This window comes from Lissotriton helveticus, chromosome 3_1, assembly GCF_964261635.1.
Source record: "Lissotriton helveticus chromosome 3_1, aLisHel1.1, whole genome shotgun sequence".
Taxonomy (NCBI): domain Eukaryota; kingdom Metazoa; phylum Chordata; class Amphibia; order Caudata; family Salamandridae; genus Lissotriton; species Lissotriton helveticus.
Genome location: NC_136061.1, coordinates 456041037 through 456329394, shown reverse-complemented (window position 1 = coordinate 456329394; position 288358 = coordinate 456041037). Strand labels below are relative to the sequence as shown.

General features: G+C 45.2%; 1 protein-coding gene across 2 annotated transcripts; it reads left to right on the top strand.

The window, feature by feature from the left end:
* The first annotated feature begins 59416 nt into the window (after positions 1–59416).
* Positions 59417–223650, top strand: LOC144824622 (gamma-crystallin 1-like). Of its 2 annotated transcripts, XM_078683676.1 has the most exons (4): positions 59417–59503; positions 164601–164685; positions 179078–179320; positions 222897–223650. In XM_078683676.1, the coding sequence occupies exons 2-4, from the start codon at positions 164635–164637 to the stop codon at positions 223167–223169; spliced, it is 567 nt and encodes a 188-aa protein (XP_078539802.1). In that variant the 5' UTR covers positions 59417–59503; positions 164601–164634; the 3' UTR covers positions 223170–223650. The 2 variants fall into 2 exon arrangements, with proteins under 2 accessions (XP_078539802.1, XP_078539803.1); XM_078683677.1 differs by lacking the exon at positions 164601–164685.
* Positions 223651–288358: the final 64708 nt, after the last annotated feature.

Below are 288358 nucleotides of genomic sequence, written 5' to 3'. Positions count from 1 at the left end.
GGTAAAGACTTGCCCTTGCTCGTACTAATTTTTGTCCCTTGCAAATTTCCATACTTTCCTGGTTGTAATGGTCTCTTCATGTTTGTTTAACCTTTCTTGCAGTTCCTTCAAACTTCTGTCAACCAAATCTTTGTTGTTAACGTCGGTGAGCGCATCTATTTTGTCCTGAATGTGTTTTATTTTCTTGAGGTCAAGTTACCGATCAATGCTGGCATATTTGATAAACAGGCATACAAGTCTCATCGATGCCTCGAGGTTACTCTCCACTCACTCTTTCAAGAGAAGCGGATTAGGTTTTTCAAAGCTGGGGGCCAGCATAATCGTAATCCCCATGGCACACGTCCTGCCTCATGATATTTTTCCAGGGATTTGACCTCCCACCATTTTGGGAGTTCACTTCTCTTATGTTTCTCCAACAATTTAGTGAGACTCTTAAGATCTGGATTCTGTGTACTAATAACGGGATTTTGGACAGTCCTTTTATCGACTGCTGGCAGATTAAGGAAGAACTCCTACGCCGCTTTTTCCCTGTTCCTGAACGTTTAGTCCACAGGGGCGGTGGGTGACATTTCAAAGTGGTGGGGCGCAAAGTGATTTGCATACAGCACCGTAGCGAGCGAGCGCAGCGAGCGAGCCTGAACCCCAAAAGGGGGCTTTGGGGGGATTACCCCCCCATGAAAATTTTGAAAAAAAAGAAGAAAAATCGTGCATTTTCAAGCAAATTTGAGAAAGCAGGAAGGTTAATAAAGCAATTGTGAAAGTGCAGTTATTACATTAATAGATGGCATAACGTAGGTAGCTGCTTATTCAGTATAACCACAGAGCTTTATACATTCCGTCCTATTACGCTCAGGTGCTGAATTCAGACTATAAGACTTTCATGAAAATCTCAGCTCTAAGAGTAGAAGAAGTTGCACAGCAGTTGGGAAACAGCCTTCGCAAACCATTAGGAAAATGAGAGGCAATTACTTGAAAGCAAACTGAAAGCAATGCATCAAGTAGTAACTTGAAGCAATGCATCCAGCAAAACAGTGCATGCAGTCAACCATACAAAAGTAAACTAAAGCAAGTGTGAACCTGTGAACCTTCACTTTGAAAGCAGGGTGCTAGTCAACAGGCCAGTCACATACATTTAAACTGAAGAAGAGTACACTTCAGCATGCAGGCACCAACATAAAAGCACCAAGCAAGTCAAACAGTTTAATGAAAGAAAAATGAAAGCAATACATCCAGCAAACTAGACAGTGACTCAAAAAGTAAACTGAAGCAAGTGCACACTGAAAGGAATAAGTCAGACATTCACATAAAAGCAACTTACCAAGACACCCAATCAATTACATGCGAAAAACTTGAGCCAATGCACCCAGAAAACCAGACCAGCACACCAAAGCATCCCACCCCTGATTGGATGGCAGCTGTGCTCTTAGGGTCACCCCTCAGTTTTTTGGCAGCGTTGAGCTCCCCCTAGTTTTATGCCCTCTGCGTCTGAAGGGGAGACAGGCAAAGGGGTCATAATGGGACATCTGGCACAGCCACTTTGTAATCGAGGTCACCCACCCAGCTCAAGACTGAGTTACAGGCTGTTCTTAAATCTTTAAACAACCACAGGGTCTCCAGCTAGTTGGTTCTTGAGCCAAAAGAGTCCTCTGCTCACTGGGAGTCTTTACATCGCGCCTGAGATGACATGACAATGTCCCTTAATCCGGAGCAACTGTGGGGACTGGTCTGGGTCTGGATCTGACTTGGTACGAGCAGGATACAAAAAGTAACGGGTAGGTGGTAACCCACTTTAAGTGAAGGAGCTGTAAGGAACCTAAGCGCACTGGTGTTGATACCACTAACAGGGCAGCTCTGGCTTTCTCATGGTGGGTGTCAGCTGTGTGATGAAACCAGCATGTGAAGCATTTACATCAAACAAACTAAAACCAATATACTCATCAAGACAAGGAGTTACATGAAATCAAATAGAAAACAACCATCAAGCCAGGTAGTCACCTAAGGGCAAATTGAAGTGACTGCACACTATGGGAAGTGCACTTCACCAGCCAGCCTATTACACTAAAGGAAAATAAAAGTAATGCTCCCAGTAAACAAGACAACATAAATTGAAAATGTTTCCCCGCAGGACCAACAGTCACAAAAAGTAAAGAAACAGAACCAAGTCAGAGGCACTCCAGGAATCCAGGTAGTCACACAAAATCATAACTGATTGAGCAAACTGTGTACTGAAAACTATTGCAAATAAGACAATTATATCAGAACAAACTAGTCACAGGGAAACAAACGCATGCACTCATCAAGCCGTGCATCACAAGTCAGCAAACGGAATCGAATTAAACCAGCAATACTTGGTGTCACTCAAAAGCAAGTATAAAGTGCACTTCAGCAAGCAGGTCAGCCACATTAACAGGAAACTTTCGAGGATACACCCCAAAAAGTCATAGAATCAGTTGCAAAAAAACGAATGCACTCCAGTAACATAGGAAGTCGAATGATGAACACCACTGTACATAACAGCACTGTACATAACGCACACATTACACAGAGACTAGCAATCATAGGTGTGTAAAACAGTGTATAGGACATGTTATATAAGACAAACGACAACAAGGGGTGAATTCACATGTCATCCATATTGATAGGCAGTATAGTTAAAGAGTACTTGGTCTGGAGAAGCACACACTCAGAATTTAAAATGTAACACAATGGATTGATGCTCTCTTTAATAACAAGAACTGATTTGTACCCAAGTGAACCCTTTTCTCAACATTGGAATAATGACAGTCTTGGGGAAAAATCCATACACACTAATCTATACCTTGAAGTCTGCACGCAGTTCTTTGATGATGACAGTTAATAGTTCACTGTAAACTACAACTAACAAAAGGAAGTCTCTGACAAAAGCAGTAACCCACTGACCAGTTTACATTACATTCACTGTTATATGCATGGTACATGTTCTTCGCAGCAAGCATATTAACCCTCTGCTCTGCACTACCTTACCATGAATTAAAACTTCGACGAGTCAAAACGTCTATTAGACAAAACTCCGATCTCGGCTGGAAGAACATTAATCACCGGAGTTGACATTTTAATTGCTGTCTGGACATTGCTAGATATTGCTAGAGCGCGGCAGCAGGTGCATTTACGCACAATGTAAACAAGCAAACACCAAACAGGCGCCCCCGTTCTAAATCAGCACCCGGTGCGGTGGTACCGGTCGCACCACCCTAGAGCCGGCCCTGTGCATTATATAACGCAACATTATAGGGCCCCTTCTCTATCATCACCATCAATGTGATGAGGAGACCCTGAACCCAACAGCTTACAGCTTGAATAATTTAGCATATTCAGATCAATCGCCATTTCCCTGAGTGTCTAAGGGGAGCTGCATGTGGGGGGGGGGGTCTAGCTGGTCTGCGAGCATCCCCGCCCAAGCCTGCAAGTCATCAGCGAGTTTATTGTCTATTCAGCATTCACCCATACAGCTTTCTCAGCCACTGCCTATTCAATCATGTCTCAAACCCACTTACACATATCTGAGGGTTAGGGAACATCCAACGAATAGCCACTCTGCCACCCCAGCAACAGGAACCTCCAACTAAGCCCCTTCTTCTTGCGTGTTGATACCTGCCTCAACAGGAATTGTCTAGCGTCTCCAGGGACTCCCCACTCTGTGGCTTCATTTAACCTATCACCTATGGACTGCCACTATGCGACCCGCTCGGGGCAATGCTATAGCATACGCATAAAGTCTGCTCCGTCAACTAAACTACTGAGGGCAGGTAGGCGGTGCACACCTCTCCCTACTGGGCATGAGGCCCAGTGGTGTAACGAAACTTAAGGCCCCCCATTGCAATGTAAATGGAGGGTCCCCCCTCCGGAATCAACCAGGAGCTCTCAGGCCAGGATACTGTGCTGAATGTGGCCCCTGGAGCTCGGGCCCCCACACCGTGGGGGCTGCGGGGGCCTATGTTACATCACTGATGAGGCCACATGTTGATGGGCTAGATGGGGGTCCTCAGCAGCTGCCAATGACTAGCGTCGGCTATATGTGATAGGATTATTCGAAGTTGGCATAGAGCTAAACGTGTACTGTGTACAAGTTGGCATAGAGCTAAACGTGTACTGTGTACAGCGAAGCGCCAGTCCTATCATGCTTAACACTGAAAAAAGAGTGGTTGAAGATCATTCTTCTGACATGGGTTCAATTAACATTTGGGTACATACATAACATGTTTTCAATTAGGAATGGGAAGCGCTATATAAATTCCAATACAAAACAAGTCAAACCTTAAAATGCATCCATTGCAACGAAAATGTGAACTGTGCAATGGATAAAAACCTGCATGTGTATTCGAGCTTAAACGGGTGCAGTTAGGGGGAACTCACGGTATTTCATGCTTTACATCTATTGGAGTCGCAGGCATGTTCTATTGGGGCAGAGCTTGGGAAGCCTTCATAAATCAAGCAATATAATATGCAGGCTCTTTGCTTTATATTAATTGAAAAATTTAAAACCGATTGCGCAAAAATACCCCATTAATTCTATGACATCTTGTTTCCAAAGGCGTTTTTGCAAACGAAAGAATACTGAATATACAACTCTTGCAAATAGGTTGTTTCCTCAAAACGCAATTGCATGCATATTTTTAATGACCTTTTTATCTCTCATTTCCCTAAGGGCAGCAATATAAACTTTAAACTTCTTAAATGGCACTTAATTCAAATGATTTTCCTGTTTACCCTTTTAAAAGTGACAGGTTGTTCAATAGAATGTATAATTGTTGGAAAATTAGAGATCACAAATGAGGCACCACAGCTGCTTGCACGTAGTTAATTTTTCAGAATTTACTAATCACTTGACATAAATACAGTGCACAAAATGCCGAACGTGTTGAGAGGATGTTCTTTCCAGGCAAAACTATTTTATGCTAGCTCTAGCCTTTGTGTCAAGTAGTTACAACGTGCTTCTTAAAAGTCACTTCTGTTTTCTTTTATGAGTGGAATGCATCCTTTGCCTCAGATTACTTGTTAAGAGAACTAACATGGCTGAGCATGGCGCCCATGACAAGCAGCGAGAGAGTGCTAACACGCATTGAAATCCACCAAGAAGCGCAGATGTAACCAACACCTAAATTAAAGAACATCTGTGAATTTCTAGAGTGACCGGGGTATTTATACATTTCTGATATTACGGTCATTTAAAAAAATGTTTCGGGTCCTGATTTTTGTTGTTGTTTTATACTTAAATGAATAAGAGATACATCAAAATATTCCTTACCTCAGACCTGCCAGTGCCAACATATAAACAAATATCACTGCCTTTAGCCCAGAGCTACGAAAGAGGCACTCTCCTGGAATCTTCCCTAGTGTGTGCCAGTGCCACCCCCACGCTATCTGTGCCCGAGTAGCCCAGGCAAGTTGTTTCCTTTGCATTGTGGGACCAATAGTTCTGCTGAAAACCATTTTTAAATCACAAGTCCCAGATTTAATAGAAAAATACTTCGACTCAACTATGGTCCTGGGAAACACGAGTGCTCGGAGGCCTACTTATATCGCACTTACAGCCAGATTCATCAAGCGAAATGCGCTCGCAAAAGGGCCAGATTCTGAGAATCTGGCCCTTTGCGAGTGCAATTTTTGCATTTGGGATTCATCATCCCAAATGCAAAAATCTCTAATAAAGAATTCGCAAATTTGTGAGGATTAGCATTTAAGGAATCTCTATTAGAGATACCTTAAATGCTATTCATGAAACATTTAAAAATTGCGAATTCGCAATTTAGGACCGCTATTTACCACGAAGTCAAACCTCGTGGTAAATAGCGAAAACTTAGAAAAATGCATTTAAATTCATTTTTCTAAGTTGCATGTTACACACACACATGTGCTTTGGACATGTGTGTGCACAACATCAGTGTAAATTCACATTTCAGGGGTGCTACAGGGTGTCCTTTGGACACCCCTGCACCCTTGAAATCGTATCCTTATTTGCGATTAGCAAATTGCTAATCGCAAATAAGGAATAACTCCCCATTCATTCCTATGGGCCTGTAGGCCCATAGGAATGAATGGGGAGTTATTCCTTATTTCGCTCGAAGTGTTGGTATAATTGATTTGTCAGTTCTCTTTGATAAGGAGCACATGTGACAGCTTCCCCCATTCCAGTGACAATCCAATGCAAGCGCATTTTTTGTGGGCATTGCAAACCATAATGGAGAATTCAATCTCAGGGTTAATCAGTAAAAATCCAGGACTGATATATTGTGCCGCAAGACGTGTCTAAAAATCTACTTGAGCAGCAAATGACTGCGCAGTGAGTGTGGGGAACATTTCTCTTAATAGCCTCAAAGACTCAAAACAAGTTTTGTTTACCCTTTCACTCGGAACCGTTTCTGTTTAAAACAAGATTTTTAAAAAATGCAAACATAACTTTTTGGGATTGCTGTAGCATTGTGAATACTCAGGATTCATTTAGCTTTAAAAACACATTGCACACAATCAATGTAACGGTTCGTTTTTAAACTCACTTTTCTTTTGCATTGTAACTGCATTTTGAGTTCCATGCCTAGAGAAAACTTATAGTTTTTGACGCAAAAATGTAATTTTGCGCGAGATGACTACTAAACACACATATGGTACGGGGGAAACGCATTAAACAGTAGTTGTGCAATACCCTACCTGCTTTTACTGTCGACGATGGCAACCGGGTGGTCAGGAAATGTCTAAGTAACGCAGAAGGATGTATGACGTTACTCCGCATACCGTTACAACTACCTACCATTACAACGCGACCATTACAACGCATACCATTACAACGCATAGCGCTTTGGGGTGCTGGATAGTGGTAAGTATAATTTACTATTCTAACTCCAGTCCCCGTGGACCCTAGGGAAGGTGTTGGATAGTAAATTATACCATTCCCTATCCTATAGCGCCCCCCAGCGCAATGCGTTGTAATGGTATGCGTTATAAAAGTCGCGTTGTAATGGTAGTGCGGAGTAACGAATGCGTTGTAACAGGTGCATACCAACGCAGAATCTTCTTTTCAAGCGTAAGTGACAACAGAAAGAAAGCAGGTCACGCGGTATCCACAAAGTTAAAGTAGCAACAGTTTGTTATTTTTATTTTTACTACGAATTGTTTTTAGAGCAGTCTAAGACCTGTGTGCGTCGTGTCTTCACACTTCAGCTGTAGAAAATCATTCGAATCGCACTGATGTCATCACGTGAGGCGGCTTCTATCCCGAAACGTGGGCTGCCCTGAACGTGGGGGTTGCGGGGCCCTTTGTTAGCCCCCAGGGTCGCATTGGTCTGATTTCCAGCTCTGAGCCGCTTTTCTTGGCAGCCCAGAGGCCGACTTGGAATGTGTCTAAGCTGTTCAGATAACCCCCGCGTGCACAAGGTGTCCTGGTAGGTAGGTTTGCTTTTTTCAATCTCAGTGAAGTTAAGTAAACATTCCTCTTTTAGGCAACCCTCCACCTGCTTCTTTCTATTATACTTTGAAAAATGAAGCAGTATTTTGCGAAAAGGCGCAATACACAAATGTGGACCACTTTCTTTGTTTTTCCAACCCAATCCAAGTCCAACCCTGTAAATGACACTGCCTTGTGCCCAGAGCTACGAAAGAGGCACTCTCCTGGAATCTTCCCTAGTGTGTGCCACCCCCACGCGCGCTGCATCCAATGATGGATGCTGAATGGTGGACCAGCCAATCCTGGCGCTGCATGCAGCGCCAGGATTGGCTAGGGGGGCCCATTTGCTGCTCGCCCTGTCGCCCTTTGAAAACCCGGGCTGTGGCAGGCGAGCAAGTACCCCTGGGTCCCGCTGGGGAACTTACAGTGTGCATGCTTGAGATAGTTGCCAACTATCCCAAGCATGCGAGTGCACTGTAAGTTCCCCAGCGGGACTGCGCACTACGATCTTGAGTGTCACTCAAGCTGCAGGCCACCCCCCCCCTGCACAGTTCCCGGCGGCGGGCTGAGGCTGATTGATGTTGCAATGTTATAGATAGGATTGGATTGCGTCCGGCGGCCGCGATGCAGGTCCATTGTGGCTGGTGGGGCTACGCCCCAATGGATGCACCGCGGCTGTTAGTCCATCATCATGCACAGCAATTCTTTCACTTGAATATAATGTCTCGTTTAACCCGTATACGCGGTTAAACACACCCAATGCCGTTCGAAACACATCCTCACCTGCTCACAATGAATGTAGTTGTTTCCCGACTTACTTCAAACTGCAAACGATGCCCTTTCAAGCCCTCCAACCTTCCGGGACAATACCGCGTTGTATGCGGGATTACTAACGTCACCACCAGGCAGGGGGGCTGAACACGAAAAAAAAACTCCCAACGAGCTGTCCATCCAATCCGGCTTGCCGCAGGCGTTCAGCCTCAACACGAAGAGGGGTCCATTGAAGGGAAGCAAAGCCGAGCCTCCCTGATTAACATCACGTAAAACTCCCAACAGCAATTGAGCACGAACGGAGAAACTGACTCTTTGCAGGTTTCAAAATGCAGGTATTTTATTATATTTTCTTTTTTCAAGCGAACTGCATGTGCTGAAGGACAAGACGCGTTTCGGCGAACACAGTCGCCTTGTTCACTTAACGTCAGTGCTTAGAGACCCAACCTTATTTAAAAAACACCACTAAACCAATCATGTGAAGGGGTGTCACCTGGCAGGTAAAGAGCAAGGTAAAAAGACTTTCTGTATTACCAAATTCATTCAACCAACAGTAATGGCATTTTGTGGGTTATATCACATTAAAACAATTTTGAAAAGGTTAAAGATTTCCTCAGTGACACGCAAAATGTGAAACATTAATTAACTGTACAAATACTTTGGCGATGACCCATTTGAGTACTTTCAATCGCAATAAGATCTGACAAAAACTGTGTCTACTGAAGTAAAATTCAACTTACAAGAACAGAGTTACTGACACCCAGATGTACCCCCAGTGAGGAGTCAAATAAAAAGATCAGGTTCATTAACACATTTCACGGTCAGGTCAGACAAGTAAGAAAGGGGTTGGGAAAGATTTGGCAAGTACTGAGCACAGATAAGGATCTAGCCGATTGTGTCGAAGAATATCCACAAGTCACAGTCAAAAAGGCTAAATCGTTAAAAGACACTATGTGTAGGGCACTTACCACACCAACAGCGAAGGCAACAGGCATACAAGGATTCTATATCTGCGGCAGTTGCAAAGCATGCAAATTCAGCAGAAACTGCAAAGAAATAAGATTATCATCTGATTGCAAACCGTATAGAATCAGCAAGCCTGTGTCCTGTAACACAGATCCTGTGGTAAATGCTCTAAATACCCATGTGACAAATACTATATTGGCAGCACGATCCACAAAGCAAAGAAGCGAATTGTTGAGCATCTCCACGCCATTTAACATGGCGGCAACCAGTACCCTATTGCCTGGCATTTTAAGACACATCATAACCAAAACAGTGGCCTCCTTTCATTCTGTGTACTGGATACCATTTTGACCCAAGAGCAAGGGGGCGACAGGGTTCAAGATTTAAGGTGCCTTGAATCTAAATTGATAATTCAATACCACACACTGGCCCCTATAGGTCACAATGGGGATGAAGAATTGTCAGTCCACTTAGGATGAGTCAGTTCACCAAATGAATTTTAATGTCTTGAAACTGCTAAACCAAACAGTAATTCTAAATATTTTAAGACACCAATTATTGAATCAATCGCTACGTTTTACTTACTTTTGTTTTTCTTTTTTTCTATCTACTTTTGTTGTATGAATTAATATTATTACATGACCATGAACTGTATTGTTCATGCTTTTACAGATTCCTGTAAATTGGGTGACGAGTTGAAGGCACTGGAGCTACTAGTATCTACTTGACGCAAGGGATACCTCTTTGACGAATGGTATACCAGTAATAATAGTTGGCAAAGCCCCTGTGGGCAGTACTTACCCGGACATTAAGTAAATGGATTTGGTGGACTAGCAGACCAGTCAGACACATTAAATAGTTTGTGGCGAAGCCCACTGGGAATGTACTGATTTGGATTCATCACATTGAGATCCATTTTCCATAAATTTGACAGAGGAGCTGTTTGTTGATACCAGCGATGGGCGGATCACCATAAAAACGGCCACTAGGGCGGTTAAGATATTTAGATTTTCCGTCACGATTACCATTTACAGCGGGGTCAGGGTTTTTTACATGGATCTTTGTACACCCGTGTTTCGAAGTGTAACCGACGTACTATAAGTACATTTCATTGTCTGTCCTTAAGATGAATAAACAATAATTTATGCCCCGGGGCATGGCCAACTTTTCTTTTCTTTTATTTTGTGGAGGGGGGCTGCATAGCCCCCCTCCTATGCCCCCCTTAAGGCCCTGGGGACCCCATCCCCCGGGGCCGGCCTTTTTCTTAATTTCTTTTTTTTTTGGGGGAGGGAGGCCGCGTGGCTTAACTCCCAGGCCACTTCTGGCCCCGGGGACCACATCCCCCAGGGCCTGGCCCTCCTCATCAGGGCTTTTAGGGAAGGAGTGGAGCAGAGCAGGCCATCTTCTTGGAGAATTACGCGAAGATTCGTCCACCGGCGCTAAAGTTAAAAGTTATTCCAAATAGAATGTTGCAGATGTCCTATTGAAACTAGGTCCTAACTATAACTACCTACTGGCGACTGCCAGTAGGATATATATATATATATATATATATATATATATATATATATATATATATATATATATATAAGCACTCTCAGGAACGCTGTAACCATAGATTTAATGCGGTTACATCTGCGTCACAAGACGCGTTTCAGCTTGCTGCCTTTTTCAATAGTGATCGGCGCCGTACTGTGGCAAGTATTTAAAATAAACACCACACACCTTTTGGCCTCAAACATGAACAAAGGACACCAAGTAAGGTTCCACTAAGGTGTCGGCCATTCCTTTTTTTTTTTTTTAAGATATTTATTAGACATAAGACATGATATTTAGTTCATTCATAAATTCAAATTAATATAAATTTTTACCATTTCAAACATCCCCTTTTTATCATTTTCACCCCATCCCGCCCCCCCAGAAGAGGGAATGCCACAGAGAAGAAGGAAAGATACCAAAATTAGATATAGCAACAATAGAGAAAGAAAAAACCTACAAGAGCATAGAAGCGCATCAAAATACTGACACTACCCAAAATGAAAAGAGGACAAAACTTTAATCCTCAATTCTCAGCCAACATCCAATTATTCAGAGGTTCCCAAATGCGTTCTCCCTCCCTCCGAACCGTAGGACCCCTTTTCCTATATACAAGTATATCCCACTTGCTCACATTGACCAATTTGGCCAGCCATTCATGTACATTCCGGCGGTAGAGTCCAACCAAATAGTAGCAATTGAGAGTCGCAAAATTGCCATAGTTATAAAGAAAAATTTACGTTCAGATTCAGTCAAATTCTGATCTGCTACACCCAGCATTATGGCCTGAGGGGTCAAGGGAACCCCTTGCTCTAACATTTGCGCTAGATATTGTTCGATCATATTTAAACAGGGCAACAAACAAGAACAAGATGCGAACATATGAATACCATCGACAGCGTATTCCCCACACCTGGGACAATCAACCCCAACGGTACCCCCCCATTGTTGAATACGATGTGGAGTAATGTAGAGGTTAAACCAGGTCTTGTAGCACTGGACATGGAGGTTTTCTGAAATAGATGCTGTTTGACTATAATCTAAAGATTCCTCGCAGGCCCCCTGTCCAGCATTCAATCCAGTCTGCCACCGACCAAAATGTTTAGCAAGATCATCAGTCCGAATTTCATTTAATAACTTATATATCTTGGAGATAGTTGGTTGCCCCATTTTTACAACATCAATAAGCGGAATTTGAGACCAATTAGTCGTTTTTCTAGAAAAAAAATCTCTAATCTGTAGAAACTTAAACAAATGCCTATTACTAACTCCAAACTTTTGTTTTATACTATCAAATGTCAGCAGGCCAGCTACCGAGACTATATCTCCAATTACCGTTACCCCTTGTGAAACCCATTCTCTAAAATATGCATCATGAAAAATATCAGGCAGAAGGGTGTTCCGAACCAAAGGAGAGTAAATATGAGCCCGTCCAATGCTACACATTTTCCGAATCCTAGACCAAACTTTAAAAGCCCCCAAGAACACCTTAAACCTAAACCGTTTGAAATAAGCAAAATCAATGTGTGTGTGTATAATAACCCTCGCGCCTCTTCTCCCAGAATTAAATGATAAATTGAAATATCCGTACATTCCAGATCTTGAAAATATAAAAGTTCCGCAATGTGCCTAGCCGTGATTGCCCAATAATAAATCAGAAAATTGGGTACAGACCATCCCCCCTCTCTCTAGGCAATGTCATATATTTCATGGCTCCTCTGGGCCGTTTCCCTGCCCATAAAAACCAGGAGATGATCCGCTCCAGCTTCATAAACCAAATTTGCTCAAATAATAAAGGAATAGCTCTTAAATAATATAATATTTTAGGCAAAAATATAATTTTGACCACATTACATCGGCCCATTAGTGTTAATTGAAGATTATTCATTAGACGGGCATCAGCTTCAAATTGATCTAATAATGGATTTAAATTAATCGGTATTATCTCGTCTAGATTGGCACAGATCTCTACCCCCAGATATTTCGCATGATGCAACACCCGAGAATCTGCTAAAACAATTTTATCGTTGTGTATAATTTGAGTCTTGGCCTCATTTAGTAAATATCCGGAGATTGCCCCGAACTGTGACGTAAGGGTCTGGATCTCTTGTAAAGCCACCTGAGGAGAATTAGTTAATATAGCTAAATCGTCCGCATACCCGAGAACTTTAGTATCACCCCCTTTGCACAAATTGGACGTATCAAATTATTAAAAAAAAGTTTTTTAATTAAAGGGTCTATATAAATAGCAAATAATAAAGGGGAGCAGGGACAACCCTGCCTTGTGCCCCTTAAGATGTTAATTATGCCAGACTGTATTCCCATAACAGAGATCTGGGCTTTGGTTTGATTATACATACTCTTTATTTCACCTATGAATTTATCCCCCAGCCCGTAATGTTTCATAGTTGCCCATAAAAAAGGCCAGGAGACCCTATCAAAGGCTTTTTCTGCATCCAGTAGGATTAAAGCCATAGGGTCTCCTGAAACCTTAGTAAAATCAAACAAAGCTATTGTGCGTCAAATGTGATCTATTGTTTCCCGTCAGGGAACAAACCCATGCTGTTGAGGGGCAACCAACTTTTTATTCACACCAGAAAGCCTGTTTGCTAATATCTTGGCGTATATCTTTATATCGCTATTTATAAGTGTGATAGGTCGATAGGACCCTGTCTCTGAAGGTTCCTTACCCTTCTTTAGAAATGTCACAATTCGAGCACTTCTCCACGATTCAGGAGGCAGATCTCCTTTCTGGATCTTCTGAAACATTTCAATCATTATTGGTGACAGCTGAGAGCGAAAACATTTATAAAATTCCCCTGGTAGGAAATCAGGGCCTACGGCTTTGCCAGACGGGAGGGAGTCAATAGCTAGCAACATTTCCTCCATTCCTATGTCAATATCTAACATATTCCTCTCCTCAGCGGACAAAGCCTCAACCTCTATTTCTCTCAAGTATTCCAGAATTTCCTCCTGTAGTCCCTCGTTTTCCTGGATGTCATCTTTATACAGTTTTTGATAACATTTCTGAAATGCGACAGCAATAGCATCTTCCTCACACACAAGACAAACATCGGGATCATTGATATATTTTATCCGCATTACAGATTCTCTATCCCTGTTCTAGAGGCAAGTAGGTGTCCAGCTCTTTCACTATTTTGAAACATCTTTGTCCTCCAAGCCATATATTTACTAGCCGCCTTACTTTGGGATATTTCTATTATTGCTGCTTTTGCTAGGATAATCTGACTTTGAGTGGAATCGCTGTCCTCTTCCTGAGCAAATGCCTGGGCCAGATTGGCCTCGGCCTTCTCTAATTTAGAATATAGCTTGACTAATGCAGCTTTTTCCTTTTTTTGACTCTCCCAGCCAAAGCGAGTAGTCTCACCCCTTATCCCGGCCTTTAATGTATCCCACACATTTTGTATCCCTGTACTGCCCAGATTTTCCTCCAGAATTCTACTAATCCAAATAGCTATAACCTCTACATAAGTGATATCCCTTAGCAAACCCCGATTAAACGTCCATACATCTGGTTTATCCCTACTACATTGCACACTGATCTCGAGTACAAGCGGATTGTGGTCCGACATCACTCTAGGATATCGGATGATATTAGATTTAGCAGCAAGTGAGGGAGAGATAAAAAAATAATCTAATCTAGAACACATTTTATGTGGGGCAGAATAATAAGTAAATCCAGGGTCTTTAGATCTAAAAAATGCCCAGGCATCAATTAGCCCATGCAGGTCCATCATACACCGTAGGGCCCTATATACCCTGGGTTTACGTCCTACATAGTTTACTCTAGTTTGATTCATCAGGTCACATTCAATATTAATATTGAGGTGAACACAAATTACCAGTGGCGAGGGCCAACCAAGCAACTCCAAACTCAACCTTTGATAAATTTCTGGATCGTCCAGCACAGGCCCATATATTGAGCATAAAGTTAATTCTTTATTTAAAAATTTGCCATGCACAATAACCCAGCGCCCGTATAGATCTACTGCTGTTCGAAAGATATTTACCTTCCCACATCTTGCCAAAATGGCGACCCCTTTAGTCTTAGCTTCTAATTTGGTCCATGAAACTAGCTGAAATCCATCAAACTCCATACATTTGTGTCGACTGGCCTCAATATGGGTTTCATGAAAGCAAATTATATCCGCCCGCAAAAACTTAAGATCTTCTCTAATACGCCTACACTTATTGGGATCATTTAAGCCACATATATTAATAGATGCTATTTGTAAAGCCATAATACAGAAACCTTGCTTTTAAATTTAAACCTGCCAGTCTTAAGTAAAGCACTGATCCAACGTCCTCAAAATATACATTCCAGTCTTCCTTCCCTCTCTGTGCCCACCTCTCCCCCTTCTCCAACCCTCCCTCCAGAAACACCCACCCCCAAGCCCCCCCACCCACAAAACAGGCAATAGGGGTCCATGGACCCGTGTGATGCCTCCCGCTTCCCAAATGCCCGTGGTCATCCCCTGTCTGTAGCAAGTCAAACCATGAGATTAATAAAAACATATAACACCCACTGGATAGAAAAAAGAGATTGAAAAAGGTGTAGAAAGAAAAATAAAGGAGACAATTATACAGCTCCTATAAAACATATAGAGCATATAGAGCATACACCATTGAATGAGTAAACTCAATGTCCTCAATGCTTAAATCCAAAGTTAACCATCAGGCAGTTCATTCAAGTATATCTCGGCTTGTATTCAGAGAGAAACACCCATGTTTTGCCACTATAAATAACCTTTAACCTTGCGGGTTTCATTAAATAAACCTTGCATCCCTTCTTTTGAAAAGGGCTAATCAGTGTACAGAGTCGCCACCTCCGTTCCACTGTTACATGGCAAAAATCGGGGCGTACAAAAAACGAATGCCCCTCTGCACTTCTCTTAGCGTCCGGGCGGGCTTTTTCAAAAATTGCTTGCCTTAACAGAAAATTACCCCAAAAAAATAATATAGCCCTTGGTTTGGATTCAGTGCCTGTGTTCTTTTTTAGCATAAAAGGAAACTGATGTACTCTTTGAATTTCTGTTTCCCAGCACCAATGCGACAGCTCCGGGAATGCGGACTTAAATAATTTCAGCACGAACCTCTAATGTCCTGCCCTTCCGCATTCTCTTCAATGCCTAGCAGTCTTAAATTATTCCTGCGTAAGTGATTCTGGGAGTCTTCCAGCTTCCACATTATGTCTGTGAGCTTATCATCGTTGGCAGTAGTCTTCCGTTCCGCACACTGTAATCCCCCTTCGAGCCCGACAAGCCGCTCTTCCAGGGCAGTCGTTCTGGCAATAACCTCCGCACAAGCCTTTGTATTCTTGCGAAAAGCCCCTTGTATCTTCATAGTGGCCAGCTGGGCTCTTTTATGTTCTTGCTGAGCTTCACTTTGGATGGAATTTAACATAGCATATAACACTGAGTTAGGGAGGGATGCATCCCCTGCCCCTCCCTGTTCTTCCTGAGCCTGCAAACCATCTGCACCGGCCAAAGAGGTGGTAGCATGTAAATGATCCCATTGAAGATTGTTATTACCAGCCTCGGACCCATCACTGTCTGATGTCCTACATCCTTGTTTAAAGGTCTTCCTTCCTTTGACGCGCCGGGGGTAACCTTCCTTAATGTATCCCCAGTGTTAGGAGGACTCCCACTTTCATCTCCTGACATTACGTCCCCTTCAGCAGAGTCAGCAGAATCCGTAGTGGTCTCAGAGTCTTCAGGAACTGAGAAGAAACTATCTCCCTCCTGAGCCTCATGAAGGTTACCCCCTACTGGCCCTGAGTGTAATTTTCCTCCAGAGGGAGTTGAAAACTTAGAGGTTTCACTCTGGTCAGTCTCGAGGTTATGTGCTAAGCTCTCCGTGATGTTAATAACACCTTGATTTTCTCCAGGCTAAGCGACATCAAACATCAATGGTTGAAAACACATATTAACACCTGTGCTCTGCTTTGTTTCTCTATCCAATTCTAAAGTCACTGTGTCACTTGTATCTTGTAGTGAACCTTTTAGCCCTTCTGTAAGAGCTTGTGTTCCCTTTCTATTTTCCATCACAGGCTTCTCACCATTTTTCAAGAGTTCCGCCTCTCCTACACCCTCAGCCGGTGCTTTTACATTTTGGTGCTGATTTCTGCTCCCAGGCCCCTTCCCAGAAAACATCCCGGGGATTGTTGCCATTTTCCCGCGTCCGACGCCGGCCACATTTAATGCCTGAATCCCCACACTTTTATTTTTACAGTCCTCGCTCCCGTTTTCTGGGTGCTGTGTCTTCTCCATGATTTTCCCCTTAACTATGCCCTTCTTAAGACTCACCGGTAATGCCTTGGGCCCGGCTCTGTCAACTCTGCCAATTTTTTCTTTTTCTGAACTCGGCACCGGCGCCGGCACTCCTTTCCGATAAGCGGACGGTAATTCTTCCATAGCGCTGGCAGGGACCTTCCCGTTCTTACGTGGCGCATGTAAACACCAAATTTGCCGACCACGGCTGCTTCCTGCTTTGGGTTCTTCGGAGACCACACCTTCCACAGGTGCGCCTGACTCCGGAGAATAGTCACTGCAAGCCAATATGCCCGCACCAAAATGCTGGGATTCCGCTGAGATAACAACATAAATCTCTCCAGGTAACAACACAACCCGACAGTACTTCACTTCTCCAGCCTAATCTCACTCCTTCCTCTCTCCATTCTGCAACGTTATACTCCCGAAAACACCTTCATTCCGCCGAGACCAGACAGGGGAGACGCTCACTCGGGGTCAAGCGGACGCCATCTTCCCTCAAAAAAGGTCCACCGTCGACCATTCCTAAACATGCAAAGTATATGCATAAAGTAAAAGTATTACATAGCATACATCTGCTATTACGACTGTTGACATAATTATATAAAATGTACAACAAAAGAAAAATAATGCCCTGGATGGGCTAACATTCTAAGTTACAAACACTTATTGATTGTTACTGACCCTGGATTGGCAAAGAAGAGCAATACCTCTACTTTTATGTGTGGTAGTTTTCTCAGGAGCAACAGACTATACACAATAGACTATAAGAGCAGATACAAACATTATGACTTTCATCATGACTTTCATCCAAAAGGGAGGGGCAGAAGAGGGGTAATTACGGCACATTATAAATGTACGGCCATTTCTTCACCACTGTTCAAACCACCTGGCCTTTTGGTCTGATTTTCAATAATGTGCCTTGACTCTAATCTACGTAACCTTAAGAGTCTGTTACCTGCTCTAACATCAGGGGGCACTTGGTCCATACAGAAAAAGCGTAGAAGGTCTCTGGTACTTTCATGGAACATCTCAAAATGCCTTGCCACAGGATACGTGAGATCTTTATTCTGTATGGCCCTGAGATGTTCAAGAATTCTGATTTTCGTGGGGTGGATAGTACTTCCAATGTAACGCAAGGCACACGGACATACCAGACAGTATACCGTGTGGCTTGTGTTGAAATTCATCAGGCTTCTGATCTTAATCGGTTCTTCAATGCCTGGAATCTGATAATGTAACACCTTATAACTGGATTTACAGGCCCTACATTTAAGACATGGATAGAACCCTGCCAGCTTGCCAAATGGAGCAATCCTACTCTCCTTCTCACAATGGTTCTGTACCAGACTGTTGAGTAGGGATCTAGCTCTTCTAAAGGTAATAAGTGGGGCCCTCGGTAAGTCCTTACCTATCACAGGGTCAGATTTCAATATATGCCAATTGGTGGTTAGGATCCGCCTGATGCTCCTGACCTCACTTTAGGAATTTGTTATCATTCTTAAAGTGTCTCCCTTACATTTTTTATCTGGAGTCTGCTTCCGGTGTACAGTATTGTCAAATGGTTCACCTGACACTATCGGATCTTCCCTTTTAATCTTATCCACTTTGGATTTAGCCGAATCAAGAATTGACTTACTATACCCTCTGTACTCAAACCTTTTGATACATTCCTTCGCTGCGGCCTGAAAGTCACATGCCCTGGTGCAATTTCTCTTAATCCGCAAGAGTTCACCATATGGTATGCTGCCCACAGTAGTTTTTGGGTGGCAACTCTTGGCGTGTAAAATTGAATTCCCTGCGGTTGGTTTTCTGTGCAACAAAGTAAACAGTCTGCCATCCGCAAGGAAAACCTTCAGATCTAGGAAATTCACCAAACTTTGGCTAATTTCCCCGGAGAATTTAAGGTTCAAGTTGTTCTTATTGAGGACCTGTAGGTATGATCTGGCAGATTCTTCAGTACCTCTATAGACAATAAATAAATCGTCTATGTATCTTGTCCAACTTACGACCCTATTTGTCCAATCTGTGTTGTCATCCGCCCAGGCCACCTGCTCCTCCCACCAGCAAACAAAAAGATTTGCATAGCTGGGGGCGAAGCAGGTGCTCATCGCGGTTCCACGGATTTGCCTGAAAAATTGCTCCTGGAAAAGGAAAATATTGTTACTCAGACAAACTTAGACAAACTCCAGCATCATAACATTATGTTCGGACTGATTGATTGGGTTAGTGTCGAGAAACCATTTAACTGCTTGCATCCCCTGTGCATGATCAATGCTAGTATTTAAACTAGAAATATCAAGCGCTATCATTATCATGTCCGACTCCCACTGCAACGTCTCAATTGTCAACAAAAATCCTTTGTGTCTTTTATGTACAATTTCAATTTATGTACAAAATTAGAAAGAAAGTAGTCCACAAACCTGGACATGTTTCCTGTCAAGCTTCCTACTGACGAAACAATAGGACGGCCCGGTGGAGAGGTCGCGTTTTTATGCAGTTTGGGCAAGTGATATAACGTCGGTACTCTGGGGTATTTACATTCCAAATATGCATATTCCTCTTTATTAAGCATTCCCCTGTAATACCACTTGTTCAGGATCGTTCTGTAGGCGCTGACACTCTCATCGAATGTCTTCCCTGTCACTTTCATGTAACTCGTTGCATCCCCAAGTTGTTGGAGGGCTTCTTTGATATAGTATTCCCTGGTTAGAAGCACGACATTCCCGCCCTTATCGGATGGTTTACATACGATGGTCTGATCCTGTTTTAAATCTGCAATCGCTTTCCTTTGGTCCTCTGTTCTGTTCATTTTGGTTCTGAGTCTGTTCTTCTTATTTCTTAACTTCAAAAGTTCTCTATTGGTCATATCTGTGAATACATCAATGGAGTCCATCGGCATCATTGGACAAAATTTGGATCTGGGTTTAAAGGGGCTCCCCGGATTTACTTGTATGACTCCAGCTCTTCTTATTTCCAAAGCTGATGATGGCATTAATGTCACTGGATTGCCCTCATCTATCAGATCCTCCATGACCGCTAGGGTTTCGATATCCCCTGCAGTCAATTCATCCATGTCACTCAAATTCATTGCTTTGAGATTAGATTTGATGTTGTCTTTCCCTTTGAAAAATGTCATCAGTTTTAATTTTCTCCCGAATTTAAATAAATCAATTCGAGTTTGTGTATACTCGGATGTCTTAGATGGGCAGAAGTTGAGTCCCAGTTGTAAAACTTGCTCTTCCACAAGCGTTAATGTCCTTGACATTAAGTTCACAACTGTAGGGACTTCCATAGCATTTTCTAATTCTTGTTCCATTGATTTTTGCTCCGCGTTACCCTCGGCGAGACAGCGTTTACGTTTGCTCCAGCCGCCCCTCCTCGTCCGGCGTTTGCTTTCTTTTCTTTGGGGTGTTTTCTCTGGTGCCTTTTTTCCCCATGTCTCTCGAGTCACCTGAAATTGGTCTAAAAAAGGAGCCGATGAAGAGGTTGCCAGTTGTGGCCTTCCCGAAGCTCCCCCCTCTCTTTCTTCTTCACTTTGTTCTACATCAGTAGCTTCAGACTCAGGAGTTTCCTGTCGTTTAGCTGTTATCTACGCTTTATTGCTTAGCAGCTGCTTTCTTGGCTGATCATATCTTTTAGCAAAGGTCAATATGCGACCTTGCTGGTAATCCCTCTCGTCCCGTTCAAATTTGTCCTGCTTCCTTTGTTTTATTCTTTGTTCAAAGATTTTAAGGTGTTTTTTCATAGCCTCCCGTAGTGACTCCTGATTTTGCTGATCAGTGCTACTCGCAATTAGAGTTTCTAGCTCCTCAATGTCCTTGAGTGCCTGTTCTCTATCACTCCATGCAAATCAGTTACAGCGCTCAGCGCCTGTAAACAATGCAGGTTGGCATTATTTTTCTTTTGTTGTACATTTTATATAATTATGTCAACAGTCATAATAGCAGATGTATGCTATGTTATATTTTTACTTTATGCATATACTTTGCATGTTTAGGAATGGCCAACACCTTAATGGAACCTTACTTGGTGTCCTTTGTTCATGTTTGAGGCCAAAAGGTGTGCTGTGTTTATTTTAAATACTTGCCACAGTACGGCGCCGATCACTATTGAAAAAGGCAGCAAGCCGAAACGCGTCTTGTGACGCAGATGTAACCCGCATTAAATCTATGGTTACAGTGTTCCTGAGAGTGCTTTTGCATTATTCTTGTGCGATTGAGCTTTGGAAGGGAATTCCAAGCGGAGTCTGTCCCCGCGTACACAGCACCCAGTCGAGAGTGAGGGAGTAATGGCGGACATGTGAGCTCATTATTTCTTTCCTCTTCACCACCGAGCGTGTGATTTAACACTTCGAAATTGCTACATTGTTTCATTGTGGCTTACTTTGAGGAGCGTCATCCGAACACGGAAGAACTGTTTTTCGACGAAGGGTGACACTTAAGGAATCACAAGCGGCAATCTGATTGTTTACACGCGCTGAGCGCTGTTACTGATTTAGCACAAACTCGGCAGACGGAAGGAACTTAACGCATCAGTATTGAGCAAGTGAGCTCAATTGGATTATGTTTGATGAGGAGGAGCGCCGGGAGTCGGCTACAGAGATTTTCCGAGGGAAAATGCCCTATTTTTACAACATCAATAAGCGGAATTTGAGACCAATTAGTCGTTTTTCTAGAAAAAAAATCTCTATTCTGTAGAAACTTAAAGAAATGCCTATTACTAACTCCAAACTTTTGTTTTATACTATCAAATGTCAGCAGGCCAGCTACCGAGACTATATCTCCAATTACCGTTACCCCTTGTGAAACCCATTCTCTAAAATATGCATCATGAAAAATATCAGGCAGAAGGGTGTTCCGAACCAAAGGAGAGTAAATATGAGGCCGTCCAATGCTACACATTTTCCGAATCCTAGACCAAACTTTAAAAGCCCCCAAGAACACCTTAAACCTAAACCGTTTGAAATAAGCAAAATCAATGTGTGTGTGTATAATAACCCTCGCGCCTCTTCTCCCAGAATTAAATGATAAATTGAAAAATCTGTACATTCTAGATCTTGAAAATATAAAAGTTCCGCAATGTGCCTAACCGTGATTGCCCAATAATAAATCTGAAAATTGGGTACAGACCATCCCCCCTCTCTCTAGGCAATGTCATATATTTCATGGCTCCTCTGGGCCGTTTCCCTGCCCATAAAAACCAGGAGATGATCCGCTCCAGCTTCATAAACCAAATTTGCTCAAATAATAAAGGAATAGCTCTTAAATAATATATTATTTTAGGCAAAAATATAATTTTGACCACATTACATCGGCCCGTTAGTGTTAATTGAAGATTATTCATTAGACGGGCATCAGCTTCAAATTGATCTAATAATGGATTTAAATTAATCGGTATTATCTCGTCTGGATTGGCACAGATCTCTACCCCCAGATATTTCGCATGATGCAACACCCGAGAATCTGCTAAAACAATTTTATCGTTGTGTATAATTTGAGTCTTGGCCTCATTTAGTAAATATCCGGAGATTGCCCCGAACTGTGACGTAAGGGTCTGGATCTCTTGTAAAGCCACCTGAGGAGAATTAGTTAATATAGCTAAATCGTCTGCATACCCGAGAACTTTAGTATCACCCCCTTTGCACAAATTGGACGTATCAAATTATTAAAAAAAACGGTTTTAATTAAAGGGTCTATATAAATAGCAAATAATAAAGGGGAGCAGGGACAACCCTGCCTTGTGCCCCTTAAGATGTTAATTATGCCAGACTGTATTCCCATAACAGAGATCTGGGCTTTGGTTTGATTATACATACTCTTTATTTCACCTATGAATTTATCCCCCAGCCCGTAATGTTTCATAGTTGCCCATAAAAAAGGCCAGGAGACCCTATCAAAGGCTTTTTCTGCATCCAGTAGGATTAAAGCCATAGGGTCTCCTGAAACCTTAGTAAAATCAAACAAAGCTATTGTGCGTCAAATGTGATCTATTGTTTCCCGTCCGGGAACAAACCCATGCTGTTGAGGGGCAACCAACTTTTTATTCACACCAGAAAGCCTGTTTGCTAATATCTTGGCGTATATCTTTATATCGCTATTTATAAGTGTGTTAGGTCGATAGGACCCTGTCTCTGAAGGTTCCTTACCCTTCTTTAGAAATGTCACAATTCGAGCACTTCTCCACGATTCAGGAGGCAGATCTCCTTTCTGGATCTTCTGAAACATTTCAATCATTATTGGTGACAGCTGAGAGCGAAAACATTTATAAAATTCCCCTGGTAGGAAATCAGGGCCTACGGCTTTGCCAGACGGGAGGGAGTCAATAGCTAGCAACATTTCCTCCATTCCTATGTCAATATCTAACATATTCCTCTCCTCAGCGGACAAAGCCTCAAACTCTATTTCTCTCAGGTACTCCAGAATTTCCTCCTGTAGTCCCTCGTTTTCCTGGATGTCATCTTTATACAGTTTTTGATAACATTTCTGAAATGCGACAGCAATAGCATCTTCCTCACACACAAGACAAACATCGGGATCATAGATATATTTTATCCGCATTACAGATTCTCTATCCCTGTTCTAGAGGCAAGTAGGTGTCCAGCTCTTTCACTATTTTGAAACATCTTTGTCCTCCAAGCCATATATTTACTAGCCGCCTTACTTTGGGATATTTCTATTATTGCTGCTTTTGCTAGCATAATCTGACTTTGAGCGGAATCGCTGTCCTCTTCCTGAGCAAATGCCTGGGCCAGATTGGCCTCGGCCTTCTCTAATTTAGAATATAGCTTGACTAATGCAGCTTTTTCCTTTTTTTGACTCTCCCAGCCAAAGCGAGTAGTCTCACCGCTTATCCCGGCCTTTACTACACTTTGGGAGAGACCTAACATCCACGCTTCAGCACAATGAGGACTTAACGCTGAAAAAAATAAAAGAAAGACTAGAACTATGGTCGCCAAAATACATAAGCTGGTGGGGAAGGATAGAAACTATCAAGATGATGATAACGCCGGCGATAAACTACACGCTAACCATGCTGCCACTCCCGATGACTGAAGCTTTTCACAAGAAACTAGACAAATTTATTAACATCTTCCTATGGAAAAACAAAAAACCCAGAATCAGCCTACACAAACTGAGACTAACCAAGGACCTTGGAGGCCTCACCCCTTATCCCGGACACAAAGAATCAAAAGCAACAACCTGCTGTCCTCTCCGGTACCTGTATCACTAGGCGTCCCTCAAGGATCCTCCCTCTCCCCAACACTGTTCAACCTAGTTATGGAACCTCTCACTACTTTGCTACAGACATCTAATGTTCACTTTCACATGTATGCCGACGACACCCAACTTTATCTCAAAATACAATCTCCCAAGGACATCATGCTTCTGAACACCACGATCAGAAACACCCATCCTGGCTTGCTGAGAATCACCTCAAACTCAATGCGCTGAAGACCGAGTTCCTCCTGATATCACCTCCCGCTAAAATCTCCACGGCTCAAACATGGCTTAAGCACTTAACGGCTCTAAATATACAACCCATCGTCGTAGACTCAGCAAAATCCTTAGGCATAACACTTGACGGCAATCTCAACATGCAGCAGCACATCAGCAAGGCAACCAAAGGAGCGAACTTCCAAATCAATACCCTGAGAAAACTTAAACCCTTCCTTCCTGCCAAAGACTTCCAAACTGCAGTACAATCTATAGTCATCCCGCACATAGAATACGGTAGCACCGCCCTCTGCGGGCTCCCCCTAACTACAACGGCACCCCTAAGAGCGTCCCTTAACGCTGCAGCGAGACTCATCACAGGCTCAAAAAAACACTCGCATATTTCCCCGGACTTTAAATCACTGAACTGGCTACCTTTTGAAGCCAGAATACATCTGTAAATCGCATGCATGACACACAAGGCTGTTCACATGAACTCACCCGCCTACCTCACTCAAAAGCTGACAATTTCGGGTGGCTCTAGAACTACTAGAAGCACAAACAATCTTTTGCTGAAACCTCGAAGATTTCGGAAGGAAAAAACATATAAACGCTCCTTTTCAGGAATGGCACCCAGGATCTGGAACTCACTCCCTCCTGAAACAAGGCTCATCTCCTCCAACACACTTTTTTTTAAGAAAGAAGTTAAAGCGATCCTCATGGCTAAATACACATGATCTACTATTCCGTATTGCTCATGAATCTGCTCTGTAAGACCTGCCCGACCCCCCTGGTCCATTGTACTACCTGTATTATCGGCTTACTTGATTGTATACGCTCACTCTTTGTATATTGTTATATTGTTGACGCACCTGTGTGACTATGTATATTGTTATATTGTTGACGCACCTGTTTGACTTTGCACACTTTACCCACACCTCCTCAACGATCCCTACTTCTCTACTGCTGTCGCACCTGTGGGACTATACATCCTGTACTCACCCACCTCAACTATGCCCACCTTTAAGCTCCAAATATTTTAAACACGCTTAAGCAAGTATATGCTCCTTATTTTTGTACTTTATATTATTGACGCAACTGTTTGTCTATGCATCGTGTACCGACACTACCTCACCTGTGACCTACCTCATGTTTTTTGACATACCTATGTAACTAAGCTCCTTGTACCTAACTACCTCAAATATTACTTTGTATTACTCCTTATTACTTTGTATTATTATCCCCGTGTCCTTGTAAAGCGCTCTGATATCTGCAAAGATCTTGTTCGCGCTATATAAAACTTTCAAAATAAAATAAATAAATAAATAATGTATCCCACACATTTTGTATCCCTGTACTGCCCAGATTTTCCTCCAGAAATCTACTAATCCAAATAGATATAACCTCTACATAAGTGATATCCCTTAGCAAACCCCGATTAAACTTCCATACATCTGGTTTATCCCTACTACATTGCACACTGATCTCGAGTACAAGCGGATTGTGGTCCGACATCACTCTAGGATATCGGATGATATTAGATTTAGCAGCAAGTGAGGGAGAGATAAAAAAATAATCTAATCTAGAACACATTTTATGTGGGGCAGAATAATAAGTAAATCCAGGGTCTTTAGATCTAAAAAATGCCCAGGCGTCAATTAGCCCATGCAGGTCCATCATACACCGTAGGGCCCTATATACCCTGGGTTTACGTCCTACATAGTTTACTCTAGTTTGATTCATCAGGTCACATTCAATATTAATATTGAGGTGAACACAAATTATCAGTGGCGAGGGCCAACCAAGCAACTCCAAACTCAACCTTTGATAAATTTCTGGATCGTCCAGCACAGGCCCATATATTGAGCATAAAGTTAATTCTTTATTTAAAAATTTGCCATGCACAATAACCCAGCGCCCGTATAGATCTACTGCTGTTCGAAAGATATTTACCTTCCCACATCTTGCCAAAATGGCGACCCCTTTAGTCTTAGCTTCTAATTTGGTCCATGAAACTAGCTGAAATCCATCAAACTCCATACATTTGTGTCGACTGGCCTCAATATGGGTTTCATGAAAGCAAATTATATCCGCCCGCAAAAACTTAAGATCTTCTCTAATACGCCTACGCTTATTGGGATCATTTAAGCCACACATATTAATAGATGCTATTTGTAAAGCCATAATACAGAAAACTTGCTTCTAAATTTATACCTGCCAGTCTTAAGTAAAGCACTGATCCAACGTCCTCGAAATATACATTCCAGTCTTCCTTCCCTCTGTGCCCCCCTCTCCCCCTTCTCCAACCCTCCCTCCAGAAACACCCACCCCCAAGCCCCCCCACCCACAAAACAGGCAATAGGGGTCCATGGACCCGTGTGATGCCTCCCGCTTCCCAAATGCCCGTGGTCATCCCCTGTCTGTAGCAAGTCAAACCATGAGATTAATAAAAACATATAACACCCACTGGATAGAAAAAAGAGATTGAAAAAGGTGTAGAAAGAAAAATAAAGGAGACAATTACACAGCTCCTATAAAACATATAGAGCATATAGAGCATACACCATTGAATGAGTAAACTCAATGTCCTCAATGCTTAAATCCAAAGTTAACCATCAGGCAGTTCATTCAAGTATATCTCGGCTTGTATTCAGAGAGAAACCCCCATGTTTTGCCACTATAAATAACCTTTAACCTTGCGGGTTTCATTAAATAAACCTCGCATCCCTTCTTTTGAAAAGGGCTAATCAGTGTACGGAGTCGCCACCTCCGTTCCACTGTTACATGGCAAAAATCGGGGCGTACAAAAAACGAATGCCCCTCTGCACTTCTCTTAGCGTCCGGGCGGGCTTTTTCAAAAATTGCTTGCCTTAACAGAAAATTACCCCAAAAAAATAATATAGCCCTTGGTTTGGATTCAGTGCCTGTGTTCTTTTTTTAGCATAAAAGGAAACTGATGTACTCTTTGAATTTCTGTTTCCCAGCACCAATGCGACAGCTCCGGGAATGCGGACTTAAATAATTTCAGCACAAAACCTCTAATGTCCTGCCCTTCCGCATTCTCTTCAATGCCTAGCAGTCTTAAATTATTCCTGCGTAAGTGATTCTGGGAGTCTTCCAGCTTCCACATTATGTCTGTGAGCTTATCATCGTTGGCAGTAGTCTTCCGTTCCGCACACTGTAATCCCCCTTCGAGCCCGACAAGCCGCTCTTCCAGGGCAGTCGTTCTGGCAATAACCTCTGCACAAGCCTTTGTATTCTTGCGAATAGCCCCTTGTATCTTCATAGTGGCCAGCTGGGATCTTTTATGTTCTTGCTGAGCTTCACTTTGGATGGACTTTAACATAGCATATAACACTGAGTTAGGGAGGGATGCATCCCCTGCCCCTCCCTGTTCTTCCTGAGCCTGCAAACCATCTGCACCGGCCAAAGAGGTGGTAGCATGTAAATGATCCCATTGTAGATTGTTATTACCAGCCTCGGAACCATCACTGTCTGATGCCCTACATCCTTGTTTAAAGGTCTTCCTTCCTTTGACGCGCCGGGGGTAAACCTTCCTTAATGTATCCCCAGTGTTAGGAGGACTCCCACTTTCATCTCCTGACATTACGTCCCCTTCAGCAGAGTCAGCAGAATCCGTAGTGGTCTCAGAGTCTTCAGGAACTGAGAAGAAACTATCTCCCTCCTGAGCCTCATGAAGGTTACCCCCTACTGGCCCTGAGTGTAATTTTCCTCCAGAGGGAGTTGAAAACTTAGAGGTTTCACTCTGGTCAGTCTCGAGGTTATGTGCTAAGCTCTCCGTGATGTTAATAACACCTTGATTTTCTCCAGGCTAAGCGACATCAAACATCAATGGTTGAAAACACATATTAACACCCGTGCTCTGCTTTGTTTCTCTATCCAATTCTAAAGTCACTGTGTCACTCGTATCTTGTAGTGAACCTTTTAGCCCTTCTGTAAGAGCTTGTGTTCTCTTTCTATTTTCCATCACAGGCTTCTCACCATTTTTCAAGAGTTCCGCCTCTCCTACAACCTCAGCCGGTGCTTTTACATTTTGGTGCTGATTTTTGCTCCCAGGCCCCTTCCCAGAAAACATCCCGGGGATTGTTGCCATTTTCCCGCGTCCGACGCCGGCCACAGTTAATGCCTGAATCCCCACACTTTTATTTTTACAGTCCTCGCTCCCGTTTTCTGGGGGCTGTGTCTTCTCTGTGATTTTCCCCTTAACTATGCCCTTCTTAAGACTCACCGGTAATGCCTTGGGTCCGGCTCTGTCAACTCTGCCAATTTTTTCTTTTTCTGAACTCGCACCGGCGCCGGCACTCCTTTCCGATAAGCGGACGGTAATTTTTCCATAGCGCTGGCAGGGACCTTCCCGTTCTTACGTGGCGCATGTAAACACCAAATTTGCCGACCACGGCTGCTTCCTGCTTCGGGTTCTTCGGAGACCACACCTTCCACAGGTGCGCTTGACTCCGGAGAATAGTCACTGCAAGCCAATATGCCCGCACCAAAATGCTGGGATTCCGCTGAGATAACAACATAAATCTCTCCAGGTAACAACACAACCCGACAGTACTTCACTTCTCCAGCCTAATCTCACTCCTTCCTCTCTCCATTCTGCAACGTTATACTCCCGAAAACACCTTCATTCCGCCGAGACCAGACACGGGAGACGCTCACTCGGGGTCAAGCGGACGCCATCTTCCCTCAAAAAAGGTCCACCGTCGGCCATTCCTAAACATGCAAAGTATATGCATAAAGTAAAAGTATTACATAGCATACATCTGCTATTATAACATAATTATATAAAATGTACAACAAAAGAAAAATAATGCCCTGGATGGGCTAACATTCTAAGTTACAAACACTTATTGATTGTTACTGACCCTGGATGGGCAAAGAAGAGAAATACCTCTACTTTTATGTGTGGTAGTTTTCTCAGGAGCAACAGACTATACACAATAGACTATAAGAGCAGATACAAACATTATGACTTTCATCATGACTTTCATCCAACAGGGAGGGGCAGAAGAGGGGTAATTACGGACATTATAAATGTACGGCCATTTCTTCACCACTGTTCAAACCACCTGGCCTTTTGGTCTGATTTTCAATAATGTGCCTTGACTCTAATCTACGTAACCTTAAGAGTCCGTTACCTGCTCTAACATCAGGGGGCACTTGGTCCGTACAGAAAAAGCGTAGAAGGTCTCTGTTACTTTCATGAAACATCTCAAAATGCCTTGCCACAGGATACGTGAGATCTTTATTCTGTATGGCCCTGAGATGTTCAAGAATTCTGATTTTCGTGGGGTGGATAGTACTTCCAATGTAACGCAAGGCAGACGGATATACCAGACAGTATACTGTGTGGCTTGTGTTGCAATTCATCAGGCTTCTGATCTTAATCGGTTCTTCAATGCCTGGAATCTTATAATGTAACACCTTATAACTGGATTTACAGGTCCTACATTTAAGACATGGATAGAACCCTGCCAGCTTGCCAAATGGAGCAATCCTACTCTCCTTCTCACAATGGTTCTGTACCAGACTGTTACGTAGGGATCTAGCTCTTCTAAAGGTAATAAGTGGGGCCCTCGGTAAGTCCTTACCTATCACAGGGTCAGATTGCAATATATGCCAATTGGTGGTTAGGATCCGCCTGATGCTCCTGGCCTCACTTTAGGAATTTGTTATCATTCTTAAAGTGTCTCCCTTACATTTTTTATCTGGAGTCTGCTTCCGGTGTACAGTATTGTCAAATGGTTCACCTGACACTATCGGATCTTCCCTTTTAATCTTATCCACTTTGGATTTAGCCGAATCAAGAATTGACTTACTATACCCTCTGTACTCAAACCTTTTGATACATTCCTTCGCTGCGGCCTGAAAGTCACATGCCCTGGTGCAATTTCTCTTAATCCGCAAGAGTTCACCATATGGTATGCTGCCCACAGTAGTTTTTGGGTGGCAACTCTTTATGTGTAAAACTGAATTCCCTGCGGTTGGTTTTCTGTGCAACAAAGTGCACAGTCTGCCATCCGCAAGGAAAACCTTCAGATCTAGGAAATTCACCAAACTTTGGCTAATTTCCCCGGAGAATTTAAGGTTCAAGTTGTTCTTATTGAGGACCTGTAGGTATGATCTGGCAGATTCTTCAGTACCTCTATAGACAATAAATAAATCGTCTATGTATCTTGTCCAACTTACGACCCTATTTGTCCAATCTGTGTTGTCATCCGCCCAGGCCACCTGCTCCTCCCCCCAGCCAACAAAAAGATTTGCATAGCTGGGGGCGAAGCAGGTGCCCATCGCGGTTCCACGGATTTGCCTGAAAAATTGCTCCTGGAAAAGGAAAATATTGTTACTCAGACAAACTTAGACAAACTCCAGCATCATAACATTATGTTCGGCCTGATTGATTGGGTTGGTGTCGAGAAACCATTTAACTGCTTGCATCCCCTGTCATCAGTGATGTCATCAGTGATGTCATTTGAGATGTCATCAGTGATGTCATCAGTGATGTCATTTGAGATGTCATCAGTGATGTCATCAGTGATGTCACTGACCATGTCATGAATGATGTAATATGTGACATGATCAGCAGTGGATTGCGGGTGCGCGATATATAGTTAGTGCAACTAACTATATATGGAATTTCAATGGTTTTGTGTGAGTAAAATAAGGTTTTTTAAATGCTAATTCCTAACTATATATGTTCTATAACCTATGGTTTTTTCAGTGAATTTTCAAGGTTTTGTAAATGCTAATTCCTAACTATATATGGTCTATAACCTATGGTTTTTTCAGTGAATTTCAATGGTTTTTTAATAGCAAATATCATAAGCTGTCGAATGTCAAGTACGTGGTAAGTGAAAACATTTTCGTGTTTATGCACACTGATCTGCTTTGAATGGTGCCCCCCCCCCTCATTTCTATTAGGAGTACTCTCTCTTTGCAGATAGTGAAAGGTAGTTAACGCAGGCCTTTGCCCCCGTTGTAATCCGTCGTGCCTGTTTCTCTCTCCATTTGATTGATTGTTATCCAAGTATTTACTGTTTTAGAATTAGTTCTCTTTGGTTCATTCTCTATTTACAAACAAACACAGAGTCGCAATACTCTGTTTAGTCTTTGCAGATAACGAAAAATCGTGTAAAAAAAAAGAAAAGGAATCGGGCAAAATCAGTAGGCCACTAATGGGATCTCTTTTTGACCTCGCTAAAATAGAAACATTAGGAACAACCCCTCATGACAAATACAAAACTAGTGAGATGAACTGAACTCCACACAATGATGGCTGCAAAACAGCTCGGCTCCGCCACCCACACCGCCCAAAATAACGATAAAGAACGGCTGCCATGATTGGTTGCGGAATGACCACGACGGAGCTACGAAATGGTGCTGCTCTCATGCTAACCCCATCTTCAGTCTGAAACATCCAGAAACACTGTAGACTACCAATTCGATCAGTTCCGGTAGCGCCCCAATGTAACCCGGTAGAGAAGAACTAGCCCTCCCCTCTTTGACTGATGGTTCTTGTTGCCTGTCCCTTCTGTTGTCATTTAACAGAACTATTTAGCCTGCTGAAAGGGGTTGTGTTCCGACCGCTGGTTGGTGGAGACATTTTGACTATATTCTGTACCTGCGTTGTCGCGTAATGCGTCATATGACGCGCCGCGTTAGCGCATCCGGAAGTCATCCGGGGCGCGCAGCGCGTAACGTAAGCATAACAAGTCATGTGACTTGTTAATAAAACTTTTCATTGGTTCATTTTACTTTTCTTATTGTAATGATGAAAGGCTTGGTCATATGACCTAAAAATTACGCTTTTCATTACTTCCGAACATTATTTTTTCTTAAATATATGTTATAATGTTCCAGGCTAATGTACTTTCCCGGAAATTTTACAACTGTCCTGCAAGTAAAATATATTATTTTTTCGAGAAAAAGAGCGTTTCTTCGTCCCATGACGGAGCCGTTGAGCAAAAGAGGGTCGACCTGCTGTCTTAGTCGCCGATACGCCTGAATATGAGATTCTTATCGATCACTTTATGTTGCAGGCATAGAAAACACAACAGCCCTTGACCATTTATCTTTACTGCGTTCCTTCGTATTATACCTTTTACCCTTCATGTAATTGGTCTGCTTTATTTCACTTGCCTTTTAATGATTCTAAAACAGTCACTATTATTAAAAACTTTACCAATGTATATACTACTACCATGTTTTCTTTTAAAAACCTTTATTGTGAAAATTTCATTATACAAATACGAGCCTATAACCACGTGGGCCTGCCACAGAGCAAACTGTAATCGTATATGATGAATAGACATTTACACTGTAGAGGAACGTAACGGGCGGGCCATTAGGTTGCAAGAACTAAGGTGTCTAACAGTTACGGAATCGGTGGACGTACATTTTATAATTAAAATACGACAGGGCCAGTTACAATAAAATTATCTAGATATACATTTGCGGGCAAGTACCATGGGTGACGTTAATTCGAACTTTCAACAGTACAGTAATCAATAACACATCAGAACTTAATATCAATAGGGATGTCGAAATATTCAATCAATTCTCGTCCCCGCCCGCCATGTGCTTCAAAACTGCATACGTATCTCGTGATTTCAAGGTTCTGCAACCAGTACACAACAAGGAGTTACGAGTCCCATTTATTCCGGCGCCATTTTGGGCGAGGACGGGCAGGTCCAGGATATAGTCAAAATGTCTCTACCAACCATCGACTATGATGATGTTCATATGCTGTATTTATTAGAGTAACACTCATCTGTCCACATGAAATTAATTTGCCACAATCTAAACATGTCATTTTAATCTTTCCAAAGTTCTTCTAAATATTTGGGACCGTTTCCCTTGCCTCTGAAGCTCTCAGTGCCACTTCTTTGATGAATGTACTAGCAGGTCAGGGGTTCTCCTCCAAATCTCTCTTTTATGCAGCACTATAATTAATTGGTGCCACCTCTCCATATGACGATGCATGGTATAGTTACCACAACTATATTTTTTTTCGGTTCCTCTGGAGAGTTCATCGTGGCAGATGAAGCGTGTAACGTACCGGGCATTTACCTTTTTTTGCATGTACAGGAAAGGAAAAAAAAATCGAGCGTCCGAGTTCTAAGGTGTCCCAGGGCCATTTTAGTGGACCAGGCCCAAATCCAAAGAACAGGCCGCCATTTTGAGAGTCCTCTTGCAGCCGCCTGTCGCTGTAGCATCAAGAGCAGCCGAAACTCAGCTGAATGGCAACTGAAACGGTAAAGGGGCGCCCCACTACAGCAGACGAGCCTCCACCTAGGAAGGCCCATTCACGCCGGCTCCCCCCCCCTTCGGGCACCCCACGCCGTTATTCGGAGCAGTATTGTAGGATGGCCACACCAGTGCGGCAACTTGCTAGACATCACCTCGGTGGTAACCGAATCTCAACGCCTTGTGGTGTCTTCTATTCAAAAAACATTGTTATGCTGCCTTCGACCTATTCGCCGCAAGTGCGCACACAACTCAACTGCATAGCTTGCTAGACACCACCTCGGTGCCATCCGGATCTTGGAATGTCAGCACCTTTTGGTGTCTTCTCTTCAGAAAATATTGTTGCGCTGCCTTTGGCCCCATTCGCACATCAGTCCGCTACTGACGCCATCTCACAGGCTAATGGGGCGCCACACGCCGACTTTCAGCATTGTAGAATGACCACACCAGTACAGCAACTTGCTAGACATCACCTCGGTGCCATCCGGATCTCAGCGCCCCACTGCAGATGAAGTGCCTCTCAACTATGAAACCACCACGGTGGCATCCGGATCTTGGCGCGTTGTGCTGCCTTCGGCCTATTCGCACATCGGTCCGCTACTGACGCCATCTCACAGGCTAATGGGGCGACCCACGCCGAGTTTCAGCATTGTAGGATGACCACACCAGTACAGCAACTTGCTAGACATCACCTCGGTGCCATCCGAATCTTGGCATCTCAACGCCTAGTGGTATCTTCCATACAAAAAATATTGTTACGCTGCCTTTGGCCCCATTCGCACATCAGTCCGCAACTTAGACATCACCTCGGTGCCATCCGGATCTTGGCATCTCAGCGCCTTGTGGTGTCAGTCAGAAAATATTGTTGCGCTGCCTTTGGCCCCATTCACACATCGGTCCGCTACTGACGCCATCTCACAGGCCAACGGGGCGCCCCACGCCGACTTTCAACATTGTAGGATGGCCACAGAAGTGCGACAACTTACTAGACACCACCTCGGTGCCATCCGGATCTTGGCGCGTTGTGCTGCCTTCGGCCTATTCGCACATCGGTCCGCTACTGACGCAAACTCACAGGCCAACGGGGCGCCCCACGCCGACTTTCAGCATTGTAGGATGGCCACACCAGTGCTGCAACTTGCTGGACACCACCTCGGTGCCATCCGGATCTTGGCGCGTTGTATTGCCTTCGGCCTATTCGCACATCGGTCCGCTACTGACGCCGCCTCACGTGCCAACGTATTTTCTCCGCATTTTATACCCTATGCCGCATAACAGGTCATGTGACTTGTTTATAAAACTTTTCATTGCTTCATTTTACTTTTGGTTTCCTAATGATGGAAGGCTTGATCATATGACCTAAAAACAAAACTTTTTTTTTTCCCAAACGATGAAAGCCCCACCTTGTTTCTGGATGTTTCAGACTAAACTGGCGTCAGCATGAGAGCACCACCATCTCGTAGCTCCGTCGTGGTCATTCCGCGAGCAATCATGGCAGCCGCTCCCCACCAGAAGCCTGCAGGAGTCGGGGCCCCCAAAACTTTTGATGAATTCTCAAGGCGGAGGGGACGCTTTCGAGAATGGGGTCCAAGACCTAGCAGACAAGCGTCCGATTTCCAAGGTGTCCCAGGGCCATTTCAGTGGACCAGGCCCAAAAAGGAAAGAGCCTGCCGCCATTTTGAGAGTCCTGTGACAGCCGCCTATCGCTGCACCGCAAGAGTGGGCGCAACTCAGCTGAATTGCGGCTTTTGACACAGTGGACCAAAAACGGACGGAATGGCAACTGAAACGGTAAAGGGGCGCCCCACTACAACAGATGACACTCCACCTGGAGAGGCCCGTTCACGCCGCCTCCCCCGGGGCGCCCCACGCCGTTATTCGGAGCAGCATTGTAGGATACCAAAACCAGTGCGGCAACTTACTGGACATCACCTTGGTGCCATCGTTCTGCTGCCTTGGAACTATTCGCACAACAGTTTGCTACTGATGACCCACCCCCCGCGACGCCCCACGCCGTTATTTGCTGGGTGGCAACTTACTAGACATCATTTTCGTGTCATCTAGATTTCGGCGCGTTCTGCTGCCTTGGAACTATTCGCACAACAGTTTGCTACTGATGACCCACCCCCCGCGACGCCCCACGCCGGAAATCTGGACGTTGTGCTGCGTTGGGACTATTCGCACAGCCGACCGCTACTTCGTTGTTTTTCCCTAAAAATGTTTATATGTTATTACTATTTTTGTTTTCTTGTATATATTTATAAATTATTAAAGTTTTATAATCTTACTACTTTGTCGGAGTGCTATATATTTTTAATGTGACACATAATTGTAAAAACTTTGATGTACAAAGAGTCATCCCTGGAATCTTCCGCTTCACGCTCGGTCCCCTCCCCAATCACAATACAGGATGGTTTTCAGATAATAGCAACGCTTCTTCTGTGACGGATCTCATCGAGTGTGGGCCTTGATCTACTATAACTCCTTTGAAGAGGGGTGATTCTTTACAGCTGTGGCCATAAACTACATCTGCAGGGCTAGCTGATAGCCTAGGACCGGCCTGGACAATCGGACACAGAGGAAAAGGAGTGTCAGAGGGTGCGGTAGTGAATAGGGCGAAAGGGAGGTGTCGGGCGGGCACAGGGTGTGATTCTCAGGGAAGAGCAGCGCAGATGGGGGGAGGTTTATTACCCATGCATAAGACAGAGAGCGGGGGTGACCACTGCCTGGGTGAGATGCTTGCGAGGGTGGGGAGCCATGCTAAGGATCGACAGCGTGCACAGAGTGGGTCTGGTCAAGGCATCTAAAATGGCTGCCTTGCACGACAAAAGTGTGGCATTTGAAAAAAGACAAGATGGCGCAGACAATGTTTTTCAACACTTCCTGATTTCCTTCGAATCGAACGTTAACAGACGTTGGGGCATATTACCAAAGTTAAGCGATATTTATCCCTAACGATGCATTGCAAAGATTTTTTTACCGTCAGAAATTATCGCAGATAAACCTTGCTATTATCAAGGTTTATCGCAAATACGATAAAAAACGACCGCAATGCATTAATATCGCTGAAAACTCAGGGATATTCATGCATTACCGAGCTAATGCTCTTAGCCATGTTATCCACCTCCCATTGGATAACATGGCTAAGAACTGCTCAGGGCAGCTGTTACTTTTTGGAGATATTCGCGCTTATCTCGAATATTTCCAAAAGTTGATAATAGGAGATAGCGATGTTAGCGACTGTTTCCAGTCGCTAACATCTTGGCATGCCCACTTTGCATGTCATTAGTGATAAATATCACTCACATGCAAAGTGGGGCCCAAGATGGTCGCTATCTCCTACTAGCCGTCGCTAACTGGTGTTAGCAACAGCTAGGTAATACAGATATAATTTTATCTCCGCGAAGCGGAGCGCTGTTACAGATATATATCTTGTTTTTGAACGTTAATTTCTCAAAATGCACTGAAGCACATATATTGAGACCTAGCAAAGGCACATCGGGCTACCAGTCCCTAATATTTTACCAAGTTTCGTGCAAATCCATTCAGCCGTTCGATTATTATTATTATTATTTTTTTTTGCCCCGCGGGGCCCTTTTAAAACCTCCACATCAAACCTAGGGGGTCAGCGAGGATCTACTATGCCCCCTTATGGTCATTTGCCCCTTCGCTTTGGCCTCCTCTTGTCTCTCGATCCTACCAAGAGACAAGATGGCGGCCGCTACGTACTGTTTCGAATGTTTACAGACACCGGAGAGCCAATCAGCTTCGCTTCGCAAAGCTCCGTAACGCGAAAAGTACGCGAAGCGGTGCGCTGTTACAGATATATATTTTTTTTGAACGTTAATTTCTCAAAATCCACTGAAGCACATATATTGAGACCTAGCAAAGGCACATCGGGCTACCAGTCCCTACAATTTTGCCAAGTTTCGTGCAAATCCATTCAGCCGTTCGATTATTATTATTATTTTTTTTTTTTTGCCCCGCGGGGCCCTTTTAAAACCTCCACATCAAACCTAGGGGGTCAGCGAGGATCTACTATTCCCCCTTATGGTCATTTGCCCCTTCGCTTTGGCCTCCTCTTGTCTCTCGATCCTACCGAGAGACAAGATGGCGGCCGCTACGGACTGTTTGGAATGTTGACAGACGCCGGAGAACCAATCAGCTTCGCTTCACAAAGCTCCGTTGCGCGAAAAGTACGCGTCCTGGAGCGCTGCCCGGTCCGCTGTTACAGATATATATCTTTTTTTAAACGTTAATTTCTCAAAATCCACTGTAGCACATATATAGAGACCTACAAAAGGCACATCGGGCTACCAGTCCCTACAATTTTGCCAAGTTTCGTGCAAATCCATTCAGCCGTTCGGGCTAAAAGTGAGGCCAACCGCCCTATGGAAAACTCAATGTTAAAAACACGTTTTGGGACCCCCCTTTTTTCTCGACCCCCCCTGGACGAACCCCCCCCCAATTTTCAGGGGCTGCTCAGAAACAAAATGTGCCATTTTCCTGAAAATTTCTGCCAATTCCGTCCACAAACGCCAAAGTTATTAGACATAGAATTTTCAAAAATCCCATAGAGAAAAAATCCTAACTATATATACCTACTGGCGACCGCCAGTAGGTAATATATATATATATATATATATATGTTTTTTTGCCACAAAGGTGATCCACAATATCCAACGCACACTTTCAGACAGATTCCCTGTAAACATATCTCTCTGAGTGCTGCGTTATTGGTGTGGAATATACATATATATATATATATATATATATATATATATATATATATATATATATATATATATTTCCCAACGATAAAACCCACAATTCTGGGTTTTTCTCCAATGAGAGCACTCCAAGTCAGTACAGCGTAGGTTCGTCACGTTCTTTTATTCAACAGAAAACCTCCACAAATCAATCCACAAACGCGTTTCGGCGTTGCCGCCTTCGTCAGTGTAGATTGACACTGTTATTTTAGATTGTCAACACTTTAATGAACTGCGGTTCGAATGTTTGGTGACCCATTTGATTGTGAACACCGTCATGATTTTCACCAAGAGTTGGTTGTGAAAACCATATACCAGGTACAAACGGCATGGGTATCATCTTTGTAATGAATTGGTGCCTCATTGTAAAGAGAATGTACATATGGCAGTAATAATTGTACATATTCAAATGAGTTAATTACCGTGTTAAGATGGCCGCCGTGAAAGTAATGAATTAATTACCTGATGTACCGTCCCCTATGTTTATGTTGATTTTTGCTGATAACATGTGACCTGAATCGTCAATGGTCGATGTTTTAAATACAATCTAAAATAACAGTGTCAATCTACACTGACGAAGGCGGCAACGCCGAAACGCGTTTGTGGAGGTTTTCTGTTGAATAAAAGAACGTGACGAACCTACGCTGTACTGACTTGGAGTGCTCTCATTGGAGAAAAACCCAGAATTGTGGGTTTTATCGTTGGGAAATACGAACGCATCCACCGTGCGAGAGTGGCACCCGTGGTCGAGTGGAGCGGCGGATGGTGGAACCTGCGTGCCAAAAATTTTGATTACCGTCACGCCCCGCCGGTGAATTGTGCGAGTAGCGCAATTTGGAAAAAGTGAGCTGTATTCCGTGACACAACCTGGAGAAGGAAGACCGATCGTGAGGGAACTCGGCGATTGGGAAACCCTGGAACGGGTGAGTGGACGGCGCTCTTACCACTGTTAAAATAAGCCGGCAGACCACGCACAGCCTTGAGCGATAGGCAGAGTCACGTACAGAAGAAACAAAACCCTGCAATTTAGGCAATGTTCACAGACAGTGAAAGGGAGCAAGAGGCAGACTCTCTGTTCATTCCCCAAACAGGGGCACGGAAAAAAGTCACTCCATTGCAGACAGCGGCTGCACCAGATACATTAACGAGACTATTTGCCACCCTTGAGAAAACGTATGAGCGAGAAATTCGCAAGTGGTGGGAGGCCACAAGTCTACAAAAATATTTGGAAGTTGGGCGAGTCCCTAGGGGACTAAGAATCTTATTAGTCCCCTCATATGAGAAACCCAACAAAGAACTTTTGAAAGAGTGGTCGGAATTTATGAATGATGTTATGCAAGGGATGCTTAAACTGCTAGTAAAGCATGCATGGATTGACAGGACCAAGCTACAAGAAGAAATCAAGGCAATAGAAGCTAAGATTAGCGACGACAAGGATACCAAGAAGTGCGAGGAGCTACGGGAACAAATGAAAAAAAGGTTGATTGATTATGAAAACACAATCAAATTGAGAAAACAATCCAAGTTTATCCGCGATGAAAAGGACTATGCGAATGGGAGAATATTAACATTCGCACGAAAGTACGACGCACCAAGAAGAACATTGCAACAGGAAAAATCAAAAAACAGAACCCCTGTAAGTACTGAAGAGTCAGAGATTTCAGAGGACGAGTCAGCTAGGGCGAGAGGTGCCGAAGGAGGTGGTGACGATCAAACAGCAAGATCGGACCCCACAGAAGAGGATCCTTTTTTCGAGGAGTACGAAGTAATCAGAGGACTCAGACAGCGACCCGCAGCAACCACACACCCACCAAAAACACCAAAAGGAAAACGAGGAGGGGTAGGCGGGGGCGCCCAAGGCAGATCCACTCCGGTAGTCACAAGGAGTGCCCGAGGAAAGACCTGGAAACAAACATGATGGATTTGAAAGAAAATACAATAATCAATCTATCAGATAGAGAACTATCTCCAAAGGAAGAAGAGCTGTTAAAACTTGGTTTAACCTTTTGCCCGACCCCGGCATTTGATTATACACAGACACGAATAGACCTTTTCAGATTTATTAGAAAGTTGAAATTACAGAAGATACATACTCTTAACCCGAAAGCAGATGATGGAACTAACATTGAAGGGACTGATCCCCTAGTGACAATAACAGGTAAAGATCTCCAGGCCATCGCGGTGGCGCAAATGCTGGTTGGAACTAGCCACTCACAAGATTGGGATATCCGACCCACACAGACTTTGGAGGAATGTGGAATTATCCAACAGGGTTGTAAGAGTGATATGACTATTAAATCTAAAACCAACCCAAGGACACCGCACGATGGAATAGATACTTTCCAGGAAATAGTCATTGAAGAATTAAAACATCTCCAAATGGGAAGCTTTAATCATAGGAGAAAAAACTTGAGCAAAGAAGAATGGGCTGTGATTCGAAATCTAAAGGAAGATGAGAATATCATTATAAAACCCAGTGATAAAGGGGGGAATATTGTCATCCTCAAACGCAGTCAATATGAGGATGAAGCCTTGTCCCAATTGAATAACAAAGAACACTATGTGGAGATAAAGAGAATCAAATATACGGAAAGCATCAAAGCCTTCAATGACCTGATTGAGAAATGGAAAGACAAAGGAATACTTGATTTTAGAGACTGGAAAAACCTGAAGTGTGATTTTCCTGAAATCGCAACATTCTATCACCTGCCGAAGGTTCATAAAAGTAAAATATGGCCTCCGGGAAGACCTATCGTGTCTGCTAAAGATAGTTTATTGGAGAAAACCTCGAGCTATATCGATAGCTTCATTGCCCCATTTGTGAAGGACTTAAGTTCGTATCTTAAGGATACGAAGGACTTTTTGAGAATAATACAGGATGTGGAATGGGAAGAGGATATGATCTTAATAACATTAGACATTGCCAGCTTATATACATCTATTAAGCATGAAGACGGTCTTATGGCAATGAAAAGCTTCCTAGAACTTAGACCTATTAAGTATCGAAGCCATAATGCTATGTTATTGGAACTCACAGACTTTTGTTTGAGAAATAACATTTTTTTGTTTGCAGGGAAATTGTATTTACAACTGCAGGGGACCGCGATGGGCACGTGCTTCGCCCCCAGCTACGCGAATCTCTTCGTGGGCTGGTGGGAGAAGCACGTGGCATGGGCGGAAGAAAATGACAAGTGGATGGACAACATTGTTCTGTGGACCCGCTACATCGATGATTTATTCTTGGTGTGGCGGGGACCACAGGAGGAGGCTGAGAGATACATCTCTAAGTTAAATGAAAATAATTTGAATCTCAGCTTTACTAGCAATGTAAGTCGAAGTGAGGTATTCTACTTGGACCTTCGGGTCTATGTGGAAAATGATAGAATCCAAACCGCTGCTTACAGAAAACCAACGGCGGGCAATACGATATTGCACTCACGAAGTTACCATCCCCGAAGTGTCGTTAACAATATCCCCTTGGGAGAGTTTTTGCGAATAAAACGCAACTGCTCAACCACACAGGAGTTTGAGAGAGCCAAGGAACAGTCCAAAAAGAGATTCTTGCAGAGAGGCTATGGACAAGGAATCCTAAGTCAAGCAGAAAGGAGGAGTGACTCAGTAGAAAGAAAAGAACTTTTAACTGACAAACTCAGGCCCTCAGATACCAAAATTAGACTAATCACCGATTTTTCGGAAAAATCACCAGAAGTCTTCAATATAATGCGTAAGAACTGGAAGATTCTGAAATTGGATTCCGTAATCGGAAAGACAATATCTGATTATCCCCTAATTACCTATAGAAAGGGGAACTCTTTCAAAGATCACCTTGTAAATAGCCACTATGAAAAGAAAAGAAAGAGAAAAGTAACTGTTGCAGGCTTCTATCCTTGCATGAAATGCAAGGCCTGTAAAAATTCCCAAAAGGTCAAAGAATACTTTATTCCAGGAAGGAAAGAGAAGGGCAAAATAACCAAGCTGGTGAATTGTAACTCTGACTACACTGTCTATTGCTTAACATGTCCCTGTGGGAAGAGGTATATAGGAAGCACAGTGAAACCCACCAAACTTAGGGTCCTAGAACATATGAGGGCAATCTCCTCGAAGGATCCTAACTATCCAGTAGCTCGTCATTTCGAGCAGGTACATGACAGCAATAGCAATTTACTGATGTATTTCATTTTGGATCAATTAGTCAGAACAGAAAGAGGGGGCAACTGGATTAAAAAACTGAGAACACTAGAATCAAGATTCATTATTCAATTGCAGACTAAGACCCCTGGAGGGATGAATAATGAAGAAGAAATGTGGACCCATATCTGAGCAAACTGTTTCCATCCCCTAAAGCTCTTTCTGAACAACCTGGAATAATAGATCTGTACATAGTTTCCTTGATATAGACAGAGAAGTCTAAACTGTAGTCACCAGAAGAGTAGTTTTTATTATTATTGAGCATGTCTTATTTTGGTATTGAACCACAGTGCTAATTGCAATAAGGATTTTTAATGATTGCAAGTGTATCGTTATGCCCATTCAGGGCTAGATTGTCAACACTTTAATGAACTGCGGTTCGAATGTTTGGTGACCCATTTGATTGTGAACACCGTCATGATTTTCACCAAGAGTTGGTTGTGAAAACCATATACCAGGTACAAACGGCATGGGTATCATCTTTGTAATGAATTGGTGCCTCATTGTAAAGAGAATGTACATATGGCAGTAATAATTGTACATATTCAAATGAGTTAATTACCGTGTTAAGATGGCCGCCGTGAAAGTAATGAATTAATTACCTGATGTACCGTCCTCTATGTTTATGTTGATTTTTGCTGATAACATGTGACCTGAATCGTCAATGGTCGATGTTTTAAATACAATCTAAAATAACAGTGTCAATCTACACTGACGAAGGCGGCAACGCCGAAACGCGTTTGTGGATTGATTTGTGGAGGTTTTCTGTTGAATAAAAGAACGTGACGAACCTACGCTGTACTGACTTGGAGTGCTCTCATTGGAGAAAAACCCAGAATTGTGGGTTTTATCGTTGGGAAATACGAACGCATCCACCGTGCGAGAGAGGCACCCGTGGTCGAGTGGAGCGGCGGATGGTGGAACCTGCGTGCCAAAAAAAAAAAAAATATATATATATATATATATATATATATATATATATATATGTTAAATGATAAAGATTGGCATAACATAATTAAAAGTATACACTTATTACATCTTATTACTCACATCCTAATAAAGTATATACAAGAATAAGAGAGACAAGGGACATTAAAAGAGGATACAAGAGAAGGGGTTCTAGAAGCAATTAAGGTGCAGTATTTCAAAGTTCCTTAAACTTTTTGCCTTCCTCTTAGACCTATTTCTGACATTATGTTGCCGACTTAGATGCTTTGGGCACTTTGCCACTGCTGATCAGTGTCACAGTGCAAGTGCTCCCTGAATAAAGTGTTACGGCAATTGGTTGTCCATATTTTTATGTTTTTCTTACTAGTAAAGTCCCTAGTAAAGTGCACTATGTGTGCCAGGGCTGGTAATGCAAATGCTACTAGTGGGCCTGCAGCACTAATTGTGCCACCCACACAAGTAGCCCTAAAAAGTGATCTCAGGGATGTGCGCAGTGTAACTGCCTTGTTGTCCTGACAAGTGCACCCACTTGCCAGGCCTTACCTTCCCTTTTTATGCACATCAGACATCCCTACATTAGGGCCAAGGTACCCCCCTGGGAAGGTTGCAGTGTATGTGAAAGGTAGGACATGTACTGAGGTGTGTACCATGTCCTGACAGTGAAATACTGTCAAATTTGTTTTTCACTGTTGCAAGGCCATCTCGTCTATAGGACAGAATGGAAAAATGCTGTGTCACATGTTTCCAGTATATCTTCTGATAGGCATAAGATGGAGATATGGAGTTTGGTGTGCTTGAACTCAGAATTTAATAACACATCTTTTTGTGAAGATGGTTTTTAAATTGTGTGTTTAGAAACCATACTTTTAAAAGTGGCTGGTTTCTTGTCTTAAACCATCCTGTGTGCCTCTGCCTGTTTGTGTATTGACCGTCTGGGGATGGATGTGATAGGGTCTGGCGAATGTCCTGAGACCAGAGAGGAGTAGGTGAGACAGCAACAGGATGGCCTTCATTTGATGTGGGGGGAGGAGTAGGCCCCTGGATGTGAAGAGGACTGTGTTGCTGCCACCAAAGGATGACTCCAACTCCTGCTGAGCGTCTGGGGCCCAGACCCTCACTATCAAAGGAAGAGGGGGTGCACTGGCAGGAAGACACCCAGGTCTGGTTTGGACCGGGCTCAGAACCCCCTGAACACAAAGACGTCAAAGGCATTTAGGGGTATAAATGTGAGAGCTGCAACTCCTGAACTCAAGACTGAAATCCAGAGTGAAAAAGGATTTAAACTACTTCGTGATCAAGAGGAACCTCTGCAGCTGAAGAGACTGAAGAGAAGGGTTGCCCTTGCTGTGTGTTCTGTGGCTGGCCTGCAGTTTGCTGATTAGACTGAGAGGACAAGGGACTTTGCTGTGTGCTGTGTCCCCCTGCTTGTGAGGACTTTGCTGTGTGCTGTGTCCTGAAGTAACGTATCTCCAGGGAGAGCTGGTCCCCTGTTGTGGAAACTCAGGAACATCAGTTTCCAACCGTGTCTCAGTGACGCTTGGTGCGTGTGCTTTTGCATGCCTGAGACTGCCGTGTGGTCTGTGGTGCTGTTTATGATGTGCCACACGACCTCATTGCCCCCGCAGTGTGAAACATCGTCCACGCTGCTGCATTGCTGTTTGTGGCCCAATCCGTCATCGTAACTGAGTCTGGGAGTTAGGATCACTGCCGCCGGCCCGAGCCACAATATACTAAAGGATTTCTTGAAGCTAAGGAAGCTGCAAGATGAAAGGGATCGTGATTGTTGTTTGCCAAGAGGAATCTGCCCAAGATTTTCAACAGAGCAGAAGGCAGCGCTGTAACCCGTCCGGCTACAGCGTTGCCTAACAATGGAGCTGCCAGGTAAGGCTTGGACTTGGGTCGGGAGCCGCAAGCGTGTGTGGCATGGGAGCACTTGCACTTTGACACTGATCAGCAGTGGCAAAGTGCCCAAAGCATCTAAGTCTGCAACATAATGTCAGAAAAGGGTCTAAGAGGAAGGCAAAAAAGTTTAAGGAACTTTAGGCAAAAAGGGCCAAGTCCAACAATGGGGCTATGTGGTCAGTCTTCCCGCTTCATAAAAATAAACAGTTAAGCAGCAGCTAATAACTACAGTTTTTTATTGTTTATTACCAGTGCATTAATCAGCACTAATTATTTGCCTGGAATCTGGTTGTGTGCTAGAGGGTTGAACTAGTAGAATATGCTGTATTTGTTTCACATAAGCCATGGTCATTCTTTCTTTTAAGCATCTGTGGGTATTTTATTGATGTTTTTTGCTATTATAAATTGTTTTTGCCCCTAGCCTGTGCAGAGGTTTTGATAAATAGCCCAGACGCAGGCAGATTTTCTAGAGTGAAAAAATGCGCTCAGGTGGCTAAATCCGTTTCATAAATTAAACAAGCATTTGCAATGCAATAGGTCTTGCATTTACGCCAGTTTAAGCTATTGGCATTCTAAATGAGAATGCCTTTTATGTGTGTTTTTAAAGAACAAAACTTAAATAAAAGGCATTGTCATTTACAATGCCAATAGCTTAAACTTGCGTAAATGCGAGACCTTTTGCATTGCAGTTGCATGTTTTCTTTACGTACGTTTTTTAGTGTACCCTCAACTGCCTCGAGCAGACTTTGATACAAGTCCTGATAATCCCTTTATGTATGTGGATAGAAAAAACGTAATACAATAATAATTATATTGAATATACAGGCAGCTTACAGATTCGGTGAATTGTGATATGCTTGTGTACTTGTATCACTTTTGCTTGAGCATCAAACACGTTTTTTGCACCCCACTGTCAACTATGAACTTTAAATTGTTTATTTTCTTTTCTTTATGAAAACATTGTTTTTGTAATACATTTTTTAATCATTTGCTTTTGTGTGGTATGTATTTGGGACTGTTGTTAATTGAAAACAAAAAGGATTTCACAGATATCACTTTTTTTGGAGCTACGAGATAAGCTAGTTTTTAATCTCCTCTCATAAAGCAATGTCCTGATAAAGAAACATTTCTTAATACACAATCCGATATCTAGTCATAAATACATGTGACTATTTTGCAGTCGGCAACCCTATGATTCGTAAAGTCACAGGATTTGAAACCACAAAATGGTGTTGGGCCATATACTAAACCGATTTTGCGTGTCACAAAAGCCTTTCCAACTCGGAAATGGGGTTTTGCGAATCATTATGAATCACAATTATGAAGGCGTGTGAAAGGGGCTCCTCACTCATAATCCCAGTTGAGCATCTGTTCCAACCAAGGTACTGAATAATAATGTAGATTAGAAACCCAGGCAAATAAGGAGACCGGTAGAGTTACACTGAAGACACTAATTTGAAATAATACCAACAGTAGTCTGATGTTGTCTCACTACCACTGCTCAGTAATCCTAAAAAAAAGAGAGACAAATAAGAAACTAGTATAAACACAGATATATGCGAAAGAGTCTATCAAATGTGATGTTTTAAGCTCACACCTCACTCAGCAAGGTGGTGCCGTGACTAGCCACGGTACTATTAGAAATCAGGCTGTAGTCAAGTGTGCTGAGGGCGAAGCACACAGAGTTATTTATCATATCAATAGCAGCACACTGACTCTACGAACGTGAGCCATGTACCACCATTTCATCCCATCAAGAGATGGCATTTCAACCATTTTTTGCTGTATACAGCATGTTACATAGTAACATTGTACAGAGTAACTTCACTCGGATGGCTTTAACCTCAAAGCAGTGATATTGCCATTTTAAAAAAATGGTGGTACGGAGAACAACTAATTATGACTTCAAGGGGAGGTACTCACTACTGTACTTTACTGAAGAATAAATTCATGTAGATTCTGTTTTAGAATAATATTTGACTCACTCTCCAGTCTAAATTCGACTGCATCCTCATACATTTAAACCACTATCCTTTTGTTGAGGAAGCAACCACAAAAAGGCGAGTGGCAGGTAACCACACACAGGGCCCGATGTAGGTAATCCCAGATTACCGATTCTTAAATACCGAATCATACTGATTCGGTATTTAAGAACTGGCAATCGGGATTTAGGTATTTTTACCGATTCAATTACTGAATCGGTAAAAATCGGTAATTACCGAATCAGTATTTACAGATTCGGTAATTGCCATTGATTCCTATGGGCCTTGACGCCCATTGGAATCAATGGCAATTACCAAATCGGTAAATACTGATTCGGTAAAATTACTGAATTTACAATGGGAACAGGGTGTCACTTTGACACCCTGTTGCACCCCAGATTCTGGCTTATGTGCAATGTGACACACATACATGCCCTGGGCATGTATGTGTGCCACATGGCACCGGTGTACATGCACAGATGTGCATGTACACAGAAATTCATAATTTACCACCAAATATTATTTGGTGGTAAATTATGAATCGGTAATGGCCTGTGGCACTGTTTAAAGTGCCACCTACATCTTGATTTACCGATTCGGTAACTTTACCGATTCGGTATTTTACCGAATCGGTAAATTTACCGAATCGGTACAATTCAGGCCACCTACATGTCCAATCCCAAATACCGGTCGGTAACGGCCGAAATCGGCCGTTACTGACCGGTATTTGGCGACCTAAAACGGGCCCACAGTGACATGCGCACTTTCATCACACTTCCGTTGATTCTTGTGTGCAATTCAGCGCTTACAATTACACTTCATTAATTAAGCAGAGTTTTTTGTAACAAGCTCTTCATGTCATGTTCTTCAATTTCATCGCTATGCTCACATTTTCTGTGGGTTGCCTGTTTCAGTGATGCGCACACTTACAATTCTACGGTGCTTTTCCTTCCCACAGTGACAGGCAGACTTTCACCAATTGGAACCATTATTCCCTTGGTTCATTCAAATTATTTTGACAAAAGGAAATTCTGTGCGCTACCTGTCAATGTAATACACTCTATTCAGAACTGCACATTATCACTCACGGTGACGCACACACCTTTGTCAGCTACCACCCTTCATTGCGTATACTGAACCCTTTTGCTAAAAAAAAGTGTGCTTTAAGCTCATTGAATCTTTCTCAACCTCAAGTTTTTCTTCCACTCAAAGGTGAACCATGCATGCAATGGAAGGAATGGAAGGAATATTTCTGCAACTATACTGAAACAGTGGAGGATGAAGATTTCACTCCTGTGAAGAAAAAGTACTATTGTATTGGTTGTGTCCAGGAGGTGTGAAAACGTACAATAGAATTGAGAAGAAAATCAGGGAGGGTGATGACGTATTCCAGCATGCCTTGGAGGACTTGGAAGCACATTTTTTTCACCCATAGTATGTGTTGCTGTGGACCGCTATAAATTTTCAAGAAGTAAACAGGGCAAAGACGAGAGCATTGATGAATACATCTCCGCTTTAAATACTTTAGCCTTGACATGCAGATTTGGGCAATTACAAGAAGAATTCATACGTGACCAGATAATTATGCATGCCAGTAACTCCAACATCCAAGACAAACTTTGGGTAAATGGCGAGTCACCATTGAAAGAAGTGGTCGCCTTAGTTAAAAAAGCGGAACTTACAGGCAGATGTGCTAAAGGCGTTCTTGACTAGCCCAATGTGGTGAAAACAGTTAATACATCCAAAGCTAGCAAATTAAGGTCCAAAGAAAGTTCTTGCCAGAATCCTAGTGAAGCTTACAAGAAAAGTCAACCCCTCAAGAAGAAACACGAACAGGTCAAGAAATACAATGATGACACTGAACGTAGATGCTATCATTGTGGGTCTCCCTCCCATTTCACAGACTTCAAAAAGTGCCCTGGCAAATTTCAAAAGTGCACGTCGTGTGGATTAATAGGGCACTTTGCAAAAGTGTGCAACAGAAAATCCTTGAGACGAAGCAAGCCTGTGAAACACATACAAGATGGAGATGACTCCAAGTCTGAGGATTCAGACAGTTCGGAGTCTGACGAGATTAACTATGTGTTCTCCATTGAATATGACATAGTAGAACACACTTCCACCAAGATCAAAAAAACTATGTGTGAAATAAGAATGGGTGGGTTGTCTATGAACATAATGGCCGACTCTGGCTCCCCGTTCAATTGTCAACGAAAATGTATGGAAGCAGCAATTTGTGAGTAGAATTGGTGCTTCACTGGAAAAATCCAACGTAATTGCTAGGAGTTACACAGGGGATAATATTGAATTCTTAGGAACTCGTGAACTGGAATTCAAATTCAAAAAAAGGAAGGCGCTCTGCAAACTCTTTGTAGCTAAAAAAGGTCCTTCTGTCTTGGGTTGGCGCGATCAGGCTGAACTAGGAATCAGTCTCAACGCTAATAGTGTTGACCCTGTTATGTCCATTGATAACACATGCAAAAGCTCCCTTCATAAAGACTACCCTGAAGTGTTCTCTGGTAAAGTGGGCCTTCTCAACAGTTTCCAGCACAAATTGAACTTAAAGACTCAGCCTCCCCATGTATACTCAAAGTTAGACATCTACCTGTTTCTGTCAGAGATGAGGTCCATATGGAACTTAACAGACTGGTCAACGATGGAATAATTGAAAAGGTTGAATCCGCAGAGTGGGTTTCTCCCCTTGTGGGCGTCAAATACCCCAATGGAAAAATTAGACTCTGCAGAGATCTCAGAGACCTAACTAAGAATATAATTATTGATCAGTCCCTTTGCGAAATGTTCAATGCTACCAAAGACATGCATGTATTTTCCATTATAGATTTAAATTCTGCATACCATCAGGTACCTTTACACATGGATAGCAGAAAGTACACCACATTCATTACGCCATTTGGCTGTTATCGTTTCACGAGAGTACCATTTGGACTGGCCTCGGCCGCAGCGCTTTTCCAAAGAGTCATGCCATCCATCTTTGAAGGCGTTGCTGGTGTGAGGTTCTTCCATGATGATATCTTGGTCATGGGCAGCAGCCAAATGGAACAGGACGCACGCCTCAAGTATGTATTAGAAAATTAAAAGTAGTATACCTGGGTCATAAAGGTATTAAACCCAAGCGAGGTTTAGTTGATGCCATCCTTAAAGCTCCCTTTCCTTCCAGCAAAGATGATGTGAGAGCCTTTCTAGGTTTAACCGAATACTACTCGAAGTTCATTCATAACTTCTCAGAAAAAACATACAATTTAAGGCAATTACTCAAAAACAAGACTACGTTTGTGTGATCCCCGGAATGCCAGAACACTTTCAGCACCATTTAAAAGGAAATCAGCAATGCACTTTTTCTTAAACTTTTTGACCCCAATGCAGAAATTTTTGTTACTACTGATGCCAGCAACAAAGGACTTGGGGCTGTGCTAGCTCAGAAGGATACAGACAACAAGGAATGGATAGTGTCCTTCGCGTCGAGATCACTCAACTCGGCTGATGAGAGGTACTCGGTGATTGAACGCGAGATGCTTGCCTGTTCATTTATTTATTTATTTATTTTCGGTATTTATAAAGCGCGACACTCATCCCAAGGGATATCACGGCGCTATGAACCAAAAGAGACTACTGAGGCATTGCTGGGGGGTTGTGTTTTAGGGAAGGGTTAAGTTTTAGGGAAAAAGTGGGTTTTCAGTTTTTGTCGAAACTGAAGATAGTTTGTGGTGTGTCTAAGGTCGGAAGGTAGGTCATTCCATCTTCTGGCTGGCAGGTAGGAAAAGGCGCGGCCACCTGTTCTGACTTTGTAAATACGCTTAGGTTTGGCCAGAGCTGATTGACTTGAACGTAGATTTCTGTTGGGAACGTAGAAGTCGATCCTCCCTTGGAGAATTGTGGGACCAGTTTTGTGAAGAGCTCTGTGCGTGTGGCTTAGTAGTTTAAAGGCAGCTCTCTGGCGCATCGGTAGCCAATGAAGTTTCTTTAGGCATTCCGATGCCGAGTCTCGCTTGCCTTTATTACAGACCAGTTTGGCCGCCTGGTTTTGCAAGACCTGAAGGCGGGAGAAGAGTTGTTCGTTCATCCCTTCAAATAATGCGTTGCCATAGTCCAGGCGGCTAACCAGTAGGGCTTGGGTGACTGACCGTCTGCAATCCAGGGGTATCCAGGGGAATAGCTTTGAGAGAAGTTTGAGTATGGCAAAACCCTTGCCCCAGAGTGATCGGACGTGGTCCTTCATGGACAGGGCATCGTCCATGATGATCCCCAAGTTTCTCGCATGTTGTTTTGGAGCAGGGTCCAGTCCTAATGTGGGTGGCCACCATGTGGCGTCCCATATAAGTTTGGCTCCCCCGAACAAGAGAATCTCCGATTTGCCGGCGTTTACTTTTAGGCAGTGGTTGTGCATCCATTGGGCCATCTCGGAGAGACAGTTGTGAAGCTTTTTCTTTGTTGTCTCAGGCCCTTCATCCATTGCCACCATCAGCTGTGTATCATCAGCATAAGAGCATATGCCAATGCCCCACTTCCTTCCAATGTCGGCCAGTGATGAGATATAGACATTGAAAAGAGTGGGGCTCAATGAGGCCCCCTGGGGGACCCCACAGCCGATGGTGTTGGGTTTTGAGTGGAACTGACCCATATGCACTGCCTGGGTACGATTGCTCAGGAAGGATCGATTCCAGTTCAGAGCTGTTGATTGCACTCCTTTACTCAGGAGTGTGTTTAGCAGACAGTCGTGGGAAACCGTATCAAACGCCGCTGACAGGTCAAGCAGTATCAGTGCCACCGATCCCCCTTGATCAGTGGAGCATCTGATACTGTCCGACACTGCCAGCAACGTTGCCTCGGTGCTATTGTTAGCTCTAAAGCCGGTTTGAGATGGATTCAGGAGAGAGTTATCTTCCAGATACCGGGTCAGTTGTATATTGACCGACATCTCCAAGGCTTTGGAGAGATAGGGAAGCTGGGAGATAGGTCTGTAGTTCTCTGGATTAGAAATGTCGGATCCTGCTTTCTTCAAGAGGGGGGTCACGGAGGCGTGTTTTCAGGCCTCCGGGAAGGTAGCGGTGGTTAGCGACTTGTTGAAGAGTTGGGTGACAAGGGGGCAGAGCGTGGGTGCGATTTTGGAAAACACGAAGTGGGGGCAGGGGTCCGAGGGGGATCCGGATTTGACTGTGCTCAGTAACGCAATACCTCCTCTTCAGAGAGTAGTTGAAAACCAGTTAGACGAGGTGTATTGCCTAAGTCTAATTGGTCGTTGCGTCTCTCTGATGTCATTATGTGCTCGCCAGGGTTATCCGGCTTGCTAGGGGTATTTAGGGGAGTGAAGGTGGAGTATATTCTATTGATTTTATTGGAAAAGAAAGTGCTGATGCGCTCACAGGCCTCGGTTGAGGGGGTGAGGGTTTGTGAGGTGCTGGATGGTTTGCTAAGCTCCTTCACTATTCTGAACAGTTCTTTTGCTGAGTTGCTGTTCTCATGAATACGTTGAGTAAAATACGCCTTTTTTGCATCTTTAATGGCCGAGATGTATTGTTTCCGTTTGGTAATATAGTTTGCTCTCGCTTCACTATCTTTCATCTGTCTCCATAGATGTTCATTTTTTTGGCATTCCTTTTTGAGTTTATTGAGGTGAGGGGTGTACCATTTCTCGTTTGTGTTTTTTTTCCCCGATAGTTTGTCTAGCGTTTGCCGGATTCCGGCATCTAATAGAGCGACATCTTTACAGACGGGAGAATCATCCGCCGGTGTGGTGGCTGTCTCAAGAAAATAGTTTTGAAAGTTTGATTCATTAATTAGCCTCCAGGCTCTGCTGGACATGTGCGGGGTAGTTCTGGGCTTCGGATGTTTCCCGGGGAGTTTAAATGAGAAGGATACCATGGAGTGGTCGGACCAGGATAGGGGTAGGATTTCTTTAATATCGGTCGACTCAATGTTGGTGAATAGTAGGTCTAAGGTATGGCCAGCTGAATGTGTAGGGCCCACTATCCACTGCTTCAGTTGTAAAATTCCCATGTCGTATTCCAATTGGGAGGATCCAGGGGCACCCGCTTTTTCATAATGGATGTTGAAATCGCCGACTACCATATAGTTTTTGTTTTTCAGACAAAGTGGTAGCAGTTGGTTCAGTAGTTTGGCTCTTAAGCTAGCTTGTTGCCCTGGGGGGTTATATATGACCGCTCCGGCTATAATGGTAAGACCTTCAAAAAGTACTTTGAAAGGTAGGGTCTGATGTTCGGTATAAACAGTTGTAGGTTCGGCAAGGCACGTTAGGTGATCCCTAAAGATCACAGCGACTCCGCCACCTTTTTTTTTGCCCGGTCTGTCTTGTTTAATAATTTTGTAATTAGAGGGGAGGGCATTTGCTAGGTCTGGACCACTGGTTTCAGATAGCCAGGTTTCGGTAATAAAAACCAGGTCTGGGGAATTTGATGTCAGTAGATTTAATTTAATTTAATTTAATTTCTTGTAAAGCGCTAACAATCATCCAGGGTAGGATATCACGGCGCTATGATTGCTAAAGTGCATGTGACGTAGGTATGAATCCAGTTAGATTATTCTAGGTGGGGGAAGAGGAAAGATTTTAGCTGTTTCCTAAATGCCAGGTGGCATTCTGTAAGTCAGAGGGCTGTAGGTAGTTTGTTCCATTTGGTAGCAGCGATGTGAGAGAAGGCACGCTCGCCCATCCTGGCTCTCTTTACCCGGCAGGTTTTTGCACGAGCCAAGAATTGAGAGCGGAGGTTCCTAGTGGGAGCGTAGAACTGAATCCTATTTCTAAGGATGAGGGGACCAGTTTTGTGCAGTGCTCTATGAGTAATACACATCATTTTAAAAGTTGCTCTTTGCTTCATTGGTAACCAATGGAGATCACGCAGACAGCTCTTGGCTGAGTCATATTTCCTTTTCATACAAATGGCCTTGGCCGCTGCGTTCTGCACCATTTGGAGCCTGGTGAAGAGATACTCTGCCATGCCTACGAACAGGGAGTTTCCGTAGTCCAGCCCAGATGTCCAGGGCGTGTCTAGGTAGGGATCTGGCATTAAAATATAGACATTTCAGTGCCAGATGGTTTTGGTTTTTCCCGATGATTGTGAGATGGTCAGTTGGGGTTTGACCCACGCTAGACCAACGGCAGGCGAGGCAGGAAATGGGTCCATAGGATGAGCCAGGTCCGGTCTGGGAGCACAGATGAGTTTTTGTATTCGTATTAACTTTGTTAATGGCTAGCAGCTCACTGCGCGAGTAACGGATAGGTAAGGGCAGAGTTGGGGTAGAACCGATAGGGGGTGTAGCCCCTAGTCCCGGTCGGTCGCGGACGGGCGCAGACGGGCTTGCCTTAGGCGCGCCTTCGGTGTGCAAACGTCTCGCCCGCTGCGCTCGCCCGCTGCGCGACCGGAATATGCACATGGTTTATACCACTGCGGGGGGGTGGATCGACTTGGGGGCGTGGCCTAAAAGGGGGCGTGGCCTCTGCTCGTGGCGAGGGCGCGAAGGAGTAATGGAGTTTACCGTGCAGCATCAGCGCTGGCTCTGCTGTGACTAACTGCTGGTTCCAGGTGAGTGATTAAAAAGTACACAAGTAATCTGTGACAGTTTGAAATTTTAAAATAACACAAGTAAATCTGTGACAATCAAATTTTAAAAGAAATGCCTCGCTCCCGGCTTCCGCCTCAGGAGCACAACTCTAAGTTTTGCCTGGCGTCCAGAATCGGCGTCTTTTGTAGGAGTCGGCTTGGGGGCGTGGCCTAAAAGGTGTGTGGCCTAAAAGGTAGCGCCTCTGCTCCTGTGGAGGGCGCGAAGGAGTAATGGAGTTTACCGTGCAGCGTCAGCGCTGGCTCTGCTGTGACTAACTGCTAGTTCCAGGTGAGTGATTAAAAAGTACACAAGTAATCTGTGACAGTTTGAAATTTTAAAATAACACAAGTAAATCTGTGACAATAAAATTTTAAAAGAAATGCCTCGCTCCCGGCTTCCGCCTCAGGAGCACAACTCTAAGTTTTTCAACTTAACTATTTCAGAGTGTATGTTTGGGGATACAATATACATTTGCACACTGATCACAAACCATTGATCAAGATCCTCTCTGCCTCCAGCCTGCAGAATGCTTCCCCCAGGCTCAGTAAGATGTCTGTCAAACTGCTGGACTACAACTACACAGTCGAGTACTGGCCTGGAGTTAGGAACAAAGTAGCTGATATCTTAAGCAGGTTACCCTTACCCCACGACGAAGTCATAAATGACCACGAAGATGCGGAGAAAGTAGCAGACCTAGACGGGATCTCGGTGGAGGCGTGGAAAAGACATATGTCAAAAGATCCCACCCTACGGACATTGTGCAAATATATCAACAGCTCCTGGCCTGAGAAGAAGCGTCTTGATGAAAATGCCAAGGTCTATTGGGAAATTAGAAATATACTAAGTCTGGATAAAGGGGTATTGTAAAGAATAGGTAAAGCAATAGCCCCCGCCACGCTCAGAAATAAAATCCTCAACTTATACCACAAAGGTCACCTAGGTATCTCAAAAACCAAACAAAGAGTCAGAACCAGTTATTGGTGGCCCGGAATCGACAAGCAGATCAAAGTCCTGATTAGAGACTGCGTGAACTGCAATGACTCGGACAAGAGTCTGAAAACTTCCAGGGTTCCTCTGTTTCCCCTCAATCCTCCCACAATACCATGGGAGAGGATAGGTTTGGACATCAGCAGGCCCATTGAACGTTTTGATGGAGTGATCAAGTATATTCTGGTGGTCATGGGTCACTTCTCCAACTGGCCGGTGATAAAATTCGTATCAAGTACTGACAGTTCTTCAGTCATCTCATTTCTAGACAAGCTGTTCTTGAGTGAAGGATTACCCAAATTCTTGCTCACCGATAATGCCCTCAATTCTCCTCCGAGGCATTCAAATCATTCTTAGAAAGAAGTTGTATCACCCATCTCACCACCTCACTCTACCATCCTGAGGTTAATGGCCTCATTGAACGATTCAATCGAGTCATTAAAGGGCATATACAACTATCCTGGAATGCCAACCTCAACTGGGAAGCGGAAGTATTCAAACTCATTTGGGCATTTAGGATTCCACCATGTGCCAGCCCTAATGAGGCACCCTTTGTCCTAATGAGGAGCAGACAACCCCTGAGCAAAGACCTAGGATGGATGCCCGCTTCCAAACAGATTGAGTGGTCACCTGAAACCATCAGAAACAACATAGAAAAGACGCAAATGTGCTATAAAGATTGGTACGACTCCAGACATGGTGTCAAAGAGCATTCGTTCAAGCTTGGGGATCAGGTCAAAGTTTGCATTGAAAGGAAAGTCAGGAAGGGAGAAAGCAGATTCACCACTCCCCAGCACATCAACAAACTGTACAACAACGCTGCCAGACTCAGTGATGTCAAAGTATGCCACATGAACAGATTTTCCAAATGTCATTCTACTGGAAAAGAGCCAAACCAATATCAGCCCTATAGTGCTAATAGAGATGGTCAAGTCTATGCCAGCACAACAGTACCTGTAAAGATTTGTGGATTGATTACGACGCACCTGAAAGGGGTCACAGTTCCAGGGCCTATAACAATAGGGGGAGGAGGGTCCCACAAATGAAGATGTGCAAGATCACAGTCCTCCACCCACCTCTGACTCCACAGAGTGTCACACATCGGACCAGCTTGATGATATCAGCTCGCCCGCTACTGGGTTTGTTCAGAGTGGTGAGGTGATTCACATTCTGATCCTGATGTTGCATCTGACAGTCAGGGTCTCAGGGATAGTTTGGATGGACCCATATCGATCCCCATTCAGACACTGAGGTCGTGTCAGACCATCACACTCTCAGACGAAGGTTTGGCATAACCATCAACAAACCAAACGTTTTAATAATTTTGTTTGTGAATAGTTGTTAAACATTCAAGAGAGGAAGATGTGTTGTAATTTATTCATATGCAATGTCACGCGCTGCTGCCAGCACGGGACAGTAACTTTTCACAGGCTCTCCTGCACGAGAGCACCCATTGTTATTCACCCCTTCCCATTGGCTACCCCAACATTCCACCCTGCCCTCTCCTCTCCTTCCCTGCTCCCAACTGTCATAATGATATTGTAGTTCTGACTTCTAACCGCACTCCGTGTGGGACTGTAAGGAATAAACTTAGAACCCTTCTTACTGCGTCTGCTTCATTACCACAACCACCACTATTCACTTTGTATATAGATACCATGTACATTGAGGTACTATCTGCTTCCAGGATGTCCTCAGTATTGAGAACTGAAGATCAACTTGCTCAAGTGAATATTTCCACTCTCTTTCAGGACTCATAACTCCTTGCAGGCACAGCTTAACTTGATGGAAAGTTACTGTCAAAAGCAATCACAGGTTTATTCCCTCCATTTCACATATGTATTCGTTGGTTTAACTGTGAACAATTACACTGAACGTGATGGCTTCATCTAGAAATAAATATACTTGTCACTTTCTCACTGTCTTACTATGAGGCTGAAAACTTTTACTTAAGAAATGCCTGTAATGTATTGGATAATCGCTGGTTGGAATCATCCTGGAACACCCACCACCCCCTTCTTATAAAAGCAAGTTGTGGTATGAATTATAGATGTACTAATTTTAAATGGATGCAAATGTGAATAGGTTTCCCAAGTTTAACTGGTCGCCTAGAAGCAGTCTAGATGCATGTTTGTAGTCTGCCCCTACACAGATCAAGGTATCCTAGAAATGAATGTAACCACAAGCTACTTTGATCTAAGATTCAAAGCAGGATGTGAGTTTGTTAACGTTTTAGGAAGTGAGCAGTAGCCTGTGAGAAGTTCTGTTGGAGGACTTAAAGCTGATAGTGGATGGATCACTTGGGGCCATATGTATCAAGCAAATTCGCATTTGCAAAGGCCTAAATGGTATGTATAAAGCAAAATCTGGTGCAAAACAAGGAATTGCAAAATTTGCGATTCCTTATTTTGCAATTGCATTTAAGGAATCGCAAATGTATGAAGCTAAAAAAATTAGCAAAATGTCCTTAAGGAATCGCAAATTACCACCAACTTCTAGTTGGTGGTAAGTTGCGAATTCCTTGAAAAATGCACATTTTTGCATTTTTCAAAGTGCCATGTGACGCACATACATGCCCTTAGGGCATGTATGTGCGCCACATGTGCACCCATGCATATTTTAGGGGTGCAACCCCTGCAACCCCTGCAGCCCCTGCAACCGCTGCAACCCCGGCACCCTTGAAATTATTCTCAATTTGCGATAAGCAAATTGCGAATCGCAAATTGAGAATAACTTCCTATTCATTCCTGGCCCATAGAAATGAATGGGAAAGTATTCCTTAATTGCAATTCGCAATTTGCTAATCGCAATTAAGGAATTTTAAGAAATCGCAAAAAAAATGCGATTTTGTACATACATACCTATTTGCGATTCTCAAATAGCGATTTCTTAAAAATCGCTATTTGAGAATCACAAATCAGGTTGATGATACATATGGCCCTTGGACGTTAAACAATGGTGTTATAAACCACAACCTCCATTCTTTTAAAGAGTGTTAGTTATTGGCAATCGGGCAGGACTACGGACAACGACGTTCTATTGCTAGACTGCACCAGAACATTGAGCTCTAGCCAGCTCTGAACAGCTCAGCTCACCTTTTTCCCTTTTCCACCTTTTTTTTTAAATTAAAAACAACGTAAAGCGTTGTGAGAATGTCGCCTTTCCAAAGTCACTGATTCGTGCTAATGATCTACTTTTCAGGCGTTCCTAACGTTCAGCAGAACCTGTTGTCATGCCACGTGCTTGTTTGTCATGGGAATATGCTCAAATGCCATCAAGTGAAGCTCACGTGGCCTTTTTGTTTCATGACATCCATTGTATCCACGGACAGCACAGTCTCGTTACATGGTGTAAAATGTCCTTTTTGTTTAACTACTGCAGAGCAAACACAATGGCCCAAATATAAAAGGAGAGAGAGGAATGTTATCTAAAACGCCATCATATGGAGGCACACACAATGGGAAAGGTAAGAGAAAATGTTACATTTTTTTGGCTGTGCTTCTGAAAAATAAATCTTGATGAATTGCCTTAAAGAACGTTTTTTGTATTGAAATCCGAGGCGAATACATTCAGAAATGCGTTTTTCACCTCAGGGGCATTCTTGCTCCAGATATTGTTTTGCATATTGGCATGGTTTTGAATCTGTTTTTATTTCATTGTGGATTAATGCTTGGTTTCAACATAAGTAAACAATAGACGAATGTCGGATTTATTCAGTTTGTATAGATGGAATAAAGTGCCCTCTGCCGTACATTAGAAGGATATTGAACATGACCATAAAGAGGAACGAGACGGAGGGCCGGTTGCTTCCTAAAGTCCTGGCACTCCAAAGTGTCTTGCAATATCTTTTTAATGTACAGAATATGGTATTCTATTATTTATAATATATGGTCGCCATATCACCCATTGCACAAACCCCTTAACTCCTTATGAAAGATACAAGGATTGCAGACATTAAGAATAAAAGTGCAATCTGCAGTGTGAAGTTGAACACCAAAACACATCAAGTAATTTGCTGCAAAAGCATATTAAAATAAAAGTAATGTAAATAAGATAAAAAGCCGTAGCTCAGAATGAGTATTAGCATGTGAGATTATTTGTTTCTTGTAATAAACTATAGTATGGTATAGCACTTGCACTTTAGCTAACAACCAAAGTGGTCCTATCAATATTGCCTGGTTTTAATCATGTATGTAAAGCTATATTTTTATTTTTGGGGAATTTTTTAAAGATTTTAATTACTCATATACAATAAACTATGACTTGACATATAGTATGATTTTTTTTTACATAAATCTCTCTTTTGTGCTGATAACTGTTCATTTTATAAAACAGATCAAAAGCCAGAAAAGTGTGTTAACTGCAGTTGCAATGATGCTCTGTGACATGCCTTTCACATTGGCTTCTGGCTTTCACCTTAGGCATTGTAACGTCACAACTACAGTTTAATAAGCTGTTATAGTTCAGCATGTACATTATTTTGTTATTACAGGTGACTACAGACATCACAACTCAACTGTAATAAAGAAATTAGAAAAAGATTATATACTGGTATTGAAGACTTCTATGTATCATAATGATTGTTGTACATATTTTTCAACTCACTTTCAGATAAAGGACCATGTCATCAGACCTCAAGGCAAGGCTTAGGACACATTTTCAAGTTTTAGCAGTGACATAACATTAGTCCCTGGGGTGAGGGGCCCCCAAGCTCCAGGATGCCTCCTTTGGCACTGTGCACATGTGGTGTGCCCCTGGCGTCGTGAGAGCTACCGACTGTCCAGAGCATGCCCTCCCCCATGTACTTAGCAAGCGCACTCACTTTTCGTTATGCCACTACGTTCAAGACCTTTAATTAATAACACGCAAAAGGACTGAAGGCATCCAACCTATCAAGTGTAGAGCATTTTAGCTAGCCACTCTTTACTTTCCCAGTATTTGCTGTCCTACAAAAATATGCTCCTTCATTTCTTATTCATGATAAGCTTGCTATTTAAGCCCTATCACCTGCTGGCAGATTCTATATTCAAATTTCACTTGCCATTTTCTAAATTAAAATTGACCTTACCATGTCCTCTTGTACTATACTGTGCCTTATTTCCAGCTCAGCAGGAATCAATGGTAAATGGCTGGCAAGACTCTTCCCCCTACCACACCCCACTCCTGGTTCTCTCCGTGCCTATATGTATTTGCCATCTCTTAATAAAGATGGATACATCCAAACCATATTTCTCACAGCACTGAACATCTTGGCAAGCACCAATACCCATGTATCACTTTTTCATGTATGTATGTCAACAGAGATCTCATCCAACTACTTTCCAAGGCATTGCTCACTTTACTCTCTCACATTAGGGAGAATAGATATAAATGGATTTCCATTCAATTGTAATTGTATTTCAGATCCAAATAATGTGTAAAAGTAAATAAACCCAGTTCCCATTGGAATCATTGCTTCCAGGGTGCGGTCACTTGTCACATTACAGCTTTGGCCCAAAACCAAGCCAACCACAATGGAGAAGGTAAATCTCAGCAGGGCAAGACTGCAGGAGGTGTCTGAGGAGGGAGCGTTGTCATTGGATGGCTTTAGGTTGAAGCCACAGTGAAGATTTCTACGTTCGGACTTAGTCACTGAAATGGATGTTGAAAATCTCCTGCCGTATGAGGCAAAGGGCTTTGGCTGAAGACAGTTCCATGAGGCTGGATACGTGTTTGGCAGAGGACAGATGAAAGGGATTTGCTGCTTCTGAAAATGGCTTAGTGGGAATGGTCCTGAAATCAATCTGACTGGAGATGCACCTCAGTTGGATAAGCAAACGGGTTGGTCCTAATTTCCATCCTGGTTTTCAGAACAGTTTTAGGCCAACATTTTCTAATTCCTCAGGACTGGTGGAGCACCTCTTGGGGGTTCAAGACTCTCTCAGTGACGCTGGGTCCAGGTATGGGTTCAAGATGGTGGGAGTCTTTTATGTCCCAACTGCTCTAAACAGAAGGCCAGAAAATTAGCCCTCGGACTAACCTCTGAATGTCTTGGGTACAGATGAAGATGAAGCCCGCAGCAGCAGGGCTGGCTACTTAGGGTTCACGGGAGGCTCCAGGCAGCAAAACAATCCTAGGTACAGCAGCAGTATTCTGGCACAGAGCACCACATGTCACAGAAACAGCATCCTCTGATACTTCTTCCACAGGTCCAGTAGTGAACTGAAGGTCCTATTTTTATACCCTGGATCCCTTCTTTTGGAAGGTGGGAGAAGCTTTTGGAAAGGTTCTTTGAAGTATATGGAATTTCCAGACTCTCCTGTCCTGGCTCCAATCTGGCTGAAGTGACATTACAGGGTTGTAAGGCCCTTTGTTTGAAGGCAGGGTGCAGGCTGTTCAGTTGTAGAAGGTGTTATCATTAGCTCTGACCCCATCTTGCTGGCAGATGATGCATTGAGGCACACCTAATCCTTCTATTGTGTGACTGTCTGAGAGGAATTCACAAAGCGCAACTGCCAGCTACACCCAGTCATGTGACCCAAAACAAGCTGCAAGCACAAAAGGCTGAGGGCAGGAAAATGTCAACTTTCTCGAAGTGGTATTTTCTTGTAATGAAAAAAACAACTTTACCATTAAATAGGTTTTATCATTAACAATGTCATAAATACCAGACATGACATAGCTACCAGCTCCCATTTGGAAATTACTGCTTATTAAATGTAATAAGGAATCCCCTATGTTATCCTATGAGAGAGGTAGGCCTCACAGTAGTGAAAAACTAATGTAGGAGTTTTTCACTACCAGGACATGTAAAACTTAAAAGTACTTGTCCAATTATTTATTTACATCACATCCTACCATAAGGGCTATCTTGGGCATAACTTAGGGGTGAGGTATATGTAATAAAAAGGGAGTTTAAGGCTTGGCACGGAGGTTTAAACATTTTAAGTCGACATGGCAGTTTAAGATTGCCTCATGCCCTCCGGGGTTGAACACTACATCTGTGCCTTGCACAACTCTTTAGAGGGTCCCCCCTTCTACTTGCCATCCAGCAAGTTCAGGTATGTCACCAAGGGAGGCAATGTCCTCAGTGGGCTTCAGGGCAACCTCCTTTGGTGCCCCATACTCCTCGGGATGGTAGACATTCAGGGGCTGGGTTCCCACACCCCTGGTATTTCCCTCTCTTTGCAGCTGTCTGGGTAATTTTTCCAGGTTCCAGACTTCCCTTGAGACTCTTCCTGGGCAGCCATGGACATGAAAGTTGCACAAATTCACTCAGGCAACCCCACCGTTTGTAGGTGTGACCTGAGCTCCACTTCCTTCCAGGTACTGTGCTCCAGGTCATTGCCAAATGAACAATCCACTGGCATGGCAGGGCTCACTGCAGCTTTCAAAAGACCTGAGACCCCCCTCCAACTCAAACAAGGACCTCTAGCTTGTGACCCTCACGGTTGTTAGCTACTACAACCTGGGAGGAATATATTGGGTAAAATCTGCTCTGGAGCTATCAGCTGACTCCGCTCCATAGTCATACTGCCTTCTGTGTTCCTCTGAGCCTCAATATTGTGCCCATTAATGCTGAACTATTGCCTATACTTTGAGGTATTGGAAGGCACAGGGGTTTTAGGCACCATCTCCACCTCACACAGGGACACAAGTGTAACCTCAGTAACTCCCCCACTGACTAGGGAAAACTCCTCACCAAGCACTATACTTACCACCCTTAGTGTTTTACCTCCAGTGGGAAGAGGAGTTATTTTTGGACATTTGGGATTCCCCTTGTAATGCCCTTCTCAAAGCACTTGGAGGAGTAGTTCTGACTCCTGTCAGGGAAGCTTCTTTTCTGTTGGCCGGAAAGGGAATGGGGCTCTTCCCCTGAGAGTTATTTTAAGGGCCTTGAGATAACTTCTTTTTATCTCCCCCCTCTTTATTCTGATGGTAATCCTGACCACTGTTTTGGGAGTCCCCCCTCCAAATACCTTCTAGGATACTACTGCTGACTCAAAGGTCTGCTTTCTCAGCAAGCTTCCTGGGGTTAGTCAGCTTGCTATCTACTAGGTGCTGGCACAGCTCTATAAAACAAATATCAAGCGTGTGCTCCCTCATGATTAGGTTATACAGCGCATTGAAATCATCTACCTTTCAGCCCCTTATCAAGCTCTTCAGTGCCTTGCTAGATTAATCAATACAATCCACCCAGGACTGAGTGGGAAGTTTGTGTCTCCCCATGAATTTCTGCTTATATCTTTCAGGGTATTTATGAAGGAACAAAATGTCCCTTTCAGAGAATTTTTTATAACAATACATAGAGAAAACAATTAATTTCTATAGCAGCCTAGAATATGATCCTATACTCAGTAGTTTTAATGAATATTCAGAAAAAAGCACAACGCCAAAAACGGCTTGCGAGTAAAACAGGAGAACTTATATAAACCCTGACATTTACAACACAAGGTGCCACAAATATTGAATTCGCACCACGTAATTTCATATAGTATCTGTGCTATTCATATCTCAATAAAACACATTTGAAATCGTCATGGTGTTTTTTTGGTCGACAATGTTTCGATCCCACATTGAAATATGGGGATCATCATCAGGACTTAGAATATATGCCTGAGGGAAAAAATCCCTGTCACAAAGCAACAATATATGTAAGCCAGAAGGTAAGAATGGAAAAGAAATAATAAATAAAGAAAAAGGAGAAGAAACAAATTAAATTATTAGAGCGAGGGAAGGTAAAAAGGGGAAAAACAAAATGAGAATCAATAAAATTATAGAATGTAATTAATTTGACGGTCTCTCATACCATGCATGGACGTGCAACCAGTGATTGTGAAAGTAAAATTGCTGTCTATGTCCCTGTGCGGCATGCTCGAAGGTGAATAAACGCCTCTGTGTATAATCTGCCCAATTTACTAATTATTAATAGCCGAAATTACGTGGTGCAATTATGCTGCAATGATGCACTGACCTGTTCATAGGTGCAACCAAATAGGCAATTGCTTACAGAGTGCTACCACGAGTACGTCAGTAGTCAAATGAACGCAGCCTGGAAGGTGAAAGAAAATCATTGAGATAACCGTGTGAGGGTCTAATAATACAACCAATCGGACATAACAGAGCTCCTTACCAGCTCAGCAATGCAGAATCACATCACGAGCTACAGTGAAACAACAAGGTTGTACAGGTATAGTTAGGCTACTGGGAAAAAGAGTGGTGGGGAGGAAAAAAGATAAAGTGGAATGAAGATTGCTGCCAAATAAAATAATGCAAAAAAACCAAAATGATTCCTGCAATGCGGCTTTACCTGGTTCACAAGAAATGACGCAATGCTTTTGCCTAAATGATCAGGCAGGGGGAATCACTGCGACCCGTAGCACAGATCAATTCCCTGAGGGACTCAAAGTCACAAAATTGCAGGTCTCAGCCAGAAGTGATGTGCAGTTCTTGGCAGCGAAGTGAGACGTCGTGGTTATGAGCAGCAGTGGTGTGCGGCTCTCAGTAGGAAGTAGTCACAATCAAGTGAAAGCCGACAAATAGACGACTGGGATTTGGGTGTAATGTGGATAGGAGTGGTCCTGGATGGAAAAGTTGGCGGCCATCCTGGAAATGAAAAAGATATTAGAAAAGAGGGGTAAGATGATGGGCGGGAAGAAAATGAAAATAGTAAAGGAGGGGAAACAAGGATGGGATAGGTCCAAAAGATATATTACATTTGGCAGTACACATGGTATCATGTATCCAATATATTGGATATAGACAGTTGGCGCAATTTCAACACAGCATGTAAATACAAAACTTTACTTGCCATGTATATTCATCTTTCAAAAAATCAGTTTGACAAGTCTGAAGTAGCTAAAAATTGAGACATAAAATTGAAGGTCAGAGTGTCAGAACAGCAGGAAAAGTAAAAAGGGAAACAATAAATTCCCCAAAAAAGTCAAATTATTCAGAAGGCAAATAGGATGATTATAACAGATTTGTCCAGTCCTCTGACTTATAGCCCATTCTGAAGGCTCTTGGTTCAAAGAATCCATTTAAAATCTTCTTTATTCAGGAGCGGGTTGATGTCAGCATCTCTGGATGGGGGTTTAATCACTGTAATCACTTGCCAGCGCAAGTCATCCTCTGTGTGGACTTTTAGTTGAAGGAGATCTACCAATGGGGTGCCTTTCACTTTGCAGCTGATTTGACTTCTGTGTTGGCAGATGCATACTTTTTGAGTTGTTTGTCTGATGTAGATCAGTTGGCAAGGACATATGATGGCTTATATAACATTCATAATGTTACAGATTGAGAATTGATTCAATACAATGTTAACACAGTTGTAAGTAAAGTTTTTGTTGTCAGAAGTGAATGGGCAGACACTGCAATTGCCACATTTGAAATGCCCTAAATGGGGTGGTAGAACCCAAATTTCAGGTAAGGTTTGCAACGGTTTGATTAAGGGGAGGCTAGCTTTTATTAAATATTCTTTGATACCCTTATTTCTACCCAATGCGAAAAGTTTTTTTTCAATTTGCAATTCACCCGCATTAACAACTGGCCAATGTTTGTGTGTGCACTTCTTGACTTGATTGGATACTGGGGAAAAGGTGGTGACACAAACCATTCAACTGTTTTTAACTTCTATCACAGATTTTGGGGTCAGTAGTTTCTCTAATGGGCAGTACCAAGCTCTTTTCATTGACTGTTTGACCAATTGTTTAAGATAGCCCCTAATCTGTAATTTGGTAACAGAACTTTGGCTCCAGTAAAACAATCATATTTATGAGAGGAGTTCCTCCTATGCCAGGAAAATTGGGAGAATGGTGGAGAACCACGAAGAGCACGAGGATGACGACTAATGTATGACAGGACAGTATTCGTTTCCTTGGGTTTACGGAATAATAATGTAAAGAGACCGTCTGTGGCTATCTTCTCCTTCCCTTTATTTTGAGAAATATTAGTGTACAAAGACTCAACGTCTAGTGTACACAAGATGGTGGATTTAGGGTCAAAAGGTACATGTTCAATTTTGATAATCATGTCCATAGTGTCCTTTATGTAATAGGGTGTAGTGAGCACAACATTTTTAATGAAGAGATCAACATATTTTCCAAGAGGTTTCAATATGGAGCCACACTCAGAAACAGTTAAGCGACCTGGTAGGGTGTTCATATCTTTATGTATCTTAGGGAGATTATATATAACAGGTGTCCTAGGGGAACTTTGGTTCAAAAATGTACATTTGTTTGCTAACAGGAAACCTTGTGCTTTACCTGTTTCAGTGAGGCTAAAGATACTCCTTTGTATATCTTTTGTGGGGGCTGTGTTCAGCCTAAGGTAGTGGTAATTATTGGAACGTTGCCTAGAGATGTTTGCTTTGTAGCTCCCAATGTCCTGTATAACCACGCAGCCACCTTTACCTGCTGGTTTGATAATCATTATGTTTTTCTATTTTAGACTGGTTAGTGCTTGTTTTTCTGTAATGGGAAGATTGTGTGGAGAAAGTTGTGTTTGTGTTCCAGAAGTGTAATTTCTTTCAACATTAGTCTCTCCAATGTATGTATCTCTGGCGGTATACAACTGCATGGTGGATTGAAAGTGGATGGTGGTCGGAATTGAGTGTGAGATGAACTAGGGAGATATGGGTTAGCCATACAGTATGCATGTAGGTGGATCTTCCAAAAAACTCTAAGTATTTCCGTTTAGAGTTCGATAAAGTTGATTCTTGTAGTGGGGCAAAGTATAGTCCTCTGCTGAGTAGGGTAGTCTCTGCTCTAGAGAGTAGGTGGCTCGATAAATTGAAAATAGGTACCATTGGGGCAATGTAAGGTAGTGTATTGACAGTCATAGTATCAGTCAATGTGTTGTCAAGGGTAGTGCGTGACTCTATCTGTAATATTTCTGTTGTGTTTGGCGTTCCCCTGGGACACTGTACCAACTTGTGTTTAGCCCTATACCTGGGCTGGTGGACTGTCTTGGCCTTGCACTAAAAATTTCGATCAGCATTTGAACTGGTGCCTTCTGATATATTGTAGTTATCTGATGATTCGCAAGCGGTGTCTGAAACAGTTACCAGGGTATTTTCTTTATTATGTCTACCCCAAGGGTGGCAGTAATTTGGTCATGTGTATGTCCGGTTGTTAAAGAAATTCTCAGAAATATATGGATAGATTCTCTCTGTCTTGTAATTCTTAATTTCTCTCCTTACTTTAATTGTTTTTTGGTCTTGTTCTATTCGGCAGAACTCTTTTGAAGCGTTCTCATTTTTTTCAAATAAGCTTTTGGTGTCTGGGATTGAACTGGACTCCCTTATCTGTTTCACGAGATCCTCAATTGCTTCACAGAGTTTCTTGTTATGTTTAATTGGGGTGTCGATCCCCAGTACCATCCAATGTCGAGAGCAAGTGGTACCTATATAACTGAAACCATTCATATCTTTTTTATCCTCAGTGAAAACACTCAGGAAATTCCTAACTTGTAGGCCTAATGCGATAGTATCTGCTTTTAGGTATTCTGTTAGCATATGAATCATCAGCTGTAGTCTAACCAGTTTCTTTTTACCCTTTTCCAATTGGTCAGCAAGGCTAGAATTAGCTGGTTCAGCTGAGTCAGAATTATATGTGAAAAGTGAAGGGCCTTCTAGTATTGTTTTGATATAGCCATCTGAAGATAGAGGTGTGTGGCATGTCATAATTAAGGTCAGGCAGAAGAGAAGGGAAAAGGAAAGAAAAAGGGGAATCAAAAAATTGAGAAACAAAAAAAGGAGAAAAAATGGGGGAAGGGAATAACAAGAAAGGGGGAAGAAACCACTAGTTATATAGCAGATAGAATCAAAAGAACATATTCAATTCTTTCAACCCTTGCAATCCAGCCATTGTGCACAAACATGTTATCATACACAAGGGCACCCAAGGATGTGACAGGGACCATGGGAGTAGTTATTTATAAAAGAACAAAAGGTCCCTTCCAGAGAATTATTTATAACAATACATATATAAAACAATTAATTTCTATAGCAGCCTAAAATAGGATCATATACTCAGTAATTTTAATGAATATTCAGAAAAAAGCACAATGCAAAAAATGACTTGAGCGAAAAACGGAACAAATTATATTAACAAAAACTCTGACATTTACAACAAGGTGCCACAAATATTGAATTAGCACCACACAATTTCATATAGTAACCATGCTATTCATAGCTTACTAACACATTTGAAATAGCCATGGTGCTTTTAAGTCGACGATGTTGCGATCCCTCATTGGAATATGGGGATCGTATTCAGGACCTAGAATTTATGCCGGAGGGAAGAAATGGATGTCACAAGGGCACAATATAAGGAAGCGAGAAGATAAGAAGGGAAAAAAAATAAAACTAAAGGAGAAGAAAAAGAAAAGACACAAAATAAAAGAATTAAAGGGAGAGAGAAGGGAAAAAGGAGAACAACCAAAATGAGAGTTCATAAAATTGTAGAATGTAATTAATTCATTGGTCTCTCATATCATGCTCGTCCGTGAAGAACAGAAGTGAAATTGCTGTCATTGTGAGGCATGCTCGAAAGTGAATAAACACCTCTGTGCGCAATCTGTCCAATTTATTAGTTATTATTAGCCGAAACTAGATGATGCAATTATGCATTATTGACGCGCTGACCTGTTCAAGGGTGAAACCAAAAAGCACTTGCTTGCAGACTACTACCACGAGTCTGTCAGTGGTCAAATGAAAGCAGCCTGGAAGGCGGAAGAAAATTAGTGAGATAACCCTGTGAGGGCTCTAATAATACAACGAATCAGACATAACAGAGCTTCTTATCAGCTTAGTAATGCAGATTCACGTCGTGAACTATTGTGAAACAACAAGGTTGTGCAGGTATAGTTAGGCTACTGTGAAAAAGGGGTGGGAGAAAAAAGGAAAATTGGAATGAAGATTGCTGCTGAATAAAATAATGCAAAAAAACAAAATGATTCCGGCATAAATTCCATGAGGGACTCAAGGTTGCAAAATCGTGGGTCTGGACCAGCAACAATGTGCTACTCTTGGCAGCAAAGAAGTCACATGCGAGTGAAAGCAGACAAATTTACGACCGGAAGTGGGCGTAATGTGAATAGGAGTGGTCCCGGATGTATATATTATATATTGGATATAGGTAGTAGGAGCAATATCAAGACAGCATGTAAATACAACACTTTGTTACTTGTCATGTATAAATGCAAACACCACAGTTGGACAGAATGCAGAACAATGACATTCACCCCATCGTTTTTTTGCTCACCATGCAATTCCAGTTTGAACCCAGCCATATACAAATCAGTCTTGACCCTGTGCCCCATGGGAACAGTTCAGCCCGAACTGCCAAGCCAGGTCCTCCCTGGACTGGAAACAAGCATCCTAGGACCGGATTCGGGCTTTCAGCCCTCATCAGCCAGGATAGCTTGATTCCAGTGGCATGGAGAGCACGGGACTCACGTCTGAGCATACCCGTACCACTAGGAGTGACAAATGCAAAAATAACAGTTGATGGACAGAATGCAGAACAATGTCATACATTTACCCCAGTACAGAGATCTGGGCCTAAATCCATAGTTTTTTTGCTCACCATGCCATTCCAGTTTGAACCCAGCCATATGCAAATCAGTCTTGACACTGGGGGTGAATGTTTTGCCAATGTACAACATTCCGTCCATCATCTTGTGTGTTTTACTGCTTGTCATGTATCTTCATGTTTCAGAAAATCAGTTTGGCAAGTCTAAAGCATCTAAAAATGGAGGAAACAACCATTACAAAGCAGTTATTACAACGCACTACCTTTACAACGCAGTCATTGCAACGCAGCTGCCTTTACATTGCATGCCATTACAATGCATGCTATTACAACAAATACCATTACAACGTATTATAAGGTAAGTAATGGGGATTTTTTAGCTTTAGGGTGGGTATGGGTTTGGGATAGTATTTTTACCCCTACACTATCCAACACTTACCCTACTGTTGCACTCACTGGAGTGGGAATGGTAATTTTTACCCCTACACTATCCAACACTTACCCTACTCTTGCCCTAAAAGTATTATGCATTGTAATGGTATGCATTGTAATGGTATGCGTTGTAATGGAATGCGTTGTAAATGTAGTTTCTAAAAATGCGTTGTGATGGCATGCGTTGTAAAATCATGCATTGTAATGGACGCTGCAATGTAAAAACCACGTTGTAAAGGCATGCGTTGTAATTGTTTTCTTTGTAAGGTCATATATTAAAAAATGGAGACATAAAATTGAAGGTCTAAGTGTCAAAACAGCAGGAAAAGTAAAAAGGGAATCATCAAATTCTAATGAAAAGTCAAATTATTTAGAAGAGGAATAGGATGATTCTAACAGTTTTTTCCAGTCCTCTGACCTATTTAACCCAGTCTGAAGGCTGTTGATGCAAATAATCCATTTAAACTCTTCTTTATTCAGGAGTGAGTTGATGTTCGAACCTCTGGATGGGGGTTTAATCACCATAATCACTTGCCAGCCCAAGTCATCCTCTGTGTGGCATTTTAGTTGAAAGTGTTCCTCCAGTGGGACACCATTCACTTTGCAGCGGATGCAGCTTCTATGTTAGCAGATGCATATGCATATCTTTCAGGGGTCAACACAAATTTCTTAACACCTTAACAAGAATGGCCTTCATAGGGGTGTATTATGTCTGGTCCTCTACCTCTAGTTTTAGGAGCGTGTCCCTCCCCACTGTGGGCATGTACCTCCACAAGCTACCAGAACTCTTCAGGAAGCCTGTGTACCCTTAGAGCCACCTCATATTAGAGATTCATTTGTCAATATTGTCTTTCTCCCTTCTCCAGCAGGCACTACAGGTATGTTGCCACCATTGCTGGTGAACTCCACCTATTTGGCTTGGATGTCTATGTTTCTAAATTTAACTTTGTGCCAACTTTGTGCCCACTTTGTGCCCTCCAACTTTAGTTGGCTAGTTCCAATTTGAGTTTCCTATCCTTTTCCTATACTCTAGTTCTGCAGGGACTGGCCTCTGGCAGATACCCTGTTCCCTTCTCCATCCTGAGTATCGGGGTATCCATGTTGTCTGCTGGGATAGGATGAGACTCTCCTTGAACACCTAGACCCTGGTCTGTGCCCTGCCTCTTTTTATCCGCAGACAGTGCTTCCCCTTCCTGATTGTCGTCCACCACATTCTCTCCTGAGGTGGCCTGTCATCTTTGTACCTCCTCAAAGGCCCTGAGGGCTACCTGCAGATTCAATTTGGTAACCTTTCCTTTTTTTCTGCCTTCAGTCACCCTGGGTGCAAGGCTTCAGCAGCTCAGGTCTGCTGTGGGTATCAAAATTACATACATCCATGATGCAAGAAGTAAAGGTTTGGGGCACTTACATTTGGATAACGGGGAAAAAGTCCATTAAAGAACTAAGTAAAAGTTTAAAAAACACATGATGGTCTTGCCTGTGGAGCAGTAGTGTACACATTAAGTCACTGTATGGCACTGCACAAACACAAGTCCTCTCCTCACCGCTGATTGCCAATGTTAGAAATGTGGTTTCTTGTTATCAGAGGTAAGCACCCTATCCAAGCAGAAAGCACAATCCTAGTCATGGTAAGTAAGATACACACTGTAAATTAGCCTCTACTCACCCTCCAGTAGCATGGCACATAGCAGTCAGGCTTAACTTAAAAGGCAATGTGTAAAGCATTTGTGCAACACTACAAACAGACAGTGAGAACACCACAAAAGGATGTCACACCAGGTTAGAAAAATGGATTGTATGTTTCTGAACATAAAAAGACCAAAACAACAATATTCCAATAAGTATTACTGGAGTTATGAATTTTTCAAGATTAAATGAAATTGTAGTGCCTAAAAGCTTAGAGCGCCAACCGGGGCTATCTGAGCACACTAGACTGGGGTAAATCCAAACATTCAGGAAAATTCAGGCCTATGGTAATGGAGTGCGGGTCAGATACAGGGACCAGCTTTGACCTGCTGAACAATACCTTAGACACATAGTCGTGGAAAAACTTGACTGAAGGTGATGCATCGGCACCGAGCCTCGCGCAAATTCGGAGATGCTTTAGAAACTGAAAACGGTGTGCCACGTAGTCAGCAATGCAGTGTCCATGGTCCTAAGCAGTGTTGATGAATTGAGGGAGATGTGCCGGTTCCAATCTGTGCAACACCATCAATGCTTGTGCTCTAGTTGTAGCAGCACATTAAACCCACTTCCAAGGACCCTGGACTGGATTGGTTGGCACCAATTGGTAGACAAAGTCGAGGTGCTGTTGCTGAATGAGTTGAAATCTTTGATGTCCCTGAGACTTAGAACAGGGGCCATCCAGCAAACCCCTGAAGTCACTTTGGGTTCAAGTGAGATGGTTCAAGGTCTTCCTCAGTCAGGGTAAATGATGGAAGGTACCAGGAAAGCCCAGCAGAAAATCAGTTCCTCCAGAGCATCAGCACAGCAGAGTGGCAGTCCTTTTAGCTGCACAGCAGTCCTTCCTTCTGGCAGAGTACTTCACAGGTCCAGGAGTGTAGTGAAGTGGTGGGGTCAAAAGTTCAGTTTTCATACCCAGTGGTGCCTTTGAAGTGGGGAGACTTCAAACAGGAGATTTGAATTGTAGAAATCCTCTGGTCCTGTCCTGGTTCCAGACCTTCTACAGGGGGTTAAGCAGTCCTTTGTGTGGGGAAAGGACACGGCCTAATCAGGAGTAAGTGTGAGGCTGTACCCAGCTCCTCCCTCTCATCCTGCCCAGGATGGCCCATCAGGTATGGATGGCCCATCAGTCACACATAAACTTTTTTTGTGTGTGGCTATCTAGAGGTAAATGCACGAGGCCCAGCTGCCACCGGACCCAGACATATATTAAAGGCAGGCATCATGCACACAGGGCAAAGAGCAGACAAAATGCCATCTTTCTAAAAGTCAATCACCTACAATAGGGGATGGTACCTTATAAGTCAGTAATGCTAGAAAGGCAAACACCACACAACTTGCCAATACGGACTCTGCTACTATACACCTTTGGTTTCATTTGTGCCCACTACTTAAATAGCAGTGATCACCATCTATTTTTTTAATACATAAGTCATAGCAAAATGATTTGAATATTTATGATTGGAGTACACAGAAAACAAAATACGAACGTATTACAAATATGAATTACAAATCATATCTCCGACCCCACAAAGCAATAATCTACTTACAATCACAAACATCACAAAACATCACATACATTATGACAAACAAATGGAACAGTTTTGAATTTGGCTGCCCAAGTGGAAATGCTATTTGTCACCATCTATTGCATTACCTGTGTATTCTAGGCCTGGCGGAGTTTGTGGAGTTTCACTCTGCGGAGGTATTAAAAAACTGCTAAATTTCGCAGTTACGTGAGCGGATGAAGTCGATGTGCTATGCAATAAACAGATTGCTGAATGTATAGTGAATAACCTCAGATTAATAAAATATGCCACTAGAGGGCACTGCACACTTAAATATACAGTATAAACACAAATCAAGTTTTTTATTGTTTCAGATAAAATGAACGTTCCTATTCAAATACAAAAAATGATGTTCACTTGGTTTTCTTGGCAGGTTTCTTCGCCCCAGGGCCCTCCGCTTCTCCACCATCACTGACCTTTATCTACATTTCTCGAGTGTCAGATAGTGCTCGTCGCTCCACCGAGGGATGCATATACTGAGCCAGGGCTCAATGCTGCCAGTGCTCGCACCCTACATCCAGACCCTTGGCTCTGCATCGGTACTGGTCTGTCACTCTTTGGGGTCACAGGCCCCAACGCTGGCAGTGGTAGGGCAGGCTCTGGTAGGAGGCTGGCAACCAGGTCTCAGTGCTGGGGTAGTACTGGAGTGACCTGCAAAGAGGGGAACTCAACTGTCCCAAATGGTGGGATACAGCCAGTTAGTTACAGGACGCGGGAGCCCCGGCCTGGATGGGGCTCTGCTGTAGCCTGGCTGCCTTGAAGTTGAACACGAGAATTTTCCACATCGTAGTAGTTGCATCGGTACCCTTGCCCCACAACCCTCCACCCAAATAATACACAGACAAGTATGTTTGGGAATAAAAAGTTGCAGGTTTATTTGTGATACAAATAACAGAGCGGGTTAACTGACAGGCGACCCCTCCACCCCGCAACCCCTTGTTGCAGGGCGCCTGAAGTAGAGCCAATGAAGCAGACACTAGTGGCCCTGGCCACGTGTCGACCGGGGAGGCAAGCCTCCCCCCGGTGGACCTATCGTCCACCTGCCCCGCCCACCTCTGAACAAGGGAGAGTCAACTCACACCTTGCCCAGCTAGGAGGGGCGTTATTAGCAAACCCCCGGTTGCTCAGGTTACAACCGCCCTAAGGACTAACGGGGTGCCGTTGAACCAAGTCCCCAAGAAGGGCCCCTTGGCTATGTATGACTCAGTATGGTGCCTCTCGCACTGTGGCTTCAGGTCCTGTTCCTGCGCCTGTCCTGTATGGGGGTCGCCTTGTAACTCCTCCTGCAACCTGGAAGACAAAGACATCATTACTATTCCCCCCTCCCCACTTCCCCCCTTCCATCGGGTGAGCGGTAGGGAGGGGAGTGAATTTGCGGGCCTCGCGCCCGGCGTCGTGGGGGGAAGTGAGGGAGCGGAGGGGGCTCGGGGCCTGAGACCGGGCTGGCGCGGGCAGCCGGGAGCGACCGACGGGGACAAGGAGCGGCGGCAAAGAGGGCGCCAAGGAGGAAGTGCGCCCGTATAGTCAGCAAGGAAAGGGGGGGTGGCCTGATGTCCTGCCCCGCCCACCCACCCTCCCCAAGGCGGGCCCGCGGTTCCCTGCGCACTACTACGGGGTTTGCCCTCCTATGGGGTCCCCTGCAGGGACCGCGGGCCTCCCGCATAGTAGTTGCATCGGTACCCTTGCCCCACAACCCTCCACCCAAATAATACACAGACAAGTATGTTTGGGAATAAAAAGTTGCAGGTTTATTTGTGATACAAATAACAGAGCGGGTTAACTGACAGGCGACCCCTCCACCCCGCAACCCCTTGTTGCAGGGCGCCTGAAGTAGAGCCAATGAAGCAGACACTAGTGGCCCTGGCCACGTGTCGACCGGGGAGGCAAGCCTCCCCCCGGTGGACCTATCGTCCACCTGCCCCGCCCACCTCTGAACAAGGGAGAGTCAACTCACACCTTGCCCAGCTAGGAGGGGCGTTATTAGCAAACCCCCGGTTGCTCAGGTTACAACCGCCCTAAGGACTAACGGGGTGCCGTTGAACCAAGTCCCCAAGAAGGGCCCCTTGGCTATGTATGACTCAGTATGGTGCCTCTCGCACTGTGGCTTCAGGTCCTGTTCCTGCGCCTGTCCTGTATGGGGGTCGCCTCCTTTTCCACAGCCCTGGGCGTGGCACCCGCTGCGCCCAGAGCCCCCACTACCTAGCCTCTAGTTCCCTCTCTATCTGCATCCGGCTCTTTCTGGCACTTCCCCCAGTCTAAGGGGAAAGTCGCCATCCCCACTTTGGACTTTAGTTAGCTTTTGATCCGCATCCGGACGTTTCTTGTGCTTCCTGTTGTGCATGGATGCGTGTACGCGCATGCGGACAACCTCCCGTGTTCCTGGTAGCTTGCCCCTTTCCATATGGGGCCAGGAGTCATTTCCGACCATCAGAGGCACGTGGTCCCGGTTCGCTGCTCAGAGCGCAGAGACCGGTGCGCGGCAGCGGTCTACCCTCTGTCACCGGCATGCCTCAACTTAAATTTGAAAGGGGCTGAAACTAAGACCAGGGCATTGGGGCGGGGGTGGGGCACCCCGCCTGTCCAGTTCTAACTGGCCTTGGTGTGTTTCCTAACCCAAAGCCCTAGAAGCATGAAAACGGCCTTCTAAATTGCTGACACCCATGTCAAGACTAAAACTCTCCAAGTTGAAAAACGGCCTTCTAAATTGCTGACACCCATGTCAAGCCTAAAACTCTCCAAGTTGCATGGGGCCTCGCTGTATCATCTCACCCCTGCTGCGGAAACCATCCGTGCTGAGAGCCTTGATGATTGGATATCAAGGACTTCGCCTCAATTATCGCATGGCAGCTGTCTGGGTGCTGGGGTGGTTCTATGTGAACCGGGGGATGTGCTTTCTGTTGTATTGACCCGGACCCAGTCCTGCCAATAGCATTCTGGGTAATTTTATAATGAATCTGTTATCCCTCAGCGCGCCCAGTGATAGGACCTTCCTGTGCGAGTTACTGGAGGAAACTGAATCTGTTGTGTCTTTTACGTCGCTTTCGCTTTAACGGAAGTTTACCCCAGATCATATATCTGTTTTCTGGTCTATATTGTTTGCAGATCAGGGCCCGTGAGGTGTGCCCGCAAAATCTGGCATGACTACCGCGGATCTGTTAGGCTGTTAATACTGTGTCGCTCTTGGTAACGGACACTACCAGGATCCCTGCCATTCGGCCCGGTACCCGGAGATCTTTACATTCCCAGACATAACGTTGGGAGTGCCTTAATTCACCCAAGTTCACTGTTGTTAACCGTTTGGCAGCGAAAGAGTCAATCATGTCTCCTCGACGCTCACGAATAGAGTCAGTATACGTGGACCCTTGCATGGACGGAAAAACTTATATACCATGCCGGCTGCTGATGCCCATTATAATGCCTCACAACATATGACCGAAAGCGGAAACACCATTATATATAACTTAGCTAAAGCAAGTGTAGAAGTATACACCGCATAAGGGGGTGATCACTTATTCTAAAATAAATTGCTTATAAACAATTTACCACTGCACAGCACTACAACTAACAGATGCAACTGTTAAACGGCCCGATGAACTCGTTCATCAGCATCGCTATGATGAAGGTACCGGCAGGTGCTGCAGGGATTCCAACTGTACGGTGATACTGCCTACCTGGGAGCCGAAGATGGTCATTATGTAATGTAACTTACTGACTGCATCCGAGGCAAAGTAACGTGCGACAGGAAGGGAAGTTCTGAAGTGTTCAATTACTTAATACAATAGGAATAACATTAGGCAATGCACACGTGTGCTGACACGGCAGCCCTAAGTCTAATACGAGGACCAGGGAATGTAGGTTGTGGGGGGGATCCACGACCCAGTTTGAGTCCCAAAGATATACCCCTCAATGTCACCCCTCCACGGGGTGGAGAACCCACCCGGCTCCTACTGCGTGTTCGAGCCCCGAATAAGCACAAAGGTATTGTAGCATTGCGAGTGGCGATGCGGTACCAGGTGCTTCCTGCCTCCTGTTCGGGCTAAGACAGATGACAGAGGAAGACGCGAGGGAGACGCGGCTATAAGGATAGTTTGCTGTTCACAGCAGTGCAAGGACTTCCATGTGCAAGCCCTTGAGCGAGAGTAGAGGGCGCACCTTGCGCCAGCCCCAATCCCATCTCAAGTCCACGCGCTATCTCGTGCAGTAACTATGGCGTCGCGACTGGGGAACCGCCTGGAGCAGCCGCATCACTGCTGTTCGGGGAAATTTGGACACATTCTCATATATTGAAAGTGTGCCACCGTCAGTTGTAAAGCGCCAATATTACTTTAACTAACAAGATGTGCATTAAAACCCAAAGGCACCCGCACCTTAATCGGTACTCTTCCCCCGCCCGCTCGACGTTATGATATTTGAAAATTGGCCTAAACGGCCCGAAAGTGCATTACCGCATTCTTATTTGCCACTGTAGACCTCCTATGGAGACCTAACGCCTAAACGGCTTCAAGGTCATTGCTTTTCTTGAAGCCCGTGCGTCCCACCCAGGGGGGTTTCCGATTGGGTGCATGCAATTCAAGCAGCGGACCTCGTCCACCGCGAGAATCAAAACACCGCTCAAGTTCCGCTGTGGGTCCTCCGAGGACACGCGGAAACTGCTGAGATACATTATGCGTTCATTCCAATCTGTAATGAGATCCCATCTTGTCTATGGGCGGGATGTGCAGTTATAGTTACATACAATCTTTATAGCTAGCAAAGTCCAGGGTGGATTCCTACTCTGACGGGCCTACGGGCCTAATTAAAAGTATCTGTTTTGAGGAGCTCGTTCCATAACGTCTCCCTCTGCCAACACGAATGGCCGCACCAGCCGATCCCTTGATACATTATGTAATATTGTACATCTTGCAGCCCAGAAGAAGTCGAGGGGTGCTTCCCAGGACGAACGTGTGTTGAATGGCAAACTTTTCCGGCTTAAAGAGGAACACTCAATTACAACTATATGCCCACTTGAGTTCTGTGAAAATGTACGCATCATGTCGCCATAAGCACTGTAATTTCCGTGTGCATGGCTTGCAGTGGCAGTAGTTGCCCATGAATATGTAAGGCCAGATGAAGTAATGTATGTATGCTACAAACTTCTTAAAAAGCAATTTCGCCAATCATGAGGACCAACAACACATTCCCATTGGGTACTGAGAAACCACCCAGTCTCGCTCACTCATACACCGACATTTTGAGCCTGAGTTTACCAACTGGCGTTGGCTGCGCTCGAACTCCCAACCTTTCAGTTAGTAACCGACGCCGCAAGGACGGCGCCACAGAGGCTGAAAATTACGCCAATAGAAATTAATCACCTTTCTCAATACCTTTCTCGTGTGAGTTCAAACGGGCCCTGCAATTGACGCCTCTAAAAGTGAAACTCCGGGGTTTTGGTCGCATGTTGAACCTTTGCCACTTCCACTGTAAGCGTTAAAAGTGATTCACTGTCTATGTTGCAACCTAAATTTTATCATGTAAATCCCCCTCTTATTCACGTGTCCTCTTGATGCGCAACCTAAGTTGATCTTTGCCAGGCTAATAACAGCTCCCGAAACTTCTCGCCCCCTCGTGACCACGAAGGGTGCCACGACCTGAACTAATCCGAGGCTAAATGGGGAAGGAGGCTCGGTCCCCCGGTACAGTCGCAGCCAGGACCGGGGGTGGCACCAAAGGGGGGCCTTAACTTTAAATGCGCGTTGGTGGCCCAGCCAGCTCAGCGCTCTTCCACGTCTTCAAGTAAACATGGATCCTTAGCCTGCCGCACAGGCGTGTTGGGGGGGGGTCGCCGAGCCCACGAGGAAGGGCTACGGCCTGGATGCCAGGGAATGCGGGCACCGTGCTGTCAGGGTGTAAGCAGCCGCTGCCTGCGGTCCCCAACCTTGCCCTCCCCCACCCTTGTCCTGCTCCTCTACCTCTAACGGACACACCCTCCAGTAGCAGGCATGTGCAAAGCAAATTGCACGCCCACTGCTTGCGGCGTGTTGATGTTAAACAGCTGCATGTGTATAGTTACCACGGAATTGTTGTCAGTTTATCGACCTCGGGAGGATGAAAGTGAATTGGCCCTGCCACAATTGGAAGCGGTAACCAAATTCGTGGAGTGGAGGTAGAAGCAGTCCAGGGAGAACTAGGGGGTGGCGGAGTGAAGGTAGAAGCAGTCCAGGGAGAACCCTTTGACCAGATGGCGCCCCTGACCAGATGACCACGGTCAGACCAGCGCGGTCCCATCTCCAGCCCCACGCTGATTTGCTGACCACCGCGAATCCACAGAGACGCACACAGCTGCCCATCTGACCCCCACGCCCCCGGCACACCGAGGGTGCCGTTTGCGACGTGCCGAGACGCCCCGCCCCTCCCCCTGAGTGGGAGCAGAGACTGCGGCAACCCCAGCGAGGAGCAGCAGCAGCCAGAGCTGTCCCAGCAGTGAGAGTCAGGATACGGACCTCACCAACGTTTGGCTTTACTTTTTCTGCCTTTCCCCCGGCACACCGAGGGTGCCATTTGCTAAGCGCCGGCACACCGAGGGTGCCATTTGCGAAGCGCCGAGACACCCCGCCCCTCCTCCTGAGTGGGAGCAGAGACTGAGGCAACATCAGCGAGGAGCAGCAGCGGCAGGAGCTGCACCAGCCCATGCACACAACCCCCGCTTGGCCAGGCGCACCGCAGCGCCGCTGTTTGCCCCGACCACGCTGCTAACAAAGGGGGGGGGGGTTGCCTCACCGCCCGTGACTCCCCGACGCTGCTGGCCCTTCAAATGCGGCCGGCGGACCCCACGCGGAGATCAGCGCATATGTAAATCGCCCCCGTTGATCAAGTTGACAAATTTGGCGGCGGTTTGCGACCCATTGTATTTGCAGCCAGTGGCGGGTAATTCATCGAGGCCACTGTACCCTTCTCGTCGCGCGCATCACCCCCACCATATTTATGTTGATGGCTTGATGGCGGCTGCGAGACCCAGACGGTAAAATCAGCCAATTTGGCGGCCGTTTGCAAGACCATTGTATTTGCAGCCAGTGGCGGGTAATTCATCGAGGCCACTCTACCCTTCTCGTCGCGCGCATCACCCCCACCATATTTATGTTGATGGCTTGATGGCGGCGAGACCCAGACGGTACAATCAGGCAATTTGGCGGCCGTTTGCAAGGCCATTGTATATGCAGCCAGTGGCGGGTAATTCATCGAGGCCACTCTACCCTTCTCGACGCGCGCATCACCACCACCATATTTCGTTGATGGCACGGCAGATAACCCCTCCATCGCGCGCATCACCACGACCCAGGCCGCAGATAACTCCCACAAACAATGGCGATCGGCCATCATTGCACTTGATGACGGCGGCGGAGCACATACGGCGAGCAACGTGAGGCCCGCATGATCCCACTGCAGTTCTGCCCTGTACTGTTGCAGCGGGGGAACCTTTCCGTTATTGTACATTCGCCTCACCAACACCAATCTGATTTTGGTGACAGAGGCGGGCCCCACGCGGTAATTTTGGTGGCGGGCCCCACGCGGCGTAGCATATGGCCCCCCCCCCCCCGACGACCCTCCGCCACTTAGAACTCGCAGCACAAATGCGACCGGCCACAAAGTGGGATCTGAACCCACGCCTTCAAGTAAACCATGCCCCGAACGCAATGCCTTAGACCACTCGGCCAAGTCCAGCGCTTGTGCCTTGAGCAACGTAGGGGAGAGCCCGGTACTCGAGTTAAAGTCTGCTTAATCTAATGTTTGCACAAATTCGTAGAAGGCTTTTAATTAATGGCGTCGCGTGCAAGGGCGGCCGCGTGCGGGTGATCGCCTGCCATTCTTAACAATCCTTGCCAAGGGCTCGGGCCTACGTACCATGCTATTCACGCATAAAGCCAGACATCGGGGTGTTAATGGCGGCCGCTTGCATGAAACTCACCCCGGATGAAAACGGGTCGGCAGGGCTACAGGGTTAAAGGCGGCCGCTTGCAAGCACAATGACACGTACCTCGAGGTAATGCAAGAGCGGCCGCGTGCGGGGGGTGATCGCCTGCAGAAGTTGCGCAATTAAACATGCTATTCACGCATAAAGCCAGACATCGGGGTGCTAATGGCGGCCGCTTGCATGAAACTCACCCCGGATGAAAACGGGTCGGCAGGGCTACAGGGTTAAAGGCGGCCGCTTGCAAGCACAATGACACGTACCTCGAGGTAATGCGAGAGCGGCCGCGTGCGGGGGGTGATCGCCTGCAGAAGTTGCGCAATTAAACAAATAAACGGTCCTAACGTTATGGCGCAATTAAACAATTAAGCGGTCCTAACGTTCCATGCAATTTACGAATGAAACGGACCTCGTGGTAATGCGAAAAAGCGTATCCGTTTTCCGCTGACTTCCCCCTTTCTTTTTTCCGACAGAAACACTGACTTGAGGAGTTAGCCAGCCGAGCCGCTGTTTCTCTCATTTCCAAACACCGCCGGAGAACAGCCACAGCACTGCGAGCGGAGCCGGACAGACAGCATTGCACACCAGACCGGCTGCATCGGAGACACTTAAAAGTAAAACCGAACAGCGAGCGGGGGAAGCCTGATTCTGGTTGAGTACACACGCCTCTTTAATTCTTTCTTGTGTAAACTGTGCTCGAACATGCTCCGCTGACCGCCGGGCATTGCAATCCGACAAAAGGGAGCCCGCGGCCGCGTGCAGGGGTGATTGCCTGCCGAAGGTTCCAGGCAAGCCCTTTATTCTGGGGCAATTTAAACCACTAAACAATGTGCAGCTGGGACCAGTGGCGGCGGACCCACACGCCGATCCCCGCCACTGCCGCCCCTCTCATCCCGAATCCATGGGCCTCACTTCAATGGGCCCACTATATCCATCTCCCCGCCACAGCAGCCCTTGTCACACCGTAATCACCTCACAATTGTAATAATCCCGCCACTGCTAATACACCGCGGTACGATAACTCCCGTACAGCAGCCTCGCATTCTCCCGCCTCGCTCACAACCTCGCATCCGCGCTAATCAACAACGTCGGCCTTCGGCCGCCGTGCTGAACGACGCGAGCACCTGCCACGCAAAATAAAGACCATGGGCTCCCCCGTGGTAAACCACGCAGCCCTGTCGACTCGGCTATTACCGAGGACGGGGCTCGGGGGGGAGGCCTTGAATGATCCCTTACCTCGATGTTAGAGTGAATTTGCGGGCCTCGCGCCCGGCGTCGTGGGGGGAAGTGAGGGAGCGGAGGGGGCTCGGGGCCTGAGACCGGGCTGGCGCGGGCAGCCGGGAGCGACCGACGGGGACAAGGAGCGGCGGCAAAGAGGGCGCCAAGGAGGAAGTGCGCCCGTATAGTCAGCAAGGAAAGGGGGGGTGGCCTGATGTCCTGCCCCGCCCACCCACCCTCCCCAAGGCGGGCCCGCGGTTCCCTGCGCACTACTACGGGGTTTGCCCTCCTATGGGGTCCCCTGCAGGGACCGCGGGCCTCCCGCATTGTGTCCAAAAGAGAGGGAACATTAAGCCTCTTTTCAAAATATACTTGCTCTATTCAAAATTATTCAGTGCGCACCGATAAAACAAATTTAGCTATTTCTGTACTAAGAATTATTCCTCTGCACGACATGTTATGATAGAATAAATTGAGGTAACCTAGATGAATGGTTGAATAAATAACTTTTATGTAGTTACAATCATACATGTCATTATTTCAAAGAGGGGGAGCATTTAGGCTATTTTCTACAGGTGACTCTGGCCATTCTAAAATGCGCCAGCACACACCCGCAATCAAGTAAATTTTTTTGATAAATCACTGGGATCCTTCGTAGTATGTCCATCATCCAGGTTGGTGTAGTGTCGGGCCTCAGGCCCGCATTATGTAAATGACATAGACAGACACCAGGCTAGGTAGCATACCAACTGGCCATGAGCATGTGCACCCGGGCCCCTTTTATTAGCGGGGTCACGTCACTCGTGACACCCGTGATGTAAGGGTGTGGGGGTGCAGTGTGTTCAGCCCTCGAGGGAGTGGCTGGCATTACAACTTCCTGCGGGACACTAGAACGTGTCTTGCAGGACATTACATTCCTCCCCAACTTTATTGAGGAACAAACAAAGTGTTAGTCCAACCTGTGGGGATAAAACAAACAGTTAACTAGTTACCACAGGGTCCATCAGTCTCTAGAGTCAGGTGGCCGGACAACAGCAGACCTGGGCTGGTGACTTTGCTTTTAGGAGAACCTTCTCGGCGGGCACCCGTAGTTTAACCTGAGGGGCTCAGGACACGACCGCTGACTTGGAGACGTCCGCTGCATACCGTCAGTTTGCTGATGATGACAAGTCTTGCTGCCTTGCCTGGATTCCACTTTGCTGATATCAGTGATGGTCTGTGGTGGGTTCTAATAGTTCCTTGTAGTGGGTTGCGTCGTGAACATGGATGGAGTCCCAAGTGAGAATTCACAGGGGTGTTGCTGGGCCGACTGTCTCTGTTGGACTGCTTGGTCGTGACCGGTAACCTGTCAGTGGGGCAGAGTCTCTTCTCGCTCTCCCGCCTGGGGAGGCCCGTTGTCGGGGTTGCTGTGGGACTGTAGGAGGGCTGCGCTGAGGGCTGCTTATGTGCCGTCTGGGGGCAGCTGCAGGACCGCTGAGGAGCCGTTACTTAGTCGCATGCACAACTCTCACAGGTGGATGAGTCTTGGCCAAGACTTGCACTCGCTGCCGCGGTTCCAGTGTAGGCCAGGTTCCCAGGTGGTTTCTGATTTGTTTTGGTCGGCTGGTGTGGCAACGGTGTAGGACTTCAGTCCCCATGTGCTCTTGTATTGGTGTTTGATACATGTGCTGATGGGTGGCATGGTGGCAGTTGCCAGCCCTTTGGTGAGTCGGAATGAAAGGTGGTGATGACTTGCTGAGAGAGTTCGGATGGCAGGAGGGACTTAGCAGCCAGGTGTCTCCGCTTCGTTGAGGTTGATCTTGAGTGGTGGCTTGACACGTAGAGTGTACGGATCCTCTCTTGCCGGTTGTGGGGCCACTGCCGACTCCATCTTGAGGCGGTGTGAGGGTGGGCACACAGTGCTGATCTTCATCCATGGCATCTGCGGACCGGAGCAGGGTTGCCTCTTGACTGAGACCGTTGTCGCTCGGGGACGGACGGTCGCCTGGGGAAGTGTTAGGATGAGACGCGGTTAGCGCTTGCTGCGGCTTACATTTGGTTCACCCACGAGGCTGTATCCAGGGATGTCGGTCTACCTTGGTGGCTGCCTGGTGTGTCAGGGTGTGCTCTTGGCTGGCTGTGAGTCCTCGGTCTTCTCCTTTTGTTGGTCTATTCAGCCCACCTGTGTTACTCTGATTTTTGGGGAGACAGGGCTGTCACTCTCTTCTTTTCTTCAAGGGCGTTGCGCTTCTGTCTGTGCTCTGGCATGCTTGTCTGGACTAGTCACTCGGTGACGTGCTCCATGCTTGCTGGACGACGTGACGTCCGGTCTTGTGTCGCTGTTTGTTGGAGCGCATGAAGATGTGGCGGCCTGCCACGTGGGGTGTGCGAATCCTCTCTGGCCGATCTTGGGTCGCGGCCGACTCCGTCTTGAGGCAGTGTGAGGGAGGACACCGTGGGTGGTCTTCGGCCTACTGCAGGGCTTCGCTGGGGCGGTGGAGATGTGGGTGCTCTCCTAGCTGCATTCAGCAGTGCTTCTTTGCAGAGATGTCTCCTGGATGCTGTCTGTGCAATCAGGTGCACTGGTGCTGCTTTCTGCTCGCTTCTGGCTTTGCATGCTCGGTCTCGTTCTTGGATGCTTTCTTCTGGCACTTGGGGTGCCTGTGGCATGGCTGGTGGTTGGGCCTATTCACCAGTAGGAGCGGATAGTGAGACCTCTTCACTGGTGGTGGCGTTGGGCAGACACATGTGGCGCGTGCTCCGCGCCAGTCTTTCATGTGATTGTAGTAGGGTAGTTACCTTGAGACGTTGCTCTCTGGCTGGTCTTCCACTCTTGCTAGTGGGTTGTCTTGGGTGTTGTAGCTTGAGTTTCTTGCAGTTCCTTGCGGTGGTTTGTCAGACTCTCACCTTCCTTTGCAGAGGTGGCAGGAAGTGCCACTTCTTCTACTGCCAGTGTCCTGTGGCATAGAAATGCTGAGACTACCCCTACGTGAATACCTTGTCGTGCTGAGCACTGCAGGCGCTTGCATGTTTGGGTGGGCTGCTTGCCATTGCATTGCTGATTGAGTCTGTGTACGGCGTTCTTTTGAGGCTGACGTTTGAAAAACAGTTCCTTTTGCCCCTTTTCTGCGTTTGATTTGCCCACTATGCTGGAAGTCCCAAGTGGGGGGACAGTGGCGATGCGGTCACCATGCGGTGCTGGACAGGGCAGCTTCTGTGCTTGCTGCGCAGGGTTTGTCAGCCTGCGTGACATTTTCCTTAATGGTCCATTGGTCGCCATGTGGTGATAGTCAACCAGCCGGTGTTGCTCTCTTTCTGCAGCAGTGCATGCTTCATCTGCCCTTTTGGGATCTCTTCTGCTCTGGCAGTTATGGGCTAGTGACGTTTGCGGGCTATAGCCATTGCTTGTTTTATTGTAGTGGACGCTTCCCGCCGATTCGGGCACCTTATGCCCCTCTTCCCTTTTGGGGAAAGAATCTGTCAGTTCCGGCCTCCAAGTGGAGCGCTTAGTAGCAGAAACACTGTAAACTCTGCTGGCAGAGCGGATTTTGCCACCCCCCCTAATAAATTCCTCATTAATGGGCCTTTCTACACAGCAATGCCAAGCTGATTGGGACCAATGGAGTGATTGTGTTCTCATTTAATTCCATCTACCCAGCACTTCAAATTTGTATGCGCTCATTGGTTGGAGGTTTGTCATTGTGTTTATAACTCTTATTATTTTGAGGTTCTAATCAGGACTATTAACTTAAGACCACTACAAAGGAACAACAAAAAAATCATCTGTACCTCTCTTTAAAAATTGCTTCGATGGGTAATAAAGTTGTACTTGTATTACATCCATTGTCTAGTTGCCTCTCATCCATATCTTTGGAGAACACCATCACAATTTGACAGCCTTTCAGGTCGTTTCAAAAACACTTTCACCTGATAACCAAAACGGGCACTGAAACTATGGCAGACTGCAACAACCTTAAATCATTCCAAAATTAAACTCACTGTCATCTACCTTTAACATCCATAATCACGCTGAATCTCGTGTCTCTGGTGATAAAATCTTACTTTCTCTGTCCAAATCTGAAAAACCATTCACGGAAAGCACTAATGAAACTCAGCATTATCTGCAATACACACGTAGCTCTACTATCTGTTGTCACATAAACGTGGTACACTAAGAGAAGTGGTTTAATAAGAGTCCCTATAATTCACTGCATGTATGTGAAATTCTACTCGCATTTGTATCTAAAGAACCACCATGTCCAGGACTCAATTTACAGAATGTCTCGTCTTGTGTGCCCAGGGCCGCATTATTACAACTGGATACGGGGAACCCACACATATTCCCGTTCCTCTGTATGAAACAAACACATCTAAAGGGGCTGCTGAGGCCTTATGATTTGCAAGACAGTCACAGGATGCTCATTGTTTTATTTTTTCATTCACCTGCCTCACTAGCAATCTCACGGGGACGCCAGTACACCTGCCTTGCTGCAGATGTTTAAAACAGGCCGGTCTCCTCGGGAACTAGTAGTGTATCTCTATTTAAGATTGTGACAGTGGATTGTTCCGCAATCTCATCACGTGTTTGACCCACTGGAGTCACTCTTGCTTCGCCTTCTGGGACTGGTAGTTCCAACCGCGTAATGTATTCTTTTCTTCAGCAAATTTGCATAATTCCTAACCATATTTAAGGGACCAAATCATCATCAATGCTGCGATAATGATTCAGTGAACCAGAAGTGTATTATTATTACCCTGTGTTTTTATTTGCTGGAGTCAAATTGTGCAGTAGATTCATTTCATTAAAATATTCAACAGCAGTAGTGAAATACAGAATGACAAATGCCTCTTTTAGAGTGAGTTTCCTGTCTAGGTCTCCTCCTGGGGTGTTAGGTTGTATGACAGCCATAAACGTCCAATTTAGGTCCATTTCAGTAGCATATTATTCAATCCAATGGCAAACCGATGGGGCTGCCATTACTTTACACCTGATCCTTGATTTGTGCTGGATAATTCTTTGTCGGACCTCTTGTTTTGTTTTTCCAATATATAGTTTGTCACATGGACATTTCCTTGATTAAACAGCATAAATTTGTTTTGCAGTTGAAAAAGATTTTATGTCTCAATTTCAAATTTGTATGTGTGAAAAGGGATCCATCTATTGTTTAATTCCAGTTGACACATATTCCACATTTTTGGTGACCCTAAAGGGGAGCTATATTCCATAGCTGACGCAACTAGTTTTTTGCAGTTGGTGGTAGTGTATTTGCCGAACCACTTGACTGTCTATTCAGTGCAAACAATGGTTTTGAAAAGATTATACATTTTCTCATTCAGGTGCCAATTCTGTCAGATGATTCTCCTGAAATTTTTGTTTTGGGATAAAATGTTGACACACATACCATGCCTTCCATAGTTTTTTTCTCTTTCTTCTCCAAGAGTCATTCTCATGGAGTTCTTCAGCAATTTCTTTGGATATCCTCTCTCTCTTTGTCCCAAACAACAGTTTAGAGAGATAAAAGTAGTCTTTTTCTGAGCAATTTCTCCTGATCCTCAACAATTGTCCATAAATCAAGTTCCTTTGAGGCTTCGGGGGTGACAACATGCATAGTGAAGTGTTTAATTAAGATTCATTGGACTTGTATATCTATATTAATGGGTGTCTATTCCTTTCTACCACTTCAACATCCCAAAAAATAATGACAGAACTGTTGCTATTCAAGCAGAATTTTATATTGGCAGATCTTTGATTTAATCAACTGAAGAACTGGTTTAGGGAACCTGCCTGGCCAGTCCACACACACAAGATATAATCAATAAATCTATCCCATTTGGAAATATGCTGGAGGAATGAGTTATTTTGATAGATAAAAAGTTCCTCAAATTTGGCCATATACAATACGGCCTGCACAAAATATTCCTCACAAAATTTGAAATTGTATGTTTTATCAATGCAAATCAGGCTTGTTCGATGCTAAACCTTGTTGGGACTTGATGTGGTCTTGGTCACTCTTCTAAATATATTTCGAAGGCTTTGAGGCAGTCTTATTGAGGTATTGATGTAGAAAGAGATACAAAACACAAAGTCACTAATTTCTAAGTGGAAGGATTTAATTCCAAATTTTCAATTTTATTTAGGAAATCCATAGTATCTCGAAGATATGATGGAACTTGATTTAAGAATGATTTTAAGAACGTATTGATTGATTGATTTGGCTATTTAAAGAGCGCCAATATCACTTTGAAAGGAGAATCCTGGTGCTATGCGGGGGAGAGAGAGAAGGAGGACAGGTACCTCAATTATGAGTGATGAGCAGAGTGCATCTGAGGATCCAAGATCCAAGTCTGCAAGGTCTTTCTGAACTGGGTTTCTGTTTCCAACAGCCTTAAGTGTGTTGGCATGAAGGTTCCAGGTTCTGTTTCCTAGAGCTGCTAAAGATTTACCTACTTTGATTTTGCACCTAAAGGCGTGGGGTTTAAGAAGATTTGCTAATGAGGATCTGAGTATCCTAGCAGTGGTTTAGGGGGTAAACCTGGCCAATGCATATTTGGGTCCTAGGTTTCCAAAGGCTCTGAAAGTGATTAGCAGACCCTTGAATAGGATTCTCTTATGCCTAGGCAACCAATGAAGGGTTTTGAGGGCTGTTGAGGAGGATGATCTGCGGGGCAATTTTAGCAATAAGCAGGCTATTGCATGCTGTACCACCTGTAATCTCTTTAGTACTTGTTTGTTTACTCCTGCGAGTGGGCTGTTGCAGTAGTCACCGCAACTATCTTCCTCACAGAGAATGGAATTTAGTTGTAATGATCTCATCTTTCTGATGCTTCATCACATTCTTCCTCAACAAGAATGACCTGTGTGTCATCATGTTCTTGGTTCTAGAGTGTTGATTTCTTTGACTGTGCACTCTATGCCTTTTGTCAGTTGCTGTCAGCCCAGTGTGGATAGGAGATGTATTGTACCTGCTTATTACTATCTCCGGAATAAACTTCGTTCAATCAACCTGATACCGGTGTACCTACTTCATACACTGGCCACGATCTTGAAACAGACCCCAGCGGAACAACGTCTTAACACATCAAGCGGATTTACAGCGTGAGAGCTTGAATTTCTTTTATCTTCACCCAGGTACTGTGCTGAGCTTTTCTTAATTGACTACCGATTAATAATATAAGCGCACTGTTACGACAACCTGCCTCGTCAAATTTCAGTAAAATTGACTTTGTGGTTCATCTTATTTAATCTAAACTTAAGCGCACGCTCGCGCATTGTTCACCTCGCGCTCTTCTTGTCAAGCTGCATGAATTCTTATTTTCCTACCTACGTGTCGTTGCCTGACAACATGCCTCTGTCTAGCAACCAAGCCGGCGTAACTTCTGACGTCTTCACATACTGTCTCCTAGCAACCAAAAGACGCTCTACATAGGCGTAGTTTCATATTAACATACTGTTGCCTAACAACACAGCACGCGTCAACTTCGACGATTAAAGAGACTGTTTCTTAGCAAACAACCAAGAGACGCTCTACATGCGTGTAGTTTCATATTAACATACTGTTGCCTAACAACACAGCCCGTGTCAGTTTCGACGAATAAAGAGACTGTTCCTTAGCAACCAAGAGACGCTCTTCTAACACAGCTAGTGCTGCTACTCAAACACCGCATGTCTTCTTGCTCTTTTAACTCCCTCCTTCTGCGGATTCTTTACTCATCATTTTCTCTTCTCATACTTAAAGAGAATAACAAGTCTACTGCTTGTCAAACTTCCTCACTGACAAGCACAGCTCGAAAAACAACAGTCTTCTGCTTGTGACGCTTTGCCCCGCTGAAAGGCACAGCCTTAAAAACTAGAAGTCTTCTACAACCTTCTGCTTGTCAAGCTTTGCCTCCCTTACTGACACAGCTTTAGGAATAACAAGTCTTCTCCTACTTACATGTTTCGCTCGTCTAACTCTTCATGCTGACGGGCACAGCTTTAAAGATTGGTGCTGACAGAAGCAATCTTGAATCCAAATCCTGCCTATCATTCCTCAGTTAAGGCTGATAGTCACAGCATTTACTGAAGTTACATGTCCGACATCATTTATTTATTTATTTATTTTTAAATATTTCTATTGGGAAAATGACATAAGAGCAAACTCCCAAAGGGAAAAAAAAATACAATAACAAATACCATGATACATTATATCTTTGTCATTACCCCCGTTTTCCAATGATATCCGCCACCCCTCACCCGACCCTCCCCCCCAGGGGCTGCAGGAGTATAACAAAACAGAGAAAAATAGAGTACCTAAAAAAAATCACATTAAAGAACCTATAAACTATACAAAACAGGGCAAAAAGAAAATAAATAAATAAATAAATTTAATTGCGCACTTTAACTTTCAGGATTCAGCCAATTTGTAAGGGGCTCCCAGATCCGTTCCCCCTCCCTCCGAGCCCTCGGGCCTCTCCTTTTAAAGATCAGCAATTCCAACTTCCCGACATTTATGAATTTACTAAACCATTTGTGGGTGGTCGGGGGGACAGGATCCAGCCAAACCGTGGCTATACACAGTCTAAGTGTGGCCATCGCAATAAATAATAGCTTTCTTTCTGGAACATTCATATAGATATCCGGAATTCCCAGCATTACTAGCTGCGGTGAGAGTTTGACCATATAACCAAACAGCCATTTCATCCGTTGCTCCACCGCATCCAGCAATGGGGTTAAACTGGGACATAAGGCAAACATGTGGACACTATCTACCACAAATTCACCACATCTAGGACAATTAACTCCATCCACCCCACCCCATTGTTGTATACGATGTGGGTAACATAAAGATTTAGCCATGTCTTAAAACATTGAACCTGCAGGTTTGCTGACATTGTAGCCGATTGAGAAAGGGCTAAAGACTCTTCACATGTGTCTTGTCCTGCCTGTACAACATTCAACCAGCGACCACAATGTTTATCCAGGTCGTCACTTCTAGTTTCATTTACCAATTTATACATCGTAGAAATAGTTGATTGACCACCCTGAATCGCCTCTACAAGTGAAATATGATCCCAACTAACCCTTTTCCGGCTCAAGAAGTCTCGTATCTGTAAAAATTTAAAGAAATGCCGGTTGCTGATACCAAATTTCTGTCTAATACATTCAAAAGACATGATCCCTGTTTCCATAACAATATCCCCTATTACCAGGACTCCTTGCATATTCCATTCTCTGAAATAGCCATCCCTGAAGATTTCAGGTAAGAGAGTATTGTCTATAACAGGAGTATATACATGTAATCTCCCAATTTTGAATAATTTTCTAACGGGTGTCCAAACCTTGAACGCAGCCAGCAAAGTCTTAAACTTTACCCATTTAAAATATGCAAAATCAATATGTCTAAAAAGGAGCCCCTTAGCTTCTTCCCCAAAAATTAAACGATAAATAGAAATGTCAGCACCAACAGGTTCCAAACCATCCAATAGTAAACCTATATGTCACAGCGTGAATGACCAATAATAGCATTGAAAGTTTGGTAGCGACCATCCTCCCCTCTCCCTTGGTAGCGCCATATATTTCATAGCTCGTCTGGGTCTTTTGCCGGCCCAAACAAACCTTGAGAAGATTCGCTCTATCTTCTTAAACCAAATCAAGTCCACCAACAAAGGAATAGCTCTAAACACATACAAAATCTTAGGCAAAAAAATCATTTTGACCACATTACATCTCCCCATCAAAGTTAAATGTAAATTGTTTATCCGACGCGCCTCAATATCAATTTTACTTAATAAAGGGGAAATATTGATCTCGACAATCTCGTCCGGCTTGGAGCTTAGCTCAATCCCTAAATATTTAGCCTTGTCAATCACACGTGGATCTATCAGATTAATTTTCTCATTGCAAATTATTTGTGTTTTGGGATCATTTAGGTGATATCCTGATATCTTGCCAAATTTTGACGTCAAGCTCTGAATTACTGGCAAAGCAATCTGCGGGGAGTCCGTCAATATGGCAAGGTCATCCGCATACCCTAAGATTTTGGTGTCTCCTTCTTTGGCTCTAACCGGTTGAATCAAAATGGTAGAAAGGAATTTTTTGATTAAAGGATCAATATAAATGGCAAATAATAAGGGGGAACAGGGACAGCCCTGCCGAGTACCTCTTAGAATAGAAATTGTGCCTGATTGATTTCCCATGACCGATATTTGATCTGTAGGCTGTTGATACATACTCTGGATAGCACAGATATATCTATCACCTAGACCATAATGTCGCAATACTGCCCATAAAAAAGGCCAGGAGACTCTATCAAAAGCCTTCTCGGCATCCAGCAGGATTGCGGCCATAGGGTCTCCTGAAACCTTAGTAAAATCAAAAAGAGCAATAGTGCGACGTATATGGTCAAAAGTTTCTCTGCAAGGCACAAAGCCGTGTTGTTGTGGGGATACTAACTTCTTAATCACCCCGGAGAGCCGATTAGCGAGAATCTTAGCATAAATTTTAATATCGCTGTTTCTGAGCGTTATAGGTCGGTAAAACCCCGTATCAGTTGGATTTTTGCCTTTCTTTAAAAAGGCTACAATTCTGGCTCTTCGCCATGATTCCGGAGGAACCTCCCCCCTTTGAACGCCACGAAAAAGCTCTAGCATAACAGAAGTAAGCTGTGATCGGAAAATGTTATACAATTCGCCTGGTATAAAATCCGGGCCTACCGCTTTGCCCGCCGGCAGAGAGTCTATCGCTTGCCACAGCTCGTCTATTCTTATTTCGGCATCCAATATTCCAAGTTCCTCAGGGGACAAAGCCTCTACCTCAACTTCTTTTAGATATTCCTGGATCTCGGACTGCAAAGTCTCATCATCGATAATATCCTCATAATACAGTTTTTGGTAGTATTTTTGAAATGCTAGAGCGATGGCCCGCTCCTCTGTCACCAGGCCGGCCTCCGGATCCAGAATAGCATTAATCCAGGTGGCAGACTCTCTTTCTCGAATTTCTGCAGCTAGCACCTGTCCCGCTCTTTCACTGTTTTCAAACATTCTGGATCGCCATGCCATAAATTTACCAGCGGCTTTAGCCTGTGATACTTCTATTATAGCTGACTTAGCTATGATAGTCTGACTCTGAGCAATATCCATGTCTCCACCCTGTAGTATTGCTTGAGTCAGTGAAATCTCAGCGTCTTCTAAATCTTTATACAATCTCTGCATTTTCACCTTCTCTTCTCTCTGCCTTTCCCACCCATATCGAGTAGTCTCCCCCTAATCCCTGCCTTGAGAGTATCCCATACATTCTGTATCCCAGTGCTATTTAAGTTTTCATTTAGAAATGTCAAAATCCAGGGAGCCATGTCTTCAATATATTTATTATCCGTAAACAATCCTCTATTAAAGGTCCAAGCATCAGGTTTATTACGACAAATTCGCACATTAACCTCAAGAACAACCGGATTATGATCCGACATGACTCTTGGGAACCTAGTGATACTAGAGCCAGAGATAAGGGCAGGTGAGATAAAAAATTAATCAAGCCTGGAGCTGGTCTTATGAGGTGCCGAAAAAAAAGTAAATCCTGGATCCTTCTGCTTCAATACTGCCCAAACATCGATCAACCCATATAGCTCGATAAGACATCGCAGGGCCTGATAAACTTTGGGTTTTCTCCCTGAATAAGACACCCTGGATTGATTCAACCATTCACAGCCTAAATTTATATTAAAATCCCCACAGATAATAAACGGTGAAGGCCAGCCAACCAACTCAAAACTCAACCAATTGTATAATTCAGGGTCATCAAGTATAGGGCCATAGATGGAACATAACGTGACATTTTTTTCCATAAACCTCCCATGAACTATAACCCACCGACCAAGACTATCTACAGAGGATCGAGTGATGCTCACCATCCCCCTCCGTGCCAAAATTGCCACTCCTTTAGTTTTAGCCTCAAGTCTCGTCCAAGACACCAGTTGATACCCATCAAAATCCAAAAGTTTATGGCGTCTAGCCTCAATGTGCGTTTCCTGAAGGCAGAGAATATCTGCCCGCAGGAAGCGCAAATCTTCTCTAACCCGACGCCTTTTGACAGGGTCATTAAGCCCGCAAATGTTAATGGTGGCTATCCGGATATTAGCCATACTTCTTAGCAGCTATACCTACAAAGGAATAACAAAAGGAAGAAGAGAAAAAGGAGAAAGCAAAAAACAAATCAAATCGCTTGGAACAATCCTGCTTCATGTCGCTTGTTTCCAAAAATAACTTCAAGTCCTGTACAAGCCCCCTCCCGCAGCTCCGCCCCCACCCAAGAACCCCCTCCCCCAACCCTACCCCAGACCCATCCCCAACCCAAAAAAAGCCAAAATAAGTCCACAGACCCATGTGATGCCTCCCACTTCCCGAGTGCCCATGGTCACTCCCTGTCTAAATATCCATCCTAAAGAGGAAGGAGCAAAAAAGGGGAGCCCAGAGGAGAAACATACTTATTGACCATCAGTTAAACATCAGCAAATACCAAATAACCCAAAGCCATAACAGCAAATCAAATACTCCAAACTTAGAACTCATATCTCCAGCCTGGCTTGCCACCCCGACCCCAACCCAGAAACCACAAGCCATCAAACACCATTTGGAAGTACTTTAACCCCTTCCACGCTCATGACGAGCTGGGCTCGTCATGAGGTAGCCTCCTCGCACGCTCATGACGAGCCCAGCTCGTCATGAATAAAGGGAATATGTAAATCTCAGCACAGGAGGGGAATATGCTGAGCATCGATCTGGTTAAGATACTCCTCGGCTTGTATTTCTGAAGTGAAAAATCGAGTCTTACCCTTAAAGTTGACGCTTAAACGTGCAGGGTTCATTAAAAACACATCGCAGCCCTTCTTTTGGAATGGAGTTATCAGAAGGCGCAGTAGCCACCTGCGTTCCACGGTTGCGTGGCAAAAGTCTGGGCGAACGAAAAATAATTGTCCCTCTGCAGATCTCTTAGCCTCGGGGCAGGCTTTATCAAAAATAGCTTGCCGTGACAAAAAATTACCAAAAAAAATCAAAATGGCTCTTGGTTTGGCTCCAGGGTCAGGATTTATTTTCAACGTAAAAGGAAAGCGATGTACTCTTTGGATCTCGCTTTCCCAAGACCAATGAGAGATCTCAGGGAATGCGGCTTGGAACAGCTTAATAACAAATCCTCTAATATCTTGTCCGTCAACATTCTCTTCAATTCCTAGGAGGCGAAGGTTATTTCGGCGTAGCCTATTTTCGGAGTCTTCGAGCTTCCACATAATGTCTGCTAGCTTATCATCATTAGCTGTTGCTTTGCTGACAGTACTCTGTAGCCCCGACTCAAGCTCGACTATCCTTTCTTCCAAGGCCACGGTTCTGGCAATGACTTCTGAGCAGGCCTTCGTGTTCTTCCTGATGGCCCCCTGAATCTTCATAGTCGCCAGTTGTGCTCTCTTATGCTCTTGTCTAGCCTCGCTTTGGATAGATTTAAGCATATCGTATAGCAAAGTATTAGATGGGGGTGATTGAGATCCCCCCCTAGAGCTCTTCCGATCAGTTCTTCGCGACCTTGAGCCTCCTGAGCCCGTAAGACTTATCCCAGCTGGGGATAATCCCACTGGAGGTTGTTACTAGTCTCGGACCCATCGCTATGTGGAGGAGTGGCCTTAGCCTTACTGCGGCTATGTCGGGGTGTGTTCTTTTTTAGAGTATCAGCAGTTTTTGGGGGGCTGTCGTCCTCGCCATCCGAAGTAAGGTTACCGCTCTCAGAGTCTACATGGAGGTCGATATCTGACTCTTCCGCCAGTGAAAAAAAACTATCCCCATCTATAGGGTCCGTTGAGCTGGAGGCTCCTTTACCATTGATCTCATCCACCGGCATGATGCGAGAGGTAATAGTGCTCAATTGTAATTGACCACTGGTAAGGACTGTAGCCGCACTCTCATTGTTCACCCCCTCCGCCCCTTCAGTACTCCTGCCTTCTTGAAACTCCCCAAAGAGGATTCTTCCACAGTCCGTGATAAAGAGCCATTTTCAGGACCCCCACTCTGCACTTTTTCCGCACCTCTAGAATTCTCATTGACCCGGGCCCCTGTTTTTAATAGCCCAGTTGCTCCCTGATCCCTAACAGAATCCTTAGAGCTCCCACAGACCGGAGAATTTAGCTCAAGAGCAGGAATGATATTTTTACCCGGAGCGTTCTTCCCCTCGGTCTTTCCAGCAAACATTGCGGGGACAGTAAACACGTTCGAGTGACCGCCCCCCTCCGGTGCAACTGTAGAGGCCCCTGTTAAATCTGTCACCTGTCCCAAGTTTCCAGTGTCTTTTATGCCAGTAAAGTCATTCTCTTTTAAGGCCGAGGTAAGAGGTGGTTTCCCTTTAATTAGCCCTTGTTTCTTTGCACTCACCGCCACAGCTCGAAGACTGGGTTTCTTTAATTTGTCCGGTTTTCCCATCCGTTCTGTTTTTTTCTCCCGCAAGTTGTTGTTTTTTTGCCCCGGCGGCTAGTGCTTCAACTGTGGGTTGCAACGGAGTTGCGGGACCAGCCCCGCTCCCATTTTTCCGCGGCGGCATCGAGCTAGGCAGAACACCGGCTGCCTTAGCGTTACACCTCTGTGCTCTCTCCACGAGCCACGCCCGCCAGACTCCCAGGTGTGCGCGGCTCCGAAGGGCGGTGATAGTAAGCCGCACAGACCGCAACCAGAGCCTCTGGAACTCCCACTTCCTCAGCATTAGCTCCTTTCCAAAAAAAACGCCGCATTTGCTTTAAGGTCTGGCTATCGTTTTCTTGTCTACTGCTGCTGCCTTTCTCTAAAGGCGTCCCGATAGCTGCTCCACACCATCAGCATTCACAGGTAAGACAGGGAGTGGTGGTCACTCGACTCAAGCGGCCGCCATCTTGCCCCCCCGTCCCACATCATTTAAATAGAACAATAAGCTACTCTACCCGTCTACGCCTGTTAAGCTTTACTTCGCTGATAGGCACAGCTTTATTTTCTTCGCTATATCACAGACCTTTTAACACCTTACTTATTTAAAATGTTTCCCTGTTTAAAATGCAAAACATCACACCACCACCATTTTTCCTTTCCAATCCTGGTGAACCTACTGTGGGGTGGGTAAAATGGAAGAAAGTCTTTGTTAATTATGCAAGGGTATGTGGAGTATCTCTCAGTGCTGAGAGAAAGTCAGCCTTACTGCTACACTGCCTAGGTACTGAGGAACAAGATGTATTTGAACATCTACCAGATCTGAACGACTCTGAATCTAATGGTCTTAATGAATTTGAGATTTGCTTTAAGAAATTAGATAAACATGTTTTGCCCAAAGTAAGCAGAGTCCTAGAACGCTGTCACTTTGGTAAAAGAACCTAACAACCTAAGGAAACAGTAGAGATGTATGTGTCTCATCTACGCAAACTCGCCTCCACGTGCAAATTTGAAGGTGCTCTAGAAGAACGTGTACATGATCAATTGATGCTTGGTTGTGCCATTGAAAAGGTGAATGATGAATTGTGGCAAAAGGATGACCCTAAACTTGACGAAGTCATCGCTATTGCAAAACAAATTGAACACTCTTTAGCCTGTGTTGAAGTCATTAAGAAAAAGGAAAATGGCTCTTCTACTACTTCAGATAGTAAAATCCAAACTATCCCCCAAGCTAAATCATCAAATAAGGTGGAGTCTTATACCATGAAATCCTTTTCCAAACATTCCGAGCCACAGTCGTCAGGTCAAAGAAAACCTTTTTCGGGTAGGTGCTACCGTTGTAACAATGTTGGCCATCTCGCTGATGACAAGTCTTGTCCTGCAAAAAGTGCAAAATGCCTCAATTGCGGAAAGGTAGGACATTTAGCTAAAGCCTGCAGACTACAAATAAAAGGAAAGAAAAAAAGAGTTACAGAAGTTTGGATACAAGATGAATCCAAATCTAGTTCTGAAGATTTTCATTGTGGTGAAATTTTGACAGAAGTTGCTCATACTAAGAGCTCAAGCCCTGTTGACAGTGCACTAATAAATAGCCATCCTGTACAATGCTGTTTGACTCAGGGGCTAAAATCACTTTCATTCACAAGTCCTTTTACGATACCTTTCTTATAGGAACAGTGAAAGTATTGAAACCTGACATTGGACGTCTTGCATATGGAGGGCAACCCATCAAGCTGTTCGGCTACTTCCTTGGTGACATTCAATTCAAGAACAGGCTTACTGCTGGGAAGATATACATCTCCCTCAAAGGAGATAGTATAGTATAGTGAGTTGGATTCATCAGGCTGACCTTAGCGTCATGCTAATTTCCGGTTGCAATCCTTGCATTGTCTTGAGAGATTAACCGGTGGACCCTCTCAAGGAGTCACATGTCACAACACATACATCTACTCATACACTTGGACTCACTGATGTCGTTCAAGTAGACAGTCTACACTCAGAATCTAAACAAGTCTTTAGTGACCGTTTAGGCTGTTTATCCAACTACACTCACAAGATCATCTTAAAACCAGACGCCATTCCTGTAACTTGTAAGGTACGCAATGTACTTTTAGCTATGAGAGATTCCATGGAGAATGAACTAAAAAAAACTACTCGAGGAGGGAATCATTGTTAAAACTGAGGCTAGAGATTGGTTGGCCTGTGTGGTTCTTGCCCTAAAAGCCTCAGGTGAAGTCAGACTTTGTGTTGACCTGCCCTCACTCAATCGCTCCGTCGTTCCTGACAGGTATCCACTTACAAACATCGCAGAGATGCTGACTCAACTGGCAGGAGCTGAGGTATTTTCTACACTTGACCACAGGGCCACAATCACCAAATTAAGGGGTCCATTACGATGTCAGGGGGATCGCCACCGTCATGGTGGCGGTGGCGATCCGCCCGACATTAATGCCCGTCCGCCACCCATTTCCCCCCGCCATATTACTATGGCGGGGGGGGGACCGCGGCGGACATAAACACCGTCCACCGCTTTTCCGCCCTGGTCGCCTTGCGGCCGAGGCGGAAAATGTTTAATATGGTGGCGGTGTCTAATAGACACCGCCAGCCATATTAGGATGGGCCTGCAGACATGCCTTTCTGTGGCCCCAATGCCGCCACAGAAAGGCATGCGGAGACTCCCTGCGAGGGCCCGTTGCGGGCCCCCTGGGACTCCGGGAGGTGGGGGGTGCACATGGGGAGTACCTATGGTACCCCCCCGCATTTCAAAGTGCAACATGGCAGGCACCGCGTGGTGCCTGTCATGTTTTGCTTTGAAATGCACAACGTGCATTTTTACCATTGCGGCGGGCGGCGCTTTCTGCACCGCCCACCTCAATGTTAAAAATACAGGATGCGCCCGTCAGTGTGGCAGGTGCATCCTAATTGTCAAGGCGGGACTGCCGCTGCTATGGCGGGCGGTCCCGTTTTGCACTGGGATGGTGGGCGGACTAAGTCCGCCCGCCCTCCTAATAGACCCCTAAGATTGACCCCGAGTCACAGAATCTCACTGCCTTCATAACGCCCTTCGGCATGTTTAAGTTTACTAGGCTTCCTTTTGGACTTTTCAGCAGCATCTGTATTCCAGAGAGCCATGGAAGATATCTTGCAGGGACTGCCCGGTGTTAACATTTTTCAAGCGATGTGTTAGTCCACGGCCCATCTCAAAGTACACATGATGTTAGGCTCAGAGCAGTACTGGATCGCTTCAAATCACGTGGTTTGACACTGTGAGAGAATAAGTGCAAATTCAATCTGGACGAGACCAACTACTTAGGTCACAAATTATCCAAGAAAGGTGTCAAACCTAAGGATACATTAGTAAAGACTATTGCTGATCTCCCTGTACCTCAAACCAGAGATGAGCTTGTCTCCTTTTTAGGGATGGCAAAATATTATAGCAAGTTTGTTTCACAGTTTGCCTCTCGCACCTATACTCTACGAACTCTTCTCAAGAAAGTAGCAAAATTTACTTGGTCAAAGGCATGCCAAGATGAATTTGAAGATGTGAAGAGAGCTTTGGGTGAAGCTCCTTCACTTCACAGCTTTGACACCTCTGCTTCCTCCATACTGGTTACAGACGCTAGTTCAAAGGGTCTTGGATCCATCCTTAAGCAAGTTAAAGGTGGTCATGAAACAACCATAATGTCCTATCTAGTGCTCTTTTAGGGGCAGAGTTACAGTATTCAGTAATAGAGAAAGAAACACTGCATTTTCTGGGCGATTAAAAAACTTAGAAAGTTCCTGTGGGGAAGCTTCTTTACAGTACATTATGACCACAAACAATTGAAAGACTTGTTTACGAAAAAGAGTCTTGATGCTGTCTCCTCGGGGATCACTAAATGGATTGTTGGGTTAAAAGACTATGATTTTGTTGTCCATCACATTCCTGCCACGCAAAACAAAGTATCTGATTGTCTGTCTCGCCTTGTTAGGATGGCTCTGTTGACACGAGTGATAAGTTAGATGAGGCATGTGATTTCTATGATTAGAAAGTTTGTGAGGTCACTGATGGTGTTTTGAGTGAAGATGGGTGGAAATCCTCCATGACAAGTGATTCTGTAATTCTTAAAGTTTGTGAGTTGGTAACGGAGGGATGGAAGGGTATAAAAGAAATGGATGAGGAGACGAGGATATTCTGGAATGTATTGCATGAGCTTTCTGTCTCCTCAGGCCTATTTCGGAGAGGCACTAGGTTGTTTCCGCCCATCTCTTTAAGAGAGAAAATTGCTCAACAAGCCCATCAGGGATACCAGGGGATCTTCAAAACGAAAGAATCGGTTTGCATTTCTAGTGGTCGGGAATTGATCTGTTAGTTGAACGTATGGTGAGGGATTGCAAAGAATGAAGGGGCATATTACCAACAACTAGTGATAATTATCGCTATGTTGGCTTAGCGGCAATAATTTTATCGCCATGTTGCGGCAATTTTTATCACTTAGGAGCCTTGCTATTATCAAGTTTTATCTCCTAAGCGATAAAAATCAGCTGAAATGCATGAATATCGCTGTAAAGTCAGCGATATTCATGCATTACCGAGCTAATGCTCTTAGCCATGTTATCCACCTCCCATTGGAATACATGACTAAGAAATGCTCAGGGCAGGTGTTAGCTTTTGGAGATATTCGCGCTTAGCGCGAATATCTCGAAAAGTTGGTAATAGGAGATAGCGATGTTAGCGACTGTTTCCAGTCGCTAACATCTTGGCACGCCCACTTTGCAAGTCATTAGTGATAAATATTTCTGACATGCAAAGCGGGGCCCAAGATGGTCGCTATCTCCTACTAGCTGTCGCTAACTGGTGTTAGCGACAGCTAGGTAATAGGGAGATAATTTTATATCCGCTTTCTTGGCTTTTAAAGCCAAAAAAGCAGAGAAAAATCCCTTGATAATATGCCCCGCAATTCTTCTGATAAGATTTATAAGACTAGAGTACAACCCATGGCTGTATGAGAGGCTCCCACTCGTTGCTGGCAAGAAGTAGCTCTGGATATCCTTGGCCCAATTTCAAGTAACTCTGGTCAGTCATTTGTTTTAGTCTTAATTGATCCGTTCTCAAGATGGCCGGAAATCAAAGTTTGTCACAGTATTGAAACTTAGGATATCGTAACATTTTTAGATGAGGTTTTTTCTCGTGTGGGCCTTCCTGATTTTCTTCTTACCGAAATGGGATCCAGCTAGTTTCAAAAGAAATGGAAACTTACCTTGAAAAGAAAGGGATCAGACACAAACTTTGTGCCCTCTACCACCCTGAAACCAACGGAATGGTAGAGAGTTTCAACCGTGTACTTAAAGAATCCATTCAGCTAGCTGGATCCCAGAACAAAGATAGGAAAGCTGTGGTTCAAGAAAAAGTAATGATATATCGCCTTACTCCCCATTTGACAACATCTATGGTTCCCTTTGAACTGTGTCGTGGTAGAAAACCCAATACCCGCATGTTTCAATCATGGATGAGAGGTGAGAGTACAGATCCTGGTTTGAATTCTCTAATCCTAGAACGGGGTCTGAAAATGCTGGTTCGACTTTCGATTCAACTTCCTGGCAGGCCAGTCAAGAATCAAAAGTTGCAAAGAGGAAGGCATATTTTGACTCTAGACATGCAGTCACGCCAGTTGGTCTTCCACATAAATCTTCTGGCACTTGTTTTCCTCTCCTTATATTGTAAAAAAAATCTTCTTAAATGCGATCAAGTTAAGTGATGGTCGCATCTAGAATCTTAACAAAATTGCCCCTGCACCTAACTTGCTTGTCACTTATATTGATTCTCCTGATTTTGTTCCAAAACTGAGAAAGAGTGTGCGTGTTGGGAGGCTTCCAACGAAACTCAATGACTTTGTTTTGCATTTAGGTTCTCATAGCAGGTTTTATTCTTTCTTTTCCTACCTCTTCTCTTCTCTCTCTCTCTCTTACTCTCCTAATTCGCTTTCAGCTCATTCTTGCTCTCCTTCTGAAAGGGGGAAGATGTGTAATGATCTTATCTTTCTGATGCTTTATCACATTCTTCCTCACCAAGAATGACCTGCGTGTCATCATGTTCTTGGTTCTAGAGTGTTGATTCCTTTGACCGTACACTCTATGCCTTTTGTCAGTTGCTGTCAGCCCAGTGAGGATAGGACGTGTATTGTACCTGCTTATTTCTATCTCCTGAATAAACTCCCTTCAATCAACCTGATATCATTGCAATAGTCCAATAACTTTTAAAGGGTATTGATTATGTTGAAGCATGCCATCGTCAGAGCATAGGGTCGAAACGAGAGCGAGGCATCACATTTTACTACCAGATTCCTAGATACTTCTACTGTGCTTGGATTAGCGGGTGCGTTATCAGGCCACCATTGGCACAGCTTGAAGAGAGTGTCCTTCCCTATCAGCAGGATCTCGGTTTTATCTGTGTTGCATTTAAAATGTGTGAGCTTCATCCAATGGATGATCTCTGTGAGGCATACCGTAAAATTAAGTTCAGCATTATTAGAGTCTTTGTATAAGGCCATATATGATGTTGTTTCAATGTCAAAAGAGGCTATCAGTGAGATGAGAGGAGCCATGTAGATGTTAAACAACAGTGGGCTAAGAGACCAGCTCTGTGGGATGCCCAATGTGATGGGACGTTCAGTTGAAAGTTCCTAGGGCCGCTGCTTGTTTGCGGTTGGTGAGGAAGGATTTTATCCAGGTTAGTGTTGTGCTGGAAATGCCGCTACTTTTTATCCGGGTAAGAAGTATGTCATGTGAAATGGTGTCAAATGCGGCTGACAGGTCTGATAGAATCAGCACCGCCTTCTTGCCTTCATCTAGGGTTAATTTCAATGTGCTATTTCCAGTAGCGTGGATTCAGTTGAGTGTTTAGGGTGGAAGCCAGATTGGTGGGGGTGTAGTGTCTTGGCGTTCTCAAAAAAGCTGGTTAGTTGTCTGTTAACCAGTCTTTCTGTGATTTTGCCAAGAATGGTTAATAACGATATCGGTCGAAGGTTTGAAAGAATGGATGGATCCATGTTTTTTTTTTTAAAGTGGTGTGAGTATTGCCAGTTTACATTCCACAGGGACTATACCTGTGGCCAGCGAAGAGTTAACTATATTGTTAATTACAGGATTGTCAATATCTATGATCTTATGAAGGCCCACAGGTGGACTTGTGTCAAAGGGTTGCCAAATGTGCTGGCAATTATTGCTTCACGTATCTGCTCGAGTGAACATTTTCCAAAAGCATGTACGAGAGGTCTTGTGTGGGGAGGGTCGGGCTCTATCTCTAAATGCTGTGTGTGTGTGTGAGATATTAAAATCTTTTTATGTGTTGAGAATTTTTTCCTCAAAGAAGGCAGATCTGATCACATAGTGTCTGTGAATTTCCCTAGCTGACATTTTTGGGTTGGTGGGGAACTTAACAGTTGTAAAAATCGTTTTCTGATCATGGTGGGCATCTAGTATTTTTTGAGAAGTACTCTTTTTAGCTAGTTTAATGTGCAGGTGATATTGTGTCCTACTCAGTATGAAGAGGTTTAAGTCTTCTGGGGTGTATGCTCTCCTCCATTTCTGTTCCAGTTGTTTGCACTGAAGGTGGAGCTCTGCTAGTGTGGGCATATACCAGGGAGGGTGCTGGGATTTTTGCTTTTTGCTTATTTGTTGGTAGTTCTAATGGGGCTAGCTCATTGCTAATCGAAATCATCCAGGTATGGAAGAGTTGTGTGTCTTCCAATGTGTCTCCTGATAGAAATGGAGTGGATGTGCTAGTCAGATGTAGCAGCTTTGGGTTTGATACCACTTTCGCCCATTTGTGACTTGGCAGTGGGGGGTACTTGCTTAAGAAGGTGTTTGGCAACTGAAATCTTAATGTTGAAGGGAATTAACCTATGATCTGACCAGACTTGAATGATTGGGATGCTGACCATTAATGAGGTTGAGTTGGCGCAAACTCTGTCTAACGTGTGAATTGTCTAGTGAGTAGGCAGTGATGCCAGTTGGTGGATTCCAAGATTTTCTAAGATTTCGAGAAAGTTGTCTACTCCTGGTACTTTCCGGCATTATAGGTGGAGATTAAAGTCTCCTAAGAGGGTAAAATTAGCATATCGGAGCGTAAGGTGTCCTAGTGTATCTCCTAGTGATTCCAAAACTTCAAGGCTAGGGCCAGGCTGGCAGTAACTCAAACCTCCTGTGAAGGACGACGAGGCATTGAGTTTGAAACAGAAATCAACTGAAGAACTGGTTTAGGGAACCTTTCTGGCCAGTCCACATACAAAAGATATAATCAATAAATGTAATATATTTAGAAATATGCTGAAAGAGTTATTTTGATAGATAAAACGTTTCTCAAATTTGGCCATATACAATACAGCCAGCTCTGGAGGGAAGGGACAAGACATTGCAGTCCCTTTTACTTGCACGAAACATTCCTCCGCAAATTTGAAGTTGTTTTTTTTCAACGCAAATCGGGCTTGTTCGATGCTAAAACTCATTGGGACTTGATGTGGTCTTGGTCACTCTTCTAAATATATTTTGATTGCTTTGAGTCAGTCTTCTTGAGGTATTGGTGTATAAAGAGATACAACATCCAGCATCACTAGTGGAAGGATTGAATTCCAGGTTTTCAATTTTATTTATGAAATCCATAGTATCTTGAAGATACGATGGAACTTGATGCAAGAAAAATTTTAAGAACACATCAATGTATTAATTGATTGATTGATTGATTGATTGATTGATTGATTGATTTGGTTATTTATATTGCGCAACTATTACTCCAAAAGGAGTATCCTGGCGCTAGGTGGGAGAGAGAGGAGGAGGACAGGCACCTCAGTTATATGAGTGACGAGCAGAGTGCATCTGAGGATCCAAAGATCCAAGTCTGCAAGGTTTTTCTGAACTGGGTTTGTGTTTCCATCAGCCTTAAGTGTGTTGGCATGAGGTTCCAGGCTCTGGTTCCTAGAGCTGCTAAAGATTTACCTCCTTTGGTTTTGCACCTAAAGGCAGGGGGTTTAACAAAATTTTCTGATGAGGATCTGAGTATCCTAGCAGTGGTGTAGAGGGTAAACCTGGCCAATAGATATTTGGGTCCTAGGTTTCTCAAGGCTCTGAAAGTGATTACCAGATCCTTGAATAGGATTTTCCTATGCATAGGCAACCAATGGAGGGTTTTGAGGGCTGCTAGGAGGATCTGTGGGGCAGTTTTGATACCAGTTTGGCCCATTTGCGACTTGGGAGTGGGGGGTATTTGCTTAAGAGGGTGTTTGGCAACTGAAATCTTAATGTTGAAGGGAATTCACCTATGTTCTGGCCAGACTTGAATGATTGGGGTGCTGACCGTTAACCCCTTCGCTGCTAGGCCTTTTCCCCTCCTGTGCTAAGGCTTTTTTTGGCGTTTTGGAGTAGTGCGCGCTTAGACCCTTGTAACTTTTTGACCACATAAGGTATCCACGCCAAATTTGCGTCCTTTTCTTCCAACATCATGTGGATTCTAAAGGCGCCCAGGATTTGTGGATTCCCTTGGAGGGGTCCCAGAAATTAACCAAAATATAGTGATTTTTTTGTTTTTTTCAGAAAAATTGGAAAAACGGGCTGCAAATGAAGGCCTCTGGGTTTTTCCCTGAAAATTGTATCAAAAAAGGGTTTGTGGGCTGAAATCTCCATTTTCTCAGCTTTTAGGGAATGACAGTCTTTTGTCAGAGAACCGAAATTTTTCACTCAGTTTTGGCATTTTTCTGGGACATAGCCTATTTTTGCTATTTTTAGAGCTTTCCACCTCCTTCCAGTTAATGGTAGAAATGAGTTTGAAAGCAATAATGGATCCTGGAAAGCTTTACATTTTCGAAAAGTAGACAAAATTCTAAATTCAGAAAGGGGTCATTTGTCTAAATCCATGAAGGTTTCGTTATAGAAACTAACAGTTAGATATTGGAATAATTGAAAATTTGTTGAAAAAAACAGCCTTTTGTCTCAACGTTTTCACCTATAACCTTTTCTAATTTTGACAGCTCTTGGAAAGCAATATACCGTTACATCCGTTAGACCTTCCTGGTTGTGGGGATATATAGGACTTGTAGTTTCACCAAGAATCCGACGAACCCAGATCCAAAAACTGAGCAGCAACTTGCAATGGTATTTTTTCATTTACTGGGTATAGAGCACTTTGTCTTGGAAAATGTATACATGGAATAATCTGTATGAAAGACACCTATGTATTTCTGAATTGGGTACAAATTATAGAGTTCAGAAACAGTATATAATTGCACATTTTCAAAATTGGGAATACTCATACTAGTATGAGAATTATTGGTCATTTTTCAAAAAGAATTTTTTTTACACAATTTCTTTCATTGAAAGTGAGAAATGCATGAAAGCTCAATTGGTAATAACAGTTGATTTACAAATCTGAATTACCCCAAGTGTCCCGATAAAAACGGTACCTCACTTGTGTGGGTCGGCCTTGTGCCTGCGACAGGAAACGGCGCAAAATGCAACGTGGTCACACCTAAATTTTTGGCAAAGTGCCTACCTGTAGTTTTTGCACCCTAGCTCTGCCGGCACCTAGGGAAACCTAGCAAACCTATAAATTTTTGAAAAGTAGACACCCAAGGGAAATAAGGATGGGGTGACTCGACTGCCTACCACCAGGTTTTGTTACCCAGAATCCCTTGCAAAGCTAAGATTTTGACAAAAAAAACACATTTTCCTCACATTTCTGTGGTGGAAAGTTCTGGAATCTGCGTGGATCAACAAATTTCCACCAACCCAGCGTTCCCCCAGGTCTCCCGATAAAAACGGTACCTCACTTGTGTGGGTCGGCCTTGTGCCTACGACAGGAAACGGCACAAAATGCAACATGGTCGCACCTCAATTTCCCAGTGAAATCTTGCGCTCTTTGGACAAAGAGACTACCTCTTGTTTTTGAGCCCTAGCTCAGCCGGCACCTAGGGAAACCTAGCAAACCTATATATTTTTGAAAAGTAGACACCCAGGGAAATTCAGGATGGGGTGACTCGACTGCCTACCCCCAGGTTTTGTTACCCAGAATCCCTTGCAAACATAAAAATGTGACCAAAAAAACACATTTTCCTCACATTTCTGTGGTGGAAAGTTCTGGAATCTGCGTGGATCAACAAATTTCCACCCACCCAGCGTGCCCCCAGGTCTCCCGAAAAAAATGGTACCTCACTTGCGTGGGTAGGCATAGTGGCTGCGACATGAAACAGCGCAATACGCAACATGGTCGCACCTCAATTTCCCAGTGAAATTTAGCACGTTTTGGACAAAAAGACTACCTTTTGTTTTTGCGCCGTAGCTCTGCCAGCACCTAGGGAAACCTAGCAAACCTATACATTTTTGAAAACTAGACACCCAGGGGAATTTAAGATGGGGTGACTCGTCTGCCTACCCCCAGGATTTGTTACCCAGAATCCCTTGCAAACATACAAATTTGACCAAAAAAACACATTTACCTCACATTTCTGTGGTGGAAAGTTTTGGAATCTGTGTGGATCAACAAATTTCCACCCACCCACCGTGCCCCCAGGTCTCCCGAAAAAAATGGTGCCTCACTTGCGTGGGTAGGCATAGTGGCTGCGACATGAAACAGCGCAAAACGCAGAATGGTCTCACCTCAATTTCCCAGTGAAATTTAGCACGTTTTGGACAAAAAGACTACCTTTTGTTTTTGCGCCGTAGCTCTGCCAGCACCTAGGGAAACCTAGCAAACCTATACATTTTTGAAAACTAGACACCCAGGGAAATTCAGGATGGGGTGACTGGTCTGCCTACCCCCAGGTTTTGTTACCCAGAATCCCTTGCAAACCTAAACATTTGACAAAAAAAACACATTTTCTTCACATTTCTGTGGTGGAAAGTTCTGGAATCTGCGTAGATCAACAAATTTTCACCCACCCAGCGTTCCCCCAGGTCTCCCGAAAAAAATGGTACCTCACTTGTGTGGGTAGGCATAGTGGCTGCGACATGAAACAGCGCAATATGCAACATGGCTGCACCTCAATTTCCCAGTGAAATCTAGCACGTTTTGGCCAAAAAGACTACTTTTTGTTTTTGCGCCGTAGCTCTGCCAGCACCTACGGAAACCTAGCAAACCTATACATTTTTGAAAACTAGACACCCAGGGGAATTCAGGATGGGGGGACTCGACTGCCTCCCACCAGGTTCTGTTACCCAGAATCCCTTGCAAACCGAAAAATTTGACCAAAAAAACACATTTCCGTCACATTTCTGAGGTGGAAAGTTCTGGAATCTGCGTGGATCCACAAAATTCCACCCACCCAGCGTTCCTCTAGGTCTCCTGAAAAAAAATGGTACCTCACTTGCGTGGATAGACATAACGGCTGCAACAGGAAACAGTTCAAATCGTACGGTGGTGAATTTACATTACCCTATTGCAAAACTACCTTGATTTTGGGGGGGGGGCATCTGAGTTTTTGGCCCGGGGCTGGGTGGTATTCTTTGGAAAGTAGCAAACCTAAACAGTTCTGAAAACTAGACACCCGGGAGAGTCCAGGGAGGTATGGCATGCGTGGGTCCCCCAATGTTTTCCTACCCAGAACTCCTTGCAAACCTTAAAATTAGGTAAAAATTGCACTTTTCAAACCTTTTTGGCGTGGGATCGCCGTGCCGGCAAAAATGTCCTAGCACCCAGCGTTCCCCTTGTGTTCTCCCGAGTAAAAGGATACCTCACTTGTGTGGGTGCCCCAAAGCTGAACACGCCAAAAATGAATTTTGAAAAAAGTAGTATTTAGTAGTATTTAAGTTTTACAAATTAAGCCCCCCAGCCTAAGTCACATGCCTTGGGCCTACCCACACAAGTGAGGTATCATTTTACTCGGGAGAACAAGGGAAACGCTGGGTGGTAGGACATTTGTGCCGGCAGCGAGATCCCACCCAAAAAAGTAGTGAAAAGTGGGTTTTTTGACCAAAATTTAAGGTTTGCAGGGGTTTCTGGGTAGGAAAACATTGGGGGACCCACGCATGCCATACCTCCCTGAGTGAGTAACTCAGTGCTTTGGGTGTAGTATCTGTGGACTTGGGTCTGGAGCCTATAAACTTAAATACTATTCGGCATTTGAGGCATGTTAGGGGGTCTTTCACTTTACAACGTGCCAAGCGACATTCACATTTAGCACTGGTGTTAAATATTTTTAAAAGATCTGATGACATTGAAATACCTGGGTGCAGTTGAGCAGCGTGGCTGTCCCTGGTCGCGTTCCAGATGCATGTGGGCTTGCCTTTGGTGTGCCCGCTGTATGTCTGCGTTGGCAGGCCCATTAAATACTGAAGCCTGCCTTCCACTATAACGCTGCAATCCCAAAATGCTGCATCCGTTTGGGCCTTTCTCCTTCCGGAAGGGGAGGGGAAGTAAAGTGCAGGTGCAGGCAACGTATTTGCAAAGAAGGAAATAAGCAAACGTTACATCAACAATGTGAAAACTCTGTATGATTTCAAATAAAAATTGGTACAATGAGATTCCCCCCATATTTGTTAAGAATGAACAATGTTAAAAAAACTCAAGATCATTCAATAAAATCTTTTTTAAAATAATAAAAGTAGTGTAAGCAATTGCTAAGGTGCAGCAATTTTTAAAGCGGGGCAGTGACGGGTGCAGTCTGACCTTTCCTGTCTCCGCTGGGGAATTGGTTTCAATACAGAATTACAACCAAAAACAATTGGGCGTCCAGGAGGCGATTCTGCCTCCTTATGCAGGTTGGAAAGCAAGTACAAGACTGGTGTTCTTGGATTGATTTTTTTGAAGAAGCTTATATTCATATGGTCCACTACACCCCTCATTAAATGCTAGCTTCATAATTATTGCAATTTCACCTTGTATTTCTTTAATAGGTACTCTGGATTTTTCAATAGTACTCTTCATTGAGTACTTGTATTTTGCTTTCCTTGCAAGACTGTCGATAGAAGATAACACAGTTTGTTCAAAAATAAGAACAGTTTTTGGGATCCCATTTGGTGGCAGACTTAAAGATTTAGCCCTTAACCCAGAAGCCTCTTTGCTCTGAGGGGCTCTGACCTAAAAAGAATGCTTTCAGTCTTATCTTTCTGCAGAATTTGACATTTTCTGTTTTCAACCTGACATAATTAGTGTGTCTTGCAGGGACACATGATAACCCTTTCTCCAGAACACTCTTCTGCCTTTCTCCAGAACACTCTCTTCTACCCTTAGTAGAGGTCTGTTACACAGGTTAAAAATGGGAGATCATTTTGGAAATAAACGCTGACAGTTATATCTCAAACCCTTAATTCAATCGCATCTGCCAGTCTTCTCCCAGCCTTCAGCCCGCAATCCTTTAATTGCAGTCCCCCGGCAAAAGTAGCTGTGTCCCCATGTGTTAGAAACCAGGGAAACAGTGTGAAAAGCTAGTGGCTAGCGCTAGGGGAAATACGGTAGTGCGGGGGTGCCTTTGTTCGTAGGCACCGATCGCCCTATCCGTGGTGCTTTTTAAAGCCCCCCCAGCAGGAATACAGTCTGTCCGGCCGGCCCACAAGGAAATGCCGATAGCTCCCCATAGCCGCCTCGCGATAAGGGCCACAAAGTGAAGCCCGTTCGAGACACCGGCCGAGCCCGCAATTAAATAGAAATAGCCCCCGCAGTCCCGCTCAAGGCAATTGGGTGCGCCCTGGAAGCATTACCTGCAAGGTGGGTATAAGCGCTGGTGCGGGCCTCCTCAGTATTTCAGGTTACTCGCTGGCGCTGCATGGGTGAGGAGCAAGGCAGCCCCTCCCGCTCTCGGCTGCGTCTCCTTCCCTTCACGGCAGCAGGGCACCCCAGTTGCCAGGCAACGCCCGATCTTCCTGCAGCGCCCTAGTCAGTTTCAGGCGGAGTACACACCCGAGGCCCGCGGTGGTTATACTGGCCCACAGTGCTCATCAGCCTCAGCATCCCGTGGTGATGTCAGGCCCCGGGCCGGCGGCGGTGAAGTCCATGCAGGCAGCGCTATCCTTCACAGGCATGCAGTGCATTCAGGGGCCCGGGCTAGCGGCGGTGATTCTGGGGCAACTCCACAGGAACAAGGGGCTGATACCAATGCCCATCACAGTACGGAGACTCCAGGGCACACAGCGATTCTGCTCCTCCACAGCGCTATGCAGCCCAGCCAGGTCCCAGACGGCGGTGGTGATGGGTTCACAGCGCTCTTACTTCACAGCGCTATACAGCGCTCCCCAGTGCCTTTAGGTTCCGTGTCAAAAAGTCCTTCTCCCACAGGGCTGTCCACAAGGTGGTTTCAGGCACAGCATCACAGGGGGCGATTTAAGTGGGGTGCTCAGTCCGCACTGGCAGCGTGTGGCACCGTGTGGCAGGGGCAGTCTCTTTAAAAGTTTGCAGACCCCAGGCAGTTCTTAGGTAGACCGTGGAGGTGTTTCTTTAGGTCTCCCTAGTAGGGCAGGATCAGCAGGCAGCAGGGCAGCTCAGAAGGTTGGGGCAGCAATTCCTTAGAGCAGTCAGCCTCCTCCCAGATGGCAAGCCTTCCTGGCACAGCAGTCCTCACTCCAGCAGGGATTCCCTGTAGTCCAGCATTGTAACAAAGAAGTGAGGCCAGGACCTTCCCATATATATCTTTCAGTCTAGGGGCTAGAAAGTGGAAGAAGTCGCTGGAAGGGTCTGGGGGCAAGGGCTTCTGGAAGAGTCCAGGGAGTTCTGGTATGTTCCCTGCCCTGGCTGTCACAGTGATGAGAGACAGGCCGTTAAGGTTACAGTGGGCAGCCCTTCACAGCCCATCCCTGGGGAGAAGGTGTGAATCACCACTCCCACCTCCCAACCCAGGCAGCTATCAGTATTCAGAGAGTAGGGGGGAGTCTACAGTACCCAGGCTAAGTGTAGACAGGAAAGGGTTAACTTTCTAAAAGTGGGATCCCTAGGGTAGTAGTGCCCAAACCCCATATATCATTGGAAAGGGTTCCCCTCCCCGAGTCCAACAAGACCAAACATGACAGACTTATTAGGACGCACAAGATGATGGACAGAATGTTGCACAATGGCAAAACATTCACCCCCAGTCACAGATCTGGGTTTAATCTATCTGTATTTTGCTCACCAAGCCACCCCAGTTCAGACATGGCCATATGCAAATCAGTCTTGACCCTGTGCCTCATGGGAACGGTCCAGCCCGAACTGCCAAGCCATGTCTTCCCTGGACCGGAATCAAGCATCCTAGGACCAGTTTCTGGCTATCAGCCCTCTTCAGCCAGGATAGCTTGACTCCAGTGGCTTAGTGAGCACTGGACCCACGTCTGGGCATACCCTTCCTACATAACACACAAGATGATGGATGTCTGGGCATGCCCTTCCTACATAGGGTGAACAGCAAAACACACAATGTGATGGACGGAATGTTGCACAATGGCAAAACATTCACCCCCAGTCACAGATCTGGGTTTAATCCATTGTTATTTTGCTCACCAAGCCACCCCAGTTCAGACACGGCCATATGCAAATCAGTCTTGACCCTGTGCCTCATGGGAACAGTCCAGCCTGAGCTGCCAAGCCATGTCTTCCCTGGACCGGAATCAAGCATCCTAGGACCGGTTTCTGGCTATCAGCCGTCTTCAGCCAGGATAGCTTGACTCCAGTGGCTTAGTGAACACGGGACCCAAGTCTGGGCATGCCCTTCCTACATAGGGTGAACAGCAAAACACACAATATGATGGACAGAATGTTGCACAATGGCAAAACATTCACCCCCAGTCACAGATCAGGGTTTAATCCATCGTTATTTTGCTCACCAAGCTACCCCATTTCAGACACGGCCATATGCAAATCAGTCTTGACCCTGTGCCTCATGGGAACAGTCCAGCCCGAACTGCCAAGCAACGTCTTCCCTGGACCGGAATCAAGCATCCTAGGATCGGTTTCTGGCTATCAGCCGTCTTCAGCCAGGATAGCTTGACTCCAGTGGCTTAGTGAGCACGGGACCCACGTCTGAGCATACCCTTCATACATAGGGTGAACAGCAAAACACACAGATGATGGACGGATTGTTGCACAATGTGAAAACATTCACCCCAGTCACAGATCTGGGTTTAATCCATCGTTATTTTGCTCACCAAGCCACCCCAGTTCAGACATGGCCATATGCAAATCAATCTTGACCCTGTGCCTCATGGGAACAGTCCAGCCCGAACTGCCACACAGGGTCTTCCCTGGACCGGAATCAAGCATCCTAGGACCGGTTTCTGGCCTTACAGCTGTCTTCAGCCAGGATAGCTTGACTCCAGTGACTAGCCTATGGAGAGTTAAGCCTTATTGCAGTAGTGCCCTGTGAGGCCCAGGAAAGCCCTGACCTCAGTCTGTGTTTTGGGGGGCTCCCAGGCCAGAATGGTTTCTATCTTGGCCTGTAGGGGCTGCACCTTGCCCCCGCCCATCAAGTGTCCTAAGTACACTACCGACCCCTGCCCAATCTGACATTTGCTAGCTTTGACAGTCGGGCCCGCCTGCTGCAGGGCCTGAAGCACTTCTTGGAGGTGACCCAGATGGTCCTCCCAGCTGCTACTGAAGACAGCTATGTCGTCCAGGTAAGCAGCAGAGAAGGCCTCTAAAGTGGAGAGGACACGGTTCACCAGCCACTGGACGGTGGCAGGAGCACTTTCAGTCCAAAGGGCATCACTCTAAACTGGTAGTGTCCCTCTGGGGTGGCTCCATCCGTTAGGGTGATCTACCAGTACCCTGACGTGAGGTCAAAGGTACTCAGGTATCTGGCAGCCCCCAGCCGGTCAATGAGCTCATCCGCCCTTTGGATGGGATGAGCATCGGTCTTGGTCACAGAATTCAGCCCTCTGTAATCCACACAGAATCTAAGTTCTGGGGCAGTGCCTGGTGGGGCAGCTTTTGGTACCAGAACCACCGGACTGGACCAAGGGCTGTTGGAGGGCTCTATCACCCCCAACTCCAGCATCTTAGTGACTTCACTCTGGATGCTGGCCCTCACCTTGTCTGACAGCCTGTAAGACTTGGACTTGACAGGGAGGCTGTCTCCTGTGTCCACATCATGGGTACACAGGTGGGTAATCCCAGGGATAAGGGAAAACACTGAGGAGAACTGCCCCAGGACCTGGCGGCAGTCCCTCTTTTGCTCAGGAGTCCAGGATGGGTAGAGGACCACTACCTCCACCGATCCATCCTTCTCTTGGGAAGCAAAGAGGTCCGGGAGAAGTTCACTTTCCTCTTCCTCCGCTCCATCAGTCACCATCAGTAAGGTGAGCTCAGACATCTCATGGTGGGTTTTGAGGCGGTTGGCGTGTAGTATCCTGTGGGGCTGCCTGGGGGTCTTAAGGTCCACTTACCCTTCTTCTCCAATATCTCATAAGGGCCAGTACAGTGGTCCTGGAGGGCACTGAGCTCTCCAGGCTCCATGACCCACACCTTCTGTCCAGGTTCTAGCTCCACAGGGTGAGAATTCTGGTCGTACCATTCCTTCATCACCACCTGGCTGGCCTCTAAGTTGTCAGAAGCTTGCTTCCATAACTTAGCCATTTGGCTGCGGAAGGCCAGCATGTAGTCACTACATCTTGGGGAAGCCTCCTGGGAGTCTTCTCCCATCCATCCTTGACTAAACTGAGAGGTCCCCTCACAGGGTGACAGTACAAGAGCTCGAAGGGGCTGAAACCCCCCCTTCTGCGGTATCACCCTGTAGGAAAACAGCAAACAGGGCAAGAGGATGTCCCACTTTTCCCTCAGGCCCTCAGGCAGACTCCTGATCATGCCCTTTAGGGTCTTGTTAAATCTCTCCACGAGACCATTGGTCTGTGGGTGGTAAGGGGTGGAGAACTTATAAGTAACCCCACACTCCTTCCACATGGCTTGCATGTAGGCGGACATAAAATTGGTGCCCCTGTCGGACACCACCTCTTTGGGGAAACCCACACTGGTAAAAAACCCCATCAGGGCCTGGGCCACTGCAAGTGCAGTGATGGTTCTCAGAGGAATAGCCTCTGGGTACCAGGTGCCGTGGTCCACCAGAACCAGGATAAACCTATGACTAGAAGAAGTTGGTGGATCCATAGGCCCCACAATGTCAATGCCCACCCTCTCAAAGGGGGTGCTAACAACAGGTAGTGGTTCCAGGGGAGCCTTCAGTTTAGCCCCTGTTTTCCCACTAGCTTGGCAGGTCAGACAGGTCCTGCAGAATGTATCTACGGAGATCCTCCTCTGCATCCAATAAAAATGTGGGACAAGCCTAGCAAGGGTCTTGTCTTGGCCCAAGTGCCTGCCAATGGGATCTCATGAGCCAATTCCAAAAGAAAGGGCCTGTAGCACTCAGGGACCACTAAGGCCCTTGATGGCCCATGCACAGGAGCCTTGGGCTCACTGTGAAGGAGCCCATCTTCCCAGTAAATATGATACTTCGCAGAGGCATTGACGGCTGCTTGGGCTTTGGCCTGTCGTCTCATGCCCTCAAGGGTGGGGCACTCCTTCTGTGCCCGGCAAAACTCCTCCCTGGTGGGCCCTCCTTCCACCTGCCACTCTGCAGGGGTAGGTAGGTCCCCCAAGGGAGCAATGTCCCCCTCTGTGGACTCTGGTGCGTCCACCTCAGGTGCCCCATCCATCTCACGGGGTGACCGCCCCGGGGCGGGCTTCCCTCGACCTAGGGTTCCCCCCTTTCTAGCTGTTGGCTGGGCCATTTTCCAGGCTCCAGCCCTGGTTGACTCCCTTTCCGGGCAGCCATGGACCATGTGGAAGCACAGATCCACTCCAGTAACCCCAGCATCTCCACATGCGCGTTGAGCTCTACCTCCTTCCAGGCAGTGTGCGCAAGGTCATTCCCTAACAGACAGTCCACTGGCATGGCAGGGCTCACAGCAACTCCTAGCAGGCCTGAAACCCCTCCCTACTCAAATGGAACCTGTGCTACGGGATAGTGACCCTCCGTGTTGTCAGCCATCACAACTGGATGGTTGACAACATTCAGAGTTTGAGAAAATATCTTGTAAACTGTTTTTATGTGCTTTTATGATTATTTTATGCAATTAATCGAATAAAGCTTTATTTGCTTTAGTCAGACAATATTTTGGAGACTATGTTCAGATACACCACCTTTTTCCAGACGTACATACTTTAGTGAGCTAATTTTTGCGATTATTTAAATTGAGCAATGGACATCAGCGCAAACTCATGAGGCATACAAACTAACCAGAGTGTATAGAGAAATTAGGGGCCTAATTACAAGTTAAGGCATCATGTATTGCCTCTGATAAATAAAGAAACCATGTGGTATATTATTCACTGTTAGATCTGGGGGTCTCTAGTTGGCAGAGGTAGGTACCAATATCCAAATAGGAACCCTTGCTTCTAGTCAGGGCAAGGGGGATACAGTCTTTAGATAACCCATGCTCACCCCCTTGGTAGCTTGGCACGAGCTGACAGGCTTATCAAAGGCAATGTGTAAAGTATTTGTACCAACACTCACAGTAACACAGTGAAAACACCACAAATGAACTCCACACCAATTTAGAAAAATAAAATATCTTTATCTAAACTACACAAGACCAAAATGACAAAAATCCAACATACACCGTTCAAGAATATGATTTTCAAAGAGTTCTAGGGTTTGCGTCAAAATAATCCACAGTTGCGTCACGTTTAGCCCAAAGTACCTGTAGACAAAAGTTCGAAATGGAAGCTGCAGCGTTGAAAAACAAGCGATGTGTCACTCCTAAGACCCTGAGGAGGCAATGCGACAGTCCTGCTGGACGCAGCAGGCGTGTTGCGACGAATCCAGTCTGTATGGGTAGGGATGAAATACCTTGTATGGATTCCGGCACACAGGTTCGGTAGGAAGCGTTTCGCACAGGCACAATGCAACAATCTTCGGGACGGCGACGATCTCAGGTGTGGCGGCGAAGTGCAGGCAGCGTCGGTCTTCTCCTCTCGCAGCTCCTTGAGGCAATGGCACTGTGACGATGTTTGCAGCGACGTGATGCAGTCCGCAAGCAAGTGGTGCGACGATCTCACCCAGCGAATACAGGTCCTGCGACGATACTCACAGCAACAGTAAACTTCCTGCACCGGGGCGATGTGTTCCGCAAGCGAACAGTGTGTCGATTCTTGCAGCGGCAACAGGCGCTGCGACGATCTCGATCTTCGCGGCGGTGGGAATTTCCTCGCACTGTCGGGATGCGCTCTGCAAGCGAGCGATGCGTGAAAATTGCAGATTGTCTTCTTTTCTCCTTGTCCAGCTCCCCAAACAGCAGGCACAACTTCCAGAGGCCCCTCAATTGGATCAAGCACTCTAGGAAGGGCAGAACTCACTCAGCAAAGTTCAGGGGGGAAGCTGGGGGTGAAGTCCTTTTGTTTCTGGGACTTCTTAAAAGGAGGCCAGCTCTCCTCAGGCCCTTGGAGATCTTTTCAAGTAAGGGGACACAGCACACAGCAAAGTCCTACCCCTCTCCTTGGCAGCAAAGCGACTGCAGGTCAGTCCACAAGCACACAGCAGGACAGTCCTTCCTCTTCAGCCTTCAGCCTTCCAGCTTTCTCCTTGACAAGGGTTCTTTCTTGATTCCAGGATGATCTAATTTTCTGTAGTCTGGGTAGCCCTTTTTATACCAGTCTTTCCTTTGTTCTCTGAAGGCAGAGAGGCCTTTGCCTAGTCCAAACCAGTTCTGGAGCACTCTGTTGACATGACTCCTTCTTTCCTTTTACAGTGCATGGCAGAAACATCAGACACCCCACAGGAGGTGGAGCCAGAATTGTGGAGGGAAAGCACAGCCCTGGAGCACTTTGTTGACTTGATTCCTTCTCTCCTTTCATAATGCAGGGCAGAGACATCAAACGTACCACATGGGATGGAGCCAGCACTGTGGGGGGCAGGCACAGTCCTATTCTGGTCCCTTACCATCCAGATGCAGCTCTCTCTATTCACCACTGGGCGGACTCATTCTGTCTCCTGGAATCCCCCAGCCCTGTCACTCAAACTCCAGACAAGGAATATACAACCTACTAGAGGCAGGCTTGGCTAATTAGGCAAAAAATACCTACTTACTAAAAGTGGTATTTGCAAACACAGAATGCTAAAACCAACTCCACTAAAAGATGTATTTTATCATTCTGAGTTCAGGCATACTAAACTCAAATTTCCACCATGTTCCCTGAGTCAGTTAGGATTATAAAATGTAATAATCTAACTGCCCATTCTGGCCTATGGAGAACAGGTAGCCTTGCAATAGTGAATAACGAAAATGGCTGTAATTCACTATTAGGAGAGCTGCTCGCGCTTTGAGAAAGGAAAGCTGCTGTTTTTAAATTGGGGGCACATAGCTATTGAGGAATTCTCTTTTTAAATCGTACCTGCTATCACTTGCACACACACACTTTTCACTCCATCCCAGGGCTTAGAAGGTCCCCGGTCCACCGCAGTCTTTGTGGGTGGTTTGAGTGGAGGGAAATAGCTCCTCCCCTTTTGCCAGTGTCACTTCCGGGGGCACCTAAATAAAAACTGGACTACGCGCTGGGTGCATCGCGAGAGCTGCTCGCGCTTTGAGAAAGGAAAGCTGCTGTTTTTAAACTGGGGGCACATACCTATTGAGGGATTCTCTTTTTAAATCGTACCTGCTATCACTTGCACGCACGCACTTTTCACTCCATCCCAGGGCTAAGAAGATCCCTGGTCCACCGCGGTCTTTGTGGGCCGTTTGAGTGGAGGGACAAAGCTCCTACCCTTTTGCCAGCGTCACTTCCGAGGGCATCTAAATAAAAACTGGATACGCGCTGGGTGCATCGAGATAGCTGCTCGCGCTTTGAGAAAGGAAAGCTGCTGTTTTTAAACTGGGGGTACATACCTACTGAGGAATTCTCTTTTTAAATCGTACCTGCTATCACTTGCACGCACACACTTTTCACTCCATCCCAGGGTTTAGAAGGTCCCCGGTCCACCGCGGTCTTTGTGGGCCGTTTGAGTGGAGGGACATAGCTCCTCCCCTTTTGCCAGCGTCACTTCCGGGGGCTTTCACATTAAAGCCAGATGACATGCCGGATGCGCAGCGGATATGCGCAGCGGGCGTGTCACTGGCACGCCGAAGGCGCGCTATAGGCAAGCCTGTCTGCGCACGGACCGGGGCTCAGGGCCACCCCCTGGTCTGTTTGTCTCAGATAAACAGGTCATAAGTTATTCTAGAGATACCCTTATAAGTCTTGACCCACTGAAGGGAACCACAACTCGCCCTCAAGTTCCACCAAATACTCAATCTATGGTAGATGAAGGGCCTTGCTCAAAATGCCTGTCTCCTTTGCCTCACATCAACCCTCTCTATAGTAAATCACTGTCATCAGATGGCCTATTAAATCATATGCCGCCAGACAGCACGACAGGACTGACACACAGGGGAGATCAGCGAAACCACATCGTCATAGGCGAGGACTCACTCCCTCTGCATCCCCTTCCAGAGGGCAGCACCCCCCCTCCAATTGGGGTGGTACCCCTGGAAGCAGAACCGGTCAGGACACTGCTTACAGATATCCTTCCCAACAGGTCAGGCAGATCCTGAACCTGGCCTCCCTACCCAGGGACCAGTACCTGTGGTTGTGCACTTGCCCGGCGCACCAGGACTTTACTGGTAGCACATATGCCTCCCCCAGGGGTGACACACAACTCAGGTCTCATGTGACAGTCTGCCTGGTGCAGATCTCGCAACCCCTGTCCATCTGACAGCACGGGAAGATCCCTCAGGACAGAAGTGAGGTCACCATGGTCACTCACCGGTGACACAGCCCTTCTGGCTGGCCCCTGACCCACTGGTTCCCCCACTGGGGACTCCTTCCCCATCTCACCCCTCAGTCTGGACTTCTGCATCCTCCTAACTGGAGTAGCATTGCCAGACACCAGAACTGATGGAGGCCTGGTTACAGGCAATCCTTGTTCACCAGACACTAGGAGATCCTCCTCAAGTGGCCTACTAGTGCCCTGTGGTGTTCCCTTAAGAAACCCTCCAGGCCCTGAGACTGGGTTTCGGGCACCTTGGGATACGCAGTCACGCACTCACTCCTTCTCCACTGAGACAGGACGTGAGCCCCTACACTCCTCCCACTACCCTGGGACCTAACTGGGCAACACTGAACCTCTTCCGCCTCACACATCTGGAAGATATCTGGGCAACTCATTTTTGGGATCACTCCCCAATGCCTCTTCAGACTCTCTGGAATCCACCAAGAGGTCTGCCCCCAAAGCAAGCTCTCTGGAATCTGAGAACTCACACTCCACCAGGTGTTGGCATAGCTATGGAAAACAGGGACTTAAAATATGCTCTCCAACAAATGAATCACACAGCCCCACACAGTTCTTAACCAAGCTATCCTTTGCCTCACCCTCAGGTGCCTTGCAAATGTACCCCACACCACTCTCCTGAGACTGGCAAGACAGTATCTGACTGTGTCTGTCACACAACCCACACTCTTCTGGATGGTCTTCACACTCACACACCAAGGTTTCTACCATGGGGGAACCCCTCTCCCTGTACTTCTCATCTAGAGTCAGTAGAGCATCCCTCCCATCACTAGGAATATGATCCCCTGTGTCAGTCCCCCAATCTTCTTCAGGGACACTGTACACCACTGGAGCTACCTCATAAACCTGAACCACCTGGTGTATGTCAACCCCCTCCCTCAAGTCAGGTGCCACATCTATGGGTGTTTGTACCTTTCTCTCAGCACTAGAAACTACAATTTTGCTGCCACCATCTGAGCTGGACTCCACCTCCAACTCAGCAAAGCACACCTCTTGAGCTACACATTTTTCTTATTCAACTGAGACACTCATGGCCTCAAGGCTCTTGAGCTTCAAATCAAGCTCCCTCATTCTCAATTCACCGCCAAGGTCAATTTCAATTCTTCCAAGGCATGAGCATTCTTGCTCTCTTATGCTGTGTTCCGGGCCTCTATTTCCATTAGCTTCAACTCAAGCCTCAGGACTTCCAACCCATGATCTCAAGCCCTTTGGTTTTCCTCCAACTCCTCTTGGGAAAAACTTCTAGCGGAATAGTTGCTGCCAGCCCTGGAGGCTGCTCTGGACACAGGCAGATCCTGTGACCTGAAACCATCCCCTTCTGCATCCTCATCCACTTCTGCACCACCTGTCTCCCCAGCCTCTTTGGTCTCCCACCAGGCCATAAAGGCCTTTTGTAGCTCCTCCTTCTAGGAGCAGTGCTACATGGGACATCCAAAGCTCCTGCAGAACTGCTTAAGTTGACCTACTTTGTAATCACTTAACATTTCAATATGAAACTCCAGTTCTGCAACCTCACTTGCTGGTTTACCATTCTAAAACATGATGCGTGGATACTTTCAGGGTTAAGATCAAAATAGAACGAGAACAAAACACAGTATGTGGTTGCGTAGTGGTCTGCACTAGACCAGTGATGTACACCAATTACTGTGGGTCAAGTACAAATACAAGTTCAAATCTTCACCGCTGACCACCAATGTTAGATCTGGGGGTCTAGTAGGCAGAGGTAGGTACCAATATCCAAATAGGGACCATTGCTTCTAGTCAGGGCAAGGGGGATACACTCTTTAGATAACCCCTGCTCACACCCTTGGTAGCTTGCAACGAGCAGACAGGATTATCAAAGGCAATGTGTAAAGTATTTGTACCAACACTCACAGTAAAGCTGTGAAAACACCACAAATGGACTCCACACCAATTTAGAAAAATAAGTATCTTTATCTAAACTACACAGGACCAAAACAACAAAAATACAACATACACAATTCAAGAATATGATTTTCAAAGAGTTCTAGGGTTTGGGTCAAAATAATCCACAGTTGCCTCACGTTTAGTCCAAAGTACATGTAGATGCAACAAAAGTTCCAAATGGAAGCTGCAGCATTGAAAAACAAGCAATGCGTCACTCCTGAGACCCTGGGGAGGGTGATGCGACAGCCCCGCTGGACGCAGCGGGCGTGTTGCGATGAATCTGATCTGTATGGGGAGGGATGCGATACCTTGTATGGATTCCGGTGCGCAAGTTCGGTAGGAAGCGTTTCGCACAGGCACAATGCGACATTATTCGGGACGGTGAGGATCTCAGGTGCGGCAATGATGCGCAGCGTTGATCTTCTCCTCTCGTGGCCCCTCGATGCAATGGCTCTGCAACGATGTTCGCAGTGTCGTGATGCGGTACGCATGCAAGCGGTGCGACGATCTCACCCAGCGCCGACAGGTTCTGTGACGATACTCGCAGCGACAGGAAACTTCCAGCACCGGGGCGATGCGTTCCGCAAGCGAACAATGCATCGGTTCTTGCAGCGGCAGCAGGCGCTGCGACGATCTCGAACTTTGCGGCGGCGGGAATTTCCTCGCATTGTTGGGGATGTGCTATGCAAGCGAGCGATGCGTGAAAATTGCAGAGTGTCTTCTTTTCTCCTTGTCCAGCTCCCCAAACAGCAGGCACAACTTCCAGAGGCCCCACAATTGGATCAAGCACTATAGGAAGGGCAGAACTCACTCAACCAACAGAGTTCAGGGGGGAAGCTGGGGGTAATGTCCTTTTGTTCCTGGGACTTCTTAACAGGAGCCCAGCTCTCCTCAGGCCCTTTGAGATCTCTTCAAGCAAGGGGACACAGCACACATCAAAGTCCTTCCCCTCTCCTTGGCATCAAAACAGCTGCAGGTCAGTCCACAAGCACACATCAGAACAGTCCTTCCTCTTCAGTCTTCCAGCTTTCTCCTTGACAAAGGTTCCTTCTTGATTCCAGGATGATCTAATTTTCTGTAGTCTGGGTAGCCCTTTTTATACCATTCTTTCCTTTGTTCTCTGGAGGCAGGGAGGCCTTTGTCTAGTCCAAACCAGTTCTGGAGCACTCTGTTGACATGACTCCTTCTTTCCTTTGACAGTGCAGGGCAGAAACATCAGACGCACCACAGGGGGTGGAGCCAGCATTGCGGAGGGAAAGCACAGCTCTGGAGCACTTTGTTGACATGATTCCTTCTCTCCTTTCACAGTGCAGGGCAGAGACATCAGACGCACCACATGGGGTGAAACCAGCACTGTGGGGGGCAGGCACAGTCCTATTCAGGTCCCAGGTGCAACTCCTCCCTCCCATCTAGATGCAGCTGTCTCTATTCACCACTGAACAGACTAATTTGCATACAGCCAGGTTCTGAAACTGGGATGATGCAGTGAGCTAAAAAACGGTGTTGGATCTAGCCCTGATCTCTTGACTGGGTGAGAGTTTTCTGCTTAATTCAGAGACTCTGTCCATCACCACCCCTTGTTGTTAATTATTTTGTCCACCCTAAGCGTGGAAGGGTATGCTCAGACATGAGTCCCTTGCTCACTGCACCATCAGGATTCAAGCAAGCCGGGCCGAAGAGGCTGAAATGCCAGAAACCGGTCCCCGGTAGCTTGTTTCCTTTCCAGTGTAAGAATTGGCTTTGTAGCTTGGTTTGCCCTGTTCCCATCATGCACTGGGACAGGAACAGACTAATTTGCATACAGCCAGGTTCTGAAACTGGGATGATGCAGTGAGCTAAAAAACGGTGTTGGATCTAGCCCTGATCTCTTGACTGGGTGAGAGTTTTCTGCTTAATTCAGAGACTCTGTCCATCACCACCCCTTGTTGTTAATTATTTTGTCCACCCTAAGCGTGGAAGGGTATGCTCAGACATGAGTCCCTTGCTCACTGCACCATCAGGATTCAAGCAAGCCGGGCCGAAGAGGCTGAAATGCCAGAAACCGGTCCCCGGTAGCTTGTTTCCTTTCCAGTGTAAGAATTGGCTTTGAAGTTTGGTTTGCCCTGTTCCCATCATGCACTGGGACAGGAACAGACTAATTTGCATACAGCCAGGTTCTGAAACTGGGATGATGCAGTGAGCTAAAAAACGGTGTTGGATCTAGCCCTGATCTCTTGACTGGGTGAGAGTTTTCTGCTTAATTCAGAGACTCTGTCCATCACCACCCCTTGTTGTTAATTATTTTGTCCACCCTAAGCGTGGAAGGGTATGCTCAGACATGAGTCCCTTGCTCACTGCACCATCAGGATTCAAGCAAGCCGGGCCGAAGAGGCTGAAATGCCAGAAACCGGTCCCCGGTAGCTTGTTTCCTTTCCAGTGTAAGAATTGGCTTTGTAGTTTGGTTTGCCCTGTTCCCATCATGCACTGGGACAGGAACAGACTAATTTGCATACAGCCAGGTTCTGAAACTGGGATGATGCAGTGAGCTAAAAAACGGTGTTGGATCTAGCCCTGATCTCTTGACTGGGTGAGAGTTTTCTGCTTAATTCAGAGACTCTGTCCATCACCACCCCTTGTTGTTAATTATTTTGTCCACCCTAAGCGTGGAAGGGTATGCTCAGACATGAGTCCCTTGCTCACTGCACCATCAGGATTCAAGCAAGCCGGGCCGAAGAGGCTGAAATGCCAGAAACCGGTCCCCGGTAGCTTGTTTCCTTTCCAGTGTAAGAATTGGCTTTGTAGTTTGGTTTGCCCTGTTCCCATCATGCACTCGGACAGGAACAGACTAATTTGCATACAGCCAGGTTCTGAAACTGGGATGATGCAGTGAGCTAAAAAACGGTGTTGGATCTAGCCCTGATCTCTTGACTGGGTGAGAGTTTTCTGCTTAATTCAGAGACTCTGTCCATCACCACCCCTTGTTGTTAATTATTTTGTCCACCCTAAGCGTGGAAGGGTATGCTCAGACATGAGTCCCTTGCTCACTGCACCATCAGGATTCAAGCAAGCCGGGCCGAAGAGGCTGAAATGCCAGAAACCGGTCCCCGGTAGCTTGTTTCCTTTCCAGTGTAAGAATTGGCTTTGTAGTTTGGTTTGCCCTGTTCCCATCATGCACTGGGACAGGAACAGACTAATTTGCATACAGCCAGGTTCTGAAACTGGGATGATGCAGTGAGCTAAAAAACGGTGTTGGATCTAGCCCTGATCTCTTGACTGGGTGAGAGTTTTCTGCTTAATTCAGAGACTCTGTCCATCACCACCCCTTGTTGTTAATTATTTTGTCCACCCTAAGCGTGGAAGGGTATGCTCAGACATGAGTCCCTTGCTCACTGCACCATCAGGATTCAAGCAAGCCGGGCCGAAGAGGCTGAAATGCCAGAAACCGGTCCCCGGTAGCTTGTTTCCTTTCCAGTGTAAGAATTGGCTTTGTAGTTTGGTTTGCCCTGTTCCCATCATGCACTGGGACAGGAACAGACTAATTTGCATACAGCCAGGTTCTGAAACTGGGATGATGCAGTGAGCTAAAAAACGGTGTTGGATCTAGCCCTGATCTCTTGACTGGGTGAGAGTTTTCTGCTTAATTCAGAGACTCTGTCCATCACCACCCCTTGTTGTTAATTATTTTGTCCACCCTAAGCGTGGAAGGGTATGCTCAGACATGAGTCCCTTGCTCACTGCACCATCAGGATTCAAGCAAGCCGGGCCGAAGAGGCTGAAATGCCAGAAACCGGTCCCCGGTAGCTTGTTTCCTTTCCAGTGTAAGAATTGGCTTTGTAGTTTGGTTTGCCCTGTTACCATCATGCACTGGGACAGGAACAGACTAATTTGCATACAGCCAGGTTCTGAAACTGGGATGATGCAGTGAGCTAAAAAACGGTGTTGGATCTAGCCCTGATCTCTTGACTGGGTGAGAGTTTTCTGCTTAATTCAGAGACTCTGTCCATCACCACCCCTTGTTGTTAATTATTTTGTCCACCCTAAGCGTGGAAGGGTATGCTCAAACATGAGTCCCTTGCTCACTGCACCATCAGGATTCAAGCAAGCCGGGCCGAAGAGGCTGAAATGCCAGAAACCGGTCCCCGGTAGCTTGTTTCCTTTCCAGTGTAAGAATTGGCTTTGTAGTTTGGTTTGCCCTGTTCCCATCATGCACTGGGACAGGAACAGACTAATTTGCATACAGCCAGGTTCTGAAACTGGGATGATGCAGTGAGCTAAAAAACGGTGTTGGATCTAGCCCTGATCTCTTGACTGGGTGAGAGTTTTCTGCTTAATTCAGAGACTCTGTCCATCACCACCCCTTGTTGTTAATTATTTTGTCCACCCTAAGCGTGGAAGGGTATGCTCAGACATGAGTCCCTTGCTCACTGCACCATCAGGATTCAAGCAAGCCGGGCCGAAGAGGCTGAAATGCCAGAAACCGGTCCCCGGTAGCTTGTTTCCTTTCCAGTGTAAGAATTGGCTTTGTAGTTTGGTTTGCCCTGTTCCCATCATGCACTGGGACAGGAACAGACTAATTTGCATACAGCCAGGTTCTGAAACTGGGATGATGCAGTGAGCTAAAAAACGGTGTTGGATCTAGCCCTGATCTCTTGACTGGGTGAGAGTTTTCTGCTTAATTCAGAGACTCTGTCCATCACCACCCCTTGTTGTTAATTATTTTGTCCACCCTAAGCGTGGAAGGGTATGCTCAGACATGAGTCCCTTGCTCACTGCACCATCAGGATTCAAGCAAGCCGGGCCGAAGAGGCTGAAATGCCAGAAACCGGTCCCCGGTAGCTTGTTTCCTTTCCAGTGTAAGAATTGGCTTTGTAGTTTGGTTTGCCCTGTTCCCATCATGCACTGGGACAGGAACAGACTAATTTGCATACAGCCAGGTTCTGAAACTGGGATGATGCAGTGAGCTAAAAAACGGTGTTGGATCTAGCCCTGATCTCTTGACTGGGTGAAAGTTTTCTGCTTAATTCAGAGACTCTGTCCATCACCACCCCTTGTTGTTAATTATTTTGTCCACCCTAAGCGTGGTAGGGTATGCTCAGACATGAGTCCCTTGCTCACTGCACCATCAGGATTCAAGCAAGCCGGGCCGAAGAGGCTGAAATGCCAGAAACCGGTCCCCGGTAGCTTGTTTCCTTTCCAGTGTAAGAATTGGCTTTGTAGTTTGGTTTGCCCTGTTCCCATCATGCACTGGGACAGGAACAGACTAATTTGCATACAGCCAGGTTCTGAAACTGGGATGATGCAGTGAGCTAAAAAACGGTGTTGGATCTAGCCCTGATCTCTTGACTGGGTGAGAGTTTTCTGCTTAATTCAGAGACTCTGTCCATCACCACCCCTTGTTGTTAATTATTTTGTCCACCCTAAGCGTGGAAGGGTATGCTCAGACATGAGTCCCTTGCTCACTGCACCATCAGGATTCAAGCAAGCCGGGCCGAAGAGGCTGAAATGCCAGAAACCGGTCCCCGGTAGCTTGTTTCCTTTCCAGTGTAAGAATTGGCTTTGTAGTTTGGTTTGCCCTGTTCCCATCATGCACTGGGACAGGAACAGACTAATTTGCATACAGCCAGGTTCTGAAACTGGGATGATGCAGTGAGCTAAAAAACGGTGTTGGATCTAGCCCTGATCTCTTGACTGGGTGAGAGTTTTCTGCTTAATTCAGAGACTCTGTCCATCACCACCCCTTGTTGTTAATTATTTTGTCCACCCTAAGCGTGGAAGGGTATGCTCAGACATGAGTCCCTTGCTCACTGCACCATCAGGATTCAAGCAAGCCGGGCCGAAGAGGCTGAAATGCCAGAAACCGGTCCCCGGTAGCTTGTTTCCTTTCCAGTGTAAGAATTGGCTTTGTAGTTTGGTTTGCCCTGTTCCCATCATGCACTGGGACAGGAACAGACTAATTTGCATACAGCCAGGTTCTGAAACTGGGATGATGCAGTGAGCTAAAAAACGGTGTTGGATCTAGCCCTGATCTCTTGACTGGGTGAGAGTTTTCTGCTTAATTCAGAGACTCTGTCCATCACCACCCCTTGTTGTTAATTATTTTGTCCTCCCTAAGCGTGGAAGGGTATGCTCAGACATGAGTCCCTTGCTCACTGCACCATCAGGATTCAAGCAAGCCGGGCCGAAGAGGCTGAAATGCCAGAAACCGGTCCCCGGTAGCTTGTTTACTTTCTAGTGTAAGAATTGGCTTTGTAGTTTGGTTTGCCCTGTTCCCATCATGCACTGGGACAGGAACAGACTAATTTGCACACAGCCAGGTTTTGAAACTGGGATGAAGCAGTGAGCTAAAAAACGGTGTTGGATCTAGCCCTGATCTCTTGACTGGGTGAGAGTTTTCTGCTTAATTCAGAGACTCTGTCCATCACCACCCCTTGTTGTTAATTATTTTGTCCACCCTAAGCGTGGAAGGGTATGCTCAGACATGAGTCCCTTGCTCACTGCACCATCAGGATTCAAGCAAGCCGGGCCGAAGAGGCTGAAATGCCAGAAACCGGTCCCCGGTAGCTTGTTTCCTTTCCAGTGTAAGAATTGGCTTTGTAGTTTGGTTTGCCCTGTTCCCATCATGCACTGGGACAGGAACAGACTAATTTGCATACAGCCAGGTTCTGAAACTGGGATGATGCAGTGAGCTAAAAAACGGTGTTGGATCTAGCCCTGATCTCTTGACTGTGTGAGAGTTTTCTGCTTAATTCAGAGACTCTGTCCATCACCACCCCTTGTTGTTAATCTATTCACCACTGGGCGGACTCATTCTGCCTCCTGGAATCCCCCAGCCCTGTCACTCAAACTCCAGACAAGGAATACACAACCTACCAGAGGCAGGCTTGGCTAGTTAGGCAAGAAAATACCTACTTTCTAAATGTGGTATCTTCAAACACAGAATGTTAAAACCAACTTCACTAATAGATGTATTTTAGCATTCTGAGTTCAGGCATACTAAACTCAAATGTCTACCATGTTCCCTGAGTCAGTTAGGATTATAAAATGTAATAATCTAACTGCCGATTCTGGCCTATAGAGAACAGGTAGCCTTGCAATAGTGAAAAACGAAAATGGCTGTAAATCACTATTAGGACATGCCACACACACCAGGGCATGTCCTACCTTATACTTACAACACACCCTGCCCTTGGGCCTAGCACAGGGGTGTCTGATATGAAGAAAAGGGAAGGTTTAGGGACTGGCAAGTGGGTGCACTTACCAAGTCAACATAGCAGTACCAGACTGCACACAGGCTCTGCAATGGCAGGCCTTAGACACATTTTACAAGGCTGCTTCTGTTGGTGGCACAACCAGTGCTGCAAGCCTACCAGCAGCATTTGGATTTACAAGCCCTGGGCACACTCAGTACACTGTACTAAGGTCTAATAAGTAAACCAAACACGCCAATCATGGAATCGCTAATCCATACATAAATTTACAATAGGGAGAGCATATGAACTTTAGCACTGATCAGCAGTGGCAAAGTGCCTAGAGTCCTATTGACGACAACCATAGGTCAGGAAAAACAAGGGAGGAAGAAGCAAAAAGTTTGGGGATAACCCTGCAAAAATGGTCGTTTCCAACATTCACCTGTTCTTGGGAAAGAACATGTGGACTTTAGTGTTTAACGCAGCAAAATCCACGTGATATGGTATATACAATATGTTTTTCCCTTTACATTTTCGGGAGGTTTGACCTGCTGATATTTAACGAAGGCTGAGAAATGTCACGCATCCGATAGTTATTGGATGCGTTACATAGCTTCAAACTGGTATTTCATACCCATGTATTAACAAGAGTTTTTGCATGGGTGGGAACATTACGAGGAACTCGTTATCAGGCCCTAGGTCATTAAAACTGGCTACTGGAGACGTGTTGTAAGGTAAGTAAATATTTTTGTTGAAAAGAAATCAGCAAATTCATTTAGGAATTCCTATGAGATAGTAATATTAGAATTGGTAGTTTCTTTAATGGACATACTCATTGGTTATCTTTCTATGAGGATGAAAATTTGATTGTCATGATACACTGGCTTTTGTCTAATGATCCAAGCATTAAGAGTGCTCAGTGTGGCAAGGACGATACTTTTTTAGCTGGGTCACCATTTTGGTGACAATTTCGCTCTTATTTCGTATTGATTTGTTTGGGTTTTGTGAAAGAGGCATTCTGGTGCATGTGCATTTTGATTCTATAGTGGGCTTTGGGGTTTCACAAATTTACCTAGGAATTAGAACTCCTTTCCAAATCGGAAGGTTTTCTTAGGATGCCTCACAAACCTGTCCTGTACAGTGATTAACATTTTACGTTTTAGTACCCATTAGCTAGACATATATTCTCTCATTTATGAAATAGACATTAATGCAAATGTCATCTAAATGACAAGCAGACCATTTGATGAGGAGTGTAATACATTTTTGGGCAAATATTAGGTCTGCATTGCGAACAGTTCGATGTTTTTTTCCTTGGAGTAGCTAAAATTGTGAAGTTCAATACTATCGCTCGTATATTGTTACCATTGTTTACCCAGCAATAAGAATCCCCTAGAATGAGCAAATGTTTATATTGCGTAAGGAGCTCAAAAAGAGCTCCGGTAAAGTGCTAACAAAAGTATTTTCTCTATTTTAGTTTAAAGATAAAAACTGAATATTCAATGCAGGTGGGGCATTCTGTAACTGGTGCAAATTAAAATTTCCCAAGCGCAATTGATCCTCAGCAGTTTAGTCTTTTCTCATATGTCTACTTTTCAACTGGCATTCGTACCCTACAGTGATTAAATAATTAAGTAATGGGCCAAGTAAAAAAAAATGTGTGTGAACAAAGCCGCAGTGTCTGCTGAAACGAGTCATGGCTGATGTTCGTTAACATTAAACGAAGAATGAAGATCTCATTTGATGTTGGCTCTGTTTGTCTCCTAAATACTGTTTTGCCAAGCGTTTGTATCCATCCATACATTATAATTCAAATCGATTTCTATTCATTAAACAGGTGTTTACAGCATTGAGTTATTGGACCTACCCTTTTCAGCAGGGTCACTCCAGATTGATGCCTTCCTCTGCTGAACCCTTTTCTGTTGAGTTTTAAGACTGTGTACTCTTTGACCCTGCTAGCCAGTGATAAATGGCTTATTCTATTGGTAAAACATGGTATATGTAGCCTATACCTTATTGTTACATTTAATGTACTTTTAGGCCCCACTAAATGAAGTCCAAGACCTGTACATTAAATGCAACTAGTGGGCTGCAGCACTCAGTGTGCCACCCATGGAAGTAGCCTTTTCAAACAGGAGGAGCATGGGAGTGCTATGTGGTAGAGCCCCCAGGGAGTGCGCCGGGAGGAGAAGGAGGATGACAGTATTTGGGAGTCAAGGATCCCGGAGCGAGGCGGTTTGGCGCCCCTTGGTGACTGTGCACCGCGGACGCCTACGCAGAAGCGGTGAGGACTGCTTGGCATGCTGTATTTTTTTTTAATCTCCTTTGACCCCGCGTTTTGTGCCCATCTTGAAGCTATTTCAGTGCTGCTTTCCTTGAAAGACATTGAGACATTTTACCTTCATGAGATTTAGATTTTGCATTCTTTGGAAATGACTCCTATAGATTGCCGGCTAAGGGCATTCAGGGATCATTTACCATTTGTACACCCACATGGGTTGTGTGCCCACGGACAGTGATACTTATGTGACTAACAGTAGGCATTATGGGATTTGTAGTCTTTTCGGGGATATCAGTGACCAGCGGGCGGCAGTCATATATGTCGGAATTGCACATATTATGTATTATTTAGCTCCCAGGATACTTTATAAATACATTACCATAGCAACTTCTGTTCTTTATTGTATAAACTGACATGATCTACAACAGGGTGAACCTTAAGTTATTATTGTTCCCGTTGAAAAGCCATATGTTAACAACTGGCGGATTTGTCTCCATTTGATTAATTAACAATGGGGTAATGTGGTCTTGATAGAATGCTCCGAGTGATGTACGCAGCACGTGTCTATCTAATTCATATAAATATATTTGTAATCTAACGAGTGCCGCAATTTTTTGAGGGTACTGGCATCCCACTGAGGAATTATAAACATACACCGTCATTTGTTTGTATGACTTGCTCTCTGCATTGGCTGGCAATATATTTGTTTTGTGCACAGTTTATAAGGCTCATTACGTATAACTTATGGCATTTGTAGACTGGTATTGCATTTTGCTGTTATTTATACCATAATGTGATACATTGCGCATCTTTTTATAACCCATGGGATTGCATGTTTTACCCGCCACATTGCTGGTTTTAATATTGTGATGTGTCTTAAAAATAGTAATGGATTTGCATCAACGTATTGCCAAAACGAAAATGTATGTCTTTTATTTCTATGTATACATCAAAGTGGGCAGTGTTATAAATACTCACAAATGTATGGCGCCAGTTAGTTTGACAGAGGCTGCTGTGCAGCCGAAACGCATCTCTCCAGCCGCGGGTTGAGGGAGACCTGAGAAAATAAAAAAGCCATCCATGTGGCCTCGAGTACGTGCCTTCTTCTTTTTCTTTTGGAATAGGAGTGTTTGTTGATATTAGTATCCATCCATACATTATAATTCAAATCAGTGTTTATTCGCTAAATAGAATTTAGAATTATTGGACCTATCCTTTTCAGCAGGGTCACCCCAGATTTTTGCCTTCCTCCGCTGAACCCTTTTCTGTTGACTTTTAAGACTCTGTACACTTTGTCCCTGCTGACCAGTGGTTAATGGCTTATTCTATTGGTAAAACATGGTATATTTAGCCTATACAACATATAGGGGGACGTCTCACACACGTCCCCCTACCCTTAACAAAATTGACATCAACGAGCTAGATGGCCAGGTTTCCAACTGGCTTGTGTCAGCTAGCGACATCTTTGCCCCTTTAATCAAGTTCCCTCGATCCCGACACAGCAATTCTCATAAATGGTTTACTCCCCATCTAAAAGCCATACAGCTGGAACTCCGCCAATCAGAACGTAGGTGGAGAAGAGATTACTGCCTGTCAAGCAGAGATACTTATGTGGCAGTCCGTAATAAGTATAAATCTGCCATCTCTGCAGCCAAAAAAGCCTATGCCTCAGAGAGAATCTTACAAGCCCCCTGCAAGTCGAAGGAGATCTTCAGAGTCCTGGATGAATTCACCTCCGATCCCAGAACGCTCCCGACTCAGGCCCCTACACAGGAATCCTGTAATGCACTCAGCACTTTTTTTTATACAGAAGATTGTTTTGATTAAGGACACTATTCCGGTCACCTCACCGGGCGCTGATTCTGTTACTCCCCCCCACAATGCTCTTTCCATCACTCAGTTCACCCCCTTAGACCCTACATCCCTAGCCATTCTGGCCGCTCGCATTAAGTCTGGTTCTCCGGACGACCGCTGTCCGCCTTCTATACTACGGGACATCTGCCATTCTTTACCTGACTGCATCCTTCCTTTGCTTAATTCTTCTCTCCTTTCCGGGACGGTACCCAGCTCCTTCAAGGAGGCCGTTCTGGTGCCTCTGTTGAAGAAGCCTGGAGCCGATCCCGCTGTCCCGGTGAACTATCGCCCTATCTCTTTCCTACCCTTCTTCTCTAAAATCTTGGAAGCCCATGTCACTGCCTGTCTCTCTAGGTTTATCGAGAGTTCTAACTTTCTCGAAGTCAACCAGGCCGGTTTTCGACCTGGTCACTCTACGGAGACTGTGATCCTGGCCGTCCTGGACACCTTGAGAGACGGAGCTGACAAGGGTACCCCCCAGGCCTTGGTATTATTAGATCTGTCGGCCGCCTTCGACACGGTGGACCATAACATCCTTCTCCACCGTGTCGAACAGGCCGGCATCCAGGGCCTGGCGCTGGCATGGGTCAAATCCTTCCTCACTGGGAGATCTCAGACCCTCAGCCTAGGCACATTTAGGGCTCCCAGGGAGCACTTGCCTTGTGGGGTCCCCCAGGGCTCCTCTCTATCCCCCCTTCTCTTTAATCTTTATCTTCGCCCTCTTCTTTTTTCTCTGAGGCAGTGGGACGTCACCGTCTTTAACTACGCGGACGACCTGCAACTCATCTTTTCTTTAAACTCCCCCTCTGCTATTCCCAATTTCCAGGCAGTTATGTCCCACATCCTTCAGTGGATGTGTCAGAACCAGCTCAAATTGAACCCAGGAAAGACGGAGCTCCTCCTGCCTGGTAAGAGCACTGCCCATTGGGGTCCACATTTCTGGCCGGCAGAGCTTGGCTCCCCTCCTATCCCGGTGGCCTCGGTGAAAAGCCTCGGGGTCACTATTGACGCTGGGCTATCTCCCGGGCCGCAGGTGGGGACGGTGGTCTCCTCCTGCATGTTCCAGCTGCGCAGGATTAGGAAGGTGGCTTACCTTCTCACCCCCGATGCTCTGCTGCAAGTTATCATGGCCCTCGTCCTCTCCCGCCTGGATTTTTCGAATTCCATCTATCATGGTCTACCTAAACGTTCCATCTATAGGCTGCAAATCATTCAAAACCAGGCGGCGAGATTGGCCCTCGGGATACCGAAATGGCAGTCTGCCAAACCCCTCCTCATCAAATTGCACTGGCTCCCTGTCAGCCTAAGGGCTGCCTTCAAGCTTGGCTGCCTTATTTTTAAGTCTCTCTCTGGCTCTTGCCCCGCTTTCCTGAAATCCCTCATTCGGCCCTATTGCCCGTCACGTAACCTCAGATCATCACACTTACACCTCTTGGTTGTCCCTTCCATTAAACTCTGCAGATCCGGTGGTCGGAGATTCGCCTACCTTGGCCCCAAATTCTGGAACTCCCTTCCTCTCCCAGTTAGGACTTCTAACACTCTCATCCAATTCCGCAAATCACTAAAAACCTGGCTCTTCCCACAATCTAGCTAAAGTCCCTCTGTTCCTCTTAGCACCCAATCAGCGCCATGAAACTCTCGGTGACAGTGCGCTTTATAAGCACCCCCTTAACATAACATAACATAACATGACATATACCCTTATTGTTACATTTAATGTACCTTTTAGACCCCACTAAATGAAGTCCAGGACCTGTACATTAAATGCAACTAGTGGGGTGCAGCACTCAGTGTGTCACCCATGAAAGTAGCCTTTTCAAACATGTCTCAAGCTTGCCACTGTAATTTGTAGTTTTTTACTGCCATGACCTACCTGGCAAAATTAAACTTTGGCCAAGCTCAAACCTTACTTTTTATTACTCAAGTCACCCCTTAGGTAGGCCCTAAAGACCCATTGGCAGGGTGCATTGTATTTAAAATTTAGGAAGTATTGTTTACGGTTTACATGTCCTGGAAGTGAAAAACTCCTAGAGCCGTTTTTCACTGTTGTAAGGACTATCTCTCCCTTTGACTAACACTGGGTTCCTTTATCACATTTAATAATTGCTTACTTCTGAAACCGTATGTATTCAACATTGTAGCACTATTTGTTGGGGAGATGTAAACCAGAATTTCCAAAACTAATTAATTAACCTAAATCTCCAATCTGTAATCCATATTGCTTTTATTTATTCAACTATCTTTTTATTATACATAGTTGATTTATGATATCACATATCTGATTTTATCACATATAAAACCCACAGCCTTCCTTGTAATTTTTTTAGGAATAATGAAAGAAACCAAATAAATGTTAAGATTTTGCTGGGCAAAGACATTTATCTTACTACATCCAGCATATCTTTTACATATACAATGCTTCTTCTGAGATAATGTCGAGATACAATGGATGTTTATTTTGACACTCATTTCCAGTGTAATATCCTGCCTTTTACCTTTATCTTAACGAATACCAAAAATGTTTCCTCATATAGAACGCCTCATTACATGTTCAATTCTAATTTATTCTGCCCCATATCTTTTATAATTTTCTTCAAGATGCTTCCAAAATACAAAAACTTTGTGTTTCCCATTGAACTGTGAGAGAACCTAAACAACTGTCAAAAAAACCAAAACAAACATTTGATATTGCACCTTGGTCATCCATGAACTGTTGTCTTTCAATTGCTATTCACTCTTTCTAAGTGCTTTTTGATTTAAACTTTAAAAATATCATAACTCTTGTTTTAATGATCTCTGTGCCATTTTGCTCATTAAAGTACTCTCTATTTTTCTATTTTAGTTTTGTAGTTTAATGTGTTTTCTTGATGTTAAAATTGTTGGTCCTGCTTGCACCAACAATTTTCTGGAGAATTGCATGCTTTGCATGGACAACTGACAGGCATTTAAAGTGATAAAACAATTTTTAAAGGTTCATTGTTTATGCAAAAAAGATTATACTATAACACTATTTAAATCAATCTTCAAGAGCATGAGCAATTGACAAATAACAATGAAAATCAAAGAATTACCTATTGTTTCAAAGATGGACATAACATGCTGAGACAAAGCCATTCACAGTACATAATTCTAAGTATTCATCAAATGTCTACCTCCAAAATTATCATGACACAACCAAGGAAAAAATATATACATTTGAGCTTTACCATAAAAAACCTTCGAATATGTTAGCTTGGTATACTCAGCTGTGTTAGTAATGAGAAGTGTGAGAGTAGAAGGGGTGATGGGGAACTGTATAGGGAAAGGAAAAGGGAAGGACGAAGTGAAGGAGGGCAGAGGCCAGAGAGTGAAGGCAGAGTATGTTTTAGTAAGTAAAAAGTAATTTATGAGTGAATAAAATATGAAACCAAAAATACATAGCTATAGTAAAACATCTGCAAGATTCACTAATTTTATAAGGTATCCATTTATACTTGGGTGTTCTATGGCAGTAATACATTTCAACTTCTCTCAGTCATTCAAATCATCTGTCTTCTCCACCCCTCTTCCATTGCAATATGACCAACCACCAACCCTTATGTTCATCACCTAATCTCTTTTTTAAGATTGTCTATATAATGCTTTTCATCTTTACCCTAATTTGTCTCCACCTCAGAGTGAAGGTAAGAGAAAGCCAGCTCGGGTAGAAACCAAGACAAGGAGGAGTTTGACACTAAGGGAAGTCAAAGTCCCACATGCAGGACACTGAGTATACCTAGGACTCTGGCTTGCCTTTAGGGACGGATATGAGGGGAGTCAGTGATACAAATGAAAGTTGAAGCTCCTGGAGCTTGTTGAGGGATTGTAGTAGCATTGACACTCTACAGTGGAGATATTGAATTTTCTTTGTCATTTGTTAGAGCTGCAAAAGCTTGGTTAAGGTTTACTTCACTCAAACAATAGAGCACTATTGTATCCGCTGCCCATAAAGTATTGCAAGGGTCATGAGGACCAGAATTAGGATTAGCTTGGCACAAAAAGCAGCCAGGCTTAACTCGGAGGCATTGTCTAAAGTATTTATGCAGCACACAAACCGTAATCAAGTAAAAACACTAAACAAGAAAAATCCCACACAAATTTAGAAACATAGAATAACATTTAATAAATTATTTGACACCAAAAAAGCAAAAATCCAATTGGCAGATTCGGGGTATTACAAATTAAACTCTTGGTAGTAGATTTTCATGTAGATTTATTCAGCTGCACAGCAACATGATTGGACTTCAGGATGGTCTAGTGCCACTGACCTCCTGGCCAAGTTCCAGAATAGAATGAGAACACACATTAAAAAATGCACAGCTGAGTGACATAATAAGAAATGCTGGATGACTGTCGCATGCGGGAGCATGCAAGGATGTTACATTATATAAGAAAAAGAAGATTAAATGTAAAAGAAGTCCATGGTGAAGGGGAAACAAAGAGAAGGAAACAATCTTAGCTTACAAAATCTGACAACCTTCTGGGAGGTTGTCTATACATGAATCTTTGACTCTAGAAGCAACAGTACCCTCGCTCCCATTGTTAGCTTCTGAAGGTGCACTTGTGGCCATTTCATGGTTATACCTGTTAACAGAATCTCCAATCTTTAACAAAGAGTATTCTGTAGCTTCATTATCAACATTGAAAGTGCAGGTTCTGTTAGGGCATCTTGCAACACGTTTAATTTTCCACAATCTGCAATCTTGGGTGATAACACTGTTAGCGAACACTTTTGTGATTTTTATGGCCTTTCTAAATCTTTCCGAGCACTTAATAATCAAACCTGGTTTTCTGATTTCCCCCCAGTCCCCCACCTTAAAATCATGTGTTTTAGTTCTCACCTTCTCTGCAGCACCATTCACCATACTCTCATTCTCTCTTCCCCTTGTACACTTCTCCTTGAACCACCATGAACACAATTTAGATGCAGGATCTCTGCATTTGAGAAGTCTGAATGGACTCACCTCAGTAACTGTGTGTGGTGTGATGCGATACAACCACAACCTTTCTCTTAGTAGGTTTTTCCAATCACTTTCTAACTTGATGACATCAGAAATAAATCCTTTTAACACAGGGTTAAAGCGCTCGACTTGACCATTCTCATGTGGTTCATACAACAAAGTGGTAACATGTTGATTATCACAACACTTAAGAAATTCTACCATCTCCGTTGAAGTGAGCTGCACACCATTATCTGTAACCAGGATGGACGGAAAACCCTCTCTAGCGAACATTTCCTTGAAGAATTCCATCACAATATTGGTTGTAGTGTGTGACATCAATTTTGCTTCCGGACACTGTTAAAATCTGGATTATAGCGTAAACATTATCGGCGCAATCTTGTCCTTTTCAGATCCATACGTGCGCGTAAGCAGCAACCATTTTGATTGCCATGGCCTCTCTGCCCACTCCCGATAGCCAGCGTCTCTCTCTCTCTCTCCCTCACTCCCCAGCCTCGCAAGCATCCCCGACAGCCCCCGGTCTTTCCTGCTTGGGTCATAAACGCACCTCCAGCGCGACCCTGCCTCCGAGCCACATCCCGTGCTGAACCCCCCTCACTCTTTCATCTCATTCATAGAACAGGCCCTTTTGATAACCTCTTCCTCCCTGCCCGATTGTCCGGCCTGACCCCAGGCCATCACTTAGCTCAGCAGATGCAGTTTATTGCCCCCTACAGTAGGACCTCGCCCCACATCAAAGGAGCGGGGGTTAATCAATGCCTTCACCCCCCTAGATCCGACCGATCGCCCGCATTCCTGTTCCCAGCGGAATGTCCAGCTGCGCGATAGCCATCATGCTGTGATTTGGGTGGGGACCTCTACTGTAGATATGTGTGAGAACGGGCCTGAACCGGGGATTCCAAAGATGCCTTTTTAAACTTCAAAGCAAATTTGCATACAGCCAGGTTCTGAAACTGGGATGATGCAGTGAGCTAAAAAACGGTGTTGGATCTAGCCCTGATCTCTTGACTGGGTGAGAGTTTTCTGCTTAATTCAGAGACTCTGTCCATCACCACCCCTTGTTGTTAATTATTTTGTCCACCCTAAGCGTGGAAGGGTATGCTCAGACATGAGTCCCTTGCTCACTGCACCATCAGGATTCAAGCAAGCCGGGCCGAAGAGGCTGAAATGCCAGAAACCGGTCCCCGGTAGCTTGTTTCCTTTCCAGTGTAAGAATTGGCTTTGTAGTTTGGTTTGCCCTGTTCCCATCATGCACTGGGACAGGAACAGACTAATTTGCATACAGCCAGGTTCTGAAACTGGGATGATGCAGTGAGCTAAAAAACGGTGTTGGATCTAACCCTGATCTCTTGACTGGGTGAGAGTTTTCTGCTTAATTCAGAGACTCTGTCCATCACCACCCCTTGTTGTTAATCTATTCACCACTGGGCGGACTCATTCTGCCTCCTGGAATCCCCCAGCCCTGTCACTCAAACTCCAGACAAGGAATACACAACCTACCAGAGGCAGGCTTGGCTAGTTAGGCAAGAAAATACCTACTTTCTAAAAGTGGTATCTTCAAACACAGAATGTTAAAACCAACTTCACTAATAGATGTATTTTAGCATTCTGAGTTCAGGCATACTAAACTCAAATGTCTACCATGTTCCCTGAGTCAGTTAGGATTATAAAATGTAATAATCTAACTGCCAATTCTGGCCTATAGAGAACAGGTAGCCTTGCAATAGTGAAAAACGAAAATGGCTGTAATTCACTATTAGGACATGCCACACACACCAGGGCATGTCCTACCTTATACTTACAACACACCCTGCCCTTGGGCCTAGCACAGGGGTGTCTGATATGAAGAAAAGGGAAGGTTTAGGGACTGGCAAGTGGGTGCACTTACCAAGTCAACATAGCAGTACCAGACTGCACACAGGCTCTGCAATGGCAGGCCTTAGACACATTTTACAAGGCTGCTTCTGTTGGTGGCACAACCAGTGCTGCAAGCCTACCAGCAGCATTTGGATTTACAAGCCCTGGGCACACTCAGTACACTGTACTAAGGTCTAATAAGTAAACCAAACACGCCAATCATGGAATCGCTAATCCATACATAAATTTACAATAGGGAGAGCATATGAACTTTAGCACTGATCAGCAGTGGCAAAGTGCCCAGAGTCCTATTGACGACAACCATAGGTCAGGAAAAACAAGGGAGGAAGAAGCAAAAAGTTTGGGGATAACCCTGCAAAAATGGTCGTTTCCAACATTCACCTGTTCTTGGGAAAGAACATGTGGACTTTAGTGTTTAACGCAGCAAAATCCACGTGATATGGTATATACAATATGTTTTTCCCTTTACATTTTCGGGAGGTTTGACCTGCTGATATTTAACGAAGGCTGAGAAATGTCACGCATCCGATAGTTATTGGATGCGTTACATAGCTTCAAACTGGTATTTCATACCCATGTATTAACAAGAGTTTTTGCATGGGTGGGAACATTACGAGGAACTCGTTATCAGGCCCTAGGTCATTAAAACTGGCTACTGGAGACGTGTTGTAAGGTAAGTAAATATTTTTGTTGAAAAGAAATCAGCACATTCATTTAGGAATTCCTATGAGATAGTAATATTAGAATTGGTAGTTTCTTTAATGGACATACTCATTGGTTATCTTTCTATGAGGATGAGAATTTGATTGTCATGATACACTGGCTTTTGTCTAATGATCCAAGCATTAAGAGTGCTCAGTGTGGCAAGGACGATACTTTTTTAGCTGGGTCACCATTTTGGTGACAATTTCGCTCTTATTTCGTATTGATTTGTTTGGGTTTTGTGAAAGAAGCATTCTGGTGCATGTGCATTTTGATTCTATAGTGGGCTTTGGGGTTTCACAAATTTACCTAGGAATTAGAACTCCTTTCCAAATCGGAAGGTTTTCTTAGGATGCCTCACAAACCTGTCCTGTACAGTGATTAACATTTTACGTTTTAGTACCCATTAGCTAGACATATATTCTCTCATTTATGAAATAGACATTAATGCAAATGTCATCTAAATGACAAGCAGACCATTTGATGAGGAGTGTAATACATTTTGGGGCAAATATTAGGTCTGCATTGCGAACAGTTCGATGTTTTTTTCCTTGGAGTAGCTAAAATTGTGAAGTTCAATACTATCGCTCGTATATTGTTACCATTGTTTACCCAGCAATAAGAATCCCCTAGAATGAGCAAATGTTTATATTGCGTAAGGAGCTCAAAAAGAGCTCCGGTAAAGTGCTAACAAAACTATTTTCTCTATTTTAGTTTAAAGATAAAAACTGAATATTCAATGCAGGTGGGGCATTCTGTAACTGGTGCAAATTAACATTTCCCAAGCGCAATTGATCCTCAGCAGTTTAGTCTTTTCTCATATGTCTACTTTTCAACTGGCATTCGTACCCTACAGTGATTAAATAATTAAGTAATAGGCCAAGTAAAAAAAAATGTGTGTGAACAAAGCCGCTGTGTCTGCTGAAACGAGTCATGGCTGATGTTCGTTAACATTAAACGAAGAATGAAGATCTCATTTGATGTTGGCTCTGTTTGTCTCCTAAATACTGTTTTGCCAAGCGTTTGTATCCATCCATACATTATAATTCAAATCGATTTCTATTCATTAAACAGGTGTTTACAGCATTGAGTTATTGGACCTACCCTTTTCAGCAGGGTCACTCCAGATTGATGCCTTCCTCTGCTGAACCCTTTTCTGTTGAGTTTTAAGACTGTGTACTCTTTGACCCTGCTAGCCAGTGATAAATGGCTTATTCTATTGGTAACACATGGTATATGTAGCCTATACCTTATTGTTACATTTAATGTACTTTTAGGCCCCACTAAATGAAGTCCAAGACCTGTACATTAAATGCAACTAGTGGGCTGCAGCACTCAGTGTGCCACCCATGGAAGTAGCCTTTTCAAACAGGAGGAGCATGGGAGTGCTATGTGGTAGAGCCCCCAGGGAGTGCGCCGGGAGGAGAAGGAGGATGACAGTATTTGGGAGTCAAGGATCCCGGAGCGAGGCGGTTTGGCGCCCCTTGGTGACTGTGCACCGCGGACGCCTACGCAGAAGCGGTGAGGACTGCTTGGCATGCTGTATTTTTTTTTAATCTCCTTTGACCCCGCGTTTTGTGCCCATCTTGAAGCTATTTCAGTGCTGCTTTCCTTGAAAGACATTGAGACATTTTACCTTCATGAGATTTAGATTTTGCATTCTTTGGAAATGACTCCTATAGATTGCCGGCTAAGGGCATTCAGGGATCATTTACCATTTGTACACCCACATGGGTTGTGTGCCCACGGACAGTGATACTTATGTGACTAACAGTAGGCATTATGGGATTTGTAGTCTTTTCGGGGATATCAGTGACCAGCGGGCGGCAGTCATATATGTCGGAATTGCACATATTATGTATTATTTAGCTCCCAGGATACTTTATAAATACATTACCATAGCAACTTCTGTTCTTTATTGTATAAACTGACATGATCTACAACAGGGTGAACCTTAAGTTATTATTGTTCCCGTTGAAAAGCCATATGTTAACAACTGGCGGATTTGTCTCCATTTGATTAATTAACAATGGGGTAATGTGGTCTTGATAGAATGCTCCGAGTGATGTACGCAGCACGTGTCTATCTAATTCATATAAATATATTTGTAATCTAACGAGTGCCGCAATTTTTTGAGGGTACTGGCATCCCACTGAGGAATTATAAACATACACCGTCATTTGTTTGTATGACTTGCTCTCTGCATTGGCTGGCAATATATTTGTTTTGTGCACAGTTTATAAGGCTCATTACGTATAACTTATGGCATTTGTAGACTGGTATTGCATTTTGCTGTTATTTATACCATAATGTGATACATTGCGCATCTTTTTATAACCCATGGGATTGCATGTTTTACCCGCCACATTGCTGGTTTTAATATTGTGATGTGTCTTAAAAATAGTAATGGATTTGCATCAACGTATTGCCAAAACGAAAATGTATGTCTTTTATTTCTATGTATACATCAAAGTGGGCAGTGTTATAAATACTCACAAATGTATGGCGCCAGTTAGTTTGACAGAGGCTGCTGTGCAGCCGAAACGCATCTCTCCAGCCGCGGGTTGAGGGAGACCTGAGAAAATAAAAAAGCCTTATCCATGTGGCCTCGAGTACGTGCCTTCTTCTTTTTCTTTTGGAATAGGAGTGTTTGTTGATATTAGTATCCATCCATACATTATAATTCAAATCAGTGTTTATTCGCTAAATAGAATTTAGAATTATTGGACCTATCCTTTTCAGCAGGGTCACCCCAGATTTTTGCCTTCCTCCGCTGAACCCTTTTCTGTTGACTTTTAAGACTCTGTACACTTTGTCCCTGCTGACCAGTGGTTAATGGCTTATTCTATTGGTAAAACATGGTATATTTAGCCTATACAACATATAGGGGGACGTCTCACACACGTCCCCCTACCCTTAACAAAATTGACATCAACGAGCTAGATGGCCAGGTTTCCAACTGGCTTGTGTCAGCTAGCGACATCTTTGCCCCTTTAATCAAGTTCCCTCGATCCCGACACAGCAATTCTCATAAATGGTTTACTCCCCATCTAAAAGCCATACAGCTGGAACTCCGCCAATCAGAACGTAGGTGGAGAAGAGATTACTGCCTGTCAAGCAGAGATACTTATGTGGCAGTCCGTAATAAGTATAAATCTGCCATCTCTGCAGCCAAAAAAGCCTATGCCTCAGAGAGAATCTTACAAGCCCCCTGCAAGTCGAAGGAGATCTTCAGAGTCCTGGATGAATTCACCTCCGATCCCAGAACGCTCCCGACTCAGGCCCCTACACAGGAATCCTGTAATGCACTCAGCACTTTTTTTATACAGAAGATTGTTTTGATTAAGGACACTATTCCGGTCACCTCACCGGGCGCTGATTCTGTTACTCCCCCCCACAATGCTCTTTCCATCACTCAGTTCACCCCCTTAGACCCTACATCCCTAGCCATTCTGGCCGCTCGCATTAAGTCTGGTTCTCCGGACGACCGCTGTCCGCCTTCTATACTACGGGACATCTGCCATTCTTTACCTGACTGCATCCTTCCTTTGCTTAATTCTTCTCTCCTTTCCGGGACGGTACCCAGCTCCTTCAAGGAGGCCGTTCTGGTGCCTCTGTTGAAGAAGCCTGGAGCCGATCCCGCCGTCCCGGTGAACTATCGCCCTATCTCTCTCCTACCCTTCTTCTCTAAAATCTTGGAAGCCCATGTCACTGCCTGTCTCTCTAGGTTTATCGAGAGTTCTCACTTTCTCGAAGTCAACCAGGCCGGTTTTCGACCTGGTCACTCTACGGAGACTGTGATCCTGGCCGTCCTGGACACCTTGAGAGACGGAGCTGACAAGGGTACCCCCCAGGCCTTGGTATTATTAGATCTGTCGGCCGCCTTCGACACGGTGGACCATAACATCCTTCTCCACCGCGTCGAACAGGCCGGCATCCAGGGCCTGGCGCTGGCATGGGTCAAATCCTTCCTCATTGGGAGATCTCAGACCCTCAGCCTAGGCACATTTAGGGCTCCCAGGGAGCACTTGCCTTGTGGGGTCCCCCAGGGCTCCTCTCTATCCCCCTTCTCTTTAATCTTTATCTTCGCCCTCTTCTTTTTTCTCTGAGGCAGTGGGACGTCACCGTCTTTAACTACGCGGACGACCTGCAACTCATCTTTTCTTTAAACTCCCCCTCTGCTATTCCCAATTTCCAGGCAGTTATGTCCCACATCCTTCAGTGGATGTGTCAGAACCAGCTCAAATTGAACCCAGGAAAGACGGAGCTCCTCCTGCCTGGTAAGAGCACTGCCCATTGGGGTCCACATTTCTGGCCGGCAGAGCTTGGCTCCCCTCCTATCCCGGTGGCCTCGGTGAAAAGCCTCGGGGTCACTATTGACGCTGGGCTATCTCCCGGGCCGCAGGTGGGGACGGTGGTCTCCTCCTGCATGTTCCAGCTGCGCAGGATCAGGAAGGTGGCTTACCTTCTCACCCCCGATGCTCTGCTGCAAGTTATCATGGCCCTCGTCCTCTCCCGCCTGGATTTTTCGAATTCCATCTATCATGGTCTACCTAAACGTTCCATCTATAGGCTGCAAATCATTCAAAACCAGGCGGCGAGATTGGCCCTCGGGATACCGAAATGGCAGTCTGCCAAACCCCTCCTCATCAAATTGCACTGGCTCCCTGTCAGCCTAAGGGCTGCCTTCAAGCTTGGCTGCCTTATTTTTAAGTCTCTCTCTGGCTCTTGCCCCGCTTTCCTGAAATCCCTCATTCGGCCCTATTGCCCGTCACGTAACCTCAGATCATCACACTTACACCTCTTGGTTGTCCCTTCCATTAAACTCTGCAGATCCGGTGGTCGGAGATTCGCCTACCTTGGCCCCAAATTCTGGAACTCCCTTCCTCTCCCAGTTAGGACTTCTAACACTCTCATCCAATTCCGCAAATCACTAAAAACCTGGCTCTTCCCACAATCTAGCTAAAGTCCCTCTGTTCCTCTTAGCACCCAATCAGCGCCATGAAACTCTCGGTGACAGTGCGCTTTATAAGCACCCCCTTAACATAACATAACATAACATATACCCTTATTGTTACATTTAATGTACCTTTTAGACCCCACTAAATGAAGTCCAGGACCTGTACATTAAATGCAACTAGTGGGCTGCAGCACTCAGTGTGTCACCCATGAAAGTAGCCTTTTCAAACATGTCTCAAGCTTGCCACTGTAATTTGTAGTTTTTTACTGCCATGACCTACCTGGCAAAATTAAACTTTGGCCAAGCTCAAACCTTACTTTTTATTACTCAAGTCACCCCTTAGGTAGGCCCTAAAGACCCATTGGCAGGGTGCATTGTATTTAAAATGTAGGAAGTATTGTTTGCGGTTTACATGTCCTGGAAGTGAAAAACTCCTAGAGCCGTTTTTCACTGTTGTAAGGACTATCTCTCCCTTTGACTAACACTGGGTTCCTTTATCACATTTAATAATTGCTTACTTCTGAAACCGTATGTATTCAACATTGTAGCACTATTTGTTGGGGAGATGTAAACCAGAATTTCCAAAACTAATTAATTAACCTAAATCTCCAATCTGTAATCCATATTGCTTTTATTTATTCAACTATCTTTTTATTATACATAGTTGATTTATGATATCACATATCTGATTTTATCACATATAAAACCCACAGACTTCCTTGTAATTTTTTTAGGAATAATGAAAGAAACCAAATAAATGTTAAGATTTTGCTGGGCAAAGACATTTATCTTACTACATCCAGCATATCTTTTACATATACAAGGCTTCTTCTGAGATAATGTCGAGATACAATGGATGTTTATTTTGACACTCATTTCCAGTGTAATATCCTGCCTTTTACCTTTATCTTAACGAATACCAAAAATGTTTCCTCATATAGAACGCCTCATTACATGTTCAATTCTAATTTATTCTGCCCCATATCTTTTATAATTTTCTTCAAGATGCTTCCAAAATACAAAAACTTTGTGTTTCCCATTGAACTGTGAGAGAACCTAAACAACTGTCAAAAAAACCAAAACAAACATTTGATATTGCACCTTGGTCATCCATGAACTGTTGTCTTTCAATTGCTATTCACTCTTTCTAAGTGCTTTTTGATTTAAACTTTAAAAATATCATAACTCTTGTTTGAATGATCTCTGTGCCATTTTGCTCATTAAAGTACTCTCTATTTTTCTATTTTAGTTTTGTAGTTTAATGTGTTTTCTTGATGTTAAAATTGTTGGTCCTGCTTGCACCAACAATTTTCTGGAGAATTGCATGCTTTGCATGGACAACTGACAGGCATTTAAAGTGATAAAACAATTTTTAAAGGTTCATTGTTTATGCAAAAAAGATTATACTATAACACTATTTAAATCAATCTTCAAGAGCATGAGCAATTGACAAATAACAATGAAAATCAAAGAATTACCTATTGTTTCAAAGATGGACATAACATGCTGAGACAAAGCCATTCACAGTACATAATTCTAAGTATTCATCAAATGTCTACCTCCAAAATTATCATGACACAACCAAGGAAAAAATATATACATTTGAGCTTTACCATAAAAAACCTTCGAATATGTTAGCTTGGTATACTCAGCTGTGTTAGTAATGAGAAGTGTGAGAGTAGAAGGGGTGATGGGGAACTGTATAGGGAAAGGAAAAGGGAAGGACGACGTGAAGGAGGGCAGAGGCCAGAGAGTGAAGGCAGAGTATGTTTTAGTAAGTAAAAAGTAATTTATGAGTGAATAAAATATGAAACCAAAAATACATAGCTATAGTAAAACATCTGCAAGATTCACTAATTTTATAAGGTATCCATTTATACTTGGGTGTTCTATGGCAGTAATACATTTCAACCTCTCTCAGTCATTCAAATCATCTGTCTTCTCCACCCCTCTTCCATTGCAATATGACCAACCACCAACCCTTATGTTCATCACCTAATCTCTTTTTTAAGATTGTCTATATAATGCTTTTCATCTTTACCCTAATTTGTCTCCACCTCAGAGTGAAGGTAAGAGAAAGCCAGCTCGGGTAGAAACCAAGACAAGGAGGAGTTTGACACTAAGGGAAGTCAAAGTCCCACATGCAGGACACTGAGTATACCTAGGACTCTGGCTTGCCTTTAGGGACGGATATGAGGGGAGTCAGTGATACAAATGAAAGTTGAAGCTCCTGGAGCTTGTTGAGGGATTGTAGTAGCATTGACACTCTACAGTGGAGATATTGAATTTTCTTTGTCATTTGTTAGAGCTGCAAAAGCTTGGTTAAGGTTTACTTCACTCAAACAATAGAGCACTATTGTATCCGCTGCCCATAAAGTATTGCAAGGGTCATGAGGACCAGAATTAGGATTAGCTTGGCACAAAAAGCAGCCAGGCTTAACTCGGAGGCATTGTCTAAAGTATTTATGCAGCACACAAACCGTAATCAAGTAAAAACACTAAACAAGAAAAATCCCACACAAATTTAGAAACATAGAATAACATTTAATAAATTATTTGACACCAAAAAAGCAAAAATCCAATTGGCAGATTCGGGGTATTACAAATTAAACTCTTGGTAGTAGATTTTCATGTAGATTTATTCAGCTGCACAGCAACATGATTGGACTTCAGGATGGTCTAGTGCCACTGACCTCCTGGCCAAGTTCCAGAATAGAATGAGAACACACATTAAAAAATGCACAGTTGAGTGACATAATAAGAAATGCTGGATGACTGTCGCATGGGGGAGCATGCAAGGATGTTACATTATATAAGAAAAAGAAGATTAAATGTAAAAGAAGTCCATGGTGAAGGGGAAACAAAGAGAAGGAAACAATCTTAGCTTACAAAATCTGACAACCTTCTGGGAGGTTGTCTATACATGAATCTTTGACTCTAGAAGCAACAGTACCCTCGCTCCCATTGTTAGCTTCTGAAGGTGCACTTGTGGCCATTTCATGGTTATACCTGTTAACAGAATCTCCAATCTTTAACAAAGAGTATTCTGTAGCTTCATTATCAACATTGAAAGTGCAGGTTCTGTTAGGGCATCTTGCAACACGTTTAATTTTCCACAATCTGCAATCTTGGGTGATAACACTGTTAGCGAACACTTTTGTGATTTTTATGGCCTTTCTAAATCTTTCCGAGCACTTAATAATCAAACCTGGTTTTCTGATTTCCCCCCAGTCCCCCACCTTAAAATCATGTGTTTTAGTTCTCACCTTCTCTGCAGCACCATTCACCATACTCTCATTCTCTCTTCCCCTTGTACACTTCTCCTTGAACCACCATGAACACAATTTAGATGCAGGATCTCTGCATTTGAGAAGTCTGAATGGACTCACCTCAGTAACTGTGTGTGGTGTGATGCGATACAACCACAACCTTTCTCTTAGTAGGTTTTTCCAATCACTTTCTAACTTGATGACATCAGAAATAAATCCTTTTAACACAGGGTTAAAGCGCTCGACTTGACCATTCTCATGTGGTTCATACAACAAAGTGGTAACATGTTGATTATCACAACACTTAAGAAATTCTACCATCTCCGTTGAAGTGAGCTGCACACCATTATCTGTAACCAGGATGGACGGAAAACCCTCTCTAGCGAACATTTCCTTGAAGAATTCCATCACAATATTGGTTGTAGTGTGTGACATCAATTTTGCTTCCGGACACTGTTAAAATCTGGATTATAGCGTAAACATTATCGGCGCCATCTTGTCCTTTTCAGATCCATACGTGCGCGTAAGCAGCAACCATTTTGATTGCCATGGCCTCTCTGCCCACTCCCGATAGCCAGCGTCTCTCTCTCTCTCTCCCTCACTCCCCAGCCTCGCAAGCATCCCCGACAGCCCCCGGTCTTTCCTGCTTGGGTCATAAACGCACCTCCAGCGCGACCCTGCCTCCGAGCCACATCCCGTGCTGAACCCCCCTCACTCTTTCATCTCATTCATAGAACAGGCCCTTTTGATAACCTCTTCCTCCCTGCCCGATTGTCCGGCCTGACCCCAGGCCATCACTTAGCTCAGCAGATGCAGTTTATTGCCCCCTACAGTAGGACCTCGCCCCACATCAAAGGAGCGGGGGTTAATCAATGCCTTCACCCCCCTAGATCCGACCGATCGCCCACATTCCTGTTCCCAGCGGAATGTCCAGCTGCGCGATAGCCATCATGCTGTGATTTGGGTGGGGACCTCTACTGTAGATATGTGTGAGAACGGGCCTGAACCGGGGATTCCAAAGATGCCTTTTTGAACTTCAAAGCAATACCACGGATGTCATAAATGTAATAAAGCCATAAACCTGTGTATAAGAGGCCAGGCCTCAGAGATGCGGTTAGAGCACCTCGAAACGATACCTCGTTGTCTGATCTGATGTGTTCTGCTCCGTCGGAAATAAACTCCTGTTTCCTGCCTTCCAGTCTCCAGCGCCTGCCTCTTTATTTGATAATCGTGAGTTGGGTGAGAAGCGGCTAACGCCGGGCAAACCTTGAAAAGGGGTAGTCGACCTGATCTGCCTGAACCCTTTGTTTACAATTGGCGTCCCAAACGTGGGGCCCATCAGCGACACGTGGATCCAGTGGGAGAGGTCCTGACGACGGAGTGAACGACTGCAACGATCGGGAAGTGCACCTGCCCGATAGACCCTCGTCTGGCAGCCGATCATCCGAACTTCACTGGTTCCGAACAGACCTCTCTCGAGTGATCTACGGTCCTGACTGGGAACCATCAGGAGTGCCACAACAGAAGATAGAGGACGATCGGGCGCTGGAATCGGAAGACAGGAAACTGTCCATGCGGTCCGGGTAAGGTCGTGTAACACGACAAACTGTGAAATATTTGATTGCTTGATTGGAAAATACTAGTATTACTCTCCGAATTGTTGGTTCTCTTGGAGATTCTCTGTCTGCAAACGGAGAGGAATAGAAAGTATTCTCTCTTCCTTTGCAGGCAGTGAAGGGTAGGTAACGCAGGCCTTTGCCCCCGTTGTAATCCGTCGTGCCTATCTTTCTCCCCCACTGATTGATTGTTTGCCCGAACATTGTTTGTTCGAGGATTGCTTTCTCGAGAATTCTCTATCTACAAATGGAGAAGGATAAACGTATTCTGTCCTCCTTTGCAGATAGTGAAGAATAGGTAATGCAGGCTTTTGCCCCCGTTGTAACCCGTCGTGTCTATTTCTTTCTCGCCACTGATTGTTTGATTGAACGGACATTGATTGTTCGATATTGGTTCTTTGGAGGTATTCTCTGCTCACAAATAATGTGGAATAGAGATATTCTGTCTAGTCTTTGTAAGCAGTGAAAGGGTAGGTAGCGCAGGCTTTTGCCCCCGTTGTAACCCGTCGCGCCTATTTTTCCTTATTTGATTGATTGACTGTTTGCCTGAACATTGACTGTTTGGAATTGGTTCTCTCTTTGGGTATTCCCTATTTGCGAATACTGTAGAATAGAAATATTCTGTCTAGTCTTCGCAAAGTAGTGAAGGATAGGTAGTGCAGACTTTTGTCCCCATTGTAACCCGTCATGCCTATCTTCTCCCCATTGTTCAGTAGTTGGTTCAGCCCGGACCGCTTATTAGAGGTGGATCATCCGGCTCCTCTGGAGGGCACCCCTAATAAGGATATGTTTTTAAAATATGGACTAGTCGTCATAGCTTATAGTAAGTTATGGCATAAATATACTAAAAAGGATCAGGAAAGTCAGTGGCCACTGATAGGATCCTTCGATGACGCAAAAATAAGCGTGCTGGAAACAGCCCTTTGTAACAATAAAACAACGCCCACTATGCTTGATAGTTTCGGCATGTGGCGCAAAGAAGCAGAGCAACGAAAGAAAAGAGAAGAAGCAAGAATAGGAAAAGAGTTACGAAAGGCAGCCCATCTGACCGCTAAGAAACTAGAAGAAGAAATAAAAGAAAGAGAGGAGGGCAGACAAAAGCAGGAATCTGAGTCGGCAGGTCAATGCCATGTTAGGACCCCCTCTACGCTCTACCCTGAGCTGCCCTCCAAACAACGGGCGAACGATGAGTTACTGCTAGGTCCTCCGATCATCTACATGCCCCCCCCATATGCCCCCTCCCAACCTCTAGCCAGCTCCAAGTGCAAATGAGAATAACCTTGGAGCTAGTACCCCAGCCCTCACGGCCTCTGCACCGGCCGCATTAGTAATGACATCAGATGAACTCGAGACTAGCAAGCAGCCACCAGCCAGACTGAATAGATTGAGCAAAGATGAGCGGGAGGGAATTGACAAGATAGTAAAGACACTGGTAGAACGGAAGGAGAGCGAAGAATACACAATAGATATGCACAATTCACATACCGGTAGCCACAGACGGTATTTCATTTTACGGTTTAGCTACCACACCCTGAACACATATGAGGATAGGTATCAGAATCAGGGTCCTGCAAAACTGACAGCTTTATATAGAAAAGTCAATGTTGGAGACGAGGCTGAGCACGACACGACGGACCTCTTCATGCAAACGCTTGAGGTCTTCCGCCACCTCACGGAACAGAAACCAGAAGTTAAGATTACAGTCCCTGAAACGACTGGGTCCTCATCAGAAGTAGCCAACACTATGATGCCTATCAGAGAAGCCGCCCCCTACTGGGTTCCCCCGCGAGGTCAGGGAACAAACGACGATATCAACCACGCAGATGCGAAGGGGAGGGTTGTGTACAACTGGGTTTATCAACCATGGGATCGGCAAGATATTTTAACTTTTAGGCAAACCCTGCCCGATTTAAGAAAGAACCCGACAGCATTTTATACCGAACTAGGTACAGCCTTGGGTTCAACAATAATGACTCTAGCGGACATTGACTTGTTTTTCGGGTTATGTCTGCCGGCTGACGTGTGGAAGCAAATCCGGAAAACCGACCACACAGATCTGTTCGGACATACCTGGAATCAACTCAGTGAACTAGATAGACAGCGAGAGCCCGGAAAGAAACCTGTAAAAGACACACTGGAACTCCCGGACAAAATAGTTCAGAAGCTAAAGACATTGATCCCAGAGAAGAAGGTAGACTGGTCGATAGTCACGGCTTGCCGTCAGAAACCCCAGGAAGACGTATCAGAATACTTCTCCCGATTTGAGACGGTGTTCTCCGACTACAGTGGCCAAGACATGACCACTGCAACCGGACAACACCTATTCATGCAAAACTACGTAAAGGGTCTATCGCAAGAGGTCTCCCAGAAATTACAGACGAGCGAGAGTAGTTGGGGGGCCTCCAAACCTGCAGCTATCCTTCAGATGGCTCAGTACTACGAACACCAAAAGAACGAGAACGATAGGGTGACTGAGAAAAAGAAAAAGGACTTGAAAGAACGAGTGATGATTGCTCAATTGCAAGGGGTGACGACAGGAAGGGAACAGTATAGAGGAAACTACCAGTCGAATGCCCCTAGAAATCCACCCCCTAGAGACCGCACACCCCCACCCGGCGCTCCACGAACAGACCTCGATGAGAACCAGTGTGCGTTTTGCAAAGGATTTGGCCATTGGAAGTCTCAATGTCCGGTTCTTCTGGAAATGATTAAAAATAAAGAGACGAGGGACATGACGAATGGCCCCAGGACTAGAGGGCAGGGACGAGGGCACACCCACGACACCAACAATGACAGACCTGGCAGACCGAACACGTTTAACCGTCCCCGGCAGAATCAGTGCCAACAGTCTGACTGCGACAATGCCCGCGACTTTGCATAGGACTGCCAAGGGCAAGGAAAGGATCCAGTCGAGCTCTATGTTGACCAGCAAGGTCCTTATGTCACCGCTAAGGTCCTAGGTACGAAATCTCCATTCCTAGTAGACACTGGCGCGACACGTAGTGCGTTATCTAAACGACTGATTCCAAGGGCACCCTTGTCTGGCTCACACATAACATCAATAGGCTTTGATGGAACGCCCTCCACTAACCCCTTATCCGCACCGGTCTCCTTCGACTTGGACAGTAACCCCACTGACACGACGTTTCTGCTTTCCTCCAACACCCCCGATGCCATTATGGGACTTGACTTACTGAAGCATTTCCGAGCTACTATCAGGTGTTCACAGGACGGAGTTCGAGTCATTCTGTACGATAACCCGACTCTGCTCAGACCTCATCCCGCACGACACATGTTCTCCATCTCCGACGCTGACGCATCCTTACTTGACTCTCTACCTCTGTATCTGTGGGCTAAAACTGACGCTGATGTAGGACGAATGATGATCGACCCCGTGCGCATAACTGTTCGCCAAGATGCGATACTCCCAAAACTCCCACAGTATCGGATATCGCCCGAAGGTGAGAAGGCATTGGTAATGATAATCCAGTCCCTGGTAGAGGCAGGAGTGGTAGAGGAAGTAGTCAGCAATATTTGCAACGGCCCTATCCTACCCATTGTGAAGAAGCAGGGCGAGGGAGATGAGAAAGCGTACCGCTTCATCATCGACCTTCGAGAGGTCAACAAGGTAGTTGTACCTCAGTACCCCGTGGTCTCAGATATCGCCACCATTCTGACCCTGATTCCTTCCACAGCCACCACCTTCACTGTAATAGACCTCAAGAACGCTTTCTTCTCCATCCCCATCCACCCAGACAGCCGCTACCTTTTCGGCTTCACGTTAAAATCCCGCTCATATAGATTTTGTAGAGCTCCCCAAGGTTACACAGAAAGTCCCAGCATCTATAGCCAGGCCCTCAAGAGGCAGCTGGACGCCGTTCAGCTACCGGAGGGAGTGGTGTTGATACAGTACATCAATGACATCCTTTTGGCGGCCGACACCACTCCACTTGCAGTCACAGCCACCATCCAACTCTTACACTTCCTTGCGGAAAATGGCCACAAGGTCTCCAAGAAGAAGTTGCAATTCTGCCAAACCCAGGTCACCTACCTAGGCCACCTCTTGTCCAAAGACGGGAGAAAGCTTACACCCGATCGAATCCAGGCCATTCTAGACACCCCTGTCCCAAAGACCCAGAAACAAGTCCGCTCCCTGGTAGGCCTCACCTCCTTCTGCCGGCAGTGGTTGCCAAATTTCAGCCTCATTGTAAAGCCACTACTTTCTCTGCTAGCCAAAGATGCCCCCTTCCCACTCCCTTGGACCCCCGAATGCCAATCCTCCTTCAAAGAACTTCGAGACGCCCTTTGTTCTGCACCAGTCCTAGGAACCCCCGATTACACCAAACCCTTCTCTCTCTACACCCACGAAAGGGAGGGGTGCGCTTTGTCTGTCCTGACTCAAACTATTGGCCCCAAGCAACGACCATGTGCCTATTTCTCTGCCACCCTTGACCCCGTAGCGAGAGCCTTGCCTGCCTGCCTTCGAGCCGTAGCTGCCGCTGCTGTCTCTGTCCGACAAAGTGAGGGGATCATACTCTCGAATTCCCTGACGGTATTGGTGCCCCATGCTGTTGACACCCTCCTAAACCAGACTAAGACGCAACACCTGACTAGCGCACGACTGACCGGATACGAACTGACTCTACTTGCACCCCACATCACGCTGAAAAGATGCACCACACTGAACCCAGCCACCTTGTTGCCTCTGCCCGAAAACGACCCAAATGTTCCCCCTATTCATGACTGTGTGACCCTCACATACGAACAGACTAGGAGTAGAGTTGACCTCCGAGACACCGCCTTCACAGACCCTGACGGGGAGCTATGGGTAGACGGCTCTTGCATAAAACTCCCCGACGGCACCACCTCAGCTGCCTATGCAGTTACCACAGCCCGAACTGTAGTTGAAACCGCCCGCATCACGCAACGATCCGCACAGGCGGCAGAACTGATTGCCCTCACACGAGCATGTATTATAGCAACAGGGACTACGGCAAACATTTACACGGACAGCCAGTACGCCTTCGGAGTGGTTCATCATTTTGGATTCTTGTGGAGAGAAAGGGGATTCCTGACGTCCCACGGCACGCCCATCCTCCACGGAGATCTAGTCTCCGCCCTGATTGAAGCAGTTCTCCTCCCCAAACGATTAGCTGTAATCAAATGCCAGGCACACAGGAAGGTGACAGACTTAGTCGGACAGGGAAACGTGCTGGCCGACATCACCGCCCGAACCACAGCTGAGAATAGGACGACGACACGCATGTATGTGACCAGGTCACAAGCAGAAAAATGGACTGACGCTAGGGAAACGATTAGGGACATCCAGATGGCCAGCTCACCACACGAATTGACTGAATGGACACGGGTGGGAATGAAAGACGATGAAGGCTGCTAGAGGACAAAGGACACTAACAAATGGTTGCTACCCAATTCATACCTGATCCCCATACTGACTATGGCTCACTCCCCTGCACACATAGGATCTGCCCCCATGATCGAACTCATCTCCAAGGTCTGGCACAACGACAAAATCCCCGACTCAGCCAGACGCCTGGTCCAGCAATGCCTTATCTGCCTGCAACACAACCCTGGGAAAGGAACTGTGGTACCCCGGGGAGGGTTTGGGGTCCCCGACCATCCTTTTGAGGTCCTCCAGATGGACTACATCCAACTAGAAAGATGCCAAAGCCTGAAGTATGTATTAGTCATTGTGTGTGCTTTCAGCAAATGTGTAGAAGCCTATCCAACCCGTGATAACACTGCCATGACCACTGCCAAGGTACTGCTGAAATAGTTTTTCCCTCGCTACGGTTTTTGTCGAATTCTATGGAGCGACAACGGCCCCCACTTCATAGCCGAAGTTATCCAACTAATCTTGAAAGGGTTGGGTGTAAAACAGAGGTTTCATGCAGTTTTTCACCCCCAATCTGCTGGCTTAGTTGAGCGACACAACGCCACACTGAAACTAAAACTGTCGAAGATAGTGGCCACCACAGGACTTAAATGGCCAGATGCCCTCCCACTGGCATTGCTATTGATGCGCTCCACTCCCACTAAGCACCATTTGACCCCCTACGAGGTTGTATTTGGGCGACCGATGAACCTCTGGACTGCCCCTAAACCGACCTCCATTCACGACGTCCCGGACGTCCTACTGTCTGATTACTTGTCCAAATTGACTAAAACGTTGTCTGTCATTCATCAGCAGGTGCAGCAGGCCATCCCCGATGCTTCCAGGGGTCCGGGTCACGATATCCAACCGGGGGATTATGTGCTGATCCGAAATTTCCAACGGGCGAAGAGTCTGGAACCCCGGTAGACGGGCCCCTGGCAAGTACTGATCACCACCCGGACGGCTCTTCGAGTGGAGGGGAAACGACACTGGCTGCACGCACACCACTGTAAGAAGGTCTCCTCGACCCTGGCCACGACAGAAAATGTCAGCACCCAAGAAGAACTGCTGAACAAAGACCGACCATCACTGAACTGTTATCCTGATACCGAGGCACTCGAACTTGCAAAAATCTCTGATCCCACTGTGCCATCCAGGGAAGGGTATTTCCTGCGTCGAAAGGAGGGAGCTTCGGCTAAGTAGACCACAGACTGAGTTGAATCTCAGAACGGTAGCCTAAACACAACCAAGGGTTACCCGGAGAGAAGCTAAACGTAGTCTGCGGTTCTGCCCACTACCGAGCACCTCGAAGATGATGGAAGCGCCAGATAAGAAGATGATGGAAGCAACCGGAAATACCCACTACCGGAACCCAAAGACTGACAGTATACACAAATCGAAGACAATTGCCCTTTTCATTGTCCTCCTCTTTTGCCTCCTCCTCATGACTTCCTTCTGGATCGTGGAAGAGAGCGCACCCGCTCATCAGATATTGCTGACCACTGCACAGCCAACCACTATGAAAGAGCATCACCTAATCTCCCTTTCGCCTCAGCTCCGAGAAAGGCGTAAGGAGTTCTGGAACAATTCCTTCGTGCAACTGTTGCACCAACACAACCTTGCCGCCAACGCCACCAACTGTTGGATCTGCGGGTTGCTCCCGCATGCCACCGGACACTCCATCCCTTCCCCTTTCTCAGTTCACGGCTCCTGCCTTGCCTGGTTGATTCTCTTGCAAGAGAGCTACAAGGATAACGCCACTTCAGGTCAAACAGTGTCACACTTCTACCATGGGTTCTGGCTGAACAAAACCGGAAGAACATCTGCTCCCTTTTGTCCTTTGACCTCTGGTCCCTCCTTCCAGATGGACATCCCTGCCAAGGAATGAGTTGAAATGCAGGTGTTCCATAATCCAGCCAGACCCACCTTCTCCTACCTACGGAAACGAACTGCTGCCACTCTGACTGTGGCTCTGTCTGTTATCAATGTCACGGGCCTCGTGTGCCTCGAAGGCCTGGGAACAGAGCTGGTGGGTCGCAGTTCCTGACACATCACCAGAACATTGGACTCAATTGATACCCCCTCCTTTGTTGCTTCTCCGAATATGTACTTTGTTTGTGGCACCAAAGCTTACACTTGGCTTCCAAAAAGTTGGGGGGGTACTTGCTACATCGCCTTCGTTCTCCCTCCAACATACGTGGCCCCGGCAAACCATCACCGGCAGAAGCGCGCAAGGGACATTGAACAAGCCGACTCCACCGGAGCACAGTTCCTGGATGCAGTGAAGGGACTGGTTCCTCTGTGGGGCCCAATGGCAAACAGCCGCGCCATCCGACACCTGACCCAGGCGGTAGAAACGACCATGAACATCACGGCTGGCATCCTCACTAACAATACGGCCGAGCTTCAGGCAGTCCGCCTGGTGGCTCTTTAGAACCACCTTGTTCTAGATGTGGTTCTAGCTGACCGTGGAGGAGCATGCCGCATCATCGGATCCAGCTGTTGCACCTACGTGCCAGATAACTCGCCCTCAGTCTACAAAGCAATCGAGCACCTCCACAGACTTTCCTCAGAGGTTCACCAGGAGCAAGAAGGATGGTCGCTTGGGAGCTGGTTTTGGGGTACTCTGAAGGACTGGGGATGGAGGTTGTTTACATTTATATTGATACCGGTCGTGGTACTGTATGGGTGTTGCCTAGGTATTCAATGCTTGCCACCTTTGTGTTCACTCATTGCTAACTGCATGTGCCCTAAGACTCAGATTTTCGAAGCTGAACGTATGAAAGCTTTGTATGATATCGAAATACGTAATATAATGGGGATAGACATAAATTGACAAGCTGGCTAGATATGTTGAAAAGGGAGGACTGTTAAAATCTGGATTATAGCGTAAACATTATCGGCGCCATCTTGTCCTTTTCAGATCCATACGTGCGCGTAAGCAGCAACCATTTTGATTGCCATGGCCTCTCTGCTCACTCCCGATAGCCAGCATCTCTCTCTCTCTCCCTCACTCCCCAGCCTCGCAAGCATCCCCGACAGCCCCCGGTCTTTCGTGCTTGGGTCATAAACGCACCTCCAGCGCAACCCTGCCTCTGAGCCACATCCCGTGCTGCACCCCCCTCACTCTTTCATCTCATTCATAGAACAGGCCCTTTTGATAACCTCTTCCTCCCTGCCCGATTGTCCGGCCTGACCCCAGGCCATCACTTAGCTCAGCAGATGCAGTTTATTGCCCCCTACAGTAGGACCTTGCCCCACATCAAAGGAGCGGGGGTTAATCAATGCCTTCACCCCCCTAGATCGGACCGATCGCCCACATTCCTGTTCCCAGCGGAATGTCCAGCTGCGCGATAGCCATCATGCTGTGATTTGGGTGGGGACCTCTACTGTAGATATGTGTGAGAACGGGCCTGAACCGGGGATTCCAAAGATGCCTTTTTGAACTTCAAAGCAATACCACGGATGTCATAAATGTAATAAAGCCATAAACCTGTGTATAAGAGGCCAGGCCTCAGAGATGCGGTTAGAGCACCTCGAAACAATACCTCGTTGTCTGATCTGATGTGTTCTGCTCCGTCGGAAATAAACTCCTGTTTCCTGCCTTCCAGTCTCCAGCGCCTGCCTCTTTATTTGATAATCGTGAGTTGGGTGAGAAGAGGCTAACGCCGGGCAAACCTTGAAAAGGGGTAGTCGACCTGATCTGCCTGAACCCTTTGTTTACAACACTTTAAATGGTAATCCACAAGAACCAATGCATAAGGCGAACACATGAAGGGACCTGAAATGTCAAATGCACATTTCTTCAATGATTCATCAGGCCATTCTGCACTTTTCAAAGGGGGGTATTCACCCTCAACATCTTCTCACTTGACATGCATACATCACATTCTCTGACCATGCGATCAACCATGCGGTCCATACCCGGCCACCAGAAAAAAATTATCACTAACCTTTTCATGGAAGACATGCCCGGATGAGATTTAAGTGCTAGCTTCAGGATCAACTCTTACACCCCAGAGGGTGGCACGCACTTCCCACTTTTGTACATAAGTTCTCCATCTAAATCCAACTCATCGGCAACCTTGAACATGGGCATGACTTCAGCACTTAAATCCTTTTTCTTGGGTCATCCAATCATGATGTACTGTTTGATAGTCTGCCATAACAAGTCTTCCTTCTCACACAATTCCACCTTTCCTCTGAAATCTCTTCAAAATCGCCGGAAGCAAGATCTTGGATACTAGTAACCACATCAGACGTATCTAAAACCTCAAATTCATTTTGTTGCTAAGGATGGCATGACATTAAACCAGCCATCACATTGTTTTTGCCAGGCACAAACACAGTTTTGAAAAAATACTCTTGTAGTTTGGATGCAAGTCTTGCAATGTGCTCAGTGGAGTTCCATCCTCAGCCTGGGGATAAAATATTTACCTTACGTTTGTTGTCTGTTCTTAGAATGAATTTGCTCCCCCACACAGAATTTCGATAGTGTTCAATTGCCCCTACACAAGCTAATAACTCTTTTTCAATTAAAGCATACCTACGTTCAAACTAATTTGAAGTGTGGGAGGAAAAGCTTACATTCCATTCCTCTTGCCACATCTCTGCAACAACACCTCGCCAATGTAATACAGACTTGCATCTACTGTATTCACACATTCTTTATTTATGCAGAACGGTTTTAAGGTGGGAGCCTTGGCAATGTTTTCTTTGATGGTTTCTAATACCTTCTGCTTTCCCTTCTTCCACTCAAATAATGCCTTATGTCTCAACAACTCCCACAACGGTTTAATTTTGGTTGCAAAATTTCTAACAAACTTACTGTGTCATTCACTCATTCCATCAAATGACAACAGTTGTTCCTTGTTGGTGGGAGCAGGGGCATTGACAATACCTTCTACATTGGATTTTTTCGGAACAGCTCCATTAGCTGACAAAGTGTGCCCTAAATACTCAACTGTATCCTTAAACATTTGGCATTTATGAGCTGTAAAGGGTCAACCCATTTTTTTCCAACCTGTCTCACACTTCCATCAGATGCTTCATGTGCTCTTCCTCATTCTGTGAAAAAATGTAAATATCATCCTGGAAACATTTTAGAAATATGTCAACATCCCTGAAAATATTGAACATTACCCATTGGAATACCAAGGCAGCCAAGGCTAACCCAAACGGCATTCTAGTGCACTGGTACAAACCCTGTAGTGTAATAAACGCTGTTGACATCTTAGAGTCTTCAGACAACTCAAGCTGGTGATAGGCTGATCTTAAATCGAGCGCAGAAAATATTTTAGCTCCCTCCAACATCGACACTACTTCATTTATGTTTGGTAGAGGGTGACAATCAACTATAATCTCAGAATTCAAAGCTTGAAGGTCCACACACACTACATTTTTGGTCCGGTTTGTGAACCAAAGCAATGGGCGAAACCCATTCAGCGGAATTGATGGGTTCTATGATGCCCTCACTAACTAACTCATTGAGCAGATCTCTAAGTTCCTCTCTGACATTAATGGGTACCCCTCTTAGTTCCTGCTTGACTGGGATGGTGTTACTTTTAAGTTTGATCTTATGCAAGTAAATCTTCAATCTACCTAGTTTCTCTGTAAAAACTTCCTTACACTTGTCCTTGATAAAGAACTCTTTGTCACCATACCCTGTAACTGCCACTTTTTTGAGCCAGTCAACTTCATCTAACAGCACGAGTTCTTTGGAACTGGGATTAAGAATGATTCCCAATTTCAATTGGTCTCTCCATCCCAAGACATTTACTCCTTTAACAGCAAAGTAAAGTTTGACTTGTTCAACTCTGCTTTTAAAAGTAGTGAGACATTGAAGTACCCCTCCATATTGATCTTATAGCCATCAAAACTCTCTGCTACAATATCAGGTGGTAATGTAATGTATGTATACTTGTAAAGCGCACTGTTACCTCGTTACGTGGTGTCCTGGCGCTGTATACCGCTGGGGAACCCGTACATGGTACATGTTTCAATAAGATTTTCCTTATAATAAGATTTTCCTTATAATATTGCCTAGAAATTATGGTCCATGGAGCTCCTGAGCCTGCCATGACTTTCAACTCCACACCAGCAACTTCCACTGTGCTCATGGGGGCTTTCTTGATCAACCCTCCTTCTTTGTCACTTACATTTGACACATTCTCTATAATGAACACAACAAAACCTTTTTTATTCTTGCCCACAGCACCACATTCACACTTATGTGTATTGTCACATCTTTCTGATGTGCAGAATATTTCATCACGTGTTTGTACCACACCTCTCCTTTGATCTTTGCATACACTGGCAAAATGTCCTATTTTCCCACATTTCCTACATTCCCTATTTAATGCTCGACATCCTCCATAAGACGCCATTTGTGTTCTACTACCATATCTATAACATGCTCCATCCTTATCAGCTCTGTCAAATTTTCTCAACCCCCCATTGTTACTCATACGACATATGTTAGATCCTGAAACTGAAGATTTGGTGCGTTGTTCTCCCAAACGTTTGACTGCAAACACTTTTTCCCCTTTTTCTCTTTTTTATTGTTCACGTTTCTTACTGTGTACATTCACTTCTCAGACTGATCCAACGCCTTTGCAGTAGAAATAGCCTCTGAAAGTTTTGGGTCTCCCATTACCCACAGTTGTTCCTGCTTTTTTTTTTTGTTTGTTTCTAATGTGAACAATAATCTGATCATCACATCACACATATTACCTAAATTGCACTGCATGCTTAGAGACCTTAATGCTGTTAAAAATTCCTCAAAGGATTCATTTTCATTTTGTGCTCTGGTGTAGAATTTGAATCTACTGAGTGAAATATTTGTGGTTGGTTTGAATCTTTGCTCCATCCTTCATTGGGCCTCCTTGTATACATTAGCATCAACATCACCCTCTACATTTGTGACTTGTGGCAAAGGTCTAAAAATAACTTGACCTTCTGATCCCAAGCAATGCAAAAATATATATATTTTCCTTTCTGCCCCCATGTGTTCTCCATCAATAGCCCTCATGTAAGTGAGAAATGTTTCCTTCTACCTTCTCCAGGGAACTGAGGGTACTCCTTTGTTTTGTAAAATTTATGCAGGTGGATCAAACTGCATCTTGTAAGCTGACCCTATGCGAGGCACTGGTAAGTTATGTAGTGAATTTGCTATTAATATGCATATAATGTCTCGAACTTTGACAAGCAACTTGTTTTCTGTAGAATAAAACTTACTTGAGAGCCCAATTATGATTTCTGACGGTCCTAGCTGCCGGGTTCTAGTAGAGATGTTTAATCCCGTTACCGATTGTGTTAAATTGGTGTTGCCATGGAGCCAGTAAACATCATGTACAAATCACAAAATGGTCGCCACATCGCGTCTGACATCACTGCGTTGCGTGACTGACACATTAATGCATTGCAAGCCTTCGCCTGCACAGGGAAATACTGGTGAGGATGGCGTTCCTCTGTTCTTCGAACGTGTGAAGACAAAAGCTCACCTTCCCAGGTATTTACTTTTAAAATGAATACACTCGCTTTGCGCTTACCATTATGCTCAAAGCGCGATGTCCTCCAATGTATGCAAATCCACCCTCAGTAGCCAAAACTGGTACAATTAAACACTTCCCCCCAACTGTTCACTGCAACTTCTTTCTTCGGCAGCTCCGCAATTCTTTCCTATCTTTTTCCTCTTCATTTGTTGTAACTGCTCCAAAACAACACAATTCTTTTCCTGGGATCAGGAACATACCGTTCCTGTGCTGCTTGAAAAGGGATTACAGGCGTGTTCCTCCGCTCATCGCCAATTATTACAAATTAAACTCTGGGAGTCTGTAGATTTATTCAACAGCACAGCACCATGACTGGACAGCAGGGTGGTTCAGTGCAACCTACCTCCTGGCTGACAAACCATCCAAGTTCCAGGATAGAATGAGAACACACATTAAAACATGCACAGCTGAGTGACATAATAAGGAATGCTGGATGTCTGTCGCATGCGGGAGAGCATGTGAGGATGATACTAAAATGGGAGTTGAACCTCCTGGAGCTTGTTAAGGGATTTTAGTAGCCTTGACACTCGAAAGTGGAGGTAATGAATTTTCTTTGTCTTTTGTTAGAGCTGCAAAAGCTTGGTTAAGGTTTTCTCAACCTGAACAATAGAGCACTATTGTATCCGCTGCCCATAAAGCATTGCAAGGGTCATGGGGACCAGTATTAGGATTAGCTTGGCACGAAAAACAGCCAGGCTTAGCTCGAAGGCATTGTCTAAAGTATTTATGCAGCACATAAACCGTAATAAAGTAAAAATACAACACAAGAAAAAAAATCACACTAATTTAGAAACATAGAGTAAAATGTAATACGTTATTTGACACCAAAATAGAAAAAATCCAATCAGTAGAACCGGGGTTATAAATTTTTTAAGTTTTAGAATAAACTCCTGCCTAATAGATCAAAGGGCCAACCGCAGACCTCTAGTCAGACCAGACCAGGTTAAAGCTAAAAAATATGGCCAACCGTAATGGAGCATGTGTTGGTTTCAAGGAGTGGATTAGGCCCAGTCAGCACTTACCTTCAGACCTAAAGAAAATCTTCTGACCAGGTAAATTTCAGCAGTGTAAGGCTGCAAGCAGTGTCCAAAGATGAGGTGTCTTCATAGGGTAATGCTGGAGGAAGTTACTGTGAAAATTAATGCATTTGGACTCATTATTTTTTTAGAAGTCCAAATTCTCCAGCGGGACAAGGCAGTAGACTGTAGCCAATGAGAGTTCTAGGATGCTAGATACTCCATGAGTAAATGACCCCTGAAGAGGATTTGCTACTGTGGAGAATAACGTAGCAGGAGCTACCGCAAAGTCAGGCTGATTGGCAATGCACCTTGGGTAGATAGATGAGCAGGTTGGTACCCATCATCCCAAGGTTCTAAGAGCAGTTTTTAGCCATAAATGTTCTTCCAAGACCCAGGGTTTTGATTTTTCGCCATGTGGACTCCGTCCCCATCCTGCCAGCCAATGGTTCATTTAGGCACCACAAACCCCTCTATTGTGAAAATGTCTGGGAGGATAAAAAAAAAATCCAACTGCCAACTACACAGTCATGATCTAGGACAGGCTGCAGGCACTAAATAGCAAAGAAGTAAAATGGCAACTTTCTCAAAGTGGCATTTTCAAAATGTTCATTTAAATTTGGACTTTACAATTAATTTATTTATAGTTTCATGGATACTAAATATGAAATGCTTACCTGCTCCCAAACAAAAGTTAGCACTTATTTAAATGTAATATGGTAACCCAATGTTATAATGTGGGACAAGTAGGCCTCACAGTAGTGAAAAACAAATTTTAGAAGTTATTCACTACCTGGGCATTGTTGCTTGAACATGAAATACATTTAAAAGACAAAAGATAATAGGCATTTGGCAAAACAGGAACAGTTTGTTTAATTAAACAGAGCAGCTAGGAGAACAGTTACAAAGATAGGGTCTGAGTTTTGGGAACGTACATACCACTCCAGCCATGTTTGCTTCATTGGGGCCAATCTCCCTGGACCATTGTGGTGTTGTTGCGCCTAACAATCTGGGGTTACCTATTAGTGCATTTGTCTGCTGGCCATGTGCCACCCCACCTGTGACCTGTCAATTGGTAACCTCCGGCCTGAGTCTCAGAGCCTGCCTAACTATGTATTTCTGAGTCAGGGTTGATGTGCAGTTCATATTAGGCGAATTTGTCAATAAAGATCCGACGTAGCTTTTATACATGAATGTATCATTACTCATATTGACATCAACTATTTCAATATTAACAGCATGTAAAAGTTCAGGTGTGAGCCAATTTGACCATGTTTAAAGGAGAGAGAGCAAGCAATTTAGCACACTTTATACATAAAAAAAAGAGTTGCACGCCATAGGTTTTCTAAAGAGTTTGAGTGCTATTTTGGAGCCCTTTGCATACATGGTAACGTCCAGGAATTCAATCTGTCTGGAGTTCACATTGTGTGTAAAGGAAAGATTGTATGTGTTGTCATTTAGGTGTTCAAACGGTATATATGTAGACGTCCTGTGTCTCCTGTCCAGATGACAAATATGTCATCTATCTACCTGCCCCAATATAAAATATGTTCTAAAATCTCAGCGGGGCACTTTGACCACAGGTGTATCCTTTCAAAATGTTCCATCTATAGATTTGCATATGAGGGTGACAATTTCGACGCCATGGCCACCCCATGTGCTTGTTTGTACCATTCCTTTCCATGTAAAGAAATATTGTTTTCGAGAAACAATCTCGTCAAGTCCAAAATCATCATTGTATGTTCAGACAGTGTTGCTTCCCTTGTTGAAAGAGTGGAAGCCAGTGTTAACCTTTTCCATGCTCATGATGGCTCCACACCATCATGAGCCACGGGCGGCATGTGTTCATGACGGCGTGGAGCCGTCATTAACTGCAGCTTCGCCCACGCTCCACTAATTCCCCGCCTATGCGGGTGAATTAGTGAGTGGGCTGGGTCATGACGGCTCCACGCCGTCATGAGCACACCCCGCCCGTGACTCATGATGGCGTGGAGCCATCATGATTAAGAGAGCGCCACACCCACCCCCTAGCCACGCCGGCGCCGTGGCCGAATTCGAGCTGCGGCAAAGTGTTAAGCCTTTTTCTAATTTAATACTCGTATACAGAGAGTTAACATCTAGTGTTACAAAGTGAAAAGTCTCTAACCATTCAATGTCTTCCAAAATACACAATAGATCACCAGTATCTCATATGTAAGAAGGGAGTTTATGTACAAAGGGCTGTAAATATACATCTAAGAATTATGAGATCCTTTCTGTTGGTGAGCCAATCCCTGAAATAATGGGTCTGCCCAGTGGGAAATTTCCACCCTTAAGAATTTTTGGTAGGGTATAAATACATAGTGCACGTGGACATGTGTTATACATGTATTTATACTCCAAGTCATTAATAAGACACCGATCCCGTCAGTGATTCAATCTAGACTCAGTCTTCCTCATAGTTCCCTTAACTAGATTGGGGGCTAGTTTTAAAGGCACTGAGGTGTCCGATAGCTGTCTGTTAATCTCTATAAATTAATTTGTGTTGTTCATCAGCACCACGGTACCCCCTTTGTCAACTTCCTTAATGACTATTGTGGATGTCTACCTAAGTGTCTCCAATGCCTGCCGTTACTGTCTATCTAGATTCTCCATCGGTGATCTGGGTCTCATCTGTGTTTCATCCTCAAATTTGTATAAGTCATTGATGACTGCCTTGTGAAACGTATCTATTAGGTTATCAGGAAGTAGAATTGACAAAAACGTTAATTTGGGTTTCAAACCACTATCCACATTAAGGTTCGAGGATATATCCAAGTCAGATAAAATGAATAACATTGTGGTAGGGGTTTGCTCAGTGTTATCTAATGATATGATCAGATGGATATCTTGTATGTCCTTGATAGTTATATTACACTCCAACATGTGTGGAATCAATGGAGGAACATGATTTGGCTGCTCTTCAAAATACTTTTTTTATTTTAAATGTCTCACAAATTTCTACACATCAACATGTCCTTTTGCAAAGGCCACCCGTGATGTTGGACCAAAATTAGACCTTTACATAAGACATCTGTTTGTTTTTGAGACAAATCATAATCAGACAGATTGATAACTGATACACTGTTGTTACATATTCCTTGTAGTAACGTTTTATGTGGTACATTCTGTAGTGGTGTCAGTTCTTTTGGTTGCAGGATACAGATCGTGTAGTTATCCTTTCTCTGGTGTGTGTGGTTCCTTCCCCTTCTTCATTTTTTTGTACCTATTCATTTGGTAAAGTTCAGTCTTTTTCCCTTCCTGAATCTCTCTAATTCTGCTAAAAAAGAGGAGCAGGATGCCGTATTCATGTTGGGCCTAGTGTTTGTAAAATCAGAGAGTTCACTTGTCTCGTTGATGATACAGGAAATGTCCGATTCACTGGCCGAAATTGAATTCGAAAGTGCCCTAGATCCATCATCCACCATCTGTTGACATGGTTTTATGCCATTAAGTTTTCGGGCAAAGGTGAATATTCTGCCATTGCAGCAATCATTTTCATTCCGTTTGAGTTCCCTCATCTTTTTGTCTTTTAAGTAAATTTGGTGGGCTGCTAGAATGTCCTTCAGAATTTCATAGTTTTTTCTGTGCCTTCCAGTAGATTAATACTCCTGATTTCGCCCTTAATCTTTTCTATCTCTAGATGTAAAGCCTCCCTCTTCCTTTCCGCTTATTTGTTGACTATATTCATTATGCCGAATGAGGAGGACATAATCAAATGTTCCCATTCATTCAGTAAATCTATGTCTAAGTCTTCAAAGGAGAGGAATATGATAACCCGTAATCCCCTTGGGACCTGTTTTATGTCAATGTACCTATTAAGGATGGTGGCATCCCACCGTGTACACAATTCCTGTTTTGCGCATTCAAGTTTTATTAATTTTTGTCTAAGTCCTTCTCTGTTGGTACTGGTAGGTGTTTCCTTCCTAGAAATTGTTAGATCATTGAACAATTCTTCTATTGGCTTGTGTCTGTCATCATAAAAAGTTGCCATCATCACTATATAGTAGTAGTGTACGGTCTGTGTATCTTGCAATCAAGAGAGTGCGGTCCCTATTTAATTTGCAAACAATTAGAACGGGTTGTGTTGGAATTTTGATCACACTTTTCTTCTAATGTGCTCCTGTGTCAGCAATCAGAATTGTGCAGAGAAATTCTTTCATTTTGGTGCTATATGGTATAAATGCATCACACTACCCTGAATGCATAACACACTTTGGCTAAAGACCTCCATGTTAACATGAAGAAAGGGTACAACAGCACTCACTACAACAATCAACATGAAGTGCTTCCACTTTTCTTAGTAATTTATAGATCCGACAATTCAAAGACAAGAGCCAAGTATTATTTCTCATTGAAGCTTGAATTTTCAGTCAGGAAAAACAGCTGACACGGGTTTCGTAACACCAGAGACTTTTTCTAGGCTGTAATTACAGATATATACATATGTCAATTGATATGCACATCTTAAGAACATGTTGTTCATAAAATATCTTGACAAATACGTGTTGTTAATTACATTCTGATCCAGAGCTAGGAAGGAAAGAAAAGAGCCTCTGCCCCCATGCCAGCTCTTATTCTTCATGTTCACGGCTCTGCACATCATGCAAAAGTGGTGGAAAAGATAGAACAGTCAATCCAGTGCAATCTCCCAATTACGTGCAAGTCAGAAATCTAACAACTATTTATAAGCAAAAGTGATAATAAGCAAGTAAAAAAAGAGAAAAGTGTCTTTAGCCCAGTAGATGTGAGCTCCGTGAAACACTGATCAAACCAGAAGTTGAGTATCATGCGGGGGATTAAATAAAACAGTGTAGACATTAAGACCAGAAGTTGAAAGTCTTATGACTGACCTAGAAGCGGCGGTTCAGTACAGCTGGTCCTGTATGTAGGTCAATAGAAAGGCCATGATGTATATCGGCTAGTATTATGAAAGACATATTAGGGGTTAAAATGTCCTAAAAAAGCAAGGAGGGAAGGCTAGATGTATAGCCCGAAAATAAGATAGAATAGAAAGGGGACCCCCTCTCAAATTGATTTCAGGTCAGGGAGTAGAGGGGAAGAGATATACCAGAACAACTAAGAGACTCCCTCTTGACCTATAAATACTTTTATCGCGGGAAATACCTCTTAACCACAGGGCATACACAAAACATATCTTCACTTTTTTTTGGAATTAACTCATTTATTTCATTTTTTTGTAAAAAAACTTTTTTCATTTCTTTATATCTTTTTTTCTTAGTACAAAAGTTATTAAATGTGAATTATTCAAAAAATTCATAGAAGATATTGTATCAACACATTAGAACCATCAGTATGTATCCAGAACTTAAGGTACACAAATTCATATACTCTAAAAGCAATATCAATTCTACTAAACCAGGTAGAGAGCCACACCACACATACTCATACATACGTTCTAAACATACAACCCATCAAAAAACAGACACTAAACATCCTGTTGCATTGTATCTGTTGTCCAATATGTGACCATAGTGATTTGATCTGAATATAGAGAAAATGGCCAACGCATTTCGGTGGAAAAACAGCAGTGGGGACCACCTTCATCAGGACCAGCCAGAAACAATTCAATATGGGATGTCTAGACCTGGATATTGAGTCTGAAAAGATATGTATAAAAAAGAATTTACTGGTATGCCCTTATATTATTTATTTATTTACATTTGAAACAACAACCTGGACCACCACACACTCAAACTCACGCAACCTTACACCACATTGTGTTACCTTATAGCCCCCCAAAAAAGGGTGTATTACCACAATATCTCAAAGAAATAGGAAGTCTTTCTATTGACGATATCTTTCTCACATAAACCCACATGATCTTAAGCTTATAGAGCAATACCTTTTTGATATAAGTTGTATCCGTCACACTATAGTGAATATCTCACTTTGTGTGGGAACACGGAGACAGTGCTCGCCCTATTGGGTTGACCTTATCACATAATCGATCTAATAGTGGGAAGGATACAGACAACCACAGTGACCGTCAGATTGGCATATATCTCAGCAATAGAGGGCTATTTAATGGGGATAGTAACCAGCCTGAATTACCTGAATAGTTACTGCACCCTTAGAGTACTTGGTATCGAGGGAGACTTTATTCATACTCTTCTTATCAGAGGACGAAGGAGTTTATTACTGAAAAAAGCACAACAATAACAATATGTTGTATGGCCCTTCTTAATATTCAATGCATATTGGAGCTAACAACCAAAAAAAATTACTTTTACCTTCAAATGTTGCACAAAAAAAAACGGACGGGACCCGACTTGTTATCTCTCTCGTCTAGGAAAAGCTCACTCTTCATGTGTAGTATGGAAGGGACGCCACACCTATAGGTAGACAAGGATCTATCATGTATCACTTCCCCAAAATATTACAGGCCTAATAGGCTGGTGCAGATAGGTATACTTACTTCCTACTGAGATGTATTTATCGATACATTTTGTACGTCCTAGTCACCACCAAAATTCTTAATAACTTCGAAATACGAAGTGCCTATAAGGAAGAGAACATACTGACAATATAAGAGGGGCCAGCTGTTTAGCAATAGTAGATACTGGTCATTGTGATAAATAGCGTCATGGGGCGTGCACCAAATGCCTAAAGGGTAGATGTATATCTTCTAACGGTACACATAATGTTCCATATAAGCGGGGATGTAACAGTAATTTAGTGGTACGGACAGACCTTACCATCGCTAGAAACAGAACATTCGCCCAAAAGTCCCTCGCATAGACCGCGCCAGTACCTTCTCATCCCCCTACCTATACCAAAACACTATCGCTGACACAGGCGCAGCTAAGGCGCTGCCATGGAGACTACCTGCCAAATATAACCCAGTCACGGCATTTACTTACTTTTTTTATTATATAAGGGCATACATAATGTTGTACATTCCAAAGAGACCCTTTAGGTGTGTATACTTTAATCCGCTGTTCCGGAGTAATAACTTGAGTATGTGGGAGCAGCTTTACAAGTAGTGTTTTGTATGACACACGGATAGTCCTAAAGAAAAGTAATGGTATTAATAGACATCCCTGGGTCAAATTATGTGTTAATTCCTCAAAACCAAATATCGATGTAAACACTCACCCTATATTTGTGGGATGCAGTAACGTCCCACTGTTATAAATCTTTTCAAATATGGAGAGAGAAGAGAAGAGCCATTATAAGCCCCCGCATGTGAAAAATATAAGGTCTTAGGTCAAAAGTGATATATTAAAGAATTAATAGTTAATCATGTTAACATGGAGGTCTTTGGATAAAGTGTGTAATGCATTCAGGGTAGTGTGATGCATTTGTACCATATAGCAGCACATTGAAAAATTTCTCTGCACAATTCGTATTTCTGACGCAATAGCACATTACAAGCGAAAGTGCGATCAGAATTCCATCACTACCCTTTCTAATTGTTTGGATGGCGATGCACACACTAAATTTTCGAATCCAAGGTCCACTGTTGGAGCTCGGGGAAGGCTCCCTTTAAAAGGTTCAGCATGTAAGACCAGATATCACTCCCTACAACTCCTTCGATACCCAAGATTCTCAGGTTGTTCCTGCGCTTCCTATTTTCAAAATCTTCTAATTGCCACTGGATGTCGGTAATTTGTATACCATGCACCTCTGTATGCATTTGAGCCCTTACAACTTAATTTCCTAGAGCAGCTGTCCGTTCTTCCACTGCCATTAGTCTTGTATTTGTGTCTAACCAGGCTTTAGCAATCTTTCTGATGCCCCTTGCTGTTCTTCAGTAGCCAACCTATTATTTTTCCCATCCACTAGGGTCTCTTCTTGAAGCCAGTGGAAGCAAGATGGCATCTGAGTAAATGGCTCCTTCAGCCGATCCCCTACCGCTTTGAAATTAGGATTAAATAATGAAGAAGTAGCCCAGCAAGTGTTAAGATAAAAGACTCATATGTTAGTCACAACTCACCCGCATTGCCGGGCCTGGACCAGGCAGGAATCCGTGTCTTACAGCCTTAAAGGGAAGACAGAGGCTAGAGAGCATCAACTCAGAAGATGGAAGAACGAATGCTAAGGCTTTACCTGGAGAAAGACAAAGTACCCATTACAGCCAACTGCAGCAGCAACAGCAGCAACACCAACAACAGAGCATCATGGCATTTTTCCAGCTGTTGTGACTACTACTGTATACTCCATGGTGGGAATACCAGCGTGGTTTCACCTTTACTGACCTGCAGTGTAATGGTGGCAACCAGGAGAGGGCTACTTTTGGAGTGGAGTGCCATGAGAGAGATCTTGGAATACTGACACAAGGACAAAAAGGGTCCCTGAGGCTTTTGGTAAGCCCTACTGCTGAACCTTCCCACAGGGGGGTGGGGGTTGGTGAATATCGATATTCAAATCCATGTAATTTACGCCTCTACCCTGAGCGTGGAGGGACATTGACACCAGCGCTCTGGTTGAGGGGGCAACAGGCCTTAAGGGGCTGGAAGACTCCCAGGAATTAGGGGATACGTTCTTTTCTCCTACAGATGACTCGGATATTAGCTCTACAAACTCAGAGAATGAGAGTACTGTCCAGTCATCTAGCTCTAGTCCTAGCAGCCAGCAGGGTGCCCCAGGCACAGTGGTAAGAAGGAAAAGAGAATCCAGAAGGAGCAGAGATGCCCTACCACCAGGATCAGCTGCAGAAGGAACATCCAACCAAGGCTCGAGCGCTACCCTTAAGTGGAATTACTCAGCAATGCAGAGAGTTTATCTTGCACCTCTAGCACAGGAAAGTACCAATAGCAAGGTTATGGCAGCTCAAGCTGAGGAAATCTCCCTGAAGCTGATTTATGTGTCTATCAAACAGCTGCAAGAAGAGACCTGAGTGGATGGGAGTTTAAGGATTTTTTGTTGTGTCAGGTAATCTTTGTGTTAGTTCATTTCCCCATTTATTTCTTGTATAGGCACGGGTGCACTTCCATGTTATTTTGGACCATTCCCGCCTGAAGGCGATATCATCTCTAAAAGGCCATTGGGGCGATGTTGGCTCTTAAGTATTCGGTCATGATTGAACCATGTAGGGCAATTTAACCTGTTGGTTTTTTAGTGCCGCTATCGATTTCCAGTCTCCTGTGTTGCTGCTAGAAGCCATCAACAGCTCCTATGAGCGATGGTGTTTCGAGTATTTCCACTATTACATCTTCATTGAAACTTGGGCTTTGGGGTCGGTGCTGCAATACCCCATGGTCCCCATGAGAGGGCTCTTTGGCACAGATCTTTTTGGTTTAGTCACAATGGTGAGTGTGTGGGGTGTGGGTGCTGATAGTGTTTAAAAATATCTCAGGGGTATCAAAACAGATTTAATTGAGGGTCACCTTGGTATGGATAAAAAGTATGTACAGATTGTCCTTCTAACTAAGAAGAATGGCAATCTTTTAGTACGTGTAGATTGACATGTTTCACACCTTGAGTACCCAGGAGGAATCTGCGTGTTTATTTAGGACCAGAAAAGTATCCCTACCCTTATTCGGGGTTGGGTATGTAATATGTGCTATCATGTGATTACCATGCAGCAGTCAAGACAGGAGGAATATTGCGTAAATCTATACTATTAAATCAAGTGGATACCTCTATCACATACACCAAGTGGGGTCCCAATACAACCTAAAAAAATAAAATGAAAAAACATATTCTGTTTAAGATCATATGCTGTTTTATAACACGCTCAGTAATACTCAAACACGGGGTGTTCATTGGGCATAGATGTAAGTGAAAAAAATGCCAGGGCATGATGTCTAACTCCTATTGTGTGTTGGAGTGGAGTGACATGCCCTCAATATTGCAGGTGAAACACTGTTGAATTTGAAAACAAAACTGGATATAGACACACACACATGCACCAGAAAATGGAAAAATAGATAAACGAATGACCATGGTAATGGTAGGGATCAGGCCTTACCCTCTAGTCCAGACAGAATTGCGACATGGGTTGAGTGCCAGTTACCGCTTCTGATTCGTCGTGGATGTATCTGAGGAAGGTAAGTGTATGGAGGGATATTAAAGCACAAAGCCAGGAGGCCAGCCCACATGGGAGCGGTCCCTCAGGTTGTCTTGCACTTACTTGGTTTTTCAGGAGTCCGTGAAATGACCTACCCTGTGTGCGGCTCACCTGTGTTTAACTGCAGTGTGAGGGGGTCCCATTATATGCACTGCGATCTCATATGTGTGAGTCATATGGGACTCCAGGATCCATGACGCGCATCACGCCGTTTTGGTCCCCAGCTGATGACATAGCACAGGTTAACGTTGTGCTAAAGTGGCATCCATCTTGAAAGGGGTATTGCAGCGTTGACCCCATGAGGATAAAAGCCAGATGATGAAGCATGACAGATTTGTGAGGGCACCACTTCTTTATAGGGAATCCCTCCGTCACCCTCCAACCTGATACTACACTATATAGAATTCCATTCTACAGGGACAGCTATCCTCCAATGTCTTGGTTTATGAGGTTTGTCATATTTGATGTTTGTCATATTTGGTGAATATCTGATCATTACTATTTCCATATTTTTAGTTTAAAATAAATCTGGATCTTAGCGTTTGCTGGACCTGGCCCTCTCTGCAGGGCCACCCCCAAAATATTGCCTTCACCCCTCCTATTTTAGCTAAATTTGTTGTTATTGGCCTTAGGACTCAGTCCCCTTTACCACTGTTAACCAGTGCTAAAGTGCCTGTGCTCACTCCCCTAAACATAGTAAGATTGGTTTACATCTGATTGGCATTTTTTATTTACTCATTAGTCCCTAGTAAAGTGGTATACCAAATAACCAGTAACATTAATGGCAATAGATGGCCTTCAGCACTTATTGTGCCACCCACTTAAGTTGTTCCTTAAAACATGTCCCAGGCCTGCCATTGCAGTCTGAATGCAGATTTATACTGCCAATTACGCTAGGCTATATAACACACTAGCAAAGGCCCTCCCCCCCTTTATTGCACATGTCAGGCCTAAGGTAGGCCCTAGGTGAATTGTAATTAAAAGGTTGGACATGCACTTTTAAGTTTTATATATTCTGGTCGTGAATAATTAGTTTGTCTCTACTCTGAGGCCTACCTGTCTCAAAGGATAACATAGGATTGCCTTATTGGATTTCATGAGTGCTAACCTTTGATTGGGAACCAGGTAAGCATTTCCTGTTTGGTATCTATGAAATCATAATAAAAATCCTCTTCAATGGTAAAGTTGGTTTTTAAACTACAAATTTTGAAAACCTCACTTTTAGAAAGTTGGCATTTTCCAGCCTTGGTTATTTGGTGCCTGGAGCCTGTCCTAGGTCACATGACTAGCTGCAGTTGGCAGTTGGACATTATGCTTCCTCACAGACAGTCACACAATAGATGGATTAGGTGTGACTGAATAAGCAACCTGCTGGTAGGATGGGTAGATGGAGATGAGCACTGCCCCACTTGCAACGGAATAGGCTGTGCTCTGCCTTCAGACAAAGAACTTGCCACCCCTGCATTCTTATTGCAGCCAGTCCTTTTCACCCAGGGCAGGAAAGTCGGAAGGACTGAAGGCACCGGTATAAAAGAGGAACCATCAGACCCACTCTTCAGTTCACTTTCTGAACCTGTGACAGGGCTATGCGGGCTGCCTGCTGCTGTAGCTTTCTTTTTACTGTCCTGGGAGTACTGTTCTGCTGCCAGGAGACTGCCTTGAACCCTCAGAGGCCTATTGTGCTGCTTGCATCCCGATTCATCACTTGAACCTAGGACTACCAGAGTGACTCCAGGGGCTAGTTTGCTGGCCTCCAGTTCTGAACCACAGGGACAAAATATGTTACCACCATATTGAACGCACATCTGGTCTCAGCCTGAGTGAGTGTTCAACTGCCCAATTGGTGCCCCTCCAGTCCTGGATCCTTGGTGGTGATTCTAAAGGTGCCCAGATAGCTAAAAAACCCAAATTGGGACAAATTATTTTGGGCTAAAAGCTGCTCTGAGAATCGAGGGAAGAATTGAACCAACCATCTCATCTATCTGCTCATGGTGCTTTGCTGGTCGAGTGGACGCTACATTCTTCTCTGCAGCATCAAATTCGGTTTAGTGGTTTTACGACTTCTGAAATTCTCGTTGGTGACCGCCTCCTGCTTCGTCTTGCTGGAGGTTTTCGACTTACAAAAAAGAGGCTAAGTCCAAACAAAGACATTTTCACTGCAACTTCATCCAACTGCTCCCTGACAAAGACATCTCCTCCTCGGACGCCGGCTGCGGCCTTGCCCTGCTCACTTTTCTTCTCAGAATCTTTTCCTTAAAACTTCAAGCACAAACTGGGCCCAATCCACTTCTTGTATCCAACCCGCACTCCACCTCGGTCAGCCATATTTTCCATTTTGACAGTCTCACATAACCAGATGTCTGCGGTTGGTGCTTTGAACTTTTATATGCTAGACTTTATTAAAAACTTTAAACTTCAGTTAAAATGAAAAACAAAATGTTTGTGCTGTGTTTTCACTTTATTTCTGTTTGTGTGCTGCATAAATACTTTTACACATTGCCTCTAAGTTAAGCCTGACTGCTTTTAGCCACACTACCAGATGGTTACACATAGGGTTATTTAGTGACTTTTGTGGTTCACTCTGACAGGGATTGTGGCTGTTCACCCAACAACCCATTTTCATACAGTGTGAAATAATTGTCCTGAACTTTTCAGCTCCTTTGAATGCCACATAGTCTATTGTAACATCTTTGTCTTTAACATATGTAACAATCCTAGTGTTTCCACATACCTTGGTAGATGCAACAGGCGCAAATGTTTTTTTTATCATCTGTATGATGAGTGGATGCAGAATAGAAGAGTACTGGGGATTTAATTACTTATTTCATCTTTGTTCTTGTTGCCCCATTAAATTACAAGGGTCATTAAAACAAGGCTTCATGTTGATAGATATTTTAACATTCTTCTTTCTGCTGCAGATAATATTCTTTGAGGACCAGAACTTCAGTGGCCGCTCCTATGAGTGTAGCACTGACCACATCGATCTGAGACCTCACTTTAGCCGCTGCAACTCAATTCGCATTGTTCATGGTTGCTGGATGCTCTATGAACATTCAAATTACATGGGCCTCCAATATTTCCTGACCCGGGGTGAATATACTGATTTTCAGCACTGGATGGGGATGAATGACTCCATAAGATCTTGCCGCTTGATCCCTCAGGTAAGTGATAAATCTGAAATGTGTCACTGACCTATGGAGGAACAAATCACATACACCGGAGTTACATTCTAATTAGTAGTGGTGTATGCACATTGTGCGTGGATAATTGTATGGGCAATGCAACTGCATTATTGGTATGTTTAGCAGTTTTGTTTTGCTTTGACCTATTTAACTAAGTCTGTTGCCTATTAGGACGCATCTGCATTGCTTTGTCTCTGTCTTGCTTGATACAAACCCAACATCTCAATTATTGTGAAATCAAACTGAATTTAGGAAATAACTGTGAAGCTTTGATCACACAGTTCCCCTTTGAGCATCTCTTACGTCCCCCCTAAGCAGAATGCCTGAATCTCTGTGAGAAGGCATAACTAGGATATGCTGCATTTTTTGCATTTCTCAGTGTTTAACTCGGACAAGCCTTGGTTACAAAATTCACTGCAGATATTCTGAGTCAAGTATATCGTTCGCTACCCAGACATGAGATAACGGAAAAACAACAGTTTTCTATATAACCTTGTTATTCAATATGCAACACGAATTAGACAAAACTTCAACATATGAATTGGCTGCGAGGGTTAAGGAAAGTTGTAAATGCGAACATTACTAACGTACACAAGGTGTAGTCATCCTCTCGCTAAAAAGTATTTCAATTTCACCTTACAGCAGTGACATTATACATTTTCAGGATTTAAGAAGCAGGTGAACGTCCTACTTGATGGCCTCGCTTTAGTACCCTTATTTCATTTTGCAGTTAGTTTCTGACATGTACATCTCAGAAAGAGAGCCGATGGCGAGGCATTGTGCAAAGGGTATTCATACATGCCAACATTTTAGAACAGGGACGTGGGAGATTTAAAAGTAAAAATTGGAAAAATGAAAAATCCCCATTGACTTCTATTGTAGAAAATGCAATTTCAGGCGGGAGACAGCTAAAATAAAGCCATTTTTGGCTTGAAAAATCGGGTCTGTTGGCATGTATGGGTATTGTACCAGAGGCAGGTATGGAGTAACCTCCTATCTTCAGTTGCTACAGAGGAAAAGGAGATCTTGCAGTAGAGACAGGTAATGATTACCCTCATACTAGTATCTGTAGAGGAACAAGAGGTTGTGTACTACATGCAGATACTGAGTACTCTCTAACTTTCAGTTGCTGCAGATGAATAGGAAGTTTCAACCCTTTTTAGGTCGAGCATCAGCGCATGCTCTGTCTGCAAGACCTCCTGTAATCCCTCTACGGAGTGTATTTACAGTTGCTGCTTGCCATTGTTTAGAAACGCTACTGCTCTTGTTTTCTGGGTCCTTATTGGCCGGTGCTCGAGAATCCAAGACTTCCGTTTACAAGCGAGGAGCACCGGCCAATTACAGATTCTTTACACAGCAGGCTTATGTCTTTTTTTTTAGGGACCACTTATTTTTTTGTAAGCGCCCGATTCCACGCTTTACATTTAATGGCAGTTGTGTCCCTTTATTTAGATGAGCCGCGTCTAAAGAAAAGGAGTTGCAGGCCAGGAAATGACAAGCATTGTTGCATTACAACTGCTTGTTTTATTTCCTGTCATGCTTCAGGAGCTGGAGACCTGGGTAAGTCTCCCTTGTCCAGCTCCACTTCCACCCACACTTCGAGCTGAAAGGCAAGCCAGTGGAAGCAGCTGTTACCTCTAATTAACTCACAATGAAACAAAAGAAGTGCAGGTTTTTTATTCGTCCATTTACAGAACTTCAAACCTACTATAAACTGGGTAATAATCAGATCTTTCAATATCAGGCTATCGTGAGGTTTTTAACACATAAAACTGGGGGTACCGCGGGATTTACATCTGTCACGTTAATTGATAAATTAATTAGCCCTAATCTTGCCAGGATAGGTAGTATTTACTCTATTTTGAACGGGCATCGAACTGACGACCTAGATAGAATGGACACAAAATGGCAGCTTAAACTCAGTGTTCCACCTAACGTATTCAACTTAGCCTGCGACCGGGCTCAGTTATTTTTGCTTTCGTCTAAATTGCAGGCGCAGTTTTATAAAACAGCTTTTTTTTATATATCACGCCGTCTAGAGTTGCTAAATGGTCGTCCGGTCCTGGAGCGAATTGCCCGCGATGTCAAGTAATCAATGCAGATATTGTACATATGTTTGCCACCTGTCCTAACCTTCAGTTATTAATACAAGATGTACACAAATTCCTGACTAACGTATTATCTATAAATATCCAACTAACACCCGTCACTATCATGCTTGGCCTATACGACCAGTTAGACTCAGAGGCGGGAGGAGCATTGATATTTGTAGCAATGACTATACTCCGGATATTTATTGCCTCATATTGGAATGACCTGAACCCCCCTTCGTTTTGTCAATGGCAGGCAAGGATATTTGCCACGTTCAGGTTGGAGTGGTCCATTTATGCCAAGAAGGGGCGAAGGGGTAAACAAAGGGGTCTACTGGTTTGGGGGCCCATGGACAATTGGCTAGAGTCTACCAATGTTTAGGTTTATTAGTATCTGTAAGTCTCTCTTTTTGATTAATAATAATTTGGACTCACCAGGAGCTGTTATACCGTTATACCTTTGTCTGTTTTTTTCTTTTTCTTTCTTTCCATCTCTCTCTTTAGAGTGTAATATTGTTATCTGAAACACTGCCTGTAACCCGCTTTTCTTCTTTTTTTTCCTCTTATTTATACCTACCAGGACGTGTCTGTCCTTGTAACCCTGGATCCCGGGGGTGGGGGTGGGGGCAGTCAAGTACATTTCAACCTGTATTGTAAATTGTCGTATCTTTAATTAAAAAAAAAAAGAAGTGCAGGTTTTCTCTCAAACCTTTGAATTTCTCTGAGTTCATCTGTTTAGTGTATTTATTTACATGTATACATTTGGTCGCCTTTATATAGCGTGAACCAGTTTATCAAGGCATCGGATTGCTGTGCCTACCATGAACACAATTGTACTTAATTTTCAAAGTGCCATATTATTAGGTACACAATGCTTTAACTTGGCAGATAGTTTGAGGTTCTGAGTAGCTGCGCTGCTTTGGCTTGAAAGGGAGGGTACCAACATTTCTCAGCGTGGTTACCTGAATTGGGAGAGCAGCGGCACCCACAGCAGCAAACATCTGCTTGGGTTAATGAGTGCTTTTATTTCTGAATTTCTTTCAAGCGCTGGATACACATCACATTGCGGAACTCTTTCATTTTAACATGGAATTTATCAGGGGTACTGAATGGCCAGCTGAAAGTGTATTCCAACAAGAAAGCCTTAATCCCCCACCCCATCCCTGCTGACTTTCAAAGCCCTTTTCCCTTATCCTTTTGTAAATAGTCACACACATTAATTTTGCAAAAAATGGCAGGAAGGAGTGCCAGTTAAAGAAGTAGGATGAGGCAGCTGGCCAAACTGGAGGAGAGAGTAAGTGGCCATTCCGCTTGACAATTATGCTGGGATTATTTACCCTTGCCGACGCCGCGCCCAGCTGGGAGTGTGAAGAGTTTTATACTATGGTTGTATTAGGAAGCATGACACCCGTTGAGAAGCTGCGCATCATTAATACAAACACAACCACAGCCAGCAGTGCACACTAGACCTCATCCTACATGTGTCCAGCACAGCACCCACATGCCTCATAGTGCCATTTAGGCAACTTCCCCAACCCCTGGTCTGAGCATGAAAGAATGAATAAATACACAAGACAACTTTTGTTCTGGGAAAATATTGCTGCAGGTTTATTCCATACAAGAGTATGTAATATGTGGGTTATCTTATGGGCGATCCAAGGGCGGGCAGCTTTGGCAACCTATGCTGCCCCCGCCCGCCTGGTCAGCCAGCACTGTGGGACACCCAGTCAGTGCTACCTTTGATGATCCTCTTCCGGATCACATGACTCGTTGGTCTCTTCTACTCACGCCCTTTTCAGGGCGGAGCGTAACAGGGCAAACCCCCAGTTGGTCAGGCCCACAACCGCCCGAAGGACTAACAGGGCGCTGTTGCGGTTTTCCAGGAACCTGCCCTGAGGCTCCTGGTATTTGGCTCTGGCACCCCTACTGTGCCAAGCACAGGTACCCTTACTGTACACGTCTGCTGCAGGGGTATCCTTACTGTATTGTCTGCTTCCAGATCGCCCTGTAACTCCGCCTGCAACACAAAAGGAAAACATTAAAACATTCTGAGTACCCTGTCCACCAGCCAGGTCGCTGGGTGAGAGGTGGGGTGGGAGATGGCGTGGCTGGTGAACAGAGACCACCGGAGGGGCGGGGGAGACATATATGCCCTCCCCCCACCTGGCGCCCTGGATCTGGTGCCACTGTGGCGACCTGGCGAATGGACTCCTACAGGAGCCCCCAATGACTAGAGCGGGTGGGAGGTGCCCAAAATGCAACTAAAGGACCGTCCTTCTGGATTGGACCCTGCGGGGGCCGAGGACAGCCGTATAGTACCATTATCGCAACTTCCCCTACCCCCTGTCTGAGCATGCAAGAATGAATGAATACACAAGAAAACTTTTTTTCTGGGAAAATATTGCTGCAGGTTTATTCCATACAAGAGTATGCAATATGTGGGTTATCTTATGGGCGATCCAAGGGCAGGCAGCTTTGCCAACCTATGCTGCCCCGCCCGCCTGGTCAGCCAGCACTGTGGGACACCCAGTCAGTGTTACCTTTGATGATCCTTTTCCGGATCATGTGACACTTTGGTCTCTTCTACTCAGCCCTTTTCAGGGTGGAGCGTAGCATGGCAAACCCCCTGGTTGGTCAGGCACCCAACCGCCCGAAGGACTAACGGGGCGCCGTCGCAGTTTTCCACGAACCTGCCCTGAGGCTCCTAGTCTTTGGTTCTGGCCCCCCTACTGTGCTATGAAGAGGTACCCTTACTGTACCAGTCAGCCACCGAGGCACCCTTAATGTACCCGTCTGCTTCCAGATCACCCTGTAACTCCACCACAGCTCTGGAGCCGGCTCCCATCGTCTCCAGAGCACCCCCAAACACAGGCTATAATGTCACCTGCAACCTGCTATTTCCAGTGCCTCCTGCAAGTCAAGCAGGAACAGGTCCATCCCCACAGGAGCTAAGTGGACCCCATCCTTCTCAAAGTATCCCTTGACTCTGGACGGAATCATGCCTGATGAAACCCAAACCCCTCTGGTCTGTGAACTTACGCATGGAACCATTGACCCTCTTACGAGAATGTTCCACCGCCTTGCTAGACCTGGCCGGTGGCAGTTTCTGCAAGGGATTATTTCCGACCACCAGAGTTCGCAGTGTCCCATGCGTTTGCGGATTTCCCCCAAGTCAGACTTCATGGTTTGTAATAGTGCCTGCCTCCCCTAGGGAATAAGGTCGTTGTCCCCCAGGTGGATCACCAAGATGCTGGAGAGGGTGCCTCCTAGAGCCAGTCTTTGCTCTAGTCTGTTAGTCTGCTGCTCCATCTCTTTCCATGGAAGTCCATCCGGACAAACTGCATTTGTGTAAACCTCCGCAGCAAATTCCTGAAGGCAGCCCACTGAGCCATCCTGGCAACGAATGAATGGCCGCTCACCCACACTCGGGAACCTGGTGATTAAACGGACGCTATCTTTTACAAACGTGTTTAATATCTATTGAATCACACTTTATCCAGATCACTACAAACCACGGCACTCAATATTATATTTACATGCTGAGCCTTCATGGGCAAATGTAACACTCAAAACAGTGCGATTGCCAGCGCCCTATCCTCTTTAGGCCCTCCTGCTCCATGCCCGCCTTGAATGCGGCTGTAGCCGCCCCAATTCTAAATGAGTGGATGGAATAATTTTTGTCAGGGCAGGCAAGGCACGTGCGAGCCAGGCAGGCGCCCATGATCCGGTCGATTTGAAATTTTGTCAGGCGACCCAAGTTTGCATGTATCAGGAAGTACCCCTGTGCCGCAGGGTGCACAGAAATGTAATCCCTGACTCTGGCCACTGGGCAATACCTTGGGTCTCCTAGCGGTTACAGAACTACATCCGCCCCTTGCCCTGTCTGATCTGTGTTGGACCTCCTGATACGTATCACTAGCTTGTCCGTTAGTTTGACATCCTGGTTGCTTAAGGCAACACTAGACGTGTCTATTTTTGACCTGGCTACCAATTTGCCCATCCTGAACGCCCCATAGAATGCCCGACAGAAGGCTGCCAAGAATAGCTTGGCCTCAAATTGCAAGTGGGTGACCTCGTGTACTACATCTAGCATCCCCTGTAAGGTGGGAAAGTCAATGGGGCCCCTAGAGTCTGGGGTCCTAATCTCATCTCTGGCCCATCCCTTGAGGGCCGCTCTGATCAAGAAGGACTTGGTTGGGTTCTGCCCCCCCCTTCAGCTTGGTGTCATGGCTCATCGTCGCCAGGTGGCCACAGACCCACAAGTAGCTCTTCCCCTGATCTTTGGCCCATAAAACAAACGCTTGAACCTGCTGGTCCAAAGCAAGCAAGCCTGTACTCAGAGTCTCTGTAACACTTAAAAATGTGTCAAGATGGGCCTTGCACTTCTTCCTGGTCCCCTGTGCCAAGGAGCATTCCCCCAACCATCTCAACCGCTGCTCCACTACAGGATTCGCCATAGGTGTGCTGGCAAGGGTTTCATCTCCGCTCTCGCTCGCGGCCATGCCTTTATGGTGTCCAGTTTGATGCCCAAAATCGTGAGAACCTGGGCCGGACCCTCAGTCTTACCCGGTGCCAGGGGAACCCCCAGATGCCCCGCCAAAGCTTGGAAGCATTACAACTCCTCAAAGTCGTCCAGGTAGTGTGTCACTCCCTCGATGTCGGAAGCCCAGGAGAGCACCCACTGGAAGAAAGAGCTAAAGGCCTCAAAGTACGCGCATGACACAGCGCAGCCCATGGGCATGCAATGATCAAAGAACACCTCGCCCTGCCATTTGAACCCTAGGAGGTGCTGGCTGTCCAGGTGAACCGGGAGCAAGCGGAAGGCAGACTCAATGTCAGCCTTGGCCAGCCAAGCCCCCTTTCCTGCTCTCCTGACCATGTTCACTGCCATGTCTAGGGAGCAGTAAGAGATTGAACTAGACCCCTCTTCTAACCAGTGGTTCACTGAGTCACCCTCAGGGTAAGACAGGTGGTGGATCAATCGGTAGGCCCGAGGCTGCTTCTTTGGGACCACACCCAGTGGGGGGATAAGGAAGTGCTGGGGGGGTGATTGAAGGGACTCGCTACCCTGCCAAAAGCCACCTCCTTCCGGACCTTGTCCCTTACTACGCCGGGCAATTCCCTGGCTGACTTGAGATTCTCTGCATCCCTGCAACCGAGGGGGCCCTGGTATGGAATCCTAAACCCTTTGATGAAGCTGTGAGCTAAGAACAATCTGTCTTTGGGGTAGGGATAGGACCTGAGCAGGGGGATGAGGTTCCGTAAGATGATGGGGGAGGGCCCCTTGACATTTGAGGTTGGCAGGATGGCGCTCGCCGGCATTGGGGCATGTTACTAGCTATCTTGTCTGCCAGTGAGTGGGAGGTGCAGGACCATCTCGCCTGACAGTGCATGACACAGCCGGGTGCGTGGCCCTACACTTGTTGCAGCTGTGGAAAAACTTGCAGACCTTGCACCAGGAGCAGGACCCAGCATTATATAGCCTGCAGGTGCCAGAGTTGAATTTCCTACTTCTGTCCCCTTCCCTGGCTCCCTCGAAAAGTCTGTTTGAAGGGCATTTTCCAGTCTGCTTATTATCTTTCTGATTGTCCCACTCCTTCTGATTCTTGCTCGCCCCCTCCTTGTGCTCAGTGGTGAATTTACACATGTGTTGAACACAGAGCTGGAACTCTTTTTGATCCCACCCTAACTCCGAGCATATGGCCTTTCCCTTACAAAAGTCCTGATCATAGTTGAACCACCCGACCCCCTCCTGTCACTTTAGCCTCCTGCTGTATGATGTGAGAATATTGCATTAACGCCCCTGCTCTGGATACTTCTCGATAATTACTACCAACAGTATGGCCTCAACCCAGTTCTCAATCATTTTCTCGGGCCAGCATTGGTATCTCACCTTCTTATCCTCCTCTGGTCTACCCATTTTCCTTGTATCTGCTCCTGCTGCCCCGTGCATGAGTAAGGTCAGGATATCAATGAATTCCCGCCTCCATATCCTCTCTTTGGCCGCCTGGGGCACTTGCCAAGACCGTGAGCAACGTCCCGAGGCCAAGGGTGCCACAGTGATGGGTGGCAGGGGCACCGTCACCGCTGTTGATTTAGGGGGCTCAGTGGGGGAGGAGATGGTGCTGGGCTGCTGTGGGGTGGTCGTCACTACCCCCAAGCCGCTGGTCAGCGGGGAGCTCAGTGCGGCCGTTTGATTAGCATTTGCTGATGGTGTCGCCAGTTGGTCATCCCCTTGGCAGAAATGACTGGTGCTGCTGTGTTGGTGCCCAACGCTGTGTCATTCCCTGGCCCGGCCCCCATAATGGCCACAGTCCCTACTGCCCTGGTGTCTCTATTCGCTCAACCAGCCTGGCCCCCCCAAACCTGCAATACTGTGGGTGCCCCCGGTGCTGCGGGCACTGCAGCTGGCAACGTAGGTGTTGGTGCCATGGCGTCTGAAATTATCCCATCAAAAGCAGCATATTGTCCATCACCCTACCCATTTTTTCAAAGTTCTCGGAGCCTGCTGCGATAGTGTTCGGTACGGCCACCGGTACCCCTGTGGGTCCTGGTTCTTCTGGGGTGATCAATACCCTGATTTTCGCTGGAGGCGAGTCCATAGGAAAGTCCATGTTGGTGGGCCTGCACACACGCTTGGATCGGGCTATTCCCCGGTCCATGAGCCCCCCTGTGTCACAGGTGTGATGTCAGCCACCACCCCAGAATCCTCCTGCCCTCGGGTATCGAGGAATCCTTGTGCCCATTCCGGTCCTTTAGCCTTGGCCATGAAATTCTCCCATAGTGTCTCCTTCGACGTGCTAGACTGGGACTCATCTACACAGCTGATTTGTGAGAACAATGGGGCGGGAGCTCCCTGGTGGTCCATGGCTCCGGATTGTCGAGCCGACTGCCTAGGCATGCCCTGGGGGGAGAGAAAATCGTAAATACTTGCCCCGCCCTTCCCTGAGAGTACCACAACACTGCTGGGCCGCAGGGAGCCCCTTATCCCAATCCCTGGCGCATGTCCCTCCCATTTGTGCCCCACCCACTCGTGCCCCGATATTTACTTCACTTCTTGATTCCTGACAGCCTAACTCTTGAACGGTCGCAGGAAGAAAAGGATCGGAGCGGTGGGTGGTCGACGTGCTTGTGGGGGCAAAGCATCCACCACAACGGAACCAGGGGTGATTTGGTTGCTGCAATTCAAATTGTAGAATAAGACACTTCACCACAATCCATCCCTTCCTTTAAGGTTCATATTGCCACGCCGGCCCCTGCCTAAATGTTCGCCCATGCTTTGCACGGATCGCTCCCCTGCCTACCCCCCTTCTGCTCACTGGCGCCCAGCGTGGTGAGCGCTTCTGAGGCACAAGGCCGCCCTCATGCTACAATAATCACCTCACCAATGCCTGTTTGTCCCTTTGACACGAACCTTCTTACCGGCTTCCAGTGATAGCTCCCGGATTGTCTGCTGTAAAGACAGATAAAATTTCATAATTAGCATACCGGCGCGAGGCCCTCACCCTTCAGCCTGACCCCGGCAACCAGCTTAAGACCAGTAGGTCCTGTGCTCTCATTGTGGAATGCCGGCACGGCCCATGCCAGGTGGCCAGCTTGCAAACATACGCTTACCCTGACTGCCCCAAACAGGAGCTTCACGATGACCTATCCGGCGGCAGTACCCTGTAACACAAAGCATAAGCATTAGCAGGACACGAGAAATAGTTTACTTCAGCAACCAGAAATACTTTAGCAACCGGAAACACACATTAAATCGTATGTGGTCGCAGCCAGCTGGCAACATCTACAGTATTCCCGCTCTTCCATGACGTGAAGAGGTTAAGATCCGGCCAAAATTAACCCCGTGCCAGCCCACCAAGCGACATGGCAATTCCTAAATGCATTTATGCTTGCGCCACAGGAGCTCACACCGTGAGGCCTGGGGCTGCAAAGGCCCGGCTGCCTAGGGAATTAGAAGGGCAAGGGGGGGTGTCGCACGCAGCGCTGTGCCCCCGCCCACCATGACGTGAGCACACGAACACCTAGTAAGCGTCGGCCATTCCTGCACCCCAGAGCCCTTCGGCATCTAGCCCCCAACACCACTCAAAATACGTAATGAAACATACTTTTATAATCTGAAATTTAAAGAACATGTTATTTGTTTAAAGGCATTAAAATCACCAGAAATACAGCGCACAAATCATCCATGCTGAGGACACTTTACTCCAACAGGGTCACTTATGAAATGGCGAAAATATGGCATTATGTTCCCTTGGGGCACAGGGACAAGACTGATTTGCATATGTCTGGGTTCAAACTGGAATGGTATGGTGAGCAAAAACCGATGGATTTAGGCCCAGATCTCTGTACTGAGGTGAATGTATGACCTTGTTCTGCATTCTGTCCATCAACTGTTGTTTTTGCATTCTATTTATTTATTTATTTATTTCAAAGGTTTTATATAGCTCTGCGGACCCAAGAGTATCAGAGCGCTTTACAAGGGAGGTAAACATGTTACAATGGCGTGACAAAATGCAGAAAATTCACAAGGGAATAAAATATTGCATTCAGAGTAATTTACAAGTTGAGAAGACAAAAAAGAATAAAATTAACAGTATGCGAAAATTTCTACAAGGGATATAGTATTGCATTCAAATGAGCTAGGAAAAGAGAAAAGAGTGGACATGGTCAGAGTTGGTAATATTAGATACCCCAGTATTTGCTGAGAAGAAGTACTTTGAGTTCTTTTTTGAAAAGAGAGTAGGAGGGGTTGCAGTAAAGGTCCTTGGGGAGAGTGTTCCAGATGGTAGGGGCATTACCAGAGAATGCACGGGATTGAGTCTTTTGACATTTTAGTCTGGGTGGAATTAAAAGAAGGGAGTTACTGCTCCTCAGGGACCTGGAGCAACCTGCTTTTTTTAGTTTGGTTGCAAGGTAGGAGGGGGTGTTTTGGTGAAGAGCTTTGTGAGTGATGCAAGCAATCTTGTAAGTGGATCTTCCTTCAACTGGGAGCCAATTGAGATTTTTGAGGACGGGGGATATGTGGTCAAATCTTTTACAGTCAGGGATAAGTTGAGCCGCTAGATTGAGAACAGATTTAATCGGTGCAAGGTGGGTTTTAGGGGTGACGGAAACTTTGACGTTACCACAGTCAATCCTGGAAAGGACAAGTGATTGGACAACGATTTTGAAATCATCAGCTGGAATGAAAGGTTTAATTTTCTTGAGGTGTTGAAGGGTGAAAAGAGCCCCTTTGGCTGCATTTTTAATGTGGGGGATGAGATTGATATTCTGGTCGATGCTGATGTCTAGGGATTTAACAGAATTAGAAATGGAGAGGGAGCAATTAAGAGCTTTAATATCCTCGACCCAGAGTTGGATGGGAAGGGTATTGTTTTTGGGGTGAAAAGGATGATTTTGTTTTTTTTGGGTTCAGTTTGAGATGGTTGAGATGGAACCAGGCTTGAACTCTAGTCAAGGTGTCGTTGAGGTGAAGAATGTCTTTGTGGGATTTGATCTTGTAGTATAATTGGGTATCGTCTGCATAGAGGTGGTAACTTATTTTAGCTTGTTTAAGAATGAGGGTGAGTGGTTCCATGAAAAGATTGAAAAGGGTTGGGGATAGGATGGATCCTTGAGGGACACCGAGAGAGACATGTTGGGGTTTAGAGAGGAAGTGGCTAAGCTTGATTTGCTGAGATCTGTTAAGAAGGAATGAGGAGAACCATTTGTATACAGTGCCTTCCAAGCCAAATCGATCTTTGAGAGTGTTGAGAAGGGTGGGATGGTGGACAGTATCAAATGCCGATGAGAGGTCAAGGAGGATTAGTAGTGAGGATTCACCTTTGTCAAGGGAGCGATGAATATCATCTGTAATATTTAACATAGCAGTTTCAGTACTACATTCTTTTGTAAATCCTGATTGGAAAACATCAAGGAGGTTAAAGGCGAGGATGTGGTTCTCTAATTGTGATAGGACACATTTTTCCAGGGCTTTAGAGAGGAAGGGAAGGTTGGAGATAGGGCGTAGGTTGTTAAGGTCATTAGGGTCGGCAGAGGTGTTTTTCAAGATGGGGGAGATTTGACCAAGCTGGAGGGAGGCCGGGACACAACCAGTGGACAGGGAGGAGTTGATGATATTAGTCCATAAGGGGGCGATGGTAAATTTGAGATCTTGGACCAAGTGGGCGGGAAGAGGATCTTTGGAATGGGAGGAAGGTTTGAGTTTGGTAATGATCTTGATGATCGAGGACTCTGAGACTGGACAAAATTCGCTCCAAGAAGCATTATTTTTAGTTATGAAGCTATTAGGGATGGGGTCTGGTTGAGCGAGAGCGGGGAGGGTTAGAGATGGATCGGGAGGTGAGGAAAGAGTGGACAAGAGTAAAATTGTAAATTGATACTTGTATAGCGCACTACTCACCCGCAAGGGTCTCAAGGCGCTTGTACGAATACCGCTGTGGAAACCATCCTGGCTTTCTCTGTGAGGTGTCTACTCCTGGGTACCCTCAAGGTGGAGGCCAGGCATCCTTAGCGTTGTGGGGGCCGTTGTGGAGATTAAGCAAGCTATTGCCCAGAGTTGCAGAGTGGGACTCCATGATTGGAATAGGCACCGAGGCGAGAATTATCAGGTCTGTGGAATTTTGAGCCCAAGACCCGCCGAGGCGAGGAACTGAACCCTGGTCCCAGGCTAGACCTCTGCATCAGGGTCTGCCGCTCTAACCATTGAGCCATACTTCTCCAGGAGTGTTAGGGAGGATGAGTTGGATGAAGGGAGGTTGTGATGAGAGGGGGAGGGAAGAGAAAGATAGTTCGATCTTATTGAGTTTATTCGTAAAGAAGCTGGCAATTTCTTCACATTTGTTAAAAGAAGCTAATATTTTAGGAGGGTCAGTGGAGGTTTTGTTTTTTTAACAATGTTAAAGAGTTCTCTAGGTCGGTTTCTAGCTTGGTCGAGTTGTGACTGGAGAAAGGAGGCTTTTTCATTGAAGATATGTTTTTTGTATTGGGCTCTAGCAGTTCTCAGGAGAACCAGATTATCTGCAGAGGGATGATTCCTCCAAACACGTTCAGATTGTCTGAGGGACCGTCTTTCATTATTGAGTTCAGAATTGAATCAAGACTTGGGAGGGTTATTTTTTTGTTGTTTGAGTTTAACTGGAGCAATTAGATCAAGGGCTTCAAGAATAGAGTTATTATAATGGTTGGTTAAGTCATTGGTGCTGTCAGAGAGAGGGGGGAGAAGTAAGCAGGTTTTAATTGTGGATTCCAGTTCGCCAGGAGGAATAAGGTGAAGGTTTTGTGAAGGTTTCTTAGGTAGGGTGTTAATGGTTGTGGGGCGGTTGATGGATCTGTTCATGGTGAAGAGGATAAGGTAGTAATCAGACCAGTCTACAGGAAGTATGTTAGAGAGGGAGGCCAGATCGTTGCAAGTTATGATAGCATCGAGGGTGGAACCTTTGTTATGAGTGGGGGAATGGCAGAGTTGGGTCATGTTGGTGATGTCCATGGCATCCTTAAATTGGATGACAGCAGGGTCGTCCTTTTTGTTCCAGTGGATGTTGTAGTCACCAAAGAAGATATTCTTAGAGTGAGAGAGGGATGCCTGGATAATAAAATCAGACATTTCTTCAGTAAAGGAGCTACAATTTCCAGGGGGGTGGTAGATAGTGTGCAGCCGAATGGTGGGGGAGTCATGGATGAAGAGATCTGCGCAAAGGTATTCAAAGGATGAAGGGTTTTGTAAGTGGGCAGGAGAGATGTTAAGTTCAGATTAAAAAATTAGTGCAGGGCCTCCTCCTGTTTGCTCAATTCTATCTTTCTTGATGATAGAATAACCTGGGGGAATAAGCAAGTCGAGGATAGGAGTGGAGTGGGCGGTGAGCCAGGTTTCGGTTAGGAATGCGATGTCAATGTTTTCACTGAGAATAGTTTCCGCAATCTCAGTGGCGTGGCGAGAGGCAGTTGATCAACATGCAATTGAGGGGAGAGGGTTCAGGTCATCGGGTTGTGGGACAGGGGGGATAGGTCTCAGTTGTTGGGGAGGTCCAGGAGATGTTGGGAGAGGGGGAAGTCTGTTTGTTCCTAGGAGAACTGGGATAGTAGACTGATGAGTAGGGGGGATGGTGGATGAGGATGGACAGGGAGAGATGGGTAAGTTTATGGAAGGATTAAATTCCGGGGTTATTGGGCAAGTATCAAGTTGAGGTCGGGAGGGCGTGTTGGCATTGTAGGGTGGGATGATTGAGGACATTTGAGCGGGTATTGAACTGGTTGTGAAGTTATTAGTGAGGGGAGGAGTGTTGACGTTGGTGATATCAATTGGTGGGCGGTAAGTTGATGGGTTGAGATTGGTGTTGATGTGATAGGGAGTATTGTGAGGAGAACAGAGAGTGGGTGTGAGTTGAGGAGATGGCTTTGGTAAGGCGTGAGATATCACTTCTTAGTGAGGAGAGTTCTGATAAGAGAGACGAAAGGAGAAGTTCAATGTTAGGGGGTGAGAGTGTATGGATTGGATGCGGAGGATCAGTATTTATTTGGTATTTGGTTGAGTTAGGGTTATCTTGAAGGGGGAAAAAGTGAAGGGTACAGAGGGGAAAACCAGGAGGGGGAAGGAGGGTGGAATTATAATGTGGGGTAGGGTAAATATTGGGGAGTGGGTGAGTGTAGGAGGAAGAAGTAGGAGTGGCAATCATTTTGGGTTGACAGATTGGAGGAAGTGGTGTAGGGGCATTAGGAATTGGCGTAACTGGTAGAGTGTGGTTTTTTGAAGATAGCAAGGGGGAGTGGGGTAGGGTTTGAGGAAGTATGGGAGATGTTAAGGGAGTTTGGGAGATGCATGAGCGCGGTGGGAGGGGACGAAGTGAGTACGATGGAGAGGAATGGAGGTGCGTAACAGAGAGTGTGTTATTGGAAAAGGGGGATACCAGAGGGTAGGAGGAAGAGGGAGAAGTGATGTGGGAGTCATGGGGAGGGTGGAGCATAGGGGAGATGGTATAATTGGAAAGGGGGGATGTCAGGGGGTAAGTGGTAGATGGAGAAGTGATGTGGGTGTCTAGGGGAGGGATACACATAGAAGAGAGAGTATTGTTGGAATCTGGGGAGACCAGGGGGTAATTGAGGTGGACTGGAGGTAACATTGGGGGGTTGAATGGTGTGGAGGAAGGTGTAGGAATGTTGAAGAGCATATCTAAAGGAGAGGAGTGTGTAGTAGAGTATAGAGGGTTCAGGGTTAGAGGGGAGGCCGGAGTAGGCATGAGGGTGACAGGGGAATCATACAATGTGGAGGATTCATGTGAGGAGAGGAGGGGATCAATGTTGGAGGCGGATGGAAGGGAGGTAGGTCTGCTAGGAGGCTGGGAGATAAGGGAGTCATAACATGATATAATATTGAGGGCGAGAGAGGTCAGTAGAGATTGGGTATGCTAAGATGGATAGCTTGAAGAGGGGGTGGGGGAGATCATGAGAGGGGATAACGCGGGGGTGAGGGGATTCAGTAATTGTACTAGTGAAGTAGGCTGGGGAGGTCAATTGTGGTTGGGAAAGGGTGGTGGAGTTGGAAGTAGGAGAGGAGGAGTGTAAGTCAGGAAGAGGCGATAGGGGCGTAGGAGAAATGGAGGTAGAAGAAGGTAATAAAGCTTGGGGTAATTCAGAGGGACGGGATGAGGTAGCAGGGGACATGTTGGGGGGAGGTGTGTCAGGGGTTGATGGGGTGGGAGGGCAGGGTTTAAGGATTGTGTGAGGGATTGGGATATAGCACTAAAGTATTGTTCAAAGATATCAAGGTTGTTTTTGGACGCTTGGATGAGAATGGTTCTGGATTTGAAAATGGAGTTATCTATTTCACCCAGAAAGGAGGGAGAAGGGGAGGTGGAGAGTTTCAGACCGTATGGGATGTTGCGTGAATTTGAGATAGGGAGGTGCTTAAGAAATAGGCTTTTCCATTTAGATGGGCGTTTTGTGAAGAAGATGAAGTTAGTGATAAGAGAGAAGTTGAGGTTGTTGTGATGATCAGCAAATAGGGTTTCTTGGTGGAGACAGAGAAGTTTATGCTTGAAGTTTTTCTTGCCATGTTTGGAGAGATGGGAGGGGTAAAGGATGGACCAAGAATTAGGGCCGAGTTTGGTGATGGGTGAGTTTAAGGTTGGGGGGGGAAATTGAGGGGGGCATGATTCGGAGAATAGGGAGAGAGTGAGGATGCAGGAGAAGGTAGAGCATAATAAACCTTGGAGTGAAGAAAGGAGGAGGAAATAGAGTGAAGTAGGGGTCAGGTTAGGTATAGTCAGAGCAGGTTAAAATAGAGAAAAGCTTATGGGAAGTTGAAGATAGAACAGTAGGTGATGGGGCGATGAATAAAAGAGATCGAAGTGTGTGGGGAAAGGGTTACATTCAGCTTGCAGAAGTTACAATGATAGTGAATGAGGGTGAACAAACATAAGCATCGAATGAGGAGGAGCAGGCAATTATAAAAAGATATACATAAAATAAAATAAACAAAATATACGTCAAACAAATTACATTATAAAAGAGGCATATAACATAGTGAACAGTCCAGGAGTTAAAGAACTAAAAATAAATGAGTATAACAAGCAAGAATAAATAAGCACATCAATAGAATAAAATATCTGAAATCAAAGTAAATTAAGTGCATATAATGGTATTATAAGTTGTAGGGGAAAGGTCAAACAGCAGTTAAGGAGGGGGTAGGAATACAATGTGGTATTCCGAGATGAAAGTTGTTAAAGTGGTTGGGTATAGTTGGAAGGTAGAATAGATAAAATGGAGGGTAGAATAGAATGGAGTATCATTGGTTTAACACAAATAAAGAGTAAGCATAACAATAGAGTAACATGTCTAAATAAAATTAATAAAATGCATATAAAGGAAAAAAAGAAAATGAATAGAATGGAATTGGGGATCATTGGGTTAACACAACTAAAGAATCAACACAGCAATAGAATAACTATTCAAATAAAAAATTAATAAAATGCATATAAAGGAAAAAAATGAATTGTGGGGGATATGTCAAAGGGCAGTAAAGGAGGGGCTAGGGATAAAAAGAGGTATACAGTGATGATAGTTGAAACAGAGGTAGGGTGTCAATGGGCGGCAGAATAGATGATTGGGGGGTAGAATAGAATAGAGTATCATTAGGTTCAAAATAAGTAAGAGAAAACACAGCAATAAAATAACATATCCAAACAAAATTAATAAAGTGCATAAAAGGTGTTATGAATTATAGGGGATGGTTCATAGGTCAGTAAGGGAGGGGGTAGAGATAAAATGTGGTATACAGTGGAGAAAGTTGGTAAAGAGGGTGGGTAAAGTTGGAAGGTAAAGTAGAATAGAGTATCAATTGGGAGGAGGAGAAAAATGAAGGAAGGGAAGGACGAAGGATAAATGAGGAGAAAGGTGGCTAGTATAGAAAATAAGAGATATGGGAGTAGGTGGATATAGGAAAGTTAATACAAAAATATAGTAGAGATACAGTGTGCAGGAGTTAACAGATGTAAAATTATGATCAGGGCTACCTTTCCAACATGGTCGTCGAATTAGTAGAGGTGCAATCAGTCCTTTATCAGTGTCAATGACCCAGCAAGGCAAGGGTACAACAAAGAACGATAAAATGGATGCCAAGTACAAAATATTATTGACCAAGAAAAAACCAAACAAAATGGGAGCGCAAACAGAGAGCGAAGGGTCCCAAAAAGAAGCGAAAACGTAAAAAAAAAAAAAAAAACATCAAGGAAAGATGTACAAAATCACTGGGCAGGGGTGTATCAACAACGGAGTTCTTCCTTGCACTCAGCCAGATTGGAGATCCAGACACGAGAACGGTGGGAGGGCCTGAGAGAATGCGGCGGGCGAGGCGGTGGACGACTCAGTCTTCGATCTCCTAATGTGGATGTGCTAGGATGAGGGGGGGCGGGTGTACACTCAGTAGAGAGGACACGACGGTCCGAGACAGCAAGAGCCCGAGAGCACCTTTCAGATGGGCAGTAGATGTATTAGCCTTGTATCGCTCAAGGGATAGCGCGGAGACTCCAGAACAGAGGTCCGGCAAGAGCGAGTGGCGAGCTGACGCCTTATAGCCGTGTGTGCGGACAGAAGAAGACAGGCGGCGGGCAACGAGGAGGCCGCCTAAACTCAGGGCAGCGTCGGCTGCTGTGTGCAACGATCGTGCACCAGCGCGCTGAGATGGAGGACAACCACGGCAGGACCTCGGGAGCCTCAGGAGCTGGGCGGCACCGTGTCAGGAGGAGCGGTGGTGGCAGAAGCAGCGCAGCCTCACCGGAGCGGAGGGCCACGCAATGGTAACCCCAGAGAGCTCCAGGCAGGAGTGAAGATTAATCTGATCAGGAGCGGGCGCATTCCCAATCAATGCGCCAGCTCTGCGGAGGTGTCAACAACGGACACAGCGGCAAGCGGCAACAGGAACGGAGGCAGCGGCAATAACAGTGATTCACAAGCAGGGCCGTCAAGCCAATCTCAGTCGATATGTCTGGGGGTCGAGCAGTCCAGGCAGCTCCAGCATCACGACGCCGATATCTTGGTAAGTGGCGGTCGTAGGTCGAATTTCAAAACGTGTGAGTAAAGAGGTTTCCTTCCGATTTTTGAGCAGTGCTGATATTTGTGTTTTTTTCCGGGATTTACAGCCAAAAGGTGATACCTCAACCTGGAGCTTTCAGTCAGCTCCTCCTCAGGTGGCCATCTCTGTTATATAACCCACCCCTGAACCCTGCACTGCTGATACTGGGTGGTTGACTGCGTCCTATCAGCTGTAGAACTTCGCTACTAAGCATTGCCATGTTTGCACTGTGGCGCCATTCCTAGCTCAGCGGGCCATAGATGGGAGGCGCACTTACGGTTACCACAGAGCCGCCTGTTCAGCGCAGCCAAAGGCTGCAGTATAGAAGTGGACCCACTTTAAAGGGGGGGGAGGGGTGACTCGGCAGGAGACCTACTGCTGGTTGCAGCGCACACTGCTCATGCTAGGTGAGGTACCGTTACCTGGTACCGGGCTTTCACGGATGTCGATGGCTGCCTCTGCTTGCCCTAAAGGGCTTTAGGATGCAGGAGCCACCACTTCTGATTGCACCAGAGGAGCCGCGACACAGATGTATGCTTCAAACGGGCCGTTACCTGGTAATCAGCAGCAAGCAAAACGCTCACCGCCAGTTCAGGCAGTTCGGGGCATGCAAGACGGCGCCACAATTATGTGCTTTGCCAAGACCCAGAATTCGAGTCTGGTTTCCCGGTTCGAAGGGTTGACGGCTCAAACCACTAGTTCATGTTAACTCCCTGACGGCGTGTCCAGCGTGCGAAATACAGCAGCACGAGAGCTCCGCCTAAGCCACCCGCCTGAAACGCTCCCTCCCCCAAGGTAAACTTACCGACCAATAAGTAAAAGTTCTGCGAGTGGTTTTGTGTGTTCAGAAATGGTTGGCGCACAACAAATAGAGGTGAGAGTAAAGAGAAATGCTAAAGTTGAATGGTGTCTAATGTTGGTAGCATAACTTATGATTTATTAGTTTTACTTTTTTATCCACACACACTTTGGTTGTTACCTGTCTAAAAAAAGTTTGGAGTCACTTTTTATGTCTTTCATTACAAATCTCTATGGTTTCCACTAGCACAAGGTGTCATTTCCGCTCATAATTGTTAACATGTGAGATCCTCATGTGTGACACCATTACTGTACTATCCTTTTTGTATCAACCCCAGCCCTGAAGGGTCATGGGTGATTGCCCGATTTGACGAAACACGTGTCGGCTGCTTTTAATTTTCTTTGGATCTCCTTTGATAGGAGTACCACTTTGAGCGATAAAAACTAACAGATAATACTATTTGTGTGCGATCTTTTCTTTATTGACGAATGTGATTACCCTCACAGAAAGACACATTTTCCTGTGTGCTCTGGACTTTGTTTATTTAAACTTACAGACCAACTCACCCTCCCTGCCTCTGAAACTCTGGGTGCTGGTGGCTGCTTTGTGATACGCTGCAGCCGTGCTTTGTATCTTGTGCACCTGCCCAGCGCCAGTCACCACAGTACCGTGACCCGTGGCGGCACTTGACCGCTCCATGCCACATTGCGCAACCTGTGACCCAAGCAGCAGGACAAATCCAGGCCCCGGGAGGGATGAATCACTCACTGCCCTCCCCGCCCACTAGGCCTAAATGCAACGGAGACGCGGTGATAGCCCCCTCCGCATCGACTCGGGTGAAGCAGGCTTGTAACGTTCCCAAGCACTCGCCCTCCCTACCCACCCAGGCTAATCAGTTACCCCCCACCCGCTTCGACTGCGAAGTGAAGTGTGCTTGAAACCGCCAGCCGGGAGGCCTCAATCTTGCTAAGTACCAAAGGGGGCCCAAAGCAACTCCCTCACCTCAGCCCGACAGCCATTTGCTAAAAGCAAGTACAGCCAACGACAAACAGCCCCCGAACTCCCCTTGTGGCAAGAGTAGCAGGAGGGGCATGGGAAGCATTGCTAAGCAACCCGCGGGCTGTGGAGGGTGTAACCCTAACGTCGTTTGCGGTGATGTGCGGATCTGACTGGGACACATGCGGAGAAAGGCACGACCTCGAAATCCACGACGCAATGCGACCACTGAGATGGCATGGCTGGTGAACAGAGACCGCCAGGAGAGGCAGGGGAGGCTTATATGCCCTCCCCCCAAGGGCGCACCGGATCTGACGCCACTGTGGCGACCTGGCGAGTGGAATCCTACAAGTGCCTCCAATGACTCGAGCAGGTGGGTGGTGCCCAAAATGGCTCTAAAGGGCCGCCCTTCTGGATTGGCCCCCTGCGGGGGCCACGGACAGCCACAGTCAGCTGGCAAGTCGCTCCAAACAGTTTTAGCCACCAAAGTGCACCATGCACAAACATCTGCACAGCTGTTACCTTCAGGCCTGCACCATTACTCATTACCGGGCAAGTGTCACTTGGCTGACGTGTGTACAGGTGTGAAATGCTGCCCCTGCACTCACCAGGCAACAAAATCATACACACATAGCCCACTGAACATGACGTGCCACCCAACCAGAGTCTGCCCATAACGCAGTACCAAATTATAATGCCAGAGACTCCGGTCTGCAGTGCAAACCTAAGGATCTCGCGCCGAGATACAATGCGGACAGCCAACAGCGCCACATGACCATACCAATGGCAGACTGTGTGCTATGCCAATTCTAGCAGCAACATCAGGCCCCCTGGCTTTATTCTTGTTTGAAATGTGCTTGCTCTTCCAAACAAAGAAACATTCCGATTTTGTCTGGTAAAGTAACTTAATCACTGAGCAACTTCTACAACGAAATATTACTAGTGGCATTTTGCAGGTGATCCATTTACAAATCATCAAGAGGTGTGCAGTAAGCGGACATGATGTTTTGAGTAAAAAAATATCAATTAATTTACTTGTAGGCATGTTTAACATTCAGCGATTACGTGATGGTAACTTTGAATCTAGGGGCATATTACCAAGCAATAGCGATAATTATCGCTATTGCTTGGTTAGAGACAAAACTTTACCGCTGAGCTGCGGCGATTTTTATCGCAGATAAACCTTGGTATTACCAAGGTTTATCGCAAATGCGATAAAAAACGGCCGCAATGCATGAATATCGCTGAAAAGTCCGCGATATTCATGCATTACCGAGCTAATGCTCTTAGCCATGTTATCCACCTCCCATTGGATAACATGGCTAAGAACTGCACAGTGCAGGTGTTAGTTTTTGGAGATATTATCACGAATATCTCCAAAAGTTGGTAATAGGAGATAGCGATGTTAGCGACTGTTTCCAGTCGCTAACATCTTGGCACGCCCACTTTGCATGTCATTAGTGATAAATATCACTGACATGCAAAGCGGGGCCCAAGATGATCGCTATCTCCTACTAGCTGTCGCTAACTGGTGTTTGCGACAGCTATGTAATAGGGAGATAATTTTATCTCTGTTTTCTTGGCTTTTAAAGGCAAAAAAGCAGAGATAAACCCCCTTGATAATATGCCCCCTAGTTTCCTGTCAAAGGGAAAAAAACATAAATTACCAGATGCTATTTTATTGCAACTTTTTATTGCCCTTATCTACAGTTCCTTTCAAAGTCTGCACACCACGTTCAAGATGTTTTATGGGTGCTCTGACGTTCAGTGTTACCCTCAGTAAGTTCGAGAGGATGCGGTTAGGGTCTTTACTGAATCCGTGCACTCGGGCACAGCCCAAAAAGACCTGTCTAGTAAAAAGAAAACAGGAGAGGCTAGATGCCTTACATCACAGAGCCTGTCAAGGAGAAGCCGGGATTCAACCATGACCCTTCCCTTCCTGGCTCATGGCTTAGCACTCTCATACCCATGCTGTGATTCCACCGCAGAGAGCTACTACCCCTCCCTACCCTGCGCTCTTCTCCAGGTCTTTGGCCACCGGGAACTCTTTTCAGCTCTGGGAAGTCTGTGAAAGGGAAACAGTCTCTTAGTCTGGGCCGCAGGAGGGGACCTGCTGTCTCTCCACCTCCGAGGGGAAGCCGTCCGTGCCCGTCTTCACTCACCACTGGCTCCGTGCTTCTGCCTCTCTTCTGTGTGATGCATCATGCAGTGCTGGGTCCGGGTAGAGGCAGACACACAACCTCTGCTGGTGATGGGAACACATCTCAAAGTGACCCATAATTTGGGATCTCTGGGAGGGGTCAATATTATTATCACCTTTTACGCACTGACCTTAAAGAAATTGGCAATGAAAACTGCAATAGTGGTGACATAACGGCAGAGCTTCCAACTTTGGAACTGGGGAACCCGGTTTGAATCCCGGCGATTCTGTGCAAATCAGGTAATCTCCCTGCGCCTACCATTAGTGAATGTGTCCTTGTGTAATGTAACTGGTGCTCATGTAAAGCGCTCCAATAACTTGGGGTCGAGTTCATGCTTTATAAAAACTGCAACTAAAAAAACATTTTTGTGAAAAGGAGTTTAGTTCTTGTCACACCCTCTTTAAAGCCTAGCTCTAAACCCAACTACACTTTGCTTGCCTAAATGTTTAAGGCCCTACATTTAATCCTAAATGTCAAACTACAAGTTCCAGAATGCAAAGTACAACGGCGCCTGTGTGCCCAAAACATGCATGGCCAACATTTCTCTTCTTCAAAAAGTAGTGTGCAGATATATCGGTATGCTGCTTTGCTTTAATAGAATTAATTCTCAGCTTTGGTCTCATTGGTTATGTTAGCTTTTGTGTCTGTTTATAGGCTTACGTATGAAGATAAACAGTAAGAAGGTAAACAAGCATTTGCAATGCAATTGGTCTCACAGCCTCATGAGTTTGAGCTATTGGCATTGTAAATGACAATGCCTTTTATTTATGTTTTGGGTTTTAAAACATAAATAAAAGTAATTGTTGTTTACAATACTAATAGCTTAAACTCTCGCCATTGCAAGACCTATTGTATTGCAATAAGGGGCCTTCTCGACCGCTTGTTAGATTATAAATATCAGAGGAAGAGACTGACCTGTGACGTCTTCAAAGTAGTGATAACTAGTGTAATTAAGAAGATGTGTTACAAAGTACACAGACACGAAGTGTGAAGTGAAAGTTATAAATGATCGAAGCTATGAACACTAACAAAGCGCTCCAACACCTTTTCGCTCTGTGATTACACAGTTGCAGCTCAGGAGGAGGGCTATTTCCTGCCCTCTCCGAGATTTGAGTGTGCAGAGTAGCATTGTGTAATGTCATTGCTATCTTTTACCTAATAAAAACACTCCAGCTGTAATAGGGCCCTTGCTTCACCTCCTGGTGCAGGGCGGGCTGTGCTTTATGGAAGGCATGGTGGGAGGGGGGATGTTCTTGGCTGCAGCTCAGGCCTCGTGCCGTGCCCCTGCTATTACTAGTGAGCAAGAGGCACTGAAGTGGTGGTATTAGTATCAGTGGTTGTGGTATTGATATTGGTGGTTGTGGTATTGGTATTGGTGGTTGTGGTATTGGTATTGCAGTTGGTATTGGTATTAGTATTGGTATTGGTGGTGGTATTGGTATTGGTGGTGCTATTGGTATTGGTGGAGGTGGTAGTGGTGGTGGTGTTGTATTCCGCTTTAGGTGTCCTTACTTAGGCACCAGCCATGCTATCCAAATACAGGCATGGTCACCTACATCCGTCCGCCCCAACATCACATCAAGTTCTTAGAAACCAGACCCTTAAGCTGTTGGGAGTTTCCCTACCCCAGGATTATTGATTTCTCCAAGAACTCATTTATTGTGCATGAACCGCTATACCCTAAGGGTTCATTCCTGGCTTCTTCCTCTTCCCCATTTTACGTCAATGCTAACATTCCAAGGTACCTACCAGTTATAAATGTACCTTCCTTTGCTACGGCAAGTACAGCAAGTAAGGAGGAGGCCTAGACTTTAGAGGAGCCCGTATCCTGCCCTGACGCAATGACAAGACGCTGTCACCCCTGTACACAGAGAATCCAGCTTCCAGTGTTCTGACTCCCTCCACAGGGTATTAGAGTTCGAGACCCAGAAAGAGATTCCCACCTAGTCAAGGTATGGAGCTGACTAGAACCTAGAGGGGCTCTTTGGCATACAAACTTAGCATATAAACTATAGCCAACCATACTAAAGCCTACAAAGCCTACTTCTTACCTCGTACTACCCTTAGGTTAGGTACACTGGGGTAGAAATAGTTAGAGTAGCATCTTATGAGTACTCGCATTTTTAGCGTATGTCATTTATGTATATGAATACATGTGTCATAGCTAAAAGATAATGCTAGCACAGTATTATTTCTTCCTACTGCTTACTCTGTACATAATATATCTCGCAAACTGTCTTATGATTGTAACAGCTCATATCTCTTACACGAGAAACAAGACTGTTCAATAAATCCTTTTTATTGAAATGCCCGTCTATTCTTTCTGTGTAACTCTGAAGAAACTAAGCATGCACGATTAGCTGAGGGAAACTGTTATCTGTTGTTTCCACGATTCTGAGAGCGTTCCGATTCTAAAGGGAAACAAATTTGTCATGTTTATGCGGTTGCCAGAAACGACTCCCTCCTTGTTTACAAGGAGTTTCTAGTGGCCTCTGAGTTAGCTGGCACACAAAGTAATAAAGTTTAATATACTCGATAGGGGCATACTGATCTCAGTCCTATGCAAAACTTATAGTGTATATTATTCCAATGCGCAGAGCCTATAAAGGAAATAGGAACTACACTACATGGTGCCCAACGGTTTGGTATGGCAGTAATTTAACGCTAGATACTGAGTAACTCAGCCGTGCTTTTCTCAGAGACCCCTACTCACATACTAATAAGACTTCTGGAGTGGGTAGGGTTAAGTATCCACCAAAGCTGAATAGAACAACAATCCTATATATTAGCTGTTTGGTATGTTCAACTTTGAAGGATACAGTGTTCCAAAATATTGTGCACCTTATCTTTGTTTCCTTGAAACTTGTTCTACATTTTTCAAAAACAATGTCCAATAACGGGAACACTAACACCAAGCACGGTGTAGCTGAGGCTTACCCAGTCGTAACAGCTTATAATTCTACAGGTTTCGATGAAACCAATGAGGATGCGATACCTATCCATCCAAACTTAAGGAGAGCCATCACTCTAAAACCTATACATCATGGCCCAACACCAAGAGGTGGTAGAGCAGTTTTCGTGATAGAGGTACACAAATCATTTCAGACAGAGGTATTCTTTGCTGCCATCTATACTAAAACACATGGTGTTCTGTCAATTGCGGTAATACCAGATGTCCTGAAACAAATTCAACATGCATACAGGGCAGAGCCTGCTGTGAATTTAGATAAGCAATTACTATTAAAGGGGATGCAGCATCAGTGGCGATCCGCCAACGCTTTAGGGAATTTGATGTAACAGAACATCAACAGGAACTACCCAGAAGAATAGAAAAATCTTATGCAGAAATAGGCAGAGATAGTTTGGGTGGAAAACCTTTGAAGCCACAACTGTCTGAAGGCCCTGTAAAGGACTCTATTGAACAAAATCCTACATATTCTAAAAAGAAGTGGTAAACTAATAAACAGAATTCAAAGGAGAAACATTCTCAATCCCGAGATAGGTCTCCTCAAAAGACGCGCTCTGAAAGGAGGTAAAACCTCAGGAATAGGGATAATTTTAGAAAACCTGACCGGTATCCGGATACTGATACACGTTACTCCCATACCTTTCAGATATCGTCACAGACATCAGAAAGAAGAGGATGGTCAGATCACGAAGAAGAAGGTGTGAAGTCCAAAGACGATCAACACGTTCAGAAAAATAAATCAAAACCTCAATTCACCAAGAAGAAGGTAGCAGGTTTGAAGATCAGAAATCCCGAGAATACTGAGAACACAACTCAAGAATGGAGAATGGGCTCTGACAATGCTGGATAGTACAGCAGAAGTAACAATAGCTCGCTAGAACCTGAAGGAACTTCTGGAGATAGTGGACTTGAATGAGTACATCACAGTAGAGACTGTAGACACCAGGGTTAGTACTCCACAAAAGTTATAGGAAATAGCACTCCGGATGGAGGGAGACATAGCAAGAAAAGTGAAAACACTCTTTTGGGAGAGACTTTCAAAGGGTTATAATATACTTCTAGCAGAACAGGACTGGCCACCAGAATTTGTCAGAGAGTGCCCACATGGCGTAGACATCATTATTCCAGCCTTCTCCAACCATGTTCCAGTACATTTAAAATATACTTATGCCAGGAAATGGGCAGTTGCCCAAGACCCAGCATCATATAAAAATCATGTAGGATGGGATGAGGACTAACTTCACCACAAAATACAGTTACAAAATCAACCTACTGCATAAAGGCAGTACCCAATAAAGCAAGACGCTAAAAAAACAAGTCAGGGAGATCTTAGATCAACTTGGCTACCAAGGGGTGATTGAAACATGCACCTGAAATGAAATGAAAAAAAAAAGAACTTAATTAAGCGCACTGCGGCCAAGCGGCTTCCTGGCGCTGAGGGTATGACCATATTCGCAGAGGGGGCACGGAGAGACTAACAGGGAAAGGCCTGGGAAAACAGAAAAGTTTTGAGAGCTTTGCGGAAGTGGGAATAAATGGGGATGGAGCGGATGGACAGAGGAAGACTATTCCAGAACCGGGGGGCGAGCACCGAAAAACGGGTGCCTCCCGTTCTGGATTTACGGAAGCGGGGGACATGAAGAAGGGAAAGGGAGGAGGAGCGGAGAGTGCGAGTGGGGGCATGGGGAGAGATGAGGGATCTGATAAAGAGGGGAGCTGAGTGGGTGTGAGCACGAAAGGCCAAACAAGCCAACTTAAAAAAAGATCTAAGGTGTACAGGAAGCCAGTGGAGGGACTTAAGTGCAGGAGTGATGTGGGAAGTTTTGGGAAGACGAAGATTGAGACGGGCAGCCTGATTTTGAATAGCCTGAAGACGGCGGGTTTCATAAGCGGGTATGCCCACGTACAAGCCATTCCCATAGTCAAGGCGAGAGGTGATAAGGGCCATGACTATGGTTTTGAGGGCGTCCGTAGAAAAGTACAGAGAGATTTTCAGAATGAGACGGAGGGACAGAAAACAAGAGGAAACTACGGAACTGACTTGGGCATGCATGGTCAGATCATGGCTGATCTTGATACCCAAGGTCCGAACAGAGGAGACCGGTGAAGGGGGGGAACCAAAGGAAGGGGGCCAGTGGGCCACAGACCAGGGATTGGAGGGGCCACCCGTGAGGACAAGCTCAGTCTTGTCCGGATTGAGCTTCAAATGATTGATGCTCATCCATTCAGATATAAAGACTAAAGTGGAGCAAAACTTAGGAAGAGAAACAGAAGGGGAAGAGAGATCAAAGACGAGCTGGAGGTCATCCGCGTAGTTGTACACAGAGACCCCCAGCTCGAGAAGGGAAGTGATAAGAGGGTAGATATAAAGATTGAAGAGAAGAGGGGAAAGGGAGGAACCTTGGGGGACCCCACAGGTAACCGAGCGGGGAGGAGCGGAGAAGCCAGAGAGTTGAACCGCTTGGGACCTGCCCTGAAGAAAGGACTCAAGCCAGGAAAGGGCAATGCCACAGATGCCCGCTGCGCTGGCACGGTCGAGAAGGATGGAGTGACCCACCGTGTCAAACGCAGCGGACAGATCGAGGAGAACCAGGGCCTGGGGGAGAATGATGTCAGCTTTCCCTTTGAGTTCGTCCAGGACCGCAATGACCACTGACTCAGTGGAATGACCCGCCTGATGGGAGGCCAAAAGGTGGTTCCCCTCGATGTAATTGGACAAGCAAGATGTGACATAGCTTTCAAGGATCTTACCCAGATACGGGAGAAGAGAGATAGTCCTAAAGTTAGAAGGAAGAGAGGGGTCCAGACCAGTTTTTTTTTAAATGGGGAAAACTATAGCAGATTTGAAAAATGAAGGGACAGAGCCCAGAGCTAGAGAGGCGTTAAGAAGGGCAAGAGGGGGGGCAGGAACACTAGTGAAAAGAGTTTTGAGGATCCGTGCAGGAGCACAGTCCGCCGGAGAACCGGACTTAACTTTTGTAAGCAGTTTAAGGAACCGGTCCATGGAAATGGGTGGAAAATGATCCAAAGAGGAGGGAGGCAGAGGGAGGGAACAGGAGAAGCCAGCTTGGAGCACCGTGGGGATGTTGGCCTTTATGTTAGTGATTTTATCAATAAAGTAGTCCTTGAGTGAAGAGCAGAGGGTCTGAGATGGAACAATACTGGTGCAGGTACGGTCGGAAGTAGCTAGATTGTGAACCAGGGAGAAGATTTCTCAGGATTTGTTAGCAGAGAGGGCAACTCACTCGGTAAAATATTTGGTTTTGGCCGCAAGAACTGCTCTTTTATAGTCATTCAGGAGGAGTTTGTATTTAGCGCGGAGATTGGGGCAGTAGTTCCGTCTCCAATGACGCTCCGACCGCCTGAGCTCAAGTTTGAGGTCTTTGAGCTCGTTGGTGAACCATTTATGCGCTTCATAAGGGCGGACGGATTTGACCTTCTTAAGCGGGGCGACCTGATCGCAGGAAGAGGAGAGCCAGATACTAATGGCATCTGTCTGCGAGTCCAAAGAAAGATCCTCCTCCTCCTCACCTCCTCCACCTCCTCAATGAATAATCCTTTGTTTCCTGTATCCAAACCAGACAATACATATCATCTAGTTTTAGATTACAGACACTTGAATACTTGTTCCAAAACATTTGCAGGGCAAAATGACATAGTACAGCATTAATGAATAACACTTTACGTAAAAAAACATAAAACCACATTAGACATTTCAAATGGTATCTTTTGTCAAAACATAGCACCTGAAAGCAAGTACTTAACAGCTTTCTCAATAATGGGAACTCAGCATCAATTTTGTCGACTACCACAAGGGTTTAAGAACAGCCCGCGGTTATTCTCAGCAAGAGTAACAGAGTTACGGCAAATTTATAATGATGAGGCATTGTCATATGTCGATGACATCTATCTGACAAACGATGACCTAGATAGGCACTTGAACAGGGTGAGTACCATTATAATGGGCTTCGCCCCTGAGGGCTATAAATTCAACTTTAAGAAATCCAGAATTGCCCATCTCAATGTCCTGTTCCTAGGATATGAGCTTTCAAGTGAAGGCAAAAGCCTAGCCGCTAACTTTTTAGAAAAGTGTTTGCTGCTGCACCCGCCAGAAATGCTGAAAAATTTACAGTCGATTCTAGGTTTCCTAAATTTTGGAAGAATTTACATTCTAAAGTACGCAGAAAGGATTAAACCTCTCTACGAATTAATCAAACCTAATTTTTCAATCAAAAGTTGGACACAAGAACACACAGAAATTCTGCGTTCACTCAAAGCTAACATGTTAGCAACAAATCACTTACAAATACACGTAAATAAATGCAATTTAGTGATCCGAATAATTTCGGGTCAATGCGGATTCACCTATTCAACATTTAATGAGGATGAAAAAGTACCAATTGCATATACATCACATTTGTATACACAAGCAGAAATGCACTTCACTTCAACAGCAAAAAATCCTGACAGCAGTTCAAACTGCTGTAGCAAAAGAAAGAGCACTAGCACAGGGGAACGGCATTATTGTCGTGACTCCAGTACCAGCCTTAAAGGCGGTTACAAAAGCGAGCATTCCAAATGCAAAAGGTTTACATCCTCGATGGATACAATGGGTTAATTCTCTTGCTGCAACAGATGTTGAATATGTTTTAGATCCCAATTTAAAAACACAAGCGTTCCTGCAATATGAACAAGAAAGTCCTCTGCCCACTGAAATTCTGCCTCTCAATCAGTACAAATTTATAATTTATACTGACGGATCAGCACAACCCGCTATAGGGAAGGAGCAAGCTTACAGTGCAGCGTGCGCAATCATTAAAGGTCAAATGCGCAATGGTATCTTTCGACTTATGGTCACTAAAACTCAATCTCTAGGAGATTGTACAGCTCATTAGCTGAACTACAAGCATTCAAACTGGCACTTGAAAGTAGAGATCCGCGAATTCCCCACACTCATAGTGTGTGATTCTTTTTATTGTGTTTAGTCATATAATGAATATTTACAGAATTGGCTTCAAAACAGATTCAAACATGCAAAAGGTGGCACAATAAAGCATATAATGCTTTGGGAACATGTAGTTCAGTTGCAAAACGGACTACAAAAAACTCATGTGATACACACGTCGAGTCATCAACGTGATGGCGTTCACGTTGCAGGAAATTCATTGACTGATGAAGCCGCAAAGGGGGCTGTACAAACAGCTTCCTTAGCTACGATCACTCATTCAAAATCGAGGATAGACAGTGAGATATTGATGGCTGTCAATGCTTCAAGCAAAGGCAGTGGTACACCCTTACTGAAAACATTTCCACTCAAGTATTCTTATGAAATTGATGCAAACAATGTTCCTTTTGCTCGAATTCCTGGAGTGGGGGATAGGGTAATTCCAAACTAAGAACGTAGATTAGGACTAATCCTAGCAGCGCATGAAGGGTTAGCCTCTGCCCATGCAGGTGGTTCTGCAACTGTATCTTTACTGAAACAAAATATATTGGTGGCCAGACTATAGAAAACAGACCAAAAACGATGTTTTGGAATGTGTAATATGCCAACAGATGATAGTCTCCACAGTGAAATATCCTGCGCAGACGCCCCTGTTAATTTCAGATAAACCATTAGCTTGTGTTTACCTGGATCACTGCGGTCCCTTGCAAAGGGATGGTAACTATAAATATATCATGGTTGCAGTGGATTCATGCTCAAGGTTCGTATGGATGTGGCCTCAGCGCTCGGCTGATGCTCGAACTGTTATAAAAGTTTTGCGAATCTTTATCGGCACACACGCAATTGGCACACTACATTCTGACCAGGGCCCTGTGGTTAGCTCTCGGGCTTACAAAGAAGCCATGACCAGTTTGGGTGTAGCATTACGTACTGCTCTCTGTTTCATCCTGAGGGAAATTTGTTGCAGAAAAGGAAAAACCGGGACATGAAGCAGTCTATAACGGTTAGAGTATAAGGCTTGCGTGATGGGTGGGTCAAACATCTTTATGGGGTCCAACACTCATTAAATAATTTGCCAAGAAGTTCTCTGGGGGGGGGTCACTCCATACGAGGTTCTATTTGGGACAAGAATGTGGGTTCCTGATCTCGAATGTAAAGGCATACTGGTGGAAAATAAACCCTTTGATATCAAAGATCGTTTGGCTGTTTTACAATTTAAATGAACTAAGATAAAAAAAAGCAACGTGTTCCTGAAGCCAACCACCACAGGGGAAAAAACAGCAGTCCCAGCAAGGCCTGTCTGGATCCCAAAACTTGGGGATCTAGTCAGAGATAAAACTGCGGACAAGAAGGTATTTGGGCCTTCTTACAGACAACCAGTACCTTTCCCAGCCATCCACGGAACAAGAACAGTACTTCTGCCGCCCCTTGCTGGAAAAAAGGAGAAGAGATTTGTGTCAATCGACCTCATCAAACCAAACTATGTGGCCGATACTAAACAGTAGGCCTAGTGGACACCTACCTAGTAGCAGAGGCACTCCTCTCACTACTATCCAAGCGGATTAGACTGAAAGACTCATAACCATCAAGAATTCACAGAAACAGATGAAGGACTAAGCAAAAAATGCTATGGAACTCATCCCTCTTGAAACTCAAGTAACAGTTCGTCCAGACACACCTGTCTACACCAATGTAACACGTGATCAACTGGTTCCAGCAATTTCAACAAATCCTGATGCAATTCCAACAATTGACCGAACTGCTTCTGGCTACTTCATTAACTTTGATACGTTTTCTGAGGATCCAAGTGATCCTGAAACGACGCCAGCCCAAAAAACTTTCAAAGAACGAGTACAAGACTTTTTTATTTTCTGAAAGACACTTATCTGGTTTTACCATGGATTGAACTATGGATTATTACTGGAATATTTTTCTTTCTGCTTTGGATAGCTTTAGTAATGACTATTAGCGTGCTTGTGAATGCCAGATATATTCATTTGGACACTGAAAGTAAAAATGTGAACTTATTTTTAAAAGCACAGAAATCATCCCATAATGAAGCAAGAGACTTGTCAGGAGTGAACATCACAGCCGTTCCTATACAAGATGATATAGTTTGGGACAAAACCGATTAGGATATATTCGGCCCGTTTGAACTTTTGAAGATTCCACAATTATTTAAAATTTCATTAAGTGACTTTATTAACTCCAGTACCTATTCTGATGATTGGGACATTGAGACTGTTAATAACATGATGTCTGAACCAAAAAAATTTGGATGCGTTCTCTAACAATGAAAACTTAGTGGGTTCATCAGACTACAAACAGCTTTATTGTTATAACCACAATGGTCATAATTTCTTGCATAAATCTGCAACACCTAGAAATGTGTTTATGTGTAACCAATGGGAACATTGTCGTACACCACCAAAGGGTAGTTCAAACATGTTTGCAAATAAGTTTCCATATTTTTCAGGGTATAATACATCTGATCCAGGAAACCTTTACTATAATAATGTAAACAAAACAGGACAGAAAAATATGTTAACTAATACAAAACAGGTTTATTCTACAGCCTTTATTGCCCAACTGTCTAGACAAGGGTTTGACTTTTGGAAAGACACAATTGACACAAAATCTGTCTGAGGTTCTAAAGATTGGCAAGTGCGGGGATAGAACCTTTGTTTTGAGCCTGTATCATCCCACAGCAAATAATGTTTTTGAATAACACCGTGCAACAAACGTCTTGCCTTTGGATTAGCCTAGACCAAAGACATGAACATACCTTCTGTACCAACACCTGCAAATAATAGCACTACACAGGGAGCGGTCACAGTAGACACAATACTACAAAAAAACAGATCAGATAATGATTGGGAAAAATGGTTGCTCTGGCCTACAGACATAAACATCTGTCAAGAAAGATTCCTGAATAGAATACAGGGTTTTACTATCAATAGGCCAGACCCACGTTATGTTCAACAACAGCATTCAGGGGTAGTAACAACATATAGTGTAGGAAAATTGTGCCTCGACTGGTTACAAAAATCTACACTCGAGGATGTGAAACAACACTTATCTTTACTTAAAGAAGGCGCAGACCTTAGGGATTTCTTGCTAGGACCAAGAAAACCATGTCAAAAATGTTTCATATATGCCGGCATCTATGCTGCTTATAATGAAATATGGAAGGTTTCACAGGCAGAGGCCACAGAAAGAACATGTGAACTTGATCGTATTAACTTAGAAAAATCTTTCACTGTGGTCGACAATGGCTTAACAACTTTGTCATCCAGGATATATTCACTGGGCAACATTGTATCCTCTGCTATTGACATACTGGAACAAGATTTAGCCATGTTACAACAAGGCAGTCTCAGTTATGTTCTATTATGTTATTAGGCTGGACACTGCAATCATTGCATGCATGCTATGTGCCTTGACGTTTCATCAACACGTCGCCTCTGTTTACAGAATACAATCTCACTGATAAACAGATCAAACTGGCACCGAGGGGAGCAAAGAATACAGTGATGAGCATTGAAAAACTGGAAAAATTACCATTTAGAGTAGCAAAAAAACCAGCTACAAGAATGACTTATCCATGGCAAAATTACTCTGCCTGTCACTACTTTTCATTTTCGGTATTGCCTCAAACAAATGGAAGCAGGCAAATATGAAAGGTCTGGTAAAGAATACATTAAGACATCCTGGGAGTTACCTTACGAATACAGATGTTGGAGTGGGGGTCGTGACGTGTTTCTAAGCGCTACACACTGTGAAAATGCACTGAGCAGTTGTTGGACTTGGCCCTTTTGGCAGGTTCACCCCTGAACTTTTTGCCCTTTAATAATGACATGATGTTAGTGATTTCTGGTCTCTGCGCACTTTAGCACTGTGGCCCAGTGTAAAGTGCGTGCGCTCTCGGAGTGTGTGTGGTGAGATTGGCCTGCCCCCCCATAGGAATGCATGGGGGATATGAGTGTCCAGTGTAGTTCCTGATGTGTAGGGAGTGCAGGGTCGAGTTTGGTATGTGTGAGCTCGTGAGATTAAATGCTGAGCGACGGTGTGTGCTGATTTATTGTGTCTAGTGTAGAAGTGCCACTTTTAGAAGTTGGCATTTCTGTGTTAAGGGAATGTGAATTGACTGTCTGGCTTGTGATTGACAGGAGCTGGCTGGTGAGCTTGGCTTCAGGAGTCAGGGTGGGTCTGCTAGGTGGTGAATAGGGAGATCTGCATGTTGATCGAAGGGAAGAGTTGCTCCTGGGACCTGAATAGGGCTGGGCCTTCCCTCCACAATGCTGGCTCCACCCCCTGTGGTGCGTCTGATGTCCCTGGCCTGTCCTGTGAATAGGGAGAGGGGCTGAGCAAAACAAAGTGCTCAAGAACCAGTTGCATCTAGTTCGCCCCTTGCCTGCAACTTTGGAGACAAAGGAAATGTGTGCATAAAAAGGGGCTGTGACCCCATGTAAAATGTTCTTGTTTTTAACTTGAAGCTACCAGGGGCGTGCTGCTACTGGGGCCCAGGGGAAGGCTTGCCTCCCTGGGCCCTGCCCTTCCCCTGGATGACTGGAGGACTCTTTTTCTGGGACCCTTCTTGAGCGGCCCCCACCTAATTGGGGGCTCGCTCCAACGTGGGGGTGCCATTATTATCCCGAGCCTGAATGGCTACACCGATGGCCATCTTTTCTTTCAAGGGCTCCCGGGGGTCCTGAGGGCCCGGGGACCCTTGTTTCCCCAGAGCCATTGCACCCCAACAAATGGGCATTTCTTTACTTAGTGGGCCAGCGTGACACAGGGGCAGTGTCAGGCCCCACAGTTATTTCCCAGCCCGATGGCTCCAACAATGGCACCATCATTTTATGGCTGGCCCAGAGGGGCCCATAATTTCCTCCTTGGGGACCATGTTTCTGTTCAGAGCCAGATGGCTCCACCGCCCCGCAGTGGTTGTCTTAGAGCCGAGATGGCTCCCACATGGGGCACAGGCATTTGTTCTAAGGGCCAGTAAGGGCCCATGCCGCATTTGGACTATCATTTACAGCTGCCCAGCAAGTAGTGGGCAGCTGCACCATTTAGGTGCCATTTTTCAGAGAGTCCCTGAGAGGGACAGAAGTGGCACAGAGATGCCAGGCCTCCCACAGCTGCGCAGCACTTAGTGCCAGCTGCAACATTTAGGCCCCATGTTATTGTTCTCAGCTGCCCAGCAAGTGGTGGGCAGCTGTAACGTTTAGGTTTAGGAGCACCCTTGACGTCTGCTGCTTAGGCAGCAGCCCTGACTTTATGGACATAGGGCGTTTGAGCCCCCTAGTTGAGATGGCCAGTTTGACAGGGGTGTTGTTACATTTATAGGGCACCAGGCTCTAAAATGATTTATGTGCTAATGCTTTTTGGGTGCTAGGAAATGTATTGTGTATAGTCTGTTTTGCGCACCCTATTTGATACCTCTACTATATGGTTTATGAATATGGTTTATGACTATGTTTTACCTATCTTGGCTTGTGTTAGGGAGATTATACTTCCCTGTGTGATTAACGCCCCTAGTGTAATTTTTACTTAGGTGGTTAGGGTCTAATGTATTTAGACTTGTGGGATCCTGTGCCTGTTATGATTTATATTACAGGTTGGCGCTGAGAATAGTGTCTGCCCGTGATTACTGGGCGTTGTCTAAGTCATATATATTCTTACTTTTACTATTCTTTACCAAGTGCACATTCTGACAGTGGCCCACGTGGCCCTGTTATGTGTAAATAATCCCATGTAAATATTGCCCGTGCCAGTTGGCACAGTGTACATAATGTGTTTACTATTCTAATGTTTTTTAAGAATACAAAGGCTATTTTTGATATAAACTTGTCTGGAGTTTCTTTTGTGGGGGGCCTGGGATGTTGTTGCTGGTGGGTGCGTGCGCAAATGCTTTACACATTGCCTTCGGGATCAGCCTTACTGCTCATGCCATGCTACCAAGGGGGTGAGCAGGGGTTATCTTTGGAGTGTAACTCCCTCGCCCTAACTAGAGTGGTGGTCTCTGCCTGGCTTTGGCGCAAGCCTCAGCCAACCAGGGATCCCATTTCTAACAGCGGTTCACTGATATGTCTGGACATTATTTTACACAGGGCATGTAACGGTTCTGTGGCAAACCTGTCCTGCCTCCTGCAGGGTACACCCGCTGCTGTGATGAATCCAACGTTTGGCCAACTTTCGAATTGGAGTTGCTGTGGCATGCTGCCAGGAATCCCATATCTGGTAACGGTTAGCTCCAGGGTTACTAGCTGTATGTAAGTATTGTTTCCCCAAATAGACAAAGTCAGGGAGTTGCCTCTATGGCCTTCATCGAATGTTTCTTTGAGACAATTTGATACTTTAAGCAGAATGAAAGCCATGCTTTTACAACAAACCATGCCTACAAATTGCAAGGAATTCGGCTGAAATACAGGTTTTAATAAGTACAAACTGCTCTATACATTTCGTAGAAATGATGGGACATATCATAAACATGTCTGATACAAGCGGAATAGTACATGTATTTAAGACCATATGTTCAGGACTGTTAACACCTTTTCAGGCAGTCCACGGAATCATTCCAAATTCGTGCATTTGGTGTTTGGTGGCCTGCCCTTAATTCTAGCACTCGTTGCAGGATTCCTATTTTTATTCCTACTTTTATGCTATCGCAAGCCCATCCACAGGTGTCACTCTCAGCAACTTGGAGAAAGCTCTCCTAGAACGGAAGTGCTGTGAATGCATATTGCAACTTTTGGGCATACTTCGTCTACGGGCACTAAATACAACTTAGTTTCTTTCATTTAGACCAATCTGGCAAGATTGCATCTTAACTGTTCTACACTGCCTGCTTTGCGGTGAAGAATGCGTGCTAGACATCTGTCTAACACTCCCATCAGTCATGCCAATGCATATCGATACTCTGATGGACCCGGTAAAGGCCCATGCTCTGTGTTGTCCCCAGAGGCTACCAATCCTGATGACGGTATTTGTTGAGATCTCACAGACGCAACATGCTGCTGCTGAGGTACGAGGTAAATCAACAGGCACACAGGTAACAACGGACGCGAACATTGCTGCGGCATCCCATGCTGAAGGAGATGCTTCACATCTCTGTGCAGTTAACCTTCTAAACGAGGTATTCCAACTGTCACCAACATCGGTAGACAATCATTTGTCTCTAGTAGTAGATGATTTCATGTTTTCACCAGACCCATACACTGACTTTGATTTGGCTCACAGTGTACAAGAGAAACTATGAATATGGCCTCCATATTTTCAAATCAGAACAGAAACTTGGAACTCTTCCTAAAATTGACTTTTTTCTAAATATTGAAAATACATGGCAATTCAATCTGCTTACAGTAGAACTATTCATATAGACCGGACTTCTTTGAATACTTCCAGGGACACAATGTCACTTTATTTACAACAAATTCATTTAGTACCATGTTATGTAATGGCTTTGGGTTTTTCAAATACTTGTCAACCATTTATTCATATGTACGTGTTTCTATTCATTCATATTGCATTTTCTTTCCGATATATGCTTAGAATGAAAAAACTGCTTTAAAAATGTACAGTACCTTTGCATTACATGTTTAGCAAAAGTTTATTAAACCTCTTTTAGTATGCTTTTACGAATGTTTTTAGCAACATGTGGTACTCAATTTAATGTTTAGCATTTAGTACAATTGTTCATTTGAAAATGGAGTGGGTGTTGTATTCCGCTTTAGGTGTCCTTATTTAGGCACTAGCCATGCTATCCAAATACAGGCATGGTCTCCTACATCCGTCCACCCCAACATCCCAACGAGTTCCCAGAAACCAGACCCTTAAGCTGTTGGGAGTTTCCCTAGCCCAGGATTATTGATTTCTCCCAGAACTAATTTATTATGCATGAACCGCTATACCCTAAGGGATCATTCCTGACGTCTTTCTCTGCCCGACTTTACGTCAATGCTAACATTCCAAGGCACCTACCAGGTATAAATATACCTTCCCTGGCTACGGCAAGTATGGCAAATAAGTATGAGACCTCAACTTTAGAGGAGATCGTATCCTGGCCTGACACACTGACAAGATGCTGTTATCCCTGCTTGCAGAGAATTTAGCTTCCAGTGTTCTGCCTCCCTTCGCGGGTTGTTAGAGTTTGAGACCCGGAAAAACATTCCCACCTCTCTCATTCTCAAGGTATGGAGCTGACGAGAACCTTAGCATACAAACTATAGCCTACCATACTATAGCCAATAGCACCTACTTCTTACCTCATATTACACTTAGGTTAGGTACACTGGGTCAGAACTAGTTAGAGAAGCATTTTATGAGTACTCGCATTTTTAGCATATGTTATTTATGTATATGAATATATGTGTCGTAGCTAAAAGATAATGCTAGCGCAGTATTATTTCTTCCTACTGCTTACGCTATACATAATATTTCTTGCATACTGTCTTGTGATTGTAACAGCTCATACCTCTTGCACGAGAAACAAGACGGTTCAATAAATCCTTTTTATTGAAACGCCTGTCTATTCTTTCAGTGAAACTCTGAAGAAACTAATCATGCACGATTAGCTGAATGAAACTGTTATCTGTTGTTTCCACAATTCTGAGAGTGTTCTGACTCTAAAGGGAAGCAAAGTTGTCATGTTTATGCGGTTGCCAGAAACTACTCCCTTGTTTACAAGGAGTTTCTAGTAGACTCTGAGTTAGCTGGCAATCAATCAATCAATCAATCAATCAATCAATAAATTTATAGAGCGCGCTACTCACCCGTGAGGGTCTCAAGGCGCTGAAGGGACGGGGGTGCTGTTACTACTCGAATAGCCAGGTCTTGAGGTGCTTCCTGAAGGTGAGGTGACCCTGGGTCAGTCGTAGGTGTGCGGGGAGGGAGTTCCATGTCTTGGCAGCCAGGTAGGAGAACGATCTTCCTCCGGTTGTGGTTCTGGGATCTGTGGGACGATGGCGAGGGCGAGGCTGGCGGAGCAGAGCTGGCGGGTGGGAGTGTAGAACGAGAGGTGGTTGTTGAGGTATTCGGGGCCCATGTCGTGGAGCGCTTTGTGTGCGTTGGTGAGGAGCCTGAACGTGATCCTCTTGCTGACAGGGAGCCAGTGCAGGTTTCTCAGGTGGGATGTGGCTGCGGCGAGGGATGTCGAGGATGAGTCGTGCGGAGGCGTTTTGTATGTGCTGAAGTCATTTCTGAAGTTTGGCTGTGGTTCCTGCGTACAGGGCGTTCCCGTAGTCCAGTCGGCTGGTGACGAGGGCTTGGGTGACTGTCTTTCTGGTTTCGGTGGGGATCCACCGGAAGATCTTTCGGAGCATGCGCAGGGTGTTGAAGCATGACGATGAGATGGCGTTGACTTGTTTGGTCGTCGTGAGGGAGGAGTCCAGGATGAATCCCAGGTTGCGAGCGTGGTCCATGGGTGTCGGTGCGGTGCCCAGCGCTGTGGGCCGCCAGGAGTCGTCCCAGGCGGATGGGGATTGTCCGAGGATGAGGACCTCCGTTTTGTCTGAGTTGAGTTTCAGACGGCTGAGCTTCATCCATTCCGCGTAGTAATTATGTTTAATATACTCGATAGAGGCATACTGACCTCAGTTCTATGCCAAACCTATAGTATATAATATTCCAATGCACAGAGCCTATTAGGGAAATAGGAACTACACTACAGTGGTATTGGTGGTGGTACTGGTATTAGTGGTGGTACTGGTATTGGTGGTGGCAGTATTGGTAGTGGTACTGGTATTGGTGATGGTACTGGTATTGGTGATGGTGGTATTGGTAGTTGTGGTATTGGTGGCGGTGGTACTATTGGAGGTGGCATTGGTGTTGGTGGTGGTATTGGGGGTTGTGGTATTGGTGGTGGCATTGGTGGTGGTGCTATTGGTGGTGGCATTGGTATTGCTGGTTGTATTGGTATTGGTGGTGGTAGTGGTCGTGGTAGTACTGGTACTGGTAGTGGTACTGGTACTGATATTGGTGGTGGAGGTATTGGTGATGGTGGTATTGGTGGTGGTGGTATTGGTGGTGGTTGTATTGGTTTTGGTGGTGGTATTACTGTTATTGTTGGTGGTACTGGTATTGGTGGTACTGGTGGTGGCAGTATTGGTAGTTGTGGTATTGGTGGTACTGATTATGCTAAATTTAGTGCTTGCCCTCTCTTCCAAATTTAGCACAGATGGTCTTTTCTCTGGATGCTGAAAGTTGTTGAGGGGAATAAACACTTCAACATTCTACTTACAATTTAGTCACTTTTAAAGGACCACAGACTCCGAATTCCAGTTTATGGGTTTTATTATAAGGCCAATAATAATTCGATATACACGCACCTTACAATTAGAGAATAAAAGTACGTACAAATCAATACAGAACCGAGCCTACGCATATAATTAATTTGGCACAGAAGGCACAATGTGATTAATTCCAGAATCAAAATACACCCCAAGATGGAGGCGGAATCTAATTCCTTTTTCATAAGGAAAGAAGGCATAAATTATCTTTCCCTGCACTACTCTCATTGATGCTCTTTCTATTTCCCCTATCTCATTTTCCAAAGGTGTCAGCATGTGTCGACTGCCTAAGAAGTACTCATTTCAAAATGGGTCATAATAGCTTAGGGCTACGGAGCTCGCTCTTAGGATGCTCCTTCTCCTCCAAAAATGTAGAAGTCTGATTTGCTGTCCCTGTATTTCATACAAAAAGACCAAATTCACCCCCCTCCTAAATGTATTGCATGACGAATTGTTTTCACTTGTGAGGTTGCCCAGTACTTTTCCGTTACTCCTTTAATTAAGTTCTCCTTGTCTTCCAATGGCCTTGAGGTTCAGATAGGCCAGGTACAGAAGGTATCCTCCCCTCCTGCTTCTCAGATTCTTCAAAGACATTCCGGTTATCTTCTTAAACTAAGAATAACAAGGTTAAATTATTGTACCTGCAGTGGGATGAGAGCATACTGTCCTGGCACACACCAAAGATTAATTTAATTAATTATTTAGCAACCAGGAATTTCAAAACCGTCAACAACATGCAGCTCTGGGCCTACAGTGCAGGCATCTTAAACACACACAGTTACATTGAAATGAATATAATGTAATTCTGCACATTGTGCGTACAGGAATTATAATGTCTCTATTACATATAAATCCTACTTAAAGGTGTACATTACTTTTCAATACTATGGATGCTGAATAAATGCTTTTAATAGACATAGTACACTGTAACGATAAAAATATATGAGAATACGTGTAGACTATGAGTATAATGCACTCATACAATTTAGAGTGCTGTTAGCACTCTATCAGTACTATTGGTGGTGGTGGTGGTATTGGTGGTGGTGGTATTGGTGTTTGTGGCATTGGTAGTATTGGTGTTGGTGGTTTTGGTGGTGGTATTTGTGGTGGTGGTGGTATTAGTGGTGGTATGGGTGGTGGTAATAGTGGTATTGGTGGTGGTATCGGTATTGGTGGTATTGATGGTGGTGGTATTGGTGGTGGTATTGGTATTGGTGGTGGTGGTGTTGGTAGTGGTATTGGATTGGTGTTAGTGGTACTGGTGGTAGTGGTATGGGTAGTATTATTGTTGGCGGTGGTATTGGTGGTGGTTGTTTTGGTGGTGGTATTGGTGGTGGTGGTATTGGTATTGGTGGTGGTATTGGTGATGGTGGTGGTGTTTGTATTGGTGGTGGTGGTGTTGGTATTGGTGGTGGTGATGGTGGTGTTGGTATTGGTGGTGGTGGTGGTATTGGTGGTTGTAGTGTTGGTGGTGGTGGTGTTGGTGGTGGTGGTGGTGTTGGTGGTTGTGGTATTGGTGGTGGTGGTGGCATTGGTGGTGGTAGTGGTGGTGGTGGTGGTGGCATTGGTGGTGGTCGGGGTAAAAGATTAAGCTTGCTTTCGGGATCGTACTAACAGGCGATCACACAAAGGCTAAAAGACATTCAAAATGGTTTATTTAAAAGCGGTTTTAAAAAGGTTAATGTATATTAAAAAGATTAGCAGCAAATAATGCGCACCAAGTTTAGACTGCAGTAGTTTACTATAGTAGGCATAATAAGTTTAAAGAATGACCTACAATTAAAAAAAATTGTGAAACTCCTGATTTATATCTGACTTACATTCCTGTGTAACTGTTTCTCTCGGTATTTAAATATGAATGGTCGTGGTGTTGGAGGAATGACACAACCTGAGGCTAAGTAGAGCGATGGTATGGAAATGGGATGCGTGAAGGTACTTCTTAGTCTGTGTTGCCTAGTAACTCTGTCAGTACCCCCAAAGCATGTATAAAAGGCAAGTGTCTGGAGCATCCTTTCTATTTCCTCCATCCATCTTAAAGATGGTTCAAGCTGTTGTAGGCTTCCGCTAGGCTGCCCGTCTGCAATCCAGCATTTAGACTGCAAACTATTGTTTCTCATGGGCAAGCATGGTAGGTAAGGGAGGTGAGGTGTGCAGGTCTCTGCTGGGACCTCCTTTCTGTCCTTTGAGTTCAAGTTGCTCGAATAGGAAGGTGCATAAACATCCTCACTATCTGCTCTCAATATATTTTATATAGAAATTCACTCACAAATCTTCCATTAAGAAAGGTTATGGCTCCCTACAAGCATCAGAAAGTAGCCAACAGTAGAAAAAAATCCTAAAACATTAAGTTGAAAGGATCTTTGAATGGGCATTTCTCCGATACACAATAAGTGGAGTAGCAAATCATTTACTTACCTGATGCTGGTCGAAGTGGTTGCGGTGGTGAGGAGGGTGCGGAGGGCGCGTTTGGAAACAACCAGTATCAGTATGAAAAAAGTCTCGAGGTAGTCTGAACAATATTGGAGCGGTGTGACAACGAGGGTGAACTCGGTCTATACTGTTCTGATTGCCAAAAGGAGATATTATTGGGTTTAAAGTACCTTAGCTATAATGTGTTATGTCTTTCTTGCTTGCAATGTGCAACAAAAACCTGGCATTTGTAACTTTTCATTCTGGATATTGTGTGCTTTATTTCAGCATCGTGGCACCTTCAGGAATAGGATCTATGAAAGGGAGCAATTCAGAAGCCAAATGATGGAGTTCACAGATGACTGTCCTCATGTTTATGAAGATTTCAATCACCACGACATATATTCATGCAATGTGCTTGAGGGGTACTGGATATTCTACGAGCATCCAAACTACAGGGGAAGGCAGTACTTTCTCAGACCAGGAGAGTACCAGCGATACAGTGAATGGGGAGCCCCAAATCCAAGGATCGGCTCATTTCGTCGTGTGGATTATCACTGAAATTCTACTGCTGTATTATCACGTTTTATCTTCCATGGTTAATATAGGTTTTAGAGGGTTTTTTAGAACAAAAACTGTGTTCTGTGACTTTCTTTTTGGATTTGATCAATAAAATCTCTTGAAGGCCCGCACTTCTTACCAAGAATGGTCCCCGCCACATTGCTGCAGAGTATCTAAAACATCAATGAATTGGCCCTAAAAACCCACTCAGAAATCCCACTGCCGGTTTGGAGCAACGCTTCTATTCTGGAAAAGAAGTGAGTGTCTTAAAAAAGCATTGGCACATCTAATAGGTCTCACCTATGAGAGCTATTCACTTTGGCAATGGTTTGTAGCCATTCTGTGTAGCAGTTTGGCTGCTGGGTAGCATACCTACAATAATTTTTCTTAAGTGCTATGATGTGGCCAGCGCTGCAGCATTATAGCGTTTTTAAATTATTTATATCTGTGTGCTGGGGAGAGACAAATGGGGGAGAACATGTTCAACAGAGGGTGGGTGAGTGGTATGGGCTCGTCGGAGCACATGGACAATGGAGGGTGGGCAGGGGGGCTTATGGAAGCAATGGATGGGCAAGATGGGCTGAGGAAAAATCATGAATTACAGACGGTGGCGTAGGGGCTGGGTGAGCTCACAGACAACTGAAAATGGGCAAGAACACGACAATGAATGGTGGTTGGAAAGGGCTCGAGAAGCAAAGAAACAAGCACACAGAGTGTGGTTTGATGGGGCCAGGAAAAGCACAAGGACAACAAAGCGTGAGGGGTTGGTAGAAGCATATTGACAACAGAGAGTGGGCAGGAGGGAAATGGGAGAGGAACACTGGAGGGGAGGGAGAAGTACATGAGGTAGATGGCTGAACAACATATGCACACATATGGAATCCTTACATTTCAAAAATAGTGCCTGAAAAGGTGAGCAGTCAAAGGATACAGTAATGCATCAATGCTCCAGGGGAGGTGTTAAACTAGAAGAGACAGAAAAGCCTACAGAACAGAAGCTGACAAGTAAGAAGCAAGCAAATGAGTGGTAATAAAGCCAACCAATGCTAAGCAACGGGTGGCCTATAAGCGCACTGTAAGGTAACAAAAGGAAAAAAGACCTATTTGACGGTGTATGAAAACCACATCATGTTCTCCCACACTGACAGACAGCTATCTTTAGTTGGAAACATGTTCTCCTTGCTCCTGATATTGAAATCACATAGACTATCACAATAGTTAGAAACTCACTATATTGAGATACAAAGTAGGATGCAAACAAAATACACACTTGCCATCTCAGGGAGTGTCCCACAGCCAAGCAATTCTCTAGATGAAACACTGACTGCTTGCCTGTCAAGGCATTATCATTCCCTGTAATGAGCAGCAGTCATACTTAGGCAGCCCTATTGGCATCTGACTCATTATTGGTCAATGATTATCTCCGTATAAACAGCCTAAAATACGATCCAGTATTATACACAGAGCTCACTGATCCCCCAGCTATACTACTATCAAACCCATTGACATTTGAGGTGAAAGGCCATTCAAGGACTGTCACATAAATATTACTTCCATCCAAAGATGAGCGTTATCCATCACCATTGGGTGCTGTGGGACTCTGGATTGTGACTTTTCACTGAGATTGTACACCTTTTCTCCCCCTTCTCTTTTGAATTAAATCCAGGGTAGCACAGGTCCAATATAGCTATGTATCACTCATCATCAGACTACCTTGGACTGGCGTTTATATCATGTGCTGTGCTCCAGGCACACTCCGTTGTGCTATAGTGGGATGACCTGAAGAACACAGTTGACCGCAACAGGGTAGCTGCGCTACTTCACTTGGACCTTTCAGTTTCCTTTGACACAGCTGACCATGACACTCTGATACAAAGATTCTATGAAGCCAGCATAGAGGAGACTGCTCCAGACTGGATTGCATCCTACCTTCGCAACATAACTAATGTCATCCATACACCAAACCTTACTCCACAAAAGCAGGGGCCCTTAAGGCTATATAATCTCGCACATGCTTTTCAACATCTGCATGAAGTCAGTACCGGCATGGATCAATTCAACCTATGTCACCTCATGTGCTATAACAATGCAGATGACACACAAATACTCCTTCAACTGGAATGTCCCAAAGGCATTGGAAACTCGCCAATTTTCAGTTGTCTGAGCCTTGGTTCAATGGATGACGTAGAGCCATCTCAAATTGAATGCTTCCAAAACAGAATTTTTTGGCGATTGGAAACATTATGACCCACTCACCGCATGCCCTGATGATCTGGGAACACTGCCTAAAGCATCAAAGGAAGAAAGAAACCTCGGAATGACCATGGACTCAAAGCTATCGATGAATGCCCAAGTGGACAAACTAGCAAGATCAAACTGGGTTACGATAAAAACTCAGGGACAAATCTTCCTTGTTCTGTCCAAACTCGATTACACCACTAGCTTCTACCACGGATCACCTTTAACAGCCATGAAAAGACTACAACAGATTCAAAACTCGGCTGCCAGACTACTCTTACCTGTAAAACTGCAAGACCACATCTCCCCTGCCTTGAAAGCCCTGCATTGGTTACCGGTTGCCAGAAGATACACGTTCAAGACGCTTTGTATCACCCTCAAAGCAATACATTGAACGGGACCGCTATTTGTCAGTAATGAAATCACCAAACACATTCAACAAAGGAACCTCTGCTCTTGAGTGGCACCTCGCCTTAAAATCCCAAGTTGCAAGAAAAAACATTGGTGGCACATCTTTCTCTGTTCAAGCAGCCAAACTATGGAACTCTTTACCCCCCCAACTAAGATCTAAGGATAACCACCATATCTTCAGAAAACTATGAATGAATTGGCTCTTCCCCACATCAGCACCATAAGCAAACAGAAATACACAGCATATCCCTCTGTATATAGTACTATAGATATGTACCTATATATGTGTATTGCTTTGTGTAAACATGAAGAATAATTGTTTAAAAAAAATATAGATATTCATTAGATATATAAAACAGATGTACATATTACCGATAGTTACATTATTTTGTTGTTTACAAGTATATAAGTGACTGCATAAATAAGTAAATCTTTTTTCATATCTAAATTACAATTGCGTTACAATTGAATAAATATATATATATGGAAGTTTACCTGTCTGTGGCGGTTGTGCAGTTGGGGACGCAAGGAGCTTCAACATAGTGGAAAGGCAGTCCGGGACATCGGGTGAAAGCTGCTTGCAGATCTTGCCTTACAGTCACACTTGCGACAGTCCTGGCAAGAACCACTGCATGCTGGGACATGTAGTTTGTTTCACCCCCGTTACACTGAAGCAGGTGACACTGATCTCCGCTTGTGGGTGGAGCCAACTAGAACTATTTGAGTTGGGGCAGAACTGTTGGGCGGCAAATCTCACCTGTTACACCTGGGGCGCTGAAGAGGCCACACGGCCAAAATGCATACGCCCACGCCCATCTGTTTAACCTCAATAAAGAAACTCCGTTGTATTCCCCTACCGTGGCTTCTGACTTTCTTTGGGAATATATTATATATATGTATATATATATTGGCGATCTCAATTGTTGAAATAAAATATCTTGAAAAATCATCCTCGAGTGGAGTGCCATCAATCTTTGGAACTTTTGGGTTGATATATATATATATATATATATATATATATATATATATATATATATATATATATATATATATATATATATATATTCACTGAAAAAACCATAGGTTATAGACCATATATAGTTAGGAATTAGCATTTACAAAACCTTGAAAATTCACTGAAAAAACCATAGGTTATAGACCATATATAGTTAGGAATTAGCATTTACAAAACCTTGAAAATTCACTGCAAAAACCATAGGTTAGAGACCATATATAGTTAGCTGGACATTTTATTGACATAAAACCAATGAAATTCCATATATAGTTAGTTGCACTAACTATATATCGCGCACCCGCAATCCACTGCTGATGATGTCACATATTACATCATTCATGACATGGTCAGTGACATCACTGATGACATCACTGATGACATCTCAAATGACATCACTGATGACATCACTGATAACAACATCCAGTGATTTTTTGTTTCTATAAAGTTTAAATATGTCTTACATATTGAAGAATGAGTGGATGTGTAAGTGTCTGGACGAAGGATTTAGTAGGTGCATGACTGACTGTATGAGTGAGTGATTAAATGTGTCTCACTGAGTGCATGGGTTAGTGACTAAACTGTCTTAATTTGTGCATCATTATGTCTGTTGTTCTGTAAACTGCTGCATGTGTTGATCAGTAGCTATATGAGTAACTATATGGGTTATTGATTGATTGCCCAAGTATTTGTATGGGAGACTGAGTGTGTGTGTGGCTAGCTGGGAGGTGTGTGACTCTGTGCAGATCAATCTGTACTTGTATCAATGATTGTATAAGAAGGTAAGTATGTGTTAGTATATGTTTGAAAATGTAAGGTGCTCTATGTTTAACTGTATAGACAAGAAAATGGAAGTGTCATTGATTCTTTACAGGACTGACTAGGTGTGTGAGTAACTCCATGGATGAGTGGCAGACTGTGAGTGTCTGTATAGGTGTATGAGTGCATATGATAGTGTTGTAAAGATGAGTGATTGTATGTATGAATGATTGTATGGGTGAATGAGTGAAGGTGTGTGTAGACGTAGCAATCAGTGAGTGCGTATGTAGTAACTAGTATTGGTGTGTCAATGGTTTCAAAAATTATACTCTCTTTTTAACACTGCGTGAAACAGAGGTTATATTAAAATGTGAGGAGATGCATTGTATTGTCACATGAATGATATCATCAGTGATGTGGTCATTGATGTCAAATGAGATGTCATCAGTGATGTCATCAGTGATGTCATTTGAGATGTCATCAGTGATGTCATCAGTGATGTCACTGACCATGTCATGAATGATGTAATATGTGACATCATCAGCAGTGGATTGCGGGTGCGCGATATATAGTTAGTGCAACTAACTATATATGGAATTTCATTGGTTTTATGTCAATAAAATGTCCAGCTAACTATATATGGTCTCTAACCTATGGTTTTTGCAGTGAATTTTCAAGGTTTTGTAAATGCTAATTCCTAACTATATATGGTCTATAACCTATGTTTTTTTCAGTGAATTTTCAAGGTTTTGTAAATGCTAATTCCTAACTATATATGGTCTATAACCTATGGTTTTTTCAGTGAATTTCAATGGTTTTTTAATAGCAAATATCATAAGCTGTCGAATGTCAAGTACGTGGTAAGTAAAAACATTTTCGTGTTTATGCACACTGATCTGCTTTGAATGCTGCCCCCCACCCCTCATTTCTATAAGGAGTACTCTCTCTTTGCAGATAGTGAAGGGTAGTTAACCCAGCCCTTTGCCCCCTTTGTAATCCGTCGTGCCTGCTTCTCTCTCCATTTGATTGATTGTTCTCTTTGGTTCATTCTCTATTTACAAACAAGCACAGAGTCGCAATACTCTGTTTAGTCTTTGCAGATAGCGAAAAATCGTGTAAAAAAACAAAAGGAATCGAACAAAATCAGTAGGCCACTAATGGGATCTCTTTTTGACCTCGCTAAAATAGAAACATTAGGAACAACCTGTTGAAAATAGCAATGCGTATGTACATAAGCGGCGTTCATTTGTGTTCACAGTACCCCTTGTTGATTGTTTCAATCGAGCATTGAATTGTTCGAAGTTGGTTCTCTTAAGGATCTTCTCTGCCTGCAAACGAGGAAGAATAGGAATATTCTCTCTCCCTTTGCAGATAGTGAAGGGTAGGTAACGCAAGCCTTTAACACGTCGTACCTATTTCATTCCTCATTGATTGATTGATTGTCCGAACATTGACTGTTTGGGAATTAGTTCTTTTTGGAGGTATTCCCTGTTTGCAAATAAACGTAGGAAAATCTTTGCAAGTAGTGAAAGGGTACGTAATGCGGACCTTTCTCCCCCGTTGTAATCTGTCATGCCTATCTACTCCCCACTGATTGATGCACCTGTTTCACCCGGACCATTTACTAGAGATACGTCATCTGGCCCGACCAGAGAGCACCCCTAGTGAAAAGGACATATGCAATAATAACGAAGTGATCACTGTATCCTGTTAACAGAAACTTTAGCATGAAACAACCTGGAAAGAAAAGAATAGGAAAACGAAAATCAGTAGGCCACTGATGAACATGAACTTTTATTAAACAACGAACAAAGAAACGATAACATAACGTAATGATAAAACCTATTGATGTCCTAGAAACAAGAAAACGTTAAAATATGCCAGTGGTGAGAGACCAGAAAAACAGTAAGAGAAACCAAATCACCCCTCGCTGTCCCACCGCCTGCCACGCCAAAAAAATCGATAGACTAGGGAAAATGCAAGTCAGTAGAACATCCGCCCCCACTCTGGAAACTTCCAAGGTGGGGCAGGGTTGCGGCTACGCCCAGCCGGGAGCAGCCCATATAAGGCAGGTCCTGCTGCCACGCCTCGGCCAGGAGATCCTAACGTAGGGTGTAGCCGGAGGAGAGGCCGAGGCCAGCGGGACCCGGCCAGGGGATTGCCTTTACAACGCTGAACAGTTGCAGGGGGGGGGAATGTCCCCTCGACCCTCCCCTCTCTCTCCCAGTCCGGCCGCGGTGGCCCTTGAGAGTTGCAGGTACTCCCGCCACATGCTCTTCCGGTCCGGCCACCAACGGTCGGGGGGCCGAGGACGACGGGATCCGGCTGCAGCCGATAAACCAAGAAACCCGTTCATGGGGCCAGAGCCAGGGGCGTCTGGCCGACATCTACCGGAAGCCCGGCCCGAAGACGGACGGGACACTTCTTCTTTCATGAATAATGGCTGCGACAACACTGGGGGGGGATGTCTTGCACATGCCTCCGACCCCCCCCCCCTCGTCCTCATCGCCTGGTCCGGCCATAACAAATCTCAAGCGAGACGCCGTGGGGTGCACTGGGAGGGAGAGACGGTGCGAACAGGCCTCTCCCGCCTCCCCAGGTGGAGGCTTCCCAGCTGCGGCGCTCCAGGCGCCCGGAAAAGGGTTCTTCCACTGTGGCCATGCTGCAACGTCTCGCCCGGCAGGGTGGAGCCCGTCCGCTCCTTTGACCCCGCGATCGCCAGTAGCTACCGAACTCTCAAAATGGCGGTCGACCTGGCAAAAGCGGGCCCAGCATAAAGAAATGGCCCGGTCACTGGTTGACTCCACCACCGTAGTCCTCCACGACCTTGAAGATTCTAGAGGAGCCGCGGGAGTCTCCGACCCCCGATGGGGAATGACTGCCATGATCGCCCGTGGAGTGACGAAACTGTATCCGCGGGACGTCGGCGCTCCCATGCTGGCGCCAGCCTCACTTTGAATTACTAGAATCCTGCAGACCTCAGTTCCGGTGAAAGCACAGTGTGACCCGGTAGGAAAAATTGTTGCACCCCCTCCCCTTTTTCACTGATAGTTCAAACCACCGATCCTTTCCTTTGCCCTTTTAACGGAACTTTGGACTGCCTCCCCCTCTTTTACATTTTCTAGAGAAAACAAAACATTAACCACTACATTAGCATAGCAGTTGACACCAGAACTGTTTTCAAATTTAAAACCAACAACATCTTCAACAAAATCCTTTTTGTTTCTGCTGTGACCCTGCTACAGCACAGGCATTGTCCCCAGCAGTAATTCTGCGATGCCGGTAAGAATAGCTGTGGTGCCTACTGGACTCACTCACCCCCGCGGCGCCCCACGCCGTTATTTGCTGGGCGGCAACTTACTAGACATCACTTTCGTGCCATCTAGATTTCAGCGCGTTCTGCTGCCTTGGAACTATTCGCACAACAGACCGCTACTGACAAGAATATTTCATTATTGGTGCTGTCAATTTCAATAAATCTATTGGATAATTCAAAAGAAATTGCCACGGTCTCTTCGTTGTTTAAATGTTTTTACTGTTTTTGTTTTGTTGTATATATTTATATGTTATTACAGTTTTATATTCCTACTACTTTGTTGGAGTGCTACATATTTTTAATGTGACACATAATTGTAAAAACTTTGATGTACCAAGAGTCATTCCTGGAATCTTCCGCTTCAGGCTCGGTCCCCTCCCCAATCACAATACAGGATGGTTTTCAGATAGTAGGAACACGTGTGGTGTGACGGATCTCATCGGGTGTGGGCCTTGATCTACTATAACTCCTTTGAAGAGGGGTGATTCTTTACAGCTGGGGCCATAAACTACATCTGCAGGGCTAGCTGATAGCCTGGACAATCGGACACAGAGGAAGAGGAGTGTCAGAGGGCGCGGTAGTGAATAGGGCGAAAGGGAGGTGTCGGGCGGGCACAGAGTGTGATTCTCAGGGAAGAGCAGCGCAGATGGGGGGAGGTTTATTGCCCATGCATAAGACAGAGAGCGGGGGTGACCAGTGCCTGGGGAAGATGCTTGCGAGGGTGAGGAGCCATGCTACGAATCGACAGCGTGCAGAGAGTGGGTCTGGTCAAGGCATCTAAAATGGCTGCCGTGCACCACAAAAGTGTGGCATTTCAAAAAAGGCAAGATGGCGCAAACAATGTTTTTCAACACTTCCTCATTTCCTTCGAATCGAACGTTAACAGACGTTGGGGCATATTACCAAAGTTAAGCGATATTTATCGCTAACGATGCTTACCAACGATTTTTTTACCGCTAAGCATCGTCAGAAATTATCGAAGATAAACCTTGCTATTATCAAGGTTTATCGCAAATGCGATAATAAACGGCCGCAATGCATGAATATCGCTAAAAACTCAGCGATATTCATGCATTACCGAGCTAATGCTCTTAGCCATGTTATCCACCTCCCATTGGATAACATGGCTAAGAACTGCTCAGGGCAGGTGTTACTTTTTGGAGATATTCGCGCTTAGCGCGAATATCTCCAAAAGGAGATAGATATCTTGCATGTTGTAATGCAAGTTATTGTGGTATATGGAACTCATACCATAATCTCTCAAAAGCAGAAACTGATCCTTTTGGGACCGCCTAAAAAGGCCTAGGGGGTGAGGAGTACTCTACTTTGCCCCCTTTTCACGTTCCGAACTATTTTATTTTACTCTCTTCTGTAATTACACAAAATAGCAGCGATAAGATGCATCGGAGACACACAGTGAGAGAAAGGAGGCCGGAGATGAAGAAGAGATGTCAAATACACATTGGAGATAATATAGTGGCAGAAGGGAAGTAAATATGAGTAAACTTACCATGTAACATAAAAATGTTGCACTCTATACTATAAGTCTCATTTTATACTACAATCACTTCGCTACAACCTCATAAATTAAAAATAAAAATGAATAATGTCTCAAACAATTTTTGATTTCTAAATATAAATTTATTCTTCAGAATTTTCTAAATTTGAAAGAACTAGTAACATGTCCTCATCAGCAATGTCCTCATGAAAAGTCTGCAATGATGATTCTTGTAACTCTATGGTCTCCAAACATTCGATAAATTCGCCTACCGAGAGACAAGATGGCGGCCGCTACGGACTGTTTGGAATGTTGACAGACGCCGGAGAACCAATCAGCTTCGCAAAGCTCCGTAACGCGAAAAGTACGCGAAGCGGAGCGCTGTTACAGATATATATCTTTTTTTGAACGTTAATTTCTCAAAATCCACTGGAGCACATATATTGAGACCTAGCAAAGGCACATCGGGCTACCAGTCCCTAATATTTTGCCAAGTTTCGTGCAAATCCATTCAGCCGTTCGATTATTATTATTATTTTTTTTTTTTGCCCCGCGGGGCCCTTTTAAAACCTCCACATCAAACGTAGGGGGTCAGCGAGGATCTACTATTCCCCCTTATGGTCATTTGCCCCTTCGCTTTGGCCTCCTCTTGTCTCTCGATCCTACCGAGAGACAAGATGGCGGCCGCTACGGACTGTTTGGAATGTTGACAGACGCCGGAGAACCAATCAGCTTCGCTTCACAAAGCTCCGTTGCGCGAAAAGTACGCGTCCTGGAGCGCTGCCCGGTCCGCTGTTACAGATATATATCTTTTTTTAAACGTTAATTTCTCAAAATCCACTGTAGCACATATATTGAGACCTACAAAAGGCACATCGGGCTACCAGTCCCTACAATTTTGCCAAGTTTCGTGCAAATCCATTCAGCCGTTCGGGCTAAAAGTGAGGCCAACCGCCCTATGGAAAACTCAATGTTAAAAACACGTTTTGGGACCCCCCTTTTTTCTCAGCCCCCCCTTGACGAACCCCCCCAAATTTTCAAGGGCTGCTCAGAAACAAAATGTGCCATTTTCCTGAAAATTTCAGCCAATTCCGTCCACAAACGCCAAAGTTATTAGACATAGAATTTTCAAAAATCCCATAGAGAAAAAATCCTAACTATATATACCTACTGGCGACCGCCAGTAGGTAATATATATATATAAAAAAGGGGGGTCCCAAAACGTGTTTTTAACATTGAGTTTTCCATAGGGCGGTTGGCCTCACTTTTAGCCCGAACTGCTGAATGGATTTGCACGAAACTTGGCAAAATTGTAGGGACTGGTACCCCGATGTGCCTTTTGTAGGTCTCAATATATGTGCTTCAGTGGATTTTGAGAAATTAACGTTCAAAAAGAGATATATATCTGTAACAGCGGACCGGGCAGCGCTCCAGTTCGCGTACTTTTCGCGCAACGGAGCTTTGTGAAGCGAAGCTGATTGGTTCTCCGGCGTCTGTAAACATTCCAAACAGTCCGTAGCGGCCGCCATCTTGTCTCTCGGTAGGATCGAGAGACAAGAGGAGGCCAAAGCGAAGGGGCAAATGACCATAAGGGGGCATAGTAGATCCTCGCTGACCCCCTAGGTTTGATGTGGAGGTTTTAAAAGGGCCCCGCGGGGCAAAAAAAAAAAAATAATAATAATAATCGAACGGCTGAATGGATTTGCACGAAACTTGGTAAAATATTAGGGACTGGTAGCCCGATGTGCCTTTGCTAGGTCTCAATATATGTGCTCCAGTGGATTTTGAGAAATTAACGTTCAAAAAAAGATATATATCTGTAACAGCGCTCCGCTTCGCGTAACGGAGGTTTGCGAAGCTGATTGGTTCTCCGGCGTCTGTAAACATTGCAAACAGTCCGTAGCGGCCGCCATCTTGTCTCTCGGTAGGATCGAGAGACAAGAGGAGGCCAAAGCGAAGGGGCAAATGACCATAAGGGGGCATAGTAGATCCTCCTTGACCTCTTAGGTTTGATGTGGAGGTTTTAAAAGGGCCCCGCGAGGCAAAAAAAAATAAAATAATAATAATCGAACGGCTGAATGGATTTGCACGAAACTTGGCAAAATTGTAGGGACTGGTAGTCCGATGTGTCTTTGCTTGGTCTCAATATATGTGCTCCAGTGGATTTTGAGAAATTAACGTTCAAAAAAAGATATATATCTGTAACAGCGCTCCGCTTCGCGGAGATAAAATTATATCTGTATTACCTAGCTGTTGCTAACACCAGTTAGCGACGGCTAGTAGGAGATAGCGACCATCTTGGGCCCCACTTTGCATGTGAGTGATATTTATCACTAATGACATGCAAAGTGGGCATGCCAAGATGTTAGCGACTGGAAACAGTCGCTAACATCGCTATCTCCTATTATCAACTTTTGGAAATATTCGCGATAAGCGCGAATATCTCCAAAAGCTAGCACCTGCCCTGAGCAGTTCTAAGGCATGTTATCCAATGGGAGGTGGATAACATGGCTAAGAGCATTAGCTCGGTAATGCATGAATATCGCTGAGTTTTCAGCGATATTAATGCATTGCGGTCGTTTTTTATCGTATTTGCGATAAACCTTGATAATAGCAAGGTTTATCTGCGATAATTTCTGACGATGCTTAGCGGTAAAAAAATCGTTGCTAAGCATCGTTAGGGATAAATATCGCTTAACTTTGGTAATATGCCCCAACGTCTGTTAACGTTCGATTCAAAGGAAATCAGGAAGTGTTGAAAAACATTGTCTGCGCCATCTTGCCTTTTTTCAAATGCCACACTTTTGTCGTGCACGGCAGTCATTTTAGATGCCTTGACCAGACCCACTCTGTGCACGCTGTCGATCCTTAGCATGACTCCCCACCCTCGCAAGCATCTCCCCCAGGCAGTGGTCACCCCCGCTCTCTGTCTTATGCATGGGTAATAAACCACCCCCCATCTGCGCTGCTCTTCCCTGAGAATCACACCCTGTGCCCGCCCGACACCTCCCTTTCGCCCTATTCACTACCGCACCCTCTGACACTCCTTTTCCTCTGTGTCCGATTGTCCAGGCCGGTCCTAGGGTATCAGCTAGCCCTGCAGATGTAGTTTATGGCCCCAGCTGTAAAGAATCACCCCTCTTCAAAGGAGTTATAGTAGATCAAGGCCCACACTCGATGAGATTCGTCACAGCAGACGCGTTCCTATTATCTGAAAACCATCCTGTATTGTGATTGGGGAGGGGACCGAGCCTGAAGCGGAAGATTCCAGGGATGACTCTTTGTACATCAAAGTTTTTACAATTATGTGTCACATTAAAAATATATAGCACTCCAACAAAGTAGTAAGATTATAAAACTTTAATAACTTATAAATATATACAAGAAAACAAAAACAGTAATAACATCTAAACATTTTTAGGGAAAAACAACGAAGTAGCGGTCGGCTGTGCGAATAATCCCAACGCAGAACAACGTCCAGATTTCTGGCGTGGGGCGTCGCGGGGGGTGGGTCATCAGTAGCAAACTGTTGTGCGAATAGTTCCAAGGCAGCAGAACGATGGCACCAAGGTGATGTCCAGTAAGTTGCCGCACTGGTTTTGGTATCCTACAATGCTGCTCCGAATAACGGCGTGGGGCGCCCCGGGGGAGGCGGCGTGAACGGGCCTCTCCAGGTGGAGTCTCATCTGTTGTAGTGGGGCGCCCCTTTACCGTTTCAGTTGCCATTCCGTCCGCTTTTGATCCACTGTGTCAAAAGCCGCAATTCAGCTGAGTTGCGCCCACTCTTGCGGTGCAGCGATAGGCGGCTGTCACAGGACTCTCAAAATGGCGGCAGGCTGTTTCTTTTTTGGGCCTGGTCCACTGAAATGGCCCTGGGACACCTTGGAAATCGGACGCTTGTCTGCTAGGTCTTGGACCCCATTCTCGAAAGCGTCCCCTCCGCCTTGAGGATTCATCAAAAGTTTTGGGGGCCCCCGACTCCTGTAGGCTTCTGGTGGGGAGCGGCTGCCATGATTGCTCGCGGAATGACCACGACGGAGCTACGAGATGGTGGTGCTCTCATGCTGACGCCAGCTTCAGTCTGAAACATCCAGAAACAAGGTGGGGCTTTCATCGTTTGGGAAAAAAAAAAAGTTTTCATCCAATGAAAAGTGTTGTTTTTAGGTCATATGATCAAGCCTTCCATCATTAGGAAACCAAAAGTAAAATGAACCAATGAAAAGTTTTATAAACAAGTCACATGACCTGTTATGCGGCATAGGGTATAAAATGCGGAGAAAATACGTTGGCACGTGAGGCGGCGTCAGTAGCGGACCGATGTGCGAATAGGCCGAAGGCAGCGCAACAATATTTCCTGAATAGAAGACACCACAAGGCGCTGAGATGCCAAGATCCGGATGGCACCGAGGTGGTGTCTAGTAAGTTGCCGCACTGGTGTGGCAATCCTACAATGGTAAAAGTCGGCGTGGGGCGCCCCGTTGGCATGTGAGATGGCGTCAGTAGCGGACCGATGTGCGAATGGGGCCAAAGGCAGCGCAACAATATTTTCGGAATAGAAGACACCACAAGGCGCTGAGATGCCAAGATCCGGATGGCACCGAGGTGGTGTCTAGCAAGTTGTGGCACTGGTGTGGCCATCCTACAATGGTAAAAGTCGGCGTGGGGCGCCCTGTTGGCCTGTGAGATGGTGTCAGTAGCGGACCGATGTGCGAATGGGGCCAAAGGCAGCGCAACAATATTTTCTGACTGACACCACAAGGCGCTGAGATGCCAAGATCCGGATGGCACCGAGGTGATGTCTAGCAATTTGCTGTACTGGTGTGGCCATCCTACAATGGTAAAAGTCGGCGTGGGGCGCCCTGTTGGCTTGTGAGATGGTGTCAGTTGCAGACCGATGTGCGAATGGGGCCAAGGGCAGCGCAACAATATTTTCTGTATGGAAGATACCACTAGGCGTTGAGATGCCAAGATCCGGATGGCACCGAGGTGATGTCTAGCAAGTTGCTGTACTGGTGTGGTCATCCTACAATGCTGAAACTCGTCGTGGGGCGCCCTATTAGCCTGTGAGATGGCGTCAGTAGCGGACCGATGTGTGAATGGGGCAAAGGTAGCGCAAGAATATTTTCTGAATAGAAGACACCACAAGGCGCTGAGATGCCAAGATCCGGATGGCACCGAGGTGGTGTCTAGTAAGGTGCACTGGTGTGGTCATCCTACAATGCTGAAACTCGGCGTGGGGCGCCCCATTAGTCTGTGAGATGGCGTCAGTAGCGGACCGATGTGCGAATAGGCCGAAGGCAGCACAACGCGCCAAGATCCGGATGTCACCGTGGTGGTTTCATAGTTGAGAGGCACTTCATCTGCAGTGGGGCGCCGAGATCCGGATGGCACCGAGGTGATGTCTAGCAAGTTGCTGTACTGGTGTGGTCATCCTACAATGCTGAAACTCGGCGTGGGGCGCCCCATTAGCCTGTGAGATGGCGTCAGTAGCGGACCGATGTGCGAATAGGTCGAAGGCAGCACAACGCGCCAAGATCCGGATGTCACCGTGGTGGTTTCATAGTTGAGAGGCACTTCATCTGCAGTGGGGCGCCGAGATCCGGATGGCACCGAGGTGATGTCTAGCAAGTTGCTGTACTGGTGTGGTCATCCTACAATGCTGAAACTCGGCGTGGGGCGCCCCATTAGCCTGTGAGATGGCGTCAGTAGCGGACCGATGTGCGAATAGGCCGAAGGCAGCACAACGCGCCAAGATCCGGATGTCACCGTGATGGTTTCATAGTTGAGAGGCACTTCATCTGCAGTGGGGCGCCGAGATCCGGATGGCACCGAGGTGGTGTCTAGCAAGTTGTGGCACTGGTGTGGCCATCCTACAATGGTAAAAGTCGGCGTGGGGCGCCCTGTTGGCCTGTGAGATGGTGTCAGTAGCGGACCGATGTGCGAATGGGGCCAAAGGCAGCGCAACAATATTTTCTGACTGACACCACAAGGCGCTGAGATGCCAAGATCCGGATGGCACCGAGGTGATGTCTAGCAAGTTGCTGTACTGGTGTGGTCATCCTACAATGCTGAAACTCGGCGTGGGGCGCCCCATTAGCCTGTGAGATGGCGTCAGTAGCGGACCGATGTGCGAATAGGCCGAAGGCAGCACAACGCGCCAAGATCCGGATGTCACCGTGATGGTTTCATAGTTGAGAGGCACTTCATCTGCAGTGGGGCGCCGAGATCCGGATGGCACCGAGGTGATGTCTAGCAAGTTGCTGTACTGGTGTGGTCATCCTACAATGCTGAAACTCGGCGTGGGGCGCCCCATTAGCCTGTGAGATGGCGTCAGTAGCGGACCGATGTGCGAATAGGTCGAAGGCAGCACAACGCGCCAAGATCCGGATGTCACCATGGTGGTTTCATAGTTGAGAGGCACTTCATCTGCAGTGGGGCGCCGAGATCCGGATGGCACCGAGGTGATGTCTAGCAAGTTGCTGTACTGGTGTGGTCATCCTACAATGCTGAAACTCGGCGTGGGGCGCCCCATTAGCCTGTGAGATGGCGTCAGTAGCGGACCGATGTGCGAATAGGCCGAAGGCAGCACAACGCGCCAAGATCCGGATGTCACCGTGGTGGTTTCATAGTTGAGAGGCACTTCATCTGCAGTGGGGCGCCGAGATCCGGATGGCACCGAGGTGATGTCTAGCAAGTTGCTGTACTGGTGTGGTCATCCTACAATGCTGAAACTCGGCGTGGGGCGCCCCATTAGCCTGTGAGATGGCGTCAGTAGCGGACCGATGTGCGAATGGGGCCAAAGGCAGCGCAACAATATTTTCTGAAGAGAAGACACCAAAAGGCGCTGAGATTCCAAGATCCGGATGGCACCGAGGTGGTGTCTAGCAAGCTATGCAGTTGAGTTGTGTGCGCACTTGCGGCGAATAGGTCGAAGGCAGCATAACAATGTTTTCTGAATAGAAGACACCACAAGGCGTTGAGATTCGGTTACCACCGAGGTGATGTCTAGCAAGTTGCCGCACTGGTGTGGCCATCCTACAATACTGCTCCGAATAACGGCGTGGGGTGCCTGAAGGGGGGGGGGGAGGCGGCGTGAACGGGCCTTCCTAGGTGGAGGCTCGTCTGCTGTAGTGGGGCGCCCCTTTACCGTTTCAGTTGCCATTCAGCTGAGTTTCGGCTGCTCTTGATGCTACAGCGACAGGCGGCTGCAACAGGACTCTCAAAATGGCGGCCTGTTCTTTGGATTTGGGCCTGGTCCACTAAAATGGCCCTGGGACACCTTAGAACTCGGACGCTCGATTTTTTTTTTCCTTTCCTGTACATGCAAAAAAAGGTAAATGCCCGGTACGTTACACGCTTCATCTGCCACGATGAACTCTCCAGAGGAACCGAAAAAAAATATAGTTATGGTAACTATACCATGCATCGTCATATGGAGAGGTGGCACCAATTAATTATAGTGCTGCATAAAAGAGAGATTTGGAGGAGAACCCCTGACCTGCTAGTACATTCATCAAAGAAGTGGCACTGACAGCATCAGAGGCAAGGGAAACGGTCCCAAATATTTAGAAGAACTTTGGAAAGATTAAAATGACATGTTTAGATTGTGGCAAATTAATTTCATGTGGACAGATGAGTGTTACTCTAATAAATACAGCATATGAACATCATCATAGTCGATGGTTGGTAGAGACATTTTGACTATATCCTGGACCTGCCCGTCCTCGCCCAAAATGGTGCCGGAATAAATGGGACTCGTAACTCCTTGTTGTGTACTGGTTGCAGAACCTTGAAATCACGAGATACGTATGCAGTTTTGAAGCACATGGCGGGCGGGGACGAGAATTGATTGAATATTTTGACATCCCTATTGATATTAAGTTCTGATGTGTTATTGATTACTGTACTATTGAAAGTTCGAATTAACGTCACTCATGGTACTTGCCCGCAAATGTATATCTAGATAATTTTATTGTAACTGGCCCTGTCGTATTTTAATTGTAAAATGTACGTCCACCGATTCTGTAACTGTTAGACACCTTAGTTCTTGCAACCTAATGGCCCGCCCGTTACGTTCCTCTACAGTGTAAATGTCTACTCATCATATACGATTACAGTTTGCTCCGTGGCCGGCCCACGTGGTTATAGGCTCGTATTTGTATAATGAAATTTTCACAATAAAGGTTTTTAAAAGAAAACATGGTAGTAGTATATACATTGGTAAAGTTTTTAATAATAGTCACTGTTTTAGAATCATTAAAAGGCAAGTGAAATAAAGCAGACCAATTACATGAAGGGTAAAAGGTATAATACGAAGGAACGCAGTAAAGATAAATGGTCAAGGGCTGTTGTGTTTTCTATTCCTGCAACATAAAGTGATCGATAAGAATCTCATATTCAGGCGTATCGGCGACTAAGACAGCAGGTCGACCCTCTTTTGCTCAACGGCTCCGTCATGGGACGAAGAAACGCTCTTTTTCTCGAAAAAAGAATATATTTTACTTGCAGGACAGTTGTAAATTTTCCGGGAAAGTACATTAGCCTGGAACATTATAACATATATTTAAGAAAAAATAATGTTCGGAAGTAATAAAAAGCGTAATTTTTAGGTCATATGACCAAGCCTTTCATCATTAGAATAAGAAAAGTAAAATGAACCAATGAAAAGTTTTATTAACAAGTCACATGACTTGTTATGCTTACGTTACGCGCTGCGCGCCCCGGATGACTTCCGGATGCGCTAACGCGGCGCGTCATATGACGCATTACGCGACAACGCAGGTCCAGAATATAGTCAAAATGTCTCCACCAACCAGCGGTCGGAACACAACCCCTTTCAGCAGGCTAAATAGTTCTGTTAAATGACAACAGAAGGGACAGGCAACAAGAACCATCAGTCAAAGAGGGGAGGGCTAGTTCTTCTCTACCGGGTTACATTGGGGCGCTACCGGAACTGATCGAATTGGTAGTCTACAGTGTTTCTGGATGTTTCAGACTGAAGCTGGGGTTAGCATGAGAGCAGTACCATTTCGTAGCTCCGTCGTGGCCATTCCGCAACCAATCATGGCAGCCGCTCTTTATCGTTATTTTGGGCGGGGTGGGTGGCGGAGCCGAGCTGTTTTGCAGCCATCATTGTGTGGAGTTCAGTTCATTTCACTAGTTTTGTATTTGTCATGAGGGGTTGTTCCTAATGTTTCTATTTTAGCGAGGTCAAATAGAGATCCCGTTAGTGGCCTACTGATTTTGCTCGATTCCTTTTCTTTTTTTTTTACACGATTTTTCGTTATCTGCAAAGACTAAACAGAGTATTGCGACTCTGTGTTTGTTTGTAAATAGAGAATGAACCAAAGAGAACCAATTCTAAAACAGTAAATACTTGGATAACAATCAATCAAATGGAGAGAGAAGCAGGCACGACGTATTACAACGGGGGCAAAGGCCTGCGTTAACTACCCTTAACTATGTGCAAAGAGAGAGTACTCCTAATAGAAATGAGGGGGGGGGCACCATTCAAAGCAGATCAGTGTGCATAAACAAGAAAATGTTTTCACTTACCACGTACTTGACATTCGACAGCTTATGATATTTGCTATTAAAAAACCATTGAAATTCACTGAAAAAACCATAGGTTATAGATCATATATAGTTAGGAATTAGCATTTACAAAACCTTGAAAATTCACTGAAAAAACCATAGGTTATAGACCATATATAGTTAGGAATTAGCATTTAAAAAACCTTATTTTACTCACACAAAACCATTGAAATTCCATATATAGTTAGTTGCACTAACTATATATCGCGCACCCGCAATCCACTGCTGATGATGTCACAAATTACATCATTCATGACATGGTCAGTGACATCACTGATGACATCACTGATGACATCTCAAATGACATCACTGATGACATCACTGATGACATCTCATTTGACATCAATGACCACATCACTGATGATATCATTCATGTGACAATACAATGCATCTCCTCATATTTTAATATAACCTCTGTTTCACCCAGTGTTAAATACAGAGTATAATTTTTGAAACCATTGACACACCAATACTAGTTACTACATATGTACTCACTGATTCCTACGTCTACACACACATTCACTCATTCACCCATACAATCATTCATACATACAATCACTCATCTTTACAACACTGTCATATGCACTCATACACCTATACAGACACTCACACTCTGCCACTCATCCATGGAGTTACTCACACACCTAGTCAGTCCTGTAAAGAATCAATCACACTTCCATTTTCTTGTCTATACAGTTAAACATAGAGCACCTTATATTTTCAAACATATACTAACACATACTTACCTTGTTATACAATCATTGATATAAGTACACATTGATCTGCACAGAGTCACACACCTCCCAGCCAGCCACACACACACTCAGTCTCCCATACAAATACTTGGACAATCAATCAATAACCCATATAGTTACTCATATAGCTATTGATCAACACATGCAACAGTTTACAGAACAACAGACATAATGATGCACAAATTGAGACAGTTTAGTCACTAACCCATGCACTCAGTGAGACACATTTAATCACTCACTCATACAGTCAGTCATGCACCTACTAAATCCTTCGTCCAGACACTTATACATCCACTCATTCTTCAATATGTAAGACATATTTAAACTTTACAGAAACATAAAATCACTGGATGTTGTTATCAGTGATGTCATCAGTGATGTCATTTGAGATGTCATCAGTGATGTCATCAGTGATGTCACTGACCATGTCATGAATGATGTAATATGTGACATCATCAGCAGTGGATTGCGGGTGCGCGATATATAGTTAGTGCAACTAACTATATATGGAATTTCAATGGTTTTGTGTGAGTAAAATAAGTTTTTTTAAATGCTAATTCCTAACTATATATGGTCTATAACCTATGGTTTTTTCAGTGAATATATATATATATATATATATATATATATATATATATATATATATCCAGATGCAGAGAAAAGATCCTCATTGAATGGTTCCCGTGTCAGGTGGCGCATAATCCGGCAGGATCCATTGTGCCAGTTCGTAATGTAAACAGACCAGATTCCTAACAAAAGGATTTGATGCGCACTCAGATAGACATGACATGACTAAACCTGCTGTAAGGTACAGGAAGGACATGTAGTTAAGGGATGAATTCTGTTTCAATTTTTCAACAATTCTCTGGCCTTATGACACAGTAATGTCTATTGGAGAGAATTTATTTCACAATTTTGGTACAAATCACTAAAATCATCACATAACATGCACTAAGGTAAATTTATTGGGTGTATATCTATTCTGGATATGAAATTTAGAAAAGACATTGGATACCACTGACCGATATATATAGCAGTGTACAAACTAGCGGCATTATAATTTGTTACATATGTCCCAATGGCACTAGTCCAAATATAGACAGTACTTTTTCTGTTCATGGGAGATGCAATTGATTTTGAATTCAATTTGATAACTGTATTAGGGGCACTAGTCCGAATACAAAACATGGTTTCGTTCACCTTTCTCCAAATGTGAAAGAGAGATAAAGCACTCATGACTGAGCTTTTCATAGTGCCATTGGTTGCGCAAATAATGGATCTAAAATGAACCACATTGTTTAATAATGGTAGTCTGCTGCACAGAATAATCAGAAAAATTATGTTACTCAAATGTTAAATGTTATTTAGCAGCATCTATAAGGCTGGGCCAGTATGCATGCAATACAGACACTGGTCGTTTTTTAAGTTCAGGCATGTCAGTCTTTGTTTTCTATGTATGTACCAGTCACTATGACTAGAGAAGTATACATTATATACTCCACTACAAAATGGCCGCCATGTTCACAAGCTTACAGCATGTGGTTATGATTGTCTTTTCTTTGTGTTTACTCACGCAGTCACTTTGAAACTTTATGTATGCACGGTTTGGGAGACAAAGCAATCATCGTGTGATCAAGAGACCGGTGGGTCTCGAAACCCGTAGCGACTTCTGAATAATAAAACTTTGGCGAGTTTTACCCTCTATCTGAGTGCGCATCAAATCCTTTTGTTAGGAATCTGGTCTGTTTATATATATATATATACACACATTCCACTCTGAGACGCCGACTGTGGCCCCGCGGGAAGTGGCACCAATGCCGGTCGAGCCAACCGGTAAATTCTGTTTCCAAAAGTTCCAAGTTAACAGTGCTCTCAGACTGCAATATCACACACGAGACTTCTGCTGCTCCAAGGGTGTTTATTTAGTCTAAATAAACACCCTTGGAGCAGCAGAAGTCTCGTGTGTGATATTGCGGTCTGAGAGCACTGTTAACTTGGAACTTTTGGAAATATATATATATATATACATAAATACAAACAAATAAATACAATCAATTTTCAGTACAGTAACACTAGAAAGCCGTGGTTTATTTAATCTTTACTCTACATATACTTACCACCTTTATGCATCTATATACCTTCCATGTACTTATGGATCTATATATTTGTTACTTTTCTTCTAATTCAGAGCATCCAATGCACTGTCCTATTTCTTACCCTACACCTCTCTCAATATATACTCTACCTCAGCTCTCTGACTCATCTCAAACCTCTTTCGGGTACTCTTTCCAATGCATTACCCTATTACTCACCCTAAACTTTTGTCAATATATCCTCTGCCTCAGTCTCTCATTCATCCCAAAACCCATACCACTACTATGATCCCAAAAATAACCCTTTCTAGACTCTGCACTACTATACCACTCCTTGCATCATCTATTACCTCTCCTTCCCCGAGTTCTAAACCTTGTCCTCCGACTCTTCCCCCTCCAACTCCCTTTTATTCATCCCAAGCCTCCTCCTACTGCTATGACCTCCAAAACAAAAATGTTTAAATCCTTCACTCTACTGTCCCTCCACTATACTGTTCAATCCAATACCAAACTAACATGTCCACCTCTCATTTTAATTTCATATTTCACTCTGCAAATTCACCACTAATCCTTTATGGGTTCTAGAGCAGCGTGCTACTTGCCGAAAAAGAGCTTCAACACCCCATCAGGGGTAGTAACCGCTATACAAATGCAAACCTTATTCCCTCCTCTATCCCTCCACTATCCTTCTGAATCCAAATAACTGACTACCATATCCACCACTCAAATTTCTTTCATATTTCACTATACTAATTCACCACTAATCCTGCAAAGTAGTGTGCCACTTGCCAAAAAAGTGCTTTGATGCCTCGTCAGAGGTAGTGAGTGCTATATAAATGCAATTACAATACAATACAATAGTGCGTGTGTGTATTGACACCACAGGCTTTGTGCTGTTAGTATACCTTTACAGTTAGTGTAAGGGTAGTGTACCCTTATAGAGTAAATCAATATACTGATACAGACTCTGATTCTATGCATACTTTCTAAATGTGTGTGTGTTGTGCACTGCACATCACACATACAGTATGAAGCAACAACTGCATCACCCACAGGAGCTCAATACTTCCAGACCACTCACATGCTCTAGTCACCTAGGAACACATGCAGGGCAGTATGGTGCAAAGGTGTGTGCCTGACACTCTTTTGGTTGAGTGCGACAAGGTACTAGGCAGAGGGGCGAAGAGTTGCCTTGGTCTTGAAATCAGTCTTACATGTTTGCCTCAGGTTAATGGTACATTGTACCGTATCATGTGAGTGCATAGTGTACTGTGAGTGTATTGGTAAATATGTCACTCAATTCCTACTGTGTGAGAAGTTTTATTTTTGCTGTTATAACTGTAGTAAGTTCATATTGCAATGTATTGAGTAACAAATCTTAATCTGTTAGTCACATTCACATGTGATCGCTTTGGTATGTTACACTGACACATTTAACAGGAGTTCTACCTTTGACTCTAGTGACCATCTAATTAATATGTGAGCAGGCATACAATCAATACAGTGTTTGTAGATAGGCTGAATCAAGTTTGCAAGTATGTGCATTTATGATGTTGCACAGTCATTGGTGTGCATCGCCTGATTTAGTTATTCTCATCATGGTAGGTGGAACCGAACCAATTGACCCCAACTAATTCAGCACTGTTGCAGATGAGGGTGAGTGATGAACATAAGACTGTAATGTCAAGGGTTAAATGTGAGAACGTTGGTACATGTACTGTGAGCTAATGCACACATCGATTCACTCTCAGATGAGAGGGCACCTTCATACTGAGCAAGTGTGAGCCTAGCAAAAGGTGAGTACTTGTTGGTGTTCTTGACATGGATGGGCTTTGCCAGCTTGTGGTATTTGGGAACTGAGGAGGTGACTCCAATGTGTAGGGTAAGGTACCGACACATCTCAAAATGCTGACTGTACACATACGTATGGTATCTGTGTAAATCTGTAGTTAGATGGGCAGATATTCCCCAACTGTGTGTGAGGAGGGGGTTGTGCAGATGCACTGTAGTGCATTGATAGTTTGTGTGAAACATGTGAACTGTGTACAATTGCGTTTATGTAGCCCAGGGGAAGCCACCAGGTGTAGTGTGAGGTTGCTGTAGGTGAATGAGGGTGTAACATGTGGGGGATGACTGAGCTGGCCACAGGTGACTGGTGGTAGGAATGTCACACAGTGTAACTGGACATCACACAATCTGCGCCAAATCAATTGTTGAGATATCCTTTGAGTCTGCCACCATCAAGAAAATACAGGATTGCTTATGCTTGACATGTGTTGGTCACTTTTGGATGTGTGTGCTGTAAGTGGGTGTTGTTCAGAGCTGTGTGGGATGGGAATGTGCTGAATTATGTTATGACACCCATCTACATATTTCATATTGCTGTCTTGGCCATGCCTTGCTCAGACCTGTAAGCCTCCATCCCACTGGCAAATTCCAGCATGCAGCCTTTAGATGGTATCTGGGCATGTGTTGTACCCTCAGTGATGCATCAAACAACTGAGGGGTAGTACTTGGTGGACTACATATCTTGTAGTGTGTTTCCCTCATAGATGCACCTTCCAAGACTGGTCCAATTTAGCAGTGTGTATCTGGGGTGTACAGTGTATCCCTGTTTGAGTGAGTATGTTTACACAAGTGGCAGCCACTCAATCTCAGTACATTTATTTGGTTTGTCATGTTATGGAGGCGCTGGGTGGAGATGGTGTGTCAGACTAGGTCACCAACTGCCAAGCGGTTATCTAGGTGGAGGCTTATTAGGTTTCATCTCTAACTGGTCACGCAAATGCTGTTGGTGGCGAAAGTGGAAGCATTTCCTACAGTGTGTCTGGGTCAGACCTCTAATCTTGTGTTGTGGCCATCTGTCCATATGTGAATGTATGCCTTTTGCACTCCGCGGAGGTCCACTTAGCAGATCTCAGCGAACCCTGCCCATGCTTACTAAATTGGTTCTAAATAATTAAAAAATAAAAATAATAATTAAAATATATGGAAAAGGAGTAATTACTTGAAATAAGCCAATGGCTTGATATATTATGCTTCAACTAAATGGGACCAATAATAGGATACAATCAATATTCACCTGCATGTGTGTGTTGCTCTCCTAACCTTTACAATTGATTTCCTTTGCAGATGCCTATTATAAGAAATATTTTAATTCATTATTTGTGTTGAGGTCCATAGTCACAGTTCTGAGTCTGCAGGTTGCCTCCACTTGTTTCAGTAGAGTTTCCCTATTACCTACTTGTGGTTAATCTGCTCTATGGTATGGAATCAAATCCCAGAGCTTTCAGGATGAGCAGTCAGGATATGTGTTGCCACTGGATATCTCTAATCACTATTTTTAATTGCCTTTATATGTTCTAATATTTGTGTTTTGAGTGGACCTATTCTACTTCCTATGTAAATCTTCTTGAAGGAAGAACCCAAAACATATACAGTAAAAGTAGTGTTATGGTTAATAAATATATTGTTGTAACCCTTCTTTGTATCATAACAAAATTAATTGATCTTATTATGTCCCAAATAACATATCCTACAGTTCCCACATACATAAAACCCTTCAGATTTTGTCGGGATACAACAATATTATCTTAGCTTGTAACGTTTTACATAGCTAAAACATATGATGTACTTGAGGGTCATATCCCTTCGATAAACTACTCGTGGTTTCTCTGGAACAAAGTCATTTGGCATAGTGGCAGCCTTAAGCATCCCTAGGAAATTGAAAATGTGTCCACTGTGAGTATTATATTGAGTGATTAAAGATATACCTCCAATCTTCCTATCTGTCTTATCTCGAGTTTGGAGTAAAGTTTGTCTACCTTCAAATGTGAGTGCATTGTTTGCTGCACGTTGTAAGCATTTTTCACCATATCCTTGCTCTTTAAATTCCTGTTTTACTTGGGAAAGTCTCTCTTTAAAATGCATGTCTAGGCTACAGTTTCGTCTGGCCCGAACAATTGTGGATTAGCATATACTGTGGATTTTAGATGAGAGCTAGAAGCATGTAGAACATCACTACACACAGTTCTTTTTCTAAAAATGTTGCTTTGAAGAGTATTTTGGTATATGTATAGTCAAAGATCGAGAAAATCAATTTCATATCTGTGATATCCGAGGGTCAAATGCACGCTAAACCAATTTGTTATGCAATACATGTGAAAGGCCAACAGGTCCTTTTCACGCCATTCCATGTATTCGGAATATCATCTATGTATCTTCCATAAAAAAGGATGTTGTTCGTCCAAGGATAAGTTCCTGGTCCCAGGTGTGCTCCATCTCAAACAGACCCATGAAAAGGTTTGCATACGATGGAGCAAACCTGGAGCCCATCACTATACCCTGTTTTTTGAGATACCTAGTAATGTTGTGCAGAAAGATATTTTATATGAGAATAATCTTACAGCATACGCACGTTATTAGAAATGGCTAAGTGGCTTCCACTACGTTTAACAGGATCTCAATGCTTCCAAACCACATTCCAATTTTATGCATAGGTATAAACTTTCAACACCCATCGTCACAAACACGAGTCTTCCAATTTCCATTGTAATTAGCTCACCTCCCCAACGAGAATTGTATTTAGAAAGGGACCCTGTCCTGAAAAGGGGTAGAGAAGAAGTCTATTGGAAACCCTGTTATCGTTTGTAGTACCCAAGGTTCCAGGCACATAGAATAACATTCTTGAGCAAAAATGGCTAAAGTGCCTCCAACCTCTGCGAAGGATCTGGGAAGACTCTTGCTTTGGGTTCACCCCTGTTTGTCCTCTATATGGGCAAAATCGTCCTCCTCTTTCCCTCTACAAGTAAGACTGGCCTGAAGAACTCGCTCTAACATCCGTATTAGCATCATCAATAGGTTAGTTTGCTAGTGAAATGAACTCTAAATCACCTAGCTATGGGACAAACCCAATCAAAAATTCTCTTCGGAGACAAGTGAGCCTTGCCCAGTGTCTTAAAGTTTGCACATATGTACCGGTTTTGTTTACGTAATCATCCCCAAACAAGGTCCCTTAAATACAGCAACCAATCTACAAATTGGCTTTATTATCCAGTTTGGGATCTATCTTAAGGAACAAGCTCTTTGGCCTCACAAAACAAAGCCCTGCATTTGTATGTCTCAAGAACCATATCGCTCTTTGGGCCTAATTAAAGATTATGTACGGATATGGACTTTCTCCTGAGCCCTTAGGCTCTTTGGCTGCCCCAAGTATCTTTGAGAGGGCGTAAAGCACAACCAGTGCCTTGTCCTTTCATGGTGACCAGGTCCGACCCACCCCTTTCTTAGGCTGCTTACTCCCTTACTTAAGAAGGTAACTATTTTTTGCTCTAATACTGGCTTTAGAGCTGCCTTTCATGATATTAGCACTCCACCCTTCTCCTCATCCTGGTGGTTCTATCAAACGGGGGTTGTAATCCTAGCTTATGTATATTAACCAATAAAGTAAGAGAGATACCACTCTTCAAAACTGAGTCAAAAATTATTTACTTTTGTATCTAGAAAAATTTCCCAGGATATATCTGTTTTTCATAATATCAAATTCATAAAACATATGCTAGAGTTTTTCACTTTTACAAGTGTCTTTTTTTTATATCCTCATTCGCCACCAGTCTCACTTCAAATCACACCCTAGATGTCTGTACCCAGTCTCAGCAAGCTGAGAAACAGAGGATATTGGAAGTGGAGACCCGCCTACTGGTACCAGGCCAACTTGGAGATCAATGAAGAAACCAACTGAGAAACCTCTTCTGCCAAGCTCTAGGAGCTAGATGACTTTCGTCGTAGAAATACCGACTTAGCCCGAAGTGTATTAGTGGCAAAATCATAGGACTCAGGGGGAAAAAAACCACTCAGCCCGACATCTCAGAGCCCCATCTAAGTTGCAGAAGGTTTCAAAATGCTCTCTTCTTTTCACTGCCTGATCTGGCAAAATCCAACTAAGAAATGGCCAAGACTGCCAATCTAAAAAAGAGGGGGGGCTGATTCAGTCCATCTAATAGAGATTTGCCTCCTAGCTAGAAGGATAGTATAGAAAAGCAGAGCTCCAGCAGGGCCAATAACTTTATCTGCAGAGCCAAATATATTTAGGGGTAAATCGATGTTAATAGTAAATACCAAGGTGCTTGTCAAAATGTTTCTAACACTTTCCCAAAAATAAACCAGCGCTGGACATTCCATGAACATGTGGATGTCAGAAGCAGAAACCTGCCCGCATTTCCTGCAGGTCACCGGTGGCCCTTTAGTCATTTTTGACAGTTTGTGAGGAGTAAAATAGGCCCTGTGGATGGTAAACAGGTGGTTCCTTTTTAAACAGGCTGGTTTCACAATTTCATGTAAAGTCTTGCAAGAATTCTGCCATAATTGAACACAGTCCTGTGTAGGTAAGGAGCCACCCCACAGTTCCTCAGCAAGATTGAATTCGCCATCCACTTCTTCAAGTAGGGCTTGATACCAAAAAGAAACTTCCTTCTTCCCTGGGGGCTTGATAACGAGCTAGCGTTCTAAAATACTACCACAACCCACAGCGTTCTTACAATTTAGTTGTGGGTGGGATTGAACCTAGTTTACCAGTTGAAGATATTTAAATCAGGAAAGACCTACTTCCACCCTGTCCTCAAGTTGTTCCCATGAAACAAGGGTGCCTCCAGGGGGCAGGTCCCCCCAAACCACCAACCCAGCTTCTTTCAAAGGTATTGCCAACCTGTCTTTTAAATTTGTAATAATCCCAGGAACAGATTAAATTTCAAGTAGCTTTATTCAGCAGCACAGCATCATGTAGGCAGCTTCAGAGTCCAGATACAACTGAATCAAAGATGCAGAATGCATCACCAGGAAAGTTCTGAGAACTAGAACACCATGGTCCAGGTCTCATGCCATTAAAGGGGAAGAAACAGAAGGTAAGATATATAGTGCAGGATGTAACACATCTCCCCCACCAAATGGAAAACAAGGAAATAACATATATACAAAATCATAATAAACAGGAAAAATAACATATTATACATAATCCCGTAAAGACATGGGTCTCTTACGAATTCGGGAATCTTCTTTGATTCTACAAGCAATAGTATCAGAAAAAGGCCTAGAACACTGGTCTGGCATAGAATTGGAATAACTTTGAGGAAAAGAAAAAGTATTGGCACCAAACTGGATAGGACACTTTGCAACCTTGCTTACATTCCAGACTTTGCCATCTTGTGTGATAACAGAGTTTTTGAAAACATTCTTAATTTGAACAGGTCTACCATATTTGCTCACACCCTTGCTAACAAAAGAAGTTTTCAGAATTTTGACCCAATCTCCCACAGCCAAACCATGCTCTCTTGCTTTCCACCTCTTATTATACCACACAGCAGATTTATTCTGTTTAGAAGCAACTCTGTCCGCAATAAGCTTGACATCCACAAAATCCTCACAAAAAGCCCTACACTTCTCCTTAAACCACCACGGACAAATAACAGAAGCTGGATCTCTTCCCTTAAGCAACTTGAAAGGACTAACCTCTGTGGTTGTGTGTGGGGTTATGCGGTAATGCCAAAGTTTCTCTCTAAGGATATTCAACCAATTTCCCTTATCCTTAATGGCATCCATAATAAAATTCTTTAACACACGGTTGAACCGCTCGACTTGACCATTCTCATGCGGTTCGTAGAGAGAAGTCCTAACATGTTTAATGTTACAGGATTGTAAAAATGACTGCATTTCTGATGAAACTAATTTTACTCCATTGTCTGATACCAACACAGAAGGACAACCTTCTCTAGAAAATACTTCCTGAAAGAATAAAATTATTACCTCAGACGTGATCTTTGACACAAATTTTACTTCTGGCCATTTTGAATGGTAATCAATAATTACAAGAGCAAAACGAGAAGATTCAGGTAAAATACTAAATGGACCAGAAATATCGAAAGCAATTTTGTTCCACGGAACTTGAGGCCACACTACTGACTTAAGGGGTGGAACAACAACTTTTAACATTTTGTCTTTGTCACAACACTCATTGCATTCCCTAACCACACGATCTACAAACCTGTCCAGGCCAGGCCACCAAAAATTCAACCTAATAAGACGCTTCATGGCAGAGATCCCAGGATGGGTTTTGTGCGCCAACTTGAGTATTAACTCCTGAACACCAACTGGTGGAACACACTTGTCACCTTTAAAAAACAAATTACCTTCGCAGAACAATTCATCAGCAACATTAAAAAACGGCACAATATCTTCTCTGATATTCGCTTTGTTGGGCCAACCTTCCAACAAGTATTTCCTCAATGTGATCAACTTATCATCTTCTTCCTGACACTTGAACCAAAACTGTTCAGTAATCTCTTGATATTGAGTATCAACAAAATCTTGCAAACTAGACACAAAGTCTACATCTTTACACCCACTCACACTGTCAACCAAACTAAGACAAGGAAGACGTGATAGGCAATCAGCCGTAACATTTTTCTTACCAGGAATATATTCTACCGTAAAGCTATATTCTTGCAACTTAGATGTCAAACGTGCAATCCTCGCTGTAGAATTCCATCCTCCTCCCACTGATAGAATATGAACAAGGGGCTTATGATCCGTTCTCAGAATGAACTTACTACCCCAAATGTAGATTCTATAATGTTCTATAGCCCACACACATGACAGTAACTCTCGCTCAATAACCGCATACCTGCGCTCTGTCTCACTCAGCGTTCTGGATGAGAAAGCCACATTCCACTCTGACACACCATCAGTTTGGGAAAGCACACATCCCAAACCGTACAAACTTGCATCCGTGGTAATTATACATTTTTTCCCCATTCTGAAGGGTCTTAAAGTAGGAGAATTGACAATGTCCTTTTTGATCTCAGAAAAAGCTTTTTCTTGCTGTGTGTCCCAAACAAATTCATTCTTTTGTCTCAAAAGTTTTCTTAAAGGCTCCATTTTAGTAGCAAAATTAGCAACAAATTTGCTGTAGTACTCACACATGCCCGAAAATGACATGAGCTGTTCTTTAGTACTGGGAGCTGGGGCATTAAGAATAGCTTCCACATTGGATTTCTTAGGAACCAAACCCTCCCCTGAAAGAGTATGCCCCAAATACTCCACTGACTTCCTAAACAAATTGCATTTATGTGCTTTGAGAGTGAGACCATAGTTTTGCAATCTGGAACATACTTCATCAAGATGGACAGCATGTTCCGCACTATTCTTAGAAAAAATCAGAATATCATCCTGAAAGCACTTAACATACGAATCAAGGTCTCTAAAAATTTGAAACATCACACGCTGGAAGACAGAAGCGGCGGAAGCCAAACCAAATGGCATTCTTCTGTGCTGGAAAAGACCCATGGGTGTAATAAAGGCAGTACATTTTTTAGATTCTTCTGTCAACTCTATTTGATGGTACGCTGACCTAAGGTCCAGGGTGGAAAAAATTTGCGCACCATCAAAAAGTGAAACCAATTCATTTATATTGGGAAGCGGATGACAATCTATAATAATGTTTGAATTTAGAGCCCTCAAATCAATACAGACTCTCAACTTTTGATCATGTTTTCGTACGAGAACTATGGGTGAAACCCATTCGGACGACTCTATGGGTTCAATGATATTATCTTTCAATAGATCATCTAGCATATCTTTTAATTCAGATCTAACATTGAGAGGTACACCTCTCAATTTCTGCTTCACAGGAATGGCATCCTCTTTTAAAACAATTTTGTGTGCAAAGCCTTTCAATTTTCCTAGTTGATCGCAAAAAACTTTGTTACATTTATTTTTCCAAAAAGAGGTAACATCCTCTACTCCTTCACTAATACTATTTACCATCTCCTGATCACTACAAAGCTCAATGGGATCCTTAGCTCGTGGATTCAATTTGATACCGAGTTCCCATTGATCTTGCCATCCAAGAACATTTACTCCCTTGAACGCTATGTACAATTTGATATAGGCAAATCTACCTCTGAAAGTTAAAGGCATATTTAAAAATCCCTCAATGGAAATATTGCCTCCATTAAAACTCTCAGCTAAAATATCAGATGGTTGTAATTTAGAAAAATCACACACCTCATGTAGCTTCTCATCAAAGTATTGTTTGGTAATAATGGTCCATGGGGAGCCAGAATCTACCATCAATTCAACATCAATTCCCAAAATATCAAAATTGCATTTAGGTGACTTCTTACTAGTCAAAACAATGGTACCACTTTGTAAGATGGAAACAACATAACCTTTTGTAACCTCTTGTGATGTGATATCAGAATTGTTAACTGAAGACACTTTGACAGGAGTAGGATAATTAGAAACAGAACGTGATTGTACTGTTCGTCCCTTTGTATTAAAACGTTTTTCTCTGCAGACATTACCAAAGTGTCCCATTTTGCCACATATACTGCAAGTTCTATTGATGGCAGGACATCCTGTAAAGGAAGCGATATGTGACTTATTGCCACACCTAAAACAGGAAAATGAACTTCCGTTAACATCAGGTTTTCTGTAATTACCACTTGACCAATTTTTAGTACCAGTATATGTGGTAGTCATATTATTTCCTTCATTTCTGGGCCTAACTAAGCACACTTCTTCCTCAACATTGGTTTTGTTGCTATTGGTACTTTGTTTATCTACAATATCCATCCACTTTTCAGACATCTCTGTAGATTTTGCAATAGCAATACTTTCTTCCAAGCTGGGATCACCTAAGCACCATAATTTATCTTGGACCTTCTTATTTTTTAACATGAACTATAATTTGGTCACGTATCATCTCATCAGCCATTATACCAAAATTACAGTGTAAAGTTAGCGCTCTCAAAGATGTAAGAAAATCGTCAAATGATTCATCCTGTTTCTGTGCTCTGGTATAAAATTTGAAACGATTAAGGGCAATATTGGCAGTAGGTTTAAATCTTTTTTCCAGTCTCGCAAGTGCTTCAGAGTAAACATTAAGATTATCACCACTTCCAGAAGGTAGTACAACCAAAGGCAAAGTTCTAAAAATTTCTTGCCCTTCTGAGCCTAAACAATGTAATAAAATACTTTTTTTTCTCTCTGCTCCCATTCGCTCTCCATCGATAGCCTTCATATAATTGAAGAACTCTTCTTTCCATCTTGCCCAAGGCAAGGGAGGATCACCCTTAACTTGTAAAAATTTTGCAGGAGGATCAAATTGCATATTATTTGACTCAATGACAATAAAAGTATGTAATAGTAACAAATACAATTATGGAATGTACTGGAATATATATATAGAATGGTATCATGAAAACATTGCACTATATCATAGGAGACACACTGTAAAATAAAAGGAAAGCATAAGGAAATACAGAGTTAATAGATGTTGAGATCTTGCAAAATGATAATAACAAAGTACCCAAATAAATGAAATAAATTGTTGTTGAAGGAAGCGCTGTAAATACCACACAGCAGTAATTGCCAGCCAGAAGAATGTCCCTTCGTTCACAATCGGCAAGTCAGAAACAGCAGCAGTGATTGCCAACAAAGCGTAGTTTATTTGTTTTAATCCGGAAGGTCGGAAATAGCGCAATCGTTGCTAGGAGACAGAATGCCAGAAGGAACAAAATGGCGGCACGTTGCACGTAGCGTTACGTGAGACGCTACTCACGCTGCGTGTAATGTGAAGAAACGCGTTGCAGCAGATGACGCGTAGAAATAGAAGCGCGTTGTCAGGAAATGAAATGACGCGTTCAAACAAAGCTCGGTTGCTGGGCAGCGTTGACGTCTTGAAGCTTGGTTCCAATGAAGGCGCTGACGTGTTGACGCTCCGTTTGTTGAGCTCGGCGTCTACGTATCTAGGCAACCAGTTAGAATGCTTGCATCTGAGAGGAGATTCCACAGCTCGGCGTAATAGAATCCAGGCAGTAAGTTTGACGCGCTGAGCCAGTGGAAAACTTGAAAGATGCACAAGTCCAAACACAACGAAAATTGCAGTAAAAACACGGGGAAAGGCTCTCAGGAAATGAGGAATATAAAGAAATAAATCCACAAGAGCACAGATCCAAGATTCGACTTTCCTTCAAAAGAGGGAAGGAAAAGGCAGCATAAAAGTCTTAAAATAGTTCCAGAAAGGATAAAATAGGGTTCACTCCGCTCCTGTGCTGTAGATGGCTGGAGTCCTCGTCGCCAAAATTTGTAATAATCCCAGGAACAGATTAAATTTCAAGTAGCTTTATTCAGCAGCACAGCATCATGTAGGCAGCTTCAGAGTCCAGATACAACTGACTCAAAGATGCAGAATGCATCACCAGGAAAGTTCTGAGAACTAGAACACCATGGTCCAGGTCTCATGCCATTAAAGGGGAAGGAACAGAAGGTAAGATATATAGTGCAGGATGTAACAGTGGAGCCCCTGGGGAATCCCAGAGGGAAGTCCAAGCTGGAAAAATAACCAAGCACCTCTAAACCCCTCAATTTGGCCCAAGATTTAGCCACCCCTTGGAGAACCTTCAGCTTAACTTTTTTTTAAAACTTCGGGTCCCCAAATGTGAACAGAAAACCCTCTTCTGACCATTTGGCGCCTCTAAGCATAGCCAAAAATATCCCCCCAGCACCAGTGTTCACAGGCATTCTCAACAACATGTGTGAATTTGAAAGTTGGAAAGCCCAGGCATACAGATGGAGATCTGGTAAAGCTAGGCCACCCTTTTCTCTCCTCTGCCTCAGCTTTTTCCAGGCAATTCTAGGTTATTTGGACACCCAAACAAATGAGTTAACTTCCCTCTGCAACTTGTCGATAGTTGATTTTTCGAAATGAAGGGGAATGCAATTAAAAAGGAAGGTGATGTTCGGGAGTATCGACATCTTAATCAGATTGACTATGCCTAAAATGGATTGGGGAAGCAGGGCCCAAGATCTCATTAGCCTCTGACAGTCCCTTGCCACCATCGCTATGTTGGTATCTTTGTGATATCTTGAAGAACATTGACTCCGAAGTATCTCATTTTGGAACTACTCTGGTGCTGGTGTTGAGTCTCTCCAAGATTCCAAGTCATGATTTCCGTCTTCGAGGCATTGATTTCATAGCTGAGACAGAACCAAACTCCTGGGCTAGTCTAATGACGGCTGGAAAGGCTAACCGTAAGTTAGCAGAAATAATTAACATGTTGTCAGCGTACAGGGCTACCTTCCTCTCCCACTCCCCAAGCTTAAAAGACTGAATATTGGGGTCATCCCTAAGCCATTGAGTAAATGGCTCAATGTATAGATCAAAAAGAAGAGGGGAGTGTGAGCAGCCCTGTCTGGTCCCTCTTGTGACCTTAAAGGGGTCAGTAATATTCCCGTTTATAAGGAGTCTGGTAGTTGGATTCTGATAAATCAGCTGGACCATTCGGCAGAATTTTTCCCCTAAGATAAACTTCCTCAAGACCTCCGACAGATAGATCCAATTCACTTTTTCGAAGGCCTTGGTGGCGTCCGAAGTCATGGCTGCCAATGGGAGGAAATATGCAGAGGCAAGGTCAATTGCCCCAATGAAATCATATGTGAGGTCCGAAAGCTGCCGGTTGCTGACAAAGCCCTTCTGATCTGAGTGGAGAATATCTCACACCACGAGGCCCAATATTGCTGCTAAAATTGAAGTAAAAATGTTATAATCTACATTCAAAAGTGATATAGGTCTATATGACCAGCAGCTTTATGGAGATTTCCCAGGTTTCAAGATCAAGATTATTGTTGCGTCATTCCATGAAGCTGGGAGCCCTAGACCGGCCTCTAACACCTGATTGAAAAGCAACATGAGGATGGGGATAACCTTATCTCCCAATATCTTATAGATCTCCACTGGGAGGCCGTCAGGGCCCGCTGCTTTCCTGTTTTCTTACAGCGTTGAATAGCTTCTCTGACCTCAGTTTGGGTAAAAACCAGATCTAGATGCTGTTGTTGAGCAGGCTTCAGGGAAGGAAGGGGGATATCCCCCAGGCAACTGTGGGCACTAAGGATATCCAGGCTTTTGTCTTCGCGATAGATGTCCTGAAATTAGGTCTGAAAAGCCTGACTAATTTCCCCATCTGAAGAGAAGGCATCATTACCGCTAATAATTTCTTTAATATGGTTCCTCACCCGGTCAACTTTGGATTTCCATGCAAGGAGCTTGCCTGCACCCTCCCCATGCTTTAGACATCAAAGATATATAGAAGAGGTACTATTTATGGAAGGAAAGCTGAAGGATGCCGTGGTCAAATTAACTACTGAAGCCTCCCCTGAAATTCAGCAAAAAAGAAAGGCTAAGTGGGATAGCTTAAAGGGACAGTTAGAAAACATCTTGCACTCTAGGCTTATTCGTGTATGGGAGGTCAGTAAAATAGCCCACGTTTACAAGTGTCTTGTGCTAACTCAAATGGTCTTAATTTTACTTGCAATAGGATTTGTGTGAGAATCAAACCACGTGCAACTTGAGCCCAGATCACACTGTGGCATAACCATATGCATGTCCACGCATGCTACCTTGCATTTAACATTATTTACTCTTCCATAACATGTTTTCTCCTGACAGGGTAGGGGAAGTTTGAGGAAGCCACCTACTGGCAAATCTTCAAGGCGATGGATTTTAAACAGCTGGATACCGCTTTGGAGATCGATTTAGACACTGAAGTGTTCAGAAAGTTGTGCAAAAATGTCCTCCTCTGTATATTTTCAGTAAGTGACTAATCTCCTTGATTAATAATGTTCTAGCTTGTGCTTTCAAGACCTCTTGCATATACTTTAGTATATACTTCTTTGGGGGCTTATAAATAAGGCCTCTGATTGTCATTTGTTTGTTTCTGTATCCGTTAAAATCCTTGCTTCCTCGTAGTCAATTCATCCTATTAGTCCTTCTTTTTCATCAGTTGTTCACACCCATGGAGCAGTGCTGCAGTACTTTTCCCCATACACTTGTCCCATTATAGTACTGTAAAAGGGACTACTATTTCCTTTGTGAAAGCCCACCTCACACAAACACTCCATATTTTCAGTTGCTCTGAACTCCAATGTCAGGCAGCCACTTATTTTCTGTTTTCGTTTAGTGTTGAGGTGGGGGTGTCAATTTCCAATTTCTCAAAATGAAAACAAGGTATTATTTTCCTGTTAGGTGCTGCCAATGTGCAGAAAGAATTTTGACCACAACTATTTACATTAATTTCCAGTTGCGCGCTTCCTATGTGCAGAGAAAGTCGGTACAATTACAGATTTGAGTGAATATTGCCCTAATTTAAGGTAGGTGCCACACGTCACGCAAGATAACATAATCGACGTCACGAGTCATGACGATGCAGTCTTGTTAACACTGTAAAATGGTTAGTGTTGTCTGCTGCAACGCCTGCCTCAGCCATGTGATGGCCTCAGTGATAAGCTGGCTGAGCTCACAGGGTGCATGTAGATTCGGGCATGGTGGGGGACAGAGGAAGTGCTTTCTGCAACTGAGCACCCACACTGCTGCCTAGAGTTTACTTTGGGGCCTGTGACCATTGAGTACAGAGGGCATTGCTGGACTTTGCCTGCCATCCCACAGACTGCAACCACCTCCCCCTTCAAGGATTCGACCATGTAGGGTCCTTGAGACCCAGCCAAGCACTGTGCTCAGAGCACTGTAGCTTGCTGACTGAAGCAGCCATCAGTGCAACACTTCTTCTATGTGGTTAACAAATGTGAAAACATCCTTTATTGAGTATCGACAAGATGCTTTGCTAACCTCCTTCGTCAATGCATTTTAACAACGATATCTCAACCGGATTCAGTTAGAGGGACAAATAAAATTATATGCACAAAGCATTATGAGAACACAGGAAAAAAGGGAGAGAGACTGTAAATTTCAGTTTTTAGAATGTGCATATAGCATCATATATTTGAGAAGATATCATACAAACCAGTTGGATACAGCACTGTAGGCACGAAATGCGGTGGCAACCCAAGGGGGCTTTGTGCACTAGTGATAGTGAAGCAAAGAGTGACGGCGCGAGTGACAGGTGAGTGAATACAGCGAAGGACGCAAGGTGACAATGTGAAACGAACACAATATATACAAAAGCAATGGTTCTTCCTCGGTCAATGAGTGATGATTATAAGCTTAGAGAACCAAGGTTGATGGTGCGCCAAGAGTCGCACTGTAAAAGGGTCGACGGCGTTTTGATCCTATTGAATCAGGATCTTCATCAGGACCGGGTTGCCAATTCGGGTTGTGAGTTATCTTCAATGATGGCTCTGGCTCGGAGCCCCGAGCAGGCGAGGGGGGTAAAAAGAAACCGTCTTTCGGTGGAAGGTCCGGTAGGTAGCAAGGTGGCCTGAAAGGTCCACTGGGTGGTGCGTGCGGCTCAGCAATGTCCAGAGCCGGGGTCTGCACAGCAGTGAGGGTGCCGACACGGACCCCGGCAACTAAGCTGACCCGTAATCACCAGCCCTGCCCCTCATTCACTGACGGCTCCCTGCCCTTCTTAGAGGCTTCTGAAATTGCCGACGAAGGGATCCATCACGCCCGACCCCACCGCCGTGATATAGACCCGGAAAGCCCTTCCTCCCCCTCGGCGGACTCAGGGCTCCGAGTCTGTGCACTGCCTCCGCCCCAGTGACCCCGGCTATGGACATTGCTGAGCTGCACGCACAGCAATCCAACACTGTTTGGAGCACAGTGCACTTGTTTCGGGAACATCAACAAGCATATGCACTTGCAAAAGTAAGCGGTGCACAGGGGCTTGGTTTTTGCAGCCCCCAGGAGGGATTCTGACCTCAAACTTAGTGAGAGGGCAGCTCAGACCTTGAGGGACTTGGAAACCCACCTCCTGTGTTGCTGGAGCCTTCGGAGTCCATAGGAGCTCAGGATCAGCAGAGAGGTCAGTTGCATTATGGTGCCTGTGGGTACAGGGTAGTGACTTCTACACTCCAAGAGAGATGTCTTCGGTTGTCCTTGATGCTCCACAGGTCCTGCACGGAGCCTGTATGGTGTGGAAGGCATGGGACACGATGTCGGGCCCAAATGAAGTCCAAGGAAGTCCAGACTGTCCAGACCGATGAAGTTCAGTGGTTTCTGGTTCAGAATATTGTCCATGTCGAATCTAGGGTCCTACAGCCGGGTAATCCCTTTTGTACCCACGAGAGAGGGTTGGACAGATTTAGGGGACCCTCACAGGGGAGGGTCAGGACAGTGGATTGGTTACTCCCATGTCCTTTGTCCAGTTGCGTGCCAGAGCAGGATCCAATGGCTTCCAAGACTGGTTTGACTGGACTATGCATAGGGACACTAAATGTGCCCCTCATGCGGACATTCGGTCCCTGGCAAGCGCACCCACCCAGGCATAATACACTAAATCCTGTCTGGGAGGTGGTCACGCTCCCTGTGATAGGCTGCCTATTGTTCTGCCTTCCCCTTCTCGAGTTTGGCTGAGCAGCAGGAGGGCAGAAATGTGTCTCTGGTAGGCAGCAACCCTTTTGGGCTGCCCGGGTCTAGAAGGCTGGTACGGGGAGCACCAGGGACCTCACAAAGCTCTTTTCTGAGGGGTGGAATCATACCTTCCACACCAGGTACCAGTGTGAGGGTATGATTCCACAATGTTTGATACCAAACACAATGGGATTCTGCTCATGCAGTGGCACCCTCTCACTTCGAACCAAGCACCCTGTTTTCAGGATTGGTTAGGCCTTCTATAGGGGTGATTTATAGGTTTAAATGCAGTGACCCTTAGATATAGTAAACCTATATCTAAAGTAAGAGGTGCATGCACCATCTTACAGAGACTGCAATGGCAGTCCTGTAGTTCCATTTTGCATGACCTCTAATGGTTGGCATAATGCATGCTTTAGCCCATGGAAGTCCTCTGGGGTACCTGTGCCCTGGGTACATGGCTACTAAATACTAGGGACTGTATGGATACTGTAGGGAGTGTACCTAAGTACATGACGTAACATTTTAGGGAGAAAGCAGATAGACTGGGTTCCTGATTAGCAGGATCCCAGTCAGACTAGTCAAAACAGTGTAACATGAAGCAAAAAGAGGGTGTAACCATAAGAAGCAGATCCTACTTTCCTACACCCTCCCACATTGGTGTCTGCTCTGCAAGTCCGCCCCCCCAACTCCTGGGTAGTAATCCATGGCAGATAAGTATTTGCATCGTGAGGGGAGCAGGGATTGCAGTTTGCCCACATAGAGGAGATGGTGAATGGAGGTCTCTTGAAGTAGCCATTTCTGTATGGCATACGCAGAGTCCCATACCATGTGGTATGATAATTGCAGTTTTGGGCTTTAAACAGGTATATAGTGCCCTGAGTCCCAAAACAAGTTTGATGCACGTTAAGCTACTCCATGCTCTCACAGTATAGTGCATAAAAGTAGTCTTTAGGGTGTTAGGTTGCCAAATAACATTCCATCCATGTTCGCAATTTTTGTACTATTCTTACTGTTAGTTAAATGCATTAGTGCTATTTTAATATTATTCTGTGTGGGTATTTTCCATGTGCTCAGAGAAACAGGATGAGACTGTTGAAATAAACACTTGAAATCAAAAGGTTCCTTTTCTTATTTCAGTACTTCGGTATGATATTCAAATGAACAAAATTAAGTTTTGATTGCCACTGCGTTTCTGATCTTTTTTAAGGGACTGTTATCAATCAATCAAGCATTTGTAAAGTGCACTACTTACCCGTGAGGGTCTCGAGGCGCTGAGGAGTGGGGGGAAAGCAGCTACTGTTCGAAAAGCCAGGTCGTGGATCCGAGGATGAGGACCTCCGTCTTGTCCGAGTTCAGCTTCAGTCGGCTGTGTCTCATCCATTCGGCGATGACCTTCATTCCTTCGTGGAGGTTGGTTTTGGCGGTGAGGGGGTCTTTGGTGAGGGAGAGGATCGGCTGGGTGTCATCAGCGTAGGAGATGATGTTGAGGTCATGCAGTCGTGTGACTTGGGCGAGCAGTGCCATGTACATGTTAAACAGAGTTGGGCTGAGAGATGAGCCCTGGGGTACCCCGCAGATGCACTCGGTGGCTACGCAGCGGAAGGGGGGAGGCGGACGCTCTGTGTTCTGCTGGAGAGGAATGAGGTGGTCCAGTCCAGGGTCTTCTCTTAGATCCCTGCATCATGGAGGCGTGTTCGTAGTGTGTGATGGCAGACCGTGTCAAAGGCGGCTGATAGGTCCAGGAGGATGAGGGCCACGGTTTCTCTGTTGTCTAGCAGGGTTCTGAAATTGTCGGTGGCGGCTATGAGGACAGTTTTGGTGCTGCGATTGCTGCGGAACCTGGACTGGGACGGGTCCAGGATGCTGTTCTCCTCGAGGAATCTGGTTAGTTGTTTGTTGACCTTCGCCGGGAATGGGAGCCGGGAGATAGGTCGGAAGTTCTTGAGGTCCTTGGGGTCCGTCTTGGGTTTCTTGAGTAAGGCGTTGATCTCGGCGTTCTTCCAGCTCTCCAGGAAGGTGCTGTCTCGAAGGAGATGTTAATGGCTTTCTGCAAATGGGGTGCGACGTTGGTGCTGGCTTTGTTGAAGATGTGGTGTGGGCATGGGTCTGACGGGGATCCGGAGTGGGCGGAGTTCATGATCTTGATGGTGTTGTCGTCGTTCATGTTGGTCCAGGAGGTAAGGCGGTTGGTGCGGGTGGTGGTCGCGGGGGTGGTGTTCTTGGTGGTTGCCGGGGCGGTCGCGGCGTTGAAGCTGTCGTGGATGTCTGCGATCTTGCAGTGGAAGAAGGTGGCCAGTGAATCGCACAGGTCTTGTGAAGGTGGGATGTCGTTGGTGTTGGAACTGGGGTTGGAGAGTTCCTTCACGATGTTGAAGAGCTCTTTGCTGTTGTGTGCGATGTTGTCTAGGCGGTCCTTGAAGGAGGCCTGTTGGGCAGATCTGATGAGGTGCTGGTGTCTGCGGGTGGCGTTCTTGTGAGCTGCGTAGCTGTCCTGTGTTCGTTCGCGGATCCAGTTCTTCTCTAGCTTTAGGCAGGTTTGCTTGGAGGTCTGGAGGTCTTTAGAGAGCTAGCTAGCTTTCTTTCTGGTGTGGCTGTTGGAGAGTTTCTTAAGCGGGGCAAGGGTGTTGGCGCAGTTGTCGAACCATTGTCTGAGGTTGTGCGCGGCGTAGGGGTCGGTCGGGTCTGTGGGTTGGCTCCGGGCGAGGGTGGTGGTTAGCTGGTCTTCAGTGACTTTGCTCCAGCTGCGGCAGGGGATCAGTTTAGTGTGGTGGTGTGTGGTGGGTTTCCAGAAGGTGAAATGGATGCAGCGATGGTCGGTCCAGTAGAGTTCGGTGGTGTGGTTGAAGGAGACGTGGGGGTTTGCGGTGAAGATGGGGTCCAGTGTGTGGCCAGCAGAGTGGGTGGGTGTTGTGATGAGCTGTCTGAGTATGAGGTTGGCGAGGTTGTCGATCATGGTGGAGGAGTTGGAGTCGTCGTTGTTCTCGAGGTGGAAGTTCAGATCCCCGAGGAGGATGTAGTCCGTGGAGGCGAGGGCATGTGTGCTGACTAAGTCGGCGATGGAGTCACTGAACTGTGGTCGTGGTCCTGGGGGTCTGTAGATAAGGGTTCCTCTGAGGGTGGTGTTGGGGTCTGGAAGTCCAGGTAATCGGTGGTGCTGAGGGAGTCGTCGGTGTTTGTCTTGATTTTGAGTGTGTTACTGTGGACGATGGCGATTCCTTCTCCTACTCCGTTTGTGCGATACTTGCGGGTGATCTTGTAGCCTTCTGGGCTGGCTATGGTGATGTCCGGTGCCGAACAGAGGTTCAGCCAGGTCTCCATCAGGAACGCGACTTCTGGGGTGTAGGAGTCCAGTCAGTCCCAGAGTTTAACTGCGTGTTTGCGTGCAGAGCGGGTGTTGAGAAAAATGCATCTGAGGTAGTTGGGTTCGGTAGGTGGGTTGGGGGCTGGATGCTGGTGAAGCTGCAGTTCTGGCAGAAGAAGGGTCCTTGGGTGCGCTTCAGGTGGCCAGGCAGCAGGTGCGTGAACGTCCGGCGTTGAGTGCTTGGAGGGTGCTTGTGACGTGGTGTTTGCGGGGACCAGGGGTCCTGGCGCTGGGCGCGGTCAAGGCGTGGACGGGTGCAGATGGGTTTGCCCTAGGCACACCTTCGGCGCGGCAGCTGCATGGCCGCTGTGCGGCAGCTGCGCGCCCTCCATATGAGGGGATGTTGGAGGCAGGAGTGAGGCAGCGAATGGGAGTGCAGGGGGCAGAGCAGCAGGGGACGCAGCAGCGGGAAAAGCGAAGGGGGAGAGGGCGGGGGTTACAGAGGCACAGAGGGCACAGGGGAAAAAAAGACTGTAAATGTAGAGAAAAAACGGGCAAGACAACAGTGCTAGAAACGGTACTATAACAATAAAACTAAACAATAACACAGCGGAATGAGTGGGTGCACGAACCAGTGCGAGCGGCAGCAGTGGGCTCAGGGCCCACAGGTGGAGCTGTGTGGTGGCGAGGGGAGCGACCTGCCTGGTGACAGGGTCAAGGGTCGCTCTCTTCACCACTGCGCGGCCTCCATATGAGGGGATGTGGGAGCGAGGAGCTGCTGGGAGGTGGGAGTGGGGCAGCGTATGGGAGTGCGGGGGGGTGGGGCCGCAGGGGACGCAGCAGCTTGAAAAGCAAAGGGGGGAGTGGGTGGGGTCACAGAGGCAAAGAGGGCACAGGGGGAAAAAAAGAGCACAAATGTAGAGAAAAAACGGGCAAGACAACAGTGCTAGATACGGTACTATAACAAAGACACTAAACAATAACACAGCAGAATGAGTGGGGCACGAACCAGTGTGAGCGGCAGCAGCGGGCTCAGGGCACACAGGTGGAGCTGTGTAGCGGCGAGGGGAGCGACCTGCCTGATGACAGGGTCAAGGGTCGCTCTCTTCACCACTGCGTGGCTTCCATATCAGGGGATGTGGGAGGGAGGAGCAGCTGGGAGGCAGGAGCGGGATAGCAAATGGGAGTGCAGGGGGCGGGCCGCAGGGGACGCAGTGGTGGGAAAAGCATAGGGGGGAGCAAGCAGAGGTTTCGGAGGCAAAGAGGGCACAGGGGAAAAAAAGACAAAAGCGCAAATGTTCAGAAAAAACAACACTGCTAGATACAGTACTATGACAATGACACTAAACAATAACACAACGGTATGAGCGGGGCACAAACCAGTTCTAGCGGCATCGGCGGGCTCAGGGCACACGGGTGGAAGTGTGCGGCGGCGAGGGGAGTGACCAGCCTGGTGACAGGGTCAAGGGTCGCTATTAATATATTCCACACAAACAGCACATCAGCAAGTATGTTGAGGGGGGTTGTGTGGGGCTACAACAACCTGGACCTTCACTCAGTGCACTGAACAGAATTCAGGCCTCTATGGGTGGGAAGGTCACACCTTGTAGAACTAAGCCAGAGCTTTAGTTTAGACAAGCTCAACCCGTGGTTGCTATGGCACAGACCAGACAGGCATTACTTAAGAAATGTGTAAATCCTTAAAAGTAACAAAACTGTTAAAAAGTTTACGAAATCACAAAATAAAAATCCCACTCCGATTGATACAAAATTAGAGAATATATTAATGAAGACAATAACACCAAAACAACAAAAAGCCATGAAGCGGAACCTGATATGAATTTTTGAAGTGTTAAATTGTGGCAAAAAATCAAAGTGCCAACCACAGGCAATCGAGACTGGGACAAAGGTATGGTTTAATGCTGCTGTTTATTGCACACACGAGAGAAAAAAACTATTTCAATCAGTACACTATGTACCATGCTTATGTTATGTGAGCCTAGTATCGGACATACACAAAAAAGTGAAGGGATGTCCTCACGTATCTCCAGGTGTCAAGCTTCATCATAGGACTCTTTTTAATGACGAGTGGCATACAACCTGGAGTCAGGGAGGCACTTCTATCTAACTATGGATCCATGAAAATAAAATAAAAACCAATGTGGTACAGCAACATGACCTTTATATTGGATGGGGTACAACTTGGTATTAGAAATATAGTGTGGGGTAAAGGGGAAGTAGTACCCCATTCACACTCAACCTATCAACATGTTTACGCCTTTTAGCTCAAAAGAGTTAATGGCAGTCAATAGGAGGGAACACAGTTCCTCCCTTCACACACACCTACTGTTGAGAGCGCTGCTCCGCGGTGACACTTTGTTTTATGCTGCTATATTTTAAGTGTTGGGATTTTTTAAGTTGTTGAAAAAACGAAATTGCAACTAAATCCTTTTAAAAAAAAAAAAAAAAAATCTGCTACCTTGTATAATTTTTATTTGGAGGGTGCTTGGCACCAGAAACCTCAGGACCATAGAGAGGACCTTTTCCCCATCTCTACCAAAGAGTTTCTGGAAGGTTGGTGCTCTGGTAGTCAGCGAGCCAGGTCTTTTATGGTGGTTTGGGTGCAGGCATACAGCGGGTGAGCCAATGGCACACCGATGGCAAGCCCAACTGCACCTGTCCACTCCCGACCAGTTCCAGGGGCCGGGAACCCCATGCCCAAAGGTATATTAAGTATAGCACAGGCCAGTTACTGTTGCTCAGGCCACCTTCTCTGTCACAGTGTGTCTCCACGCTTAGACTGGTTATGCTGGACACTCACTGTAATTATGTATTAAAAGGCACTTAAAGCTGAATAAGACAACACAACTTACTCAAATGAATAAGGAATACAAGAATTTGGGGCTAATCAACAGCAAATCACTCCCAGGACATACAACCGAGATTAGGCTGCTGCTTGAAGAGAAACAATTACACATGCTGTTTATTACGGTGAATTGATTCAATGAGAGTTCCACCCCATATATTTTATTGGCCCTCCTTCAGGATTCCAAATTTGTAAGCTCGATCAGGTAGGCAAAACAGGGGGTGGAATTGCCATTATAATAAAAGAAGAGTTTAGATGCGTCACCATACCCCTCACAATATCAGATTGTCAAATCTTCCAATTTTTGATAAAATGTTTCCCTATGTGCACCTTCGTGTGATCTCTAATTGATAGGCCCCAGGCTCTTGTCAATTTTATTGATACCCTTCCAGATTCCCTAGCTAGTTTAGTTGTGGGGGAAGATCATATCACTATTCTGGGTGATTTTATTATATACCGAGAGGAAGTGAACAACTCCTCGACTAAGAAACTATTAAAGGATTTGAAGGCCATGGCGCTAATCCAAGTAGGTGCAGCTACTCATGAAAAAGGAAATATTCTTGACCCTATTTTCTATGATGACTCAAAGATTCAGGTCAATCCACCGATTCCTGGACAATGGTCAGACCATCACTTTATTATATTCACACTGACAAAGCCGTCAATGCAGGTGTCATCTAATATCACCTCAAGCCCGACCCAGAGTTGATCTAAACTTGTACCTGAAAATTGGGTTAAGACCTTGGAGGCCTCCATCCCACATTTAAAGGATCATTTTGATGTGGCATAGCTGCAATGTGAAAAAAGTATTGTGCAAATGTATACCAAAGTCTAGGATAAGGCCTCTTTCGAATACTGAAAGAGCTGCCTGGTTTTATAGCCACCTAGCCTCCCTGAGGAAAAATTGCAAGAAATTTGAGAGGTACTGGAGGAAGTCCCATGAGCCTTCTCTAAAAAATCCATATAAAATGACCATCAGACACTATCTGTTAGAAATGGGATTTCTGGTTGTTTAAGGCTTGCGCCAAAGCCAGGCAGAAACCACCACTCTAGTCAGGGCAAGAGAGTTACACACCAAAGATAACCCCTGCTCACCCCCTTGGTAGCTTGGCACGAGCAGTAAGGCTTATTCCGGAGGCAATGTGTAAAGCATTTGCGAACGCACACAGCAACAACCGCCCAGGCACACTACAAAAGGAACTCCACACAGGGTTATATAAAAAATAGCCTTTGTATCCTCATAACACATTAGAATAGTAAACACATAACATACACTTTGCCAACTGGCACGGGCAATATTCATAAGGGATTATATACACATGACAGGGCCACATGGACCACTGTCAGAACCATCACAAAGCGAACTTGGTAAAAGTAAAACAGATCATAAACGTACAACCAGTAAATACTGGTAATCACTGTACTTAGCATCAGCCTGTCACATAAACTACATTTTGCACAGTATCACATCATGCGCAAATTACATTCTGCGCCAACCTAACCAGCATAAACACATTATGCAATCTCTCAAAAGCATAAACACATTAGACCCTAACCTCCTAAGTATAACTCACATTAGGGGCGTACCTCACACAGTGAAACATAATCTCACTAGCATAAACACAGGATATGCAAAACAACCTCATAACCATAAACCATATTTAGAGGTATCAAACAGGGTGCGTAAAAACATAACTCACATTAGGGGCGTACATCACACAATGAAACATAATCTCACTAGCATCAACCATGATATGCAAAACCACCTCATAATCATAAACCATATTTAGAGGTATCAAACAGGGTGCGTAAAACATACTAAATGCATTACATTTCCTAGCACCACATCACATTAGCACATAAATCACATTAGGGCCTGGCGCCCTATAAATCTACCAGTCACCTTGGCCAACTGGCCATCCCAGAAAAGGGGCTCACATGCCCTGTGTCCAGAATTTCAGGGCGTGTTGCCAATGCAGCGGAATTTAATTGTGCCACTGTGCAAACCTAAACGGTGCAGGTGGCACTAAGTGCTGCGCAGCTGTGCAGGGATGGGACAAAGGAGTGCATCTGACTCCTAACTCACAATCCATGTCCCCCAAAGAAACCACTGGCCTAAACGGTACAGCTGCCCACTACTTGCTGGGCAGCTGGGAATCCAATGAGGCCCGGCACCACTGTGCCGCTCCTGTCCCTCTCAGGGACTCCTAAATCACAACTGCGCCAATGTTGGAGCCACCTGGTCTCTAGAAATATATACGGCCATCGTTGGAGCCGCCTAGGCTCTGGAATTAGATAACTAATGCTCCCATAGCGTTAGAACTACGGGGCTCAGGAAACCAATCCGCCAAAAAGAATCATGGTGCCCTCAGGCCCCCATGGGACCTTTAAAATAACGTTGCCCCGGGTTGGAGTCATCTGGCTCTAAAAATGAATATGCCCCCAACTCAGGCCCAGGAAACAACTATGCCCATCATTGGAGCGGCCCACTGCACACACGGGCCGCTCTGACTCTGTCTTCAACTGGCACCAACACAACAGAGAGGCCCACACTTACTGGGCTCTCCAGGCGGCGGTGATCTCCTCTTTCGCCCGGTCCCGCACTGGTGCAGCTTCCCTCTGGCTGCTCGGAGAACTTCTCTGGGCGTCACTCTTCACACGGGGCTTCCTTTTCCCTACGGGAGCCCCGTGCTGCTACCGGCGGACTCGGCTTCTCCCCCACGACATGCACTGGAGAGCCCCCACTCCTCGGGGACTCTCACTCTCTCTGTGCATTGCGGGGTAGACCCGGGGCTCCTCTGCCATGCTCCGGGAGGCGGGGTGGGCTCCCGTTCACCCTTGTGCTTCACATTCCAGGGCTCCCAAAGCTCATGGGAGCCCTGCACCGACGCCACACAGCTTCCGATCCAGTCGCGGCCCCGCCCCCTTCACAGGCCGAATTGCCTGACTTCCGGGGCAGCCGCGGCGGCAGTCTGGGGCACATTGAGGGGTAGGCTCCTTTTTCTCAAAGAAATAAGGTAGCTGAGTGAGCACACGCTCACCCTATATTGGCAAGGTTGGGCACCCGTGCAATTCAAATAACAATAAGCAGGGCGGCCATTCGGGGAGGGCACCCGTAGTTAAGCACAACAAACTAAGCGGGGTGGCACCCTTAATCTTGGCAATTTCGGGGGAATTCCTACACCGGGGATTCCCTCAGGGCAAAGGGCAGCTAAGCGCTGCCACGCTCCAGGGCTCCACTTGGAGCCAAATATCAGTGCTCCCAGGGCGCACAAAGGCAGCATCAATTCCTGGGGGAAAGAAAAAGGAGCAGGAGGTCCCAGAAGTCCTGGGCATCAGGATGGGCAATGTAGGGCCCAGGGGCCAGCACACAGGGCACTCCAGCAAGGAGACAGCCCCCATGGCGGTCCCTCCTGGGCCCCACCAGTAGCAAGCCCCCTCCTGTTAGGATCCAAGCAAGAACATTTTACATAGGGTCACAGCCCCTTCTTATACCACATTTTCCTTTGTCTACAAGGTGCAGGCAATGGGAGAACCAGCTACAGCTGGTTATGGGGAGCTCCTGAGCACTTTGTTTTGCACAGCTCCTCTCTCCTATTCACAGGACACGCCAGGGCCAACAGACGCACCCCAGGAGGTGGAGCCAGCATTGTGGAGGGAAGGCAATGCCCTATTCAGGTCCCAGGTGCAACTCCTCCCTCCCATCTACATGCAGATATCCCTATTCACCACCAGGCAGGCCCATCCTGGCTCCTGGAGCCAAGCACACCAGCCAGCCCCTGTCAATCACAAGCCAGACATACAATTCACATCAGGCAGGCAGACACTGCACACAGAAATGCCAACTTCTAAAAATGGCACTTCTCCACTAGTCACAATCAATCTGCGCACCCCATTGCGCAGCACTTATTCTCACGAGTTCGCACATACTAAACTCGCCCCTGCACTCCTCCCACACCAGGAACTACCAGAGACACACATATCCCCCATGCATTCCTATGGGAGGGCCGGCCTATCTCACCACACATACACAGATAGCGCACGCACTTTACACTGGGCCACAGTGCTAAAGTGTGCAGAGGCCTAAAATCACCAACACCAGGTTACATAAACAGGCTAGGAGAACGCAAAATGTTTCGGGTGAACCTGCCAAAAGGGCCAAGTCCAACACTATCATAATGAAATTAAAAATCTAAAGGCATTGCTGTTCCCCCAGTAGGATCTGAGTTCGGTCCACTCATCCCTGCTGTCAGCACTCTCAATCAGCCCTGGGAAGCTCTAGGGCAGCCATGTGCTTTACAAAAACCTAAACCTATACAAACATAAACTTTGTATGCCTCTCTTTGGCGTTCAGCTCTTTGTCACCACCTTATGTTATTTGGTCCCTAGGTATCTGTAAAACACCAATGTCTGAAGACATACTGAGCAATTTATGATGGAACCACTATGGCCTTAGTCCCACTCATAGCATGCAAGCATCAAACCGCATGCATAATTTGCATGTAGTGTGGGTGTGAAACTTCACTTATGTATCACACATACTGTGAGACCAGTTCACATCCTCTTACCCCGAAATTGGGTCATCTGGGCTCCATGGAGGAGGGCTCATGAGCCCCTGCAGTCACACAATATAAGGGAGTGAAAAGTTGAAATAGTCACCTCTTACTCAATCTAAGATAGTCACACTTAGTTATTTAATCCACACTGGTTTAAACATACAGGGGATCAGGTATGATAGCCCACTCCTATCCATTTAGTACATCAAAGTGAGTGCCTCATTCAGTCGCCTACTGATCTCAGTTACTTCTTCCTAACGATAGTGGGAGTCAAAGTGGAGCCAGTATAAGTATAAATGTTAAGGTCAGTCTGATTGGCTGGCTTCTGATATTATTCAGCTGTCTCTCATCTTGGAATATGAGTGTAATTCATTCTGCTTGTGTTCAGCTGTCTTATATCTCATGTACGGTTGCATTTTCATCTGTGCCCCATTATGTTTTCTGGTTTACTTTAACATTTTATGCCAGATGAACCCATGTGTTTAATTAGGATAGATGTGCTTTGAAAATACCATACTGGGCTGTGTGTGGTATTCAGAATCCAATGTAGGGTTGCCACATGTGTCTATTTAAAAAAAATGGGTCTGCTGCTCTTTGAAAATATAACCATAATCTATGCACAACACTCGGATTCCAATGTAGGGAAGCCACCTGTGTCTAATTAGAACACATGTGTCTGCTGCACTTTTAAAATGATCTCCTGAGTCAAAATACAGTATTTAATTATTTCACGTTAAGGGCCCAGTAAAGGATGATTCCCTTACCGTAAGCTGCGTCCAATAGAGAATAGCTCAATTGTCAGCTAACCAGGGCACGTGAAGGAGACTCTGTTAAATGCTGACCACACCAATCATGGAACACCTTAACTTCCAACTACTAACCAATGCCACGGTGACCATCAGAGGCACTGTCACATACAGACCTCCGGAACAGCGACCTGCATTCTGTGACGCCATCTCTGAATTCATTGCCATTCTCTAGCCATCAACTCCGAGCACTTCATCCTACTTGGTGACTTCAACTTCCACCCCAACTACGCCAACTCCACCAATCTCCTGGAAAGCATTAGCAACATTCACCTCACCTAAATGGTCACAGATTCCACACAAGCTACTGACACATGCATACAGGGCCCTACTAGACCATGGACCAGCATACATTAATCACTGCATGAGCTTCCACAACCCACCGGACTACTTTGCTCTATCTCTCTGGGCCTCGCACACCCTCTGCATTCGTCACAGCTGAGGTTATTCCTTTTCCTACCTCACTGCCTCAGCCTAGAACAGCCTGCCCTTCCACCTACGAACATCACCCTACCTGGCAGATTTCATAAGGGGACTCAAGACCTGTTTTTTTGGGGTTTTTTTTAGGAAGGGGGGAACCATAGTGGCAGCTAGTTGAGCAGCCGATGCACTCCGGGTTGGCGCTCCCGTAATGGTTCCTCGCTCCTTGGTTTGATGCCGCAATTCGTTGTTTTTCTCGGTGTTCTGGATTGTAGACTCGCGGGAGGTGTGGAGGTGCCGTTATTTTTGTGTGACTTTTCTCCCCCGTGTGGTGAGTGTGGGTTTCCTCTCAGCCATCATGGAGGGACCCAGGGAGAGCCGTGCGCGAGCCGGTCTCTCCCTGGGTTTGTTCGCGCAGGGACGACTGGGCGCAGGACAGGTGGTGTTCTCCTTGATTAGGAGGAAAGTTATATAAGAGGTCCAGGGCAGGCGGGAAAGGAACGCGCTAGTGGGAGGTTGGGGAGGAAGGTTCTTTTGCCCTGTACCTGTATTCTGGGGGCCATGAACGATTTTGCGGCGGGCTGTGCAAATCATTTGAGAGGCGGGGAGAGAGGCTTTCCTTTGTTATGGAGTTCCTGGAGCGGCGTGTTTGGGTTTGGCCCGCCCCCATCGCAGGGCGGCCGTAGGCGTGGCACAGGCGGCCACGGCGTGTCTTTCTCAGCGGCCGGAGGATGACGAGGACGGAGCTGCGGCCCTGCCGGCTGTTCCCCCGGTGGTGGCTGCGGGTTTCCATGGTGCCGTGGCACCCTCCCCTGAAGTGCCGGGCGCCCACCTGCAGGTATGTTTGGCCCACACTGGGGCTGCCGGCTTGCGAGGGGCGCCCGGCGGGAGGCGGGGTCGGTCTGTAGGGGGCATTGTGCAGGGGTCGGGAGTTTTTTCCGCCTCTTTCACAGCTGGGCAGTCCTCCGTGTGTGACGGGGCTCCGCGGGGGAGGAGCCCCGACTTGTTGTGCCTCACCCATGTTTCTGGTTTTGCTCAGGTAGAGGGCAGGCGCCCTGCGCCCTGCTGGTTGTGTCCCCAGGTGCTTCTTCGTACTTTTGTTGGAGGGGCAGTGTTCCCTCATGTCCCCTGCCCCCCCCCGGCTCCCCCCTCCCCTCCCTCCTTTGTCCACTGCTGCAGGGGGGGTAGGCTGCTTTCGGGTCTGTCTCCCTGTCCGGTCTGGGTGGGGTCCTGGCGGGGGGTGCTTCCCTGGAGCTGGTTTTCTCCCCCGTGGCCTGTCCGCGCTGTCCGTTCCCCCGGCCCCCGGGCTCCGGTTATGGGGCTTGCTGGGCCTTGTTCTGGTTTCCGGCGGAACACCTGTGCTGGGGTGGGGCGGGCTCTGGGGGGGGGGGGTTCTTGCGCCATCCAGCCTGGTTGTTTTTCCCAAGCATTGCGTGGGGGCCCAGTGCCTTGCAGGATGGTCTGGCGGGCGGTTTGAGCGGTGGCCCATGGGTTGTGCCTTGTCCTGGTGGGTTGTCTGTGGGCGTTTCCCTTGGCTCCAGTGGGGTGTCACTCTCGCTGTTTCCTCGCAGTCTGGCTCGAGCGGCCCTCGTTTTCCCGGTTTCGGCTCCAGCTGGTCGGCTGGTGGCTGGTGAGAGGCTTGCGGACTGACCATACGGCTGTCTCACGTGGGGGGGGGGGGTACGGGAGAGTTATCTGGAGCGGATTACTCTTCTGCAGCGATGTGCGCAGTGCGCTATGATGGCATTACATGGCAATGTTTCGATGGGGGATGGTGAAGGGGCTCTGCATAGTGGTAGTACGCAGTTTTCTTTTTCTTGATGGGGCGCTGCCAAGTGGCAGTGCGCAAGTTGCATTTTCTGGAGAAGCTTTATATTTGGATTTACAAGATGATGATTTGGAAGAAGGGGAATTGAGGGATAAAGATGCTGGGCTTTTGGCAGCATGGGCCCAGTGGGGTGGGCTGGGGCAACCCCCTGTTTCTCGTATTTTGCAGGAGTCACGTGCGGACCATGCAGCGGTACGTGAGGCAGTGAGGAATAGACCTTCTAAAGGGGATCATGTTGATTTTCAGCAGCAGTCGGCGTCGTTGCCAAGAGGTAAGGATGGATGGTGGGCCGTGTGGAAACCAAGGGAGAGTCTCCCTGTTAAGAGTACAAGATCAATTGGTACAGGTGATGGGGTTCTTGGTGAGCGAGTCGCTCTGGCACCGAGGCTTGAGCGGCCGGTGGGTTTGAATGTTTCTACTATGCAACCTACGGGGGAAGTTTCTACAGTTGGGGATGGGGTGGCTGTGCCAAAACCTGTTACGGAGGATAGTATCCTGCCAAAAAGATTGCCCTAGTGATGGGGTGATTGGGGAGCGAGTCGCTCGAGCACCGCTGCTGGTGCGGCATGTGGAGGTGAATGCTCCTGTCAGCGACACATATGGAGCAGGTTGCGGAGGATAGTATCCTTCCCAAGACAGTGCCTTATTCTGGAGTGGGATGCCTTTGGGTCTCATTTGTTTGAGAACACTAAATTTAGAGTCTGGAATGGCGGAGGATAGTATCCTTCCTAAGCGATTGGCAACAAGGGGAGAGTCTCCCTGCTCAGCGTGACAGATCTATTGGTACTGGGATGGGGTGATTGAGGAGCGAGTCGCTCGAGCACCGCTGCTGGTGCGGCAGTCGGAGGTGCATGCTAATGTTGCAGGGGATGTTTCCGCCAGTGGCTTGTGCGGACAGGGGACTCAGCGGCACCTACGAAGCAGGTGGCGGGGGATAGTATCCTTCCTAAGCGAATTGCCTTATTCTGGTGCTGGGATGCCTTTGGGGTCTCATTTATCGGAGAAAACTGAATCCAGGATCTGGGATGGTGAGTTTGTGGATGTGTTCAAGCTCCTGCATTGTGTTGGGCAGGCAACGGCAGGGTTTAAGGAAGATTTTGAATTGGCTTGGCGGCCGCGAGTTCCGAAGTCTATTGACAATTGGACCAAGGGAGGGGTACAGGGGGCAGAGGACAGCCTTCGCATTTTGTTTCCTACGGCTAGGAATACCCCGATTTGGAGGTGGCCAAGACTTTGTCCTGGGGGTTTCCGGGTAGGTTTCCGGATTGGGTACCAGGGTCCTCGGTTGGGTCGGTGGTCTGATAATCAGAAGTCCGCCGCAGAGTGCCCCCAGGTTGTGCAGAGGATGTTGGAGTCTGAGCTTGCTGCGGGTGGGATCGCTGGTCCTTTTTCTTAGCTGTCCTTTCCCGGATCTGATATTTTTTCCCCTCCGGGTGTTGTCACCAAAAAGGCGGCTGGGGATTTCCGGCTCCTACACCATTTGTCCTGGCCGGAGGGTCCTCTATCAATGATTTCATCGACCAGGCAGTTTATAGCATGTCCTATGCTTCGGTTGCTGACGCCCTGAGGCTGGTTTGCACTGTGGGCCCTGGTGCGCTGCTGACGGACAGTGACATTCGCTTGGTTTTCGACTTCCGCCCATTCATCCGTGGGATTTTTTGGTCTCTTGGGTATGCACTTTGGGTACGTTTTCTATGTTGACAGGGTTTTGCCGATGGGCTGTTCGGTGACCTGTTCCCATCTTCGAGATCTTTCCGTATTTTTTCTGCAATAGCGCTTTCACTTTCATCAGTGGCCATGTTTTGGTATGTCATTGTTTGGATGCTTTCCTTTTCATTGATGCACGGTCTGGGCGGTGTCGGTTGGCCCTTGCGATTTTTCAGGCTATGACCATGGAGCTGGGTGCCCCGTTTGGGCCCGATGAGACCACGTGCACATGTACCATGTTGACCTTTTTTGGGAATTGCAATCGATACCACGGTTGTGGTTGCGAGGCTGCCTGCTGGCACGGTGCGTGAAATCTCTGCTTTCATCGGGTTGGTGTTGGGCGAACGCAATTGGAGCTCCGTGCGCCTTACCGCACCTGTCCGTGCAGCTTTGGGTATCGGGTTGCACATTTTTGCAGGCTTTCAACGGCGTGTCCTTGTTTTTGCGGACGAGGACATTATCTGACAGGTGTCGCTCTTCACGGACGATTCTGGAGCCCACGTCTTCGGCATCTTTTGGGACGGGCGTTGGTGCGAGGCTGGCTGGCCTGTTCATTGGCGGGGGCAGGGGCGCAGCATGGCTTTTTTAGGACTGTTCCTTTTGCTGGCGGCTCTGTACAGCTGGGGGGAAGAGTTCCGGACCCGATCTGTGTTGTTCCGCGTGGACAATATGGCGATGGTTGACCTTGCTAACAGGCAGAGTGCACGGGTTTTTTGCGTGTGTTGACACTGTCGCGTGCTTTCATGTTGTGGTATTCGCAGCTGGATATTGTATTCACTACTCGATATGTTCAAGGGGTCACTCATTGCATTTCTGATGCTTTATCTCGCTCTAAGTGGTTGGAGTTCCGACGTTTGGCTCCTGGGGCAGATCTAGACCCGTTAACGATCCCGCAGTACGTATGGGCCTTGGGGGATTGAGAGTTTTACAGTTGGTTGAGCATTCAGGGCTGACACCACCCGTCGGAGCTATTTCCAGGATTGGGGGGAATCATTGCAGTTCGGTGAGAACAATTTTTCGGTCTGGCATCGGTGGGTTTTTTGTCTGAGGAGCGTTTTTGTTGCATTTTGTTTTGCATTGGTGGACGGAGGCCTCTCCCTCACGGCAATTTTGAGTAAGCTGGCAGGGACACCCTTTTTTATGGGCAGCTTCGGTGGGGGAGGGATCCTGCTGGGGGGGGGTGCTGGTCATGCAGGTTTTGAAAGGTTTGGGTAGTTTGCAGGCCGGTGCCCGGAGGCTGCGGCAGCCGGTGAATTTTGATTTGCTTCAACTGCTGTTAGCCCAGTTGGCTGTCTGCTGTTCTGACGCTTTTGAGTGCCGGAAGTTTCGTTTGGGTTTTGTGTGGTTATTTTTGGGGGCATCCCGTGCTTCTGAGTTGTTGGGTTTGTTCAACAGGGCGGGTATGATTAACAGGTGGAGTGGTGCTGGCACAAGGCAGGGTTCGCCTCTGGTTGCGAATGTCTAAAACAGTTCAGTTGGGAAGGGTACGTGGGTTTTTTCTTGGGGCGGAGCGGTTGTCATTTCTTGTTGTCCTGTGGGGGAATGGGAGGCTTTCTGGGCGTCCCCCCATTTTTTCCACTGGGGGTAATTCTCTGTCCCGCTGATGGCAGTCGGATTGTTGTTTCGCAGTTGTTGACTGTTCTGAGAAAGGTGCTGTTAGGTCTGGGGCGGGATCCTTTTCAATTTGGTGCTCATTCCTTTCGGATTGGGGCGGCGACGGAGGATGACAGGTTGGGGTGGGACTGGTCCCAGATTTGCTGAATTGGGAGATGCAGGTCGAGATGTGGTGCAAAGTATGTAAGACAATGACTCGTCTTTGTTTTCCTAACATTTGTTTTTCTCCTAGGTCTTTAAAAAAAAAAAAAAAAAAACCTGGGTGTGCACCATGGTGATCTGGACGGCGTTTGGGCCATGCTTCCAATGGACTGGGGCGAGGACTCTGTTTTGTACAGACTTATGCATTTATTAGTTGGCTCACCCTCATTTGCAAATTTCTGAGAAACATTTCTTTTGCGGGGTTGGGGTCCACCTGTCGCAATTGGGTCTTTCTTTTATCTTTTGGAATTGCGTGATTTAATAGCTACAGCACTGGATGTGCAATTGTGGTGTTCCCCCCCCCCCCACCCCCTTTTTTGTCCTTTCCTTTGGGTGGGGCAGGAAAACTCTAAAGGTTTTCCTGGGTGGCGGTTTCTAGTGGGGGGTGGGCAGCCTGGAGCGGGTTGGTCCATCCTCAAAGGGCAGTTAAAGGAAATGAGGGGGTATTCTTCAAGAGTTAGTTGTTTCTGGTTTGGGTTAGGTTAACTTGGTGGGGGGGGGGTTACTCCTAGGTAGGGATGCTTAGTCAAGCTGGAAGATTTGGATTTTATTAATTATTAAATAATGTGTTGGAAAGATGTTTGATGTACACACCTGTCTTAAATAAAGTGGCCTTTCTTGCTCTCAAAGAGGTGTGGACAGTGTTTTCTTGCGCGAGGAGGGACCCAGGGAGAGCCGTGCGCGAGCCGGTCTCTCCCTGGGTTTGTTCGCGCAGGGACGACTGGGCGCAGGACAGGTGGTGTTCTCCTTGATTAGGAGGAAAGTTATATAAGAGGTCCAGGGCAGGCGGGAAAGGAACGCGCTAGTGGGAGGTTGGGGAGGAAGGTTCTTTTGCCCCACCCACCCTTCCCCTTTTTTCTCTAGGTTTTTTCCCCATTTTGCAGTCTTTTTCGGTACTGCTATGGCCTTCTGGCCTTGCCACTTTAGGGCAGGTGTCTTGTTCTTTTGTAGGCGGTTTCTAGTGGGGGGTGGGCAGCCTGGAGCGGGTTGGTCCATCCTCAAAGGGCAGTTAAAGGAAATGAGGGGGTATTCTTCAAGAGTTAGTTGTTTCTGGTTTGGGTTAGGTTAACTTGGTGGGGCGGGGGGTTACTCCTAGGTAGGGATGCTTAGTCAAGCTGGTAGATTTGGATTTTATTAATTATTAAATAATGTGTTGGAAAGATGTTTGATGTACACACCTGTCTTAAATAAAGTGGCCTTTCTTGCTCTCAAAGAGGTGTGGACAGTGTTTTCTTGCGCGAATGATATTGGCGGGCATTCATCGGCGCTTGGCCGGGTGTGTGCCGGCTTGTGCAGGTGAGTGGTGGCTGACGAGATAGCACCGCGTTAAAGACGCTAAAGATGCGCTAAAGACTTACTTTTGGTGGGCTTTTGTCTCCTCTCTTTGCACGGGGGATTCTTCGTTGCTTCACCTACCATGTGCTTGCAGGTTGTGGCGGGTCCCCCATTACCTGGCCTGTTGCGGTGTTGTACGGCCGCCCTGGAGCTCCGAAGGGGACGCAGGATTCGGAGCCTCCTCCGGAGCGCTCGGGGCAGCGGCAGCACCGGTGCTTCCGGGTCCTCCGAGGGTGGTGGAGCTCCAAGCAAGAAGGGGGAAGGTCGCACCAGTACTTGAGAGGGCAGCGAGGTCATAGGAGAGGTATTACGATCCCTGGTGAGGGGAGAAACACTTACAAATACTGTGACCCAAACATCACCACTACAGGGGAGACCAGCAGCATCAGACTTTGGTGTTTCAAAAAAGAGTAAAAAACGTGGGTCTAAAAATTTCAGTAAAGAAGCCAATAAAGAAGCCATCAGAAAGGTATGACCTTCGCCTAAACAGAGTAAGGGCATAAGGAGTCAGAGTCAGGGTCCTCTTTCTGGCAATAATAAAAGCAATACTTCTACCTTTTTGAGCGGCGAAGTCAAGGCAAAACGAGCAAACGCATGTGGATCTGCTACGCCTGCTTTGGTTCTTGGCACAAAAGTAACACCATCATTAAGATCATATTTTAAGGTTTTGCCACTAGTCCTAGATTTGGTAAAAGAGGGGGCTACCTGCAGAGCAGTCCCAGGGCAAGTCTCCTTCCCTCCTGGTACCCCGGAAACGGCAGGGACCTCATTAGGGGCCAGTAATTTAGGCATCAATAGTGGGGTCTCAAGGGACATAGATGCTATTTCTGAGGAATGTGTGATATAGTGGTATCTGCTGGGGGTGAGGTTGAGGCTACCCTGGTGCAACAACAACAACAATTAACAGAAACAACGGAATTAACAGTGGCACTGCAGGAGGATACAGCGATAGCAACAAGTAACTCTCAGGTTGGGGGAGGGCCTGTAGCAGCCTCCCTGGAATCCATGTTTTCATCATTGACATTGGATATAAAAAAGGGATTTGAAGTATCTACAGCGAACCAGACAGAAATTAGAAGCTTTTGTGACTCACTGGAAAGTAAAATTGATGTACTCAATGCTAGAACAGTGGCCCTGGAAGACTCTGTGGCGGGTCTCGCGGTCCATCTTGGTAAGGCCGAAGCAGATATCAGCAATCTCAAAAAAGAAGATCTTGTCCTTTCTGAGAGAATGGAACTTTTGGAGAACAACGCAGGGCGTAGTAATCTCCGAATTCTCAACATTCCCGAGGGGAGTGAGGGGACCGATATTAGACAGTACGTGACTGCGCTTTTAAAGGAATCTTTGGGTCTTGAACAGTCAGTAGAAGATCTGGGAGCAGATATTCAAAGAATACACAGGGACCCTTTTAGAAAGAATCCACAGAGATCTAAACCTAGGAAGATTCTAGTCAACTTCCATACCTATTCTCTTAACCCCTTCGACGCTCATGACGAGCTGGGCTCGTCATGAGGTAGCCTCCTCGCACGCTCATGACGAGCCCAGCTCGTCATGTAAAGTGCGCTTTCGCAAAATCCAGCGTACGGGGGGGAATCATGCCGCACGCATGCGGTTAAAGAATTGATTCTTAATCAAGCTCTAAAACAGAAAACCTTGAGTGCTAAAGGTTTCCCTTTCCAAATAAGATCGGACCTGTCCAGGGCAACCTTGGACAGGCAGTGGGAACTGGGGAGGAGGTTGGAGGCCTTTAAGAAGCTTGCTGGGGTTGCACAACTTAAGTTTCCAGCTGCTTTGAGAATAATGTAGAATAACAAAATGTATAATGTTAGATCTGTACAGGCAGCTGATGAACTGTTGCTAGACTTGGGTAAAGAGGAAGGTCCGTCGGGATAGACTTAGGATTTGGTTTTAGCTCTCAGAGGTGCCATTTCCTTTTCTGTTAGGCACACTTCATTCCAGCGGGGTCTAAGTTTAGTTTAGTCTTTATGCTTAATCTACACTCAGCACAGGGGGGTAACCTTAAAGATCTCCAGATAATTTCCTAGTTGATATCCCCTGGCTCTTATTTACTAATAATATTTACTATATTTGGGGGTTTAAGCGTAGACGTGAAATTGGCATTTAGTAATTCTTAACCCTGCATGGTTTGAAAGCAAATATCTGCATCTTCTTTCTCTGCTTTTTGTTTTTAGGGAGCGAGGGACCAGCGGGAGGCCTACGGGGTGCAACTCTCTGGACTTGGTCCGGATAGTTAGGGCAAGGGTTTCCCAATGGGGGGGAGAGGGTAGGTTAGGGCACAGGGCATGGGGGTGGGTGTGGGTGTTGCAAGGTAAAAAATGTAAAAAAAAGTAATCCTCAGTCTCTCCTTCGTAATTTTTATTTTATTTATAAAGTAATCTATGGTGTAAATATGGCGGTATTAGACAAGTTTAGGGGGTTCCTGAGTCAAAAGCGGGCACGGCGTAGGAGAGACTATTTCATTTATGAATAGTCTACAGATTCTCTCCTGGAACGTCAATGGCCTGTGCACCAGACCTAGAAGGGACAAGATTCTACAATATCTTCGTGATTCCGGGACCCAGGTTATTGTGCTTCAGGAGACTGAGATGGTTTCATTAGTTCAGAAGAATAAATGGATAGATGTTTGTGTCTCTACAACTCAGACTACGAATATCAGGGGTGTTTCAATACTCTTTAAGAGATCAGCAAAGGCTCGCCTTATATCAAAGTTAGTAGACCCAGGTGGCAGATGGGTTATTGTAACGGCTAACATTTCAGGTGAGCAAATATCTATTGTTGGATATTATGGTCCGAACCATGATGACCCTTCAGTTCTTAAATCCATTTTTTCTCATTTATTATTGTTTCCAGAACCAGCTGTTTTGGCTGGCGATTATAATATAGTTTTAGACCCCTATCTTGATAAGTCATCAAATGGTCGTGCCTCAGTTTTTTCTAAAACCAGGACCTTCTTACTTGACGCCATGAAACAATATGCTTGCAATATTTGGATGCTAAGGTCAGGGCAACAGTTGGGTGTGTCATTCCGTAATTATAAATACCGGCATCCATCAAGGATTGATTTCATCTTGGTTAGTCAGGCTTTGAAGGGTGTAGTTAAGAACATCCTATACCTCCCCTCACATTTGTCTGATCATTCTGCTGTATGGCTGGAATTGGAAGGCATTGCTCATGCTTACCCTAGATCGTGGTCATTTGATCGCTCGCTACTCCTGGAAGATGAGGAGATCTCTTCCTTGACTAGAGAGACAGAGTGGTTCATGAAAACGGATATAAGTTCGGCCTCAATACAATGTGTGTGGGACACCGATAAAGCCTTTTTAAGGGGCCAAATAACCAACAGGGCTACCTATAGGAGGACAATATATAGAGAGGAGGTTTCCACTATTGAGGCCAAAATCGGAAAGCTGCAAGTAGAAATAGATCAACATACTAGCACCTCTGTCGATATTTCACAGGAGTTGCAAAATAAGTTGACACGACTAAAGGGACAGCTGCACACTGTGTTGAATGCACGCCTACTTCGTAGATGGGAGGTGAGCAAAATTGCTCATTTTAAGTATGAGGAAGGTGCAGGCAGGCTTCTCGCCTGGAAAGCTAAGACTGACCAAGTACGAAATAACATCGGGTCAATCTCTCAGGGCAGTGTAATACTTACATCAGATGAGGATATTCGGAGGGCTTTTAAACTGTTCTTCCAAGATATTTATAAAGAAGACAAATGCATTGACCCTGCTGATATTGAGGTTTGGCTAAATGAGGTCTCATTGCCTTCTCTGACTACAAAACAACGGAGTCACCTCGATCGAGTAATCACGCAGGACGAGGTTAATGCAGCCATAATGAGCTGCAAAAAGGGGAAGGCGGCAGGGCCTGATGGCCTTCCCTCTGAAATTTACAGGGTTTTGGGAAAAATAACTGTCTCTATCTTGACTGATCTTTTTAATCAGATTCTTCAGGAAGGGGTATCCCCCCCGCCTCTTGGGATAATGCATCCATAACCTTGATTCTAAAACCCGGCAAAGCTGATTCCAACTGTGGGTCCTATAGGCCGATATCTATTCTTATCGCCAATTATGAAATAAAAAACAGAGGTATGGCGATGGACCCTTCCTGATGACAGCACCTGACTACCTTTCTCCCCAAAATATTAAATTGCCCTTAAATCACAAAAGGGAGTTGTGTGCACACTGGTTGGCACCCATCGTTACTGTGCCTATTCCCTAGGGAATCCAAGTACAAGTAAAACAACCGCAAAGGTGCACCACAAGAAACAAGAAATAGGTGCAAATGATATTAACACAAAAAAGAATTTTTTTAAAGAGATGTTGATATTCTTCTAGTAATCTTTATTTTCAATTTTCAGAACAACGTACAGCCGACGCGTTTCGTCCCAAGCGGGGACTTCTTCAGGGCTTTTTTAATCTTGGTTCGTCACTTTCAGAGCAAGTGTACATATAAAAAGTCCGGAGAACGTCTTCCCAGACTCAGTATCCCAATGTGCAAGATGGTATATATATTTTCATCTAGATTGGAACAATCAAGATAGAACTGTGGAGTTTTAATAAATGCGGACAAGGATTTGCAGGATTCCTAAATAATAGACAGGGTTGGTCTCACAACCTTAATAAGTATATAACTCTTTTCATGTTCTGTAATATTTTACGGAATTCCAAAGGACAAGTGGTCCTGTATGTCCCTGGGAAGAGGATGTGGGCACTGAGTTCCAGTAGGCCGTTCGTGTTAAAACAGCCGGCGCCCATCCACAAAGCCTTCGTCCCGCCGAAACACCCGCAACGTCAATGTGGTGCACCTTTGCGGTTGTTTTGCCAATTATAAAATCTTTACCTCTGTTATGGCCAAAAGATTGGGGCTGGTTGCAGGTGACATCTTGCATCAGGACCAGAGGGACTTTATTAAGTGTTGACAGCTTTTTGAATTGACGTATCATTTGATCGGGGCTATTGACATCGCATCTACCGAATCTCTTCCTCTGGCTGTCTTGACACTCGACGCCACTAAGGCCTCCGACAGGGTCCATTGGGCATACCTGTCGGGAGTCTTAGGGAAGTTTAATATTGGGGACAAGTTCTGTCGAGCTGTGTGGCTGTTATATCAGAATCCCTCTGCTTGTCTTTTGGTGAACAGAGCTCTTTCGGACCCTTTTTAGATCACAAGGGGCACGCGTCAGGGCTGCCCACTCTCCCCTCTCCTGTTCGATTTGTGTATTGAACCCTTTGCCCAACGGCTGAGGGATGACTTTATCATCAAGCCTTTTAGGTATGGGGAGTGGGAGAAGACGGTGGCCCTTTACGCGGATGACATCTTTATCTTCTCTTCTGAGTTGCATACAGCTCTTCACTTGGTGACTAAATTAGCCCAGGATTTTGGAGCAATTTCTGGTTATGAAATCAATGCCTCCAAAACAGAGATTATGGCCTGAAATATGGGGGAGACCGTGACAGGGGTGCAGCTTAGCTAAAAATTTAGGTACCTTGGAATTAACATCCTTCAGGATGTCAGCAAAATAGCCGAAATCAACCTTGTCGCAGTGGCGAAGGATTGTCATAAACTTACGAGAGGATGGTCTTCATTACCCTTATCCATCCTGGGAAGAGTAAATTTAATAAAAATGGCAATTTTACCCAGAATTGCTTTTCTTTTTAACACTATTCCCCTTTATTTTGAGCCTGCCTCTTTCTTAAGTTACAGGGTGATATTAATTCATTTATTTGGGCATATCATACACCCAGGATTGCCTGGAAATAACTCAGGCGGCAAAGAGAAAAGAGAGGACTAGCTGCTCCGGATCTTCAGTTGTATGCATGGGCATTCCAACTTTCCCATTCTCGCATGCTACTGAAGATGCCCACCAACACAGGGGTGGGTTGTATGTTTCGGGCTATACTTAGTGGGGCCATGCTATCACATGAGGGTTTTTTTGTTCAAATTTGGGGATCCCAAATTAAAAAGAAAGAATAAAGCTAAAGGTTTTACAGGGCTTAGCTAGAACATTGACTAAGCTGAGAAGCTCGGTTTCGCTAGGGCACTTTTCTAGTATGGCTCCTTTGTGGGATTCACTGGGGCTCCGGGGTGGCTCAAAGATAGACTGGTCTTACCTCTGAGAGAAGTGGGGATGGAGGTTTGGCGAGACCTGTTTGCGGAAGGAGTCCTTATTTCGTGGGAATCTCTCAGGGAAAGGGTTGGTTCTAGCCTCTCTAGGTTTAAATACTTACAGATGGCTAGTTGGGCTCAGTCGCAGATAGCCACCCAGAGTAAATACCCAGTTGGAGGAGGTAGCCATCTAGAGTCTCAGCTTATTAATAAAATCCCGGCAAAAACTGAAGTTTCTTTCTGGTACCATGCAATACTAGATGAGGTAGATGGTGAATTCAAACTGGCCGATAAGCTTTGGAGTAGTTCCCTATTAGACCAGGATACTGAACATCTATGGCTAAACTCCTGTAAGACATTGTGGGATGTAGTTAAACTGGCTTGGCTCCGAAGGAATCACCTCTTCACTTTGCATAGGGCCTATTATTCACCTCAGAGACTTTCAAAATTTTCAAAGGGCTCACCAGTATTATGTATGAGGTGCGGGACAATAGCAGCTCCTGATCTTCACATGTTTTTCGACTGCCCAGCCCTGTCTTCCTATTGGGACTCCATAAGTAGATTTTTGACAACATCGCTTGGCTGCCCCATTATAATCAACCCCTCATTGGTAATATTTGGCTTATTGGATGGCGTTATAGGCCCCGCAAAACAACTTCTTTTCTATGCTATCCTGTTGGCCAGGAGAGAAATCTGCAAAAAATGGAAGGAATCTACATCACCCTCTTTTGTGGACTGGCAGTCATCAATATTGCAGGTTTCTAGATTGGATTTAATGAGATATGGCAACCAAAATAAACACGTTTTTTGGAACCTCTTGAAATGGGGGTAACACTGATGACGGATGTGGTTTTTTCTTTTTCTTCCCCCTGTCCGATGATTATGCTGCCCTGCTATTTTTCAGGTATACCCAGAGACATTCGGTTGCGCCCTGATGTGGATGGGTTTGTTAATGCCCTGTAAGGTGGCTCCCCCACAGGTCTCATTAAAAAACCTTTAAGTATCTGACAACACCGATAGGCGAAGGTCAAACCCTCTAGACGCCTATATATCCAGTTTTCCTGAGGCAGTGTGTCGATACCTCAAGGGTCGAATGGAGCTAGTTTGGGTGGAGAATGAGGACAAAAAAAAAAAGGAAAAAAAAAAGACCTGGCTTTTCATCTGAGACCAGCGAAACCTCTGTGCCTGGATACCCCTAGGGACAAAGAGCAGCGCTATATATTTAAATGATTTGTTGATTGATTAATGGAATGTGGGGTGTATACAAGGCCCCGGTTGGTCCCGGTCAAAGAGTCACCTTCTGACTTAGAATTTTTCAGAGAAGGGAGATTCGTCAGCGGGATAAGGCAGAAGACTGGATAATAAGACTGAGTCATTGACAA

What these genes read in the sequence shown, in the direction of transcription:
- LOC144824622 (XM_078683676.1), top strand. Translation starts at nt 164,635, where the DNA reads ATGCAGGTGGATCAAACTGCATCTTGTAAGCTGACCCTATGCGAGGCA. An exon ending in TGACCCTATGCGAGGCACTG is followed by an intron (nt 164,686 to 179,077) that starts GTAAGTTATGTA and finishes TTTCTGCTGCAG; the next exon opens with ATAATATTCTTTGAGGACCA. An exon ending in CTTGCCGCTTGATCCCTCAG is followed by an intron (nt 179,321 to 222,896) that starts GTAAGTGATAAA and finishes GCTTTATTTCAG; the next exon opens with CATCGTGGCACCTTCAGGAA.